Source organism: Myodes glareolus, chromosome 2 (assembly GCF_982192425.1).
Source record: "Myodes glareolus chromosome 2, mMyoGla1.1, whole genome shotgun sequence".
Lineage (NCBI taxonomy): Eukaryota > Metazoa > Chordata > Mammalia > Rodentia > Cricetidae > Myodes > Myodes glareolus.
The window spans coordinates 111120468-111343568 of NC_142027.1; the positions used below are offsets into that span (position 1 = coordinate 111120468).

Genomic DNA, 223101 nt, shown 5'->3' on the forward strand with positions numbered 1-223101 from the left:
AGGTCCCGCCTGCACCTTGCCAGGCACTGTCAGGGAGCAGGCGGGAAGGCAGAGTGAGTATGGCATTGGCTGGAAATACAGGCATTGTGGACCCTTCTACAGCCCCAGCCAACAGAAGTTCACTCCCAGATGGCGAGACTCCCACAGCCTGGCTTGAAGAAGGGACCCACTGGCTCTCTGTGTTTCCTGGGCTATGCACTCCCATCCTGGCCTCACATACACACAAACCCCACATGGCCTGCTGCTCAGCGGAGTCTACCCTACCCAGCTAAGCATTTAGAGAGAGAGGCTGGCGCCTAGAGGGGCCTGACCCTATCCGGGCACAGAAATCAATGCCACAGTGTTCTGCAGCATTCTGCACAAAGAGCCTCACTCAGGAACCATGGAATTGATGTAAAAAATCACCAAGGTGCGTTTTCCAACCTCAGGATTCCTCGGCCACCCTTTCGTGCGTCACCAGCTCCCTTTTGATTTCATGAGAAAGCCCTTCCTCACTGCACCTTTGATTCTCAGGCCTCTCTTCCATTCCAGGTGTGCCTTCCAGTCCTCTCTCCAGGCCTAGGGGCTGTTCCTCCTCCACAAGAAAGAGCAAGACTATCACAAAGGAGGCTGGGCTGCTGCCTGTCAGAAGCACTGTCTCTCTCACTTTCTGCTTCTTCCAGATCTTTTTGTGGAGCTGTGGAAGGAATCCCTGACTATAGATATGCTGGAAGAGCACTCTCCCACTGAGCCACACCCAGCCCCCACTGGGGATTCTAGGCAGGGGGCTCCACTGAGCCACACCCCAGCTCCTCACTGGGGGATTCTAGGCAGGTGCTCTACCACTGAGCCACACCCCAGCCCCTCACTGGGGGATTCTAGGCAGGTGCTCTACCACTGAGCCACACCCCAGCCCCTCACTGGGGGATTCTAGGCAGGTGCTTTCTTGCTGAGGCCACAGCCCCAGCCAAAAAAAGAATTTTTAAAAAATATTATTAATATGTGGTGTGGGGTGTGATGTGGCATACATGTGGCTGTCAGAAGACTGCTTTGAAGAATCGGTTCTCTCTTCCCCACTTTATGTGAGTTCCAAGGATCAAAGTCAGGTCACCAGGCTGGCACAAGAGTGACCTGTACTAGCTGAGCCACAGCCCCAGAGAAGGAAGTCTAGGAAAGGATTATTCAGATGTGCGGGAGGTCTACTTGGAAGATGCCCACTGGATAATTAGGTCAGCTGAGATGCCCTGGAGACTGAAGTTCATGGGAGGTGGTGCTGAAGCCCAACAGCAGGGAGCCCCTGCATCTGATGGAGCAGGAACAGTGAGTCTAAACAGCTCAGCTAAACGCCTGGCCCTGGAGCGTGTGGGCTCACACAGAAGACAGAAGAGGACTGGCGGTATAGTCCCAGGGTGTGGTGCTTGTTTGATATGCATGAAGCCCTGGGTTCCATACCCAGTACTCCACGAAAACAATCAAAGGAAATACAGTGAAAATGCCAGCCCCTGAAAGGGACTGCAGAAGAGGCACACTGAGGTGTTAGACTCAAATCATAGGTGGCATTAATAATTAACTAAAGGTGACACTCTGGACATGGCAAGATGGTGCCCACCTGTCATTGGAGCACCCATGAAGGTGAAGCAAGAGAGACATGAATCTAAGGCTAGCCTAGGCTATATAGTAAGATGGTATCAAAGGGTCAGGAGCAGGGAGTGCGGCTCAGTGGTCGTTTGCTTCGAGTCCCCTAGTAAGGGCTGGGAGTTGGCTCAATAGTGGATCGCTGGCCCAGCATGAACAAACCCCCAGCACAAAACAAAACAGCAATTCTTGCTGGGCTTGGAGGTGCACACTCGTGATCCCAGCATTTGGACGGCTGAGGCAAGAAGATTGAGGGATCAAGACCCCCTCAGAACACAGTGTTGTAAGGAGGCCGCTTGTTCATTTTCCGGCTGCCTAGACTCCCAAAATAATCACACAGAAACTACATTATTTAAATCACTGCTTGACACATTAGCTTCTTATTGGCTAGCTTTTACACCTTAATTTAACCCATCTCCATTAATCTGTGTATCACACGAGGTCGTAGCCTACCAGCAAAGTTTCAGTGCGTCTGTCTCTGGCAGCAGCTCAATGGCTTCTCCCCAACTTGGCCCTTCTTTCTCCTAGCATTCAGTTTAGTTTTCCCTGCCTAGTTCTGTTCTACCCTATTAGGCCAAGCCAGTTTCTTTATTAACCAGTGGTATTCACAGCATACAGAAAGGAATCCCACATCAAGTTAGACCATGTATCCAAAAATCTGGTGAGACAGACACTCCTGTAATACCAGAGCTGGGCAACTGAGGTAGGAGGGTGGCCTTTTGAATACATGGCCAGCCTGGGCTCAAGAGTGAGTTCCAGGCCAGCCTGGGTTAGAGTGAGACCCTGCCTCAGATGAAACTTTCTTGTGACTTCCCTGGCTCTATGATGTGGGATTCCCCTCTGTGTGCTGTGAATATCATTGGTTAATAAAGGAACTGCTTTGGTCCTATAGCAGAGCTATAGGGGAACAGAGCTAGGTAGGAAAAACTAAACTGAATGCTGAGAGAAAGGAGGTGGAGTCAGAGAGAAGCCATGGAGCTGCCGCTGGAGACAGACGTACTGAAACTTTGCTGGTAGGCCACAACCTCATGGTGATGCACAGATTAATGGAGATGGGTTAAATTAAGATGTAAGAGTTAGCCAGTAAGAAACTAGAGCTAATGGACCAAGCAGTGATTTAATTAATACAGTTTCTGTGTGGTTATTTCGGGACTGGGCAGCCGGGAGCCAACAAGTGGCCTCCTCCAATGGCTCTATTGTCTCCTGACTCCACCATGTCACTCTATCAATCTCCTTCATGTCCCTCCAACATCAGGGTGATGCCCTTGATTGTCCCGCCCACGCACTGTGAGAGTTCATCTAAGCCAGTGGCTCTCAACCTTCCTAATACAGAGACCCTTTAGTACAGTTCCTCATGCTATGGCAACCCCCAACCATAAAATTTTTTTCATTGCTACTTCATAACTTAGGAATCATTATGTAAATAACTTTTCTGATGGTCTTGACGCCCTGAGAAAGGAGTGTTCATCCTCAGAGGGGTCGTGACCCTCGTGTTGAGAACTGCTCCTCTTCCAGCCGTCTCTGTGCATCGTGTCAGCTAGATTGCTAAGTTGCCCTGTGTGCGTCATTTGTTGAAAGGGAACTCTGGTAGTGAGTGAGCCCTCTCTGTCTCCTCCGGAACACCCTGTCCTGGGGCAACTGGGTCCCCTGGCACTGTAACAGAGCAAAAACAGCCAGGAGCTAAGAGTGTTACATTGTGTCCTTGAGAACAGCTGGAAACATTTCCAGCAGGGCCACCGTTGGCTATTCCAGCGCAAGAGGCCGCGAAAGGAATGGGAACCGGAAGCCTGGTGTGGTGGGCACACCTTCAATCACAGCACTTGGGAGCCAGAGGCAGCCGGATCTGAGTTCCATGCCAGTCAAAGTGAGACCCTGACCGAAGAAAGATTGAGGTCTGTCTCCGGAACAGCTCAAGTGTGACTTTGATTGGCTCTGTTCAGTGCTCATCCCTGAACTAATTAGGAAACTGGGCGGTGGTCTCTGATTGGCCATCTGGGTTTGTGCCCTCTTCTGATTTGGGGGTAAGTGTTTGGAGATCGGGTTCTGAAAGTAGGGAGCCAGGAAGCTGCCAAGCGACCAAACCTCTTGCGCAGAGGAAATCTTGGGGGTTCCCTTATGAGGGGGGTGGGAAGCATGACCACAGAGGGACAGGGAGGAAGATGTGAACAGTGCTCAGAGGGAACGCCTGGGCCAGGATTAAATCCCTAGAGAAAGAATTGCCTGCCCTGTGGTTCTAAGCAGTCCATCTTGCTATGGTTTGCATGGTTCACCCTCAGTGGATCCATGTGTCAAAACCTTGATCTCCAGTGGAGGACAGATAGTGTGAGGGAATGGAACCTTTGACCTTTGAAAGATGAAGGGGCAAGAGGTTCTGTCCTGGAAAGAAGTTCATGTAGTTCTTGTGGAATTCTGGTGGGTTTTTTTTTTCCTATCTGTGGATTGGGTTTGTTTGTTTGTTTGTTTGTTTGTGTTTGTTTTTATTTTATTTTGAGACTTAGTCTCACTATGTAGACTTGGCTGACTTTGAACTCATGGAGATCTGCCTGCCTGCGTCTCTGGAGTGCTGAAATTAAAGGCGTCCACCACTATATCCAGCTAAAATGGGTTTCTTTTCTAAAACTTATTTTTATTTTTTTGTGTATTGGTGTTTTACCTGCATGTATGTCTGTGTGAGGGTATCATATCTTGGAGTTACAGACAGTTGTGAGCTGCCATGAGGGTACTGGGAATTGAACCTGGGTTCTCTGGAAGAGCAGTCAGTGCTCTTAACCATTGAGCCATCTCTCTAACTCCCTAGAATGGGTTGCTTTTAATCCCAACACTGGGAGTTGGGGAGCAGAGGCAAGTAGATTGGTATGAGTGTGAAGCCAGCTTGGTCTTTATAACAAGATCCAGCCCAGGCATAGTTGCGTGGTGAGACACTGTCTCAAAAAACAAAGCCGAGCGGCGGTGGTTGTAGTGCACACCTTTAATCCCAGCATTCGGGAGGCAGAGCCAGATGGAGCTCTGAGTTCGAGGCCAGCCTGGTGTACAAAGAGAGTTCCAGGACAGCCAGGGCTATTGAACAGAGAAACCCTGTCTCACACAAACAAACCAACTAAACACTACCAAAATAATAATAATAAATTAAGTAAGTAATAAGCAACACAATATCACAGGCTTAGCTGAACAAGATGGCACACATCTGAATCTCAGCACTTGGAAAATGGAGGCTGGAGGTCAAGGTCATCTTTGGGTACATATCCAGCAGAAACCAAACTTGGGCACACGGGTCCTTATTCCAAATAATAAATAAACAGATAAACAAGACTGGGCTTTTGCTGGTCTCTAGCTTCCTTCTTACTGTGTGAGACCTCCGCATCAGGCTGCCTCTAACCCAAAGCTCCTGGGTGGGGCCTGAACAGACAGTTGGCCTGGTCCAAGACGGCGGCCGGGGGCCTCCAAACCTGAGTGCTGAATCAACAGAGGTGGCTCAGTGGGTAAAGGTGGTCAGAGTTTGATTCCCCAGGGCCCACACGGTGGAAGAAGAGAGTCTTCTACGAGTTTGACCTGCACACATGCCCTCCCACCGACACACACCAATAAACAAATACATTTCTCTGTGTAGGATTTGTGTGTAGAAGCTTATCCAGCAAGCACAAGGTTCTGAGCTGCATCCTGGCTAACCCCGAGGACCCAGTTCCAGGTTTGTCAGATACAACATCAGAACAGAGACCAGCGTACTGCTCACCTGCACTGGAGTGCTGAGCTACAGGAGGGGACTTGACTGTAGTCATCCTGCATGTGAGATTTTGTAGCTCACGCTGCACAGGGCACCATAGCAGAGACCTTGAATCCTAGCACTGGGGAAGATGAAGCAGGAGTAAGTCCGGGGCCAGCCTGGGCTACAGAGTGAGTTTGAGACTAGCCTGGACTACATAGCTAGCCCACCTCTAAGGAAGCAGGCCTATAGAGATGTCTCAGAGGTCAAGGATAAAATTCTGGTCATCTGGCTTGGTGACCCAGGGAGCCATCTCATTGGCCCGAGTCTGCCCTTTCTTTTCCTTTTAACATCCTCCTATCTTTTTCTTTAGCACATATGTGTGCATGTCCATTATTGCAGGGTGCACATACGTGTGCATGTCCTTTATTACAGGGTGCACATGTGTATGCATGTCTGTTATTACAAAGTATGTGGTGTATGTGATGTGTGTGTGTAGTGGGTGTGATATGTGTAATGTGTGTGTGTGTGTGTGTGTTCATGAGTGAGGGTCAAAGGACAACCTGAGGGAATATTTTTCCTTCCCCTGTGTGAGCCTCAGGAATGGAACTCAGGCTGTTGTCAGCTGGGCAGCGAGCCTCATCACCCCCTGAGCCATCTTTCTGGCACTCCACCTACTTTTCAGACTGGGTCTCTTAATGAACTTGGCTCACCTGTGATCTTCCTGTCTTGGTCTCCCCAGGTCTGGACAAACAGACACGCCATCTTTCCAGTGGGTGCTGGGAACCTGACTAACTCAGGTCCCCGGGCTTATTCAGCAAGCACTTCACCCCCTGAGCCATCTCGCCAGCCCCCAGAGCCCTTTCCTGTGCCCTCAAGCGTTGCAGAGGGTAAGGTGTTTGCAGCAGAAGGGACACAGCTGGCTGGGGGCCTTGGTTAGCTACTGGGAGCCCAGAGGGCTTCATGGAAGAGGTGGCTTTCGCTCGCTGGCCGAGCAGTCTGGTGCAGCGTGGTGGTGCACGGCCGACTGCTGACACCGCGCCATGTGCTCGCTCCGTGGCCCCGCGGGGTCTCCGTGTGCCGACGATTCCAGCGCGTCAGCAGAAAGGCCGCGTGGCGCCAGCGTGGGGCGGTGGGCCCGCGGACTGGAGCGTGGCTGGTGGTGCGCGGGTTCGGATCCGCCCGCATTTGTGTTGGCAGCGGACCGGGGCGCCCGGCCCAAGCAATGAAAGGGGCCTCTGTCTGCGCTCGCCTTACCCTCCTCACTTCACTCTGTTTAACAGAGTTTGGACGCTTTTTCCTCCTCCTTCCCAACATACACGTGCGTGTGTGCGTGGAGTGTGTGTTTGCAGAAGGGAAAAAAATAAAACCACTCACAGTGAAGGTTATATCCTGGCCCGGGCACAGGAAATGAAAACCCAGGGGCAGAGGAGGAGACAAATGCCTCCTTCCTGGGCAGGGTAGCTGCTGCCTCTCAGCTCGGGGAGAAGTGAAGAGACCTTTTCCCATTACCCCACTGCCACTACCCCAGGAGAAAGGGGCTGCCAACCCGAGAGCTTGGCGAGGTGGGTGCTGCCTCGTGGCCCAAGGGGCCCTGCTAGTAGGATAGGGGTTGAGACAGGTGGGTCCCTGTAATCACTGACCAGCCGGCCTAGCTAATTAGTGAGTTCCAGGTTTAGTGAGAAAGATGGTCTCAAAAACTAAGGTGGAGGGACCGGCAAGGTGTCTTAGTGGGTTAAAGCATCTGGGGCCAAGTGTGACAACCGGAGTTCGATCCTGGGACCCACATGGGGGAAGCAGAGACCACCCAGGCCTCCTGTTCCACCTGAGGGGACCACACTGAACAAGGGGACCCTGTATAGCCTTAAAACAGTGTGGGCAATGGGCTGGGGAGCAGCCGGCAAATGTAGGGTCTGTGTTCCGTCCCCAGGACCCATGTAAAAGCCGAGTGTGATGACAGTCACATACACTCCCAACACTCGGGAGACAGGCAGAAGGAGCCGACGTTTAAGGCTACACAAGACCCTGTCTTTTAAAAAAATTAAAAAGACTGGAGATGTAGCTCAGCTGATAGGAAGCCCTCGGTTCGAGTCCCAGCACTACATGACATTGGGCTGGGTTGATACAGGCCTGTCACCTCACCACTCGGGAAGTAGAGGCAGGAGGATCAGACATTCATGGTCATCCTTGTGTCATCCATAGTGACATTGAGACCAGCTGGGGGCTACATGAGACTCTGGAGTGAGTGAGAGAGAGAGAGAGAGAGACAGACAGACAGACAGACAGACAGACTGCAGGGACAGATATCAAAACCAGAAGAAAACTAATCACATTGTGTGTGTGAATTGAGTCTGGAGGCCAGAGGTCAGTGTCAGCGTCTTCCTCCATTCTTCTCTGCCTTGGTTTTAGTTATTTTTAAATTATATTCATTTGTATGTGTGGGTGTGTGTGGGTGTGGAGGTCAAAGGTCAGCTTGCACTTCTCTCCTTCCCCCACATGGGTCCCAGGATCGAAGTCCGGTCTTCACACTTGGCAGCAGACGCTTTAACCCATTAAGCCATCTTGCGGGTCCCTCCACCTTAGTTTTTGAGACCGTCTTTCTCATGGAAACTGGAACTCACTAATTAGCTAGGGTGGCTGGTCAGCGAGTTCCAGATAGACACCTACCTTACTCACAGTGTTGGGCTCACAGAGAGAAGCTGCCTTATGGCACACGCCTTTAATTCAGAGCTGAAGACTCAGAGAGTTCAAGGTCACTCTCCCCTACCTAGCCAGTTAAAGGCCAGCCTGGTCTACAAGAGACCCTCTTTCAAGAACACCAGAGGAACAGTGGATCCTTTGTCTTTCAAGTCAGAGGAAGATGCGGGAGCCCAGTATCCCCAGTCCCTCCTGGGGAAAAGCTTTCCAAGTGGGAGCCCGTGCTAGCCAGGGAGAGGGGCCGCGGTGTTCTTGGCTGTGGAATTTCCATCCAGTCCTGCATGGGAAGCAGGGAATGGATCTTAGCTCAAAAACCACAGGCTCTCGCTGTACTTCCCACGTGTCCGTAGACTCTCTTGAATAAATGTTTATTCATCTTTTTATATGCCTTTCGGAACCATTCCAAAGGGGGCTGCGGTGAGCAGCATCCCTCCCCCACCCCGTCTGTACCCCAGAAGACCAGAAAGACTCACTCCTCTGCTGCCAAGAGGAGGGAAGTTCTGCTGACATCATGGATCCAGGCCTGGAATTCCCAAAATGGAGCCAGAAATAGCCAGAAGGGCTGCGGTGAGGGTGGGGTACAAATCTTTGATCCCGGCACTCCAGAGGCTGAGGCAGGAAGAGAGCAAACTCAAGGATAACCTGGGCTACATAGACAGTTCTAGACCAGCCCAAGTATAGAGGGAGAGGCTGGGAAAGAAAGAGGGGAAGTGTGAGAAGGAGGGTGGGAGGGAGGGAGGGAGAGGGGAAGTGGCTCAGCGGGAAAGGTTCCTGCGACCAAGCCTGTAACCTTAGTTTCATACACAGGCCCGCTTGCAACAGCAGGAACTGACTGTTAAGTTGGGAGCTTAGGCCCCAGCCCCTTGCATCTATCCTAGCCCCTGACCCTGAGAGGGCAGTCTGGACTTCAAATCCAAGCAGGTCAGGTCCTGACCCCTCCCTGGGGGCGGGGGGTGTCTCAGGACCACTCCCACAGAATATTTAAGTGAACTCCCAAAAGAGGAGCACATGGTCTCTTTTCTTTCCTCATGCTTGCAGCCCTTGGGGCCACCCAAGAGTGCAGAACTCCTATTAAACCTGGATATCTCTTAATTTGACTTGTTTTGATTTGACGTGATTGGGATTTTGCATCGGCAGAGAGCTCGCGTTTCCTAACACTGACTTCCACAGCCTGCCCTCTGACCTCCACAAGAGCTGTGCTGGTGCCTTCACCCACACGCTAAAAATAGATATTACACTTAGTGATGATGGCGCACGCCTTTAATCCCAGCACTCATAGGTAGAGGCAGGCAGATCTCTGTGAGTTCGAGGCCAGCCTGGGTTACAGAACAAGTTCCAGGACAGGCTCCAAAGCTACTGGGAAACCTGGTCTCGAAAACCCAAATAAATAAATAATGTTAAGAGAAAGTCAGGCATGATGCTACACATGTTTAATCCCAACACTAGGGGAGGGAGCAGAGGCAGTTCAAGGCTAGCCTGGTCTACATAGTTAGTTTTGGGCTTGGCAGAATTACAAAGTGAGATCCTGTCTCAAAACAGGAAAAAAATCAAATGGAGAGGGAGGAAGGGGGAGAGAGAGAGGAGGAGGGAAGGGGGGGGAATCTAGGGAGATGGCTCGGTAAAGCACTTCCCTTGCAGGCCTGAGAACCTGAGTTCTAAACCCCAGAATCCACCTAAAGAGACAGGCGTGGTGGTGCATACCCACGATCCCAACTATGGCAGGGAGAGCCAGGCTGATGTGGCAAAGCGCCAGGCCAATAAGAGACGGTATCCAACAAAAGGGGGACAGACAGTATGTGAAGAGAGACACTGACAGTGGCGTCCCAACCTACACGTCACATCATGCTCTCCCATGCACATGTGCACACACACACACCTGCACAAACTTGTGTGCACACACACACAGAGAAAGAGAGAAATGAAGAGAAGGATGAGGGGGAGAGGAAGAGAAGGGGAGAGTGGGGAGAAAGGAAGGAAGGGGCTGGAGAGATGGCTCAGCAGTTAAAAGCACTGACTGCTCTTCTAGAGGACCCAGGTTCGATTCCCATAGCACCCATATGACGGCTCACGACTGTCTGTAACTCCAGGATCCAACACCCTCACACATTTATACATATAGGCTAAAACACCAATAAAATAAATAAAAGAGAGGAAGGAGGGAGGGAGGAGGAAGGAAGGAAAATAGGAAAGAAGGAAGAAGAGATTCAAGTCTTGCTACAATAGGGATTGCAGGCCCCACCCACGGGGCCCAGCAGAGAAATCGGATTCTAACACGATCCCAGGGAAGTCCCTGCTGCAGGCCAGAAGCACGTGGCAAAGGGCCTCTCCAGTCCAGCCTGCGGTGGAGGAGGGCAAAGAGCGAAGTAATAGCATTAACTCCCTAAGAGGTATTAAAAATCAGAATAACCCTTGGAACTGAAGCAACCTCGGTATTATTAATGTATCCTGTGGGGGTCGGTATTGATTACTAACTCCACAGAACGTAGAATCGCTGAGGAGGCCCATCTCTAGGCACACTTGTAAGGGAACATTTAGATGCCATAGCCTGTGAGATTACCATGGTTAGGTTAGTGGGGAGACCCACCCCAAAGGAGGGGTGCACAGTCCCCTGGTCTTTTTTTTTTTTAAAAGATTTATTTATTAGTGATGTATAGTGTCCCTTCAGCATGTATCCCTGCCCACAAGAAGAGGGCACCAGATCTCATCACAGGTGGTTGTGAGCCACCATGTGGGTGCTGGGAATTGAACTCAGGTCCTCTGGTTCAGAGGTTAAGAGCACTGGCTCTTAACCAGCACTGAGTCATCTCTCCAGCCCCAGTCCCCTGGTCTTGGTCCTGGCTGTGTATAAATGAGAAATCTAGCTGAGTATTCATTTTTAAAAATTATTTTAAATTTCTTTTCTTTTATGTGTATGAGTGTTTAACCTGAATGTATGTTTGTGCCTGTTACTCTCAGAGGTCAGAAGAGGGTGTCAGGCCAGGTGGTGGTGGCGTACACCTTTAATCCTAACACTTGGGAGGCAGAGGCAGGCGGATCTCTGTGAGTTCAAGGCCAGTCCAGACTACAGAGCAAGTTCCAGGACAGGCTCCAAAGCTACACAGAGAAACCCTGTCTCAAAAAAACAAAAATTAAATTAAATTAAATTAAATTAGGGGCTGGAGAGATGGCTCAGAGGTTAAGAACATTGCCTGCTCTTCCAAAGGTCCTGAGTTCAATTCCCGGCAACCACATGGTGGCTCACAACCATCTGTAATGAGGTCTGGTGCCCTCTTCTGGCCTGCAGGCATACACACAGACAGAATATTGTATACATAATAAATAAATAAATAAATATTAAATAAATTAAATTAAATTAAAAAGTAAAAATAAAGAAGAGGTGTTGGATCCCCTGGAACTGGAGTTCTGGATGGTTGTGAGCTACCATGTGGGTGCTGGGAACTGAACCCTGAACTGAGATCCTCCACAAGAGCAATAAGTATGTTTAATCACTGAGATGTCTGTCCAGAAACATCCCAAGCCTTTTTTTTTCCTGAATGTATTTCTGTATGAAGGTGTCGGGTCCCTTGAACTGTGTTACTGACAGCTGTGAGCTACCATGTGGGTTCTGGGAATTGAACCTGTATCCTTTGGAAGAGCAGCCAGTGTTCATTTTTTTTTAAAGATTTATGTATTTATTATATACACAGTGTTCTGCCTGCATCTGTACCTGCATAACAGAAGATCTCATTACAGATGGTTGTGAGCCATCATGTGGGTGCTGGGAATTGAACTCAGGACCTCTGGAAGAGCAGCCAGTGCTCTTAACCCCTGAGTCATCTCTCCACCAGCCTTTTCTTTTAAAAATGTGTTTTGTGATCAAACCCAGAAATCTTCACTCTTCTTTTTTCTTTTTTTTTAAAATTTTAGTTTATTTTTGAGATTTGGTCTCTCTGTGTAGCCCTGGATATCCTGGAATTCACTATGTAGACCAGATAGCCTGCCTCAGCCTCCCAAGTGCCGGGATTAAAGGTGTGCGCCACTATGCCAGCCTTAGAGATCTTCATTCTTAAAAGGAAAACATTTTATTAACCAATGTATCTTCCCATCCCACACTGTGTGTGTGTGTGTGTGTGTGTGTGTGTGTGCGTGTGCGTATGCGTGTGTGTGTGTGTGTGTGTGTGTGTGTGTATGAGAGAGAGGGAAAAAGAGAGAGAGAGAGAGAGAGAGAGAGAGAGAGAGAGAGAGAGAGCGAGCTCGGGACACAGAACAAGTTGTAGGGCTACAGACCACCTAGAATTTTTGGCCCTCCTGGCTTCACCCCTGCAGCGCTGGGATTACAAGCATAGTCTACCAAACCTAGCTTCTGTTTGTTTTAAAACAATGTATCAAACTTTTAAAAACCCTGTAAGAGGCTGGCAGTGGTGGTTCACTTCCTTAATTCCAGCAATCTGAAGGGAGAGACAGGTGGAGCTCTGAATTTGAGACCAGCCTCAAACTACACAGCGAGTTCCAGGGCACCGGGCTACAAAGAGAGACCCTGTCTCAAACAAACAAACAAACAAACAACAGCAAAAACCCACCTCTTCCACCTTGTAAGGGGAAATAAAACTGGGTTAGCATATAAGACAGCCATATTTCCTGTGACGTCCTGGGGCCAGGGCTATCACAGGACACCAGTGGGCAATTCTCTACATCAGGGACCATGAAGTCACTTTTCAGACAACATAGGTACTTACAAATGTCCTAACTCTACAGACAGGAGAGTCACAGCATAGAGGGGTTAATATTTTGCCCAAGGTCACAACCTTAGATAGATAAGGTCTAGTTTTTAATTCCAGATGATTCTAGAATATCGTGTGTGTGTGTGTGTGTGTGTGTGTGTGTGTTCATGTGTATGCTTCATATGCACGTGGGTATATGCATGTATGTGGAGGCCACAGGCTCACATTGGTGTCTTCCTCTATTGCCCTCTTCCTTATATTTTGAGACAGGGTCTCTCACTGAAGTTGAATCGCATCAAGTCAGCTTGCCTGTTTTGCGGCAAGTTCCTGAGATCCACCCGTCTCTGCTTCTCCCTGGGGTGCACACTGGACTTTACAGGAGAGCTGGGGATTGAGCTCACGCTTGCATGGAGAGTACTCGGTTGACTGATTCTTCCTAATTCTTAGAATCTCTGCTTTTGTTTGTTTGTTTGTTTGTTTTTTGGTTGTTGAGACAGGGTTTCTCTGTGTATCTTTGGCTGTCCCGGAAGTTGCTTTTGTAGCCCTCAAACTCACAGAGATCCACCTGTCTCTGCCTCCCAAGTGCTGGAATTAAAGAGGCGTGGGCACCACCACGCCCAGCTGAATCTCTGCTATATATATATATTATACATAATATATTATTATGTTAAATAATAATATATTATTTGATGTTCCTTAGAAGTTTTGTATATGAATAAAAAATAGAAAGAAAAGGAAACATCTGGTCCTGGCTTTCGGCACCAGATGAATGAGGAAAAGAAATGAAAAGGAAAGAACATGACCACTCTATGCATGGTGGAGGAGGAAGGTTATGTGGATGTGTGGGAAAGTGTAGCCAGAGGCAGGGATATCTGCGAGAGTCCAGACTGAGCTGAGACACGTGAGAAGACAAGGGAGGACAAAGAAGAGGGGACGAGAGGGGATCCAGGTGCAGCAGCCAAGAGGCCCAGGTACAAAGAGGGTGGGTAACCAAATTGGTAGGATTATATAGGGAAGATCTGGGCTGGAAGGTTCAGGGTAGGGGGCAGGGCAGGCCAGTGGGAAGGACTGAGGGACACAGGGAAGAGCCGGCAGCCTGTGGCCATTTTGATATGTTGAATGGGCACCTCACTCTCTGTGGTCTGAAACCTAACAGTGTGGACAGGGAACACTTTTGTCTTACTTGCAACCAGCCAGGGCATATATAGGGTACAAGAAAACATCCCAGATTGAAGCTGGACACCAGCAGGCTGTCAACTGGATTGGGATTCATCAGACTTGGGAGAGAATGAATTCCCCACGATCTCCCAGGGCTCGGTGTGGCCAGAACCACTGCTCAAGTCTAATTGGATGAATTAAGTACCCGAAGGCGCTGGCAGAACTTCTGCACCAGGGGTACAGTGAGGCTGTGCCTGGCAGAGGCTGAAGCCCAGGGAAGGTGGAGGGAGGGCAGGGCACCGTGCCATCTCTGGCTTGAACTCAACTGGATGCCTACATCCCGAACATCACAGCAGGGAGACGCTGGGGCCAAGCTGGTGGCAAAGCGGAGCCTGAACACAAGAATGAAATTGCGGCTTTTTTTTTTTTCCCATTTTGACTCAGACCATGTGGATTTTTATCAAAGAGACCCTGACTGAGACCCCTCTGTGCAAGTTGAGGGGCGACAGAGCCAGGTGTGGCGGTGCAAGCGTAACCCAGCCCTAGCGGCTCAGAGAGCCTGTCTAAAAAAGCAAATGAACAGAACAAAGCAAACAAAACCAAAACAACAACGGAGTAACAAGGAAGCTTGGGATATGGCAGAGTGTGTGCCTGCCTGCATGGAGCCCTGGGGTTCTGGCCCAGCTGGACACAAACCGGGCGTGGTGGCACAAGCCTGTAATCCCAGCATGTAGGAGGTGGAGGCCAGAGGACCAGAAGTTCTATGTCATCCTTGGCTATGTAGGGAGCTAGAGGGCAGCCTGGGCTATGTGAAATTCTGTCTCAAAAACTACACACATTAATAAACAAAGAAGAGCCGACTGTTGGAGCCCCCAGGGCTCTCCCGGTGACCCCTCCCAGATGTGACCCAAGCCTCACAACAAGGCCACCTCTCCTGACCCCCAAGAGAGGACTGGAACGCTGGCGCTAGGGTAGGGTGTGATCACGCCCCAAATAGGTCATTTTCCAGCGGGTCATTCTTTTCCACAGTAGCTGACCGACAGACAGCTGGAAAACTGGCTGCCTCAAGCGGGAGGGAACCGCAGGACCCGGGAGAGTGGGAGAGGTGGCCTTGACCCGTCCTGCATGTCGGTGGGGTGGCAGGAGGTTTGGTGGGAGGCAGGGACAGTGCCTCAAAGATCCATCCACAGGGAGAAGACTACAAACGTAACTTGGGAAGATGAATTAAGTACTCAAAGACTCCCCACACACACACAGGGTCCCCACACCGTCCCCACACCCTATCCCTACCTGTGTATTAATCACTTCTGCCCAATGCTTGAGTTCCATCATTTAGATCTCAGATGGCCGAAGGGAAGTCGGGCACTGTGGGTGTGGCCTTTAATCCCAGCATTCAGGAGATGGAGAAACTAAAGCCAGCCTGGGTTAGAGAGAGAGACCTTATTTTAGAAGAAGCAGGGCCGGGGATATGTCTCAGCTGGTGGAGTGCTTGTCCAGCATGCCTGAAGCCCTGGGGTTAATTCCCCATACTTCATAAACGGGTGTGATGACACACATGTAACACGCATGACCCCCATGCTCAGAAAGTAAAAGCAGGAAGATCGGGAGTTCAGTGTGACCTCTAGCTACAAAGTGAGTTGGAGAACAGCCTGGGCTATGTAAGACACTGTCTTATTTTTATTTTACTTACTTTAGTTTTTTGTTGTTTGTTTTCTGTTTTGTTTTTCTTTTTAAAATTGTTTTTACTGAGCTATAATTTATATATTTATCTCCACTCCCTTCTCTTCCCCACCCCCCTTTGTTTTGTTTTTCGAGACAGGGTTTCTCTGTGTAGCCCTGAAAGTCGCTCTGTAGTAGACCAGGCTGGCCTCAAACTCACAAGGATCCACCTGTCTCTGCCTCCTGAGTGCTGGGATTAAAGGAGCATGCTGCCACCACCTGGTTCAAGATCCAATTTTATTTTTTTTTTAAAAAAAATTATTTATGGGGCGGGAGAGATGGCTCAGTGGTTAAGAGCACTGACTGCTCTTCCAAAGGTCCTAAGTTCAATTCCCAGCAACCACATGGTGGCTCACAACTATCTGTAATGAGACCTGGCGCCCTCCTCTGGCGTGCGGGCATACATGGAGGCAGAATGTTGTATACATAAGAAATAAATAAATCTTTAAAAATAAATAAATAAAAATATTTATTATGTACACAGTCTTCTGTTTGCATATCTGCATGCCAGAAGAGGGCACCAGATCTCATTCCAGATGGTTGTGAGCCACCATGTGGGTGCTGAGAATTGAACTCAGGACCTCTGGAGGAGCAACAGGTGCTCTTAACTACTGAGCCACCTCTCCAGTCCCAAGACCCAATTTTAAAAACAAACAAAAAGTAGCCTAGCATGGCATGAAGCCATTAGGTCAAACCCCAGCACCACCATTTCCCCAGATTAAACCAAACGCTGTCCTGGCCACACCCCCAGAGAGTCCATGTTGTGAGGGTCCTGAGGACCTAGCGGTGTCCATAGTAAATCGTTCCCAGATGACCTTGCAATGAAACTCGGGTTCCTCCCCAGGAACTAAGGAGTTTCTCACCTGAATCTTGATTTGGGTTCTGCTAAGATCCCCTTCTCTTCTGCCTCAGTTTCCCCAGTTGTCAGAAGATAAAGGCTTCATACGCACCAGGGTGCTTATTTAGGATTCTGCAGCATCTTCTAACCCTATTGTCCCCTTGCTCTCACACTTCCTTCAAGGGATAGAATAGGACAATGGCAGTTTGGAAAGACAGACCGGGGTAGGAGTCGCAGACCAGGCAGGCTACCTGGCTTTGACCTTCCCTCCGTCAGAAGGATCTGTGCAGCCATTTGTCCCTCTCCGAGCAGGCAGGAGCCAGCCCAAATTACCCGTCTCTTAGCCAGCTTCCCCTAGCCCCACCTTCCTCAAATGAGCCTTCCAGCCCTGTTGGGGGGCACTCCTGTGTTGGGAGATGGACGGAGTCAGCAAGCTGGTGCCAGGAGAGGAACGGAAACCTGGCCCTGACTGTCAAAGCAGGCGTGACGGGGGCTGAGTCTGGGGGGTGGCAGGCTGGCTAGGCCGACTCCATCCCAAGAGCAGGCCGGCCTAAGCAGCCTGCCACAGGCTATTTTTACTCACGCTAGGAAACAGCGTGATTTATGTGCGGCCTGGTCCCCTTCAAGGCCAGATTATAAATACACCCAGCCCCACACTCCCGCTCACTTGAAGAGAAAGCCCAGGCCCTGTCCAGTATGGCCTGGTTCCCACCTCAAATGCTCACCTCAGTCCCTCAGGCTTTAGTTTAAGTGTGTTTATCAGCCAAGGCCAGGAAACCCCGTTGTTGGGGGGTGGGGGCGGGGACAGGAGTAAACTCTGCTCACAGAGGGGTTAGAGACAGGCTTTGGATTAGGATGTACAGACTAGTTAGGTCAACAGAAGGGAGCCAGGAGCCAGGAAGGAGGTAGGAGTGGCCTACTGAGCCAGCACTGAGTCTTTTTCAAATTCCTCCCAGAAACTACCTCAAGGGGTTTTTGGAACCCCTTTTACCCAGAACCTGGTTTTACCCAGACCCTGTTCCTTCCTTTAGTCTGACCTTAGGCACCCTTCCATCTGCCAGCTGTGGTGGCTCAGGCCAGTCCTATTTGTTCCTCTGATCCTTGGGGCTGGCAAGATGGCTCAGAGGGTTAGTACACTTGCCACCAAGCCTGACGACCTGAGTTCAGTCCCCAGAACCTACATGATGGACGCACAGAACCAACCCAGTGCTTCCAGTTACCCTCTGACCTCCACACCCATCTCATGTGTCTGCCTCCACAAACACAAAATAAACAGAAGTGACAGAATTTAAAAACTTAAAATTCACCTTCTCTTCTATAGTTCCTTTTGAAAATGGCCTTTAAGATGCCTTCTGGGGGAGGCGGCCTGGAGAAATGGCACAGCTGGTAAAGGCACACGCTGCTGAGCCTAAAGACCAGGGTATAATCACAAAAGCCCCATGGTAGAAGGAGAGAACTGACTCCTCCCACTTTGTCCTCTGACCTCCACATATGCGGGGGTACCACCCCCTACATGTGCACACAAAATAAATGAATAGAACACTAATTTTTAAAAAGCCGTATTTCTTGCGGTTTGATATGCATGGCATTCAGGGAGGTCTGGATTGAACAAGGATGTTTCCAGAGCCAGTGGCCCTGGCTGACGTTGGTTCCTTTTGATCCTTCCTTCCTGAAGTGGAGACAGCTGCCCTTACATCTCTCTGCTTCCCTGCCCTGCCACCCGGAAGGCAGGCCCCACTGCTTGTCCATCAGTTCAAGGGCTGCTGTGCAACATTACTTTAACTAGGCTAAGATGTGCTACATTTGTTTCTACTGCAGAATGTTACTATGTAAAGGTGTGGTACATTGTTTATGCGGCATTTGTTTAAGGGCATAAGGACGTGTGTTTACTTATGTAAAGATGTGTTGCATCTGTTGCTCCTTGCCTGCCTAAGGCACCTGACTGGTCTAATAAAGAGCTGAACGGCCAATAGCTAGGCAGAGAAAGGCTAGGTGGGGCTGGCGGGCAGCGAGACTAAGTAGGAGAGAACAGAGGAAGAAGAGAGGAGGAAATGAGGGGCAAAAAGCTAGGCAACAGCAGCCAGTCAGACTCAGAAAGTAGTGAAAGAAGATATACAGAAGGAAAGAAAAGTAAAAGACCCTGAGGCAAAATGTACATAGAGAGAACCAGGTTAATTTCAGTTAAAAGAGCTAGCCAGAAATGAACCTAAGGTAGGCAGAGCATTCAAAACTAATAAGTCTCCGTGTCATGATTTGGGAGCTGGTTGGTGACCCAAAAGAAAAAGCCTGGTACAAAGGGCCACGGGCAAGACAGAACTCATTTTATCCCTACTTGGTGTGAAGACGTGGCTACTCAAGCCCTAGTGGTCATGAATTAGTTCTTCGTGGCTGGGGAGATGATTCAGTCCATGTTTTCCTGTGCAAGCACAAGGACTCGGGTCCAGTCTCCAGAAACCACATTAAATGCTGGGTTGTGGGGAACGAGAAGATGGCTTAGTAAGTAAGAGCATATCCTTTGCAAGTATGAGGACCCAAGTTCAAATCCCCTAACACTCACATAAGAAGCTGGGTATAACCACACATGCCCGGAGAGAGACAGATCCCGAGAGCCCATTGGCCAGCCAACCCAGCAGAAATGGTGAGCTCCTGGCTTAGTGAGTGACACCCCACGACCTCCCACCCACTCCCACTCTCCCACCCCACCCTGCCCCCATCTAAGGTAATAAGACTGAGAAGGATAGGACAGAGAAGGTTGTGGACGGACCCTGATCTGGCCTCCACGTGGGCACACCATGGACACTGGCACCCACACCCTCACAGGCATTTATCGCTAAATATATAATGAAAAGAAGCAGAAACCGGACATGCTGCAGAAGCCTGGGGACCAGAGTCTGATCCCCAGAACCCACAGAAAGGTGGAAGGGGAAAACCAACTTTGCAAAGTTGTCCTCAGACCTCCACACGCATGCTGTGGTACACTTGCCTACACCCCGCACCCCAATAACAAATTCAAAACAAACCAAAGCCTTGCAACTGGAGGATGGCACATGCCTGTCACCCCAGCACTACAGAGGCTGCTGCGAGACTGAGAAGTTGAAGCCAGCTTAGACGACACAGCAAGGCTAGGGTGTGGTTTGTCTAATGAGGAGCCTCAATAGAGAAAATGCCCCCATCAGATGGGCCTCTAGGTAGGTCTGTGAATTTCCTTGATGGGTTGATGTAGGAGGGCTCAGCCCACTGTGGGTGGCACCACCCCTGGTCAGGAGGTTCTGGTTGCTAAACAAAGCAGGCTGAGCTGGGTGGTAGTAGCACTCGGGAGGCAGAGATAGGTGGATCTCTGAGTTCGAGGCCAGCCTGGTTAGGGAAAAAAAAAAAAAAAAAAAAAAGCAGGGCTGAAGGGCTGGAGAAACAGCTCAGCGGGTTAGAGCACTGGTTGCTCTTGCCAAAGACCAGAGTTTGAATCCTAGCACTCAGAGTGGCTCACAGTTGCTTGCCTGTTCTAGAGGATCTGATGCCCTCTTCTGACCTCATCAGGTACACGCACATGATGAACAGACATACATGCAAGACAGAAAAAATAGAAAAAGAAAGAAAGAAAGAAAGCAGACCGAGCAAGTCATGGGATGGACTGTAAATTGCAAGCCAAGTAAGCCCTTTCCTCCCCAAGTTGCTTCTGGGCATGGTCTTTATCCCAGAAATAGAAAGTAAGCTGAGATTGGGGTGGTGGCGGCTCATACGTTTAATTCCAGCGCTCAGGAGGCAAGGGCAGGCAGACCTCTTTGAGTTCCAGGCCAGCCTGGTCTACAGATTCACTTCAGGATAGGCTCCAAAGCTCCAGAGAAATCCTGTCTCAAAAAATAAACCAAAAAGAAAAAGAAAGAAAGAAAGAAAGAAATCTGAGACAGAGCTCCAGCACCAATCAAACTGAACACATAAATTCTCAAAGAATATAGAGTCCTCAAAGACTTCCTAAAACCTCTGTTCTGCCATCTACACACACTGAGACCTCCCCACCACAGGGGGTCGTGGACCACTTCTGTGTACAGAGTTCAGTACTGAGTAAGCTCTTTGTAAACACTGGCAGAGAGAAGAAAGATTGGAGAGCATGGAGGGGGGAAGGCAAATATGAAATATTGGTGTGGAAGGAGCCAGTTTCTGAGTGTGGGAGGTAGCCACAGGCAGGTTGGAGCAGATGAGTGGGTGGGAGATGGGCAACGGGTGAACAGTAGTGACCAATAGAAAGGCTGGTAAATAGTGATCTACGGAAAGACGATAGGCGGATGATGCTCTACAGAAGAATGTTGGATAGGTGATGACTATGGGAGGAGGGTGGATGGAGATGGATGGTGGGAGGATGATGATGGACAGTGGGAGGATGGTGGGAGGATGGATGATGGACAGTGGGAGGATAGTGGGAGGATGGATGATGGACTGTGGGAGGAGGGTAGATGGATGATGGACTGTGGGAGGATGGATGATGGACAGTGGGAGGATGGAGGATGGGCAGTGGGAGGATGGAGGATGGACAGTGGGAGGATGGAGGATGATGATGGACTGTGGGAGGATGGTGGGAGGATGGATGATGGACTGTGGGAGGATGGAGGATGGGCAGTGGGAGGATGGAGGATGGACTGTGGGAGGATGGATGATGGACTGTGGGAGGATGGATGATGGACTGTGGGAGGATGGAGGATGGACTGTGGGAGGATGGATGATGGAATGTGGGAGGATGGATGATGGACTGTGGGAGGATGGATGATGGACTGTGGGAGGATGGAGGATGAACAGTGAGAGGATGGGGGATGATGATGGACAGTGGGAGGAGGGTGAATGGATGATGGTCTATGAGAGGATGGATGATGGACAACGGGTGGATGGATGATGGACAGTGGGAGGATGGAGGATGATGAACAGTGGGAGGATGGAGGATGGATGAGCAATGGTGGGCGTGTCATCTCTATGGGAGAAGCATACGGCGATCAGGAAACTAAAAAGTGGAGGGAAGACAAGTATGGGGGTGTTTTGTCTGCCTGTGTACCCTCCATCTTCCTCCCACACTCACAGACCATGGCAGGCCCAGCTGGGGTCTGGAGCACTGAGAAGACTGGGCAGAAGTGAGGTGAGGGCCCTGAGCCTGACACCTGAGTCCTGGCGGACGCTGAGGGACGTCTCCTCCTTTACTATTACTGTTGTTATTGTTGTTTTATTTGACACAGAGCCTCACGTGGTCCAGGCTTGCCTCAAACTTCCTATTAGACAAGAATGACTTTGAATTCTCCATCCTTCTGCCTCCATCTCCAAGCGGCTAAGATTATAGGTGTGTTCTACTATGTCCAGTTTATGTAGTGATGGGATTCGAACCCAGGGCTTTGTGCAAACTAGGCAAGCACTCCACCAAGTGAGCTACAGTCCCAGCTCTCTCTCCCTTTTATCTTTTTTTCCTCTTTCTTTTGGTCAGTCTTTCCGTGTGGCTCAGGCTGACCTTGAACTCTCCGTCCTTCTTTCTCCGCCTCTCAAATGCTGGGTGACAGGTACCTGCCACCATGCAGGTTCCTCCTCTCATTTTGGACAGGACAAGAAAATCAAGTCCCACTTGGGCGTTTCTTATGAAAAAGTGTAGGGTCTCCCACTCCCAAACCCACGGAGCCTGCTGAGTGCCTGCATTATGTAACCAACCAACCACTCCAAAGGAGGAAATGCCCCCACTTGGAAGCCATGGAAACCGAAGCCAGAGGACAGCAAGCAACGGATCCACGTCAGAGCTGGGGACCAGGTGTTGAGGCTCTCCGGGAAGTGTCCCATGGGAGGAACCCATGTCCAAAGCTGGATGGCAGTCATTTCCTTCCTGAAATCAACGCCAAGCAGGCACAGCAACCCAGGGCTTACCAAGCACCCCAGCTCCCCTTTCCGGAACGCTCGTCAACTGGGTTAGCCCCCTGCTCAGGCCCAGGCTTCCTCTTTAGGGGTAGCACCTGGAAGGGGGCAGAGTAGGGTGCCCAGGGCAAAGCACCCAAACCTTCAAGAAGATCTTGTCTTCCCAGAGGTCAAAAAAATCTCAGAGAGTAAAGGCCCAGCCGGTGGGGTGCCTGGGAAGGAAAACCCCAACACCCCTTTCTCCACCCCAGGCCTCAACTTCTCTGTATTTGTTTATTTACCTTGGAAAAGGCCCCAAGGCCTAGGCAGGAAATCGGCCAATTCCAACAGGCTGAGCTGGGGAACAAGGAGCCACATTGTGTTCCCCGACTGGGTTCCCCACCCTGGGCCAGCCACAGAAGCCCTGGGACAGGAGGCAGCATGGGGGCCCAGGCAGGAAGGAGGCGTGGCCCCGAGCTCCGAGCCAGCCCTGTGAAAGGGCTTCTGTGTGGGGTGGGACGGAGGGCTGTGGCTTATGGTGCCACTTGGGATGGACCAAGGCTGAGGAAGGGGCAAGGAAAGATAAGGGATCAGGCTAAGGTACTCTACGACTGACCTGTGACCCCAGGCTGGAAGGAAGAAGCCTCCAGAGGCGGCTAACTGGGCGCTTAGCATGCTAACTTAGGTCCAGCCTAGTCTCTTGCCGGGTCGCACCCATCGCTGGTAGTTAGACCTATCCATCATCTTCGGGGGCCCGAGGCTGGACAACACTGTGGTCATAACTAGCTAGGACCTTCCGAGAGGTCCATGTGGAGAGGCTCGGAGAAAACTGACCTACTCCGACTCTAGATTCTTCTTCCCTGACAAGCCAGGGCTCGTGACTTATTCATCCACACCTGCATGCGTGCATGCATTCAGCATGCTCATCTGCTCACCTGTGCACACGTTTGTCAATTCGTGCATTTGTTCGTGTGTATCTTCATTAGTTTTTGTATACGTTTGTTCACACATCCATCTGCAATCATCCACTCGTATATTTATGCATACATTAATTGCTTCATTCGTTCACTGGGGCATCCATGCCATTCAGGTCTTCCAGGCCATTGGCCCACACTCCCCTTTCTGCCCTTGTCCCTCCGCGGTCTTTCATACATCTTTGGAGACAGAGTTTCACGTAGCTCAGGATGTCTCCAGCTTGCTTTGTGGTCAACAATGACTTTGAAATTCCGATCCCCTTGCCTCTGTCTCTAGCGTTGACATGACAGGCCTGAACCACCTCCCTTGGTTTATGGGGAACCGAAGATGGAACTTCATGCACGTCAGGCAAGCTCACCACCAACCAAGGCACTTCCCAAGCCCTAAATGTGGCTCTGATAATGTCACCTTTGTTAAGTATTTTTTCTTTTATGACCAACCTCTCCACCAACGCAAATAATCCCAATCAGACAAATCAGACCTAATTAAAAGATACCCAGGTTTAATGGCTGCCAGCTAGGGAAAAGGGGAGACCACATGTTCATTCTCTGGGGGGGGGCAGTTTAAATAGCCTGTGGGAATGGTCTTAACCTTCCCTGGGGAGGGGTCACCATTTGGTGGAGTCTGGACTGAGGCAGCTCCCAGGGGAGGAAGCTTTGAAATGGAACTTTCTGCTCAACATTCCAAAAATGGATGCCAGGAGCTGGGGTGAACTTGATGATTTTTTTTTTATTTTGTTTTGTTTTTTTGAGACAGGGTCTCTCATGCAACAGTCCTGGCTATCCTGGAGCTTGCTTTGTGCACCAGGCTGTCCTCGAACTCACTAAGTAAGCTCTTCCTGCCTCTGTCTCCCAAGTGCTGGGATTAAAGGCATGCACCGCCACCGCCGAGCTCATCTTAATTAGTTAATTAATTAATTCAATTTTAAGACAGGGTTTCTCTGTGTAGCTCTGGCTGTCCTGGAACTCACTCTGTAGACCAGGCTGGCCTTGAACTCATCCACCTGCCTCTGCCTCCCAGGTGCTGAGATTTAAAACGTGCAACCACTGTCGGGCTCTGATAATGTCATTTTTAAAAAATTTAATATAACTTATTATTTTATTTTATGTTCATCAGTGTTTTGCCTGCACATTTATCTGTTCGAGGGAGTTACAGACAGCAGTGAGCTGCCGCATGGAAGCTGGGACCTGAACCCGGGTTCTCCCAGATAACAGCCAATGAGTACTCTTAACCACTGAGCCATTTCTCCAGCCCTGATAATGTCATCTTTACTTCCAAAGGTCAACAAAAAATGGAAGCTGGTGAATCAGATGAACTGAGTTTGGTTCCCAGCACCCATATGATAGTTCATAACCATCTGTAACTTCAGCTCTGGGGATCCAATCCTCTTCTAACCTGATGGTCACCAGGTATGCGTGTGGTACACACGTGTACACGCAAGTAAAATACTCATACACACTGTGGTGGTTTGGGGAAAAAAATGACCCCAAGGGAATGGGCACTGTTAGGATGTGTGGCCTTGCTGGAGTAGGTGTGATCTTGTTGGAGGAAGTGTGTCACTGTGGTGGGCTTTGAGGTCTCATATGTGCTCTAGTCACACCCAGTGTCGCAGTTTGCTTCCTGTTGCCTGCACAAGATGTAGGATGCTCAGCTCCTTCTCCAGCACCATGTCTGCCTGCATGCTGCCATGTCCCACCATGATAGTGGACTAAAGCTCTGAGACTGTAAGTCACCCCAATTAAATGTTTTCCTTTATAAGAGTTGCTGTGGTCAGCCGGGTGGTGGTGGCACATGCCTTTAATCCCAGCACTCACGGAGAGAAAAGCAGGTGGAACTCTGTGAATTCAAGGCCAGCCTGGTCTACAGAGCAAGTTCCAGGACAGCCAGACCACAGAGAAACTCTGTCTTGAAAAACAAAAAACCAAAAAAAAAGGAGTTGCCATGGTCATGGCATCTCTTCACAGCAGCAGAAACCCTCGCTAAGAAACACATGAAATACAGTAAGCCTAATTTTTTTAAGTTCTACAAAATGACCATTTTCTTTTCTTTTTTTATTTGCAATACTGTTTGGCCAATAGTTTAAGCATAGTGCTAGCTCGCTCTTAGATCCTAAACTAACTCATCTCCATTAATCTGTGTATTACCATGAAGTCCTGGCTTACTGGCAAAGTTTTGGCAGGCTCTAGCAGGAGCATCCATCTCCGGTGGTGGCTACATGGCTTTTCACTAATTCTGCCTATTCTCTCTATATATATCTTTTCCAGCCTGGCTATATTCTGTTAAGCCAATGGCCGAAAGTAGCTTCTTTATTAACCAGTGGTATTCACAGCATACAGAGGAGAATCCCACATCACCTCCCCTTTTCTGTAAATAAATGAAACAGGTATCAAGCAAGAATTACAGTCACAATATTTATACCTGCTTTATCTTTTAACATAACTAAGGAAAACTATAATTGTAACTATCTATTCTTCAACTCCATCAAAGAAGGATATAATATTACCTAAGTTAACAGGAAGTACATTGTAAGCAACTTCCAAAACTCTAGAATTGACAGAGACATCTCACTGCCTGGATAGTCACCCGAAGTTTTTCTGTAATGTCGCAGCAACCATTTTCAGCCTATGGGCCCATATTATCCGGCAGACTTTTCCATGAAGCAGGAAATTTCAAAGATAGTTCCTCCTATATTGGCAGTTTGTCAGTCGCTTTCTTCTGTGTCCTGCAGAATGTCTGGCAGACTCTTTCATGAAGCAGGAACCCCAAGCTCACCAGTCATCTCTCCATGGGTCCCGCATGTCCAGCTCACACAGCCTAACACCAAGCAGTCCAGGCAAGAGCAGTTTCTTGCCCAAATGGCCAACAAACTCCATAAGGAGCCTCTTCGGTGCCCATCATCCTCTTGAAGTAGTTTGGTGCAGCCAGGAGCATATGAGTTTCACTACCATGAAAAATCCTCAGTTTTTAAAACATTTTAAATGCCGTATTCCATAGGAAAATGACCATTTTCTATGTATGGCCATGCAGCGTCCACAACACTAGCCCCAAGAATCCCTTTCTTTCACTATCCATCTGGATCCTCAAGCCCCAGTCTACAGGGAAATTAAGCTGTCTTGGACTCCCAGGGACTGAGGGTGGAGGAGAGTGGGTCTCTGCTCCTAACCCAGTGACCAGGGAGGACTACCCAGCTGGAGGACAGAGCCCATAGACCTTAGAAATTGTAGTGAGGAGCTGCGGGCAGGTCTGCTTTTCACCTCACCCGGCTCCCGCACGGCTAGCTTAGCCCCGGAAATAATAACACACAAATTGTATTCATTTAAGCACTGCCTGGCCCATTATCTCTAGAGAGTTAGTTACTGACTAACTCTCATATCTTGATATTAACCCATTTCTAATAATCTCGTGGTAGCACCATGAGGTAGTGGCTTACCGGAAAAGATTCAGCATGTCTGACCTGGTGGCTGGCTCCATGGTGTCTGCCTCATTGCCCTCTTCCCAGCATTCTGTTCTGTTTACTCCGCCTACCTAATTTTCTGTCCTATCAAAGGGCCAAGGCAGTCTCTTTATTGACCAATGAAAATAACACAATAGACAGATAACCCTCCTCCATCAAGAAATGAACTAGGAGCCATGCCTGGTGGTGCCTGCCTGTGATCCCTTCACTAGGAGTCCCTCACTGAAGCAGCCTGGACTCCAGGACAGCCTGGGCTGTAAAGTAAAGGCCAGTCTCAAAACACCAAACAAATGAATGAGCTGGGCTTGGGACCTCACTCGGTTACCTTTCTAGTTTTCCCAAAGCCCTGAGTCTGAATCCCTTTAGACAGAAACTAGGTGTGGAGATGCATGCCCATAATCCAGCATCCAGGAGGATCAACAGTTCAAGTCATCCTTGGGTGCATCGTAAGGTCCAGCCTGGGCTACATGATACCCTGTCTCAAAGAAAGAAAAAAAAAGACAAGCTGGATGACCAGCAACGGGGACGAAGCCAGAGCAACTGACCCACCTCTCAGGGCCCTGGGCACCAGAGTTGGAGGCTGATGCACTTCTAGGGGTTTCCAAAATGCTTTAAAATCACAAGGAGGAAGTATCATTTAAATTAATGCTTTTGATAAAAAATGTATTACATTTTTATACTTTTGTTTGTTTGTTTGTTTTGTTTTTTGAGACAGGGTTTCTCTGTAGCTTTGGAGTCTGTCCTGGAACTCACTCTGTAGACCAGGCTGGCCTTGAACTCACAGAGATCCACTTGCCTCTGCCTCCTGAGTGCTGGAATTAAAGGCATGCGTCACTACCACCTGGCTTTGTTACACATTTGTGTGTGTATTTGCTGGCAAATGTGTGCTTGTGCTCTCAGATAAGTCCTGTGTGTGCTGTGGAGGCTAGGGGAGGCTGAGCGCCACCCCTGCCCAGCGCTCTCCAAGTTTTAAGGATTTGTTGAATCTTTGAAATTAACATTGATTTATGGGGGGTGGAGCATGCAACAACACATCTATGAAGTCATTGATTTATTTGGGGGGTGGAGCATGCCACAGCACATGTATGAAGTCATTGATTTATGGGGGGTGTAGGAGGGTCTTCTGTCTATGTGTTACTTTCATTGGTTAAATAAAGAAGCTGCCTTGGCCTTTTGATAGGCCAGCCCTTAGGTGAGTGGAATAGACAGAACAGAATTCTGGGAGAAAGAAAGCAGAGTCAGGCAGATGCCATGGCTCTCCTCTACGAGACAGATGCTGATTAGACTCATGCCGGTAAGCCACAGTCAAGTGGCGATACACATTATTAGAAATGGGTTAATTAAGATGTGAGAGTCAGCCAATAAGAGGCTAGATATAATGGGCCAGGCAGTGTTTAAATGAATACAGTTTCTGTGTAATTATTTAAGGTAAAGCTAGCCGGGACTGGGCGGTGGGAAGCAGCCCGCTGCTCCTTTTACAACAGGGTGGAACATGCCACAGCACATGTATGAAGTCATTGATTTATATGGGGGTGGAGCATGCCACAGCACATGTATGAAGTCATTGATTTATATGGGGGTGAAGCATGCCACAGCACATATATGAAGTCAGAGGACAACTTGTGAGAGTCGGTTCTCTCCCTCCAGGATGTGGTCTCCAGTGACAGGATTCAAGTTGTCAGACTTCTAAGCAAGCACCTCTATCCACTGAGCCATTTCGTCAGCCCATCTCCCCCATGTTTGGAGACAGCGGTTCTCTGTGAGCCTGAGGCCCATCCTTGTGGCTTCCTGGTCTTCAAACTCCTAGTGATGGTCTCCACCCCATGAAGCTGGCTAGGGCTGGAGGCACATGCAGCCATACCTGACTCTTTTGTGGATGCTGGGGATTTGAACTTAGGTCCTCCTCCTTGAACATCAAGTGCTCTTACCCACTGGGCCATCTCTCCAGCCTCCAGAATACTCATCTTTTACCAATAGTCTCTTTCCTACTTTTTCCTGCTTATATTTTTATATATTTTTTATTTGCAAAAGGAGACACACGCATGCCTGAGCCTGTATTTAGAGGTCAGGGGACAGCTTGTGGGGAGCTGATTCTCTTTCCACTACGTGGGTCTCAGTGACTAAAGCCAGGTCATCAGGCTTGGTGGCAAGCGCTCCCCTCCACTGAGTTTTCTGTCATCTCTTGTCACGCCCTTATGCATGCTAGAAACCATCATACACAAGAAAGCATTCCTCCGTCCCAGCATCCAGAGACTGAGGATGCTGGATCCCAGTGAGTTCAAGGCCAGCCTTAGCTACGTGCGGAGATCCTGTCTCAGAGAAACAAACGAATTACCATCACTAACGCTCTTGCCACTGAGCTGTATTCCAGCTCTTGGGTTAAAAAAATTTTTTTTAAATTTTTTTTAGTTATATATGTGGGGTGGGGTAGGTGCAGTCCAGGGATGGTGCCCTCAGAGTTCAGAGGCGTTGGATCCCCCTGGTGCTGACACTGTGGATGGGTGGCAGCCGCCTGGCATGGGTGCTGGAACTGAAGGACCTCTGAGCCACGCCACCCACCGCCTTCATGGAATCTGGACAGGTACTGAACACGCACTGCTTAGTGACATCACCAGTCCCCAAACCCTAGTCTGAGACAAGGCCTGACTATATTGCCCTAGCTGGCCTGCCACTCACTGTGTAGACCAGGCTAGCCTCCAACTCAGACATGAGCCGGCTTCTGCCCCCCAGGTGCTCAGGTGAAAAGTGTGTGCCACCGTGTCAGGCTGATCCCTTTTATTTATCATTTTCAGACAATGATACTGAGGAAATTGGGGTTCCTTCTAGGGGTTCTCAGACTCATTAATAAAAGGATTTAAGAGTGGACTCAAATGGAAGCTTAAAGAAAACCCCGGGGCTGGAGGTTTGGTTCAGAGGTTAAGAGCACCCAGTACCCACATGGTGATTCATGAGCACCAGTAAGTTCAGTTCCAGAGGATCAGACACCTTCTGATGCAGGAGGCCTCGGGCGCACAGACAGGACACCTACCTACATACATGAGGGCAAACATTCAGACAGATAGAGCTGCAGATCTGGGCAGCAACCTTGAGGAGGGACAGAGAGAAGAAAGGCAGAGACAGCCATGCTGTGTGACTTTAACCAGGAAAGAGGTCAGCCACATGGTAGACAAGCAGCCACATGAGGGAGAGGGGCTTTGGAGAGAAGGGAAAAGCCCAGAATGCCAGGAAAAGTGCATTTAGGCTCCGGGGCCAGCATTAGAAAGAACAGGCAGACAAACCATGAGGAGAAATACCCGTCTGAGTCGTGGTAGCTCTTAGGGACTGTGTTAGGGGAAGGATTATAGGAAAAAGTATATTTTCTCATTAAGGGCTATTTTTTTTCTCCTACCTCTTTAGGGTGACTTTGGGGGAACCCGCCTTCCTCAGAAGTGGTCCCTTGGCCAGGCGATTGCCAGTCCAAATAGATCAACTTTTTTTTTTTTTTAAAGAGAACATTTTATTGTATGGTGGTTAGTAGATTTGTCTTGCTCACTGACAAATGTAAGACAGAAACAATGTTCCATGGTTTCTAAAGAATTTATACATGGCGGGCAGTTGTGGCGCATGCCTTTAACCCCAGCACTTGGGAGGCAGAGCCAGGTGGATCTCTGTGAGTTCAAGGCCAGCCTGGTCTACAAGAGCTAGTTCTAGGACAGGCTCTGAAGCTACAGCGGAACCCTGTCTCAAAAACAAAACAAAACAAAACAAAAAGTAGCAAAATTACAGTTATGAAGTAGCAATGAAAATAATTTTATGGTTGGGGTCACCACAATACGAGGAACTGTATTAAAGGATCACAGCATTAGGAAGGTTAAGAACCACTGATTTATCCTGTTTCACCTCTGCCTCCTACGTTCCCTGGGGTCCCAGGCCACACCACCCTGTCTTGAGAATCCCATTTTCACCACTAGGGTGTGTACAATTGTCTTACATCCAGCTTCTTCCCAGTTCCTTACCTAGCTGTCTCTGAATTCTTTCTTTGACAATAAGACCCTGGAAACACACAGGCCCTCACACCACCCACTTCCTAAGCCATTACCCCCAATCCCACCCTCACTAAGCTAGTGTGCTTCCTGCCAGTTTCCTCCCACAATCGTACTGACATCGTCATGGGTCCCCGCACGAATGGCCACCTTTGTTTGTTTATGTACCCCTGCCCTAGAACTCCCTATGTAGATCAGGCTGGCCTCAAACTCACAGAGAGTCCCCTGCCTCTACCTCCTGAGTGCTGGGATAAAGGCATGTACCCCCACAGCTGGCTCTTTTATTTTTCACACTTATTTATTGGGTGGAGGGGATATGCGTGGCTCAGCAGGTGAGTGGAGGTCAGAACACTTTCCAGGGTGTGTTATGTGGATTGAATTTGGGCCCTTAGGTTTGGTGGCAAATGTAATGGTCTGTCCTGTCCCTTTAAGAGACAAGCCCCGTCCACCCATCCCCCACACATACCACTGAGGCAGGCAGCTCTTCTGCTTCCAGCCTGAGCTCTTCCTTTCCGTCTCTCTCCCAAAGAGGTAGCTGCTGTCATGGCTCCTCTCCCCCCCCCCCCACAGCCTGTTCTCTCTGTTTTTCTCTCTCTCTGCCTCCCTCTCTGCGCTTCTCCCTTCTCCCCTTTCTCTTTCCCCTCCATAACCCACTAACTAAATATCCAACCTCACTCTGCATAGTGTACCAATCCTTCTCTGTCTCTCCGCTACACACGGACTCTGTGGTCTTGGGATGCTGTAGCCCCTTGGGGAACTCCCTGCTTGGGACTGGCTGCCTACCTGGCCTGCTGTGGTCTTGAAGAACAGCTGTTACTTACTTAAACTGTAACAGCAGACCCCTTTACCCAAGAGCAGCTATCACACACACACACACACACACACACACACACACACACACACAGGCACCACGCCATTTTTTTTTTTTTTTTTTTTTTTTGAGACGTGATCTTGCTATGCCTCAGCCTAAGGAAGGCTGGGATTACAGGGACAGCCGGCACTGCCACCTCCTAGTTCTCCAGCCCCATCTGCCTCCTCCCATTGCACCTCCACGGACCACTACTGGGTGAATCTGGTCCCTAAATCTCCCGCTTAGATCCAAACCCCAGCAGCTGCTCAGACTAGAAGGGAAAGACTTCAGCTGGGGCTTGGGACAGCAAAGTTCATCCATCCCAGGGGTGGACGCCTGCGGCTGGCCACTCAAAGTGGAGGACTCTCTGGGAAAGCCAGGAAGTCAAACCAGGCCCTGGCAAATGTTACTAGGACAAGATGAGGCCCTGGCAAAGGCTGGGTGCCCCTCCCACCAGGCTGATTTCCCACCCTGGGCCATGTGTCACCCCAGAGGAGGGCTGGTCCTGTAGGGAGAGGCTTGCTTGTAGAGGCACTAGCCACTGCCTGAGGGAGTGTGGGCATCCCTAGGGCAGCTTGACGCTTCTCTGCCTGGCTTTTTGAGGCCCCTCCGGGCTGGGAAGGGCTGTGGAAGTTGGCAGGGCCTCTTTCCTCCTCGCTAACTCAGCAGCTGAAGCTTTTTTTTTTTTTTTTTTTTTTCACCCGCCCGGGCCGCTGCTGAACTGGATAAATAAGCAGGAGCGTCCAACGTCAACGAAACAGGAGCTCGCTCAGGCCTCAGCTGCACAAAGGCCGCTTTGAGCAGAGGCGGGCAGGAGGCGCCCGGGCCCGTCGGGACTCCCCCCTCCCCAGTCCAGCCAGGCTGCACTTGGCCTTCGTACTTACCCACGCCTTTTCCCAGCAACGTCCCCGGGCTCGCTGGGGATCCCGCCTGCCCCCAGCGGAGACTGGTTCTTTCCTCCAGTGTTAGAAGGCGCTCACCCCTTTATAAAACTTTCCTTGGCTCTCTAGTGTCCCAGGGGGTTCCCCGAGTTCTGTCTGGGGACCTCCATTTTACTCCACCAATGCGTCCGCAAAACATGATACTTCTCCCCCTCCGTTCTACCTCCTCCTCCTGCGGCTTCTCCCTCCTCCTATCCCCCTTCCTTCCCTTTCTCTCTTCCGTCCTTCCTCCCTCTCCTCTTTTCCTCTTCTTCCCCGCTTTTCTCTTCCTCTCTCCATCCCCCATCCTCGTCTTTCTTCTTTTTCGTGTTTTAAGACAGGGTGCCTTGTAGCCCAGGCTGACCTCAAATTCCCTCTGTAACTGAGGATGACGTAAACTCATGATCCTCCTGCCTCAGCCTCCCAAGTGCTGGAATTAGTTGGGCACCCACGCTGCTCATCTTGAACACCCTTCTCTTTTCTTCTCCATGGCTGAGATTCAGTGGGGCGGAGGGTGTCACGTCTAGAACTTGGTGCCCTCAACATTCCTCGCTAGACATTAGCGGGACTAAGGCAGAGAATGATAGAGTGAGATGCCCACTCCCCACCTCTGGCATGTATGCAATTCATGCTCACGCTGCATACAACATGCAACACGCATGTCCACACAGAAACAAAATACCTTATAAGGTATTATAGGAATTAAATGAGATGCAAATTAATTATTTATAAGTGGCGGTTACATTTAAGCTCGTTACACCCCATCTCTGATGTGTAACAGTTAAATTGATACACTGGTCAGTCCCGGTTATTAACAATTTAATTTGCATTTTGATATTTGCATTTTAGCTGCAGGATACTCATTATTTGAATCCAACATGGTACTGACTTCATGAGTTTATTATATTCATATGCCAGAACTTGATATATAATTCAGGTGTCCTTGGAGGCTGAAAGAGGATGTGAGATGGCCCTGAAGCTGGAATTACAGGTGGCTGTGAGCAATGGAACATGGCAACCCACCTGGAGTCCTCCGCGAGAGCAGTGTGTGCTCCCAACTACTGATACATCTCTCTAGCCCCAAGTCACACATATTTTAAGAATATAACTCAACTAAACTGGGCGGTGGTGGTGCACGGCTTTAATCCCACCACTTGGGAGGCAGAGGCAGGCGGATCTCTGTGAGTTCGAGGCCAGCCTGGTCTACAGAGCTAGTTCCAGGATAGGCTCCAAAGCTACAGCGAAACCTTATCTCGAAAAAGACAAAAAAAAAAGACAAACAAACAAACAAACAACAACAACAACAACAAAAACCCAAAAAGAAGAAGTGGTGGGTGGTGGAAGAATATAACTCAACTAGGTGGTGGTGGTGCACACCTTTGAGCCCAGCACTAAGGAGTCAGAGGCAGGTGGATCTCTGTAAGTTTAAGGCCATCCTGGTCTACAGAGCGAGTTCCAGGACAGCCAGAGCTACACAGAGAAACCCTGTCTTAAAAAAGAGAGAGAGAAAGAGAGAGAAAATTAAGCAGGTGGCACCTTAAACTCCTAACCCTCTGGCTTCCATCTGCGAAGGACTTCGATGCAACGTTACCTGACTGTGAATTTGGCCTCTTATTCACGATGTAACCCAGGCCAGCTTTGAACTCATGACAATTCTTCTACCCCAGCCTTCTCAATGCTGGGATTGCAAGGATGTGCTGCCGCGCCTGGCTTTTGTTTGGCTTTGAGGTGGGGTCTCACCGTGTAGCCCTGGCTCTCCTAGAATCCACTCTGTAGGTCAGGCTGGCTTCAAATCTACATTGCTCCGCCTGTCTCTGCCTCCCAGTGCTGTGTCAAAGGTGTGCGCCACCACACTCATCAAGCCCAGAGGTGGCTCAGCAGCTAAGGGCACACACTGCTCCCTCAGAGGCCCCAGTTTGCTTCCCAGCACCCACGTGCAGCAGCTCACAACCCCTGGTAGCTCCAACTCCCAAATGTCTGATGTCATCTGCTGACCTCTGGGGGGGCCAGCACTCTTATGCACATACCCCTATAGGGGCTCGTGCACACACACAGAATGAAAATCTTCAATAAATTATTATTTTTTTAAAAAAAGAAAGAAAGGAAGTACTTTTTTAGGGTTGGCGAGATGGTTCACTGGGTGAATGTGCCTACTGCCAAGCCAATGAGCTGGGTTCTAGTCCCAGAGTCACACAGGGGAGGAAAGAACCAACGCCCGCCAGATGTCCTCTGATCTCGACGCACGCATTGTCACGTCTACACTGTGGCAGGTATGTGCCCCCCGCCCCATAAATAAATACACGGAACAAATTTTAAACATATTTTTAGAATTCTTTTTTTAAAAAAATATTTATTTATTTATCATGTATACAGTATTCTGTCTGTGTGTCTGCCTGCAGGCCAGAAGAGGGCACCAGACCTCATTACAGATGGTTGTGAGCCACCATGTGGTTGTTGGGAATTGAACTCAGGACCTTCGGAAGAGCAGGCAATGTTCTTAACCTCTGAGCCATCTCTCCAGCCCTAGAATTCTTTTTAAAAACTGTTTCACTCTGGGGGCTGGAGAGATGGCTCAGAGGTTAGGAGAACTGACTGCTGCTCCAGAGGTCCTGAGTTCAATTCCCAGCAACCACATGGTGACACAGACCCATCTATAATGAGATCTGGTGCCCAGAACATTATATACATAATAAATAAATTAAAAAAGGAAAAAAAAACTGTTTCACTCTGTAGACCAGGCTAGACCCAGATTCCCAGGACTCCACTTGCCTCTGCCTCCTAAATGCTGGGGTTAAAGTGGTGCGCTGTGTTGCTTGGTTAACATTTTTTTTCCTTTTTTTTTAAAAAATATTTATTTATTTATTATGTATACAATATTCTGTCTGTGTGTATGTCTGCAGGCCAGAAGAGGGCACAAGTTCTCATTACAGATGGTTGTGAGCCACCATGTGGTTGCCGGGAATTGAACTCAGGACCTTTGGAAGAGCAGGCCATGCTCTTAACCAGTGAGTCAATTCTCCAGCCCAACATTTTTTCTTAAAGCGTGTGTGTTGGGGATTGGGGTGGCGTTTGGTGTGTGAACGTAGAGGAAAGTGGACTCCCTCTGGTTTGAGGCACGACTTTGTTCCTCTTTGCTGCCAGGTACACCAGGCTAGCTGGCCATTGGGATCACAGGCGCTGGCTGCTACACCTGACTTCACATGGCGGCATCTGGAGACTTGAATTCAGGGCCTCACGCTTACACAGCAAGTGTTTTAGCCGTCGCGCTGCCTCCCCCGCCCTCTTTCAGCATTTTTAATGGCCCCTCTCATTCAGACATTCTCTTGACACAATGGACATTTATAGGCGCCAACTGCAGGCCAGGCGCCAAAGTCTTGTGGGGCATGGCACGGTGCCTTATTCCTGAAGCTCCCAGGTTTTGTAGGGAAGACCAGGCTCTGGAGCAGCTGGCTGCACTCTGCAGTGGGGTGTGTGTGGGGTAGGACTCATCCAGACAGAGGCTCTATCAAAACGGAGGTGGGGTCTGGCGGAGGGGGTATGGGCTTAGCCTTGAAGGGAGGGTGATCGGTGGTTACAATGTGAGAAAGGCCCCTGGGAAGGTTGGCGGCATGGAGTGGTGAGGGTGGGAATTCAGGACAGAAGGCTGTCCCTTCCCCGAGTGGGCCCCCAGCCAAGACCCGGAGGAAGGCTGGCATCTTCCAGGGAGGTGGAGCTTTGGGGGGGGGGGGCTCCCAGTGGGGGGTGGGCATTGATGGTGACCTCCCTCCATCCCTGTCCTTCTCATCATCTCCCTTTCAGTGGACGCCTGAGGTATTGTTCCTCTTTTGTAAAGAGGGAGATCGGGTAACAAAGCCGGGTGGGTGGGCAGGCAGCCCAAGGGGCCTCTTCTCTTCTCTCCCCAAGCAGCGTCTAACACTGAGGGGTAGGCGGTTCGGCAATGTCACACACACACACACACACACACACACACACACACACACACACCCCTCTGGCTTCCCAGGAGCTGACTGTTGCCATAGTGACAGGCAGACCTTACATCCCACAGGCCCCTGGAGTACCCTCCCCACTATGGCTGCCAGAGTTAGGGCCCCTAACTCTTTTGCATCCTGGAACGGGAGGCGGGGACACACAAAACAGGGCTCCCAGGCCAGGCCCTGCCTCCTAACCGGCTTTGAGGAAATGGACAACTGGAGAAAGCCCTAGTCATTCCGACAGGTGTTCAGGAGGCAGGGCTAAACCTTGAGATCAGAGATAAATGAGCACTGACCCTGGCGCTCGGCTGCGGCTGCCCTGCAAAAAACGAAGGGAAAGATGGACATGGACAGGGGGCTCATGTGGTGGGTGGCGACACCGGACTCCAGAGCTGATCCTTCAGCTCTGTCCAGAAGAGGTGGGGACTGCTCCCAAGGAGGTGAGGATAGATGGAAATAGATGGAATGAGAAGGGAAAGGCCTCGGGGTGTTTGTGAAATAAAAAAACAAAAAAACAAAAACAAACAAACAAAAAACCCTAACCAACCAAACAAACAAACAACCAGCCTGGGGGTGGTGATGCACACTCAGATCTCTGTGAGTTCGAGGCCAGCCTTGTCTACAAAGTGAGTTCCAGGACAACCAGAGCTGCTACACAGAAAAAACCTGTCTTGAAAAACCACCACCACAACAATAACAACAAATCCTAGAGAATGGAGAAGTAGCTGTAGTTGTGGGGAGGGGCCGGGAAGAAGACTATGAAGGGGGAGGGGCTTTGCCTGGAAGGGCACCCCCAGGGATCTTCCCGTCTTCTCTGCCCCAGCGGGATGATCCCATGTGTGTATTGCACCGGCTGGCTTTGTACATGGGTTCTGGGGATTGGAACTCAGTTCCTCACGCTTGCTCAGAAACTCCTTGACTGCCTAAACCGTCTCCCCAGTCCCGTTTAGGTCTTGCGGCAGTATCTCCGGGGATTCCCAAGGCTGAGTTTGGTATACAGGGCTGGCTGCAGCTTCACAAAACCCCTTCTCTTCTGTCTTTTCAGAGGTAGAGGCGCTGGGTGCATGCCAATGACAGCATATGTTTGTCTTTGTTGCTGCTGAGCTCCGGCTCGGTTCTCAGGGAGCTGAGAGACAGTGGGCAAAGGCTGCCCCATTTTCTCATTGTGGCCAGCAGTGTTGTCCCAACTCTTTCCTGAATCCCAGCTCTAAATATAGCGTGAGGGGATTGGTAAAGCCGGAACACTTGGGCATCTGACTTTCCGTGTGTGTCTGAGTGTGTGTGTGCGTGCGTGCGTGTGGGTGTGTGTGTGTGTGAAAGAGAGAGAGACAGACAGACAGACAGACAGGCTGGCTGGCAGGCAGGCAGGAAAGCAAGACTGCCTGCCAGACCTGCCCTCTAGGAGGCACGTGAATCTGAGTAAGTACTTTCACCTTCAGACTTGCACAGTGGCCACAGGCTGAGCTGGAGGACCATCACGAGGCTGAAAGCATCACTGAAATGCCTGGCTGAGGGGCAGGAAGCCTGTCATCCTGTCATCTCAGCACTCAGGAGGTGAGAACAGGGGGTGAGAAGTTCAAGGTCAGCCTTTGATGCTTAGTGAGATTGATGCCAGCTTGGACTACATGAAACAGTCTCAGAAACAAACAGATGCGGAGTCTGAGAGATTGGCCGGAGTTAAGAGCACTGACTGCTCTTCCAGAGGACCTGGGTTCGATTCCCAGCACCCACATGGTGTCTTACAATTCCAGTCCTAAAGCCCTCTTCGGGCCTCCAAGGGCACCAGGCATTACACATGGTACACAGACTTACACACAGGGAAAACACCAGAACACATAAATTAGAAAATGTAAAAATTAAAAACAAAGCAAAGCCGGGCAGCGATGGCACATACCTTTAATCCCAGCATTGGGGAGGCAGAGGCAGGCGGATCTTTGTGAGTTCGAGGCCAGCCTGGTCTACAAGAGCTAGTTCCAGGAAAGGCTCCAAAGCCAAAGAGAAACCTTGTCTCTAAAAACCAAAAACCAACCAGCCAAACAAATAAATAAAGCAAAACAACAACATCGAAACAAACAAAAGGAGGGTCCAGAGAGGTGGCTCAGCAAAAAGATCATAATGACCTAAGTTCAGGGGGCAGATCCCACATAGCAGAAGGAGAGACCTGATTCCCCCAAATTGTCCTCATATGCATGCAGTTTTGTGAGTGTGCATACCTGTGCTTGCATGTCACACACGCGCGCACACGCGCGCACACACACACACTCACACGGGTGTGCGATAAATGTAATGAAAACCAAACCAAACCACCAAAGCTTGGCAAGTGGATTAGTTGGCAGAGTACGAGTACTTGTTCAGCATACAGGAGGCTCTCTGGCGGCAGCCCTCAGGAGGCAGGAGAATCAGGAGTTCAAGGTGAGCTTGAGGCCAGCTGGGTTATAGGAGACCCTGTCTCAGAAATAACAAGATCAACAACAAAACATCCTGAGGAGGAGGCAGAGAAGGGCCTTGCCTAGGGCTTGCCTGGGGCTTGGAGACCTTCGGGTGACCCCCTTGCACCTGGGGTGAAAAGGGCGCACTCATGGTTATCTCCTCGCTGTCTGCAAAGGAGGGGAAAGGCCCAACCATCTCCAGCGTGGCAGAGAGGCGCGGCACCTTTAAAGCGCGGCGGGGGCGTGCCTGGTGAGAATGCCCCGCCCTCGGGCGTGTCTTTCCACTCACCACGCCCTCTAGATTCGGAGCAGCGGCGGCCGGTGGCTGAGACCGCGCCGGCTCTGGCTGGAGTGGCGGCGGCAGCGGCAGCGGCGGCAGCGGCGGTTTCTCCAAAGGCGCCGTGCGCTCCAGGACACACGTGGGCGGCCGGGAGATGGCGCGCAGCTCGCGACGTGGCGTGCAGATCCCGGAACGCGGGATGGAGCGGCGCGAGTGAGCCGGGGCGGCCGCGCCGCGGGGCGATGGCCGTGCCACCGCTGCTCCGCGGGGTGCTGCTGCTGTGGCAGCTGCTGACGACGGGCGGCGCGGCGCTGGAGATCGGCCGCTTCGATCCGGAGCGCGGCCGTGGTCCTGCCCCGTGCCAAGCGGTGGAGATCCCCATGTGCCGGGGCATCGGCTACAACTTGACCCGTATGCCCAACCTACTGGGCCACACGTCGCAGGGCGAGGCAGCTGCGCAGCTGGCCGAGTTCGCGCCTCTCGTGCAGTACGGCTGCCACAGTCACCTGCGCTTCTTCCTCTGCTCGCTCTACGCCCCCATGTGCACCGACCAGGTCTCCACTCCCATCCCCGCCTGCCGGCCCATGTGCGAGCAGGCTCGCCTGCGCTGCGCCCCCATCATGGAGCAATTCAATTTCGGCTGGCCGGACTCGCTCGACTGCGCCCGGCTCCCCACGCGCAACGACCCGCACGCGCTCTGCATGGAGGCACCGGAGAACGCCACCGCAGGCCCCACAGAACCCCACAAGGGCCTGGGCATGTTACCTGTGGCACCTCGGCCCGCGAGGCCACCGGGAGATTCAGCCCCAGGTCCCGGCAGTGGTGGCACCTGTGACAACCCCGAGAAGTTCCAGTACGTGGAGAAGAGTCGCTCGTGCGCTCCGCGCTGCGGGCCAGGCGTCGAGGTGTTCTGGTCTCGGCGCGACAAGGACTTCGCGCTCGTCTGGATGGCTGTGTGGTCTGCGTTGTGTTTCTTCTCCACAGCCTTCACCGTCTTCACCTTTCTGCTGGAGCCTCACCGATTCCAGTACCCCGAGCGTCCCATTATCTTCCTTTCCATGTGCTACAACGTCTACTCTTTGGCTTTCCTGATCCGAGCGGTGGCAGGTGCACAGAGTGTGGCCTGCGACCAGGAGGCAGGGGCTCTGTATGTGATTCAGGAGGGTCTGGAAAACACAGGATGCACCCTGGTCTTCCTATTGCTCTATTACTTCGGTATGGCCAGCTCACTTTGGTGGGTGGTTTTGACTCTTACCTGGTTCCTGGCTGCAGGCAAAAAATGGGGCCACGAGGCCATTGAGGCCCATGGCAGCTACTTCCACATGGCAGCTTGGGGCCTGCCAGCTCTCAAGACCATCGTGGTCCTGACGCTGCGCAAGGTGGCTGGGGATGAGCTGACCGGGCTCTGCTATGTAGCCAGCATGGACCCAGCAGCCCTCACCGGCTTTGTGTTGGTACCCCTCTCTTGCTACCTAGTACTTGGCACCAGTTTCCTCTTGACTGGTTTTGTGGCTCTCTTCCATATACGAAAAATCATGAAGACGGGTGGCACCAACACGGAGAAGCTGGAGAAGTTGATGGTCAAGATTGGAGTTTTCTCTATCCTATACACAGTGCCGGCCACCTGCGTCATCGTCTGCTACGTTTATGAGCGCCTCAACATGGACTACTGGCGCCTTCGGGCCACCGAGCAACCATGCACTGCTGCCACTGTGCCGGGAGGCCGAAGAGACTGCTCGCTGCCAGGGGGCTCGGTGCCCACTGTGGCTGTCTTCATGCTCAAAATCTTCATGTCCTTGGTGGTGGGCATCACCAGTGGAGTTTGGGTATGGAGTTCCAAGACTTTCCAGACATGGCAGAGCCTGTGCTCCCGAAAAATGGCAGCTGGTCGAGTCCGAGCCAAGGCCTGCCGGGCCCCAGGGGGCTATGGCCGTGGTACTCACTGCCACTACAAGGCCCCCACGGTGGTCTTGCACATGACTAAGACAGATCCGTCTCTGGAGAACCCCACACACCTCTAAGGACATGGGCTTGGCTATGGACTATGGCTGCTCCTTCCTCGCCCTCCCCTCCCCCCTTCGGAGACAGCTGAGTAACAGCTGTCCAGCTGTCAAGGTCAGGCGAGTGAGAAGCAGGGGGCTAGGAACTAGGGTGGGGACCCAGTAAGGCTCATAGGCTCGTTCTTCCTCTCACAGGGAGTAGGCCTAGTTGAAGCCCCAGAGGGTCCTAGAAGAAGGGCCTAGAAGAAGAGGGCAGGGTCCAGTGCGGAGTTTATTTAATGATGTAATTTATTGTGGCGTTTCTCTGGAAGCTGTGGCTGGAATAAACCCTCATGTGGCACCGCCTTGTCCTATCTGTGCTGGAAAGAGGGAAGAGGAGACAGAAGGGAGAGAAACTTCATACACAGCTGGGGGTGAGAGGCCGTGAGGCTCATGTCATGACCCGTTTTCTGGCTTTCTGTGAAGGATAGGGAGCAATGGGCATCTGTGCTTTACAGGAGTGTGTGAGTGTGTGTGTGTGTGTGTGTGTGTGTGTGTTCTCATTTGTCTCAAGACTGGGACCTATGCCTTTGAAGTGGAACAAGGACACCTTCATGAATACCCCAGGAATCCCTGGGTGTGACATGGCTCCCTCTAGCCCTAGCAGGGTCATCCAGCCTGTTTGGGGAAACAGGTAAGCTGCTTTTTCACATTTTGCTTTAGAAAATAAAGGGGGTCGGGGCTGTCAAGGTATCTTAGTGGGTAAAGGTGCTTGCCGCCAAGGCTAAGAGCATGAGTTCAATTGCTGGAACTCACGTGGTGGAAGAAGGGAACCAACCCACACAAACTCTCCGAGGCACAACCCCCTTCTAATACACAAAGAAATGTAATGTCTTTAAAAAGCAAGTGAGGGAGTGAGTCTGCTCCCAAGTCATCTCCTCTACTGAGTCTAGAGGATGGCTGTCCTCATTATCCGTGAAGGCTGCTGGGAGCAGGGAAGCAACTCTTCTTCAATGATAGGGTGCTTGCCTAGCATGCATGAAGCCCTGGGTTCCATCGCCAACATGCCATGTTTATAATCCAAATACTTGAGAGGCAAAGGCAGGAAGATCAAGAATTCAAGGGCATCCCCTAGCTACACAAAACTCTATTTGGAGGAAAAAATAAAAGTCAAAGGGAAGGAGCAGGCCAGATGGCTCAGCAGGTAAAGTTGCTTGCCACCAATCCTAATTTGAGTTCAATCCCTTGAACCACCTTGGTAGGAGAGAACCAGTTACCATGAACCTGAAACCCCCACCTCCATAAATAGATGTAAAAATAGTTTTCAAAATATTATTGTTTGGCAAGTAAGAAGCCTTGTCTCAAAAAAAAAGCACTAACAATATCATCAACAACAAAATCCTTCAATAACAGCAACAAAACGGGGAAAAAAAATCAATCTTTGGTATTTGGAGCCCTAAGCTATAGCTTCCTATTAACTTCCAAACTTCTCATTGGTCAGAACTCAGGAGGGGAGGGAGGCAGTGCCAGCACAGGCTTTTCAGCCTTGGAGTATGCTGGAAGGCCCACACTCTAGAGGCAAGGCACTGAACCCCATCCCTGTACCCTGAGGTATGGATGGTCATCCTGGAGGTCCCTATCAGCCCAAACTGACCTCTTATCTAGGTTATGCTTACCAGCTCAAAGTTGTGTGAGTGCGTGCGTGCGAGCGAGCGAGCGAGCGAGCGATAGAGAGAGAGAATGTGTGATGTGTATGTACATGGGCCAGAAGAGAATGGCAGGAGTCTTTATCAGCTCACTGAACCACACCCAGCTTTTGCTGTGAGTGCTCAGTTTGGCCTCAGGTCCTTATGCTCACACAGCATGTGCTCACTGTACCATCTTCCCCTGTCCCCAAGCAAAGATCTTGATGTCTTCTACACATAGGCAGCCCCTCTCTGAGACAGGGTCTCTCTACATAGCTCTGGCTGTCCTGGAATTTGTAGTTTAGGCTGGCCTCAAATTCAGAGATTTGCCTGCCTCTGCCCATGCGTGCTGGGACTAAGGGCACATTACCACACCTAAGGATGGTTTTAGAAATTGTTTTATTAAATCTCAGCCCACACTTCATGTCTTTATCTTGTTAGTTGAAGTGGGAGTAGGGAATACAAAACACCTCAGTTACATGCAGTTACCTGAGAATAGCGTGTGTGCGCAACTGGACCGTGATAGGAATTTGTTGCACACACCACTTTAGCTTAGCTTTGCTGAGGGCAAACCCAGGGCTTGAAGCATGCTAGACATGTGGTCTACCACTGAGTCACACCTTCAGACTTCTCTAGGAAATTCTTTATACTGTTTATTGTATATAGAATGTCTCTTCTCTGTAAGGAACATTTGTTCATACCATGTCTTTGACCACAAAACCTTGCCTTGTATCTCATGCAAAAGTTCTTGCCTAAGAGCTTTTATAGCCCACATTGGGAGTGGCTTCTCAGGACTTGTTCATGGACCTGGAAAGGGAAAGGCAGGGGTTGCACTGAGGGAAGCATTTAATGGACAACCAGTGCACCCCTCTACCCTTGCTCATCTGTGGTAAGGGAGAGGTTAGGACTTGGCTATCTGAGCAAGAAACAAGACTGGCTTCAAGAGAAACCAGGAGGGAAAATGGGAAGCAGGGATGGGCAGTAAAGGACATGCCTCAAGACTTCTCATTGGTCAGAACTCGGGAGGGGAGGCAGGCAGGGCCAGCACAGGCTTTTCAGCCTTGGAGTATGCTGGGAGGCTCACACTCTAGAGGCAAGGCACTGCCTGGAGCTTTAGATGACTGGGTCCTGTTCTCCCTGTTCTATGGTAAGGCTGTTTGGAGCAGGCCGTAGCCTCTCACGGGAGTGGTGTGAGTGAGGTGTATGTTCCAGGCAGGTGCTATGCCACTGTCACTTTCTGAAACAAGGTCTAAATTTCCTGGGCCAGCTTGAACTTCTGATCTCTGCTCAGCCTCTCTCCAGGCATGGCTTTTGTAGGTACTTAAACATCCAGATGCCACTTAGGTGCCACTAACAGGGCCAGGACCATTGCTGGAGGATGGCATGGCTCCACATACACATGTGCCTGGAATATCCACCCAAGGAACGAGACTTTGCAGAGGTAGGGCTGAGTGGCACTCAGGAGTGGACATTAAACACAGTTCTTTCCCAGAGTGGGTGACCTGGAACTGGTAGGCAGGTGGAAGCAACAGTACCAGAATCTATAAGCATGACTGATGCTTTCTGACTGCTCCTGTGGGGTGACAGAGGCCCAGCAAAACCTTTCAATTTCATGAGCAGGCTGCTGCCCAGCAAGGAAAAACTCAGATCCACTGACTTTAAAATATGAAGCACAAACACAAGGAGTTGCAGGACAAAACTGCAGGAGCCAAGTGCATGCAAATTCAGTGCACTGTTCATGCTTGAAATAACCTGGCTCCCAGGGCTGTACTGCCCACCACTGCCCCAAGACAAAAAGGAGTCACCCGAGCTGTCTCTTCTTTAGAAACACAAGTACATAATGTTTATTTGAAATCCAATTTATTACAAGTCTACCTTTAGCCGCGGCCCTTCCTCCTTTAAAACAATTTAAAAAGCCACCATGCAGATGTCACTGCAGTGGAAACACCAGCTTTCTGCTAAAACACCAGCTAGAAGCAGGGAGGCTGTGGTGCCAGGGATCACGGCATCAGTGTTAGTGCTTACCCCAACCTAGCCCACAGAAGAGGGGAGGGAAACCTTCCTCAGCCACTGGACTGGGTTATTTATACACAGAAGCCACAGCCAGGCCTTCCCCTCAGCCCAAGTGGTGAGCCTCTTGGCCTGGTGGGCTTCCTTATCTTCCTTTAAATAAGGAGAGCTGAGTGGCTCATATTTCCCAAATTCAAAATAGATAGAAAAGAAAAGTTAAACCCTGTCTTGTACGTTTATCAAAATCTGTCAAAAAAGGGAAAGCAGACTACAAACTTTTGCCTAAATACAACACGAGGCTAGACTGGCTACGAAGGGCAGAGCTGGCCCTCCCCACCTTCTCCCGCTGCCGACACCAGCTACAGTCCACTGGGAAGGACTAGGTCTTCAGGGTGGGCCCTGAAGGAAAGGGCACCCACAGGAAAGGAGAGTGCCACCAGGGCAGAGAGGGCTCAACCCCAGATCCTGTTGCCCTCTCTGAGGAGGGGAGGAAAGCGAACACATATAATAGAAACTGTACTGTACATGTGCCAAAGCAAGATGACAAGTATTTTACAAGATGTTCTTTATACAATATCACTGCAGAAACAAGCAACTTTAGTAACTACAAAAGTCAATTTAAAAAATTAAAACATTTTAACTTCTTCCTGCTCTTTTTTGGCTCCCTAGGGGCTTGTCTGGTTTGTGGGTGGGCTGGGCCCCAACACCCCTCTGGCCAGACCCATCAAAGCCAAGGTCATAGCATGATTAGAAGCAGGACTCCAGTCTCTACGGGAAGTGCCTTAGTTTGCTTTGTTTTTTATGACGTGGTGAGGGGTGAGGGTGGGGAAGGGCTGCACAATGGAGAGGGTGCTCAGGAACAGCTCCAGAAAATGTCCCTCTACTCTGCCATGATCAACTCAAAGCCCACACTGTCCCAAGATGCTGGTGAACACAGAATTCTGTATGGCACTAGCTGATACTGTCACCTGAGAGGGAGGAGGAAGAGATAGTGCGGACATAAAGAAATAGGACTGTATATAAATATAAATTCAAAAAGATCCACACCTCAACCAGCATGGCCAGATGATGCTCCGTCCTACTGTGGGGTACAGTTCCCTCTCAGGGGACCTGGGGCTTGGCACTGTTGTAAAGATGAGGCAGGAGGAGGAAGAGGAGGAGTAGGGCAGAGCTCACAGGAGAAGCCATACCCAGGCTCTCCCAGCTCTCAGAACTCGGGGAGGCCCACTTCTGCTGCTAGTTTTTCTGGGCAGGGCTCACCAGGCCAGTACCATACTCCCTAAGAGCTTGGCTTTGCTTGAAAAGGGCCCCATGGGGAGTTGCAGAAAAAGCCCAAGCTTGGCATGACAGGCATTTCTGGATGCTACAGTCACTTCCCCTTTAAGCCCTCCCAGCTTCTTTCTTGCCTCTCCCACACCCTTTGGTGTTCTCCTCCTATTCCCCCTCTACAGCTGCCTTACTAGGGCCCTGATTCTTTACTTCTTCTGTCTTCGTCCCCTGGACTGTCCAACAGACTCTGAATCACTGTCCCCTTCATCGTCAGCGAGCCTATCAGGAAACTTCCTGCGTTTCCTGCGGACATAGGGGTGGCCAGGGAGGTGTTTATGCAGCAGAGCCAACAGACACTGCTCGGTCTTCCCCATACAGCTTAGCACATGGCTGCCACGGCAGTTGTAGAGCTCAGCATTGGTAAACACTTGCTTCATGTCGGTGAGGAACTCTTGGACAGATCGGTAGTTCCCACACGAGCATTTATTCTGCATGGTCTGGAAGTCCATGGGGTGATCGATCACATCGTAGTAGTCCTCAGCCTCATCTCTGGTCACAGGCTCCCTGGAGGCAAACACCAAATGAAACACGCATAGGCTGAAGGGCCACTAAGAACAAGGGCAATCAGCCCCAGGATGCTGGCAGCAGCCATGGATCAGCCAATCCAGGGGAAAAGACGTGTTCACTGTCTTTTCTTTTTTGTTCTTCCCCCCAACCGTTTTTTTTTGTTTTGTTTTGTTTTTGTTTGTTTGTTTTGAGACAGGGTTTCTCTGTAGTTTTGGAGCCTGTCCTGGAACTCGCTCTGTAGACCCCGCCTGACCTCGAACTCAGAGATCCACCTGTCCCTGACTCCCCAGTGCTGGAATAAAAGTGTGTACCACCCTTACCTGGCGTGTGTTCACCTTCTAAGGGCTGTCACTCCCCATTCATGTCTCAAAAGGAAGGGGCTAGAGTAGCCTGAGTGTGGGCACTCACCGGAAGGGCCAGCTGAAGCGGTACTTCACCAGTTTGTGGAGGATTTCCTCACATTTTTGCAGCTCCAGACTCTGCCTCCTGGAACTACGCTTGGTCTGAAGTACCTAGTACCAGAGGAAGCAGAATGCCGTTCATTCTAAGAGTAGATGAGTAGGCAAGACAGAGAAGAAAAACAAAACAAAACAAACCTATCTGCTAAAATAAAAAGCGAATCAGTTTCATCACTTCTTTGGGCCTCAAAATTGGGTGATATTCAAGAGGGGTGGTGCTCTCAAGTCAGGGATAATGATCAAAGCGGCAGAGGGCAGGCAGCAGGTGCTCAGGACAGATAGAGGGTAGCTGGAGAGAGCTACTGCAACTGGACACTAAACCTGTGAGAGATGGATCCAGGGTTATGGGCATAAACAAGCAATTGCAGAAAGCCAGGCAGCAGCTGACCCCAGCAGCTAGCTTTGTGGGGCAGGGTATGCTTAGGAAAAAAAGCAGGAGGTATAGCTCCCTTCACCAACATTTCCAGGCTATGGAAGGCTAAAGAGATAAGGGGTGGGGCACCCTTCCAGGCAGTCACAATCAGCTGGGACTACCAGGAGTAGGAACCTTACACAAGGCACTGGCAACTTTAAGGATTGTTCCTCTCCCTAATGGCTTGCTTTATGTCCTCAAGTCCAAACTGATCTATAAAGACAAGCCAGTTCCTGAGAGCTTCCTTCCATTCTTCAAGCACAAGTAAGACCTAAAACTAAACTACAACAATGATATCGGCTGATAACAGAGGGGTGGAGGTGATGCCCTAACAACTGTGGCTGCAGTCTAGCAGTTAGTGACTCTGGCATTGCTGGCATTCCCACAAGGAGGCCCACCCCTCTGAGCCCACCAGAGACACATGGATACTATTTTAAAGTCCCTAACAAGCTGCAGGCTGCTGCTAACTAGAGGAGACCGTCTGAAGGCTAGGCAGGATGCCGGGCATAGCTGCTCCTGGAGAGCCTGCTGCCTAGTCTGCCCAAAGGCCTATCCATCTGCTGTCTCAACCCCTAACCCAGGGGGAGGGGAAAGGAAGGGAGTTTCCCTTCCACCTGTTGCCTTGTGAATTCCTTATAGTGGACTAGAACACACAGAACACAAAGACTAGAGGCAGGCTAAGTAATTCTTACCAGTTCTTCAACTTCTGTGTCATCCCCAGGTGGGGCCTTTGGCCGTGATGTCTTGACAGAACGTGACTTCTTACCCGGTGGTCGGCCTGGCCTTGCTGCAGGGATGACGCTCTGCTTGCCTCGGATGGTCTTTCGAGGTCTCACTGAAATGAAACATGGGCTCAGAGTAGGGGAGAGAGTAGCATGGGGTGTGCATGCTTGGGAAGGAGGACAAGATCTGAAGAATTAACAGGCAGTGACTTTCTGGGGCTGCAGAAGGCCAGGTCCCAGCACTTCTAGCTTATCCCCACCTGGCTCAGTTATATTCAGTATGTTTTCGCAGAAGTCAATTGTCAAGTAACTCAGCAGGAAAACATGTTTGCTAACATGGCAGTATGGCTCTCCTGCAGCCCAGACTTAGACTTAGCCCCAGAGAATGCATGTACTTGCGTGTAAAAGGGAATTTGCCATTGCTTTGTAATTTCCAACTACCCTATGCTCATTACCAGTGTTTGCAGCGAAAAGCTTACACAAGGGGCCACAGCATTCTGCAAATCCAAGTCAAGATCTGCTTTTGAATGTTTCTGAAAACCAAGATGGTAGTTGAGACTATTCCTTAAGAGTCCTGTCTGGCATCCTATAAAGAATAAACTTGAAGGCACTTAGACTACTCGTGACTCTGGTTGATGACAGGTGCTCAGGGGCAGGCGAAGCAACATTCCTTGGGATGCCCTTGGGAGCATTCTCTGCGAGGATTAGCTTAAGGCTTCTCCACTAAAACATTTTCCACGACCTTCTCTTGCTAATACCTGGGGTGGGGGGAGATGACATTTGGGTAGAGAATGTGTTTAGCGAGGCAGCCATGTGGAGACCAATGAATGATGCTTCCCATTCTATTTCTGGACCATGCTAACCCTTCAGTGGCTATTTTAAGGCTTCTAGCTCCAGACAAGGTTCATGAGGAAGGGGAAGAAGCTGCCACTCAGGTGCTAGGGCTTGAAACTGCACCAGGGAACCAACACTGGTGACCTGAAAGGTTGAGGACATCAAGGACTCTAAACTATCAAATATTTTCTAGATCCTTTTGGGAGGCAATAGCCCTAGAAACCCAGAAAAAACAACTGCCTCCATGGAGTAGAGGTGGGACATAATCGCTAGCATAAAAACAACATGCTCAACAAACTGCTGCATTCAGCTGTCTTCAGACAATGTGCATCCATACAATATGTCATTATGAAGAGTCTCTTCATAACAGAGGATGGATGGTCCTGGCATACCTGAAATCATACCTACTGAACCAACAGTCCACTGTGGTGGCACTTGTTTGTAATTCCACAATGGGGAGGTATTCCAGGACAGCTTTAGAAATGTCTTTAATCAGAGCATTTAGAAGACAGATGCTGAGTCAAGCCTGGCCTACACAGTGAGTTCCTGTCTCAAGAAAGAGCCCAAGATGGGAAAGATCATTCAGTAGTTATCTAGGCTGTAAGGGAAGAAGGACTAGGATGGGCATGGAGGCCAGAACAGACATGCGCTACTGCAGTATGAAATGATCAGACCAAACACCTGCTTCACACAGCATGGACAATTCTTCAGAGCTGCAACTGTTCTTGAGACCTATGGTCTATTTTCTACTGGCCTATAAAAAGGCTGTTGAAAGGCTGGCTGGGGCCACTGGCTTCATCAATGACACCACTTGCAGCCATGAGAAACGAGCACAGAGGATGAACTGATGCTGTAAACATCACTGATGAGGTCTCTTTTGCTGATGACTATCCCAGAGAGCAGACTGGGCCTTCCCAACATCCCTATGACTGAACCACAGGAAAACCAACCTTTTCTTTCCAAAGAGCAAAACATGAGCCTTGCAAACTTCAGGGAGCATCTATCAGCATATGTGATAAGAGAAGTGAAGGATCTCTGAAACTAGCCCTGCACCCCAGGCCAAAGACCTCCCTGGCGACTGTCAGTGCAGGAAGGGGCCAGACCAGCAACCACGTCACAAACATGCTTGAGACCCTAAGTTCTACTTAATCTTAGATCAAGTACTCCGCTGTTGGTTCATGTTCTGGAGACGAACCCACCCTCTGCCTGACAGTTTAGAAGATTTTATTTTTAATTATATGTATGTATATAAACATATGTGCACATGAGTGAAGGTGCCCAGAGTCCAGGTAAGGGTCCGAGATAGCCTGGAATTGAAGTTACAGGCAGTTGCGACCTGCCCAACATGGATACTGGTCATCTGGAAGAGCAATATACTCTTAGCTGCTGAGCCATCTCTCCATTATCTGCATACCCCTCTCCCCGACATCTTGGAAGCCAATACAGACACATGGCAGCTCAGTCACCCACAGCTCCAAGAGAAGAGGAAGACAGGCAATGCTGAATTTATCTTGACAGTCAGGCTTCTCTGGTCAATCTGAAAGACCAAGGGCAACTATACCACACCAGACACTTACATCGCAAGCCAGCCACTTCGTAATCCTCTTCCTCCTCCTCCTCATCCTCCTCCTCTTCATCTTCTTCCTCTTCACCACTCTCATCACCTTCACTGTCCTCAGAGGTAGACTCTTCAGTGTAATTCCTGTGAGAAAGAAAGGCCAAACAGAGACACAGTTCTGTTTTATACCTGGGTGGATTAAGAGAACCTGAAACCCCACAGGATCCCTGCAATATGTCCATTCAGGACCAGATGGAGCTGACAGTGAGGAGAGACCCTCTGAGTGTAGGCCAGGGGTTTCTAATATGCTTCAGCAGTAAACTTCTGTCTGCTCAGCCTAAAAGGGTTTAGGGCACACCAACGTGGAGCGGGGATCTACTCTACTCTCCACAGACAGTATAAAACACCATTGACTCACAATATCACACCTGATAAGGTGTAGTTGGGATCAAACAGCTCTGCCCTATTTCACAACCTCAAATGTCAATGCAGACAGCAATAGCAGCAAATGGGGAAATGTTAGGTGCCTTCAAAGTTGCTGGTCTGGCTGTACTGAACAAGTCCAGAACAAAGCAGCACCTCTACTTAAAGGGGACCACACTGTTTTGAGGACTGAAAGCAGGACTGCTTCTAAGGACTTCTGAAAGGAGTAACGCAATTTCAGCTTAGCCTCAAGCAGATTATCCAGTGGACAGTGCTAGACAGAGAGGATGCTAGATGCTGGGAAGTACAAGGGACAGCAAGAATAATATAGTCTGTAACAAGCACACAAAGAGAACAGGGGCTCAAAAATCTAATGTGTCAAGAGCCTCAAAAATAAGGATGAGGAGTTAAACTTATTTTTAGAACAGTTTTGTCTTCTGTATGCAGTTTGGATCTCTACCAGTGAAAAGGCCATAGGTGGAAGGGGAGGACAGGGCTGGAAGCCACCTTAGAAGCCCACGCGAGAGGATGACAGGTGGGAAGAAAGACAGCAGGGAACCACAGAGAATGAGGAGCACAAGACAGGTTCAATGACAGCTGACACTTGGTTGATAATATTTGGCTAATTAAAAAAGGAAGGGAAATTCATGTCCAAATAGACCCCAAGGAACGGAAATTAAGCGTGGAAACAATTTGGCTGTAGACAATCAGCAATGACCACCTATAAAACAGTCCATCCATAAGAGAGACATCTGGTCTTGGTGGTAAATGCCTTTATTCCCAGCAAATGGAAGGTAGAGGCAGACAGATATCCAAATTCAAGGGCATTTAGCACTACACAGAGAAACTCTGTCTTGAAAAAAAAAAAGCAAAGGGGGGGGGAGCAAAAAGCAGAACCATCAACATTAACCACCCACACAGTACCCTGCAACTAGCACAACTCCAGTGTCAGGGGAGCCAATGCACTCTTCTGACCTCCACAGGTAACAGACACACGTATTATTTATAGATATACACGCAGGTAAAATACTCATATATAAAAAAGTAAAGTTAAAACACTACATGCACACTCATTCAGTCACACACACAGCACCCCAAACCAAAGTGAGACAACAGTATCTAGCAGTTCCTACTGCTGCACCACAACTGATCAAGTTTTGCATCCAACTGAGCTTAAAGTACCTTGGAAAAACGCAGTTTGAGTAACTGAAGCTACTTTATTTATCAACTTATCTGATGGTCTCATATAGTATGGAATGATCTAGAACTCCTAATTCTCCAGCCTCCACCTTCCTAGTGTTTGGGATTACAGGCACGTATCACCCATGCCTGGCTTATGTAGTAGTAGTAGTAGGGACCAAATCCAGGGCTAGTACAAGCTAAGGGAGCATTCTACCAAGTGAGCTATCTTTCTAGCTCTCCACTATTTTTGAAAGAAAAAAAAATTCTCACCTGCCACGGGAATTTCGCCTAGCGGTAGGAGGCTGGCAAGCTGGACACTGCCACTCACCATCTGGTACTTCATAGAGGGCCGGCCTCAGACAGAACAGGTGGAAGGCTTTATTACATTCATCACACAGGATCAGCTTGTCATCTTCACCTGCAAAGACAGAGACCACACATCACCGTTGGCAGCACAACAAACACTGCAGCACCGTGCTTCTCTCTTTTCTTAGTAAAGATTTATTTTTATGTCCATGTATGTCTGAGGAAGCATATGCCACATGTGTTCAAGAGCTTGTAAAACAGGAGAGAGTACTGGCTGGGTTCCCTGGAACTGGATTTCCAGTGAACTGCCCAACCTGAGTCCCCCAGAAAAGCAGCAAGCATTTGTGAGGGGTAAGCCCACGATGGCCTGGAACTGGAGGTTCTCCTGACTGCCTCCCAAATGATGGGATTACAAGCACATAACCATCAAATTCAGCTGCCTCTTTGTTGTATGCACGTGTGTGGAGGCTAGAGGCTGATGTTAGTCATATCATTTAATAGCTTTCCACGTTATATACTGAGGCAGGGCTTCTTATGTGAACGCAGGACTGGACACTCGTTCTGTGAAACCTCTTGTCTCTACCACCCAAGAGCAAGAACAGGTGGGCCATCATGCGCAACCAACATTTATGTGATTGTACCAAAGGACTATGGTCCTCATGCTTGTGTGGAAGCATTTTGTCAACTCACCTAAGTTTCCAACCTGCCTTTTTTTTTTTTTTTTAAAAAGTATTTGTTTTTTGAAAATAGGTCAATTTAGGGAGGGTTCCTAACTTATCTCCTCAGAACTACCAAGAACCAGGGCAGGACAATTAATATTTACTAAGAGATGGCTGGGCTCACAGGAGGCAGAAGCAGATTGATATTTTTGAATTCCAAGCTAGCCAGAGTTACATGAGACTCTATCCCAAAGTAAGTAAATAAATAAAATAAAACAAACAATTGTTAAATTTTGTGTGTATGTGTGTGTATTTTAACTAAAAGGCAGCAAAAAATCAAGCAACGGTAGGAGACTCTGCTGTTCTTCTTGAATCTCAAAACTATCCCACACTCAGGCATGGATCCTGAGTGATCTGGTTTCTTCACATTTGAAAGTATACTGTATGACCTTTATATGGTTAACTCCCTTTCCCAACTTTCATCCTATGTCAGCTGTACAACAATTGAGTCTACGGAGTGTTTCATTCTTTGGAAACTGAGCCCTAAGTTAGTTTATAAGGTAGTATTAGCCAAGAAAAAGTAAATCATGTGGACAACCTCAGCATAAAACATTTTCAAATGCTCTGCATTCAGGGCTAAAGTGTGCAATGTGCAAAGACTGCCCCCTGCTGGAGGCATCTACCTCACCTCGCAGGTGACTAATGCACTAAGATGTTTAAAGGACTACAGATTTTAGATCAACTAATTTGCTCCTGTAGAAACTCTCAAGACTGAAACAGCAGCTGCTCTAGTCATACACTGCAGATGTGAACACATGCTGACTCACCAGTGAGACTGCAAAGAAAAAATCTGCCCCACCACACTTACAATGTGTGCATACAAGGAGAGGGGGAAAATAGTGCACCAAAAATTACTTCAGAGGAAAGATTTTGAGCATGGAAAGCCTGGTCCAAAACACTCAGATGGCAGCTCTCCTCAGTGTATACCTTTTTTCCGACAAACTTTGCACCTAGCGTTTTCTGCAGACATATCCCACTTGATACATGCATCAAGCATCCCAAGTAGAACATGCATTCTGGAAAAGGTCTGTGCTTCACGGATTGCTGTCTTCCATTTTTCCAGTGCAGAGGCAACCTAAGAAGCAAGTAAAACAGCTTAGAATTATGACCATGACCTCAAAGCAATGAAAGGGCTAGGAATGGGTAAAGACATAATGGAGTTCTGAAGATACCCGCCTCCTAGAGTTTCATTAAAACCATTCATTTATATTATAGCCCCAAACTCAAGGCTTCAAAGGATAAAAACAAACTTGGCAAAGATCACACCCAGATAAAGTATGGAGTAGAGGCAAGAAGAAACATGTCTCTTCCAGAGAAATCGTTCAAGAATGCTGTATCATCTAGAAATAGTAATAAAAACCAGCATAAGCATCAATGTATAGCCTATAAAACTTTGAGATAGCTCAGCAGGCACCTTACTTTACTAGAAGTTCCCCCAGCTTGGAATGCTTACAGTGAGTCTCTAGTTAGGAAGTGGACAGTATCCAGAAAGGACCTTACATGTCAAACCACATCACCAGCCTCTTTGCTCAACACTAGAAAGACAGTTATCCTGACTTGGAAGGGATGCAAGGCTGTACAAGAGTCTTTCACAAAACACCATTCAAAATGGAAAACTTTGTTGCTTTGACAGAAGACACCAACACAGGACTGTTACATGAAGTATCTATGAGGTGCCTGCATCAGAAAGACAACCAAATTCATGAACAAATTCACACTTTTCTGAAGACAGAATTTCTCTGTGTACAGACCTGGCTCTCCTCAAAAGTCATAGAGATACACCTGCCTCTGACTCCCAAGTGCTAGGATTACCAATGTCCAACTATGAGTTCACTTTTAAATATTACATAGTACCTCATAAATTTTGCACAATTATTAGGTATTAATGGACTTTTAGAGTGTTTAAATGAGGCGAGAGATGGCAAGGTGGTTAAGAGCACTTGGTGTTCTTGCAAAGGACCTGGGTTTAGTTCCCAGTACCTACATGGTGGTTCACAACAACCTATACCTCCAATTCAGGTGATCCAACATCCTCCCTCTTCTTACTTCTGTGGACACCAAAAACACATGTACACATATATACATATATGCAGGCAAGCCACTCATATGCGTATATTTTATGCATATGAGTGGCTTACATATATGCATAAATACCTGTTACCCTCTCAGAAGGCTGGAAGCAGAAACGCAGTCTAGCCTGGTGACATTGTGATATCTGTGTGGCTGAAGACCACACCAGATCCATCATCATACCCTTATCCTAAGTTTGTTTTTTCTCAATCTATAGAACCCAGCTTTATGTAATCATCTCCAGTCTCTACAGTACTCTGTGCTTTACTGCATACATGTGATTGGGTTCATTATCACCAGGAAAGTTCTGACCAAATTGTGCTGTGCTTACATATGCCTAAAATAAACTACTCAGTGACAGACTCCAAAGTCTAAACCAACACTGGTTACTTAGTTTTGTTTAATTGAACTGCCTTCTTGTCTCATTACTCTGCTGGCTGTAGTGGTTGCAGAGACTCCCACAGTGGATTAGATCTATAACTTCAGCTCTTGGGAGGCAGAGGCAGGAAGATTACTACGAGTCCAAGGTTAGCTTGAACTGGAGTGAAACCATGTCTCATAAAAACAAACAAAAATAAAATAGAAAATAAAAATTAAAGGACAATAGGGTTGTCAGAACAAATGCAAATGAAGAAAGCCAAACAAAGCAGGGCATAGTGGCATACATCTGTTATCCCAACACTCAAGAGAAGAATTAAAGATTTGAGGCCAGCCTGGGGTATATGACAAGACCTAGTCTCAAAAGAGACAGAGGCAGAAGAAGAGAATGCCAAATAAAATCAAGGATTTTCCTAAAGTATACATTACCTTAAGCAAATGACATAAGCATAAGATAAGGACAAGAGAATGGGCTCAGAGCACTTCCTGCTCTTGTGAAGGATTCCAGTTCAGTACAGCACTCACATCAGGTAGCTGACATCTACCCATAACTCTAGTTCCAGGGGAGCTGATGCCTTCTGGTTGCCTGACAGCACTGCATGCACATGGCGCATATACAGACAAGCAGACATACACACATAAATGTAATTTTTTAAAACTTAAAATATACCCGAGAAACAATCTGACAGAACTAAAGAAACTGGAGCCCAGATGAGAGACTACCATAAACTCATGTACCAGCCCGATACTAGCCAAGGAATCCCTGGCCCTTGCTAAGTGGAAACTTTCAAAGCAGAGACAGTGGAAAATTTTGAGCTGTGGCAAAGTTGACCTTTGGTGGGAGCTGCAGGACACTGCTAATACAGAACACAACAGAACCACTCAGCAACAGCCTGATTTTTCAAGAAGCTCTCCATTTCTACACTGTCTGGACCCATAAAGGGCTTAAATTTTATTTCAGCTCAGGGTTTAGTACACAAAGGGACCTTAATGGGACTTAATTACCTGTTGGTCCTGGGGGTGGGGGTGGGGACCACAGGAAAAACAAATAGCAAGGAAAGATGAGGCTCTTTTCAAGAGTCTTTCCAACAAAGCTGGGTTAAAGGGCAACATGGTTCACAGGTTAAAGGCGACTGAAACCAAGCCTGACACCAGGAATTTTATCCCCAAGACCTACATGATGAAAGAACAGACTCCTTCAAGTTGTCCTCTGACCTCCATACACTAGTGGTGGCACACAAATGTACATGTGCACACACACACACACACACACACACACACAATCTTGAGTGAAAAACAAAACCCATGTAGCATTTAACAAAACCGTACCTCATAATATGTGTGATGAACTTTAAAGACTGTTTAGAGAGGAAATACTGACTACTCTGATTTGATCACTGTATACACTGCACACAGACTGATTTATCACACTGTACTCCAAATTTATACAACTAAAATAATAAATTTAATCCAGGTCTGGTGGCTCGGGTCTGTAACCTCAGCACTCAGGAGTCTGAGGCAGGAACTATCTTAGAGATCACCTAGGTTATCTGGTTGCTAAAGGTCATTAAAAGCAACTCAGGATTGTTCCAGTAAAAACTGACATAAGTAAGAAGTTCCACTGTGAAATAAACCAGTCCCTTACCCCAAATGATCCTCTCTGAATCATGTACCACTTGTGGCCGAAGAAAAGTAAGAAGAAACACAACTGTGTACAAACTCCAGAGGTGTTTAAGAAAGTAGTAGACTTACTCTTGAACATTTTTGCTTGAAATCACATATGCACACAAGAGGACTTGTTGGATCCTTAGGAACTGGAGTTATAGACTGCTGAAGCTAGCTACCATGTGGGTGCTGGACACAGAACCCAGGTCCTTTGGAAGAACAGCCAATGCTCTCAATTGCCTTGCCAGGTCTGTGGCCCCTGAGAGTAGACTTATTCTTAAACTATCTGGCTGTTGTTATGCTTCCTTGTAATTACACCACTTGGGAGCTGAGGATACATAAGACCCTGGCTTAAATAAAAAAAAAATAAAATAAAATAAAAAGGAAAGCAAAGAGACCAGGCATGGCAGCACACACCTTTAATCCTAGCACAGAAAGAGGCAGATGGATCTCTGTGAGTTCAAAGCCATCCTGGTTTACAAAGCGAGTTTCAGGACAGCCAGGGCTACTACACAGAGAAACCCTGTCTCAAAAAAAAGCAAAACAGAGTTCCAGGTTAGCACAGTGAGACTACTGTCTAAAAAAAAAAAACAAAATCAGAATTTTTCCTGACAGAGAGACAAATTTCATTTCATTCTAAACTTCAGAACCCAGCTCCCATGCCTATTGCTGGGAAGCTCTGATTACCCTGGCACCCCTCAAAAGTCATTCTAGGGACCATTCCTTTTCATCGGACCAGAAGGCCTGGACTCATGATGGCTTAGAATTTTTTTTTCCTTTTGAGACAAAGTCTCTACGTAGATCTGGCCTTGAACTCAGAGACCTGCCTTCTTCCACTTCCTGAGAGATGGGATTGAAGGGCTGCTACACCACACCAGGTATCTTGAGCTCTGAGAAGGTATGAAAGGGATCTTTGTTTAGTAGAAACCCTATGGGAACTCCCATATTTTCTGAGCTAGTGATGAAATGATACAAGTATAATACCTCTCTGTGAAGTTGAGCAAGGAACAAGGAGCCACAGCAACCAGCTGGCTACACTGTCACTGCAGGGAAGAACTGGGTTTCACAGTTTACTGTGGTATTTCCAGTGTACTTCCTACCTCACTGTATTTTCATCGTGCCATCATCTATTAGTGATTTAACTCAAACAGCTAGGACTGCCTCCCTACTTCTCATTCCTACACTCAAATAAAGACCCTAAAGCAAGGATCCACAACTCAGATGCAGTAACTGAATACCTTTGCTTCCTCGGCCATTTTTTTCTCTTCATCCACTTCCTCAGACTTTGTGGAATCTTCACTTTGAAGTTTCCTTTTCTTCTGTTTGGGAGCCATGAATCCTTGCAGGAATTTCTTTATGACACTAGCCTGAAGAGCAATGACGCATTCACCAAAATCTTTCAGCTTCTCTAAGGAAATGACCTACAGGAAAGGATTTAAAAATGAGTCTGAGAAGAAGACAAGAAGATAAAGAAAGAAGTCCGTCTATTCTCTAGATGAACAGGAAAAAAAAAAAGAAGTCTGTCTATAAATTCCCTAACATGAATTATCTGCAAGCCTTAGCTAAAGGACTGTGTATCGACCAGTACCTGACTACATCCATTTCCCAGTGAACGGATCCAGAACAATGAAATTCCACCTCCTCCAAGGAACCCTTCCACTCAATAATTATTACCACTACATGCAGAACAAACTAGAGGGCTGAGGCTTGGACGGTGTGTCTAGCATGTGTGAGGCTGTGGATTTAAACACTGGTACCACAAAATTAAAATCAGAAATAAAACACAGGCAAGAAAAGCAAAGACAGTTTGAGAAGACTCAAGCTTTCCTTACTTTCTGGGAGGTCAGGTATTGAGCTTCACTCTTCCATCTCCATTAAGTCTTTGTCTATTTGATGGATGAAGAGGCAAGCACTAAATCACTATCACAATTATATTCTTTTTTAAGCTGCAGAGATGGCTCAGCAGTTAACAGTACATACTGTTCTTGCAGAGGATCAGATCCCAGCACCCATGCCAGGAGGTTCACAACACCAGTTACTGCAGCTCTAGTGGGATACAGCACCTCTAGCTTCAAGGACAAGAATACATATGCACATATCCAATACATAACGAAGATAAACTTTTTATCTGGAAGAGGTGGTACAAGTCTTTAATCCTAGCACTTTGGAGGCAGAGGAGGCATATTTCTTAAGTTGGAGGACAGGCTGGTCAACATGTCAAATTCTCGACCAGCCAGCTAAGGCTACACAGTAACACACTTCCTGAAAAAAGGGAGTAAATAAATAAGTAAATAAATATTTTAAAAAGTTTTTTTGATGCAGGGTCTCACTAGGTAATCCTAGCTGGCTTGAACTCACTATTTAACCAGGCTGGTCTCCAAAAGAGCTGCTTGCCTCTGCCTCCTAAGTGCTGGGATTAAAGACATGCTTGGCTTACATTTTTTATAAAGATTTATTTTATTTTTAATCATACACATGTGTTTGCTTGGAGTACACACAAGTGCAATGCCCAACGGGATCAAAGGAATCTGATTCTCTAGAGCTGGAGGTACAGGAAGCTGTGAACTGTCTGACATGGGTGCTGGAAAGTGAACATGGGGTTCTACAAGAGCAGTATGTGCTCTTTATCGCAGAGCTAACCCTTGACTTGTAAAATTGTGTGTGTGTGTGTGTATAAATATGCATTTTTTTTTTTTGATACAGGGTTTCTCTCTGTAGCTTTTGGAGCCTGTCCTTGAACTCGCTATGTAGACCAGGCTGGCCTTGAACTCAGAGATCTGCCCAACTCTGCCACCACGGCCCAGACATTCTTAAACACTGTGCACTACTATCTTGTCGGTTACACAAGGCATACCAATATAAACAATATAACCGGACGGAGTGGTGAATACTTTTACTACTCAGAAAACAGAGTTAGATTACTGTATTTGAGGCCAGCCTGATCTTACATAGCGAGTTCTAGTCAGGGCCACATAGTAAACCCTGCCTGATAAAAAAAGAGCAAGCCTGAAAGAAAAATAACCCAGTGTCAGCAAGAGAAAGAACTGGATTTGGCCCATTTTCTGATAAATACTTAGCAAACAAAAGAGATAAGAATGAAAAAAGTTACATAAACTTTTGGTCCCACATATATGCAAAACAAATTCAATCAGATAAGACACCAGCTCAGGAAATGACTCCAAGCTGAGCTTCTATAGCTGCAGCTTTCACCAGTACTTTCTTGCCTTCTTACCCGGGCTTCAAACTCTGATGTTCCCTCCATGTAGCCAAGTCCTCCTTTCTGTAGCCTCGTTGCCACTTCAATAAGATCACTCCGTAGGAAATTCAAGAGCTCTTGGTTGCCGTCACAAGATTTTAAACCCAAATTTGGCTTCCGAGCCAGATAAATGGAGTGGGTAATTTCTTGGTACCTACAAGAGTTGGGATAAGGAAAAAGGAGAAGTACAGAAACTTTCAGAGGCACTTCTGCATCCCCAGCAGATATAACTGGCACTCAGTTTCTGTGTTATCATATATTGGATATTGACGCTTCACACCAACAGAATCAAACAATACGCAGCTTTTTGTGTCTGGCTTCTTTTGCTTAGCACAACGTTTCAGTGCATAGTACAATATTCTGATACCCAGGTGGCAGTACAAATTAGTGCTTCACTCTTAATTTATTTTTTTAATGTTTATGGGCTTTTTGTCTGTATGTGTTCTGCACATCCATCTCTTATGTTCTACACAACCATCTCTCCAGCTTTCAACCCTTCTCCTGAGTGATATGCTATTTGGACATGTCACATTTTGTCCTTCTGCAGATCAACTGATAGACATTTATGGTACTTCTAATCTTTGGTCGATCATGAATATTGACAGATCAGTTTTAAACACTAATTCAGACAAGACAGCATTTTTCCAATCCTGTGTTGTACCCCACTCTAGGCAAAAGCCCCTTGAGAACTACACCATCATATACAAGGTAGAAGCAGGAGGGTTAGAAGTTGTCATCTTGACTATAGTGAGTTCAAGGCCAATCTGGGCTATAAGACCCTCTTTCAAACAAGCATGCAAGTTGAGACTGGAGAGATGGCTTAGCTGTTAAGAATACTGGTTGCTCTTCCAGAGGACCCCAGTTTTGATTGCTAAACATCTACATGGTGGATCACAACCATCTGAAACTCCAATCCCAGGAGATCCCCACCCTCTTCTGGCCTTCCAGGACACTGCACACACATGGTACAGATATACATGCAGACAAAACACTTATATTCACAATATCAGTAAATTAAAAAAAACAAACAAAACACAACAAAGAAAGCATGCAAACAAGCTCAAACCAAAAAACATCTGGTTAGGTATCATGGCGCGCACCTTTAGTCCCAGCACTAGAGAGGCAGAGGGAGGCAGATCTCTCTGAGTTAGAAGTCAGCCTGGTCTACATAGGGACCTTATTTCAAAACCATATTGCTCAGATATTGACATTTACACTTAGAAGATGCGAACAACAAGAGGAACCCTTACCTTTTCTCCAGTCTCTCTTTAAGCTGACTTTCTCTTATTCCCTGAGGATGAAGGCAATTTAGCAGTTCATCCAGTTCCTTCTGACTATCACATAAGAACCTGTAGAAGCAAAACAAACCTTACAAGTTGGAAAAACAATTAAAATCAAACAGTATATGTAGTCTCAGGCTAACAGTGAGTGTGAAATGCAGAATTTTAGACTCTTTTCAATCTATGCCTACCATTAGAATACTTCATTTACTCTTCCCATGAGGCCTAATGTTAACTTTATTTTCAGTTATGGGAGGAGCCAAGGTCTCCGATACAATACAGACATCTGTTCTTTTTTTTTGAGCTAAGGTTCCCTTGTATAGTCCTAGCTGTCCTGGAATTTGCTCTGTAGACCAGGCTAGCCTCAAACTCCCTGCCTCTGCTTCTTGTGTGCTGGATTAAAAGCATGTGCCACCACGACCAGAGACAGACTTTAGAAAGGCAGTAGAAAACATGCCCCATACAAATTCAAAAAGTAAACTTTATACCTCAGACTAAAAATGCTAAGATATAGATGATTGCACCAAACATATTTTATGCAATCAAAAGTAGCAAAGACCTTTTCAAAATCTAGTTCTTTGCCTAAAGCAGAAATGTACATACAGAGACCAATAGTATTTAAAAATTATTTTCAATGAGTAAAATTTACTTAATGACTGTATGTGTCCTAAAAATTTTTTTTATTTATTTATATGCATAAAATGTTCTGCTGACATGTACATGCCATAAGAGTGTACCAGATCTGATTACATATGGTTGTGAGTCACCATGTGGTTGTTGGGAAGTGAACTCAGAACCTCTGGAAGAGTAGTCAGTGCTCTTAACCTTTGAGTCATCTCTCCAGCCCCAACTGTATGTTTTTACTTTATACATGGTTTTTCAAGTGCAATCACTAAATCAAAATATTTTATATTTCTGAACCAAACAGGATGCTACATAAGATGTACTGTACAACAGACTTGGTGCATGTCTGTAATCCTAGCATTTGGGATTCCTGCTACAGCAGGCAAAGTGAGCTCAATGCTAGCCTGGGTTACAGAGCTGAGTTCCAGACTGGCCTGAGTTATAATAGTGTAAGACTCTGTGTCTCAAGAATAAGGGGTAAGCCAGGCAGTGGTGGCACACGCCTTTAATTCCAGCACTTGGGAAGTAGAGGCAGGCAGATCTCTGTGAGTTCAAGGCTAGCCTGGTCTACAGAGCAAGTTCCAGGACAGGTCCCAAAGCCACCGAGAAACTCTGTCTCAAAACTGTGCCCCCAAAAGAATCAGCAGTGAATTCAGCTCAAAATAACAAAATTATATTATAAAGGGGTATGTTAGCTAATCTAGGTTGTCAATTGGACACAACAGGGAACAGGGACCTCAGCTGAGGAATTGTTTCCATCAGATAGGCATGTGGACATATCTGTGAGGCATTTTCTTGATTGCTAATTGATATAGGAAGGCCCAGCCCACTGTGAACAGTACCATACCAATGCAGGTGGAAAGAAAGGCAGCTGAAAGTGAAGCTGGGAGCAAGCCAGTAAACATTATCCTTCTGTGACTCCTGCCACAAGCTCCTGCCCTGGCTTCCCTGGAGGACGGACTGTAACCTATAAGCTAAAATAAGCCTTTCCTCCTCAAACTGTTTTTGGAATAGAGAAAATCAAATCCTAAGCTTTGAGAAAAATAGCTGGTTACCAAAAGATCACATCTGGTTTTAAAATAGTGAGGTTTTTTTGGATTTTTTCTTTTGAGACAGGGTCTCAACATAGCCCACATTGGCTTTAAATTTCTGATCCTCCTGCTTCAATCTCCTGAGTGCTGGGATTACAGGAATGTACCACCATACACAGTTTATGAGTTGCTGGAAATGCAACTCAAGCTAGGCAAGCAGTCTCCTGAGCCACATCCCTTGCCCAATAGTAAGCTTTGATGTGCAAAAACTAAGCAACACAAAATATTCTTAATGTCATTGTTGTATTTTCTTCATCAACACTGGAAAGGAATAGAATGAGCAAGCCAACGGGTTTTCCTGTTACCATAGGTTCTGTCCTTGCTTGGGCACCGTGGTCTCCACAGCAGCTTCTAGTGCTGATGCATGGTGTGCATTCATACTGGCATTTTTGCCTAGGCTTGCTTTCTTATCTAAGAAAAACACAAACATTAAGTTAATACATTAAAAAACCCCTTCTCCTTAATAAAAAACCTAAACAAACTCTACACCCAGCCCAAAATAGATAGATGTGACATATTAGTCACAGAACATGTTTATACTTACTAAATAGTTAAATTTTAGTTAATAAAATTTAAGAACTACCTAAAACACTCCTATTCCCAGGTTCATGAATATTCATAATGTTATACAAGACCATTACATAACACACAAAGCTGTATTATGAGGAAAAATGAAATTCTAAACCTTGAGAAAATATCTGCTTGTTAAAACCAAACAAAATCCCCCCAAACCAAATGTTTTAAAATAGTGGATATTAATATCATATATGTAGTATGCAGGGTACCCAGCTCTTGTTTTGCAGTAACAGATCTATTAGAAACTGTATTTTTCAAGGCTTTTCGAAGGCTGGCATTGTAGGTACCTGTGCCTCTGCCAGAGTAGACAGCAGTGTCTGGCACTCTACACTGAAAAGAGCAACTATGGGGCTAAACTACACAACTGGTAGGGTAGGTGGATTACATGCAATCTCAATACATAGTACATTAAGTTTTTAATGGAATTTTAAGATACAACTCTGTTATAAAGAGAGCAGCTATACTTTTTCTCTACAGTTAAATAGCTGCCCAGTTTAAACCTAAACAAACTGAATCGTTAGAGGCAGTGGGGGTGCACAACTTTAATCCCAGCACTCAGATGTAGAGGAAGGTGCAGCTCTGTGTGTTTGAGGCCAGCCTGGCCTACAGAGTGAGTTCCAAGACAGCCTAAGTTACATACAGACAAAAAAAAAAACAAAAACAAAAAAGAAAAAAAAAAGGGAAAAATGATGCCATGATGAAAATGACTAATTAACTTCATATCAAAGCAAATAAAAAAATTGTTGTTTCTGCATAAAGGTGCCTGGCACCAGGCCTGCAGACCTGAGCACAATTATAGCCCCATACCCTGTTGGAATTACTTCCAAACCTGAAGGGTCTGACTTCGCAGCCAACTGTTTTCTAGCTCAACTTCCTCACACAGTCCCTCACAGATCTGTAAAGTACACCAAAAGCAGAATTTTCTGCAAGTTGATATAATCTACAATTAAAGTAACTTACAAACCAACAGTGCTGGCGCACACCTTTAATCCCAGCACCCAGGACACAGAAGCAGGTGGATCTCTGTGAGTTCAAGACCAGTCTGATCTACAGAGCAAGTTCCAGAACAATCAGGTCTATACAAAGAAACCCTGTCTTAAAAAAAACAAAAATAAACATAAAAGTTTAAGATGAAAAAGCCTCAATGGTTTTTGTATATATGAAGAAATTAATGGCTTCCTTTTTTGTTTTTTCTTCAAGACAGGGTTTCTCTGTGCAACTTTGGAGCCTGTCCTGGAACTCACTCTGTAGACCAGACTGGCCTCAAACTCTCAGATCCACCTGCCTCTGCCTCTGCCTCTGCCTCCTGAGTCCTGGGATTAAAGGCATGCACTACCATCACCTAGCCTGGTTTTCTTATTAATAAGTCTGTGAATACTAAGTTTGTATTAGGAGTATTTCTAAAATCAAGCACTACTTTAGAATAAAAGTAACTTCTTGGAGAAATACAATATTTGAGAAGCAAACTTCATTAGGTTATTATAACCCAATGGCTCTTAACAGGGAGGGGAGCTGCCAGGCAGAGAATTTGTGCAGGAGTTGAAGACATTTGGACGTGACTACTGACATCTAGTGGGCAGAGGTGGAAATGCTGTCAAACTTCCTATTAAGGTCCAAAAATCTTTTAACTACAAAGAAAAGCATCTTCTGAGAGTTTTTCCTTTTGAATATATTCAACACATACACACACTGAAGAAAGAATATACGTTATGCAGATTATACTTTTATAATTATTTTAACATTTATTTTACCAATTAATATACTTCACAGCCAGCATTCAGATGAAAAATATTATCAGTGACTCTTCAAAATGCTTCTAAATCACCTATTTATTTATCTATCTATCTATCTATCTATCTATCTATCTATCTATCTATCTATCTATCTATCTATTGGAGACAGGGTTGCTCACAAGTGCCTGGGCCTCAGAGGATATCAGGCCTGTGCACATGTGGTACACAGACATCAAAAAAAAAAAAAAATCAAGTAAAATCCATGCCTATCTGTCAATTTTCTAAAAATGCATTTTTATTTCAAAAAGGGAATAAAAATCAGGCAAGACGTTACATGCCCGTAATCCCAGAAACTTGAGAGATAGAGGCAGGAGAACTAAGAATTCAAGGTTGTCCTAGGCTACAAAGAGAGTTTAAAGTCAGGGCTCAGGGGCTAAGAGCACTGGCTGCCTTTCCATAGGACCAGGGTTTAAATCCAGAATCGACAAGGAAGCTAACATATCTGTAACTCTAGTTCCAGAGAATCTGATGCCCTCTTCTGACTTCCACCAGCACCAAATGAACATGGCACCACTTTGCACATACATGCAAACAAAACACACATACTTGCAAGCAACATACACACACATATATCTGTTTTGTTTTTTAGTTTTTCAAGAGAGGGTTTCTCTGTGTAGCCTTGGCTGTCTTACTTGCTGTGTAGACAAGGCTGGCCTCAAACTCACAGAGTCTGCCTCTGCCTCCCAAGTGCTGGGATTAAAGGTATGGGCCATCACTGCATGGCACACTTGTAAAATCTTAAAAAAAAAAAAAAAAAGACAGACTTCAAAACCATCCTAGTTATTGAGATCCCAAGCAGTGGGTGGTCTCCTGCTTGGTGGTTGTCCGGTTCAACTTCTTAGTTCAAGCTATGCCTCTGCTTCAGCCTACCAAGGAACGAGAACTATAGACTCATGTCTTTGTGCCTCAGTCTCGGTCAACCTTCTGCACCCACCCACAGGTTTAAGACAGGTTCTTACCATGCAGCCCACGTTGTCTCAAATTCACAACCTTCCTACCTAGGTGCTGAGATTACCTTCACAATGAGCAGACACTTACTTAAAATTAAATATTGTCCATTTTCTCCTTACTAGAATTACAGTGAAGTGACATCCAGGAACTTGTCATTTTTTGCTGTCAGCTCCCCAGCACACCTAAATTTGCTTTGTACAATACACGTTTCATAATTAATCTTAAAAGCAGAGAACGCGAGGGTATATACCTGATTCCTTAGTCTTCTACTTCAATTCTAGGTTTGAAATATCTACAGACACTTCTAAGGTACAAAATATGAAAACTATTTCTGTAAAATCTATACCCACGTGCATCACCTCTTCTCTCACTTTGCGAGGAACTACTAGGCTCTCCTCTCTATATGCTCATCTTCACCAAGCTGAGGCAGAAGCTAGGGTGGTGATAAAGAAAACATGTACCTGGGATAGGTGACAGAGTAAAAGCAGGTCTCAGGCTCTGTTAAAACCACAGGCAGTCCCTACTTAAAACATCGGGAAGCCTGAGTGAAGGTGCACACCTGCAATCCTGGCACTCAAGAAGCTGAGGTCAGAGGCTTGATAGTTCTAGGACAGCCTGAACTATAGAGCAAGACACTGTTTCAAACAGAAACACTTCATCTTTATAAAAGAGGAAGGTCAAAATACATTCAATAGAAACAGCATTTGAAATTTAAATCTTTTCCCATGACAGCAACATGCAGCGCTCCAGAACTCCACAGTGCTTTGTGTTGTTCCCTACTTCAAACTTACTTAATTGATTCTGGACATAAACACCTCCCACCTGTGAAAGGCTGACGATATACTTACTGCGGGGACAGCAATCCTCATCAGGTGAATTGTTGTGGTCTTTGCGGTGATGCTTGAACCGGTAGTCGATGCTATTATGCACCCAGCCCTTTTCAATGAATAATCCTGGGACTTCATTTGAGAAGAGCCAGTATCTACAAAGCACAACCAGAACTTAGAAACATTCATGACAAGTGAGACAGTAGGCAGGGAGAAGGCTGGGTCACTGTACTCCTGGAGTGGTTGCCTAACAAGGTGAAGGAGCACGAAACACAGCTGACAGCACCTTCCTCACAATCTGACACAGATAAGTTGTAAAGAAAAAACATAACAAAGATACCTTGGCATTTGGAACTCATCTAATGCCTGTGTCATTCCTGTAACGTCTATTCTGTATTTTTAGGTTCCACACAATGCATGAATTTAAAATATTTTAAAATGACTTGATGGCCAGGCAGTGGTGGCGCACACCATTAATCCCAGCACTCAGGAGGCAGAGGCAGGAAGATCTCTGTGAGTTTGAGGCCAGCCTGGTCTACAGAGTGAGCGCCAGGACAGCCAGGGCTGTTACACCCTGACTCAGAAAACAAACAAAACAACAACAACAAAATGACTCATGTATAAATGTAAGACTGGTGACCCACTGGGATCAGAGAGGGTGTCAAATCCCCTGGAACTAGAGTTACAAATGGTCCTGAGACACCATGTGGGGGCTGAGATCCAAATCCAGTAAGTGCTTTAATCAATGAACCATTTCTGCAACCCCAAAATATTGAACCATTTTAAAAGAAGTATTTGGATTACAGTCCATCTCTCTGTATTTAAATTTCTTGTCTATGCTACCTTCAAGGGCCAGAGCAGATTTTTTTTTTTTTTTAATTCCACAGCACTGGGAATAGACCCCAAGGTTTATGCAAGAGCTCTGCCATAAGCTACCAATGAGCCTGGAAGATTGTCTTACTTAACTTTGTAAAGCTAGCACCAGTAATCAGAAATAAAGGAACAATAAACAATCATACCTAAAAACAGAAGTGGAAAACTGGGCACAACAGTTCATTTCTAGCACCTTAGCTCGCTAACTAGTAACAACTATGACCACACACAAGACACAGAAATAGGTCAAGTAACTAACTTACCTGTTATGGTTGCGGTCTGTACCAATAGGTGTCCTGCGAAGTACAAGTTTCGCCTTGGCAATCCCTTCCTGGAAAGCCTTCTCAGCAGCTGCCTTGTGTTTCCGCATTCGTTCTTCTTCAGCTTCCCGTTCCAATCTCACTGGTAAAGATTAGAAACCAAGAAATGCCTGTATGAAGTACATGTTTACTGGACCTTCCTTTCTTCTTTTGCCATCTAAGGTGGAACTCTCTCATCTATGATCCTCCTATAATCCTTACATCTTCACAAGGTCACACCCCTCATTGCCACAGGATCCCTAAACAGACAGGGATGAATTAAGAAGAAAATATTTCAGTCAAGCTGAACGTGGTGGCATATGTCTTTACACCCAGAGGAGGGAAGTGAACTCTGGTCTACAGAGGGAGTTCCTAAACCAACCCACATTCCCCGAACACTGCCAAAAGAAATATTTCAACCAAAAATAACCTGACAGCTATCTGTCTTTAATATGTATGTATGTTGCTTTAGCTGGCCTGAAACTTGCTATATAGACCAGGTTGGCCTTCACACTCAGAAATCTATCTGTCTCTGCCTCCTAGGATTAAAGGTGTGTGCCGTCATAGCCGTTGCCTTAACATGACTGACAAAACAAAAATAAAATCAAGAAAAGTAAAGACAGGGAAAGGGATGCAGTAATTATTGTAGAACTAGGAGTGTAATACAGTGGTAGTGTTTGCCTAGCAGTCAAATCCAAACAATACACTACCAACTAACAATTGGCTAATCAGAAAGCTCATGCCTTTTCCGTTTTTCAGACAGGATCTCACTATGTATCCCTGGTTGGTCTGAACTCTTGGAGATCTTATTCTTGAGAGTGGAATTAAACGTGTATGCAACTGTGCCTGCTTCTCCCACCCCCTTATTTGGTTTCTCCAGACAGGGATTCTCTATGTAGCTCTAGCTATCCTGGAACTCAATATGTAGATCAAGCTGGTCTCAAAACTTAGAGATCTGCTTGACTCTGCCCCCAACCCACCAAGTTCAAAGGCATGCTACACTACCAACACACTACTTTTATTTTCTTTAAAATAAAGTTATATACCGGGCATGGTGGCACACGTCTTTAATCCCAGCACTTTGAGGAAGAGGCAGTCTGATCTCTGGTGAGTTCAAGGCCGGCCTGGTCTACAGAGCTAGGTCCAGGACAGCTAAGGTTACACAGGGAAACCCTGTCACAAAAAACCAAATAAATAAGTAAATTTATCCTGTGTTGTGTGAAGGTCAGAGGACAACCTGTGAGAGTCAGTTCTCCCCTTCTGCCATGTCGGTCCCAGATTTTTTTTTTAAAGATATATTTATTTATTATGTACACAGTATTCTGTCTGTACACCAGGAAGAGGGCACCAGGTCTCATTACAGATGGTTGTGAGCCACCATGTGGTTGCTGGGAATTGAACTCAGGACCTCTCAAAGAGCAGCCAGCACTCTTAACCTCTGAGCCATCTCTCCAGCCCCTTGGTCCCAGATTTTTGCAAGCTCAGGCTGCTAATCATGGCAGCAACTGGCACTGAGTTCTTTCACTGGCCCATGAGACTTTTTTTTTTTTTTTTTTTTTTAGAAACAGGGTTTCTCTGTAGCCTTTGAAGCCTGTCCTGGAACTAGCTCTTGTAGACCAGGCTGGCCTCGAACTCACAAAGATCCACCTGCCTCTGCCTCCCGAGTGCTGGGATTAAAGGCGTGCGCCACCACCGCCCGGCCATATGAGACTACTTAAATGAAATGCAGAGAATACATAAATTCAGAGATCAGTAGTTGTTAGGGGCTAAAAACAAGGTATGACTTTCAAGGTTCCTTCTGGGATTGTCTTTTATGTCCTGGCTTTTTTCAAGTAATGTACTGTTTTACACGCTACAATACAGATGAATCTTTCAAAAAAAAAAAAAAGCTCTTGGGCACATATGCAATGCCAGGGCAGAGGGATTTCCTTGAGTTCAAGGTCAACCTATCACAAAATATTATTTATGTATGGTTATTACAACATGGTTTATTACCATCTCCAGGCCCCCCAATTATTTATTTATTTGATGAGTATTGTGAGTGTTTTGCCTGCATATATGTCTATGTACTACTTGCATGACTGTGGAGGCAAGAAGGGGATGTTGGATCCTCTGGAACTAGTTGTGAGCCTCCATGTGGGTGCTGGAAATTGAACAAAGGTTCTCTAGAAGAACAGCCAGTGCTCTTAACTGCTGAGCTATTTTCCCAGTGTGCAGAAGCACGCACGTGCACACACACACACACACACACACACAATTATATGCAAGTGTACAAAGACACTCAGCTAAGCACAGAGGCTCATGCCTATAATCCTAATGCTCTGGATGTTGAGACAGGAGGATGGATGTAAGGCCAACTTAAGCTACAGAATAAGCTTCAGGAAAGCCTAAGCTAATAATAAGAATTTGTCTCAAAATTATGAGAAAACAAGAATATCTTATGGAGCGCTAGGTTACACAGAATAAGTTAATAGTTGTGACAGATACCCTACCATTATTCTAGTACTTTCTGTTCTCCTACCCATAAAATGGCTTTTCCAAACCCCTCAACACAAATTTTACCTTTTGTTTCTCTCTCCTGGATTTCCCGCTTCCTCTTAGCTTGCATGCTAAGCAGCCTTCTGCTTTTGACAGCACTGATCATGTCATCTGCTTCCATTTCGACTTGATGCTCAATCTTCACAATTTCTTTTTTCCTGTCCATTTTGCCTAGCCCATTCTCCTCTTTGCCATTTTCTTTATTTCTGGCTTCCATCTCTTTCCTCCTTTGTTTCTCTGCTCTCTTCTTATCATTCTCCTCCTTCAGCACAGCGAGACGCTCCTTCCACAACTCTGCAGACATCTGCTGTCTTGTCTCCATGTGGTCTTGGACAGAGTATGTCATGAGGATCCGGTGGCAGAGAGCTGTCAATATCCGTAGCTTCTCTTCTGAGGTCAGCTCAAAGAATTCTGAGGTCTCGAGCTTCTCGAGGAACTCATCTTGTACCTCACTGTCCTCAAATGGTGAGGAATCTTTATTGTCATCTGTTTCTGAGCCCTCACTGTCCTCCTGGACATCACACCTGCGCAAGCAGAGCCGGACCAGCTCTGAGACGGAATGCAGAGTGAGGGGGATTTCTGACAGCTTCATCCCCAGTTCTCCATAATCTTCTGCAATTTCATCCTGAAGTAAGGTCTGCAGCAGAATGACCAGCACTCTGTTCAAGTACAAAAAACCACCTTTATCTGCACTCAAGGCTTCCATCAGGGACACAGCAGTGATGGGGTACTGAGCATCAGGCAAGAGCAACCCAGAGTAACAGCTCAGGAACTCCACTACCAGGGCTACATCTCCAAAAAGGGTGTTGGGCAGCCCTTCAGGAGTATCTACCAGCCTGAATGCTGGGAGGTTTCTGCCACCTAACTCCTGGTCCTCATATCGCTTCTGCTTTTCTAACTTCTCCAGCATTTCTTTCTCTCTCCGTTCTTTGGCTTTTTCCCGCAACCTCTCTTTTAGCTCCTGCCGTTTCTTTTTCAAATATTCCTTCCGTTGCTCTTCAGACATAGAGGCCCACCTCTTTTTATGTTCCAGGAGCTCGTAGCGTTTCTGCACAAGAATCCGCAGCTCTTCTGGAAGACGGGCTCTGTCTTCATTGGAGAGGATACGGGCTGTTTTGGAGATAACGCAGGACAGGGCGCTCTTCTTGTCCTCTTTGTCTTTATTTTCTTTGTAATAGGCAATCAGATGCAGGGCAGCAGGAGGCAGGTGTTTATGAGGTTTACCCGAAGACCTTGGTACACCCCCAGAACTCCGAGGAGCTCGAGTCATCTTCTGGGTGCCTTTGGCCATATCCAACAAAGTCATCTGTTTCATTTTGGTCTTGGGAGTCTTTACACACTTGCTGGGTGATTTGGAACTGCCTGTGGACTTCTGTCCATTCAAGATGCCTTTGCTTCTGCCCCTGGCCTTCAAGGGTTTGTCGCTGTGCTTTCCTGGCTTCTTGGTGGATGGGCCTTTCTTAGGAATGTGAAAGCTGTGTAGTTTGTTGGGGGACATAATTTTCATCACCTCTTCCAAATGCTCTTCTGGAGACTTGGAATTCTTTGAGTTCTTCACTTTCAGTGGTGGGCCATTTAACGACTTCTCCAAGTGCACATGGCACCACAGCTTAGGGTTTAATGGGGAACTTAGAGAAGAATTGTCTCTTTTAGGTTTCTTTGAGGGTTTCCTGTCTGGAGATCCAGTATTCCTCCTCTTGGTAGAGGGATTGAGAGTCATATACTAAAATTTAAGAACAGGAGCAAAATTACTGTTACAAATCTAAGTGCAGTAAGCAACATCTAAGCATTGTAGTGGTGCTCTTCTCCAGTATACACGGAAGCTCCACATCCAGGGCTACATCACAGTGACACATGTCTCAAAACAAAACTATACTCTGCTGATGTCATGAAGTCATATCTGTGATCCCAAAACGTAAGCAGTGGAAACAAGAGAATCAGAAGTTTGAGGTCTGTCTGTTACATACCAGGTATGAGGCCAGCCTAACTTACATCAGATTCTGTCTCAGTGTTCCCCATCACTCAAAATGTGCATTGTGAAGCTGTACAGTTCAGTGATAGGATGCTTTCCTAGTTTATGTGAGGAATTGGGATCCACCTTCAGCTTTGCAACAAAAGCCCATCATCCTTTGATGCTTTACACAACTAGCTCTTGTTTCCATATGCATTAGTGGTTCTCAAATATTTTAATAAAATCTATGAATACTTTCTCCAGCTGTAACACACAGAAACTATGCATACAATCTCCAAAGTCTATCCATGAGCCTCAGATTAGAAAATAACTGACCCAGAAAACAGCAGAATCTCAAGACTTTAAGTACTACTCTGGGGGAGGAGAGGCACTGGGCAGAGAAGAGGAGGGGAAACTGCAGTCAGACTTGCTTAACATGTGAGAGCCTGTATTCCACCCTGAAAATGGGGTGCTGGAGGGAGTAGTCCTGTTCTTGAAGCAGTTATATCTTCACCCTTTGATTTTATGTCTCAGCTTCAATAGTTTGCGCTTTAAGTAGAGTATACTACCTAATACATTTGTCTCACCCAGAGGCTGTCACTGTGAGAACTAAGAATGCTGGATGATAGATAACACTGTTCAGATAAAGAACTCTCCTGATGTTGTTTCCTGGTTTTATAAACTCTTTCTTGCCTTCTCCCACAATGAGAAAACTCACTTTGATGATTACATCTACAAGCTCTATAACTTCTCATTTCTTTTATATACAATTCTTTAAAAATTTGATTACATTTCATTATTCATCCTGTGTTTTGGGGGTGGCATACACATGTCGTGGTGGGTGTGTGGAGGTCAGATGAAAATGCAAAGGAGCTGGTTCTTTCTTCCCACCACGTGGGTCACAGGAATGGGGTTAAGATGGTTGGCCTTGGCCACAAGTATCTTTACCTACTGAGCTCTATTCCCAGCCCTAACTGTTTATCATGTTTGAATGTCCCTGATTCATTCTCTCTGGTACCCTAGTCTATAATCTTCCAATGTCACAAAACTATAAATCCACTCATTTTACCACATTTTCAACATTCTAACCTGTTGGTTTAAAGAGATGTGATGTCAGTGCCAGGCATGGTGGCTCACACCTATGATCCCAGCACTCAGGACAGAGAGGCATGAGGATTCACAAGTTTCAGGACAGCTAGGGCTACACAGTGAGACCCTGTCTAAAAAAAACAAACAACTCTCCAAATAAATAAAAACAATAGGATCTCATTATAGTGCCCAGGATGGCTTCAGGTCTCTGGACTCAAGTCATGATCCTAAGCAAGCCTGAGCAGTAGATAGGATTCAGAGAATGGACCACCATGACTGGCTTCCACTCTTCACTCCAATTTAATTTTAGGCAATCATTACAATCCAGCTCACATAAACCCACAATTTCCTTCATATTCTGTATTTACTTAGAAAACCCAAGTTTGCTCTGCCCTTGGCTGTACATGTTCATCGTAAACATGGTTAGAACAAAAACAAATCCATTATTGGCACATCAAGAGACCCTAGCTGGCCCCACACTCACAGCACATGCCCTTCAAGTCCACCCTTCCCACTACTACACTCGCCTCTTCTGGCTCCTCAGGAGTGCATGCCTCATTTCCCTCACACAGAATTAGGTAAGAGGAGTCTGGCATGGTTGCTTACACCTATAATTCAAGCACCCCAGAGGCCGAGGATGAAAGACTGTCATGTATGAGTCTGAGGTCAGCTTGGACTACAGTATGAGACACTACATCAGAAATGAAACAAAAAGGTAGGAGAGGTAGTGGAACTACACCATATACCTGGAATTCTAACAGTTGGGAAATTGGGAGGATTTCCTCATATTCAGTCAGACTATGCTATAGTGTCAGTTTCAAACACAAACTAAATAGACTTAAGAGTTTAGAACTTGGCCCACTGGTCACACCAGAGTTTCTATTTAAATATGTATTAAAAAACTTGTAACCGATTATAATATTCTAAAAAATGCAATTATAAGTAAGGTGTGAAATGTACAAGCCTGCAATTTCAACACAGACGGGGCAGGAGAGATAGGAGTTCAAGGTCAGCTTGGGCTATATGAAATCATGTTTCAAAACAAAAAACCCAAAACAAGTCAAAATAATGAGGTTGACTGTTAAGATACAGACACCAGATCATTTTAGCGAACAGGAAAAAGACAAATGAGAACTTTCACTCTAGGAAGCAGCTACGCATGAGCACAACCCAAGAGACTTCCCATTCATTTTTGTTTTTACTTGTTTCTTAAGACAGGGATTCTCTGTGTAACATCACTGGCTGTCCTGGAACTTGCTTTGTAGACCAGGCTGGCCTCAAACTCACAAAGATTCATCCGCCTGCCTCTACCTCCCGAGTGCTGGGATTAAAGGCCTGCGCCACCACTGCCCAGTGAGACTTCCCATTCTTGAATGGCCAGGGCTAACTGGAGAAAACTGTGGGAATAGATTGCACACAGGCTAGGGAACAGATGCAGACTACAAACCATGAGCTTGAGAGCCCCTAAGACGGGCACAGGGGAATTAGCTAAGGTAATAGGAACTTAAGAACCAAGAGGTAAAAATATGATGCTCTTGATAGCTGTAAGGGAGCTATCAAGGGTTAAACTTATTACTAAGATGTCCAACAATGTCAACTGAGATTTAGCCAGGCTTAGTGGAGCATGGCTGTTATCCTGGCATTCAGGAGGGGAAGAGGGACTACACAAAACTCTGTCTCAAAAAATAAGAAAAAATTAAACATTAAGAACAAAATCAAAGAAGAAACCGATAGAACCACAACAAAACAAAAAGTAAAACAGTCTGAATTGAGAGGCTAGGTCACTTAAACTTTTCTGGCTATTGACTAAACCCCCCAACTTTAAAACCCAAGCTGACTTTTCAGAATTACAGGGCCCACTGGCACATGCCTATCAATCAGCCCCTCAGGAGGCTGAGGCAGGACCGGCTACATAATGAGATGCTGTCTAAAAAATAGAATTAAAAAAAAAAAAAAGCACTACTAACTATGTATTAGTCTTTTAGCTGATTGCTTTAGTGCCCAACTAAAATCGAATGTTTTGCTCCCCAATAGGCTCAGGACAGAGGTTTTATCATCTCAAAGAATTTTAATAATGACTCCTGGGATACCTTCCCCCAATGTAGAGTTTCCTGGTTGTAGTTTCCCAAAACTAAATATCAAAATGTTAAAGAGAAATAAGCAAAATGGATCTTATTCAAGGTTACAATCGATTCACAGACAATAATATAATGAATACTTCAAAGAGCAGAGTATTTCTGAGACTGTCTTGCAAAACCCAGCAGTAAGTGAAAACAAGTAGATGCTTTCAGGCTGGTCCTCAAGCAGCCCAAACAACTGCACAACAGGATAAACATGACAACACTCCAGCTGCCGCTCAGGAATATGCCTAAAGTCTTATAAAGAAAAAGAGACGAGCCAGGCAGTGGTGGTGCACTCCTTTAATCCCAGCATTCAGGAGGCAGAAGCAAGCGAATCTCTGAGTTTGAGGCCAGTCTCGTCTACAAAGCAAGTTACAGGACAGTCAGGACTATTGCACAAAGAAACCCTGTCTCAAAAACCAAAAAAAAAAAAAAAAAGGAAAAAAAGAGACTAATCAAGCCACAAAGATTCACTTTATCAATTTAAATAGATACCTTTAATAGGTATCATTAGAACTAGAATGTCCAACTTAATGACTCTATTTTTATTTTTTTTTAAATAATTCAAATTTAAAGCAAGCTGCTTTCACTTCTGTTTAGATATGCACTGTTAAGAAGAAGAAATAATTCGGACAGTTAGTTAAGTGAGACGAGTTCCAGCCACTATTTTCATCAAGTCGTACCACATTAAAAAAAAAATTTTTTTTTCTTTTCTAAAAAATGAAGAAATGAACTCACCCAACCCCCTCCCAACAGGCCGGCTCCCGGCATGAGCAGTCCTTCAGTAGCTGGATCATCTCAGCATGGAGCATGCTGGCAGTCACAGCCAAATGGGAGCCGGCATGGCTGGACTCAGGGGGATCTGAAAAAGTATAAAACCACTTATGTGCTAAGGGTCTCCCTATCTTCTACTCAGCACAACTCAATACGACTAACGGGGGAGAGGGGGGATGGAAAAACCAGAATAAAAACAGCAAAATTTTTTGGTGAAGGCTCTTTCTCATGGCTTAATAATTATGACAGCAACAAGAGAGGCAAAAAGAAAAACAGAGTGTATAGTATTTTACGTTGTTCCCACCAAAGAACAGTACCACCAGACAGCATGTCAAAGAAAACATTTCATGATCTATAATAACGGAAATAATCTGCAGCAATTCAATCTGAAACTCAATTTAATAATAAAAGCAGTATATCTAAGCAGTCAAACACCTCTCTCTCTCTCTCTCTCTCTCTCTCTCTCTCTCTCTCTCTCTCTCTCTCTCTCTCTCTCTCTCTCTTTCTGAGACAGGATTTCCCTGTAGCTTTGGAGCCTGTCCTGGAACTAGCTCTTGTAGACCAGGCTGGCCTCGAACTCACAGAGATCCGCCTACCTCTGCCTCCTGAGTGCTGAGATTAAAGGCATGCGCCACCACCACTCAGCTTAGAAAACACTGTCAATGAGTACCTGGTATCTCAGTAGTGTGCATGTTTCTGTCTTTATGTGATTATATATACGAGAGCAGGTGAGCTGAGTGGTCAAAGGTGTCAAATTTATAGAAGGGAAGTCTCAGCTAGTTCTGAGCTGCTTGATGTGGTATGTTAAGGTTGGGTCCTCTAAATGAGAAGAAAGTGCCCTCTTAACCACTCAGCCATGACACCTGGATCAAATACCTAATTCTTATTTCCAGTAGCTTGAGCTTTTTATATTTGTTTGTTTTGAGGCAGGGTCTCTCTATGTAGTCATGCATGATCTGGAACTTACTCTGTAGATAGACTATACAGTTGAACTCACGGAGATCTACTTACTTCCTGAGTGCTAGGATTAAAGTCAGGTGCTACCACATGAACACAGCTCCAGTCTCTTTTTTTTTTTTTAACTCACTGAAAATGGGACTGGAACCAGGTCCTCTCACAATAGACAAGTATTCTACCACTGAGAGACAACTCCAACCTTTCCTACTCTTCTCATTCACTCAGGACAGCACAGTAGAAATTTGAGGGTAATATTCATATATAACTTACCTCATTTTTTATATGGTTTTAGTCAGTAAGTTAGTTGGGAAGGTTTTTTAGATTTTGTTTTAATGTAGTGTTTGATAATGGGCCCATAACTTCACACACAGAGGAATGGAGACAAAAAAAGGGGGGACGGGACTAGGGCAAAGTCTTGGCTCATCACCTACTTTTATTTGGTTCTAGCAATGGCTGTCCTTGAACGCGGAGATCTGTCTGCCTCTGCATCCCAAGTGCTAGGATTAAAGGCGTACATCACTACACTTGGCTCAATTTTCCTTTAAAAAATATTAACATCTTGGTTAATATTTTGTTAACTAAGCTAGAGTTAACTGGAAAGAGGAACCTCAATTGAGAAAATGCTTCCAACAGCTGCACACAGGCAAGACTATAAAGCATTTTCTTGATTGATGATTGATGCGGGGATGCTCAGCTTCCTGTGGGTGGTGCCACCCCATGGCTGGGCAGGTGGCTGTGTGTTGTATAAGAAAGCAGGCCAAGGAAGCCACAGGGAACAAGATTGTAAGTATCGTTTCCTCCATGGTCTCTGCTTCAGCTCCTGAATGAATTATCAGCTGTTAGGAGTCCAAAATCTGAGTTGGGCATTGGTGGCTCACACCTTTAATCCCAGCACTCAGGAGGCAGAAGCAGGCAGATCTCTCTGTGAATTCAAGGCCAGCCTGATCGACATAGAGAGTTCTAGGACAGGTTCCAAAGCTACACAGAGAAACCCTGTCTCAAACAAACAAACAAACGAGTTCAAAATCTATCTGGACAGTGTGTCAACATACAGGAAAGAGGTAGATGAATCTCTGTGAGTTTAAGGCCAGCCTGGTCTACCAAACTAGTTCCAGGATAGTCAAAGCTACATAAAGAAACTTTGTCTTGAAGAGTTCAAAATCTGCCATAAATCTAATTCTACTGTGAGTTACTAGAAAAAAAAAGAAGCTTATCTAGCAATGCTCTACTTAAGTGTCCAACATTGTCAACATTAACAGGGACCTTACCTTGTAAGGGTCAAGTAAAAAGTCACTGAATTTGCTAGGCAGGGAATATTTCTTCACCAATTCATCTTCTACCACCCAAGGTGCATTTTCACCAGTACCAGCACGCAAAGCATTATGCCGAATAAAGTACCGAAGTATCTCCTTATTTGGTGGCCTCTCTGTTCGAATCAAGCTGTCTGCTGGCACATTGCTGATGATCTAGGTAAAAAGGTAACAAAGAACTCAGCACTGGGACCAGAAGCAGTTAGGCAATGAAAACAAATACAGCCTTTCATGGGAGCAGGGGGAAGGGAGCACCTATAAATTAGAAACGGTAAAATTTTGAGATAGAATTTAGAATTTCAACTTAAACAATTCCTATGTAATTTGTCAATAAAATGTCAATTAAAATGAGTACACTTTCCAACTCCACACCATCAACTTCTCTAGCCATTGCTTCATCCTAGAAAAAAAATGGGAAGTCTTTTAGTGGAAAAAGAGGATGAGGATTACCTAAAGATCCACCCTTCAAGGGTTCATGCTGGTACATACAGATAATCTCAGTACTGAGAGTACTGAGAGGCTGAGGGAGGAAGACAGTGAGCTTGTGGCTAGCCTGGAAAACATATAGCCAGATCTTGTCTCAAAATTACAGAAGAAAACTGGGTGGTGGTAACAGTAACATACACCTTTAATCTCAGCACTCGGGAGGCAGAGGTAGGTGAGTATCTGAATTTGTGGCCAATCTGATGTACAGAGTGAGTTCCAGGACAGCCAGGGATACACAGAGAAACCCTGTCTCGAAAACCAAACAACAAACAAATAAGCCACAAAACAAAAACACACACACACAAAAGAAAAATAAACAAAAGCAGTTGTTTGGGCCTCACCAAACTGAAAACTTGAGTCAGAGGCAGTACCAGCAGGAGAGCTGAGGAGTCTCCATGTTTCATAAGCTGCTCCAGTGACTATTTTATATGCTACCATTTCACTTTACAGTTTAAGAAAATTTAATGAAACCAGATGCTTACTTTAAGTAAATGAAAAGGACAAGATACACACAATACATTTATTATATTATTTCTCTACCTCTAAAAGCCACATGAGTCCTAACTACTGATAACCAAATTCATATTCACCAATAATCATCTCCAAGTGTGGGATGATAGGTCATTTATTTTTTGTCCATACTTTGTCTTCCCATAACCAGAGCTTATGACTTGTGAACAATTTGTACCATCATTAGGAAAATAAATAGAAGTAGATGAGATTCCCCAGCATGTTTTAACTAGCTAATCACTAAATGAGAGTAAGAAACCTACCTATCCAGCTATGTGTTCAGATCACCAACTATAGAAGTCCCCCCTACACCCGCGCAAAAAAAAAAAAAAAAAAAAAAAAACCAAAAACATAATGCCAAACTCCTGCAATCCCAGCACTCAGGATACAGAGGCAGGCTGATTGATACAAGTTTGAGACCAACGTGGATTATACAGCCAGGTTTAAGGCAGCCACATTTATACAGCAAGACCCTGTCTCAAAGCAAAAGGCAAAAGAACTGGCTGGCAGTTCTTGCCATAGAAGCTCTTTCCCAGGGTTAAACCTCACAGGGTCGGGCAGATTTTTTGTATAAAAAGATTATCTATGAAAATAAACACAATTATTTTCAACATCCTAGTACTCTTTCCAATTAAACTTAAAATTTATTCATGTATATGTAGAAACACCAGAAAGATATACCAGTGTTTCTTTAAGATATAATCAATGAAAAGATATATTATAAACTTTGGTTTTTTTGACCCAAGGTCTCATGTAGCCCAGGCTGCCCTCAAACTCACTGTGTGACAAAGAATGACCTTTAACTCCTGATTCTCCTGCTTCCATCTCACAATTACCAGGATAAAAGCTAAGAAATAAATTCTTGTTTGTAAATACATCCTGACTCTTAACATATTAAAGAATATAAAAAAGCAGGACTGGAAATAGCTCAGTGATAGTACTTGTCTAACATGCAGGAAGAGTTGGGATTGAACCTTAGTCCCACAAGAAAAATTAAAAATGTAAAAGTCAAACATATATTATATCTCAAAAAAAAAAAAAAAAAAAAAGGCTGGGGACGTAACTCAGTAAAGAATATTTGCCTACCATAGCAAGGCCCTGAGTTCAATACCCAGGATCTGAATAAGAATCAAAAAAAAAAAAAAAAAAAAAAAAAAAAGGAAAAAGTTGTACTAAGTTATGTTAAGGATATTGACTATGACAGCTTATTAGCTTGAAGTCTTAAAAGAGCCCTTATAAAAGCACTAACTACAGGAATTGTCTTGTAACTTCATTTACATTATAATTAACTTTTACTTTGAAATCAGCAAAAGAAAATTTCTTAGCAATGACATGACTAAGAGCAACAGTTCTCGTTTTCAAATTGCGATGCTCAAATGCAAAGTTATTCCTCAGTTCACTAATTCCTATGAAGAAAAGGCATACTACCTTCTAAAGAAAAAAGTCAGAAAACACTCCAAATTTCTGTATTGAAGACATTTCTTTCATTTTTCCTTAGCACATTTTCTCCAAGAAAACCACCCATATATTTTCTTAAAATCTATTAATGTAAGAGGTTTAACCAACCTTATCTTCATTTTGTAGCTTCACATCGTATTTGTGAGGCAGAAATTTTGGAGGAGCCCATTTCCTTTCTCCTTTTTTTAACGAAGTAGGAAGTTTTCGTGGAGACCTACGTGCTCTGTCATCTAGTCAAATCAACAGAAAATTAGCAAATAATAAATTATTTTAATTTAACTTATTCACTCACAACTAATAACTTTACTCAATTCCTCACTTACACCAGTTTCTGGGTGATGTGACCCAAAGATGAATGTAATACCTGTAAATTAAGGAGCTAACGTATGCAGAAGGTCAGTTAGGTAAATAACTACAATGCCACAATACAGTCTAACAAACACGAATACTGTGAGAGTACAGAGAAGGAATACTCTGGAAGGTAAGCATTAAACACCTAAAAAGAATATGACTTATGGGCTAAAAAGATGGCTTGGACCAGATTCCCAGCACCCACATGGTGGTTTACAACTGTCTGTAACTCCAGAGAAAATCCAATGCCTTTTTCTGGCCTCCATGGGCACCAGGCATCCATGATGGAGATATATATGTATGCAAAATACCTATACATATCAAATAAATAAGTAAATAAAACAAGGTTAAATATATCAGGATAACTGCCAGTGTTAAATCTAACAAAAAAAAATTAAACAACTGGGGCTGGAGAGATGGCTCAGAGGTTGCTCTTTCAGAGGACAGAAGTCTGGTTCCCAGCACTCACATGATGACTCACAAGCATATATGATTCCAGTTCCAGGAGACTCTAATGCCTTCTGGTGGCCTTTGCGGACACTGCATGCATGTGGTGCACAGATAAACATGCAGGTGAAATAACCATTAACAGAAAATAAAGTGAAAAAAAAAAAACCACAACAATAACCAAAGTGGTTTTTTTTCCAGAGAACCTGGGTTTGAGTCCCAGCACCCAAAAGGCAGCTCACAACCATCTGTAACTCAAAAACTCCAATTCCACAGAATCTGAAAATGTCTGGCCTTCAAGAACACCAGGCATGCAAGTGTTGGACAGACATACATGCAGGCAAAACACTCACGCACATAAATTTTTTTAAAATTCAAAAAGTAAAACAAGTCTTTAAAAAAAAAAACAAACACTCTGTACCTGGCAAATAAGAGGTCATCTGCAACCTGATTAGAAACTGTATCATAAGTCATTAAAAGGCAGAAATTAATGCAGGCTCGGTGGCAAACATTTCATACACCTGTAGCCCCAGAACTCAAGAGTAAGGCAAGTATGGATCACAGAGCAAATTACAGTCCTAGGCTGTCAGAGGAGCCGGTGAAGGAAAGGTGCCAAGTAGAGGGGCACAAGCCTACTTCTCCAGGTAGAGGCAGACAGGTCAGGAGTTGTCCCAAAGCAAAGAAGTAAAAAAACATAAAAGGACAGAAGTTAAATCATAATAGTACAAAAAAAATCAGCCACTGGTCAGCAGGAAGAAAAGACAATAAATATTCACAAGAATTGGGATAAACAGGACCTAAGAACATCATTGGACATGGTGGTACACACCTATATATAATCCCAACTACTGGGAGGTACAAACAGGAAGATCAGAAATTCAAGGCTAGTCTTGGTCACAAGAGACGCAGTGTTAAAAAAAAAACAAAGAATAAAACATCAAGCCAAAATATGAACACATAGTTAACACATATGTTCTTGCCCATATATTAACCCTTTCCTCCCACCTCACGAAAACAATTTTCAACCTCAGGTAATCAGAATTCCCTCATTTTGAGGGCTGATGAGATGGCTCAACAGCTAAAAGAACTTGCTGTTCTCCTCTAGGACCCAGGTTCAGCTCCCAGCACCCATACTGGATGCAACTCTGATCGAGAGGATCTTTCTCTTGGCCTCTGTGCACCTACATACATATAGTATATACACTTATACAGACACACACACACACACACACACACAATACAAAAAGAATAAGCTTATACTAAAACTTCAGAAGAGAAATTGGAAATGGTAGGCATATGCGTTCACAACAGAACAGAAATAAATAGATGAAATGACAACACTGAAAGGCCAGTTACAACTGTCTCAGAAGTTTCCTTCAGACTATAAGACCTTCTAAAATAATCAGTATGGATCCAAAACATCTGGACACAATAGAATGGATGGCAGACAAAGTGGCAACTAAAATAGTGAAGTAAATTATTTGATCAACAGATACAGATTATATATAACAAACACTGTGTCATCATTTTGAGACAAAAGGATTCTACTGCAGTTCATTTCCTTATCTAAACAGTCAAAATTAAATAAGTGATAAGTGTTTAGGATGTGGCAGCACTGTCAGAGCACATTTTCTCATGAGCAATACTTTTAGTTATTCTAAAGTGTTAATTATTTTAGTCTCCAGGTCTGAACAAATTATTTTTGGATATCGTAGTGTTTCAGAATTCTAGTGGTTTCTACCTAAGAGAGTCAGACACAAAAAAACAAACAGAAAAATGGAGTATCTGAAAGACATCACACTAGCTTGCACTGTAAAGAACAGGAGGGATTAGAATGTCCTTTGTCTACCTGGACCACTGCCTCCTCTCTATAAACATGTACATGTTCTCAGCTTTAAGAGGAAAGAGAGAAAGGAGTGATGGCACACATCTTTTATCCCAGCACTAAGGAGTCAGAGGCAGCGCTCTCTCTCTCTCTCTCTCTCTCTCTCTCTCTCTCTCTCTCTCTCTCTGTGTGTGTGTGTGTGTGTGTGTGTGTGTGTGTTCCACGCCAGCCTGGTCTACCTAGTAAGTTCCAAGCCAGCCAAGGCTATATTGTAAGACCTTGTCTCCAGAAAACAAACAAACAAAAAACAATAACTAAAGCGTAGGAAAGAGTCCTGGGTGTATATTGGTGCATAACTGTAATCCTAGAATTTAGGAGACAAAGACAAGAGAACCTCTCCAAATTTGAGGCCAGCCTAGACTACAGACTCTGACTCAAAAGAAAAAAAGAAGAGTAAAGGAAATGCAATTTTCTTTACCATTTTGATTAGGAATAGTCTTAATTATTTAGGGAGCTTTAAGTCCTAAGTCACATGGATATTTCAGTGGCTTTTTGAATCACAACAAATACAATCATGCCTATATAAAAACAAATTATGCATGTGGTTGCTAAAGAATGTTAGATCTCTATGTAATAAATGAGCATATTTTCAACTCAGGAGCAAGGCCAGCATCATACATACTAATACTCTCTCTCCTGCCTTCATCCTCTTTGACTACTGTCTCTTTCTTCTGGTGGTCCTGAGCCATTTGACTGGAATTCTCTTTGTCACTTGATGGAGAATCACAGGACCCATCAGATTTCTTCTCAGCAGCCTCTTCATCAACTTTCTCCAAAGGATGAATCTTCACAATCTTTACCTTGAGCATTTTCTCCTTTCCAACCTATACAAGTGATAGAGAAAATTAAGAGATACTTAATAAACAAATAAACAGAACTAGAAATCTAAAGAAATAGAAAACATGACCTAGTAGTATACATGCCTAATATGGCGATTTGAGTAAGAATGGCCTCCATAGGCTCATATATTTGAATGTTTAGTCACTAGAGAATGGCACTATCACAAAGGATTAGGGCCCTCTGAGTAGAAATGTGTCACTGGGGGGTGGGCTTTGAAGTTTCAAAACTCCAAGACAGTCCCGGTATGCCTGTTTGTCTGTCTCTCTGCCTGTGTCTCAGAACGCAACTCTGAGCTACTGTTCCATGCTATGTGCTTCCATGCTCCCTGCCACGAAGACAATGAACTAAACCTCTGAAACTGTAAGCAAGCCCTCTCAATAAAATGCTTTCTTTTTATAAGAGTTACTTTAGGTTGGGTGGTGGTGCAGCACTCAGGAGGAAGAGGGAGGCGGATCTCTGTGAGTTCAAGGAAGTCTGATCTACAGAGTTCAAGGACAGGCAGAGCTACACAGTAAAACCCTGACTCAAAAAACCAAAAAGATCCTTTAATCATGGTATCTCTTCACAGCAACTGAACAGTGACTTAAGATGCCTAGCAAACAAAACTTCATGGACACTCTCAAGTATCTAGGTATATAGACTTTGTTTCTCAGATTTCTATTTTTATTTCTTAACAAATAAAATGAACCTGACACAGTATCATGTCTATAACTCCAGCACTTGTAAGGGTGGGGAAGAATTGTTTTGAGTTCAAAGCCAATCTGCAATACATAGTGAACTCCAGGCCAGCCTAGACTTCAAAGACACAGTTTCAAAAATCAACTAAACCAATGATTCTTCACCTTCCAAATGCTGCAGACACCTCATGTTGTGGTGACCCCCAATCATAAAATTATTTCATTGCTACTTTATAATAATTTTGTTACCACTATGAATCGTAATGTAAATATCTGATATGTATGATATCTGGCTGTGACCCACAGGTTGAGAATCACTTAACTAAACAAACAAAATGGTCTGGTACAAAAGTACCAAGTCACAATCTATAATCTCCAGAAGGCTGAGGCAGGAAGATCAGGACCTCTCCAGCATCTCCTATACAGTAAATTCAAGGTCATTCTGGGCTACACAGCAAGACCCTGTTTCAACAACAAAAGAAAATTTTAAAACAGGGGGCTGACAAGATAGCTCAGCAATTAAGAGCACTTACTCTGGGCAGAGATCAGGGGTTTGATTGCTAGCGCCCATATGGTGGCTCACAACTATCTGTAACCCCAGTTCTAGGGGAATCCAACAGGTACACATTTGGTATACATATAATACATATATTATGCAGGCAAAACATTCATACATATAAAGTAAAATAAATGGTAATATTTTATTGCATAATTCGTGTACTTATGTACTAAGAGAAACTGTCCTAACCTAAAATGTATGCCAAGAACAGTTCAAGAATTGGTTTATTTTCTGAGAGGGTCTCACTGTAGATCTGCACAACCTGGACTTTTACCATGTAGAGCAGACTTGTCTAATCCTTGTGGTAACTCTCCTGTCCTTTTTCTCTCAAGTATTATGATTACAAGTGTACATAACCATACCCAGAAGAGAGCTTTCATTTTTCAAAAATAAACTGCACAAATCAATATCCAATCGTTACAGAATCTATCTGCTAAAGGACTCTTTTTTCCACTTACTCATCCTTCAGTGCCTGTTACAAATCAGTTGTCTGGGTCTATTTTTGGATGTTAGTCTACTGCATATCTTACCACAGAAACTAAATTAGCTGGGAATAGTGGCACATGACTATAATCCCAGAACTCTAGAGGAAGTTGCAGGAGGGCTGACAAGAAAAGGTAAGCCGAGTTCTATGGATTTCCTGAACAGACTGCGCAAAATAAAAATCCTACCTCAAAAATACACAAAAACAGGGACGAGAGAGAGAGAGAGAGAGAGAGAGAGAGAGAGAGAGAGAGAGAGCGCGAGCGCTCAGTTATTAAAGAATGCAGGGGACCTGGGAGTGGTTCAAAGTACCCACATCGAATTGTTCACAACCACTTTTGACTCCAGCCCAAGGAGGATCAGATACCTCTGACATCCATGGACACCTATATTCACACATGCATATCCACACAGGTAACTAATCAAAATACATACAATAAACCAAGTCCTTGGGCTAAGCAATTGTGCAATTAAGACAACATTATGGCACTTACATCTACCATATACACTATTTTGTAATCACACACAAGGGAACAGGCACAGCAGCACCAACATATAATTACTAGTACTTGGGAGATAGAGGTGAGGTGGGAAGATAAAGATTTGAAAGCCAACTTTGACTACACAACAAGTTTGAGGCCACTCTGAACTAAACCACATCCCGTCTCAAAAAAAAAAAAAAAGCAAGAAATTGGAGAATAGTATATGTGCCCCTCATGCAAATAAAAGTGCCATTTTAACAGGTCTTAAAGTAACCCATTCTCTCCCTCACAGAAACTGACAACCAGTGCATATTTTTTTGGGTTTTGACTTCTGTATATGGAATAAAGACTATTCTTCTGTGATTTCTTTCTGCTATTGAGTATTCTAGGCCCTAAAAAATTATGTATTTAATTGCTGATGGATCCTTAGGTTATTTTCTCTTTGGATTATTATGAATAATACTAAGATTTTTTTTTTTAAGTGTATTAGTGTTTTGCCAATTTAAGTTACAGGTTCCCTGAATCTGGAGTTATAGACAGCTGTGGGCTGCCATGTAAGCTGGGAGTTGAACCTGGATCCTCTGGAAGAACAGTCAGTGCTCCTAACTGCTGAGCCATCTCTCCACCCCCTAAGACTGTTCTTACACAAGTATCATTATGAGGAGAAATGTTCAAGAGTAAAAGCCCAGTCAAGGTATATGCATATTCAATTGAATTGGCAATTCCAAATCTTTCACGAAAAGAGCTGTAGTGTTCACAATAGTGGTGTTGAATGAAGGCTGGCAATATGGCCCAGAGGTAAAGCACCTGCTTAGCATGTGCAAGATTCTGAGTGCCAGACACAATACAGCAACAAGGGAGAAAAAAAGCATGAACAAAAAGCAATACAATAACAGTTTCATTTTCTTAGCAAACTTTAGCAATGGCTAAGATTTACTAATCTCATATGTATAAAATAATCTTGACTATGAGCTTAAGCAGCTTTTCATGGTTAAAAGCATACATATTCCTGTATTCCATCCTTTGCATCAAGTAGTTCTTGTTCCATCTTTGTTTTGTTTTATTCTCTTACTTTGAGTGTTTTATTTTCAGTGCTGGGGATGGAGTCTAGGCCCTTGCTCACGTAAGGCAGATATCCCACAGACCCTCGATGGCAGATATATATTATAGCCAGCAGCTGTAACTAAACTACACACCCCCCATCCCCCAACTCCCCCACCCCATCTTTTTCCATCTTGCAGATATATCCAATGCTTTTCCTTTTGTTACTTTAGTTGCTTTTTTGTTTTTCTTTCTTTTGCTGCTTTTACATCTAGTTTCTTTCTTTTCAACCTGGCAAGGGCTGTTCTTGTGGGTTTCCATGTCACCTAGATTTTGATGTCAGCCACAAAAAGCAGAGGTAAACAGACATGGGAGAAGTGAGGTGAGTTTATTTCTGGTATATTCCCCTGGACAAATTCCAAGCAAGTTAGCTAGATCAGATCACTAAATTATTCTTAACAACTATAACTACTCGTTCTTACTTTTTGTTTGTTTTGAGGCAGGGCTTCCCTGTGTAGCCTAACTGTCCTGGAACTCTCTCTGTAGACCAGGCTGGCCTTGAACTCAAGGCATCTGCTTACCTCTGATCCTCAGTACTGGGATTAAAAGCATGTGTCACCACCACCCAATTCATTTCTACTTTTTATACCCACTGCCTTCCTTTGTTTCTGTGAGGTTTGTTTAGAAATGACAATCTCCCTACTGCTTTTAGCAACCAGGACTTCTTGTGAAGTGTTGTTTGTGCTAGATCAAACTGCTGTCCTATTTCAAAAGTCCCTTTACTAAACCCAATTCAATTATACCATTCAAGTCTACCATCTGTTTTTTGTCAAAATGTGACTGATACCAGGAATGTGATTAAGACTCACTAGTAAGCCAGGTTTATGTAGCATGCAATCATAGCACTTGGTAGAGGCAGGCAGATCTCGGAGTTGGAAGCTGTCTGGTCTACACAGTCAATTCCAGAACTGGTTAGGGCTATGTAGAGAGACCCCATCTCAAAAACAACAACTACAAAGAGACTGAGGCAAGAAAATCGCTTAAACTTTATGTATGCCTAGCATACAGAGTGAAACTGTCTCAAAACCAAACCAACCAATAAACAAAACTACCGATAATCTCACACATTAAAAACAAAAATATAGCCAGGCAGCACTGGTACATGCCAGCACTCAGGAGGCAGAGGCAGGAGGATCTCTGTGAGTTCAAGGCCAGCCTGGTCTACAGAGAGAGTTCCAGGACAGGCTTCAAAGCTACAGAGAAACCCTGTCTTGAAAAACAAAACCAAAACAAAACAAAAAGCCAACCAATCATATTCTTAGTTTGCAAAGACAGGAAGCTATTTAAGGCAACATTTAGGCAATAGCATACAAAGTAAGGGGTTGCTTTATTTTTGTTTCTGGAAAATTTTCTTTTCCTACTTAGAAAAGCATTTCCTGGATATTTCTCCCTTCGGAGTCACTTCCACTCACTGAATTTCTTTCTCACCTTTTCTTAATAAATCTATGTTCATGCTGACAAGATGGTTCAATGATAAGGGCACCTGCCAACAAACCTGACAACCTGAGTTTTACAAGTTGAAAACCAACTTCAACAGGCTATTCTCTGACCTCCACACATGTACTGTAGTACAGGAGTACCCATACATGTATAAACATCAATATATAAATAAATAAATATAATGAAAAATTGTGTTAAATCTGTCACACTGCTTAAAAGAAAGGGAAAGAAAAGACAATAAGAAAGCCTATGTGCACATACTTCATTTATAATACCAATACTGGGGAGGCTGAAGTAAGAAGATGCCCACAACTCAGAGGGCAGCACAATAACATTCTAAGTCAAAACAATAAAAAAAAATTAATAAAATAAAGTTCTTTAAGAGTTTGAGGCCAGTCTAGTCTACAAAGAGAGTTCCAGAACAGCCAGAGATGTCATAAATATAGATAGATAGATAGATAGATAGATAGATAGATAGATAGATAGATAGACAGACAGACAGATAGATAACGTACTTTAAAAAAGTTTTCCAGGGCTGGAGAGGTGGCTCAGAGGTTAAGAGCACTGACTGCTTTTTCAGAGGTCCTGAGTTCAATTCCCAGCAACCACATGGTGGTTCACAACCATCTGTGCCCTCTTCTGGCCTACAGACATATATGCAGACAGGACACTGTATACATAATAAATAAATAAATCTTAAAAAAAAAAGAACGTGGAAGCAATGCTCACTAAATACACATCCCAGGAGAGCAGAAACAAACTATGAATTTATCTCATTTACAGTCACCTTCAATAAAAGCCAGTTCAACTTAAAAAATGACACTTTAAAAAAAAAAGTTTTCCAGCTGGGTGGTAATGGCACATACTTTTAATCCCAGTACTCAGGAGGAGAGGCAGACCTCTGTGAGTTTGAAGCTAGCCTGGTTTACAAAGTGAGTTCCAGAATAGTTAAGAACACAGAGAAACCCTGGAGAGAGAGAAAGAGAGAGAGAGAGAGAGAGAGAGAGAGAGAGAAAGAAAGAAAGAAAAAAAGTAAGAATGCAGGTACTTACCTCAAAGTCACACTCCTCTCCCACGGCATATTTGGTCATGATCTCCAGCCAGGCGGAGTCCACTAACTTCTCTAAGGAGGCTGTGTTGTGGTGAACCATTTCCAGAACAAGTTTCTCATACCAGCTAGGGAACTCCTCCTTCAAACTACAGAAATGTCAGGGTTAGCAAGAAAACACAAAAACTTTACCCAGCGATTCAATTCAAACTTTTCTTTTTTTTAAAAAAAAAAAGACATTTTAGAGCAATTTTAGGGTAGAGCAATTTTAGTATAGCAAAACAAATACTTCTTTTTAAGAAAAATTTTTATTATTCAAGAATTTCATATAATGTGTTTCACTTCCTCCCCCCAAAACAAGCATTTCTTCAGCCAATACATGCAAAGACCTGGAAAATAATGAAGATCAAAAGCCACATCACAGGCTAGAGAGAGGGCTCAGCAGGGAAGAACATTTAAAGGACCAAAGTTCTCTTTGCAGCACACAAGTAACAACTGAAAACTGTCTGTAACTCCAGTTTTAGGAAATCTGATGCCTCTTCTGACCTCCTTATGGGCCAAGCAAGTATGTGGTGCACATACATGCACGCAGGCAAAAATACTCATATGCATAAAATAAAATAAACAAATCTAAAAAAAGTTAAAAGACAAAGGAAAACCTATGCAGTCAGCACTGAACTCAGAGATCTGTCTGCCTCTGCTTTTTGGAGTGTTGGCATTAAAGGCATTCACCATCGCACTGGGCCCCATTATTTTGCTTTTGCAGTGTATTTCTTTTCAAGTGAAAATTTATTCCATTCCTTGATTATGTATGCTTCAAATGCATTCACTCATATCTCATAATATCCCATAAGCTATCTAGCATTTTTATTTTACAGATAAAAGCTTCATGAAAGAAGCCAGCCGTGATGATGCACGCCTTTAATCCCAGTACTTGGGAGGTAGAGGCAGGTGGATCTCTGTGAGTTCAACACCAGCCTGGTCTGCAAAAGCAAATTCCAAGACATCTAGGACTGTTACAAAGAGAAATCCTATCTCGAAACCACCCCCCCCTCCCAAAAAGAAGCTTTAGGAAAGACTACACAGTCAATTCCTGACTTTAATCCAAAGTCAAACAATGCGCTACCACTTTCACTGATTTATCTAGCAGACAGTAACGTAACTGCCACACCAAGGCCAGGATGGCAGTGAACACTGCAAAGTGGTCCTCAGACCCTGATAACAGCCTATTCCTTTTGAAAGGCAGCTGGAGGGATGAAGAGATGGCTCAGTGGTTAAGAACTCTCTTGTTCTTCCAGAGGACCCAGGATCAATTCCCAGCACCAGTTCATAAATATCTGAAACTAAATAAACTGAAAGCTAGAGGATTCTAGCTTCTTAGGGTACTCGACTCATATAGTATACAGACATACATGCAAGCTAAACACCTATACCCAGAAAATAAGGTTAACCTTGAAAAAAGAAAAAAAGCAACTGGATAACACTGAACCAAACTGCTATATATGCAAAGGTATTCATAGTTGGATTCTTTTAAGAGAAAATAAAAACAAAACTAAACGAGTGTTAGACATGCAATTTCAACCATATCATTTTATACTTATTTGAAGCAATGGGGAGGAGTGGATCAACTATGTGAACAATCATAGAAATGCCAGTGTTAAGTGTGCTTTATTGAAGTACTAGAGACTGAACCCAAAGAGACGCACCTTCAGCCTCATGTTAGGTTTGTATTACCTTGTTTGATTCTGTGCTATCCATAGCTACCCATACACCTCTAATTACTGAACCTTAAGTCCCTTAACGTACTTTACAAAATAGGAATCTATCTGTACAGTGCCCTCATTGAGCTTTAAGGCAGTCAATTACTTTTGTTGTCTGCCCATGAGCCTCCATCCCCAGCTTAATCATATAGATTTAATCTAAATCGTGTATCTTTTTTTGTTTTGTTTTTTGAGGCAGGGTTTCTCTGTAGCTTTGGAGCCTGTCCTGGAACTAGCTCTTGTAGCCCAGACTGGCCTCCAACTCACAGAGATCTGCCTGCCTCTGCCTCCCAAGTGCTGGGATTAAAGGCATGCACCACCGCCACCCAGCTTAGATCATGTATCTTTCAAAATAAATTGGATACTACTTTTTCTTAACAATGCTGGAGATCAAACTAGGGACCATGAGCATGTTGGGCACATGATATATATATATATATATGTGTGTGTGTATGTATGTATGTATATATATATATATATAAAATATGCACAGACACACACACCATTGAATCATATTCCCCAGAATATTCCCATAACCAGAAAAAAAGATTTCTACTTTGACTAAAAACCTCCCTGTCTTTATAAAAAAATTATTTTTGGATTTTCTTTTACAAGCTATGTTTTGCATACATGTATATATATGTACAACATGCATAGCAGATGCCCAAGGAGGTCAGAAGAGGGCATCAGATCCCTGGAACTGGAGTTATGGATGGTTGTGAGCCATCATGTGGGTGCTGGGAACTGAACCCAAGTGCACTGAGCATCTTGTCAGCACCCTTCTCTTTTTCAATATCCCATCACTTCTTACATTCTTAGTTACCAAATCACATAAAACACTTCCCAAGTGTATTTTGCAGAATTTATGGACAATACTGGTTTGTTTAGTCTGTTATTTTGATGCCTTGATATTACTTCTAGATCATAACAGCCCTTTACTTAGAATTTTATTTCCAAAGTACTTACAAGGTAAAAAAGCCCAAAGGTCTAGCACACATATAAATACCAGCAAAGTGCTAATAAGTAAGAGTACTCAGACACTAATACAATGTATTTCATTCATGCCCCCAAATATTTAAATACGAACAGTGCCTTAGGGGTTAGTACTATCCCCACCCTTCTTTCTAGACACAGTGAAGATGGTGCCAAAGGGCAAGGCTTCTGCTACTCACAGTTCAGCAACTTCCTGTTCCTCCTCCCAGGCCTCCTTGTGTGTTAGCTGACTGCTTCCAGTGCTCTTACACGTCCAGATGCGCTCACTGTATCTTTCCAAGCGGGCTTCATACTCTCTGTCAGCAGTGGCTCAGGAAAATAATAGTCAAGCAATGAAAAACCAATATACACTCAGAAAAAGACACATCTATAGAAAAGAAAGAAAATCCAAGTATCCTTTCTACAATATAGAAAGATAAAATAAGAATGAAACCTGCTTAAGTCATAAATCCAAAGTATGACCATAACTGAAACATGATAACAGCTGGCCACATTTTATAACAAAATAATAATGCTGGGGTCACTTAGTTGGTTCAATGACTGAAGACCCTGCTACCAAGTCTGATGACCTAAGTTTGACCTCCAGAATCCATGTGATAGAAGAATTGACTGCTACAAGCTGTCCTCTCACTGCCATATGTGAACTATACACAATAAATTGCTGTACAAAGAAATTTCAATATTTTGATACAAATGAAACTTCATAAATTCACCAAGGTTTCACTTCACAATTTTTACAGTACTAAAACCTCAAAAGAAAATTATAAAAAGTCAGCCATGGCTGCACATGGCAAAAAGCAAATTAAAATACAAGTCATGAGGCTGGAGAGATAGTTCAGCTGTTAAGAACACTAACTGGTGGCGCACGCCTTTAATTCTAGCACTCGGGAGGAAAAGGCAGGTAGATCTCTATTAGTTTGAGGACAGCCTGGTCTACAGAATGAGTGCCAGGACAGGCTCCAAAGTTACAGAGAAACCCTGTGGGGTGGGGTGGGGGGGATGGGACACTGACTGCTGCTATTCCAGAGGACCCAGGCTCAATTCCCAACACCCACATGGTAGCTCACAACTGTCTGTAACTCCAGTTCCAGGGGATCCGACACCCTCATACAGACATACATGCAGGCAAAACATCAATGCACATAAAATAAAAATAAATAAACCATTTAAAAAATAGAAGTAAAATAAAATACAAGGGTCTTTTTACTTGTAACTAGCTGGTCGACAGTGAGTTCCAGGGGCGATGGTGGGAAAAGATGACATAGTATGACATATATATGGCACTATTATATTCTCTTTTCCTATCTCACTCAGGAAATGATTGAGACAAATTTAAAGCGAATTTAAATATGTATGCCTCTCCCTTCCAAGAGCTAAAGGCATGCACCACCACACCCAACAGGAATAAAGACTTAAGGTAAAATGAAACTAGCACTACTCAGATGGTCACAAAGTTTATGCCACAAGGGCTCAGAGGTTAAGAGCACTGACTGCTCTTCCAGAGGACCCGAGTTCAATTCCCAAAACCCACGTGGCAGCTCATAACAATCTGTAATTCCAGTCCCAGGGAACCTGACATCCATGGCAAAACACCAATGCACACAGGGTGGTAGTGGCACGTGCCTTTCAATCCAGCACTTCGGCAGCAGAGGCATGCAGATCTCTGTGTGTTCAAGGTTAACCTGGTCTACAGAGCGAGCTCCAGGACAGGCTCTGAAACTACAGAGAAACCCTGTCTCGAAAAACCAAAAAACAAACAAACAAAAACCTAAACTAAAACAAACAAAAACCACCAATGCAGAAAAAATAAAAAAATAATAAAAAAATTTATTCCATGGAGCCTGGAAAGAGAAGTCATCAGTTAAATACACTTACTGCTCTTGCAAAGAACTCAGATTAGGTTCCCAGCACCCACATAGTGGCTCAAAACCATCCATAACACCAATTCCAAGGGATTTAGTACCTCCTCCTCACCTCCTCAGACACCAGGCACAAATGTGGTACACACACACTCACGCACGCACGCAAGCGAAACTCTTTATTTTATAAAATAAATAAATCTAAAAACAGACTTTAAAAAAATCAGTCTACTGTCATGCGGTGGTGGCGCACACCTTTAACCCCAGCACTCAAGAAGCAGAGACAGGTGGATCTCTGTGAGTTCGAGGCCAGCCTGGTCTACAAGAGCTAGTTCCAGGACAGGCTCCAAAGCTACAGAGAAACCCTGTCTTGAAAAAATAAAATAAAATAAAAATAAAAATCAGTCTACGGTAAGATAAGAGGACCACATCCCACAGGCAGTCGGGGTAAATGCAGACTAGTGACTCACTTGCCACTAGTTCTTCTTCTACCTTGGAAACACCTGTTCCATCCTACGGCTTAAAAAACACATTCCGGGCTAGGGCTGTCGTCACTCAGTGGTAGGGCATCTTCCTAGACATAAACAAGACTGTCTGTTCAGTTCCAGTTTAACAAGGCAAAATAAGTAAGCCAACTGCATGAACTCCTAATCACGGCTCTGATATACTATTTATTCCAGTCTTCATGTTGGCTCTGATAACACTAACTTCTCCTAACCATTAACTAATTGTTCTGTTCCTGAATGGGATGGGAGAAGAGAACAGAATAGTGTGACTTTCCCACCATCCCAACTGGAACTATCAGCCACCCATACTCAAATTCAATTAGCAAGCAACTAGTTTACTTCTGTGCACCAATAGTAACAGATGCTATACAAGAAAACAAACTGAGCTGCAACTAGAGTCAGCTGCCAATCCCAGTATATTCCAAGCAACATGCTTTATTCTCGCTCAAAGTATTTTAAACCAGTAGTGTCACTCGCCTGTAATCCCAGCACCTATGAGGAAGGGGCAGGGAGATCAGGAGTTCCAGGTCATCTCCACAAGGAGTTTGAGACAAACTTGAGCCACAAGAAATCTTGTCTCAATAAGAACAAAAACAAGGGCTGGAGAGATGGCTCAGAGGTTAAGAGCATTAGCGTCTCTTCCAGAGGCCCGGAGTTCATTTCCTAGCACCCACATGGTAGTTCACAACCATCTGGAATGCGATCTAATATGCCTCTTCTGGCCTGTAGACACACATCTGTATACATAATAAATAAATAAATCTTAACAAAACAAAAAACAAAAACAAAACTAAAAGGGGAGGAGAGAATAACTGTTAAAAGATTGTGGAATCAATAGGCTCTAAATTCTATTTCTGATTTTAGGTTACCAAAAGTCACTCACTCCCAAGTAACCACTCACAGAAAATGTCAATTGAGGTTTTTGTTTCAGCAACTACTGCACATGTAATTGAGACAAAATGTCAAAGCAATTCTCAAAAGGTTAAGCAATCTATAACTGATAAGGAGTTTTCAAATCCTAGACTATGTCATTATGCATTTTACTTTTCAGGACCCCAAGAACTATTCTTACCACAATAGGCTGCTTTATTCTCTTTAGCCAAGTAATGTTTATTTCTTTCAAAAGTACCTGGCTGTGGTGATTTAAATAAGAATGCTTGATCATTAGGAAGTGGCACTACTGCAGAAGGATTAGAAAGTGTGACCTTGTTGGAGAAAGTGTCATTGGGGGTGGGCTTTGGGGTTTCAAAATCCCAAGTTAGATCCAGTGCCTGGCTCTTCTTGCTGCCTGTGGATCTGGATGTGGAACTCTCAGTGACTCTGCCCATGTCTCTATGTTCCTACCATCCTCCCCACCATGACAATAAAGGACTAAATCTCTAAAACTATAAGCAAGCCCCAATTAAATGCTTTCTGATGTAAGAGTTCCTATAGTCATGGTGTCTCTTCACAGTAACAGAACACTGACCAACATACTGACATTTTAAAATAAGTGGCCCAACAACATATGAAGGTTTAAATAGTATAACTACAGGGGCTGGATAGATGGCTCTGTGGTTAAGGGCACTTGCTGCTTTTGCAGATCTAGGTTCAGCTCCCAGAATCCAAATTCACAACCATCTGTAGAGTTCCAGAGACCAGATACTCTCTTCTGATCACCATACACAATACATGCAGGCAGTACATAGACAATATACACATGCAGGAAAAACACTCATACACATAAAATTAAAAATAAACAAATAAGAAACCCATGTAACTAAAGATGGACATGGTGGTACACTCTTGCAATTCCAGCATTCTGGAGGCTGGAGCCTGTCACAAACACATGCAAGTACAGGTCTAATACTCATAAAGCAAACTCTCAGATTTGCCTTTTAATTCTATCTTTTCTCTCTTTGGATCATACTGTCAATCAATTAACAACTCTAATCTGGCATAATCTATTATAGTGAATTAACTGAGCATTGTCATATACTTTTAATCTCAATGTTTGGAAGGTAGAGGCAGAAGAATGCCCGAAGTTCAAAGCCAGCCCGTGCTACACACAAACTTTGAAACCAGCATGGGCTATAATTAAACAGAAAAATAAACCCATCAAAACTACAACTTTGGGGGGCTGGAGAGATGGCTCAGAGATTAAGAGCACTGACTGCTCTTCCAGAGGTCCTGAGTTCAATTCCCAGCAACCACATGGTGACTCACAACCATCTGTAGTTAGATCTGGTGCCCTCTTCTGGTGTGCGGGCATACATGGAGGCTGAATACTGTGTACATAATAAATAAACAAATCGTAAAAAAAAAAAAACTACAACTTTGGGAACTGAAGAGATGGCTCATGATTAAGAGCACTGGCTGTTCTTCTTGAGGACCTGGATTTTATTCCCAACACCTACATGGTGGCTCACAACCATAACTCCAGTTTCCAGGGGATCTATATCCCTCTTCTGGCCTGAGAGTACCAGGCATACACATGGTATACAGACATACATGTAGGCAAAATACTCATAGAACAATTATTTTTAATTTTTTTTAATATTTATTTATTTATTATACAATATTCTGTCTATGTGTATGTCTGAAGGCCAGAAGAGGGCACCAGACCTCATTACAGATGGTTGTGAGCCACCATGTGGTTGCCGGGAATTGAACTCAGGACCTTTGGAAGAGCAGGCGATGCTCTTACCCACTAAGCCATCTCTCCAGTCCAATATTTTTAATTTTTAAAGATTTATTCAGAGCCAGGTGTGGTGGTGCATGTGTTTAATCCCAGCACTGGGGAGGCAAAGGCAGGCTGATCTCTATGAGTTTGAGGCCAGCCTGGTCTACAAAGTGAACTTCAGGATTGCCAGTGCTGTTATACAGAGAAACCCTGTCTCAAAGAACCAAACCAAAAAAAAAAAAAGATGATTCAAAACTATAACCTAATTCCATTTACAGTTACCCAACTCTTCAAACATGCTCTACTCAGACTGTTCTAGAGTCATATATACTGTACAAATACCATAAAACTCCTAAAACAGCTGTTTCTAAAATTCAGCAACTATGACAACAAAAGTATGAATCTATAGCAGGTTGCTGGTAGCTCCAGTTCCCAAATAAAACACAATTTTAATTAATAGGCCATCCTATAGCCAAATAACATCAAAAACTGTTAGCTGGGTATAGTGATGGACACCTGCAGTCCCCCCAGTCAGGAGGCTAAGGCTAGAGGGACTGCCTAAAGTTCTAAGCCAGCCAGAGCTAAATAAGATATAGACAGCCGTCTCAAAACCAAGTAAGAGCCAGTCTGTATTTCATTAAGCCAGACTATAACTCAAAAAACACAACAGGGCTGGATGGTTGGGCATGATGGTGTATGCTTTTAGTCCTAGCACTTGGGAGGCAGAGGCAGATGGATCTCTGTGAGTTTGAGGCCAGTCTGGTCCACATTATAAATTCCAGGACAGCTAGGGCTGCATAGTAAGACCCTATCTCAAAATCAACAAACAGGGCTGGAGAAATGACTCAAGTAAAAACACTGACTCCTCTTCCAGAGGACCCGAGTTCAATTACTAGCACTCACATGGCAACTTGCAACTGCCAGTAACTACAGTCCAGGGGATGCCATCCTTTCTTCGGATCTCCATGGGTACCATGCACACACTTAGTGTAATTCATTCATGCAGGTAAACACTCAGACATAAAACAAATTCCAGTATTTTTTTTTAATTATAAAAAATGTGTGTGTGGGGGGGTGAAAATCTGTGAATGAAAGCATGCTATGCATTGTACATACTGGAGTACCTACACAAGCCAGAAGGGGGCATTATATTCCCTCAGCGTGGGATTTACCACCAGGGTTGTGAGTCTGCAATCTGGGGTTCTCTGGTAATAAGATCTCTTAACACTAGGCCATCTCTCCAGCCCCTTTTGTTTCTGAGACAGGGTCTCCTTGTACTTTAGGCTGGCCTAAAACTCCTTTTTCTCCTGTCTCAATTTCAGAATACTGTAAATTTAAGGAGTACAAAGTACCTTCAAGAACTCACTGACTCACTGCTTAAAGTCAAAATAGAAAAATTTGCTATAACGATACATGCAATCAAAATAAAGAGAAAATTAATCTTGTTAAAAACATAACCATAAATATAAATTGAGGACTGGTAATACTTCAAATACAGTTGTTGCTCAACCATACATCTGCTTTCCTCTATGGAACCACTAATAGCCTCATAAAGAAACTTGCCAACCAGTCAGTCACACAGTCCAGAGCACTCTAAACCACCCTCAACATGCTTCCACTACTGGAAATTTCCAGGAGAACAATTTCCTCTAGTATAATCCTTTTTAAAGAATTCCTGTTAAAAAGTTCTAAATACTGGTATAGAAATTCCAAAAGAAAAAATGTTTACTAAATACATACTATTTTAAATAATTCAGGTTTCAGTTTTCATTAAGATAACGTCTGAAAAACTAGGGAAATAGTACTATGATGGTTGATGGTGCCTGCCTAACATGCTTCACAATGTAAACCATGGTATACACATGACCACACACCCTCTCTTCACCAGACAATAAATAATAAACAAAGCCTTTGCTAATAGTTTTAAATTAACTGGTTATGGTCATTTTTCAAACGGCTCAGTATACCTGTTAAGAGTTGGAATTTATCTCTTTTATGAAGTATTTATTATACTGTCTAGAACAAAATCCATCTCTAATAATATTAGTGTTACCATCAACAGTTCAAAAACAATCAATAGCTGGGTGTGGTATAATACGATTTTAAACCTATCATTCAGAAAGCCAAGGCAGGCAAATCTCTGAGTTTAAGGACAGCCAGGACTACATATGAGTTCCAGGACAACCAGTGCTACATAGTAAGAAGAACCCTGACTCAATAAAACAAATAAAAGAGATGAATGAATAACATATAGAGAGACTATGTTAGATTCCCAGAAGTAAACTTTTTACTCTAGTGAAAGCATGAAAATTGCTTTAAAAAAAAAAGCAAGTATATAATTAGCAGAAATAATGTAATTAGTAAAGCTAAATACTCCTTATAGCATCTAATTACAACTTATATCAAAATGAAAGTGTAGACTAATATATCAATAAATGGGGGGGGAGTTGCTGGAGAGATGGTTCAGCAGTTAAGAGCACTTGCTAATAACATGTAGACAAAACACTCATGCACATAAAATACACAAATCTTAAAAAAAATTAATTCCAGGGATGGAGAGATGGCTCAGAGGTTAAGAGCATTGCCTGCTCTTCCAAGGGTCCTGAGTTCAATTCCCAGCAACCACATGGTGGCTCACAACCATCTGTAATGAGGTCTGGTGCCCTCTTCTGGCCTTCAGGCATATACACAGACAGAATATTGTACACATAATAAATAAATAAATATGTCTGAAGCAAAGGCCAAGTGTAAATTGCCCTTCCTGATCTACAGGTACAGCAGGAATTAAACAAAATCTAGTCTTTTCAAAGGAAAAGGGAGGATAAAAGTAGTTTTTATGCAAGTTTGATACGGAAACCTATCTTTTTTCAAAATAAGTAAGTGGACAGGCAGTGGTAGCCTACACCTTTAATCCCAGCACTCGGGAGGTAGAGGCAAGTGGCTATGAGTTCGAGGCCAGTCTGGTCTACAAATCGGGTTCCAGGACAGTCAGGGCTAGAAACCCTGTGTCAAAAAACAAGATGAACACACAAAAAGCCCAAATAAGCCCTAAAAGATTCATCCAACATTTTCCCCACCGTGCAAAAAAGTGATACAACTTTTAACCAAGTGGCTATGCTCGGTCAAGAAATATTAAAGCAATGATCAGAAATGCAGAGGCTATTTTAAAACACCAGTTTCATGGTCCTAAAACAAAAAACGTTAAGGATGTCTCAAGAGTTTACCTGCTTCTAACTGTACTGAATGGTGGCACAGGCTTGAAAGGTTGACTAAGCTCAAGCAGGATTGGTGGAGGCTATGCAGAGACAGCCTGAACAACACAGTAAGATTTTGTCTCAAAAAATAAACAAATAAGCAAATAGATAATAAAATAAGATAAAAAGATAGGAAAGAAAGCAAGCCAGCTGGGGAGGGAGAAGCAGGAGGATCAGAAATTCAAATCCAGCCTCGACTGCACAGAGTTCAAGACCAGTCTGATCAACACAAAGCACTCTCTCAAAAAAGAGTGAAAAGTGAAACTTCTAAATTTTAAACCTGTTTGTTCCCTGGGGAAGAAAAGGCCATCAGGACCAGCAAGGTACCTTTCTGCCCCCTCCCACCTACAGTGGGGGAGAAGTTAATGCCGGGTTTTGTGATTTACGGTTCTGTCAGTTCATCCCTGGCCTAAAGTGCACTCCGGAGGAGAAAAACAAAACCCACAACTCACATCAGTGTCCCCGCACAGCCCACACAAGACGCAGTGGAGGTTTGCACAAGCCGGATCACGCGACCGCGCCGGTACAATTTCAAAAACTTAACTTGAGGGTTTCATTTATACGAAAGGAGAGAAAGAAAATGCGCATCGGAAACCCGGCGTCCCTCCCCTAGTCACTTAGGGCCCGAAGCCAAGTTGGGGAGGAGGGAATTGGTGCTGCGATCGTCACCGAGGCCCCGGGGACAAAGTAAGGGGGGAAAGGATGGAGGCGCGCGGTTCCAGGAAGGACGGCTGGAGACGGCCGGATGGATTCCGCCGTGAGGATCCCAGCCCGGCCAGGCAGGGCCCGGACACCGCGGCCCGCGGATAGCCCAGTGCGGTGACAGCTGCCCCGCGAGCTGCGCGCGGCCCATCCGCATCTCGCCATCTCCATCCCTCGCCCTGCGCAGCCGCGGCCGGGCGTCCACAGCGCGCACGGAAAAAGGATACTCCCGGGTGCGGAAGGCCTCCTGAGTGTGCGGGATGGTGAAGAGCGGCTCCTCTCCCGGCAGTGGCTTCACCAGCGGGAAGGGCTTGCGGCCCAGCAGCGGCGCCATCGCGGCAGCGGCGGGCACGAAGCGCCGGAGGCTCGGCCACTTGGCCGCGCAGAGCTAGGCCCCGGCGGCGCCGAGCGAGCGAGCGAGAGAAGCGCCTGGCTCCCGGGGCGATGGGGGAGGGGAGGGGTGAGAGGGCGGCGCGAACTCCGGCTTCCCTCAGAGCTGGCGGGACCGCGCCACGGCCATGGAAGCAAGGGGAAAGCAGCGAAGGGAAGAAACCGAGATATTCTCCTCGCTCCTTCCGGCGCCTTTCGCCTCCCGCCGATCTCCGCCGCCGCCGCCTCTAGTCACGACTCCTCTCCAGCGGGCACCGGAGGAAATTATTGAAAAATGGCGGGAGATTCCCTTCCTCCCCCTCGCTGCCGGGCCAGCGCACAGACTAACTTGCTCCTCCGTGGCGCCCTGGGACGGGTGCTTCGATAGGCGGAGGGCTGAGCGGCGTTCGTAGTCTATTGGCTCAGAGCGGCTGCCGCTCCGCGCTCCAGTCCCGCCCCCTGGGCCCCAGCCACGTAGTTTGGTTGCAGCGCACTAGAGGGCAGTCTGAAAAGGTGAAAGGTCACGTTATGTAAGAGCCGGGGACTGGCGTGCGGGCCTCCGGTGGCGGACTTAAAAAGTAATGGGACCGGGAGGAAGAGGGGGGAGGACGGGAGGTGGAGGACTCAAAGAGGGCAGAGCAGACAGCCCTGTCATATAGATACAGACATTGCACCATCTGTCACCGACGGCGACACCGACATCCGGGCACCCACTGTCCGTGTGGTACGCCGGAGGGGGGAGGGGGAGCGCGCGGCCAGGGGCTTTGTCTTTCCACTCGCGCTCCGCCCCCTTCTTAAAGGGGCCGCGCTCGGCCACGCCCGGGGCGCCGCGGGTGGAGCTGTGCTGGGCGGGAAGTAACTCAGGCCCTGCCCAAACAGAGGTTTCCCATTAGGGCGCCGGGTGGTTGCGAAACGGAGATTGACAGTCGGCCTGTCTCTAAAAGACTTACAGGAAAGGATAATGTAGAAGTTTCTTTAAAAATCTGTGGAAGGAGGGCTGCAGGACTGGCTCAAGGGTTGAGAACGTGTACTCCGCTTTCGGAGGACCCAGGTTCAATTTCCAGCTCCCACATCAGGTAGCGCGCGAAACTGCAGCTCCAGGGGTTCCCTCTTCTCTTGCCCAAGTGCGCATTACACCCCCACCATGCACGCACACATACACAATTTAAAAATAAACCTTTTTTAAAAAGTGGAAGGATGGGGGGCTGGAGAGATGGCTCAGAGGTTAAGAGCATTGCCTGCTCTTCCAGAGGTCCTGAGTTCAATTCCCGGCAACCACATGGTGGCTCACAACCATCTGTAATGAGGTCTGGTGCCCTCTTTTGGCCTGCAGACATACACACAGACAGAATATTGTATACATAATAAATAAATGAATAAATAAATATTTTAAAAAGTGGAAGGATGATGTAAAAGTTTCATACATACATACATACACACACAGACATACAAGAGGGTTACACAAGTCAGACTTCCAAAGCTGAAGAATCCTGAGCGAGCTTGTGGCTAGCCTGGGCTACAGTCTTACCGGTCAGTCTGGGCTGAATAGCAGGACCCTATCACAATAAGTAAATAAGTAAAATTATATGTGTGTGTGTGTTTGTGTGTGTCCTTATAAATTATATATATTGGGAGAGGTGACTCAGCAATTAAGAGCTTCCTGTTCTGATTCACGGCTTTAAAGTTAAGGGCTCATAACTGCCTGTAACTCCAGAGAGACACATGCAACCCTGTATACATACCCCCCATGTGCATAATTTCAAATAAAAATTAAAGAGGTCTAGACAAATGGCTTAAGGTTAAGAACATTTACTGGCAGGGTGGTGGCACATGCCTTTAATACTAGCACTCTGAAGGCAGAGGCAAGCAGATCTCTGAGTTTGAAGCCAGCCTGTGGTCTACAGAGCGAGTTCCAGAACGACCAGAGAAACCCTGTCTTGAATTAAAGACAAACAAACAAAAACTAGGCTGCTCTTGCAGAAGATCTGAGTTGAGTTCCAGCATCCACATGGGATGGCTCCCAACTGCTTGTGACTCCAGTTCAAAGGGAGTCCCGCCTCGTCTTCTGGACTCTGAAGGCACATGCACACAACCCTAACCCCCACACAAGTTAAAAAATAAGTACATAGTGAGACTCTAAAATCAATAATAGCGGGCTGGAGAGATGACTCAGCGGTTAAGAGCACTGGCTGCTCTTCCAGAGGTCCTGAGTTCAATTCCCAGCAACCGCATGGTGGCTCACAGCCATCTATAATGAGATCTGGTGCCCTCTTCTGGCCTGCAGGCACACATGGAAGGAATGTTGCATACATAATAAATAAATAAATTTAAAAATAAAATAAAATCAATAATAGCAATAATAAATTTAAACTTACATGGCTGGAGAGATGACTTGAAGTTAAGAGTACTGACGGCTCTTCCAGGGGACCAGAGTTTAAGTCCCAGTACCCACATAGTGGGTAAAGTCACAAAAGTCTGTAACTCCAATCCCAGGGGATATGACCCCTTCTTCTGGTTTCCATGGACATTGCACACATATGGGGCACACACAGGCAAAACATACATACATGTAAAATAAAATAATAGAGATGGAGAGATGGGGATTTGACACTTAATGTTCATGGAAATCAGAATCCCAGCACTGGGGAGGAGAAACAGGTAGATCCTTGTGAGTTTGAAGCCAGGCAGGACTATGGCCTGTTTTAAAAGTGGAGGTGGGGGGGGGGGGCAGGGAGAGAGAGAGAGAGAAGGAAAGGAGGAACAAAAGCATAAAAAGAAAAGTGAAGGGGGCTGGAGAGATGGCTCAGTGGTTAAGAGCACCACCTACTCTTCCAAAGGTCCTGAGTTCAATTCCCAGCAACCACATGGTGACTCACAACCATCTGTAATGAGATCTGGTGCCCTCTTCTGGCCTGCAGGCAGAGCACTGAGAAGAATATTGTATACATAATAAATAAATAAATCTTTAAAAAAAAAAAAAAAGAAAAGTGAAGAAAAGGGTTCTTGCTGGGCGGTAGTGGCTCACACCTTTAATCCCAGCACTTCGGAGGCAGAGGCAGACGGATCTAAGTTTGAGGCTAGCCTGGTGGTCTACAGAGCAAGTTGCAGGAAAGGCTCCAAAGCTACACAGAGAAACCCTGTCTTGAAAACAAACAAATAAACAAACAAAAGTTCTTCCTTGGCCAGGGCAAAATTTTGCTGCATTGCCTCAGACTCACAGGTGCTGCTGCCTCAGTCTCCCCAGCTGCACTGACCTCACCTCTGTGCCTCTGATCACGTCATTCATTGCCTTCTGAATCCCATTCTCTAACTGTTCCAAGCACATCCCGTTTCATTCAATTATCAGGCCTTTTGATCAGTGCTTACTATTAGCATATGTTATTGACCCATAATTACATAATAATGGGTTGCATCATAACATTTTTATGTTTGTCATGTTTTTATATTTATGATTTCTTGTGGGGGGAGCATGGGTGCTACTGTGCACATGGGAAGGTCAGAGGGCAATTTGGCAGGAGTCAGTTCTCTCCTCCCACCACATGGATACTGGGGATTGAACTCAGGTCCCACTGAGCCATCTTGCAGGCTCATAGTATCTTATTTCGGCCATATTCATTCCCGTTACCCTCTCTTGTCCTCCTCCTGCTCCCTCTGATTCTTCCTTCGGAACTAGAACCATTAACCACCCCTTTCGACTTTCGTGTTGGATTTTGTGTTGTCGTTGTCTCTGATTTTTTTTGTTTTTCGTGTTTCGGTGTGGTTTGGGTTTTTTTTTTGTTTGTTTTGTTTTGTTTTTGTTTTTGTTTTTTGGGTTTTTTCTGAGACAGGGTTTCTCTGTAGCTTTGGTGCCTGTCCTGGAACTAGCTCTTGTAGACCAGGCTGGCCTCGAACTCACATAGATCCACCTGCCTCTGCCTCCCGAGTGCTGGGATTAAAGACGTGCGCCGCCACCACCACCCGGCTCGGTGTGGTTTTTAATGTGTATGATACAATGAGGTTCATGATGGCTGCTTTCAGGAGCATGGAGAACTTACCAGTCACTGTAACACTGAAGATGCCTTTGGCTCACCCCAGCAGCCATGGACTCTCATAGATCCCCAGGGAGGGGCAGGGTCTTTGAGTCCCTCCCCATCTATGACAAAAACACTGATGAATCCAGTCTTTCAAAGGTCTTATGCAGACAGTCACAACTCAAGGTTTTGCTTTGTTTTTGAGACTGGGATTCTGTTAAGCCAGGCTAGCCTCTAACTTACAAAGAGAATGACCTTGAACCTCTGGTCATCACTACCCAGAGCTGGGCTTACAGGTGTGCTGTGCTCCGTTTCTACTGTTCAGTGGTCCAGACACTCGACTTCATGCATGCTAGGTAAGCTCTCCACCAGCTGAGCTACACTCCCGTGCAAGGCTTTTTTTTTAAATCATAATTTTAGCATGATTACTCATTCAATGTATCCTCTCTCCCATTTGAATAAACAGATTAATACTAAAGGACAAGGTTAAAGTTGGCAGTTCCCAGGCATCCTCTTCAGACCCCCTCCTGTGTCCACTCCCAGCCAGCAGTACCTGGTTTTCTGCTGGGAAAAGCACCATTTAGAGATGCCCATCCATTGGCTTCCTCATGCAGCCTCCTACAGGACACGGACCCAGCCTAGGGCTTGCCTTGTGTTCTGCCCCATGGAGCGCCACTCATTCCACATGGGTCCCTTAATGGATCCCTTCACAAACCTTCACCCAAACAGTTCACCTTCCACCTGGTCTCTTCAGTCTGTCCCATTGGTATCGCAAACTCCAAACATCTCAAACCTGGAGCTTGGTGGTGAGACGCTATACTCCTAGAACTTGGTACACGGAGGAAAAAAGATGAAGCAGTTCAAGCTTATCCTAAACTCTATCGCAAGTTGGCAGCCAGCCTGGCCTACCTGAGCATCTGTCTGAAACACAGCCAGGTGAAATGGCACACACCTTTCACCCAGCACTCAGGAAGCAGTGGCAGGCAGATCTCTGAGAGTTCCGGGCCACCAGGACTATATAGTAACTAGCCCAGCCAGGACTATATAATGAAACCTTGCCTCGGAAAAGCAAGCTAAACCAAATAGGACAAAAAGAACAAGACTGGGGTTGGTGAGGTAGCTCAGAGGTACAGCGTTCTTGCCAACCCCAAGGTCTAGTGTTCACTTCAGTCCCTGGGACCCGCATATTAGAAAGAGAATCCGCTCTTCAAGTTGTCTTCTCTCTCTCTCTCTCTCTCTCTCTCTCTCTCTCTCTCTTTCACACACACACACACACACACACACACACACAAATTTATGAATGATGAAACAAACCCCTTCCCAAAGTCTATAATCTTTTATGCCTCTGCCCACCTTCCTCTTGATTCTATGGAAACAACACTGACCACTTCCTTATGTGGTAGTTAGCAGCCAGGGGGCCACCAGATGATGTCAAATCTATAGCTAGCTCCTTTTCTTGCCTTCCCTACAGTCTCCTACTTGGGGCTGTTATTATTTCTGTATTAAACTGTATTATAATGACTTTCTGCTCTAAGTTTTCTTTGGTGAGGGGCAGCAAAATGGCACAGCAGGTAAAGGAACTTGCTATGGAGCCTGAGGCCCTGAGCTTGATTCCTGGACCGACAAGGCAGAAAGAAAGCCGACTTTGCAGATTGTCCTCTAACTTCCACTATCACACTGTGTTTCATGCAAACACACATAAAAATTGTTGTTATTATACTTTTTGTTTTTTGAGACAGATTTCTCTGTGCAAGAGTCCTGGCAATCACTTGCTTTGTAGACCAGGCTGGCCTTGAACTCAAGAGATCCTTCTGCTTCTGCCTCCCGAATGCTGGTGTGCACCACCACCCAGGAAAACAATTATTTCTGAGAGAGCCTCATGTAGCCCAGACTGACTTTGATTTGACACTCTGTAGCCAAAATGAAGTATATGTGTATACTTGTGTATGTGTGGGAGGCCCAAGGTTGACTTCAAAAGTCCTCAGCTGATCTCCATCTCATTCAGAGGCAGAATCTCTGACTTGAACCCAGAGCTCACCAATATGGCTAGGCAGTTTGCATCAGGAATCCCTTGCCTGTGTGTGCTAAGTGCTTTTGAAACACAATGTCTCTTGTGTGGCCCTGGCTGTCCTGGAACCATGTAGACCAGGCCAACCTTGAATTTACAGAAATTTTGCCTCTGCCTTCCAAGCAGCGAGATTAAAGGTGTGTACCAGCATGTTAAGACTGACCCTGAATGCCTGGTCTTCCTGTCTACACACCCAGCTCTGTGAGTACGCTTGTGTGCCGTTTTACCTGGTACAGAAGATAGACGCCCTAGCTGTCGAGCTGCTATGTGGGTACTGGGAACTGAACTCGGGTCCTCTGTAAGAGCAGTACACGCTGCCCTTCACCAGCAAGACCCCTCTCCAACCCACAAATGTATGTATTTAACATATATTTAGTTTATATAAATTACAAATTATGTGTGTGTGCGTGTGCACGTGCACGCCAATGAGTGCCAGTGCACGTGGCAGAGTTCATGTGGAGATCAGAGAACTACCTCAAGTTTGGTCTTCACTTTCCACCTTGTTTGTGTTCACCTGTGTGGTCCAGGCCAGCTGGCCCTTGGGCTCCCTGGAGTCTCCCGTTTCTGTCTCCCATCTCACATGGGAACACTGGAATCATGGACAGCACTCCCGCACCTGCCCACAGGGAGGGAGGGCTAGAACTCGGGTCCTCCCTCTTGAGTCATTTTTGCAACCCTAATTTTTTTCTATTTTCCTAAGACAGGGTCTTCCCATGAAGCCTAACCTGGCCTTGGAAACACTGAGCAGTGCAGGCTGACCCCAAACTCAAGCTCCTCCTACCTCAGGCTCCAGGCTGCCCCCGACTCAAGCTCCTCCTACCTCAGGCTCCAGGCTGCCCCCGACTCAAGCTCACACTAGTTTGTCAGGAAGGGAGTAAGACAGTGGACAGGGTCAGCTCATGAGGACTTCAAGCATGCACCATGCACCCACTCCACATGTATTCCCACAACCTTGTAGGAAGAAGCAATCAGATACTAACAAGGCATATTTCAAATAGTTTAATTTTAAAAATACTCTATTCAGTGCTAAAATAGGTCTTCACTTGCTGTTGCCCATTTCCATTTTTTCTTAAACTTTTCTTTTTTTCAGACAAAAAATAAAATCATAAAGTTCAATTAAACATGCAGATTTGAAAGAAAAGGGAACTTTCTAGAAAGTCTGAGCTGAAGCAGGTACTGTGGTCAGAACCTCCAATCCTGGTGGGGTTTCTGCAGCAGAAGGCAGGGATGCTGGAATGGAATGGACAGTGGAAACCAGAAGCTGCGTGTGTGCGTGTGAGTGTGGGGAAGCGGAAGGTTCTGGCAGGCACAGGGCTGGGAGCAGCTGGGGCATCCAACAGAGACAGGCCTGCCTCAGGGACAGGGTGCCATCCCCCATGGGTCGCCTGCCCCCAGGTGGAGAGAGCCCATCCCTCCTGGGAAAGCCTCCCCCACTACTCTCCACATCTCTACCAATCAGCCCGTCTTCCAGCAAGAGCCTGCAGGGCTGGCCCTGCGGCTAAGTCCATGACTCTACAGTCTCCGTTCAAGTTCAAGTAATCCTAGGCACTCTTCTCTAGGGTGCCTTCCACACCGTTCTCCTCACGGCAGTGCCAGCAGCTCCGTGCAGTGGTTCTGGGGGTGACAAATGAACCCTGATGCTCTGGCCTACTTGGGGTGCAGAAAAACTGTGAGTGCTCCTCTGCTCAAGAGCAAGCAGACACAGTGTCAGGGACAGGAAGATGATACAACGATCCCACGCCCTCCGTCATCCTTCTAGCCCAGAGGGCTCCCCTACACAGGCTCTGGACCCTAGTGCTTGCCTGGACCCCAGCGTCAGAGCTCGGCCAGACCAGAATGCAATAAATAGAGGCAGGGGCCAGGAGGCGAGGGGCTGGGACGGTGCTAGCTTTCCAACGCGGTTTGCGGTACTGCAGGTTGGTCCACACAGAATCGCTTCAAGGGCGGGGCACCGGAGTCCTCTTCTTCCTCAGTGGTCTAGAAATAGCAGGACAGACCATGATGAGTCTCCCCTCTGAGAAGCCCTGCCCATTTACGACCCTGCAGCCTGCCCAAAGGTGATCAAACCATTAGCCTATTTTAGAACTGGCGACTCTGTTTCCCCAGCAGACTCTACACCCTACCACAGCACAGCTGTGTGATCCACCAAATCCCTAGGATCTTTTCTTTCTTGGAAATGGGGAAAACAAGGACCTCTTACCTGTGTTTCTAATGGAACTGGTTCTTCCTTCGTGAGGGTTGGAGGTTCATCTGCAACTTCAGACGCAGGCAGCGATGGCTCTGCAACAGCAACAAGGTTAGCCCAAGGAAGCCTGGCCTTGGCCTGGGGAGAGTTATGGCAAAAGGGTGTAGGCCTTGGAACCATAAGTGCAGGTCTGGCTGAAGAATCACTATCCTCATCTAAGATGGATACAGTGTGACCAGCCCACAGAGGACCACCATCCCAGCCTGGGTGGCAGACACAAAGTTCACCTGCCATTCCAAACAGCACCATTCCTACTTCCTCCCTGTGCTACAAGGGCTGCTACAACATTAGAGAGAACAGATGGAAGGAGCTAGAACAGCACATGGCTAACAGCACGCACCCATTATCTACACCAAAACAAGTTCAATTTTGCGGCTTATTGTTAACAGGCCAGAAACTATCAAGGGCGAAAGAAGTATATGAGGCACCCCACAACTCACCCTCAAGGATCTCCTGGCCCAGTGTGGGTGGCTGGGAGTCATCAGTGCGGAAGTCTGAGGTGTGTGCTGGGCTCAGGGACTCACTCTGCTCGGGGCTGGGGCTTGAGTTGGTGCTGCTGTCCACCTTGAGTTGGTAGACGTCCGACACGGAACTCTGGTTGCTGTTCTCATCTGGGAACCAAACAAAGGAAAGAAACAGCTGGGACGGCACTGCTCAAGGAGCTTAGCCAGTCCCCGACAGTTAGCACTGCTGCAGAGGCCTCTAAAACGGAAGCCTGAGTGGGGTTCCTGGTGCCCTGAGAATTATCCCGAGCCTAAGCTGATTTGTTTGCTTTGAGAGAGGCGTCACTACATAGAGCAGGCTGACCTCCACTTACGTCAATCCTCCTGGCTCTGTTCCCCCAGTCCTAATTACAGGTGCGACTCGGCACACTCGGCAAGAATAACTATGAACTCTGATCTTCCTGCCTTTACCTCTTGAGTGTGGAGCTCAGAGGCAAACACCTGTTTTGTGTGGTGCCGAGGATGGAATCCAGGCTTCCTGTGACTGAGTGAGCACTCTATCAACTGAGCCATATTCCCAACTCAAGCATTTCTTTCTTGACAACATATAGCACAGCATACTATATGTACAACATACAGCCATGTACGAACCTATGAACACGCCGGGCTGTGGTGGTGCACGCCTTTAATCCCAGCACTTGGGAGGCAGAGGCAGGTGGATCTCAGTGAGTTCAAGGCCAGCCTGGTCTACAAAGCTAGTTCCAGGGCAGTCAATGCTGTTTCACAGAGAAACCCTTTCACGAAAAACCACAAACAAAAAGCCTATGAATATAGCATTTCTACCCCAGTAATGCAGAACTCTGCTTATATAACCACACTTTCTATTGCCTACCAATTACAGCTCAGGCCTGGTAGCTTTTCACTGCACAGCGGGAGGCAGGGGTGCCATCTGTGCTTCCCCTGGCACACAGAATAGTAGCACCACGTGTTTGGCCCTCAGGGCTCCTGAAGAAAGCTGTGGTATGTGGAGGTGGTCACCTCAGGCTCTCAGCCACCTGACTGCCCCAAGGGTGAGAAGTTACCACTTGGGGGTTCTGTCTAAAGGCTTAAGGTCACCAAGTAAACTGACAGAGGAGTCAGAGACGTGCACAGCTCCTCCTCCAGCATCGCCTCCGGCAGTCATTGTCCTGGTCACCTGCACTTCAGACTTCTTGGTGACCTCGCCTGATGTGACAGCCTCGAGCCTCATGGCCTCATACCACAGACAGAGTGAGCACTTCAAGCCTGCAAGGATCCTAAGGTGGAGAGCGCTCCGTGCCCCACACTTCTTAGAGCAGACAGAAGATGATCTCGTCCTCAGGCCTCACGGTCGCCAGTCTTTAGCCTGGAGCCTGGCTCCAGCAGCTAGGAGCTTACCAAGCATTACTCCATGAACCCTATCTCTGCCGGCCTTCCTGCTGCTGGCGGGAAGACTCCTCTTCCCAGACTCCCTGGAAAGCTCCTATTCTATACATGTGCAACACTCTGTATCAGTATCACTCACTCTGTGGAGCCCCAGTGTTCCCTAGGCTGGAAAGGCCCATCCCAGGAGCTCCGATGCTTCCACTGGCCCTTGTGCACACACTGGTCACCAGTTCTCATGCTGTATGGGCAGTCTCTGGAGCTGCCCTGTCCCCAACATCCCAGTACCACGCACAGGAAGTACAAACAAAAGGGATGATGTGATGACCAGGCTGAAGCCTCCTGTCTCCTGTCTCTTAGAGCATTCTGACCAGTGCACATCCTTTCCCTATGTTCTCCTTCCTCTGTGACACTGACCTTGGTGGGGAGGAAAGAGAGCAGAGACAACTGCATGCTGGGTAGCTTCACATGCAGTTCTAAAGAGACAGTATAAGCCTTCCCTCTTTCCAAGACCACTATTTTTTCCAAGACCAATTATTTTTTCGAGACAGTGTTTCTCAGTAGCTATGGAGTCAGTCTTGGAACTCACTCTGTAGATCAGGCTGGCCTCGAACTCATAGAGATCTGCCTGCCTCTGTCTCCTGAGCGCTAGGATTAAAGGCGCGCACCACCACCGCCCAGTGGAAATGGCCATTTTTAATGAAAAAAATAAAGTTCTGATCCAGGTCTGGTGGCACAGACCTATATATATCAGCCACTCGGGAGGCTGAGGTAGAGGGATTCAAGTTCCAGGCTAGCCTGGGAAACCTACAGAGAGCCTATCTCAAAATAAAAATTAAAACAGGGTTGCAGATATAGCTCAGAGGCAGAAGCTTGCACTCACGAGGCTGTAGATTCAGTCCTAAGTAACCCCCAAACAACAGCAGCAGCAGTGTTCTGTCACTGTGCACTCTGGGTCTGCGGATGCCAGGGTCTCTAATGGGGATGACAACAGCCACACGTTTGTATCACGGACTGATGGGGTGAAAATGAGGGATGACATGAAATTACTTTATAAATAAGACGCTGTTGAAAAAGGTACGAGTGGTTCTCACCCTTCCTAACGCTGTGACCCTTATACAGTTCCTCGTGTTATGCTGATCCCCAACCATAAAATTATTTTGTTGCTACTTCATAACTGTAATTTTGCTAATTTTGTTATGAATTGTAATGTAAACATCTTGTTTTCTGATAGTCTTAGGTGACCCCAGTGAAATGGTCATTCAGCCCTCAAACGGGCCAAGACCTGCAGGCTGAAAAGCGCTGCAAGAAGGCAGAGCTATAGGTGCAGGGGTCACTGAGGCTGGCTGTCTCAGGAGGCAGCAGCCTTGGCTGTGGGTGGCCTACTCTGAAGCAGCATGATAGAACAGACACCCGAAAAAAGAGACAGCTTCTAGTGGGCAGTGGTGGCACACGCTTTAATCCCAGCACCTGGGAGGAAAAGGCAGGTGGAACTGAGTTAGACACAGCCTGTTCTACAGAGTGAGTTCCAGGACAGCCAGGGTGACACCCACTAGTTACAGAACTGTAGATATCTGGTATCCTCAGCTTCTAGCCTCACCTTCCAACACTGGACAACGAGAATGTTAGCATCTACCTTTCAGGGTTATTATGATTAATGGAAAGGCTCTCAGAACTAAAAGCCGAACTATAGCACAGGACTTGAATGCTATGTGGTAGTTTTGCAGAGAAGAGAACTCACAGTGCTGGGGTTGGATCTCAGGGCCTTATACATGCAGGCAAGCACTGCTGCTGAGCCACACTGCCAGCCCAGGCATCATGCACTTTCTTTTCTTTTCTTTTCTATATATACACATACATATACACACACACAAACTTTTCATTACATGTATGTGTTCATATGTGAATGAGTACCAGTGGCACCCAAGAAGACTAGAAGAGGTCAGATTCCCTGAGACTAGAGTTTTTTCAAGTAGTTGTGAGCTGCCTCATGTGGGTGCTGGGAACCAGTGAACCATTGCTCCAACCCAGTTTTTAGTTTTTCCAGACAGGGTTTCTCTGTATAACCCTGACTATACTGGAACTCACTCTGTAGACCAGGCTGGCCTCAAACTTACAGAGATCCGCCTGCCTCCGCCTCTGGAGTGCTGGGATTAAAGGTGTGCGCCACCACACATGGCTCCAAGGTATGTTCTTATTTCTGTGACTTCATTAAAGTTTTCTAATTTTTTTTGAGATATTTTTATTTTATGTGGGTGAGCATTTTACCTGTGTGTTTGTATGTGTATCATTTGTGTGCCTGGTGCCTGTGTAACTCAGTAGGCATCAGACGCACTGGAACTGGGCTATGGATGGTTGTGAGCAACCATGTGGGTGCTGAAAACTGAACCTAGGACCTTGCAAGAGCAACAAGTGCTCTTAACCACTAAGCTATCTCTCTAGCCCCCAACTTTTCTATTTTCTGCAAGGAAGACATACAGAATCAACTCACCCTGGAATTCAAGAAGGAGAGAGGAATTGGCTGAGGCATCAGAGGGAAAGCCATTGGTTTCCCGGGTTGCTGAACTGTTCGATTTTGACTTTTCTTTCTATAAAAGGAAAAACAAAAAAGAGGAATATGACAGAGAACTAAGCAAGAGACTCACAAAGAAGGACAAGGGTACTCGCTATGTGAAAGCCCTCAGAGGTCTGAGCAGGAGTAATGGGGAAACTGGAACGTGACAAAGAGTGACTCCTAGAGCCGAGCAGCTGAGCAACAGGGCAGGTAACTTGGCCTCTCCTATGGCTCCATAGTTCCCTTCTGCCCTGACTGCAGCTCTCAGCCAGACCCTCTGTGTGGAGGAGTAACAAGCAAAAAATATGTGCATTTGAAAAAGACCCTTGGGATTTTTTCTTTTTGCTTTTCAAGACAGGGTTTCTCTGTGTAGCCCTGGCTGTCTTGAAATTCACTCTGTAGACCAGGCTGGCCTTGAACTCACAAAGATCCTCCTACCTCTGCCTCCCAAGTGCTGGGATTAAATGTGTGTGCCACCACTGCCCAGCTCTGAATTATTCTTTATTCAAATAATTTTGAAGAAAAAAAAAGGAAACAAACAACCCTATTCATTTTAGGTCCAAAAGTATAACCATATTATTACTATTTTTAGAATGTCTATGTCTCATTTTCTTTTCTGCATCTTTGCAGCAGTGGGGCTCAAACTCATGATCTCATGAACGTTAAGCACTCAAGCACTTACCATGGAGCCAGTTGCACTATTAAAAAAAAAATTCTCAAAATCATCCCAGTAAATGTGCATTTGAGTTAAAGAGAAAATCAAAGAACTTTAGAAAAACTTGTAACAAAAACTGTGTCAGAGAAAATTTGACAACCATGAATGCCAAAATTTGGAGACAACTGTACTGGGCAACAAAGAAATCAAGCGGCTTTTTAAAAACACAGGAAAAAAACTAAAAACCCTTCCTTCAAAAAATGGCTGGAGACTGGGGAAATGGTTCAGTCATATGATACTCGTCACACAAGCGAGAGGATCTCAGTTCATATCCTAAAAGCCAGGAGTGGAGGCATGCAGGTGGTAGTTGGTAGGTAGTGCACAGGCGTACACACGTGTATACACACACACACACACACACACACACACACACACACACGTGTGGTAGTTCAGTGGCAGAATGCTTGCCTAGCATTTGTGATGCCCTGAGCTCCATCCTCAGCACTGCATGAAGTCAGGCATGGATGGTGTAGGACTGTAATTCCAGCGCCTGGGAGGCAAGAGGACCAGAAGTTCAAGGTTGTTCGTGTGTTCACTTAGGAAGTTTGGCACCAGCCTAGTGATGTAGGAAGTCCTTCTGTATTTCTGTTGCTTTCATTGGTTAAATAAAGAGACTGCCTTGACCTTTTAATAAGGCAGAAAATTAGGTGGGCAGAGTAGACAGAACAGAATGCTGGAAGAAAGAAAGCAGAGTCAGGCAGACACATGGCTCTCCTCTCTGAGACGGATGCTGGTTAGACTCATGCCTGTAAGCCACAGTCAAGTGGCAATACACATTAATGGAAATGGTTTAAATCAAGATGTGAGAGTTAGCCAATAAGAGGCTAAATATAATGGGCCAGGCAGTATTTAAATGAATACAATTTGTGTGTTGTTATTTTGGGTGTAAGCTAGCCAGGCTGGATGGAACAAAGCACCCGTGCTCCTCTCGGGTGGTGGGAAGTGGCCCACCGCTCCTTTTACTACAGCCTAGGCTACGTGAGACTATCTCAAACAACAACAAACAAAAAACAACAGCGACTGAATAGATAGAACAGTGTTAAAAACACTGGCTTTCTTTTCACAAAACTTGGGTTCAGCACCCACATGACAATTCACAATCATCTGTAACTCCATTTCTAGGGGTCTGATGTCCTCTTTTAATTTCTGCTGGCACAATGAATGCACATGGTACACAGGCATACACACAATCAGAATACTCAAACACACAAAATAAAATAAACAAACAAAAATGCCCCATGGGATCAAACACTCTATAAACTAGAAAAAGAATAAAGAGTAAACAAATGAGTCAGGCGGTGGTGGTGCACACTTTTAATTCCAGCACTTGGGAGGCAGAGGCAAGTGGATCTCTGTGAGTTCAAGGCCAGCCTGGTCTACACAGTGAGATTCCATTGCAAAATCCCCAAATAACACTAAACACTTCTATTACTCAGGATACTACAGAGTATTAAAAAAAAAACAAACAAACAAAAAACAAGTTACAAATGTAAGGATACAAGGATAGCATAATGGACAATAAGCAGAGTTCCCAAAATTCATAAGAAAAAGACTATGGGGCTGGAGAGATGTTCAGTGGTTAAGAGCACTGGCTGCTCTTCTAAAGGTCCTGAGTTCAATTCCCAGAAATCACATGGTGGCTCACAACCATCTATAATGGGATCTGATGCCCTCTTCTGTCAAGCAGGCATACATACAAATACAGCACTCATATACATAAATAATTTTTTTCTGAGACAGGGTTTCTCTGTTAACAGTGTTGCCTGTCCTGGAACTGGCTTTGTAGACTAGGCTGGCCTCAAATTCACTAAGCTCTGCCTGCCTCTGCCTCCTGAGTGCTGGGATTAAAAGCTCATGCTGCCACCACCACCTGGCTATAAAAATTTTTAAAGAGAAGGAAAAAAAGGAAGAAAAAGACCATATAAGGAAATTGCCAAGCCTGGTGATGCACGCCTGCAATCTCAGCACTCAGAAGGAAAAGGCAGGATGATCAGAAACTCAAGGCTATCCTCTGTGGGTTTGGGCCAGTCTGAAACCCTGCCTCAAGAAAGAAAACAAGAAAACGACGCTGTGAGCAATCCGAAAAATGGGCAGAAGACCTACACAGGCCCTTCCCTAAAGACATCCAGATGGTGAGGAAACACGGACAGGGCTTCTGCTCCAGAGAGAAGTTACAAGGGAATTTATGCTAAGTCTGGCAACGCTGCACCCAGGCTAGGGAGCATAGCCATATTCCCACTGCAATGTGGTTCTGGTAAAAACAGAAACTGGTATCGGCACTCTGGAAAACAGTTCTGTAATAGTTCCTACAGGCCAACAAATACACTGGCCATCTATTGTCTGGAATGCTAGGAATGCTACTGACCTCTATACTAAACATAAATGCTCTAGAGGCACTCAAACCAGGAGCCATCAGGACATCCACATACAGGACGTACAGAGAGAGGAACGGGGAGATGGTTCCATAGACAGCACGGCTGTGTAAGCAGGAGGGAGTTTAGATCCCCAGCTTCCACGGAAAAAGTGGGCAGATGAGACAGCCCTTCCTGTCACCCCAGTGCTAGGAGGGTGAGACCAGGATCGATGAGGCAAGCTTAATTCAGAGAGCCTACCTCAGTAAATCAGGTGGAGAGGGACAGAGACACCTGTCATCAACCTTTGACATCCTCATGTGCAAACACATACACGCATACTACACACATGAGGAAAAAGGAGTAATTATGATCAGGCCTGATGGAGTATGCTTGTAATCCCAGTACTCTGGAGGTACAGACGGAATATCACAAGGTCAACCTACAATTCTGAGGGAAATTCTTTATCAATAAAACAAAAACATAGTCAGACATAATGGCACACCTTTAATCCAAGAACTCAGGAGGCAGAGGCAGCAAATTTCTGTGAGTTCAGGGCCACCCTGATCAATATGGCAAGTTCTAGAATATCTAGGGCTACACAGAGAGACCTTGCCTTACCCCTTATCCCCACAATAAAAAGCTGTAAACAAAGAATAGAAAGAGAAAAAAGAAAGTAAGCTCTATACTGCAAGGAAAAGAAAACCAGGACCAAAGGCAACATGAACTGATATAATGTATATACAGTGCAAGGCAAACCACAAAACAAACAAAAAAACAACAACAAAGAAAAATCATACACAAAAAAAGACACTTTATGATTTTTTCATTTTTATTTTGTGTGTCTGGGCGCATTGCCCGCATATGTGCTGTGTACCACATGTGTCTCTGGTGTCAGCAGAAGCCAAAACAGGGTATCAGAGCTCCTGGAACTGGAGTTACAGAGGGTGGGAGCCACCATGTGGGTGCTGGGAACTAAACTCAGGTCCTCCGGAACAGCATCCAGGGCTCAAAACTGCTGAGCCATCTCTCCAGCCCTATGATTCGTTTGTATAAAGTTCAAATCCCTAGAAATGATCAGAGTGATAGTAAGAATAACAGTAAGTGATAGTGATCACACGAGAGTGATCACGCCTAGAGAAGTGGGCAGAGTGGCCCAGGGTCTTCAGAGTCAGTGAGGCTCTGTTCTTGGACCCCAGTGCTTCCATTCGTTCACTTAAGACAGGGACTCACACTGCAGCATAGGCTGGTGTGGCATTCCCACTCCCACTTAGAATTCTTAATCCTGCTGCGTGCAGGGATTACAGGTGTGCATCATTCACCCAGCAGTATCTAGATGGAGATTACAAGGACACTGGCCTATATTTATTAGAATGCAGAGTTCTGTTTCAAATATGTTTCTACACACACACACACACACACACACACACACACACACACACACACACACAATTTTTTCAGTGCCAGGCAAGGAATCTAGAGCCTCAAGCATTAGGAGAGACTGATCACAGAGCTACACCCAACTTTATCTATGTATTTTTAAAAGGTTTGTTTATGTGCACGAACGCTTTGCCTGTGTATGTCTGTGCACCATGTGCTTTTCTGACATTGGATCCCTGGCAGTGGAGTTACAGGCTGTCTGTGAGTCACCAAGTGGGTGCTGGAAACTGAACCCAGGTTCTCTACAAGAGCAACAAGTGCTCTTAACCACTGAGTCATTTCTCCAACCCCTCACCTCATATTTTTAATACATATACGATGGACAATATATGCAACAGGATGTATGCAGAGGTTAAAGGACAATTCTGTGGAGTAGGCTCCCTCCCTCTACCTCTACATGGGTTCCAAATACTGAAATAAGGTTGTCAGCCATATGCAGCAAGAGTCAGTACTCTTTATGTTTGTCTTTAAAGATTTATTTTACTTTTTGTTTGTTTGTTTGTTTTCAAGACAGAGTTCCTCTGTGTAGCCCTGGCTATTCTGGATCTCATTCTGTAGACCAGGCTAGCCTTGAACTTAGAGAGCTGTTGGCTTCCGCCTCCTGAGTGATGGACTTAAAGTTGTGCACCACCATCACCCAGTCTAGATTTATTTTACTCTTTATTTGTGTGTGTGTCTATATGTAAGAGCCCATCTATGGGGACAGAAGATGGAATCAGATCTCTAGGAACTAGAGTTACAGGCATATATAAGTTGCCTAAGATGAGTTCTTGTATCTGAACTCTAGTCCTCTGGTAGAGCAGTAAGTACCCGTAACCTCTGAGTTATATCTCAACCACTATATATGGTTTTCTGAGACAAGGTTTCATGCAGCCTAGGCTGACCTTGAACTAACTACTGTGGCTGAATCTGGCTTTGAATTTCTTATCCTCCTGCCTCCACCCCCTAAGTGTGAGGATCAGATGTGCACTAAGATGTCTAGCTTAAACTTTAGATTTGAATCTTAGTCTAAAGAATAGGAAAAGTCTATAGACAATGAATATTTTATCACCCTGAGAACTGTGTGACTGTGGTCAATGGAAATAAAGCAGTACGAGACTCAAAAGCGAGAACTCTTTCTATAGTGATGCATATAGTCCTCAGAAAGAGCTAAGAGAAAAATCAGGAAGGGAAAGGGGCTCATAGTCCCATGCTATACGCATTTCCCCAAAGCTGGAATTGGAATTCAAGGCCTTGGACACTCTGCAAAAGTTCTACCTCTGAATCATCCCATCCCTAGACAAAGGTTTTGCAGAGTCTTCATATTTTTCATGAACAAATGAACACCCCCATGAACCTAGGGACAATGACTCAGACAGGCATACGGCACAATTAGATGTATAAGTCTACTGTTTACACACTCCTCCTGTCTCTGCCCTCAAGTGCTCAGAGTAAAAGTGTATGCCACCACATCTGGCTGCAAATTTTCTTCAATGCTCCGAGAATAAATACTGCTTAAGTTCTGTGAGCTAGTGAATCTTTTTTTTTTTTACATTTATTTATTTATTATGTACACAGTGTTCAGCCTCCATGTATGCCTGCAGGTCAGAAGAGGGCACCAGATCTCATTACAGGTGGTTGTGAGCCACCATGTGGTTGCTGGGAATTGAACTCAGGACCTCTGGAAGAACAGTCAGTGCTCTTAACCTCTGAGTCATCTCTCCAGCCCGAGCTAGTGAATCTTAAAGCAACTAACTGCTACTGCGACTCAGAACCAATCACTGGCAACAAGGAAACCACAGTGTGTCCACAAAACCAGACTGACGCTTGGCTGTCAGCTGGAATCCCCGCACTCCGGAGGATGTGAGCTCAAAATCAGCCTGGGCTACACAGACACCTAGTTTAAAAAGCAAAATGTGGGACCACAGTGATGGCTCAGTAGTTAAGCACATTTGGTACTTTTCCAGAGGTCTCAAGTTTGATGAGTCCCAGCACCCATATGGTAGCTCACAACTGTCTGTAACCCCAGCTCCAGAGACTCTGGCACCATCTTCTGGCCTCTGCAGGCACTGCACGTGTATGGCATGCAGGCAGAACACGCGGTACACGTAAAATGAAAATAAATAATGACTATTTTTCAAATGTGGAGGAGCTGGGAAGATGGCTCAGCAGTGAAAGAGAGCTTCCTGCTCTTGCAGGACATAGGTTTTTATTTCCAGGACTTAGATAGTGACTCAGTCACCCATGACTCCAGTTCCAAGGCATCAGATGCCCTCTGCTGACCTTCCTGGGAATCAGGATATGGTGCACTTGTGTACACATAGGCAGAACACTCAAATGGAAAACAACAACAACAAACTATGCTAAAAAAGATACAGGAATGGGGCTCAAGCTACAGTCTGGCCAAAGAGAAAACAAAGGAGAGAGGGAGAGAGAGAACAAGGGAAGGTCTTGCACAGAACGTGATAGAGACTGAGGCATTGTCAATTCAATGCCATTAAAATAAATTCCTTTATGATTAAAAGAGGCAATCAATGAAAGTAAGAAAATGGTATCTTTTGTGGTTGTTTTCCCCCACTCACCTCCTTGCTATCTGTCACAGGCACCCATTTGAATATCCTCAGGGATGTGTCACCTACAGTGACCCATTTCTTCTCCCTAGAAGAGGAGCATTACATAGAATAAAGCACTTTTTTTTTTGCTGTTGTTATTAACTCCGATTACTGATTTTCTTTTTTTTCTTCCTCCTCCTCCTCCTCTTTTTTTTTTTCTTTTCAAGATAGGGTTTCTCTGTAGCTTTGGAGTCTGTCCTGGAACTAGCTCTTGTAGACCAGGCTGGCCTCGAACCCACAGAGATCCTCCTGCCTCTGCCTCCTGAGTGCTGGGATTAAAGGTATGCGTCAACACCCGCCCGGCAGGCTGATTTTCAACAGGTTGCTCCTTTGATCTGGAATGCCTTCTAGATTTCTCTATCAAAATCACACCTGAAAATAGGTTTGTACGACAGGATGTAAATGTAGTTGGGGGAAAGCCAGGCGTGGTGGTGCATGCTGTTAATTTTAGCACTTGGAAGGCTGAGGCAGGAAGACTGACACAAACTGGGGGGAGGGGAGGCTTTGAAAGGAAGTGAGTGTGGCTCAGTCCTAAAGGGCCCCCTTAGCAAGCACAGATCCTGATTTTGATCTCCAGCAAACAAAAGTCAAAGAGGATCGTGGAGATAACTTCTGAGCCTCTCCAGACTGGTTTTGTGTGTCTTCCAGTTAAGGGTCCCTCCAAAGACACACAATCACAGGAAAGGAAAAAGCAGCACTTGCATGCTGGGTAGTCAAGATTATTCACAGCCAAAAACTACACTGAAAAAATTTGCAGATTTCAATCTTGACGTTCAAAGCTTTGTAGCTACCAGTGTGTCTCTGGACTGGGAATACAACACAGTGGGAGGCACCAGTCTAGCAAGGCCAAGGCTATGAGCTCCATCCCCAGCATATGAACAAAACCAATCTCCTCCCCCAACAGTCTTCTCTGTCCTAGTAAGGTAGAAATGGCAGAATTTCCACCATTCTAGCAAAGCAAGGTCACTTAAGTCAAACTATTAAGGCCTCACATGTATCTAGATTCAACTGAACCAGGTGAACCAATCAACTTTCAGCATTACTCCTGTTGGGTGGTAGGGACTGGGGCAGGGAGTGTGTGTGTGTGTATGTGGGGGGGAGATAGAAGAAGGAAGGATGGAATCTAGTTAAGTGCTCTACCATCAAGCAACATCTCTAGTCACTCAAAAATGCTTCTTTTGTTTTGGTGTGTGTGTTGGGTTTCTTAAAATTGCCTCGACTGGCCTTAAATTTGTGAACCTCCGAGAGCTGGGATAACATGTCTATCACAGACATCAGGCCCATTTCAAGCTTTTTTGTTTGTTTGTTTTTGCAGTGCTGGGGACCAATGGTAGTGAAGGTCTCTACCACCTAGCTCTACCCCCAGTCCTTAAACTTTTGTTTATTTTTCAAGACAAGGGTTTCTCTGTAGTTTTGGAGCCTGTCCTGGAACTAGCTTTTGTAGACCAGGCTGCCTCGAACTCACACAGATCTGCCTGCCTCTGCCTCCCGAGTGCTGGAATTAAAGGCGTGCGCCACCATCGCCCAGCTAAACTTTTTAAAATATGGAGCTCTTCAAAAATTTGCATGTTATCCTTGAGCAAGGGTCATGCTAATCTCTGCATTATTCCAATTTTAGTATAAATATCTACTTTTTGCCTGTGTGGGGACCCAAAGTAGATGTCAGATTATCTTCCTTCATCATTCTCCATTCATATGAAGGCAGGACCAAGAGAGCTGGACAGACAGCTTGGCAGTTAAGAATACTTGTTCTTGTGGAGGACACAGGTTAGATCCCGAGCATCTAGAGGGTGGCTCACAAGTGTCTCTTACTCTAGTTTCAGGGGACCCAATGCCCTCTTCTGGCCTGTTCAGGCATGAGGCACACACATGGTGCATATGCACACATGCAGGCAAAACACTCATACATAAAATATATAACTAACTTTTTTTATTATTTATTTATTTATTATGTATACACTATTCTGTCTGTGTGTATGCCTGCAGGCCAGAAGAGGGTACCAGACCCCATTACAGATGGTTGTGAGCCACCATGTGGTTGCTGGGAATTGAACTCAGGACCTTTGGAAGAGCAGGCAATGCTCTTAACCTCTGAGCCATTTCTCCAGCCCCTATAACTAACTTTTAAATAAAAGAAGTCAGAATCTTTTGCTGAACACAGAGCTCAGCAACTCTGGCCAGTCTAAAGAACCAGCTTGTTCTGAGATCCCAGGCTCTGGTTGCTGATTACCTGGTTACCAGAAGCCATAGTGCTTGTCCAATTGCTGCTGGGTGGCAGGGAGCTGAATTCCAATCCTACTTGTCTTGCAATAGTCATTGAGTCATCTCCCCAATCCAAACTTCTCTTTGTTTTTGAGACATGGTCTCGCTAAGTATTCCTGGCTGGCCTAGAACTGGTTATGTATACCAGGATGGCCACAAACTTACATCCAGTCTATGCTTCCTGAGTGATTAAACATTTTTTTTTTAAAGAGAGGCATTATGTTTAGGCCTGAAGCCCCTAGACTCAAGTAAGTGATCGGCCTTGAGTAGCTAAGGAAGGAGAGGTGTGCGTTGCTGCATTTAACTTGGGATTTCTGAGTTAAAAAGTCAAACACCAGGATGGGGTATATATAGTTCTGTGGTAGAAAACTCACCTAGCATGAACAGGACTGTAGGGCTCTATCCCCAGAATCGGGAAATGGGGGTTGGTTCAAAAGTGAACCAACTGTCTTGCAGTTCAATTAAGGAAAATTCTATGATGGTGACCTGATCTAGAATCTCAAAATGTGGTTCTGAAGAACCAACACTTAAAAAAAAAATTATTTTGAATATTTTATCACTTTTATGAGGTGGGTGTTTTATATGCATGTGTGTCTGTTCGTCATGCACATACTGTGCCCACAGACCCTGAAGAAAGTGTGGGATCCCGTGGGACTGGAGCTACAGCTGGTTATGAGCTGCTGTGTAGTGCTGGAGATAGAATGCAGGTTCTCTGCAAGAGCAGCCAGCTGTTTTTAACTTTGAGACATTTCTCCAGCATCCAAACTTAAAAAAGAAAGAGAAAAAAAAAAGAAGAAAAAGAAAGAAAAGAAAAAAATTTTAATTATGTGCTTTTGTGTCTGAGCGTGGGTTTATGCACCTTTGTGAGTAGGCTGAAAGGTGTTACAGATGGTTGTGAGCTGTTTGACATGGTGCTGGGAGTCATACTTGTATCTTCGGCAAGCACAGTACTCCAAACCAATAAAACCATCCCTGGTGTAGGGTGTATGAGGTCTTTCTGTCTACTATGTGTTGCTTTCATTGGTTAATAAAAAAACTGCCTTGGTCTGTTGATAGTCAGGGAAGATAGAACTGAATGTGGGGAGGAAGAAGGGTGGAGTTAGGACCGCTGTCAGAGATAATAGACATGCTGAAACTTGGCTGGTAGGACACCACCTCGTGGTGATATATAGATTAGTAGAAATGGGTTAAATTAAGATGTAGGAATTAGCCAATAAGAAGAGAGCTAATGGACCAAGCAGTGATTTAATTAATACAGTTTCTGTGTGATTATTTAGGTTCTGGGCAGCCAGAACAAACAAGTGACCCCCTCCTCCTCCTATACATCCCTTCAGCCCAGACTTTTCAACAGAACTAGAAGTTAACCAGGCACAAAGAAGGCCTGCTTCATTATTTTCCTTACCAGTAAAAAAAATTTCAAGAGAGGCACAAGCCCTTACTCCCAGCATTTGGGAGGCGGGGGCAGGCAGATCTCTGTTGAGTTCAAGGCCAACCTGGCCTACAGAGCAAGTTCCAGAACAGGATCTGAAGCTACAACAGAGAAACTATCTCGGCAAACAAAACGAACACCACCAACAATAATAATACAAAAATAAAGGGGGGGGGGTAAGAATTACATAGTAAGCAGAGGAATGCTATGAGATTTGGATTTGAAAAAAAAAATCTCGCCGGGAGGTGGTGGTGCACACTTTTAATTTCAGCACTCAGGAGGCAGAGGCAGGCGGGTCTCTGAGTGTGAGGCCAGTTTAGTCTACAAAGGACAGTCATGCTGTTAAACAAAGAAATCCTGTCTCAAAAGAGCAAAGAGAAACAAAATAGAATGGCCCGTGTGCTGGCTAACACATGCCTTCAGGTATAGCACTTGGGAAGCATGGGCAGGCAGATCTCTGTGAGTTCAAGTTCTAGTCTAAGAAAATAAAATAGCGAAATTACTAATCATTAAGTGAGGGGGAATAGGCTCAAAGAGTTGGTTCAGAACAGTTTAATGCAATGAGATCCTGACCTAGACGGTTCGCTCAATCTGGTTTTGCAATAAACATTTGCAGGGACGGTAAGAACAAATGTATCAAAAGCGCTAGCAGAGGGTCGCTGATCTACTGATATCAGAGATTTCTGTTCCGACAACCACGTGTTTGCAAACTCTCACTTAATTTCAACCACTTATCCCACAAAATATTTGGTAACAACCGACATCACTAGGCAGTTGTGATGCGCAGGAGCGGAAGCCGAACCGAGAGACGCCAAGCACCCTTCCGCGAGGTCCTGTAACCCGCAGGAAGTGCAACTCTGCAGCGCCAGGTCCCGCCCCAGCCCCAGCGGCCGGAAGCGAACAAATGAAGATAGTGGGCGGGGCCACAAGCCGACAGTCCTTTTGATTGGCTACTGCGAGCGCGGACTCTGACTTCACGCCGACGCCGGCGCGCCCTCCTTTTGCTTTTTTGCTCCGGCCCCCTCCCCCCAAGGGCCGGCCTCTTGGTTCCCACCCTGCTAGTACGTGTCTGGCGATCCCGCAACCCCACGTCGGCACCCCCTCCGCTCCCGCCCCTCACCATTTCCGCACTTTCTCGATGGCCGCCATCACCTTCTTGATGTCATCTTTGGCCCGGCTACGGGTCTCGGCCCGGACCGAACGGCCCGACATGGCGGCGGCGGGGAGTGGCTTGGGGCCGGGACACTGCTCCCAAGACGCGGGATATCACGCGCCTCACGCGCAGCGGTCCACCCGCCGCCGACACCACAGCACGTCACCGCGACCGTCGCCCCCCTCCGAGCGCGCGTGCGCGAGGAACCGCGCGCACCCGCCCGCCCCTTGGGCCCTTGAGGCCTCAGCGCGCTTGCGCACCCGCCCGGGGCGTCCCTGCTGTGCGCCTCGAGACACCCTTGAGTTCATGGGTTCCTCTCTGGCCGACAGAGCCTAATGTAGCCTGCACGTGGTGTGTGCCAGACGAGGCTGCGATGTGGTGGTGGGATGATGAGATCTCAATCTCCACTTTCCTATTCTGCTACTTCAATGAACTTTCTTTTTTGAAACAAGGTCTCATGTATGCCCTTGAACTTGCTATGTAGACCAACCAACACCAACCTTGAACTGAGAGAGCCACCTGCTTCTGCCTCCTGAGTGTTGTGTACCACCACACCTGACTGAGAGAAAAAAATTAAGTGTGTGTATAGAACAGAGGACAACTTGTGGGAGTCGGTTCTCCCGTGAATCAGATTTTGTTGCCATTTAACCCCATGGACCTGGCTCTTCATGGAATTGTTTATGCTCTTCATATTCATGGAACCGAAGACCTGTGTTATCAACATCTTAGCTCCTCACCTAAATAACTGTGTCCCAGAGTCAATTTCACACCTTTCTTCATCTTGACTTCGTTGTTTTCATCTGTTTCTTCTGATTGGATCAACTACTTTTCCAAAGATCCAGCTCAAACTGCAGCTTTTCTTGAATATTCTGTACCTGACTCATACCTAGCACTCTATTGTCATGGAATTCAGCGATTCTGGATAAAACAATGCCAATTTTCTATGCATTGTACCAGCTACTGGGGTCCTAAGTGTTTCTCCTTTGGAAGAACTTCTGAACCAGGGATTGTGACAAAGGAAGGAACACTTTTCATCCCAATACTTGGTAGGCAGGAGCAGGCAGATCTCTGTGAGCTCAAGGCCAGCCTGGTCACATAGGGAGTTCCAGGACAGTCAGGGCTACAGAAAGAACAAATGTCTGATACAGTAGAAGATGCAGGCTAGAAAACAGATGTGTGCTAACAGAAACAACAAAAGGAAGTACACATAGTGTGATCTTGCAGCTGACATTATATGCTCCATAGGTACTTTGTTGAATAGAGATAGAATTTTACTTGCAGTTCCAGGGAAATCAGGAGTTCAAGGTCATCCTTAGCTACATTGAAAGTTTGAGGCCAGTTTGGGTTACATGAGACCCTGTCAAAGGAGAGGAGGATGAGAAACATCCTTCCATGTGCTTCCCAGATAAATCTGTAGGTAACCCTGAACTCGACAAACTTCAGATTTATGATTATCAGGCTTTCAGCTGACAGAGTATAATGTTGTTTGCTGGTAAGGGATTCCTGAACAGCTCCTGCTTGGTGGGTGGAAAAATCTAAGTAGCAAGTGCAGGCAAAGGATTATTGTTGAAATAACAGGGTCAAAGGTGATAAATCTGTTCCCCAAACCTAACTGATATAATCGAAGTAAACCCAGGCACTAAGTAAATGATATCCTGCACTGAAGGACACAGGGATGAGGGAGCTCCTCTCACCTCTGAGATGAAAGGACACAGGAGAAGAATGCAAGGCAGAATAATCTGGTAAGCTTCATCAGTTTTGTTCATGGATACCCACCCCACAACCCAGAACAAACACAAGGCCCAACACCTGACAGCCATGTCTAATTTCTTCCCCTAAATTCAAGCCATTGTCAGCAGGAACTTCCTTTCCTCTGCTCTTCGTGTTTCTCTGCCACCTTCCTTTAAAAAAAAATTACATTTTTGAGATAGGGTCTCCTCATGTAGCCTGGAACTGTACATTGCCCAACATGAGCTATACAGTGTCTGGTTGGGGGCTTTACCCCAGCTCCTGGCACCCTTTCTGGAACGTTGGGTGGAATGCTCCATTTCAAGCCACCTGCCCTGGGAGCTGCCACAGTCCAGACTCCACCTCCAAGAAAGCCCGCCAAATGGTGACCCCTCAACAGGGACGGTCAAGACCACTCCCATAGGCTATTTAAACTGCACCCCCAGAGAATGAACACGTGGTCTCCCCTTTTCCCTCTCTGTGTTTTCCTGAACTAGCCAATCCATCTCTGACTGCCACATCCATGCTAGAGCACACGTGGATGGCAAAATCAAAGGTTCTACATAGAAACACTACAGAACAAGTTTGAGCTCTATGCTCGGACTTTGGATTGAATCTGAGCTTGCTACTTCAGTTATAGACATCTCCATTTCTCCATCTGCAGTGTGGTCACAGTTCTGTGATACCTCAGAAAAAAACTAATACAAAGGAAAAGTGAGTGACTCACTTTTCACCATAGTTGACTATGGTGGCATATGCCTGTAGTCTTAGGACTCGGGCTGAGGCGGGAGGATCTCAAGTTCTAAAGCCAGCTTAGGCCACACCAAAGAGAAAGAGGCTATTATTGGTTATTTGCTGTGACAGTGCTGTGATGCTGTGATGAACATTAATTCACTGACCTACACCCCTGGTCTTCAAAGGTTAGTACTGCATTCAGTATGTGTTACTGAATTTTAGCAAAAGGCATGCTTATTGTAGAAAATACATATAACACAGAAACAAAACTTGATGCATCATTCCTAAGATGTTTGAGTCTGAAAAAGTGTTTTGGAAAGTGCCTATATGCAAGTCACTCTCTGGAGCTCTAAATGGTCAGCATCTCCGTGTGAATTCACATGCAAAGCCTTAAAGGTCCAGCCGCTAAAACTTCCTCTCAGGGGTTCAAAATAAAGATGCCGCAATAAGTGAAGGAACTAAAATCTGAGAGTTAAGAAGTCCATTCACAACATGTTCTTTCTATCCATGTCTCTTTATTGTTCTCTTCCTTGCACTCTATTCTAATTCTTCTGCCTGTCTATAATTTTTTAGCTCTAATTCTCTGTCTCAATCCTAATTCCAATTCCAATTCTCTGCTACATTTTTCTTCATTTTCCTATCTTTGCTAATTTCTGGGATGCTTTTGCTTCTGTTTCCACCTCTCTCTACTCTCTTTGTTCTTTTTTTTAAAAAAATATTTATTTATTTATTATGTAAATTTCTGTCTGTCTGTATGCCTGCAGGTCAGAAGAGGGCACCAGATCTCACTACAGATGGTTGTGAGCCACCATGTGGTTGCTGGGAATTGAACTCAGGACCTTTGGAAGAGCAGGCAATGCTCTTAACCTCTGAGCCATTTCTCCAGCCCCCCATTCTCTTTGTTCTTACCCATTTATACAGACCCACAAAACCTTGCAGGCAAAGGTAATTAGGCAAACTATGCAACAAACAAGGGAAGTTTAGGACCCTTGGTTCATTAGCAATTTTGCCAAATGTTAGCAAGCTTCAATGTTAGCAAAGTCTTAAGCTTAATGCTTATCAGAGGCACCCATGAAGATTTGTCCTCCTCTGGTCTGTGGTTAGATGGTTAATTATCTCTCCTGAGAGTAAGGCACAAATACTAAATCTCCTGAACTAAAGTCATCAGTAAACTGAGGTGAAGGTGAGATGAGGAATTAGGAATCTTTTAATGCAAGGTTAGTTTTAGGTCATTGCTTTTCTTATCTTTAAGTGAGGTAGAACCAAGGCATGCTTATTTTTTCTGTGAGAGCAGTTATTAATTAACAGATTTGGGCATGTAGTACTTTTATGTCCTTGGATATATGGGAATGTCTTAAATGGGGTGCTTTTGCCTGGATACTAAAAGCTGACCAAATGCCTGTCAATAAAGATAATCCCAGGAAGGCAGATCTCTATATTCACATAGGAGAGAGGAGCAAAGACCTGGTAGTGGGAAGCACTTTTCTTAACTGTGTGACTGTCTTCACACATAGCTCAAATAGTGCTGAGCTGTGGAAGATAAATCCCAAATTTGTAACAGAAGGCGATTCAGCTACAGTGAAAAATTTTAGAACAAGAAACAGCCACAAGGCAATAATTCCAATACTCCCTGCATCTCAGTTTAAACCTCCACCAAAATCCTTGGCTCTGATGAGTTGCCTCATGAAAAGATGGCTAAGTAATTACAGTATAATGTTGCGGCTTGTAGCACAAGCATCCCCTTGGCATCAGGGCCTAACCATATGTTAACTGTGTTAAGTCACAAATAGGAGATACCCAGACTTGGAGGATAGCTCAGAAATAGAGCATGCGTTTAGCATATATAATGCCTATTCCCAAACCACACACCCACACCCACACTCACACTCTGGTTCATATGTGAAGTGTGAAGTATCTACATATCTACTGTGTGATCCTGAAGGGTTGAATTCAGATGCACTGCTTAAGAATGGCCAATACAAGGGCTTGCTGAAAGCAAGAAGGGAAGCTTGGACTGGTGAGAGGGCTCAATGGATATTGGCACTTGCTCTGCAAATCTAAGGTCCTGAGCTTGATACATGGAACCCACAGTGGAAGGAGAACCTACTTCTGAAAGTTGTTCTGACTGCCACATTCATGCTAGAGCACGTGTGATGACACGCACATATATGCTTTTAGGAGTATAACAGGTCACTGTTACACGTCATCACTATTTTTATCTGTGTTCTATAGTTGAAAAGACTGGATGTGTTGAGTGTGGTGTCATATGCCTGTAATCTCAGCTCTCAGGAAGCTGAAGCAGCCAGATTGCCAGAAGTTCTGGGCCAGCCTGGGCTATCTAAGTTTGGAAGTGGTATTTCACTAAATGAAGAGCCAGGTGGGAATGGTGACTCACTAGCACTTAGGAAGCTGAGGCAGTTCAAGGCCTGCCTGGGTTACACAGCAAGGCCCTGCCTTAAAACTCTAAAACTTTTGGCTAGGTGTGGTGGCACATGTTGGTACATGCCTTTAATGCCAGCATTTAGGAGGTAGAGGCAGGCAGATCTCTGAATTTGAAGCCAGCCTGGACTACAAAGCAAGTTCCTGGACAGCCAGAGAAATCCTGTGTTTTTAAATTTATTTATGCATACAAATGCTCTATCTGCAAGTATGCCTGGACACAAGAAGAGGGCATCAGAACTCACTACAGGTTGTGAGCCACCATGTGGTTGCTGGGGATTGAACACAGGACCTCTGGAAGCGCAAACAATGCTCTTAACCTCTAAGCTATCTCTCCAGCCCTGTACTGGCCATTCTTAGTGTTCTGTATTCAGCCTTTCAGGAGCACACAGTAGATACTTCACGTGTGTGTGTGTGTGTGTACATGGTTCTAAGAACTACAAGCCATCTTGGAAAGAGTACCATCAAGTCACCAACTCCAAGATTAGGCTGTGAAGCAAAGAAAATGGATAGATGGTTCACTCACATGTATGATTACTTGTGCTTAAATAAAACCACAAAAACTGCAAGCAGCAGATACTTATAGACCAAAAGTAGAAACCATACTTATTTCCTAAGCCTAAACTGCCCTGAACTCTGGAATCAGCCTGTGAAACATGAAAGGAAGAAGACTTTGGGGCCTGGACCAACAGCAGAAGACAGGCACAGGTTGATGATAAATCACGTGTTCTTGCAACTGCAGATTATGCCAGTTCTCTGTTCCATGAACCTCAGTCCCAAAAGGTATGCCCCAAAAGCAAGCAAAGGAAGACCTGTTTCTTTCTGTCATTTGTAGAGAACCTGAGTCTCCAGATTAAGTTTCTAGATATTGGGACAGTGGAGACAATGCTGGGTAGATCTAGCACAAAGGAAGCTGCTCCCCAATCATAATACTTTGTCGTCTCTAAAAATATATGGTCTGGTTTTTCTTGAACTTGTAGACTCAAGTGACCCACCTTGGTTACTCCAGTGCTGAGGCTGCATGTGTGCACCAATATGTGAGGCTACAAATAATCTTTTTTTTTAATTTTTCCTAAACTCAATCTGTAGATCAAGCTGACCTTGAACTGCCCAGCTACAAAAATCTTTAAAATAAACAAACAACAGGGTTGGAGAGATGGCTCAGAGGTTAAGAGCACTGTCTGTTCTTCCAGAGGTCCTGAGTTCAATTCGGTGGCTCACGGCCATCTATAATGAGATCTGGTGCTCTCTTCTGGCATGCAAGCACACATGGAAGGAATGTTGTATACATAATAAATTAAAAAAATAAACAAACAACAGTCAGTAGTGGCACACACTTTTAATCCCAGCACTCAGGAGGCAGAGGCAGGCAGGTCTCAGTGAGTTCAAGGCCAGCCTGGTCTACAAAGCAACAACCAGGATAGCCAGGACTGTTACACAGAGAAACCCTCTCTAGAAGGCAAAAACAAAAACAAACAAACCAAAAAAAAAAAACCAAAAAACAAAACCAAACCAAAAATCATCTTTTATGTTGCAGTTGTTTAACTCTGTGAAGCTGTGATACTTTGTCTAAAACACCTGATTGGTCTAATAAAGAGCTGAACAGCCAATAGCAAGGCAAGAGAAAGAATAGGCAGGGATAGCTGGCAGAAAGGAATAAATAGGAGAAATCTCTGGGAAAGAAACAGAGGAGCAGCCAAGCGGTGGTGACACACGCCTTTAATTCCAGCACTTGTGGGGCAGAGGCAGGCAGATCTTTGTGAGTTCGAGGTTAGCCTGGTCTATAAGAGCTAGTTCCAAGACAGGCTCCAAAGCTACAGAAAAAAACCCTGTCTTGGAAACCCCCCACCCCAGCCCCAACAAAAAGAAAAAAAAAGAAACAGAGGAGCAAGAAAAGAAAGGCCTAGCCATCCAACCACATAGCTAGACACAGACACAGAGTAAGTAGGAAAGAAAAGAAAGACATACAGAAATAGAGAAAGGTGGCAAAAAGTAGATGGGATAATTTTAAAAAAAGATGGCAGGCAGGAAAAAAAAAAAAAAAAGCCGGGCAGTGATGGTGCACGCCTTTAATCCTAGCACTTGGGAGGCAGAGGCACGATGGATCTCAGTGAGTTCGAGGCCAGACTGTTCTACAATGCCAGTTCCAGGACAGTGAGACCATCTCAGAGAAACCCTGTCTTAAAAAACCAAAAAGAAAGAAAGAAAGAAAGAAGGGAGGGAGGGAGGAAGGGAGGGAGGCCCATCTCCACCTGCATACTCTGTGGCAGTCTCCCTGCTGCAAACATAGGGGCCCACATTTCCCCCTCTTGTAAATACACCAGTCTCACCAAGATGGTCGCCCCCCCAACCCCTACCCCCCAGCCCCGGTGCCCTCATCTTAACCATGCCACCTACAAAGACTGTCTGTTTCCATCTAGGTTACAACTGGGGACCTGGGGTGAGGGTCGTTTGGGGGATTCAGTGCTTCAGTGGTTGTATCAAAGTCTCTCATACCTGCATGTGCTCGGCTACCATCTATCATCAGCCATTTTTGTTTTCCTTGAGGCAGGGTGCCACTGAATAGCTCTGACTAGCCTCCAACTTACTCTATAGACCAGGCTGACATTGACCTCAGAGATCCACCTGCCTCTATCTCCCAAATCCTGGGATTAAGGGCAAGCACCACCATGTTGGCCCACCTATTCCCCGCCCCCTTTTTGATAAAAGTTCTTAACATGTAGCCATGGATAACCAGGAACTAGCTATTATACCACAAGTCTTGAAATGATTCTTCTGCCTTTGCCTCCCAAGTGATAGGATTATAGGCACACACCACAATGGCTAGAATATTTTTTTTACATACTTTTATTACCTGTACATATCACTAAGAATCAACAGGCCTTTCTATGTACTTTCCCAGGTTTTCTTCCATTTTAAGTGAGTGCAAAATAGGTTACACACTGTCACTTTTCTTTTTTAAAAAATCATTTTATTAGCCGGGCAGTGGTGGCTGATGCCTTTAATCCCAGAATTTGGAAGGCAGAGGCAGGTAGGTCTCTGAGTTCGAGGCCAACCTGGTCTCCAAAAGCTAGTTCCAGGACAGGTTCCAAAGCTACAGAGAAACCCTGTCTCAAGAAAAAAAAAAAAATCAGTTTTGCCTGTATGCATGTACATGCAACATGTGAATGTCTGATGTCTGCCTAGGCCAGAAGAGGGTGTTGGGAATTGAACCTAGGTCTATTGAAGGAGCAAGTCCTCTTAACTACTGAGCCAACTCTCAAGTCAGTCATTTTTCCTTTAATTAAAAAAATTTCATTTTTGTGTGTTTGCTTGTATGCAGGTACACACAGTACCTGTGGAGGTCAGAAGTGGACATCAGATCCCCTGGTTACAGTTGAGTCACCATTGTGGATGCTAGGAATTGAACCTGGGCCCTCTAGAAGAGCAGCTCTTAACCACTTAGGCATCTCTCTAGCTTTTTCTTTCTCTCCTTTTTTCCCCAGACTCATAATGAAATCTCTCTAGCTTTTAATTTTTTAAAATTGTTTGCATGCACAGTCAAAGAACAGTCACTGCTCTCTCCACCTTCACGTGGAACCTGGGATTGAACTCAGGTTACAGGCTCGTGTAGCAAGATCCTTTATCCACTGAACCATCTCTCTGGTCTCAAACTTGCTATTCTCTTGCCTCAGCTTCCTGAGTGATGGGGTTATTGGGCAAGTACAACCATGTTCAGCTCCCTCCACCCTTTTGTTTTGAAAAACTAAAAACCTTCAGAAATAGTATTAAATTTTTAGACAGTCTATGTAGCAACTACATAGATTCTTTAACTACAACCTGCCAAGTACTAGGTTACAACTATGCACCACCACACCCTGTGTAAAATCAGTATATCAATGTTGCATCCACTCTTGAGGATCATAAAAACTTGGCAGCCTGTTAAGAGCCAGACACTTTTCCTAGGGCAGTAAGAACAGCACTGTTCTACCCCTGGGCAGTTTGTGCAGTGACCTTTTGTAATGCTCACTAATCAGAAAGTCCCAGTTTCAGGGATGAAGATGTAGGCCTGTCAGTGTCAGCCCTGCTGCTCAGAGGATCAAGCTAGAATATCTCAAGTTCAAAGGCAATTTAGTGAGATACTAGCTCAAAGTAAAGGTAAAAAGAGCTTTATATGGTTGTACATGCCTTGAATTCCAGTACTCAGGAAGCAGAGGCAGGTGGATTTCTATGAATTCCAAGACAGCCAAGGTTACAAAGTCAGACCCTGTCTCAAACACACACACAAAGATGGAGTTGGAGAAAAACCATATCTGATCCCCCGTGTAATACACAAGCACACATGTGTATACACACATAAAGAATCAACACAGCATGGTAGACAGGACAGCATTTATTCCCATTTTACAGATGAGGAGACAAACTCAGGCAGCCTCTGTGATCACCCCACTCCAGGTCACACGTCACTGACTTGGCTGATTCTGGAACAGACTTCTGACTTCAGTGGCTCAGCATTCTTGGTTTCCCTACCTTCCCTCCGTAGTCATGACACCCGTTACTTCTCAAAACAGACATTCAAAAGCAAGTGAAAGCCTTTTATACTGCTTCTGACAGCCAAAGGAGACATCTACCAGACCCCACATGCACATACAGCACGAGGCAAAGCTGTGTGTTCAGAAACCCAAACCTGGGTGTGACCATACAGGCCTCAATATGGCTGATCTCAGCAGAAACCTGAATCCACAGTGGAGAGTGGAGTGCAGAAAAACAAAAGAATATCAATTTTTCTGTCAATTACTTCTAGTCTGAGTTCTATTTATTGAGAGCTTATTCTGTCCCAGCGTCTTGACTTGGGACCCAGAACAAAGCAGGCAAACAAGGGTCCTGTCTTTGTGAAGCTCGTGTTCCAATACATTCTTCAGCAATTCACAAACTAGTGCTGGAGGCTCAGTAGCAGAACATTTGCCCAGTGAGAGGCTGTAGCTGTGGCTAAGGAGAACCTTTGCCTAGAATCTCCCAGTGAGGGGCTGTGGCTGCGGCTGAGCAGGAGAGCCACTGTCTAGCCTCTCCTAGTGAGGGCTGAGGCATGATTCAGCAGCGGAATGATTGTCTACCCTTCAGGAGGCTCTGGGTTCCATGCCCAGGCCTGCAAAATGAAAAGCAAGGAACAATCCTTAAGAGCCAATGAGACTGGTGAGCTGATTTTCCTATCAGTGTTAGGTGCAATTCACAATGGTGCCTCATTTCAGAGTAAGGCGCTAACATCTAACTTCTCTGAAACTGGCAACTTTGGGGGATTAAACAATACATAGCAGTTACCAACCACTGTGCATTCAGGGCACATGCTTACTAGCTCACTGCAGTCTCTACCATTTCCTCCCGTCTCACAGCCAGGCAACCCACCTAATTCCTACCTTTGCTACACACACGACTGCCCTTGTTACGGCACTGGAGCAAATACACATCAAACAAGATGGTTTTAGAAATCATCAATTCATACAAAAGAAAGAAAAGCACCAACGTAAACAACAGGACGGGATTGGTGGAAAGGGCTACTTCGGATGGAGTGTTTGAGGAGGCAACTGTTTGAAATCAAAGTTACCAAGGACTGAATCACATTGACAAGTCTGCCAACAGAAAGGAAAAATGCTTGCAACAAACAAGAGGGACCAGCCCATACCTGGAACCTGTGAACTGCTTGGGTTAGTAAAGAAACAGAAAGAATGGGGTGGACGCGACCTTTGCCAAAGAAGACCACAGGAGGGGCTAAACTTCACTACATTACGCAAGGCACAGAGAGTTCAGGGTTTTTAGTCTTAAGAGTAGAGAGAAGCCTCTGAAGGGTTTTTAACTGGGGAATGGCACAACCTGTTTTATGTTTTTCAAAAGCTGGCTAAACTATGTAGAAGAGTGACTTGAAGTAATGTGGTTGGAAAGAGAAGTACTATACATACAGTGCGTTACAGTGTCTAAGACCAGGATAGTAACAGAAGAGATGGGGAGACAGCAGATGCTGCAGGGCATCTGGATATAGTGGTGGTGGTGGAAGGAGAGGGTGGCGACAAGGCAGCCATCAAGGTCAACTTCAGGGTTGTGCCTTATTCCAACATCTGTAGCATTGAGGATGGCTGGAAGAGGACCTACTTTTAAGCAAAAGATCAAAACTAAATGGGATGGATACTTTTTGCTAGAGTCAAGTCTTCCTAGATCACTGACATTTTCCACACTCCTTGGATCCAAGCAGTATTCAAATTCATATGTCTGAGACCAATCTCTCATTCGATATATTACATTTCATCCCCATTATAGTCCTAAATTCATTACTGTCAAGCCCCATGCCTACATCCCCTGTAGCTGTGAATTAACAAAAAGCACTTCACAGTCACCAGTCTTTAGGTTCTATGAAGCAGACACCAAAGTGATGAGCCCAAGAGGTCTCCAATAGAGGAGTTGCCATGTTAAGATTGCATTACTTCTCAAGGCACATGAACCAAACCACCATATGCATCCAAGATGAATGAGCAAGCCTAGTTTCAGAAGACTGGCCCTCTCAAGGGCTGTGTTTCTTTCTGACTGGGTTTCAGACCACAGTTTGAGTCCAAAATTTACCTGACAGATAATGATGTTGGACAGCACTGTTATGCTACATGTGTGAAAGCTTTGGAATGCTCTTAGCCTTACAACATCTTTTCAAGAAGGCCACAGAGAGCATCGTTCCCCATTTTACAAATAAGAAAACTGAAGCCTGGAGCAAAAAAATCTCTAGTCAAGGTCTCTCTCCATATGGAGCCCAGGAAGTCCTGGAATTCACTATGTAGTCCAAGCAGGACTTGAACCCCTGATCCTCCTGCCTTTGCCTGTAGAATGCCTAGTTTATAGGCCAACACAAACACCACCCCTTAATTATTTCTTACTGGTAACAGGAGCCTGGTCCAGGTGGAGACTCACCTTGCAGCATTATAAAACACATTCTGTACCTTACTCTCTGGTGTCCCTCAGGTTTTACCTTGACATTCACTCACAAACTTCATTGGGTGTCAGGGTCTTTTGCCACACAGTAAAAGGCTTTGCTCTCTCTGTCTCTCTTCTTTCTACCCCTCTTCTCAGTGCTGGGTGAAGATAGACTCCACCCTTGGGCTTGTGAGAAAACAGCACCTTTCAGTATGGGAGGAGTCAAACAAAAAGAGAGAGAGAGAGATCTAAGTATGCAAGAATAGCTTCAATGGGAAAAAGTGGAGGCCAACAGGAAGAAAATTGGGAGGTTCCTCCAGGTCTCTACCCCAGGGACAGCTGGGAATAGAGTAGCAACCATGGTGGCAGGCAGCCAGATCCATCCAGAGCCAGAGTCACTTCTTCAGGGCACCCAGGCTCTTTAGGGCCTCCTGGGCCTGGGTCAGCTGTTGCTGCAGCCTCTGGCGGGTGCTCTCACTGGATGCCCGCTTCAGGAGACCCTGCATCTCCTCAACCACAGCCCGGTGGCCAGGGGTGTTGTGGAAGAGCCGCACTGCACGGTCCCCACAGGAGGCCAGGAAGCGGCCAGTGATGTCAAAAGTCAAGTCAGCAATACATTCCCCGTGGACACTCTCGAAGCACTCCTCCTTCTCCCCACGCCTCGTGTTGAAGAGATGAATACTGGTGCCAGAGGCCAAGGCCAGGACATGGGTGTCAGGGGAGAGCGCCAGGCGGCAAGGCATGGTACACGCCTCTTCAAAGCGGCCTGTCCTTAGCAAGTAGGGGTCCTGCTGCTTCTTGTATTCCACATCTGTGTCCCACAGCTTCCATGTGCCATCCTTGGAGACAGAGGCCATCCTGCAATGTGGGAAATCACAGCTAGAGCCTCAACAACCCTAGCTTGGAAAGGTGCTGGAGCAGCCCAAGAGGCTGCAACTATGAAGCCAAGTCTACATTCTGCCGAGAATCAAGTCCTCCACCCTTTTCAGACCTGCAGCCCAGGTCCACTGCTCAGCCTAGCTTGCCTGTTCACACCAGTAACCCCAGCACTGGGGGCTGAGGCAAGGCAGGAGGATCAATCTGAGTTCAAGGCCAGCCTGGGCTACCAAGGTGTCTCAAAAAACACAAACAGAACAAAACATTAAGAAATTGCCAGGCAAGGTAATATACACACCCATGTCTCAATACTTAAAAGAGAGGCAGGTGGATCAGGACTCCAAGGCCAGCCTTGGCTATCTGCACTAAGTAAGACCAAACAATTAGAAGAGCAAAGGAAAGAAAAGGCACTGATGCACTCACCTCCGAGAGTCGTTGGAGAAAGCGAAAAAATGAACAGATGCAGAGTGGCCCTTCAATTCAAAGGCTCGCAGCACCTCCTGGAACTCTCCTTTCTTCCCAAAGCAGATCTCCCAGACCTTGACATCTGGGGTGAAGCCACACGAACCCACAAACCTGTCACATAACCCACACTCTTAAAACTCAAATGTTAAAGTACCTTGTTTCTAACAAATCTTAGCTCTCTTTCCTGAGAAACAGTACCTTTTGATGATGTTAAGCATGGATGTAGGGTCTCATAAATACAAGGCATGCTATCTACAGCTCCAGCTCCAGCCTAAGGAATCTTTTTAAAGTGTTTCAGTGTCAGGCATGGAGGTATACCCCTTCAATCCCAGCTAGTCTGGAAGCTGAGGCAGAAGGATCAAGTTTAAGGCCTTCCTGGTCTAACAGAGTAAATAGGAAGGAAGTATGAATAACTTAGCAGGATCTTATCTCAAACTAACATTAAAATTAATATAATAACACCGAGTATTATGCATTTTTTAATTCCAATGCTCAAAAGGCAAGAAGAGGTGGATCTTTTATGAGTTTGGGACTACCTTGGTTTATATAGTGAGTTCCAGGCTGTTGAAGGCTACTCACAGAAAGCCTGTCTCAGAACAAATAAAACCAGACAACCATAAACAAAAAAGAAAAGAACAAAGAGAACCAGGTATTGTGGTATATATCTATAATCCCAGTACTAAGCAGTCAGATGCAAGAGTGTCTATCACAAGTTCAAAGCCAACCTGGTCTACATAGCTAGTTCTAGGCCATCCAGGACTCTACAACAAAACTCTAAGAAAAAACAAAGTAAAACTCTGGGTGGTGGCTGTGCACACCTTTAATCCCAGCACTTGGGAGACAGAGGCAGGTGGATCTCTCTGTGAGTGTAAGGCCAGAATGATCTACACAGTGAGTTCCAGGACAGCCAGGACTACATAAAAGGACCCTGTCTCAAAAACCAAACAAAGATTTTAAAAAGACCTGGCATGGTGGCACACACTTTTAATCCAAGCTCTCTGGAAGCAGAGGTAGGCTAATATTATTGGATTTCAGGCCAGCTGATCTACATAATGAGTTTCAGGCTAGCCAGGGATATAGAGAGCCCCAGGCTCAAAAACAAAACAAGTAAAATGAAGCCCATAGGTGAGGGAGGGGCTTCTGATGTTGTATAGTGGTTGAGTATTTGCCTACCATGTACTCTCGTTAGTACTGCAAAAATAAACACACCATAAGCGAAGAAACAGACACTAAGGACTATGGAGCCCTGTGGGAAATTCTTTCACTGTTTGGAATGATATCCAGGAGTCCCCTACCCACTCCTCAAAACTGTAGCTATTTTGCCTCTGCTCTGTAGCTATTCTCTTCCTCCTCACCTGCTACATGGGGAGATAACAGCGTGAGCGTTGTTCATCTGGTTGGTGTTGATTGTAGACAGCACCTGACCTTTCAGATTCCAGATGAGAACGGTCGTATCACTGGAGGCTGTCATGATGAACTTCCCTGATGAGGAGAGGAAAGTTGTGAGGCTGGAGCCTTGACAAAAAGGACGGTTACCTCCCAAGGAAACAATGAGGCACTGCTCCAAGAAGTATGGCTCTTACTGTATAGCTTGTGGATTCTAGAGAAGCAAAGGGCCAGACTTCCATGGTCACAAGGACACCAGGCGAAACTCAGGAAGTATCAACTCATTCAAATATAACTTAGAAAGCTGGCAAATTGGTCTAGTGAGTGGAGGTACTTGTCACCAAGTCTGATGAACTAAATTCAACTCCCATGTGTCGATGACTCTGTAGTTAAGAACACTGGCTGCTCTTCCAGAGGATGTGTGTCTAATCCTCAGCACTCATATGGCAGCTCACATTTGGCTATAACTCTAGTCCCAGAGAACACCATGCCCTCTTCTGGCCTCTGTGAGCACTGCATGCAAGTGGTGCACAGACATACATTCAGATAAAACACCTAATGCATAAAGTAAAAATAAATAAACCTTAAAACAAAACAAAGAGCAAGTTATGACTCGGGAACTTTCTCATGCTGTAAGTAAGCTTCATCCACTGAATTCCCTACCTGTGTCAGCAATGCCAATGTTGACAATAGGCGCTTTGTGCTTTTTAGGGAAGTCCTCTGGGGTGGCTGTGAAGGTAAAGCTCCCATCTTCTCGTTTTGTCATCTTAAAGACACGGAGGGTGTCCCCATTGGCCAACCAAACAATGAAGGCTCTAGAGAGCAAAAAAGAGGTCATTTCCTCACCTGTAAAGAGGTCTACATGTCCTAGATGGGGGAGGGGGAAATTAAGATTGTCCCTCTCGCCCTATTTTATATTCCTTGGTTCAATTTTTTTATATATATTTTATTTATTTATTACATATACAACATTCCTTCCATGTGTGCCTGCAAGCCAGAAGAGGGCACCAGATCTCATTATAAATGGCTGTGAACCACCATGTTGTTGCTGGGAATTGAACTCAGGACCTCTGGAAGAGCAGCCAGTGCTCTTAACCATTGAGCCATCTCTCCAGCCCCCCAATTCTTTTTTTTAACTTTAAAAATTTTCTTAATGTTTATATACCATATGCCAGGTGCCCTTAGAAGCCAGAAGAGGACACTGGCTCCCCTCAGACTGGAGTTACAGACAATTGTGAGCTGACATGTGGGTGCTGGGAATTGAATTTACATCCTATGTAAGAGCAGTCAGTGCTCTTAACCCCTGAACTTAACTCCAGTCCCTCAAAATCTCATAAAAGCTATTCAGAGTGCCAAAGGGATGATTTAGCAGGTTAAAAAGCACTTGGTTGGCAAAACTAATGTGACTTGAGTTCAATACACAGGAACCCATACAGTAGAAAAAAAAAAAACAAACAACCCAACTTCTGTTGTCGGCTGGCCTACACACACAAAGAGCAAAACAGAACAATTCAGAGATATATCTCAGTAGTAGGCGCTGGGTTTGTTCCTTAGCACTAAAACATAAAAAATAATACCCTTCCTAGATGGGAGCTTTGAGACTTAAGGAGCAGGAAGCTCTGAAAGTCACAAGACTCATAAGGCCCCTCTTAAAGGTTATAGAAATAGCAAACAAGTGCTGGGAAGAGAAGACTGTCTGTTGGCAATGCCTCAAAGTCCAATACACAGTCATTACCTACGCAGGGGTGGGCTTTTTATGATTCGGCTCCCAAAGCATTGTCCATGTTTTTGTTTGTTTTTTGAGACAGGGCTTCTCTGTGTAGCCTTGGCTATCCTGGAACTTGCTCTGTAGACCAGGTTGGCCTCGAATTCAGAGATCCAGCTGCTTCTATCTCCCAAGTGCTGGGGTTAAAGGCGGGTACCACCACCGCCAGGCCTGTCCATGTTCTTTTAAGCATCCTCTTTCTATACTCCTGTAAGCAACCCCAATAATCTCACTGGTTCACCAACGTACACATGGTACAATCACTCTTTGGTCTGTTGTTGATGCCCTCTCTACGGTAAATATTTGCTTGTATTTCCCTGAACAAAGGCATACAAGGCCACACTGAATCCTAGCACTGGGGAGACTGAGGCAGAAAGATCACAAGGTCAAGGACAAGCTGCTTTACACAGTGAGAACAATATAGCAAGTCCCTGTGTCCTATCTCAAAACAACCAACAAACTAAAACCCAAAGCAATGAAGGCTGAGGGTATAGCTCAGTGGTAAGGCCTTGTCAGGTATACTACAAAAGAAAAGAAAGAAAGGATCCTCATAGCTTTGGTTCCTTTCATTTCTAGAACCTAGAAGTCATAAGAGCATCCAAAATTCATGGCAAAGCTAGATTTTTAGAACATCCATGGTAGGATCGATCATCCCTTCTCTGCTTTTTGTAGAGCAGAACCTCCAAGGGGTCAGAGGAGGTGCCCATACTGTATGGATGCTCTCTTTATGTCATCCCAAGGTAGACTCTTGGTCCCTCCTCACTAACCCCCAACTGGACTTGGGAAGACCAAAGTCAGGAGCTGGGCTTTGGCAGGCAAGCCTGAGGCTCTGTCCTATCCCACCTGCAGTCTGGGCTGAAGCGCACCAAGGTGGCATGGTCCAGCTCCACATTGGCTCTCATGCTGCGATGTTCCCGCTGAAGGAAATCTTTGGTGCTCCAGATTCGGACAGTGCGGTCATCCGCACAGGTGGCCAGATACTTGCCATTGCTACTGAAGTCCATGCAAGATATATTCCCACTATGGCTCTAGGGAAAGAATATAGGAAGTATAAATGAGATATTCTCCAGTGGATTGGGAGGCTGAACCTAGAGCTGCAACTCTGTGGCCCAGGTGTCTGAATGACCAAGAAGCTGAGGACAGAACAGGATAAGCTAGTCCTGGTAGTTCAGTTCTATAATCCCAGCTACTTGGAAGGCGGAAGTGGTAGAATCTCAAGTTCAAGGTCTGCCTGGGTTACAGAGAAAGTCTGAAGCCAGCCCAAGCAATTTGGTGAAACTATTTCAAATTTATAAGTAGAAAAACATAAATAGAAAGTAGAGTGGGCTAGGAATGAAGCTCAGCAGTAGAGAGGCTGCCTAGAATCCCCCAGTAAGGTGCTTAGCTGTAGAGTACTTATGTAGACTCCGCCAATCAAGGACTGGAGGTGTAGCTCAGTGGTAGAATGGTCTAACATGCACAAGGCCCTGGATTCATTCCTCAGTACTACAAGGCAGGAAAAAAAGCCAAAGGGCCAGACGGGGTATGCCTACTCTCTTGGTAAGAGTTAGAAGTGTATGTAATATGCAGATTACTACAAAGGACAAAGTCTGGGGGGTGGGTCTTCAAGTGTATATACTGCATGTGTTCAGTACTGTAGGCGAACCAGTAATGAACAATCAGATAAGCTCAAGAACAAGCTATACTTTAATAATTGAAAAAATGGGAAAACTCACACCATCAGAGTGAGAGGTCCCAGATCCAAAATGGTCTGGTGAGCGCAGCATAGCGGGAGAGTGAGCACACCTGGATCTCCAGGTTTTCTTCCCTGGGGTCCAGGTCCCCACGCCCCAATTCACTGTGACTGGTTAACAGAGTTTCCCCATCACAGTACCCAGGAGTACCAAGTACCTTTAATGCTGCAGCCAGAAGGCGGTGGGTGAAGGTATGTTGCTGAGGCTTCTCCTTGCGAACCCGCTGATTCTGTTTCTGCTTCTTGGATCCTGACTTCTTGGATTCGTTTGCTTTTTGGCCTAGAAGAAAAGGTCCTGTCATTTACCCATGCACTCACGCACAAATATCTACTGAGTACCTAGGACTACCTAGGCTCTGGGTAGAGCACCAAGACATAAGGACTTTGTCCTTGAGGAGAGAAAGTGATATGTGCAAAAAAAAAAAAAAAAAAGGCAATTATGGTGGCATATATTTGTACTGGGACTCTCTGGCAAACCAGCCGAATCTACTTATGAGCTCCAAGTCAATATGAGACCCTGTCTCGATGGAAGCAATCAGTGTTCCTAATAATACACAAGGCTGTTCTCTGATCTCCATGTTCACAACATGTTTATACATTTACCATCACACCTATGTTCATTAAAAAGTGGGGGGGCTAGGGATATAATTTAATAGTAGAGGGCTTTCCAAGCATATGCAAAGTCTCAAATTCAAACAAACAACAAATGGGGCTGGAGAGATGCCTTGGTGGTTAAGCATATATTACTCTTTCAGAGAACCAGTTTGGCTCCTGGTACTCACATCAGGTGGCTTACAACCAACTAGAACTCTCGTTCCAGAGGATGTGGCACCTTTGGTCTCCAAGGACACCTGCACAAACATGGACAAACCAAAGACATATACACATAATTTTTAAAAATGTTTAAGCTTTTTTTGAAAAAAAATTTAAAAATCAGATTTGAGTTGGATTCAGTCTTTATCACTGAGTGATCTTTTTTTCACACTGAGGACTGAAACTACAGTCCCATGCATGCTAAGGGTTCATATTCTACATCCCCAGCCCTCAGAGTGATCTTGCAGAGGCTGCTTGCTCAATCTGTACAGCACCTCTCTGAGCTGACACAGCTGGGTGGATTCTAGCCACGCATCCCAACATAGGGAATACTACAAACAAGGGAACCCGCAGGACCCGGTCTTGGGTAAGTTATTTAACTGCTTCAAGTCTTGGTTTCCTTAAAAAGATACTGAAACCAGGCTTGGGGGTGTATGCCTGTAATTCTAGCATTCAGAAGGTGGAGGCAGGAGAAGTTCAAAGTCAACCTGGACTTCCCTTTGTCATAAAACAAAACAAAGCAAAGGTTGAGAATTGAATGAGATAGTATAAGCAAGATACAAGCCAAAAGCACTGCTACATTGATGAGAAACTTGAGAAGCCACTTACAGTGTCATACACTAACCCTGACTACCTCAGTGCAAATCTACACGGTAGAAGGTAACTGACTCCTGAGAGCTGTCTTTCAACCTCCACATCAGCACGGGGACACACAATAAGCTTGGAGAACCGGGTGACACATAAAACTGCCGTGCTGGGTGTCAGTAGATGCTCCCTAATTCTTACAGGAACTAAACCCTATTAGACTTGCTACATACAATCTGCCTCTAAGTTATCCGTGCTGACCTTTGGAGCCACACCAGATGCTGTTCTTTTATTCTTTCAGTTCTGGGATAAAACTCAGGGCCTTAGGTACCACAGGGAAGACCTCTATCACTGAGCTCTGCTGCTGGCCCCTCACTGGGGAGGATCCTAGGCCTAAGGCAGAGCTATGTCCACAGTTTTGAAATCCCCGCCTTCTTGAGTTTTGGCACTGGCAGAACTTTCTTCTTTGGCCTCCCTAGCAAAAGTTTACACTGGGACGGGTGTAGCTCAGGTGGACAGCAACTTGCTTGGGACCTGGGGTTTCACATACCCAGAAGCCAACAAAGCTAGGAATAGGGGGCACAGACCTGTACATCCCATTGCTCCTGAGAGACGGAGGCAGGAGTATCCGATAATTCAAAGCCAGGCTGGACTATAGTGAATACTGAATACCTGTCTCAAAACAAACAAACAAACAAACCCACCGCAATGGGCTCCCTACCCTCAATGAGGAGTTCCAGGATCCTCAACTTTCATTCAAACAATAAACAAATAAATAAAAGAAAGCAGAGCCATTCATATCCCCGTTCTCGTTCCCTTTCTAGTATGGACTTACTATGAATTACTGTGAATTTAACACCCTGTATAATTCGCTTGCATTTTCAGACCCACAGTGTAGACGTGCGCTTTTACATGCTTCTCATTTACTAAAGGAATCCAAAGACCCCGAAGCTCATCAACAGACAAGAGGAGCTCCGTGAACACTCCCGCCAGGCAGAGTTGGCCATAGCGATTTCCAAATGACCCCCATTTGCCAAGAAAGTGAACACACAGCAAACTTCGGGAGTTAACTGCGTCTTCGTAGCCGACCCGGGGACGGGGAAGGTGTGTGGCGGAGGGGTGTCCCAGGAAAAGTCACCTACAACCTAGGAGCGTAGAACTCGGGTTCCAGAGGACATACAACCTAGGAGCGTAGAACTCGGGTTCCAGAGGGTCCTGCCCCTGAGGTGTAACCAACCTCGAACGTGCAACCCGGTATCTGCACGGGCGGTTCATCTCACGACCGGGGAAACTGAGGTCGGACCACGCGGCGGCTGGGAGCAAAGTCTCCACAAAGCTCCCGCTATCCGGTCCAGTCTACTTACGGACGGGCGGACTGGCCTTGTCCTCCTCGGTCCGCAGCCAGCCCCGGGCCACCGCCGCCGTGGCCACTAGGGCCAGCAGCCCCACCAGCAGAGATAGCCCCATCAGCTCCGGCATCTGCGGCAGCTCCATGGCCGCAGGAGGACTGCCACCTCAGCCTACCACGCCAGCGTCCTCACGTCTCGGCGCACGAGGGGCGGGGGAGGACAGTTGGCGCGCCTCGAGGGGCGGGACCGGCCGGGGTTGCGCTTTGGGGGCGTGGCCTGATCCAAATAGAGCCTCGGGAGGCGGGCCTAGCCGTCACAGGGTCCTATGAGAAGGGACCTGGCGTTAGGCGCGCTCTGCAGGGTGGACCGCCTCGAGGGCGGGGCCCGGTCGTTACCCGGTTCCGTGGGCAGGGCCAGGCGGTTGGAGCTCTCTGCGGGGCGGAGCTTGGTTCCGTGGGCGGGGCCGGGCGGTTGGAGAGCTCTACAGTGCGGAGTACGGCCGCCTGCGCGGCTCGAGAGGCTGGGCACGGCCGTTAGTGCTCTGTGGGGCGGAGCCTGGTCGATTGAGTTTCCCCAGGGGCGGGACCTTTCCGTTGGCGCGCTCCCGGTCCGGACCGGGCCTGATTGCGCACACTGTAGGGCGGGGTTTAGCCTTTGAGCGTCTTGAGGCTCCTGTCTTGACCGTTTTAGTGCTTGGGGGAATAAGAATTGGTTTGAGTATAACGGGGTGTACGACCCGACCGTTGGTTCGCCTTACGGGGCAGGGCTTAGCTGCTGGTAGGTCCGGGGGGCGGGACCTCGCCGGTTTGAGTGACCTGCTTCAAGTGCTCCAAGGGGTGGGGCCTGGAGTTTGAGCGTCTGGAGGGGCAGAGTCTTCCGGCTAAGTGTTCTGAGGGGCGGGGCTTAGAGATTGACTTGACGAGGTCTGGCTATTGGATTGGGTTTTTTCTCTTTTCGGTTTTTCGATATTGGACTGTTTTTGAGGGGCGGGGCATGACGATTAAGACCTGATTTGATGGAAGCTGTGTTTCCCAGGTGTGTTCGGGCTCCAGACTCCGTCGTTCATGCTCTCACCTCTTGATCGTTTATTAAAAATTTATTAAAAGCATTAACCACACTGGATCCTTCCAAGGAACAGGGCAGAGGTTCTTATTCCCACTTTACCTGTGCTGCTGGTGGGGAAGAGAAATGCCCCTACCGTGGGTGTGGAACAGCCCCGCAAAGACCTGAACAGCGAGGGTGTTGTGGAGAGGCAAAGGCGAGAGCATTAGAAGAAGAAACGGCTAGTAAGGTCGGAAAGATCTGGAGACCCTTGAGTCTGACTTCATTCCAGCATGCTGGCTATCATAGGAAGGCACGAAGCAAAACCCATGCATGGAGTATTTTGCACTAATACTGAAGTTAAGAAAGCAAGACAGGGCGATAAGCTTAATGGTAGAGCACTTGCTTAGCTTGTACAGGCCCTGAGTTCGATCCCTATCACTGCAAAGAGAAACAACAACAAAACCAACCCATATATATTGGGTCTGGGCATGTAACTCTGTTGGCAAGCTGTTTCCCAAGCTCGCAGAAAGCCTAGTTCTTCAGCATCCCATTAACCTGTAATCCCACACTTGCTGGAGGCACGAAGATAAGAAATTCAGGGTCTTTTTAGACTACGTAGTGAGTTCCAGGTATCTTGGGCTAAGAAAAAAGGACTAACTGGAAGGAAGTCCTTGCAAAAATCCTCCAGGGAGGTGATAAGTGTCTGGATTTGGGGGTAGCCTGCAGAGTTGAAAAGGAGATACTCATTTTTATTTTATATTATTAATTATTATTATTACTATGTTTTTTTTCTGAAACAGGGTTTCTGTGTGTAGCTTTGGAACCTGCCCTAGAACTTGCTCTTGTCCTAGAACAGGCTGGCCTGGAACTCACAGAAATCAGCCTGCCTCTGCCTTCCGAGTGCTGGGATTAAAGGTTTGCGCCACCACCACCTGGCTATGTGCGTGCATGTGTGTGAAGGCCAGATGTTAATGTAGCTGGTTTCCATCATTGCTCTCCACCTTATATACCGAGTGCGGAAGCAGGGTAAATCTGTAGAGTACAATTTCTGCTATTCTGACTAAACCAGTTTACTCCAGAGACAGGGAGTCTGTCTCTCCCTCCTGCGTGTTGCGATTATAAGCAGGCTGACATGACATACCCACGCAGTGTTGAGGCTAGTTTCTGACAGCCCAACTCCAATCCTCATACAAAGCAAATTCTTTACCTACTAAAGCTTCATCTCAGCCAGAAAAGAAGATTTTTGTTGTTTCCTAAAATAGAGTTTCAATATTGTAGCCCTTAAACTTGAGGCAACCCTCCTACCTCAACCTTCTGAGTACTGGGATTGCAGGAGGTTTGTGTGGGGGGGGGTTAGTTTTAATTTAAGGTGTGTGTTGAGACAGGGTAACCATGTAACCCTAGCTGGACTGGACCTCACTTTGTGGGTCAGGCTGGCCTTAAAGAAAGCAATCCTTCTGCTTCAGCCTCCCAAGCTTCGTGAATACAGGCATGCACTATTAAACACACCGTTCTAAAATGAATTGGAAAATAATTACAGATTTACAAGGCACTGAAAGAAAAATAAACGTCCAGGCATACTGGCACCGGCCTGTATTCTTAGCACTAAGGAGGAGGTAGAGGCAGGAGGATCCAGAGTTCAAGGCCATCCAAGATGGCTCAGGAGATTAAAAACACCCCACCAAGCTTAACACCCTGAGTTTGAGTCCTAGGGCCCAGTTGACAGAAGGAGAGAACTCCCACAAGCTGTCCCCCGACTTCACCCCAGCACTGTGGTATGCATGCACCACCCCCTCAACACACAAATGAGTAAATGTAATTTGTAAAAGGGAGCTTCCAGGCTGGAGAGATGGCTCAGAGGTTAAGAGTATTGACTGCGCTTCCAGCGATCCTGAGTTCAATTCCCAGCAACCACATAGTAGCTCACAATCATCTGTAATGTGATCTGATGCGCTCTTCCGGCAGGCAAACATGCAGCCAGAACACTAGCCACAATAAATAAAGTATATCTTTAAAAAAAAAAAGGTAGCCTCTAGAACAAGGGCCGGAGCAGCTCTATGGGCATTCCCTTCAGTAGCTCACAAAAGTGGAGCCAGATATACTCAGGAACTTGGCACTGATACAATCACAGATTTCACCAAAAAATAGACATATCCTGAAAGGCAGCATTTGGATTAGACCTGCTTCACTGGAAAAAAAAAATCTTAGAACTGACATATGCTGTGGGCTGCCTGGTCCCCAAGTCCACAGCAAGTCTATAAGCTCCAAGATGGGCCAGCCAGCCACCACTAATGTGCCTGGCCTCACAGTTCCAGCTGAGCTGTAGTTACAAGGATCCTTTAAGGGCACAGGCAAAGACAGAAGCAGAGAGATGTAGACAGGCAGACACATTGGCTATCTTTGGTGAGGAACTATGTTCAGTCAGAGAGCAAAGGGAGAGGGCTCATTTCCTTCCCTTTTGCCCTTTTCTGGGAACTGGCATCAGTTCAGTTCAGGCCGGTGGGGTGGGGAGTGCTGGCCTCTCTGCCATCTACAGAGAAAGCTGTCTGGGCTTCTGTTTGTTATGCTGGTTAATTTTTGTCAACGTGACACAAACTTGAGTCACCTGGGAAAAGGATGATTCTCAGTTAGGAATGACTCCATCAGACTGCCCTGTTGGGTGGCACCGTGGGCAGCTCCCATCCTGAACAAGGCAGTAAGCAGCATCCCCTTGGTTGCTTCAGTTTCAGCTCCACCCCCCAGGTCCTGCTCTGGCTCACCTCAGTGATGGACCGGGACATGGAAGTAAAAGCCACAAAAATCCCTTTCCCCCCAAAGTTGCTTCCGAGAGGCAAACTAGGATATTTGGTTTGGTGTGATTCTCCGAGACAGGATCTCAGTATGAAAAAACTTGCCTTGGATTCCCTAGGTAGTAGTCTAGGCTGGCCTCAAACTCATGACCACCCTACCTCAGCATTGCCAGTGCTGGGGTCACAAGTATTCACTACTACTCCTGGTTTGAAAGTTTTGCTTTTTTAATTCTGTTTATTTTTTTTTAATTTTATTTTAGGTTTTTGAGACAGGGTTTCTCTGTGTAGCCCTGGCTGTCCTAGAACTCACTCTGCAGTAGACCAGACTGGCCTCCAACTCACAGAGGTCTGCCTGCCTCGGCCTCCTGAGTGCTGGGATTAACCTGGCTTCAAGTTTCACTTTCAAGAAGCATTTTTCAGCCGGGTGGTAGTGGCGCACCTTTAATCAGTGAGAAACCCAATTTCAAAACATAAACTGGATTTTTGCTAAGGGTCACATTGAGCTCGCTCTAAGCAACTACCAAACTACCCTTCCCAACCAGAGCCAGACCATAAACTGCTGACATAAAATCTGGCCTGGCTCCATCTTGCCTCTACTCTGTCCTCTGTCCTTCTCCACAGGTAGTATAGAGGGACCTGGGTACATGACAGTCCCTATCCTGGAACCCAGAATCACAGCATAACTACTATTAAAAACTCACTGGGAAAGTAATAAAGATTGAGCAAGAAAGACACCTGATGCCAACGTCTTGCCTCTATATACACCTATAGATATAAGCGTGCACAGCCCACATGAATGTGTGCATACACCACACACACATGCACACACTTTTCATTCATCAAGCCTTTTACATATATTTGTTAATATATTGAAACATTTTAAAAGTTACATTCATTTTGTGTACACATACATGGATGGGGGGCACAGACTCTGGTACTCTCCTGAAGGCCAGAATACAACTTGTGAGATGGGAGCCGGTCTTCTTTCTCCATCAATTCAGTCCAGGAGCTAAGATTCAGTTTGTCGGAGTTGGCAGCAAGCCAACTGTGTGGAGTCAGTTTGCTGGCATCAGAAATTTTCTTGCTTCACTTAATCTTCCTAATCTCAAGATTAGGAGAAACGCTAGGACCTGGTTAAGCGGCTCTATAAGAAACACTTAGAAGTGGGGCCTGGCTCATGGAAGGAGGTTGCTATGGGTAGAGGTTTGATGGTTAGAGTGTGGCGCTGGATCCAGCCTCTCTGCTTCCTGGCCAGCCGTGATGTGAACAAGCTCAGCTACATGTCTGCAGCCATTCCTTCCCCACAACAGACTGCAATTATCTGAAACCGTGAGCACAAACCCGTCTTTCCTCAAGCTATCTCTGTCAGGTCCTGTGGTCACAGGGATGCAAAGTAACCAACTCAGCCAACACGGAAGCAAGAGAGAGACCCTAGTAACAGCCCCTGGTGGGTCACACGCTAAGAGCCATCTTTCTCTAACCAAGGGAAGGAGGAAGGCTTTGTAGAGCCATCCCTTACCATCACGGGTACATAGCCCAGTGTGAAGCCAACCCCAGTGTGAAGAAGGACAGCTGGCACGAAGCAGGTTTCAGGACAGTAGGGTGGCTTATGGGGTGGGCTGAGGACACAGAGTGCCAGCTGTATCTTCTTCGGGGATGGATGCCGAGACAGGTGGAGCACGGCATGTCTTAGTTACTTTCATATTGCTGTGTCAAAACACCAGGACCAAGGCAACGTATAAGCGCAAGCATTGAATTGGGCTTGGAGTTTCTGAGTATTAGATGGCAGAGCGAAGGCAGGAACAGCGAGAGTTCACATCTGTCAGTCAGTAGGAGGCAGAGAGAGAACACATTGGGAACAGGGCAGATCCTCTGTTTAATTCTCAAAGTCCACCCCTAGAGACATATCTCCTCCAGCGAGGTCACACCCAAACAGTTCCACCAACTGAGGACCAAACAGATGAGCCTTTGGAGGCAGGCATTCGTATGCAAAGCACCACAGCGCAAGTACTGGGGTTTGCATGGATCATATGGAATATGTGTGTGTGCCATGTTTATCCAGGTGCCTACAGAGATCAAAAGAGGGCATCAGATCCTCTGGAGTTACAGGCAGGTGTGCGCCTCCCAATGTGGGTGCTGGAATCAGACTTGGGTATTCTCAAGAGCAGTACATGCTTTTTTTTTTTTTTTAATTGGTTTTTAAGAGAGGGTTTCTATAAAGCAGCCCTGACTGTCCAGGAATTCACTCTGTAGACCAGGCAGAAAGTCACAGAGATCCGCCTGTCTCTGCCTCCTGAGCGCTGGGAACAAGTGGCAGGGAGGCCTGGCAACAGGTGGCAGGCACGGCAGCGACAGGAAGTTGAGAGCTCATCTTCACACATAAGCATGCAGCAGAGAGAGAGCTAGCTGGAAGGAGGTGAGTCTTTAAACTCTTTTTGTTTTGTCGTTTTCAAGACAGGGTTTCTCTTCGTAGTCCTGGCTATCTTGGAACTTGCTCTGTAGACCAGGCTGGCCTCAGACTCAGAGATCTGCCTGGCTCTGCCTCTCAAGTGCTGGGATTAAAGGTGTGTGCCACCACCTTCTGGCTAGAATTTGGGTTTTTTTAAAAAAAAATATTTATTTACTTGTAGTAAATAAATAACATGTAGTATACATTCTAACATGTATACAATGTTCTGCCTGCATCTATGCCTGCCCACCAGAAGAGGGCACCAGATCTCATAAATGGTTGTGAGCCACCATGTGGTTGCTGGGACTTGAACTCAGAACCTCTGGAAGAGGTCCTTACTTAACCTCTGAGCCATCTCTCCAGCCCCTAACCCTTAACCTGGTTGTGGCCATGTCAACAACACACATCCATTCAGGACATCACTCACTTCTAAAGGGAAGGGGGAGAAAGGAGACAAGGGGAGGGGAGGAGAGGGGAGTAGGCTCCATCTATGCAGCTACAGGGGAAGCCATCATCCCTGATGGGGCAGATCTTCCCAGGTGGCTGCTTTACTGTCGCTCATGTTCTGTAAGAAACCCGAATAAATTCATTGAATTTCTCTGTGTAACAGCCCTAGCTGTCCTGGAACTCTCCCTGTACACCAGGATGGCCTCGAACTCACAGAGATCAGCCTGCCTCCCTAGTGCTGGGATTAAAGCCATGTGCCACTGCCGCCCAGCACAGCACCATTTTAAAAACATTTATTCATCTATGTATTAGCAGTTGCGGATTGAACCTAGGGCTTCATACACACAAAGCAAGCACTCTCTACACTGAGGTATGGCCCCAGTTTGTGTGCGTGTGGTTGGTTTTGTTTGTTTTGTTTTCTTGGAGTCAGGATCTCACTCTGTAGCTCACTGGAACTCTCTATGTAGATCAAGCCGGCCTGACCCTTACAAAGAGCCACCTGCCTCTGCTTGGACTTCCCAGCCTCTTCAATCCCCAGAACAAGTGAAGGAGACACCCATCTGAAATCTCTGCACTTAAAAAGTAAAAGCAGTGTCAGGCTTAAGGGCCAAGCCCAGTTGTTTACCATATTTAGGCTATGCTGAGGTTCATGTATGGTAGTGCATCATGGCTTCAATCCCAGCACTGGGAAAGCAGAGAAAGGTGGATCTCAGAGTTAGACACCAGCCTGGTCTACAGAATGAGTTCCAGGATGGCTAGGGCTCAGAGAGACCCTGTCTCAAAAAATGAAAGACCATACTGAACTACATGAGATCCTGCCTCAAAAAAAAAGGGGGGGGGATTAAAAAAAGTCTCTCCTGGATCTGGGCCTCTTGGTACAGCCTCACCATACCAAACGAAGAAATGACAATTTAGGTTATATTCTCATTCCTTCTGTCTGGTACGGTGGTGATATAGATATGAATAATTTACATTGGTATAAATTTTGCTTTGTTGACATAAATTTAAGGTCAATTTCATTACATGTATATGTATTTCTGATCTTGATTAAGGTATTGATTGTGTAGTTCATTTTAAAAATGTAATGTATAATTAGGAAATATAGGTTGTTAATGAATAATCATCAATAATAGTCAAGCTTGTAGTCATGTTAGTTAAATTTTCTAGATATGTAGAGATATATTTCAGTTAAATATGCATTCTTCATATCTTTCAAAGACTACAGAATATGATATTTAATGTTTTAATAACTTATAACTTTTCATGACAATGAGACACGTCTGCTCCTGGCAGCACCAATCTACTTCAAGAGGAAGATGGGCATCGAAGAGGCTCCTTATGAAGTTGGTTAGCCATTTGGGCAAGAAACTGCTCTTGCCTGGACTGTTGTATAAACTGGACACAGAGAACCTGCAGAGAGAGGACTGCTGAACTTGCCTAAAGGTGAGATGATCCTGCTTCATGAAAGCGTCTGCGAGACATTCTACAGAACACAAAAGAAAGTGACTGAACTGTCTTTAAAAGTTCCTGCTTCATGGAAATGTCTGCTGGATACTATGGGCCTGTAGGCTGAAGATGGATACCCCAACGGTACAGAAGAACTTTGGGTGACTGTCAGGCAGCAAGATGTCTCTGTCATTTCTAGAGTTTTAGAAGTTGCTTACTTCTTGTTTACTTAGGTAATATTATATCCTTCTGGAGTCTTTGATGGAGTTGAAGAATAGATAGATAGTTATAATTATACTTTTCCTTTGTTATGATAAAAGATAAAATAGATATAAATATTGTAACTGTAATTCTTGCTTGATAACTGTTTTGTTATATGGAATTTTACTATGTTAAAATGAAAGCTTTTCTTTTTGTTTAAACAGAAAAGGGGAAATGGTATAGGAGGGTCTTCTTTCTATGTGTTGCTTTCATTGGTTGAATAAAGAAAACTGCCTTGGCTTTTTGATAGGGCAGCCCTTAGATGGGTGTGGTAGATAGAACAGAATTCTGGGAGGAAGAAGGCATTGTCGCAGACACCATGGCTCTCCTCTCCGAGACAGACGCTGGTTAGACTCATGCTGGTAAGCCAGAGTCAAGTGGTGATACACATTAATAGAAATGGGTTAATCAAAATGTGAGAGTTAGCCAGTAAGAGGCTAGAACTAATGTGCCAGGCAATGTTTAAATTAATACAATTTGTGTGTTGTTATTTCAGGGTGGCTGAGAGCCGGGTTGGACGAAAAGCAGCTCATACAACATGGTGGCACACACATGTAATCTTAGTAAGAGTCTTGAGCTCAGCCTAGTATATACAAATAGACCCTGTATCAAGGAGAAGACTCGCTGGAGAGATAACTCAGCTGTTAAGAGCGGGACCTGCTCTGGCAGAGGTCCTGAGTTGGTTCCCAGCACTCACATGTGGCAGTTCACAACCACCTGTAACTCCAGCTCCAGGGATACCACGCCATCTTCTGGCCTCTCTGGGCACCCACACTCACATGCATACACATAAATACACATAATTTAAAAAACAAAGCCAAAACCTTTTTCTAAAATAAGGAAAAACCAAACTTTCACTTGAGTTTCATCTTCTGCCAGTAGTGTCCATCACTCAATGAAAGCAAAGGTGGAAGGCTGGGAGATGCCTTGGTAGGTCAAGAGCTTACCAGATAAACATGAGGACCTGAGTTCAAAATCACAGCACCCACATAGGATCCAGGAGTGGGGCTGAAGAGATGGCTCAGCCATTAGAGGCTAGACTTACAACCAAGGATACAAAAAGCCAGGTATGGTTACCCCACTGCTAGGGCTGCAGAGACAGGCAGATCTCAGGGGCTTACTGGCCAGGCAGCCTAGCCCAAATGGTGAGTTCAGTGAAGGATTCTATCTCAAAGAACAAGGCAGAGAGGCCGGTGAGATGGCTCAGCTAGTAGAGGCACTTGCTGCCAGGGTTGATGACCTGAGTTTGCTCTCCATAACTTGCATGATGGAAGGAGTGATGTGTGTGTGTGTTTGTGTGTGTGTGTGTGTGTGTGTGTGTGTGTGTGTGTGTGTACACATAAATAAAGGTAATGTAAAATATTTTTAGGCAGTCGGGTGATGGTGGCACATGCCTTTAATCCCAGCACTCAGGAGGCAGAGATAGGCAGATCTATGTGAGTTCGAGGCCAGTCTGGTCTACATTTGACAGAGCAAGGTCCTGGACAGGTTCCAAAGCTACAGAGAAACCCTGACTCAAAAAAACAACAAAAAAATTTTAGGCAGAGGCAGGATAATCTTTATGAGTTTGAAACCAGCCTGGTCTACATAGCAAGTCCCAGGACAGCCAAGACAACAACAGAGAGAGTCCCAGCCTCAAAAAAATCCCCCCAATTATGATACATATATGTAACTTATGTAACTCTGTATGTATATATGCATGTTTGTGTGTGTGTGTGTGTGTGTGTGTGTGTGTGTGTAAACTGTGTCTCCATATGTATCTCTGGCTGGCTGGCCTGAAACTCACTATATAACTATACAAACCAGGCTGGCCTCACTCATAAAAATCCACCTGCCTCTGCCTCCCAAGTGCTGGAATTCAAGGTGAGCATCACTATATCACTAAGAGCAATAAAATCTTTTTTGAAACATTTTAAGAACATTAAAAGAAGGTGGAGAACAATGAGAAAGATACCCAAATCAGCCTCTGGCCTCCACGTACAAGCCTGGACAACTTCAACTGCACCCAAGCAAACAAAAAAGCCCTCAAAGGTGGTTTATGACCCACAGGGCCCCTGTAAAGTCACCTGGGGCTGCTAAACGTTCTCTGAGTTCCACAGTGAGATGTGCTACCATCACACCAACACCCTTGCAGTATAGTTTTGCTTTTATTGTTCAAGAATATTTTTATAAAATCCACATACGCACACACACATCTACATACATGCAAGATGCCTACCCAGCTCCGGTCGCCCCTTGCCCTGATTGCTCCTGGCATCAGATCTCAGTGACCACTCAGGAAGCCACCCTACAGCTCCCCATGTCACCAGTGCAGGGGCAAAGAGAGGGGATCTCCCGTTTTGCCTCCCTGCTCAGGAACAAAGGAAGGCTGATGCCCTTTGTCCAAAAGCAGGGAGTCATGAGGAAACAGGTTGACCTCATCTCTCCGCAGAGCTCCCTGAGAGGCTGGCTTAGGTCCCCAGTGTCACAGCTGCTAATGCCTTTGGGGTCCTCTGCAATTAGATGGAGGTCCAAAGATGGAGTATGAGTCACCAGAACGCACAGCATTCGTATAGTGCAGGGATGGGAACTGGGTTCTTTTCCATCCACAGGAGGTGGTAAGTGTAAACCCTGGAACCTGCTAGACTCTCAGGGAAGCAGTTAGCCAGGATCAAGAGGGGAGTACCCACGAGTTAGCCCTGGGACTTGGAAACTTTCACCAGGATTAGAATGGTCTGCCCAGGGTACCCTCAGTGACTGCCCGTGTGGCTTGTTCAGGCACACGGCTCGGATCGGTCAGGATGCTGGTAGATGTGCTGAGCTGGCGAAGGGAATTCAGGACAGCTGGAAGAAGAGAATGAGTTAGGGGTGGAGTCAAGAACATGGGGGAAATACCAGTTAGCTAAACAGGTGACTGTTCCCAGGACCTCTTTCTTTAGGTATTTTAGAGACTAAAGGACCATCCAGAGTGTGATATGGTGGAATGGCCTCAAACCCTAAGCTGTATTCAAGATAGACTAGACTTGGGAACCAAGCAGGCTGGGTTTGAACTCTGCTCTGAAGCCCCACAAGTGTGTGTATGTGTACATGAGTGTGTGTTACTAAAGACTGAACTCAGGATTTTGTGCATGATGATGTAAGTGTTCTGCTCAGCCAAGTCCCCAGCCCCTCACTGGGGGAATCTAGGCAGGGGCTCTACCACTGAGCCACATTTCAGGCTCCTCACTGGGGGATTCTAGGCAGGGGCTCTACAAGGTCTCACATGTTAGTAGGCAGGAAGATGGCTCACGTACTTGGTCGGAGAGCAGGCAGAGAACAGTATTGGTCTAGCCAAGCCAGTGAGGTCTGGCGGAGGCTGTGCAAACTTGTGGTAGACACCATCCCATTGAAGGACTCAAACAAAGGCCGGATGAGGATGCTGAACTGGGCTTGGAGTCAAGGAACACACCAGTGGTCCAGACAACACCCCACCACCTCACAAACAGCTATGACACTGGACCCAAGCCAGTGCCAAGAAAAACCTTTCCCTGTCTAATCGTGAACGCTACGGTAAGTCACTCTGCCTCCCTCCCTCCCTCCCTGGCAAGGGTTGTTCATTCATCTCTCTATCCTTCCGCTTGGTTCCTCCAGAGCCCTCATTCTGTATTGGCCCATCCCACATCTCTAGGCTCAGTCAAGAACAAAAATACTGGCCTGAGGGCACAAGCCTGTGATTCCGGCCATTCAGTAGACTGAGGCAGAAGGGTAACAAGTTTGGGGCTACCCTAGCCAACTTAGTGAAAATTTGTCTCAAAATAAAAAGCTAAAAGAGGGCTGGGGCGGAGCTTCTGACCAATCTCTAGTATGGGAAATCGAACACAACTCAACCCAGGATTCAGGAAAAAGTGGATGCCCTGCCTTCTCTAGACCTAGCACCACTTGGACTTTAGATACTTCCCAACTGCCTTCAGGGACATCTCCCAACTGCATTACCTCCCCATCCCCGCCCCACCCTGCTCTCCCTCTCTCTCAGCTGACATGCATTCTTGCAATCCCAGGGCCCGACAACAGAGGGCAGAACCAAAGCCCATTTCCTGGGGTCCTACAGCTCAGCCTGTGGTCTAATACACAGCCTGGTCTGACTACAGCAACAGCAGCCGAGTAAAGGATACTACCCAGAACTTCCAGTTGTGCAGTGTGCGGGTCCGGACATAGTCATCAAACATGTCGCGCATCTGGTCAAAGCGCTGATGTGTGATGGGCACCCCAGTGGCTGGGAGCTGCTGCTGGCACAAGCTATGGATGGAAAGAGTCAGGGAGGGTGAGGATGCGTCTCCTTTATCCCAGCTCTTAAGTACTTTTTGCTTGTTTGTTTGTTTTTTGTTTTCTGAGACAGGGTTTCTCTGTGTAGCCTTGGCTGTTCTGGAACTCGCTTTGTAGACCAGGCTGGCCTTGAACTCACAGAGATCTGCCTGTCTCTGTCTCCTGAGTGCTGAGATTAAAGGTGTACATCACTACAACCAGCCTTGTTTTTTTTTTTAATAATTATGCATTTATTTCTTTTCCTGTGCATTTGTGTTTGTCCTACATATATGTCTGTGTGAAGTTGTCTGATCCCCTGAAACTAGAGTTACAGGCAGTAATGAGCTATCATGTAGATGCTGGGAATTGAACCCGGGTCCTCTGGAAGAACAGCCATTGCTCTTAACTGCTGAGCCATCTCTCCAGCCCCTTGTTTTGTTTTTTAAGGTGTTGGAGATGGAACCCAGTTCTTGCATATGCCATGAAAGCACCCTATCACAAACCACATCTCTAGTCCCTCATTGGAGGATTCTAGGCAGTTGGTATATCACTGAGCCATGCCTCACAGCCCCCTTCTGGTAGATTTTTAGGAAAGCATTTTATCACTGAGCCACACCCTCAGCTCTTCAATGAGGCATTCTAGGCAGGTGCTCTACCTCTGAGCCAAGCCTCAGCCCCTCACTGGGGGATTCTAGGCAGGGGCTCTATCACTGAGTCACACCCCAGCCCCTCACTGGGGGATTCTAGGCAGGGGCTCTACCTCTGAGCCACACCCCAGCCCCTCACTGGGGGATTCTAGGCAGGTGCTCTACCTCTGAGTCACACCCCAGCCTCTCACTGGGGATTCTAGGCAGGTGCTCTACCACTGAGCCACACCCCAGCCCCTCACTGGGGGATTCTAGGCAGGTGCTCTACCTCTGAGCCACACCTCAGCCCCTCACTGGGGGATTCTAGGCAGGTACTCTACCACTGAGCCATGCCCCAGCCCCTCACTGGGGGATTCTAGGCAGGTGTTCTGTTGAGCTTCAACCCTGCTTACTTGATGGCGGCATTGAGCTCCTCTATCTCATCCCGCAGCTGCTGCGCCTCCTCCTGCATGGCTGCCCGTTCCTGCTGCAGCATCAGGATGTATTCGGCAGTCTTCTGCAGTGTTGTTGCTTTGCTCACCTGCGGGCGCCACCAGTGTGGGCCTCTGTGCTGGCAGGCCCTGGGATCTGGTGTTGGGTGTTGGTCCAAGGAGGGGCTCCATGACTCTAAGGGAATGTGCACCTCTGGCTAGGGGCTCACCTTGAGACTGGGCTGGGCACTGAGCGTGCTCACAAGTCCGTGGAGGGTGTCAAATCCTAGCTTGATATTGAAACGCCTCTTCTGCTCGGCAGAGATGTGTGTGATGCGCCGGTTCTCCATCTTGGAAAGCAGAACGTGAGATGAGTCTAAAGGAAGCCGGGGGTAGGATTGGTAGCAATTGCATCTTGGGGGTCAGGAGACTGTACATACCTTGTTGTTGTCTACGCGACCCCGGTTTAGGACAGGTTGAGGGGGAGACAGGTGGACACTCAGTGCCCCTGGGGGTGGTATGGAGTTGAGATCCCCTGATAATCGCCGCTCACTGCCTGTGGCAGGGACAGACCAGGACAGACAGACACACAAGAGAGAAGGTCCCCTTGCCCCGTCCCTGTCATTCTGATCACAGTCACAGTCCCCCCCCCATCTTTCTCCTCCCTCCTTCCTCTAAGACCCACAATCCCTCCAGCCCCTATTTACCGCTGGGTGCTGGGGGTGAGAGCCGCTCTGCTTTGGGGACAATCAGGGACCTGGGAGGGGCCAATGTGGCTGGGCCTGGAGGTGGCTGAGGTGGTGTAGGGGCCGGGATTGGGGGAAAGAAGGCACGGGCACGGGGGAATTCAGAGACTGTATCCTGCTGGGATGGAGAAGGGCAGAGAGTTGGGGTAAAGGCCCTAGCCTGGCCCTTACATCCCAGTGCCCACCATCTTACCGGAGACTCTGGGGGCCGGAGGAGGGTGCTGGGCACAGCTGGAGGTTCCAGTGCTTGCTCAGGCTTGGCTGGGTACAGGCAGTACTATGAGAACCACTAGACTGGCCCAATCAAGTCCATCACCAATTAAGACCCCGTCTTGCTCCCCAGCAGCCCACGCACCCTATCAGATATAGCTCAAGTCTCTAACATCATTCCACCCTCTCTCTGTCCCCCAAGCTCACCCTAGAACCCTAGCCTTCTGCCCTAGTAGCCTGCCCACTCCCTCCCAGCACCTTGTCCACCTGCCTCCCCCATCTCACCTGCCCTGAGAAGCTGTGTAAGGCAGGGGTTGTTGTCTCTGGCAGTGGCGGTGGGGCTGGCAGTCGTAGGGGCCAAGGTAGGGGGACTGGCTTTCCGTCCGCCTGGGGACGGGGTGGAGGGCTTGCATCTGGGCTGCATATCCTGAGGCATGGTGAAGTGAGGCCTAAAGACAGGCTCTGGGTACCCAGGGGGCAGATGGTCTACAGGGAAAGGGGCGGGGCCAGGGCTAGGGCCAGGCTGTGGCGTGGGAACGAAAGTGGTAGGAGCAGGAAGAGTAGGCACTCCTGGAGCAGGCGGGACTGTGGTGAAGGGCAACCTGGCGGAGAAGAGGGGCTCTTCTGGCAACAAAGTGGGAGGTGGAGCCATTGTAGGGAAGTGAGCTGGGGTGCAGGGCTCTAAGCCCTGCGCCTTGACAGGGGTGGGGTATGGAAGGAGAGGAGGAGGAGGCATAGCAGTAGGTGGGATCTTGGTCTTTGGGTCTTCAGGAAGAAGGAAGTCAGAACTCATAAAGGTACTGGGGTCCAAGGGTCCAGGGCAGCTGTTCCGAGCCTAGGTGAGGGGCAGGGGAGACAGGATGATACTCACAAGAGCAGGGGAGGGACCTGCCTGTACCCACCGGGAAACCTCTGTCCTGGCTATGTACTGGACTGGGTACTGAGGACACAGGAGAAGTGATCCGCACACACGTACACACATGCACTCACCGGAAATCATAATCTAACGTACAACTGTAGCCTAGTACAGATTGTATGCACAAATTAGGCATGGCACATCAGTCTTACTGATAATTCGTGATCCATTCACCCACCAGATAATTTATCCAATACAGCTATGAATCTAGTCTTCATTTACCTATTCATCTGTTGGCTAATTATCCACCAGTCTATCCTTCCAGTTATCCACTCTTCATCCATGAAAACGCTAACTCATTCACCAGTCTCATTGTTCATTCTTTATCCATCCATCCATCCATCCAACCATCCATCCATCCATCCACCCATTCATCCATCCATCCATCCATCCATCCATCCATCCATCCATCCAACCATCCATCCATCCATCCACCCATTCATCCATCCATCCATCCATCCATCCATCCATCCATCCATCCATCCAACCATCCATCCATCCATCCAACCATCCATCCATCCATCCACCCATTCATCCATCCATCCATCCATCCATCCATCCATCCATCCATCCATCCACCCACCCACCCATCTATCCATCCATCCATCCATCCATCCATCCAACCATCCATCCATCCATCCATCCATCCATCCAACCATCCATCCATCTATCCATCCATCCATCCAACCATCCATCCATCCATCCATCCAACCATCCATCCATCCATCCACCCATTCATCCATCCATCCATCCAACCATCCATCCATCCATCCATCCACCCATTCATCCATCCATCCAACCATCCATCCATCCATCCATCCACCCACCCACCCATCTATCCATCCATCCATCCATCCATCCATCCATCCAACCATCCATCCATCCATCCATCCATCCAACCATCCATCCATCCATCCATCTATCCATCCATCCATCCATCCATCCATCCAACCATCCATCCATCCATCCATCCATCCAACCATCCATTCATCCATCCATCCACCCATTCATCCATCCATCCACCCATCCATCCATCCATCCATCCACCCATCCAACCATCCATCCATCCACCCACCCACCCATCTATCCATCCATCCAACCATCCAGCCAGCCAGCCAGCCAGCCACCTATCTATCTGCTCACCCCACTAACTTGCCCACTAATCTATGTATTATCCATCTACCTACTTGTCCATTCATCCATTCATTTACGTATGTATTCTCTCCTCTATGAACTCACGCATCTCTCTATTCCACCCCCAGATGTGATGGCTAAACTGGATTGGTAGAACCGAGGAATGCCTAGGAGACTGGTAAGGCACACAGGTGTTTCGTGGAGGGCATTCTCAGAGTGGCTAAACGAAGAGGGTGGGGTGTGCTGGTTACGGTCCATGGTCAACTCGATTCCATTAAGACATGGGTCGCGCCTCAGTGAGACACAGCTTTAGGTGTGTTTCTGAAGATGTTTCCAGAGAGGGTTAAACTGAGAGAGAAGACTCCTGGGTGTGGGTAGAACCATTCCACGGGGATGGGATCCCAGACTATAGCATGATGTCTCAGGAACTGAAAGCACTTGCTTTGCCAAGCCTGAAGAGTTGAGTTTGATCCCAGGAACTCACGTGGGGGAAGGAGAGAACCAGCTCCTGAAAGTTATTCTCTGACGTCCATGTGTGCGCCCACATACACACACACACACACACACACTTGTGAAAACGCACAGAATAAATTAAAAAGTAGTAAGTAGGGGTACTGGTAAGATGGCTCAGTGGGTAAAACACTTAACTACTAAGCTTTGACTCGAGTCCCTGGGGCCCACATGGTGCCATGGTGCCATGGTGCAACAGGAGAATTGTTACCTTCAAGTTGGTCTCTGACCTCCACATGTACACTATGTCATGCATACCCCTCTACATCATGCCTGTACACACACACACACCACCACCACCACCACCACCACCACCATCATCATTATCAAACAGAAGTAAGCATGCAAGCCGGGTACCAGCATCCTCCTCTCCGCTCCCTGACCCAGTCCGATCAGCTGCCTTGTCATGCTGCTGTCATGCCTCTCCACTGTATCCCTTAAACCACGATCCAAAAGAAAACTTTTGTGCTGAGCATGGTGGCACATGCCTTTAATCCCAGCACTGGGGAGGCAGAGGCAGGCGGATCTCTGTGAGTTCAAGGTCAACCTGGTCTATAAAGTGAGTTCGAGGACAGCTGGGACTGTTACACAGAGAAACCCTGTCTTGAAAACTACAGATAAAATAAAAAGAAAAGAAACCTTTCTTTATGTTGCTTTTTGCAAGGTAGTTTGCCATAGCAAGGGACAAAGTAACTGATCTGGGGGGGGGGGGCAGACACACCATGAATGCCAGCTCAGTCTGGGAGCCCTGGTGGAGTAAGTGGGGGTGGGGATTGAAGCCCTCTGGTGAAGGCATTCTTCCTTCCCAGCACCACCTCTGTCTTTGCTTCCTAGCTTCTCTGCTTCGTCTCACCTCCTCCCCCACGACAGACTCAAGCCTCTGAAATCACAAGCAAACTCACTCTTTCCATGGGGTTGTTTTCCTAGATGTAGCACCGTGATGAGACTGGCTACAGCCCACAGGTAGCCAGCCGTTTACCAAGAGATCCGACCATGGGCATTCTTCCCATCAACCCATTCATGTTCCATCTGTCTATTCATCAACCACCCGCACACTCACCAGACACTAACGTAACAAATCATCCACCCATTCGCAAAGCCAGGTCTTCCCAGCCCAGGCACCCGCTAGTTCATTCAATCTACCAAACTGTTTTTGTGGGCATCCAACCACTCGCCAGCCCATTTCCTTTATATTCACTTCCCACACACGGAGGCACCATTTTCTACAGTGATCTACTGCCGCACACGTCTCTCTGTACTCTCATTCATTCACCGGGCAACCCTTTCCGCGTGCGGAAACCACTAGGTACAGAGAGTGCAGCGGTGGCCAAAACAGCCCTTCCAGCAAGAAACTGTCTGTCCAGTGGAGGAGAGAGACCTCTTACAATCAACTACAAAAGCCTGTGAGAAGTTCCTTGAGAGGAGAAAAGGGCACGGTGGTGGTTAGGCTTAACTGTCCACATGACCGCCTGGATAGAGTCTCAGTGAGGAACTGCCAAGGTTGGGTTGGCCTGTGGGCGTGTCTATTGGGGAGTATCTTCATTAAGTCAGGTGACGTGAAAGACCCAGCCCACTGTGGGAGGCATCATTCCCTAGGGAGGGGATTCTGAACTGTGTGAGAGTAAAGAAGCGGAGTGGGGGGGGGGGAGGGCAGGGAGCTCCCCCCCCCCCCCCCCCGCACATAAGTGAGCATGCTCACCATCACTTTTCTCTGCCCCACATGGACGGACTGTAACCTGGGGCACCTAGCTGAAAGGAACCCCTTTTCTACCCCTAACTTGCTTTCCCTCGGGGTATTTTAGCACAGCAACGGAAACGAAACTAGAAGAGATAGCTAACAATTGCAGGGAAATGACTTCTGGACTGAAACAAGACACCAACTCACAGTTGCCTAAACACACACTCCCATTCTGCTTCCATGCACACATTCCTGCTTCTCCCTCCCAGCTGGCTTGCCCTTCACCAGCCCATTCAGTCACTCAGACCCAGAATGTTGGGCAAGCAGGGTGGCGCACACCTTTAATACCTGCACTCAGAGGCAGGCTGATCTCTGTGAGTTCAAGACCACCCAGGGTCCTGAGGCAGACCCTGTCTTAAAACCCAAACTAAAAAACAATGACAAGAAAACCCTCCTCTGGTTTGTGCCCTGTTCTGTGGTTCGTACGCACTCTGCCTTCCTCTACCTCTCTCTCATTCGGTTCATCTAGTTCTGCTTTGTAGGGTCTTCTCTGCTGGCTGTGCTCTCCCAAGATCTCTTCCTGGCTGCCCAAGAAAGTGCTTAGCTACTTCCTGGCCCCAGGCAGAGCCAGAGCTAGCTCTCAGATGTCCTGGGAAGGCTGCGCAGAACAGGACACACTCACCTGTAGGCGGGTAGTCCCTGAGAGAGGGGTCATCCCCGAGGAGGAGGAAGCAGAGGCTGAAGGTGGCATCTCTGGGCACAGGATTCCACTGCTGAAGAGGGAGTCAGCCATGGGGCCAAAGCTGGGGGGCTCCAGGAAGTTTGAGGATGTGGGCGGCTGCGGGGGGCGGTAATTGGTGAAGAAATCTGTAATCGGGACACACAGGGGAGCAAATGATATTAAGGACTCAGGCTAGGCCTTTGATACAGTCTCCATGCTGGGCAGAGGTAGGATAGGGACCAGGAGAGGTGGAAGACTTCCATGAGAGACTGTGAAACGGTGTCTGTCACACTCAGGGGAAGCTGCACTAGAGACCGGTAGGAGATTGGCAGGATGGTCCTGGGAGAGATGCTGGGCTCTGGGAGTGAGTGAGCAGGGACCCCAGGAAGCTGCCCACCCATGGAGCCCCAGACTGGGCTCACTTCTTCTCCCTGTGTCTGCTCCTCTTTTTAGCACTGCTGGCATTCTAGAAAGAAGAGGTCATAGAGAGGTTCTGGGAAGGAAAAAGGTGGGGTACAGGGGAGTTGCCTCAGTGTGTCAGGGATGAATCAAGGGTGAGCAGGTTCATGAGGTCAGTGGGTCAGGCATAGGTTAGACTTGTTGGAAGATCATTTAGTTGAGGCTGTAAGAGCGGAGCCTGGGCTGATATTTGGGGAACACAGAGTGGGCTCAGAGTTGGGGTGTGAGTGCTAGGGAGCCAGGAAGCCTGAAAAGTTTATAGGAGAGGCAGGCAAGGCAGCCAGATTGTTTAGGGTATGGGTTGTGTAAGTTCTGGGCTATTCTGGTTTTGGGAAGCAGGCTGCTCACAGTCTAACCACATCCCGGGCTGGGGCGACACCCGCCTACCCGCTCCCTTCCGGGCACCTTTCTCTGACCCTGACCAGCATGTGTTCTGTGCCCAAGATCCTGGTCAGAGCAGACCATGGTAGCTCCCCATAGGGTTTGGTGAGCTGTGTTCCCTCATTTTCCCTCCAGAATCCCAAGCCAGGAGAACTAGTCAGACCTTTTAACACAAGCCACCTCTCAAGACCAAGTCATAGGGTCAGGGTGGGCATATATATATGCCTATATGGTATGTGTGTGTCTATGTGGTATGTGTATTTGTGTGTATATGAATGTTGAGAGCGTATATGGAAGTGTAATATGTATATGTGTGTGCATATGTGTACATACATGTCCGAGAGCACGTGTATATATGTGAAAGTATGCACATGCATATATACACACATGTGCATGCTGTGTACATGTGTATGTGCATGTATGTATACATGTAGGCTTCCATATGTTTGTGTATGTCTATGGTATATATACATATATGCATGTTGCTATGTGTGTACATGTATATATGCTTATGTGTTTACCCATGTGTATGAGCATGTATGAGTGTGGTAGTTTTGTATGTATGTGTGTGCATTTGTGTATGTATGTGGTGATATGTGTGTATAAATATGTGTTTGAGCTTGCAAATGTGTTGTGCATGGCATGTGTGTATACGCATGGGTGTTTGTCTTAGGTGATTCGGCCTGGCCAGAAAAACCAAACAGGTTCTGAGTATCAGTATGTGGTGACAGGAAGCACCTGTCTACATTGTCCCTGGATGTCTGATGTGACTGAGGACACACCTGCCATGCCCACATCTCTCCCAGTATCAGAAGTGGTTGTATGTTGCCCTGTGCCCCCACTTTTTACAAAAGGATCTACGGAGGAACCGGAAAGTGGTCACCAGAGTTCCACCCCTATCCCCCAAGGGCCACACGAAATCCAAGATTAGAGCATTGTCCTGTGGCAAACACATCATGCCAAAACAACCACCTTGTTCCAGGCGGCCTCCAGAGTGCTTCCCATCAAGCCCCAGTTCTTTCTGGGCCTGGTCCCCACACTAACCAACCACCCTCTGTCCCTGCACCTGCCCTTCCCCAGCCCCCGGCCTCTGTAGAATTTTGCACCTTCAACGGGGGTTTCCAGAACGAGGACAGAATGGAAACCCTGTGGGCTCAAGGCTCTCTCTCCCCGAGCAGGGCCAGCTCCAGAGGGTCACTGTAGCCACCTGCTCTGGAAGAGCCATGCTCTCCCGCAAACATCGTCCACTGCAAACTCCCACCCCTCTGCATTTTGCCCAGAGCCTGGGTGGGCGCAGCTGAGCTCCTACCTGTGGTAGGGGTCTGTGGGACAAGATGGAACTGCTGTCCTTGGGGGCAGGCCGGCTTGCAGGGCACTGCCATCAACACTTCTGCCCATGGCAGACCCCACCCTCCCAGGACAAAGGCAGGCGGTGGGGGTAGGGGTGGTTCCTCATTCCCTAGTACCCATGTGATAGGCCTCACCTCTTGAATGGCAGGCCCAGGACCCTGTAAGGAAGGAGCTTCGAAGGGGACATGTCACTGAAAGAAACTTCTCTCTCAAAGACTCTGCTCTTCAAGTCTGAGCGAGACAGGCTCAGCCCTGATATTTTTCTGACTCCCAGGTGACCCCCAGCATGGCTTTGAAGGCTCCTAAATGCATGTCTATGAAGAGCAATGAGCTAAAAATACATGCAGGAGGCAGAGGCAGGAGGATCTCTTGAGTTCGAGGCTAGCCTGATCTACAGAATGAGTTCCAGGAGAGCCAAGGCTACACAGAGAAACTCTGTCTCGAAAATCAATCAAACAAACAAACCAAACAACAATAAAAAAAAAGAAAGAAAGAAATACAATCAGCAAAGAAAAAAATACAGTACTGTGGGGAAGGAAGACCCCATTGGAAACAGGGAGCAAGCAGTATCAGGCCTTGTGACCCACACCTGGAATCCAGGCACTCAGGAGTCTGAGACAGAAGGGTCATGAGTTCAAGGTCACCCTGGGCTACATAGTGAAAGTCTATCTCAAGTAAGTGGGCTGTGGCAGATAGAGGGACGGGGAGGAGAGGGCATACGCTCTGGGCATGGTAATAAATACACACTCTAGTCCTCTAATGCCAGTACGGGAGGTAGAGACAGGAGGATCCAGAGCAGCCTTGGCATCAGCAAGTTTGAGGCCAGCCTGGACTGCATAAGACCCGTAACCTAGCTAACTTTATCTGTCAACTTGATGGTTTACTAGAGTAGCCTGAGAAGGGGCCATAACCGAGGGACTGCTTAGATCAGGCTGTCTGTCTGTCTTGATTGTTAATTGACGTAGGAGGTATCTAATTGTGCCGGTTCATTTTATGTCTACTTGAGGGAGCCCAATTGAGACAACGCCTCCTTAAGATCAGGCCGTAGGCAAGCCTGTAGGGCATTTTCATAATTCGTGGTTGAAAGGGGAGGGCCCAGGCCATTGTGGCTGGAGTCTCCCCTGGGCAGGGGACCCAAGTTTCTATGAGAAAACAGGCTGAGCAAGTCATGAAGAACCAACAATAGGCAGCAACCTCTTCATGGCCTCTGCATCAGCTCCTACCTCCTGGTTCCTGTCCTGTTTGAGTTCCTGTCCTGACTTCCCTCAGCAAGGGACTGTGATGCAGGAAGTTTAGCCAGATAAACCCTTTCCTCCCCAAGCTGCTGTTGGTCATGGTGTTTCATGATAGCAACGGTCATCCCAACGAGGACCCTAAGCAGCATACCTTGTTCCTCCATGGTGCCTCCATGGTTCCTGCCCTGACCTCCCTCAGTGATGGACTTCCCAGAAGGGAAGCTAAACCCTTTCCTTCCCTACGCGGCTTTTTGACAGAGTATCTGTTACAACAACAGAAAGAAAACTGGGGTGGACATCTGAATGAGATGGCCCCAGTAGGCTCATCGGGAGTGGCATGATTGGAAGTTGGCCTTGTTGGAGGAGGTGGGGTCTTGTCGGAGGAAGTGTATCACTGGGTGCGTGCGGGCTTTGAGGTTTCAGAAGGGTAAGCCAGGCCCAGTGTCACGGTCTCTTCCTGCTGCCTGCAGATCCAGATGTAGAACTCTCAGTTACCGCTCCAGCACCGTGTCTGCCTACATGCCGCCATATCCCACCCTGATGACAATGGACTAAACCTCTGAACTGTAAGCCAGCCGAATTAAATGCTTTCCTTTATAAGAGTTGCCATGGCCACATGACAATAAAACCCTAACTAAGACACCTGTCTCAAAAGAAAAACCAGAGACAGGAGAGGGAAAGAAAGAGATTTTGTCCTCAGGGGCTCACACTGATATGTGTGACAGGATCTCTGGAAACACATCAGTAACTCAGTAGCCTGGGAAAAGAGAGGAGTCTGAGAAACTTACCAGTGTCTAAAATGCTTAAAGAGATAAATTTTTATTTATTATATATATAGTGTTCTGTCTGCAGGCCTGAAGAGGGCACCAGACCTCATTGCAGATGGTTGCTGGGAATTGAACCTGGTCCTCTGGAAGAACAGCCAGTGCTCTCTCTTAACCGCTGAGCCAACTCTCCAGCCCCGCTTTAAGAGATTTAATGCTTCTAAGCCAGATGTAGTGGCACGCACTTTTGATCCCAGTACTCAGTAAGCAAAAGTGGGCAAATCACTATGAGTTCAAGGCCAGTCTGGTCTACATAGTGAGTTCCAGAAAAGCCAGGGCTACACTGAGAAACTCTGTCTCAAGGAAAAAAAAAAGGCTCAGAGAGATTTGATGCCTAGAATTCTCTTGTCAGTCACAGTGGCTTATGAAGTGCTCATAATTAAACCCAAGGACTCTCCCACGCTAGACCATAAAGGATCTGTGATAGAGCTCCTGCCTAGAATCCCCCAGTGAGGGGCTGGGGGGCGTGGTTCAGTGATAAAGCCTCTGCCTAGTAGGCATGAGCTCTTGGGAACACCACGTATGTACAAGCACACACACACACACACACACACACACACACACACACACACACACACAATTACAACACCGTTTGTTCATCCTCCCACTACACAAAGCCTTATAGTCTCCCAGGATTTTTTTTCTTAGACTGACCCTTTCGGTCTGTCCTTCCTCCTGATGAAGGACCTGTCCCACCTGATATCTCCATGAAGTCATCCAGGCTGGGCTGCAGTGGCGTCAGGTCTGGCTGGATCATGTCAGCATTGCCAACATAAGCTGAAGGGAAGATCACCGTGAGGTTGGAGGCTGCAGGCAGGGGAGGCAGCTCAGCCCCTCTCCCCCTTCCCCTTTCTCTCCTCACCATCTTCTGGGGGCAGCTGCAGGGACGAGGGGCTGGGCTGTGTCATGGTGAAGAGCGTGTCGGATATATCGGACAAGAAGCAGTCGAGGTCCAGAAGCTGTCGAGCCCCGGGCTCCTCCTCGGAGCCTCCAAGCAGCACGGGCACCACGCTGGAGAAGAGCTGTTCGCACCATCGCTCTGGTGGCGGCCACCCACCTTCCACCTGGCAGGACACAGAGGTCACTGCCCTGCTCCTCCATGTTACCCCTGCCTGAGGTTGAGGTGATCCCCCACCCTGGAGAGAAAGCCCTAAAGACGACAGCACCTTGGAGGGCCTGGCTTACCAGCTGAAGGTCAAGGCCATCCTACTAACCTCTAACAACTCCCTCCATGCACACCAGGATGGTCAGTCAATAGCTCTTCCTGCTCTCTAGGCTGTAGTTTGGCTATTTATTTATTTATTTATTTATTTATTTAAAGATAGAGCCTCAGCCAGGCAGTCGAGGCACACAGCTTTAATCCTAGCACTTGGGAGGAAGAGACAGGAGGATTTCTGTGAGCTCAAGGACAGCCTGGTCTACAGAGAGAGTTCCAGGACAGCCACGGCTGTTATACAAAGAAACCTTGTCTTGAAAACAAAAAAAGGTAGAGTCTCACTATATAGCCCTAGTTGGCCTGGAACACATTATGTAACCCAGGCTGCAAACCCACAAAGACCCAACAGCCTCAGCCTCCCAAACGCTGGGATTAAAAGCACGCACCATCCCATCTTGTTGGCTTTAATTTTTGGAGGCAGGATTTCATGTAGCCCAGGCTAGCCCGGACTCTCTGTGTAGCAGAGGATAGCCTTAAACTCTCCACCTTACCGCCTCTACCTCCTAAGCGGTAGCATTGTTGGCATGCACCAATAAGCCAAGTCTCAGTTGTTTTTATTTTTGTTCTTGAAGACAGCCTCTAAGCTAGCTTCAGAGATCCTGAACTGACCTTCAGTTTGCAATCCTCTTGCTTCCACCTTAGCCTGGCTTTCCGTCTGCTGGTTTCTTCTGTCTGAAACTTCCATCCTGTGGATGCCTTTCCCTTAGTCCTCCCACCATCTGTTTGCTTTTCTTTCTTTCTTTTTTCTTTTTGTTTGTTTGGTTTGCTTTTCTTTTTTCTTTTCTTTTTCTTTCTTTGGTTTTTCGAGACAGGGTTTCTCTGTAGTTTTTGGTGCCTGTCCTGGAACTAGTTTTGTAGACCAGGCTGGCCTCGAACTCACAGAGATCCGCCTGCCTCTGCCTCCCGAGTGCTGGGATTAAAGGTATGCGCCACCACTGCTTTTTTTAAGGAGTTCTCACTCTGCAGTCTACACTGGCACTGGACTCATAATCTAAATCAGGCTGGCCTGGAACTCACTACAATCCTCCTGTCTCACAACAGATCTTCCTCAGAAGAGAAAATTGAAGTCAGCACCCACACCAACGTGGAGGCCACGCCCATTCCTCTCATGCCCAGTTACCTCTCCCATAGTCTGTCCTGGTCAACCAGGCAGCCATTTTCAATTTTTCAGTTTCCAACTTTCCAGATGCCCTTTCTTGACGCCTAACAAGACTTACTGAACACTCACCTGCTTGGGAGCCAGGAGATCCCCTTCCCTGCTGGACTTACGGAGCTGCGGGGACACAAAATTGGACCCTGAATCCCTTCTTCCCACTGAGCCACGCACCCTCCACCCACATTCCCCCCAGGCTCCGCCCCTTCCCACCACCCAGGGAGAGAAACTGGCCCTGGGGAAACCCTGTGGCTACCATGCTGGGACTTAAAGCGGGAGGGGAGGTTCGAGGGTACAGGTTAGGGTGGGACCATGGGATCCCCTCTAGGGCTCTTCTATGCCCCAAGGGGATGCTCTGCCCCTGCCAGTCCCACTGACCCGCTTCTTGTAGTAGATTCTCCACTTGTGGTATTCGCGCATCACCACCTCGATGCGCCTCTTCCAGTAATTCCCCTCCAGGACGACAGCCTGGGGGAGGGCAGGTGTCAGGGCTCAGGGTGATGCCCTAAGTGGTCGGGCCTCCCATATCCCATCTCACACCCAATCCCCGCCGCGGGAAGGAACCTCTGGGTGGATAAGCAGAGGGATGGGCAGTCCATCAACAGCTACCTCAGGTTTCCGGTGCTCATCTGCTTCAGACCCCTGCAGAGGGGTCACAAAGCCACACACTGGGCTCTTCCTCCGCTGCACATCTGAGGGAAGAGGGCCAGGTCAGAGGCACCCAGACCTCTCATCCTCCACCCTAGGAGACTGGAAGTCGAGTGACACACTTTATAATCCTGCCTGATCCTTTTCTTTTTGCTTTTCTTTTAAGACATTGGTCCTTCGCTAGTCCCAAACTCATTAGGTAGCTAAGGATGGCCTTGAACTCTCGGTCCTTCTGCCTCAGCCTCCCAAGCGCACCACCATGCCAATTCTGTGCAATGCTGGCTAAGGAACCCAGGGCTTCCTGCGTTCTAGACAAGTTCACGACCCACGAAGCCAACTCTTCCTCCCCTTCTCTCCCTTTTTCTCTCCCTCCCTCCCACTTTCCCTCTCTCTCTCTCAGTCTTCACAAGCACTACTACTGAATCACACCCCCACCTCTCACTGGGAGGTTCTAAGCACTCTATTGCTGAGTCACACCCCGTCTTCAATGGCTGGTTGGGAGCAAATGTACCGAGAAGACACATCATCAGGTCTTGGGTAAAATATTTTCTATTTTGACACATATCTTTGCTATTTATTATAATTTGGGCTAGCCTGGAATGAATGATTATGTAGCCTAGACTGTCATCAAAGTCTTTTTTCTTTTTCTTTCTATCTTTCTTTCTTTTTTTTTTTTTTTTGAGACAGGGTTTCTCTGTGCAGCTCTGTCTGTCCTGAAACTCACTCTGTAGACCTGGATGGTCTCGAGTTCACAGCGATCTGCCTGCCTCTGCCTCCTGAGTGCTGGAATTAAAGACCTGCACCACCACTGCCCAGCCTCTCAAACTTTTTTCAAAAAGAAATTTTGGGGGGTTGGGGAGATGGCTCTGTAGTTAAGAACACTGGCTGCTCTTCCAGAGAACCTGGACTCAATTCCCAGCAACCACATGGCAGCTCACAAATATCTGTAATTCCAGTTCCAGGGAATCTGGTGACCTCATATAGACATACATGCAGGCAAAACACCAATATATCTAAAAATAAACCTTAAAGATAAAAAAGATTTACTATTAAGATTATGCTGTCTTCATGTACATCTGCACAGTGGATCCCATTACCAATGACTGTGTATATAGATGCCATGTAGATGCTGGGAATTGAACTCAGGACCTCTGGAAATGCAGCCAGCACTCTTAACCACTAAGCCATCTCTCTAGACCATCTTCAAACTCTTGATCCTCCTGCTTCATCTCCAGGTTCTTTTCTACTCGCTCCCCCTCATTTTCCTTCCTTTCCTTACTCTAATAAATAAACATCTATTCTTGCTCCAAATTTTGTAGCTGTCACAGGTACCCACACCTCGCACACCTCTTCAGTCTGGAAACTCAGTACCTTCCCAGAAGGCCCAGCTCCATCCTTCTCGCCCCCATGCATAGCCCCCACCCCCTCCATGAGCCCCAGGAACTTTCTCCCTGATCTCCCGCCACCTGCCAATCCCTGAATTTTCTTCCTACTGATTTTCCAAAACTGCAAAGGTGGGGCTGGAGATATGGCTCAGAGGTTAAGAGCACTGACTGCTCTTCCAGAGATCCTAAGTTCAATTCCCAGCAACCACATGGTGACTCACAGCCATCTATAATGAGATCTGGTGCCCTCTTCTGGCATGCAAGCATACATGGAAGGAATGTTGTATACATAATAAATAAATAAATCTTAAAAAAAAACCTGCAGTTTCCGGCTTTCCGACAATCCACAGACCAGCCATGCCAACTCAGCAGGATCCCTGACAGTTCATCCCCAGCCCCTCCTCTCCATCCTTTCTCACACACCCCTTAGTCTGAGTAATGCATGGACCTCCCAGACTCCAGTCTCACACTCAGACAGTCATCATTTCTGTTGCTATGGGTCTAAAACACTCCAGAGCACCCTATAGCCTCCAGACTCAGTTTGGAGGTTTCCAAATTCCCCCTGATCTGGCAGCCCCAGATTCCTGTCTCTGGTTTATTTATGTGGTGGTTTGAAAGAAAATGGCCTCATAGGGAGTGGAGGTATTAGAAGAGGTGTGGCTTTGTTGGAGCGGGTGTCGCCTTACAGGACAAAGTGTGTCACTGCGGAGGATGGACTTTGAGGTCTCCTACGCTCAAGCTATGCTTAGTGTAGCACACTGTAGCACACAGTTGCTTCTGCTGCCTGCAGATGTGGATGTAGAACTCTCAGCTCCGTCTCCAGCACCATGTCTGCTTGTCTGCCACCATGCTACCTGACATGACCATAATGGACTAAACCTCTGGAACTGTAAGCCAGCCCCAATTAAAGGCTTTCCTTTATAAGAGTTGCCATGGTCATGGTGCTTCTTCGCAGCAATAAAAGCCCTAAGACAGTTGTGAAAAAGATCCTTTTATAGTTCAGGATTGCCTCACACTTGTGATCCTCCTGCCTTAGCTTCTTGAGTGTCAATTACTGACATGAGCCATGTCACCAGGCTCTTCTCTAGTCTTATTCTACAGGAAACATCTTCCTCCAGGTCTTCCTGTGATTTCTTCCCATGTTCCACATTGCTTTCCAGGGTCTATTGATTCAGCAGACCTTCATCACAGACTGTGCTGTGATAGCATTGTGAGTCAGTGGTAGAGCCCCTGCCTAGAATCCCCCAGTGAGGGGCTGGGGTGTGGCTCAGTGGTAGAGCCCCTGCCTAGAATCCCCCAGTGAGGGGCTGGGGTGTGGCTCAGTGGTAGAGCCCCTGCCTAGAATCCCCAGTGAGGGGCTGGGGTGTGGCTCAGTGGTAGAGCCCCTGCCTAGAATCCCCAGTGAGGGGCTGGGGTGTGGCTCAGTGGTAGAGCACCTGCCTAGAATGCCCCAGGGAAGGCCTGAAAATGTGGCTCAGTGGTATATAGTGCTTGACTAGTGTATGTGAGGCCCTGGGTTCCAGTCCCAGTATCACAAAGAGCAACAAGGAGGGAAGGAGAGAGAAAGAGAAAGAACCTAGAAACTCCAGACCAATGAGATGGCACGTGCCTGCTTCCATCACTTGGAAAATGCAAGCAGAAGGATCAAAATGTCAAGATTATTCTTTGTGAGTCTGAGTTCAAATTAGCTTGGACTACGAGAGATCCAACAAAAAAGAAGGAGGAAGAAGAGAAGACAAAAGGATGGACCCTCGGGTGTGTAGATTACCAGGGTCCTAGAACAAGGAAGTCTTCCAGAGTATCTCCCTCCTGGCTTCCCAAATGAGGACATGAACACCAGGAAAAATTATCGAGGAACGACTGGACCCTGCCTGTCTCCTCCCCTGCTCAGGGACCCTGTGTTCTGTACACAGGGCTGTGTCGGGTTTCATTTAACACCAATCATATCCTCCATGCATTTGCTCTACCACTGCACCCTCCCCAAGCCCCTCACTTCGGGGATTCTGTGCATTTTCCTTCATTTGCCATTCACTGTCCAACCCTTTGTGGGGGACCAATGCCGGGGTGAGAGGCTCAGGGATAAGTCAGGGCTGCTCACAGCAGTACAGATAAGGAAAACAAATAAACCTGGGATAGATAAGGTAAACTGGAAAGTCCCTCCTGTCCGGGGAGAGGAGCAAAGTGCCCTGGCAGCGCTGAGGAGAAATCAAGAGGCTTTGGGAACATCGAAGACGAGTGGTGGACGGAAGGAAGAAGTGCAGGCAGGATGGAGATGGGGACCTGCGGAGGGGCTGTAGCGCCCCCTGATGGGTGAGATGAGAATGACACTTTCTTCAGAGATGGAGGTCAAGCTTCCTCCACAAGTCCTTTTGTCCCCCATTAGGGATTGAATTTAGAGCCTCTACCGCTGAGCTACATCCACAACTTTGCTATTATTATGATGTTTTAGATTTTTGCTTTGTTTTATTTTTCGAGACAGGGTTTCTCTTTGTAACAGTCTTGGCTGTCCCGGAACGCTCTCTTGTAGACCAGGCTGGCCTCCAACTCACAGAGATCCATCTGCCTCTGCCTTCCAAGTGCTGGGACTAAAGGCGTGCACCACCACTACCTGGCTCAATGTTTTAGATTCTTATTACATTTCTTTATTTTGTGTGATAAGAAGGAGGAACACATGTGTGCCACGGCACACGTATAGAAGTCAGAAAAGGACTTTCTGTTTGGTTCTCTCCTCCCATCTTCATATGGGTTCAGGAAACACAATTCAGATCATCGACCTCAGTGGGGACAACACCTTTATCCACCAAGTCATTTGGCCTGTCCTCTTTTATATAGTTTTGCTTTGTTTTTATACAGTCATCCTGTGCAGTTCAGATGGAACTTAACTGGTCATCCTCCTGTCTCAGCCTCTACAGTAGCTGAAATTCCAGGCCTACATCATCACCTTTTAAGGAACTTAAAAATGTTTTAAAGGTTTATCTATTTTATTTTACATGCATGAATGTCTCCCGTGTGTGTGTGTGTGTGTGTGTGTGTGTGTGAGCACGCACACACGCACACATATGCCTGGCTCCTGTGAAGGTCAGAGTGTTTCCTCTGTATGTGTGCATGTGTGCCTGGTTCCTGTGGAGGTCAGAGTAGTTCCCCTGTGTGTGTGTGTGTGTGTGTGTGTGTGTGTGTGTGTGTGTGTGCCTGGTTCCTGTGGAGGTCAGAGTATTTCCCGTGTGTGTGTGTGTGTGTGTGTGTGTGTGTGTGTGTGTGTGTGCCTGGTTCCTGTGGAGGTCCGAGTGTTTCCCCTGTATGTGTATATGTGTACCTGGTAGCTGTGGAGGGCAGAAGAGGGCATCAGACCCTCTGAAACTGGGGTTGGGAGTCACTGTGTGGGTACTAGAAACCAAACCGAGGTCCTTTACAAAAGCAACAAGTTCTCTTAACCACTAATCCATCTCTTCAGCCCCCAGAACCTTGAGAGGGGGGCGAAGCCATGCCCACCTGGCTTTCCAGCTCCCTAATTTTTCAAATTTATTTATTGATTGTAATGTTGAATATTGAACCTAGGGCCTCTTGCATACTTTGCAAATGTGATACTGCTAAACCCTGCCAACCACACACCCCAGCCCCTCTCTGGGGATTCTAAGCAGGAGCTCTACCACTGAGCAACACACCCCAACCCTTCATTGGGGGATTCTAGGCAGATGCTCTACCACTGAGCCACACCCCAGCCCCTCACTGGGGGATTCTAGGTAGGTGCTCTACCATTGAGCTAAGCCCAACCATTGGTAATGAGATCTGGTGCCCTCTTCTGGCCTGCAGGCACACATGCAGGCAGAACCCTGTATGTATAATAAATAAATATTTTTTTTTTTAAAAAAAAGGAGACGGAAGAAGAGGAGAGAGAAAGGAAAGAAAACAGGGGTGGTGGTGATCCTCCATTCTGCCAGCACTCAGGAGGTGGAGAAAGGAAGAAGTTCAGGAGTTCAAGGTCACCCTTGGTTACACACTGAATTCAAGTCTAACCCGGGGTACAAGAGACCCTGCTTTTTTGTTTATCTGTTTGTTTGTTGTTTCTTTGAGACGGGGTTTGCTGTAGCTTTAGAGCCTGTCCTGGAACTTGCTCTGTAGACCAGCTGGCCTCGAACTCAGAGAGATCCACCGGCCTCTGCCTCCTGCTGGGATTAAAGGTGTGTACCACCACCGCCCAGCTTTCTTTTCTTTTCTTTTCTTTTCTTTTCTTTTCTTTTCTTTCTTCTTTCTTTTAAAGATTTATTTATTTATTATGTATACAGTGTTCTACCTACAGGCCAGAAGAGGGCACCAGATCTCATTACAGATAATTGTGAGTCACCATGTGGTTGCTGGAAATTGAACTCAGAACCTCTGGAAGAGCAGGCAATGCTCTTAACTTCTGAGCCATCTCTCCAGCCCCTGAGATCCTGTTTTTAAAAACAAAAAGAAGAAAGGCTTGGCAGCTGAAGGGAGCTGAGAATGGTGCAGGTAGTAAAATCTTTGGGAGCATTAGGACCGACGTTCAAAGCCCACAATTTATGTTTACAAAAAGCTGGGTGCATGTTTTACACCCCAGTGGATCCCTGAGGTTCACCTCCTTGGCCAGCAAGTCTCATCTACTTTGTTTGTGGCAATGAGATAGAATAACAGTAGGACCTTTGCCTTGACAAATCCATGTACACCTGCATAGACACACAGAAAGAAATGGAGGGAGGGGGAAGGAAGGGGGCAAAGGAAAAGATGAATTAACTTCTGCGGTGCCAACAGTATATGTGTGCCCATCTAGTTTTAGCATGAAAAGAGAACACCAAGGTGGGGAGACTTCGCCCTCCCCCATCCTTGCTTTCCAGCTTCCTAACTCACCTACAGCCCATCAGATAACTTCTCAGTGACATGACACAGAGAAGCCCTGCAAAAAGCTTGTGGTTCCATGCACCTCACTGGGGGCATCTAGGCAAGTGCTCTCCCGCTGAGCCACACCCCAGTCCTTCACTTGGGGATTCCCTAGTGCAAAAGATGCTATACAACTGAGAAGGGAGGGTCTGGAAACGTTCCCCAGGAATGTGTCCTGATGCCCCCACATCTGTTTCAGATAGGATTTCAGTAGCTCAGGGTGGTTTGGACCTTGCTACACAGTGGACTGGATGAAGAAGGCCCCTCTGCTATTGTCCCCCAAGTTAGATGCTGCCATGCCCGCTGCCGCCGCCCCCTGTACTCCCTCCTCTTCCTTCTTGTTTGTGACAGTGTCTCACCATGTAGACCTGGCTGGTCTGAAACTCACAATGCAGACACACTCACCAAGATCCTCCTGCCTCTGCCTCTAACCATGCCTGACTGCTTTTGAATCTTTATTATTATTATTATTATTATTATTTATATGTGCTCTGCCTGCATGTATCCCTGCAGGCCAGAAGAGGGCACCAAATCTCATTACAAATGGTTGTGAGCCACCATGTGGTTGCTGGAAATTGAACTCAGGACCTTTGGAAGAGCAGGCAGAGCTCTTAACCACTGAGCCATCTCTCCAGTCCTGCTTTTGAATATTAAATAAGATAATTTATTCAAGTGTTGGGCATATGGATCAACAGAACCTGGAGTCTCACAGTTCCCTTCTGCTTGGATGGGATCCAGCAGGCCAGTAGAGACGACAAAAGTAAATGTATTTCTCCAGGGCTGGGTTCCCAGCCCAGCACAGCCTTTGATTCTATTGTCTTGCCACAGAGGGGTTGTCCCCAAATATATGACTGTAACCTTCTCTGGGTAATATCATTCACTGAACCTCATCTTAGTGCTAGGCCCTCTTGTATCTGTCTTTAACACACCAGCCATCATTGGATAGATAGGGACGTGGTTCTAAGAGGCTAAGCTATTGACTTGCTTGAAGTCAAACAGCCAAGGAAGAAGCAGAGACAAGAAATCTGTCTGAGTGACATAAGTCCTGTTGTTTTTCTTTTTCCCAACATCTGCCTAAACCACACCAGGTACCTATAGGATGTTCATTGAACAGCTGGTATTGCTGGGCAGTGGTGGTGCATATCTTTAATTCTAGCACTTGGGAGGCAGAAGCAGGCAGATCTCAGAGTTTGAGGCCAGCCTGGTCTATGGAGGAGTTCCAGGAGAGCCAGGGAGGGCACAGGCTGATCTGTGCAAAAGTTTCTTCATTTACTAAGCATTGCAATCGGACTAGTGGGGTATGTAAATGCCCCCACATATACATATCCTTTTTGTGCTACTGGAAATGGAACCCAGGAACTTGAACATTATAGGTAAGTGTATTACTGTTGACCCACATCCCCAGCCTCTCACTCGTTGATGGATTCTAGGCAGACATTTTACCACTGGATGACTCCCCTAGACCCACACTGGGGGATTCTAGGCAGCTGTTCTACCACTGAGACCCAGCCCCTCACTGGGGGATTCTAGGCAGGTGCTCTACCACTGAGTCACACCCCAACCCTTCACTGGGGGCCTCTGGGCATGTGCTCTACCACTGAACCACACCCAAGTCCCCCATTGGGGGATTCTAGGCAGGGGCTCTACCATTGAGCCACACCCCAACCCCTCACTGGGGGATTCTAGGCTCTACCACTGAGCCATACCCCAGCCCCTCACTGGGGGAGTCTAGGCAGGAGCTCTACCACTGAGCCACACCCCAGCCCCTCACTGGGGGATTCTAGGCAGGTGCTCTACCACTGAGTCACACCCCAGCCCCTCACTGGGGGCCTCTGGGCATGTGCTCTATCACTGAGCTCTGATTCTAACTGGTTTCTTTTCCAGAGAATCTCAAGTAGGGGCTGGTGAATGGGTTGGGTCTTGAATTAGCATCCACTGCTGCCTCCTTCAGAGCTTTCAAAGTGCCCTCAGCTGTATCTTGTCCTTGTCTCACCTTAGAAAGTGACCTTTGGGGGGGGGGCTGGAGAGATGGCTCAGAGGTTAAGAACATTGCCTGCTCTTCCAAAGGTCCTGAGTTCCATTCCCAGCAACCACATGGTGGCTCACAACCATCTGTAGTGAGGTCTGGTGCCCTCTTCTGGCCTTCAGGCATACATGAAGACAGAATATTGTATATACAATATATAATATAATATTGTATATATAATAAATATATATACAAAATATTGTATATATAATAAATATATATACAAAATATTGTATATATAATTAATTAATTAATTTAAAAAAAAGAAAGTGACCTTGAGCCGGGTGGTGGTGGCAAACGCCTTTAATCCCAGCACTCGGGAGGCAGAGACAGGTGGATTTCTGTGAGTTTTAGGCCAGCCTGGTCTACAGAGCTGGTTCCAGGACAGACTCCAAAGCTACAGTGAAACACTATCTAAAAAACTAAAAAAAAAAAAAAAAAAAAAAAAGCACCCTTTGGCACATGTTCCTCAAGACCCTCTGAGACCCTCAAGACCCTCTGAAGGCCAGAGGATGCTCAAGGATCCTCGCACTGAGGGCTCGCTCTCCCTACAATACCGACGTCATGTGCTCTGCAGGAGCTGGCTCTGGGTTCTAGGAATGGAGCCCTCTGGCTCGAAGGAACCCTCCCAACCCTGAGGGACCCATGGCGCCCACTCACACTGAATGTACCAGGCCCTCCAGATGGCATTGTTGAGGCGGATCTTGTCCCGGCACAGCAATTTGAGGCCTTTGAAGTTCTTCCACTTGGGAGAAACCAGCTTGCCGCTATTGGAGAGGGAGAGAGGGAAAGCTATCAGAGTAAGGGCAGGGAGAGAGAAGATGGAAGCATTTCAACAGCAGCCGTCTAACTATGGCTGGAACGTCCCCAGAATCCCCACATCCTGTCTATAATCTAGTAGGCTTGAAACCTTACAAATGCCATCTAGTCCCCACTCTGTATCTATTGGTTATCTCCTCTCATCCCAAGTTGGTAATGCTGTCCATTGGCCTCAAGGAGAAGAGTTTCCACATCCAGCGTGTGCACGCGTGCGTGCGTGCATGTGTGCATGCGTGCGTGCGTGCGCGAGCGCAGAAGGAGAAAGAGTTTTTTTTAAGATTTATTTTTATTTTTATTGGTGTCTTGCCTGTACATTTGTCTGCGTGAGGGTGTCAAATTTCCTGGAACTGGAGTGATAGACAGTTGTGAGCTGCCATAGGTGCTGGAAATTGAACCTGGGTCCTTGGAAGAGCAGGCAGTGCTCTTGCCCAGTAAGCCATCGCTCCAGTCCAAGAATCTTTCCTGCGCTCTCTCTCTCTCTCTCTCTCTCTGTCTCTGTCTCTCTCTCTCTCTTTCTCCCTTCCTTTCTTTTCTACTTTTTTTTTGTCCCCCACCCCAGACAGGGTTTCTCTATAGCTTTTGGAGCCTGTCTTGGAACTCGCTCTGTAGACCAAGCTGGCTTCAGACTCACAGAGATCCGCCTGCCTCTGCCTCCCGAGTGCTGGAATTACTACCACTGCCTAGCAGCCCAACAGTTTTCTATAGATAGTCCAGGCTGGCCTGGAATTAGAAATCACAGAGAGACACTAAAGACCGCATCCCTCCCCGAGGAGGACTCTAGAGGCCCCACCCCTCCTCAAGGAGGACTCTAAAGACCCCACCTTTCCCCCCCCCCACCAGGAGGACTCTAGAGGCCCCAGGAGAACTCTAGAAGCCCCACCCCTCCTTGAGGAGGACTCTAGAGGCCCCCCAATAAGAATCTATAGGCAGTTGGCAGCTGCTGGGAGAGGGTGAGACGGTCTCTACACCTGTAAAGACACTGGTCGAAAGCCCATGCTCCTACAAATAATCCCTCAGCCATGAAGTTATAGCCACCCTAAACTCTCTAGGTAACAACAGGAAAAGGCATGATGGCCAGTTAGACAGCTCAGCAGGTAAGGAGGTAAGGGTGCTTGCTGTCAAGTCTGGTGACCTGAGTTTGATCCTCATGACCCCCATGGTGGAGGGCTATAGAACAGACTCCAACAAGTTGTCCTCTGACCACCACGCCAAGGTATTCACCCCCCCACACACACAGTTATTTAAAATTGTAAGATATGACACTGGCAGTGGCGCACGCCTTTAATCCCAGCATTTGGGAGGCAGAGGCAGGTGGAGCTCTGAGTCCGAGGCCAGCCTGGGCTACAGAGCAAGTTCCAGGACAGCCATGGCTGCACAGGAAATCCCTCCCTATAAAAGTAAGACATGAAAATAGAAGGGAACTAGGAAGAGGAAGGATGTGAGCTGCAGTGGGTGAGGACAGAAGGGTGTAATTCAAATACATTGTACACGTGTGTAAAACGCCATAAAGGTGTAAAATTAACACATAATGGTGTATAATTAATATAGGCTAATAAAAAGCTTTTTTAAAAAAACAAGGAAATCCTTCTGCCTCAGCATCCTCAGTACTGCAGGTATAGGAGGTGTGCTCCATTATGGAAGGCTCTCACATCTCTCCCTGCCTTTCGTCTTTGAGAGAGGGTCTTTCCTAGCTTCAGACAGCATAGAGTAAGTCTTGAGTGTGTAATCTTGGGCTCAGTACATAGCCAAGGCTGGCCTTGAACTCCTGATCCTCCTTCCTTCCTCTGCTTCTAAAGTGCTGGGACTACAGGTGTGCACCACTGTGTCCAGCTTCTCATACCCATTTATTACATCTTTTTTTTAAATAACAGGTTTTATTGATATTTATTTTATATGTATGAGTGTCTACCTGTACCACTTGCATGCCTGGTGCCCACAAGGGCCCCGAAGATGGCATCAGATTCCCTGGGACTGGAGTTACAGATAACTATGAGCTGCCATGTGGGTTCCAGGAACCAAACCTGGGTCCTCTGAAAGATGAGCAAATCCTCCTAATCAACCAAACCATCTCTCTAGCCCCAAACATCCACTTCTGAGGGATAGGATGAAATGGACTTCCTCACGGTCAGGGAGGAAAAGAGTCGTTTCCAAAGGGACATAGTAAGGATGTAGCCCTGGCTGGCCTAGAATTTACTATGTAGACCAGGCTGGCCTTGAACTCACAGAGATATGTCTGACTCTGCCTCCTGAGTGATGAGATTTATTGTGTGTATCACCATGCCTCGCTTCCAGTCCCTTTTTGCTTGCCAGTCACACGGGCTCCCATAGATTTGCCCATAAGAGACTTAGGGGAAGAAGACAGTTTGCTGGGATAAGAAGGAAGTGCCCGTGTGCCCACAGCACATGTGTGGCCATCTAGAGGAAGCAGAAAGCCATGCCTTTCTCCCAGTAGCATAATGGAAAGAATCATTTGGCCAAAGGAAGACAGCATGGAAACAGAATCTTAATCTTGACCTTAACCTAGGGATCCACAGAGTACATAGTGGGAAGGAGTTGAACATAGGTAATGACTTCAGCTCCAAAGTTCCCTCTGAGAACAGGTCACATTATCACCGCCTGGAAGCTGACCCAAGAGGCCAAGATGAAGATGATAAAGACCTTGGACACCTCCCCACCTCACCCTTATCCCTTCCTACCTTCTTTCTTCATTGTCTACAAGCCAAGCCTGCATCCAAGCCACTCTGATCTATTTTTTCTCTTCTTGCTCAAGGAGGCCCTAAGAGTTAGCCTTCCAGGGACTGGAGAGATGGCTCAGTGGTTAAGAGCACTGGCTGATCTTCCAGAGGACCTGGGTTCAATTCCTAGCAACCACATGGTGACTCATAACCATCTGTAAAGAGATCTAGTGCCCTCTTCTGTCATGCATGCATGCGTGTAGGCAGAACACTGTAGATACTAAACAAATGAATCTTTTATATTAAAAAAAGAATTAGCCTTTCATAAAGACAGGCTGGGTTTGGGGGTGTGGGTCTGCTATAGAGGACTTTCTAGAATCCCCCAGTGAGGGGCTGGGGATGTGGGTCAATGACGGAGAGCTTGTCCAGGAACTGGACAAGACCTGGATTCCATCCTCAGAACAATATATGCACACACAAAGTCAGGCCTACTCTCCTGGTGGCTCCCCTCATGATCTGGGTAAGCGGTGGGTAGATGGCCACCTGATTCGTTTTTTCCTTTCTTCCTGTACTACCGTGAGTGCATGGGTCATTGGGCCTCCTCTCCTTTCTGGTCTCCAAGCTCCAGTATTTGTTTTAGGTTAATGGTGGCTGCCAGGGTGTGGGATGTGGGGTGGCAGGGGTTGCCACCTCAGAACGCAACAGGCTTCATTACCCAAATAGGCCACCCCTAGCCTGATGGCTGGCCCCCTACCTCCCAGAGCTAGATAAATACCATCTGTCCAGTAAGGCAACATGATTGGGTGGGGGACGTGGATTTTTCCTGAGGCAGCTTCTTTGGTGGTGTGGGGTGAATGGGGGACACTCCTGAGTTTGTGGTCCCTGTCTGTAACCCAGCAACCGTTAGGTTTCGCTCACCCAGGGTCCTACCTCAGCCTTCTGCTGTCGGGCCTCCAGCTCCCTCAGAGGGTTGGTAGCCTAGGCTGAGGGAGATGAGTCCGTGATAAGATCAAGCCAAAAGGAAAGGATTTGGTTGGATGCATGTGAGGGGAAGAGACTGGTTCGATTAAAAAAAAAAAATTCTAGGGCCAAGGTTCAAAAGCTGTGAGTAATGGGGGATAAACAGAAAATCTCAGAAGAGGGAAGGGGAAAAGGAAGGGAAGGTTAGGCTTGTAGAGACCAGAGGACCATTCTTAAATATGGCTCCTCAGATGCTCTCCACCTTGGGGTTTTGTTGTTGTTGTTTTCCGAGACAGAGTTTCTGAGTGTAGCCCTGGCTGTCCTGGAATTTACTCTGTAGACCAGCCTGGCCTCGAACTCACAGAGATCTGCCTGCCTCTGCTTCTTGAGTGCCAACACTGCCCGGCTCCACCTTAGCTTCTGAGACAGTCTCATTGACCTGGGACTCACCCACCAAGTAAGCGAAGCTGACCGACCTTGGAGCCACAAGCATCCATCTGTCTCTGGGCTCAGTACTAGGACCGCAAGCACACACTGGCAAGCCGGGCTCTTTTCTCTGTGGGTTCTGGGGATTGGACTCAGGGCCCCAAACTCCCAAGGCAAACACTTAACCAACAGAGCTATTTCCCCAGTCCCTCTTTGTTGTCAGTTTGTTTAATACAGGGGACTCGCTATGCAGCCCAGGCTGGTCTGGATCCTCATCCTCCTGCCTCAGCCAGCAGTGTTGGGATGACAGACCCGTGCCAGCACTCCCGAGACAAGAGCCTTCTTGAAAGTTTTACAGCTGTCCTCCCTGGGGCTTCCACCCACAGAACCAGGGAACACAGTGTGCCAGAAGATCCTTGGCGAGGGTGAAGTACGCAGGCGGGTGCAGGCGGCCTTCTCCCTGTCTAACTGACCAGTTCCACCCACCACTGGACCCCCTGCCTGCTTGCCCAAGCCCCACCCATCTCTCTAGCTGCTCTCTGGAGATTCTCACCCTCTGAAATCCCCTTTGCTTCACAGAACCCCTATCACGGGAGGGGGGTTGTCTTTGAAAGTCTCTCTCTCTCTCTCTCTCTCTCTCTCTCTCTCTCTCTTTCCTTCTTTGAGACAGGATCTATTTATTTATTTGAGACATGTATCTTGGGCTAGCCCCGAACCTTAAATTCCCATGCAGCAGAGGCTAACCCTGACCTCCTGACCTTCCTTCCTCAGTCTGAATTCTGGGATTCCAGGCATGCTCACCCACAAATGGATTTTGAGCTTGAGCATGGGGTGTTTACTTTTGTTTTGGTTTTTATTTCTTATCACTGGGAGGGATGTGCTTGGCCTGCGGGGGTGGGGGGTGGAGGGTGGAGGTCAGAGGACAACTTTATGGAGCCCATGCTCTCCAGCCACTTTGATGCTGCAAATAACCGTCACTCGCAAAGCTAATCTCCCAGCCCATATTCTGTTTTTTTCCATCACCAAGGGTGCAGAACCAAAGACTCCTGTGTACTTGGCCTCTCCCACCCTTGGTGTTTAGAATCCCATTTAGGAGAATTTAATGTCCTGGCTTCTTGGGGAGGAAACGCTGCGCTCTCTACCCTAGCTTCTGAAGGAGCAGTTTTGGGAGTGTGTTCTGTCCGTCCGAGTACTATTTCCCTATAACCTCTCTGGCTCATAATATGGCTTGGGAGGCCCAGTAAGCCAGCCTTGAGTGCTGTGTAGACAAAGTAGGAAGCCCGAGTTGGGAGTGGTTGGGAAATGGGAGACCCTTTGGGGGAACCTGGGAACCCTAGGCTTCTTGTGGGGTTCTCATTACTGGCTCCTCATGCCTGTAATTCCAGCTCTTGGGGAGGCCAAGAGTTCCAGGATAGCTTGATCTAGTGTCCAACCCTGTCTCAACGAGAGAGGGAGGAGGAAGGATATCCCCCTCTTCCCCATGTAACCCCAATAATTGGGAATCTTTGATAGATAGAGCACTGTCCCTGTGTGAGCTGCATCTGGTGGTATTCTGAGACCTTAAATGCCCTCTTCCCAGGGAGTCTCAAGATGTCCAAGGGCGGGGGAGGGGGAATGGGACAAGGAATTTGAACTTTCCACATTGGTCTCAGCGCCCTGAACTATCAGGTTGCAACATGACCTGGGCTTGAGGCCAGAACATGTGGGCCAAGGTTACACTGCCTCCAGCCAATGGGGTCTCGCAGCCCCGCCACCACGCGGTAGACCACGCTCTTCCGCAAACCCCACCCCTGCTCCAAGTCCCTTATGGGGCTGCAGGTGTGGGTCTACGGCCAGCGGCCGTACGAAAGGGAGGAGGCTGGCTGAAGAAGAGTGATATTTTACAGAGAGGAAAGATCAAGGCCGGCCGATCCCCCTTGCTCGCCGATTGTTTTCAGTTGATAATTTATCCTGGTCCCTCTGCTCCCGGGAACTTTGCTCCAGGGCACTGGGCCAGGACCCCAGTTCGCTCCCTCCTCTGGGACAAGTAGGTGGGGCTGGAGCTGGGTGCGGCCCCGGAGCTCTGAGTCGTAGCAGGGGGTTCCTGGCTGCGTTACAGTTTCCCACAGATACCTGTTTCGGGGAGACCAGGTTTCCCCAGTCTCACGCAAGGCGGACAGCAGCACCCCCTGCTGGCTCTGGGCGGGTCTCGCGCACCCTCTTCCCGCTAACCTTGACATAGCGTTCTAAATCAGGCATGGTGGCTCAAGTTTGTAATCCCGGTATTTGGGAGGCTGAGAAAGGGGTCTAGCCTGGGTTACCTAGCTCCACGCCAACTCAATCTGAACTTCAGAGTGAGACTGTCTCACCAAGCTAAATCAAACCAAAAAGACAACGTACGGGCAGTCGGGAAGCGGGCAAGAAACTGTTTCCATATGAATTGACACTGGCTAGGAAGGCGATAACCAGAGAACTGCAGTGTGCAGAAAAGTCAGTGATACTTTTCGGGGACTGCTGGGGATAGATGAAACAGTCACACGAATGGAGTCACACGAATGCAGGGAGGGAGTGCAAGGGATGGCTTATAGTTTGGAGAGTGGAGGGACACCTGTCATTTCCTAAGAGCAGAAGCAGAGAACCAGGGAGAGGGGCCCCGACTGCAAGAGGCCCTGCAGAGTGGAGGGCAAGAGAGTGGCGCCACGAGCAGATAATAGAACGCAAATGATTCATAAGCTTGGGTCAGGAGACTGACTCGGAACCCCAGGAAGGGGAGAATGTCTAGGTTGTGTCCAGAGTTCTCCGAAGCATCGTGGAAACAGAGCCCCAGTGCGCGATCCCCCACGGAAAGCTGGGATTCGGGCTCCCCAGTCTGCCCTCACCTGTAAGCCAGGCTCAAGCACTCGAAGAGCCGGGTGAGTGTCGGATCGATGCTGCGTGGCCCGAAGTCGGTGACCCCCATGGACCCCTCCTGGTCGCGTCGCCGGGTCAGCGAGTCGCTATGAGGCGAGGACACCATGAAGTGTCCGCTGTGGATGACCTGTGATCGGTGCAAACCACCCGCACTGCGCCGGAGACTCGGATCCTCCGAGTCTGTATCCGAGTCCGAATCGGGGCAAGGGACGACTCGGGGCACCTGCAAATCCACTGCTAGATCCGCCAGAGCGCGCGCCATGGCCACTAAGTCGCCAACTCCCCTGCGCTCTAGGGAGCAGCCAGAGCGCCTAACGTAGCCAGCAGAGCCTTATTAACCATGGCCACGCTCCAGTTTTCCTGATAGGTCCTTGGGGTGGGCGTGTCCTTGGTGGTGGGTGGGGTTTAAATTAGTATAATCAATGAGCCCGGTATGAAACTACTGGTCCCAGAGCTTAGGCAATGGCCTTTCTTTCTGTTACAAGCCCTTTTTAGGGCTTTCTGTTATAAGCCTCTACTTCTCAGGTCTCAGAAAAGATCGGCTGGGGAATGGGGCTACAACCCGGCTGATAGAGTGCTTGCCTAGCATGCATGAAGCCCTGAGTTCAGTCATCTGCACCACAAAAATTTGGCATGATGGCAAAGGTCTGGGATCTCAGCACACGGGAGGTAAAGGCAAAAAGACCCTAAGTTAGAGCCAACAATATGGCTAACATGTGAAGATGTTTGCCACCGCCAGGCCTGACGACATGAGTTCCAACCCCCAGGACCAACACAATGGAAGAAAATACTGGACTTGTTTACGTTGACCTTTGAACTCCACACGTGTGCGTAGCACACGCGGTCACAAACACATAAACACTAAATAACTAAGTAAATAAATGAAATATCAGAGGTTCAAGATCTCTCCCTGCTTCATAGTGAGTTTAATATGTACCTCGCCTGCCTTCCTTCAGTTTTCCAGCATCCTATGTGGTTGAACCCCAATGTTAGTTTGCACCCAACTTTTCTTATGATTGTCCTACACCTGTATAATAAAGTCCAGAAGTGGTGTGTGTGTGTGTGTGTGTGTGTGTGTGTGTGTGTAATCCCTGAGGGTCCACCCTCTCTGGATCACCTCCCCTGTTCTCAAGCAGGGCTTTCTGCTCAGAAAGTTCTCTCACGGACCCGGAGGTCCAGCTTCTGATCCTGCCTTTTTTTTTTTTTTTTTTTTTTAAGGACAAACACTAGGCTGGGCATTAATAACAGCTACCTAACTGAACAGGTAAAAGTCCTCTTCTGAGATACCAGCTAAGGAAGGCTCAATGGTAGAGTGCTTACCCAACCTTCCCAAGGTCCTGGGTTCGATCCCCTACACACACACACACACACACACACACACACACACACACACACACACAAGCAAAATCCTTGTCTGAGGCAAACCACACAGCAATGAAAACACATCCAAGGATCCCAAATCCTGATCTAGATGTGAAGATGTTGGCTCAAAGGCTGCTTTCTGTGCACCAGGCCTCCTACCCCAGGGAAAAAAATCTCTGAGCTGCATTCCACAGACTCCACTCACTAGGGGAGTGGGATGGAAGGATCCTTGGTGACCCTACTTTACACCCCCCCCTTCAGTTGTTCTTCAAACTAGCAGCTTCATTTGTACCTCATTCTATTTCCCAGGCCCCGAGGAAAACCTTCAGAGACCTCAGCAATAAAAAAGATAGACTTAGAGCCAGGCGGTAGTGACACGCCTTTAGTCCCAGCACTCAGGCAGAGACAGGCAGATCTCTGTGAGTTCGAGGTCAGCCTGGTCTACAGAGCAAGTTCCAGAATAGTCAAGGCTACACAGAGGAAACCCTGATTCAAAAAACAAGCAAGGAAACAAACAAAAAGATAGGCTTAAACCGGTGGTGGTGGCACAGCCTTTAGTCCCAGCACTTGGGAGGCAGAGGCAGATGGATCTCTGAGTTCGAGGCCAGCTTGGTTTACAAAGAGAGTTCCAGGATAGCCAAGGCTACACAGAGAAACCCTGACTCAAAAGAAAAGGGGGAAAAAGGAATAAAATAAAGATAGCTTGCTTATAAAATTCCCAGCACTGTGGAAGCAGAGACGAGATCATCATATTTAAAGGCCAGTTTAGTCTACATAAAAAGTTCCAAGGCTGGGCCTGTAAGTTTAGTTGGTTACTCATCCAGCAAGTAGGAAGCTGTGGGTTCAATCCTTCAGCACTGCATAAACCAGGTGTGGTATTCACCTCTGCGATCTCAGCACTGGGAAATAGAGGCAGAAGACCAGGAGTTCAAAGCCCTGCTGGCTACTCGCAACTCTGAGGCCAGCTTGGGGCTACATAGTGAGACGCTCTCACTCCAAAACAAAACAGGACCCGCGAGATGGCTCAGCGGGTAAAGGTGCCTGCTGCCAAGCTTGACGACCAATCCTTGGAACTCACATGGTAGAAGAAGAGAACCAACTCCCACGAGTTGTTCCGCGACCTTCACCCAAGAACACTTTTGGCACATGGGCGTGTTCTCTCTCTCTCTCTCTCTCTCTCTCTCTCTCTCTCTCTCTCTCTCTCTCTCCCTGTCTCTCACGCGCGCATGGGCACACACACACACACACACACATATAAATAAACACAATAAATGTTTAAAAAGTCAAAACAAAAACCTTCAAACAACAACAACAACAAAAACCATTGTAGTGCGCAACTAATACAAGAGCGTCCCAAAGTTTTGATTTTGCCCACAGTGGCATGGCATGACATGACACGAGGCCTCTTCCAGGTGGCACGGTGTCAGATGGCCTGGGTGACCTCTCGGTGCCTTTCTCCCTTGCCCTCTAGTACCCGATGCCCAGAGTTCGCAGCCTCTTAAATAACCTAGTCTGGTTCACGGTCCACGGGTTGCAGGATGAATCCTGACTGGGTGTGGAGACCCAGTTTTTCCCAGCAATCCTTCCTGACGCCCTTTCAGCCTTCTAGGCTTGCCTCTTGAGGTTTCTCTCTTAGACTGCCCACACTGAAGTACCACCTTCTTGCGGTCACCATGCCGCCCTGGTTCCAAACACTAGAAGATGGATTTCCTTCTGCAAAGATTCACAGTGGGCGCACTGGCCTCTCTTTCCCACTAGGTGGCAAATTCCCTGGCAAAACCAAGAATCTGTGACTCTTTTACAGTCCAACTTCCCCCTTAGAAGCAAATGTGACACTAATGCACATAAAATCAAAATAAATAAATTGTGTAGAAAAATATTTTGCCGGGTGGTGGTGACACATGCTTTTAATCCCAGCACTCGAGAGGCAGAGGCAGGCAGGTCTCTGTGAGTTCAAGGCCAGCCTGGTCTACAGCGTGAGTTCCAGGACAGGCTCCAAAGCTACATAGAGAGACCCTGTCTCGGAAAACAAACAAACATACAAGGAGCAAATGTGGCCAGACTTGGTAGTTCGTGCCTTTATCCCAGCACTCAGAAGGCAGAGGCAGGAGGACTCCTGTGAGTTCAAGGCCAGCCTAATCTACGGAGCTAGTTCCAGTGCAGCCAGGACTATCCAGAGAAACCTTGTCTCAAGAAACAGAAATAAGAAAGCTAACATATAGTTGCTGAATAGATGAGTTAGTCACATTTGTCTGCTAGCTATGCTGTGTCCATCTGTCCATCTATCTACTCACCCCTTCATTCACCCCTCTACACATCTGTACCTGTACATCCATCCATTATCCATCCACCTGCTTTCTAGCTGTACATCCTTGACCCATCTCTTGTTCATCCGTCTGTTCTGTATCCATCATGGATTCCGTTATCTATCCATCGATCACCATCTGTCTACCCACCCGCCAATCCATTCATCGTCTATTTATCCGTTTGTTCGCCCATTGTCCGTCTGTCTTAGTGGCCGTTTCTGTTGTTGGGAAGAGTCACCGTGATTGAGGCAACTCTTTTTTTTTTTTAATTTTGGTTTTTTGAGACAGGGTTTCTCTGTGTAAGAGTCCTAGTTGTCCTGGAACTCACTTCGTAGACCAGGCTGACTTCAAACTCACTGAGATCCACCTGTCTCTGCCTCCCAAGGGCTGGGATTAAAGACGTGCACCACCACCGCCCAGCGAGGCAACCCTTATAAAGGAAAACGTTTAATTGTGGTGACTTGCTTACCGTTTCAGAGGTTTGGTCTATTATCATCATGGAGAGAATCAAGGCAGCACGCAGGCAGACATGGTGCTGGAGAAGGAGCTGAGAGTTCTTACATCTTGACTCACAGGCAGCGGGAAGTGGTCTGAGACACTGGGCCATATCTTGAGCATATAGGAGACCTCCAAGTCTGTCTCCACTGTGACACACTTCCTCCAACGAGGCCATACGTACTCCAATAAAGCCATACCACCTAATAGTGCCACTCCCTTTGGGGAGAATTTTTTTTCAAACCTCCATGCCATCCAACCACCTACTGTTCATCTAGCTGTTCATCTCTCCATCCAAGCTTCTCCTTCTCCATCCCATTGTCTGTCTGCACGTCCACTCACCCACCATCTGTCCATCTACTATCCACTCCTTCATCACCTGATCACTCTCCCTACGATCCATCCATTCAACGGTGCCTTAGTTACTTTTCCGGTTGCTGTAATAAAGTACTCCGGCAAAAGCAAATTAAGGGAGGAAGTGTTTGCTCTGGTGCATAGTTCAAAGGCACCGTCGTGCCGCGGAGGAGAGGGGAAGGTAGCGGGAGCTTGGAGCATCTGGTCGCAGCAGGACACAGAAGGCAGGAAAGGTGCTGCCGCTCAACAACCTTTCTCCATGAACACGGTCCGGGATCCCAGCTAGGGAATGGAGCTGTCCACAGTGGGTGGGTCTTATCTCAGTGAACCAAATCAGAAGAATCCCTTTCTGGACCCGTCCACAGGCTTATCTCAAAAGCAGCTCTAGATTCTGTTGAGGTGACAATAATATCACATCACATCAACTACCAGCCATCTACCTTTGTTTTTTTTTTTTAAAAGGCAGGGTCTCACTTTATAGCTCTGACTGGCCTAGAACTCACTCTGTAGACCAGGCTGGCCTCAAACTCAAAGATCTGCCTGCCTCTGCCTCCTGAGCACTGTAATTAAAGGCAGGCACCACCATACCTGGCCTGATCCACCAATTCTTGTACCCAGCCATGTATGTGACAGCCAACCATCTCTCTATAAATCCATCTACCTATCCATCTATTATCTTTTTACCTATCAATAATCTACACACACAGAGAATGAGAGGGATGGAGAGAGAGAGAGAGAATTAAATCCATATTTTATGCGCCTGTCTCAGTGCTAAGCATCCACATTTTTGGAGCGTGTGTCTAAACATATGAATGGACCAACTACAGTTGAACAACAACTTGGGAAAGTACCAGGTGTGAAGATGCATGCCTGCGATCCAAGGGGGCTGACGGAGGAGGGTCAGGAGTTCAAGACCAGCCAGGGCTACAGGTCTAGACCCTGTCTCAAATGACAACAAATCAAAAAATAATTACCTAGTACTTTGCCCTCCACATGCCATAGAGAGCCGAATAAATTAACAGACATCAAGATGGCTCAGTCGGCAGAAGCACTTGCTGCCTAAAGACCTGAGTTTGATCCCTAAGCCCCCACACGGAGAAAGGAGCCAGCCAACCTCTATAGCTATCCTCTGACCTCCAACCACATGTGCCAAGCCACTCTCATATGTGCAGGTGTGCGCACACAATAAATAAATACATAAGTAAATAAAAATTTAACTTAAAAGGAAAAACTGGAGCTGGGTGGTGGTGATACAGGCTTTTAATCCCAGCACTCATGAGGCAGAGGCAGGCAGATCTCTGTGAGTTCAAGGTCAGCCTGGTCTACAGAGCGAGTTCCAGGACAGGCTCCAAAGCTACACAGAGAAATCCTGTTTCGAAAAACAAACAAAACCAAAAACGAGAAAACTGGAGCTGGAACGGTGGCTCAGCGGCTGAGGACTCCTGTTGTATTCCCAGCAGCCATACGGCGGCTCGCAAACACCTGTAACTCCAGCTCCAAGGGATCTTCCCCAGGCACACACATGGTGCATGAACATACATGCAGGCAAAACACTCATACACAAAAATAAATCTAAGAAAAATTAAGTTAAGAAAAACTGAGCATTCCCTTTGAACCTAGCACTCAGGAGGCAAAGGTAGGCAGATCTGAGTTTGAGGCCAGCCTGGTCTACAGAATGAGTTCCAGGACAGTGAGAGCTATACAGAGAAACCCTGTATCACTCACTCAAAAAAAAAAAAAAAAGAAAGAAAGAAAAAGGGAAATGACAATGTTCATGGGCCGTGAGAGAAGGAATCAGAAGTTCAGAAGGTACAAATACAATTTTCTTTGTTTTTGTTTCTTTCCAGGGAGGCAGGATTTTTGTTTATTTATCGTTTATTTGATTTTTTTTTTTACGATAGGATCTTTTGTGACCTAGAATGTACTCTGTAACTGTGGATGACTTTGAACTTCTGAACCCCAGCCCCCACCTTTTGAGTACTGAGGATCACAGTGGGTCACTGCCACCGCTGGCACAGGGCACAGATGTGGAGTTCCCTTTCAGCTGATGCAACTTGCTGGATTCGACAGTAGAAGTGGTTGTGCAACCCTGAACATACCAAGAACCATTGAAAACACGGGTAGAAAAGGGGTGGGGCAGCAAGATGGCTCTTAACACCTCCCCCCAGCCATCTCTCCAGCCCTAAGCAAGATGGCTCAGTGGGTAAAAGGGCTCACTACCAAACCTGAAGATCTGACTTTGAGCCCCAGAACCCACATGGTGGCAGAAGAGGACAAGTTCCTAAAAGTTCTCTGACTGCATGTGTGCCCTGGCACACACCTACGCACATACAACAATGAATAAATATAATTCAAAGTTTTATCAAAAAGAAAATAGATGAGCCAGGAGGTGGTGGCAGTGCTCACCTTTAATTCCAGCACTCGGGAGGCAGAGACAGGAGGATCTCTGTGAGCTCGAGACTAACCTGGTCTACAAGAGCTAGTTCCAGGACAGGCTCCAAAGCCACAGAGAAACCCTGTCTTGAAAAACCAAAAAAAAAAAAAAAAAAAAAAAAAGGAAAAAAGAAAATAGATGATTTTTTAATACATAACTTATATCTCATTAAAAAAATAAAGACTTGGGGGCTGGAGAGATGGTTCAGAGGTCAAGAGCACTGACTGCTCTTCCAGAGGTCCTGGATTTAATCCCCAGCAGCCACACGGCAGCTTGAAGCTGTCTGTAACTCCAGTTCTAGGGGGTCTGACACCTTCTTCTGGCCTGTGAGGGCACCAGGCATACTGTGTGGCGCACAAACATGCATGCAGATAAAATACATAAAAATAAAACAAAAATAGGGACTTGTATAGGTGGGTCAACCAGACAGGAAGTAGAGGCAGGGCGATGAAAACAGGAGAATTCTAGGAAAGAGGAAGCCCATTCCTCCCCAGTCCTGCCCAGATCACTGAAGAAGCAGGATGTGACCTGCCCCTTTGAGAAAGGTACCGAGCCATGTGGCTAACATAAATAAGAACAATGGGTTAATATAAGCTACAATAGTTAATAAGAAGCCTGAACTAATGGACCAATCAGTTTATAACTAATGTAGACTCTGTGTAATTTCTTTGGGGGCATACTGGCTGTGGGAACTGGACAGGACATAAACCCCAACAAAGCAAGCCCAGACCTCATGTTACAGAATGGCACCCAACGTGGGGCAACTGCATCCACATAAAGCCTGAAAGAGCTTAAAAAGTAATTCTAGACAAAAAATAGGAAAGTAAAGCATGGTTCTTGGTAGCAGCAATTTCTCAGGTCTGCTCTGTTTGCTAGAGGCCAGCAAGCACTCTCATGTAAGAGAGGCTTCCTGACTCAGCTTTAGCTGCAAAACCTTACAGCTCTTTTAAAGCTCCTGCCACAAAACACTTAAACAGTGTTAATAAAAAGCTAAATGCATGCTTTTTGGTCTTCAGCTGGAGCAGAAAAAAAGCAACACCATTTTAAAATGCCGGCTTTCTGGGCCATCCTGCCAGGGTAAACTCTAACTCTTTCAGGCAGGTGGTCTGACTACGGAGCATTTAAATGTGGTTTGTGAGCAGAATGATGCAGCTTGCTTGCTGGCAGGGACCTTAAAACGCCATAGAGTTGTAACAATAAACATGGCTCAGGCTGGTACCTCCACCATGAGCCTAAAATCTCACAAAGCTAAGAAATGGGCTGGATCCAGCCATCAAAGCCACGGCTTTAATCCTACCCATATTGCTTAGTAAATTAAAGACTCATGTGGTCAAAAAAAGAGATGTACAGTAAAGAGAGATTCAAAGACAAAAAAACCTCTAAATGTTTTACAGTGTGTTAAAAACATATACAGGCTTTAAAAAAGAAAAAGGTTAAAGTCAGTTTATAAGTTAAAAAAAAGGTTAAAGTCCTTAAAAGAAAAAAGAAAAAAAGAGAGTAGTTGGGTGTGGTAGTACACACCTTTAATCCCAGCACTGGGGAGGCAGAGACAGACAGATCTCTGTGAGTTTAAGGGTAGCCTGGTTTACAGAGGGAATTCCAGGTCAAAGATACACAGAGAACCTGTCTCAAAAATCTAAAAGTTAAAAGTAAAAATAAAAGAAATAAAGGTTAAAATAAAGCCACATAAGGAAAAAATTACACAGAGAATTTTGACACTGTATGTTATTGTACTCTCTTTAAATTGTTTGAATGCTGAGGAAGGAACAACAGCTGCTAAAAGATACTTGCTTAAAATGCTGCTAAATTAATCCAAGATAGGTATTTTGAAAAATACCTTAACTTCAAAATTGAAGTCAAAAGGTATGTTACTTTGGAGAAGAGATTTTGCTTTTGTTTCTACAGGAAGTGAGAGATTGTGGATTCATTCTGAGTTAAGAAAAATCATATTTGATCAAGGAAGACCAACTGAGAAATCTCCGGTGGGAACAGATGGCCCAGATGTCAGAGTTCTACATCTAGAACGGATTCAAGACTGCTGCCTGAGATGATCAAGACTCACAGGATACTTCAGTCAGGACTTAATCATAATTCTAAATTTTCTTTAGGTCCCCATAAGATTATCAGCACCCCCAACCAGCTGGAAGTAGCCTGGAATACTATGCCCACATTCCCAAAAAATGGGCTAAGGATATTTTCCTTTGTTTAAAAAAAAAGGGGGGGCAGGAGTGGTGCAGGGAGAATTGTCTGTATTCTGTCCATCATGTTTTAAATAAACACTGATTGGCCAGGCACAAAGTATAGGTGGGTCAACCAGACAGGAAGTAGAGGCCGGACAATGAGAACAGGAGAATTCTAGGAAGGAAGAAGCTGATTCCTCTTCAGTCCTGCCCAGATCACCAAAGAAGCAGGATATTACCTGCCCCGCTGAAAAAGTACTGAGCCATGTGGCTAACAAAGATAAGAACAACGGGTTAATATAACTTACAAGAGTTAATAAAAAGCCTGAACTAATGGGTCAATCAGTTTATAACCTAATGTAGACTCTCTGTGTGATTTTCTTTGGGGCTAACCAGTTGTGGGAACTGGGCAGGACAGAAACCCCCACAAATCAGGCCCCCATGCCACAGACTTGAATACTATATGTGATTGTTTTCTAGTCATCCTCTCAATTGTGGGTGTGTAGTTAACAGTCCCATGTCCATTTTACAGAAGGGAAAATCAAGGCTCCCAGGGGTGCCATTATTCAGAGAGGTGAAGTGAGGGCTGGTGATAGACAGCTGGTAAAGTCACGGGAGTGTTTGGAGGATTTGCTTTATGGCTGGCTTTTTTTTTTCTTTTTGTGTATTTCAATTAATTAAGTAATTTTTTTTTTTTTTGAGAAAGGGTTTCTTTGTAGAGCCCTGGCTGTCCTGGAACTTACTTTGTAGATCAGGCTGGCCTCAAACTCACAGAGAATCTGGCTCTGCCTCCCAAGTGCTTGGATTAAAAGCATGTGTCATCACCACTCAGCTTCTTATTTAATTTTTTTTTTTTGAGACATGGTCTTATGTAGCTAGAAAGATTCAGGGCACAATGGCTTATGCTTCTAATCAGCACTTGGGAGGCTGAAGCAGGAGAATTATGGTGAGTTGGGGGCCAGTTTAAGCTACATAGTGAGTTCCAAGTCAGAAAAGACTAAAGATGAGAGTCTGTTTCAAAACCCAGAGAGAGACTCACTGTGTGACTAATTGGTAACAAGGAGGGAAGCTACTTCCTTGTCTCTGTGTGAGCACTGAGCTCCTGCAAGAGAAGGGCAAAATGTCATTGACAAATGTGGGCTATCGAGATGGCTCAGGAGGTGCTTGCTGCGCACTCTGCCAATCCGAGTTCGATCCCCAGGCCCCACGTGGTGAAAGGAGAGAACGAACTCCTGCAAGCTGACCTCCGACCTCCGACCTTCACACACTGAGAAATGTGACTGCGTTAAAGAAAGGACGTCAGATTGGATTAATTTTTCATAACAGAAGTATCCAATTGTCCTGTCAAACATCTAAGCCTTCGGGCTGGGGGTGGGGTTCAGTGGGCTGTGGGCTTGCCTAGAACACACAAAGTCCTGTATTTGATCCCCATCACGATGTGTCTGTCTGGAAGAGGCGGACACAAGGCTGTAATCCCAACACTCAGGAGGTGAAAGCTGGAGAGTCAGAAGTTCAAGGTCACCCTCAGCTACATAGCAGGGGCTAGACCCTGTCTCAAGAAAATAAAAGTTGGGGGCTGGAAAGATGGCTCAGCAGTTAAGAACACTGATCGCTCTTCCAGAGGACCAGAGATCAAGTCCCGGCACCCATAGCTCACAGCTCACAACTGTCGGCAACTCCAGTTCCAGGGGATCCAACGCCCTCACACAGACATACATGCAGGCAAAGCACCAGTGCCATAAAATAAAAATAAATTGATCAAAAGTAAAATAAAAAGTGCACCTTTAGTCGCAGCACCCGGGAGGCAGAGGCAGGCAGCTCTCTGAGCCTGAGGCCAGCCTGGTCTACAGAGCGAGTTCCCGGACAGCAAAGGCTACACAGAGAGACCCTGTTTAGAAAAAAATAATAATAAAATAAAAACTAAAAGGCATCTCAAGCCAAGAGTGACAAAGCACTAATTTTCTCGCTTGGGAGGCTGCAGCCGGAGGAGCGTGAGGTGGAGGCTGCACAGTGAGACTCTGTCTCAAAACAACAATAACAACGAAACCACTGCTACCCAAGCAGCTGTGACCGTGCAGGCCGCCTCTGGTCCTTCCTGAAAAAATGCTAATCTCTGGGCTCTGAGAGGGGAAGGGGGTTGAGGAGGCAAAGAAGGAGAGGAAGAAGAGGAATTGGATGAGCACGCCTCTCTGTGGTCTACCATAGCCGTCTGCCTGTTCATCTCTCCATCCCGCGGTGATCAATGTGCGATCCACCTGCTGTTTGTTCATCTACATCCAGCATGTCTCTACCCACCCATCTATCCATCCCATCCAACTCAGCCGTTGGTCGTATTCATCCTCTCTCCCCCCCTCACCACCTCTAGGCCTCCTGAGTGCTGGAATCACAGGGGTGTGGCACCTCACCTGGGTTCATCTCTCCATCTGTGCATTCATCCAGCGCCCATCTCCTACCAGCCACTTTGTTCCTATGTTAAGCCGTATTTCCGTATATGTGTTTACCTACTTCTCCATTTAAAATTTGTTATTATTATTGTTATTATTAGTGTGTGTGCGCTTGCGTGTGCACACTGGGTGTCATGGTGTACATAAGAAGGTCAGATGGCAACTTTTGAGAGTCTGTTCTCTCTGTCTACTGTGGGTTATAGGGATTAAACTGAGGCAGAGGCACTGGCCTTTACCCACCAAGCCATCTTACTGGTCCCCTTCTTACTCCCTCACTCTTTTCTCTCTCTCTCTCTCTCTCTCTCTCTCTCTCTCTCTCTCTCTCTCTCTCTCTCTCTCTCCAGGTTTTATGTAGCTGGGGCTAGCCTGGAATTTATTGCGTAGCCAAGGATGGCCTTGAACTCCTAATTCTATGCCTCTGCTTTCAGAATACTGGGATTGCAAGAACTTGCCACCACATCCCGTTTATTTATTCTTCCATTTCTTCATCGACTTGCTATCCAAACACCCACCCTCATGTGTGTGATCTACTTGTTGTTATCGGACCCTCAGGAAAGTCAAGATGGGAGCTCAGAGGCTCTGCCCCCTTGCAACTCAGCAAGCAGAATGACAAATGCCCAGCAGAGATCAGAGAGAGACAGAAACAATGCCACAGAGAGTGGAGATGAGTGAATGCAGGGGGACTTACACCCGAGGGGTCACAGAGGACACACAATGAGAAAGCATGCTTGCCAAAGACTGAGTGGTAACTAGGTACACAGATGTCAGAGAGAGTACCTGGGGTTGGAATGGGGGTAGGGAGACTGGGGAACCAAAGTGGCAGGTCACGTCTCTGGCTGGGCTGAGGTGGGGTCCAGAAGCCCACCCAGCTGCTAAGCTCACTGGCTCACCCGGGCCAGGACATAGATAGTCATATTCTAGTTCTGCCTAAAAGCCTGGCTCCAGTGTCCCTCATAGTTCAGCTTGGGGTGGATCTGCCAGGAATCCCCCACTGAGGGGTTGAGGTGTAGCTCAGTGGTAGATCCCCCCGCCACACACAACCATGTGTATTAGGTTCCACTCCAGCACCACAAACGATAGAAATCAGTAAAATGTGACCATTGAATCACGGCTGAGTGGTAGATTCCACGACCAGCTTGAAACACAACCAATTTATCTTCCGGGGGCTGAATGTGGTGGCATGTGCCTAGAACGCCAGCACTTGGGAGACTGAGGCAAGAAGACAAGGGCAGGTTGGGCTACATAGTGAGATCTTGTCTTTAAAAAAAAAAAAAAAAAAAAAAAGGAGGGGACGGGACTGGGGCTGGATGGGTCAGCTCTTGCGGTCAAGATTGAGTTCAAGGGCTGGAGAGATGGCTCAGAGGTTAAGAGCACTGCCTGTTCTTCCAAAGGTCCTGAGTTCAACTCCCAGCAACCACATGGTGGCTCACAACCATCTGTAATGAGGTCTGGTGCCCTCTTCTGGCCTGCAGGTATACATGTAGACAGGATATTGTATACATAATAAATAAATATTAAAAAAACATGCATTCTCCTTAAAGGAAAATAATGCATAATTTATATATAAAAAAGACCGAGTTGAATACCAGTAACGGATGCAGAGAACCACTTCCCACAAGTTATCCTACACACCCACAGCCACACTAAACAAATAAATATAAAAGAAGTGGGCACGGTGGTGCACACCAATGCCCCTTGACTGGTCCTTGTCCCACCATGCTTCACTTCCTTCTTCATTTCTTTCTTTTTTTTTTTTTTTAAAGCAGAACAAAGGAAAAAAATTCTGGGTTTGTTTTTTTGTTGTTTGTTTGTTTTTTGAGGTGGGGTGTGTGTACAAGTCACTATATAGCCCTGCTGGTCTTGGACGCCCAGCGGGCCACCTGCCTCTGCCTCCTGACTACTGGGGCACATCTGATTGTTGCTGTTTGTTTATTCTTTGCCTTTTTCTTTGGGAGACAGGGCGTCATGTAGCCCAGGCTGGACTCGAACTCCAGCTCTTTCCCCCTCCCCAGTGCTGGGATCACAGACCTGGCACCGTCATACCCAGTTCGTGCAATGCTGGTGATGGAACCAAGGGTTTCATGCCGACCAGGCAACACCTTTGCCACTGATCCCTGCTGTGTAGTGGTTTGGTCGTAGCTGTATTGTGCAAGCGTGACTGACTAGGTTTGGGCGTTGGAGACTGCGAGGCTTGATTGTGACCAAAGTCACACGTCAATGGTATTAAGAGGGTGGAAACCCCCCCCTCCCACCTTATTTGGGCAGCAAGACGGGTCAGCTGGTAAGGGTTGCCTCTCAAGCCTGGAGTTGTCTGATTCCCGGAACCCACGGAAAGGCAGAAGAGAACCAACTCCATAAACATTGTTCTCTGACCTCCACACCTGCAACCCCTTCAAAATCATGTTTGTGTGTGCAGACACACATACACAGACACACACAGAGACATAGGCACACACAGACACACACAGACATAGACAAACACAGACACAGACACACACACAGACATAAACACACAGACACACATATAGACATAGACACACAGACACACACACAGACACACAAACACACATACACACACAGAGACACACACAGGCATAGACACACAGACATAGATACACACACACAGAGGAAGAAAAGAAGGAAACAAACAAACAAAACTATAGTGGGTATGGTAGAGCACACCTCTAGTCCCAGCACTCTAGAGGTGAGGGCTGGCGGATCTCTGTGAGCTTGAGCCCAGCCTGGTCTACAGAGTGAGTTCTAGGACAGTCAGGGCTACACAGAGAAACCCTGCCTCCAAAAGCAAACAAACAAAAGCAAAACAAAACAAGAATACAATGTTATTTTGGTCTCAGCTAGTCTAAAACTGGAACTCACTATGGAGCCCAGGCTGGCCTCAAACTCACGGCAACCCTCTTCCTTATGTCTCTTGAGTGTTGGGATTGTGGGTGTGGATCACAGCAAAGGGTTCAGGTGATACTGGGAATGGAGTCCCTGACTTTGTACACATTGAGCAAGCACTCACCCAAAGGATCCACACTCCCGGCCCCTGCCTTTCTTCTCTATAATGTTAGATGTCTTGGTAATTTGTTAAAGTAACAAAAACCTGCCTGGTACAGTGATTGAACTGAACCTCTACTGTCCCTCCCATCCCCTCCCACTCCCATCCTGTCTTGCTCCTCCCCTCCTGCCCCCCCATGCTATTAGTTAGTGGGAGAGTTGTTGAAAGTTTAACCCTTCTCGCCAGGCATTGTGGTGCACACTTTTAATCCCAGCACTCTGGATCTCTGACTTGGAGGCGAGCCTAGTTTACATAGTGAATTCCAGGACAGCCAGAGGTACACAGTAAAGACCTTGCATGGAAGAGAGAGAGGGAGAGGGAGAGAGACAAAGAAAGAGAGACAAAGAGACAGAAAGACAGAGAGAAAAGAAAAAGAAAAAAGTAAATAAAATCTAACCACTCACCCTGGCCTCCATTAGCTAGCACTTATGCTTAAACTATCTGGGGTCACCAGTGATTTTAAAAAACAAAAACAGCCGGGCAGTGGTGGTGCACGCTTTTAATCCCAGCACTCGGGAGGCAGAGGGAGGTGGATCTCTGAGTTTGAGGCCAGCCTGGTCTACAGAGCTAGTTCCAGGACAGTTAGGGCTGTTACACAGAGAAACCCTGTCTCGAAAGCCCTCCCCACAAAGAGTAAAAACATATTCCCCATTAAATGTAGCCAAACACTGCAACTTCCTGCTAGACTTATCTAGTGGTTTAATCAAAGCATTCAACCATATCCTCAGTCATCTAAATCATACAAGTTCTGGTCTAGCCTGGTGTGGTGGCATATAAGTGCAATCCCAGGACAGCCTGGGCGACATAGCAAGTCCACACACTAACCTGGGCAACCTAACAAGATCCTGTCTCGAAATGTCTTAGAAAGTAGGAAATTGAACATGTTAGCATGTTCCTGTCATCTCGGCTCTTGGGCAGGAGGGTTAGGAGTTCAAGGCTAGCTTCTGCTACATAGAGAGTTTGAGGCCAGGGCTTTGGGAGACCCTTTCTCAACATCCCCTCCTAAAAATAAATAAATACAAACTGCACCAAAACACCCATCCCAACACAAACAGGTAAAGAAATAAACCTGGAGTGGGGGCTGTGACTCAGTGGTAGACTTCAGTCACCCAGACAGAGAAGAAAAAAGTCATTGCAAACAGTACCGAGGGCTGGAGAGACGCTCAGCCGTTAAAAGCTTGTACTGTTTCGGCAGAGGGCCCTTGCTCAGTTCCCAGCACCCTCAGCTCCAGCTGCAACTCCAGCTCCAGGGGCTCTACCACCCTCTTCCGGTCTCCAAGGGCATTTGCACTCATGTGCACATAATACACACACAAAATTAAGACTTGAAAAACAACAAGGTCTCATTGTATAGGAGGCATCGAACTCACATAGACCCCTGTGCCTCGGCCTCAGAGCGCTGGGATTTAAGGTGTGCACCACCAATTACACCCAACAAAAAGACGTCTTTAAATAACCACAACTTGCTGAGCGCGGGTGGGGGTCGGAGGAATGCCTTTAATCCCAGCACTAGAGAGGCTGCCTCCTGTGGGTTCAAGGCCAGCTAGAGCGATGCGGGGAGACCCTGTAAACAATAAAAAGGACTGAGTGCCACTGCCGCAGCTTCAGTGTTCAGTGCTGTCAACCTGACGTAACAGATATCGGGGAGCAGGAGGGTGACCCGTCTCTCAGGCCTCCTCTCGCCAGTACTGTGTGCCCAGTGCGTCTGGCAAGGCTGAGCCCAACAGTGGGTACCTGGTGTTTACAGAGGGGCAGAGGGGCGGCCAGCGTGAGGCAGACAAGCTGGGAAGACCGGTGCAGGTCTGGAAAGTCCCTGGCTCTGAGGATGGGGGCTCACCCACGGCTGTGCAGGAAGTTTGGCGGGTTGGACCAGCAGAAAGTAGGCAAAGAAGACTGACTGGCCTCAGAGTTCCCCCCCCCAGCAGTCTCCCCAGAGAACAGGCAGTCTCCCAGCCTGGGCCTTGCATCATCAGAGGAGAGAGAGAGAGAGAGAGAGAGAGAGAGAGAGAGAGAGAGAGAGAGAGAGAGAGAGGGCAGAGAAAGATAGATGAGAAAAGAAGAAAGGACAGAGAGATCAAAAGAGACAAAGAGGAGAGAGAGGCAGATGAAAAGAAAAGAGGGCCCAGCACAGAGATAGAGAGAGTGTGAGATACATACAAAGAAAGAAACAGATCAGAGAGAGAGAGACACAAAGAAAAAGAGAGATTAAAGAGAGAGGCATAAGGAAACAAATACAGAAATAGACACAGAGACAAAGATAAAGCTAGAGAAATGGAGAGAGAGAAAAGGAAGACAGAGACACAGAGAGAGTGATGAGGGAAGAAACCAAAAAACCAGATGAAGAGACAGGAGACAGAGCAAGAGAGAGAGAAAGAAAGACTGGGAGTCAGAACACACAGCACAGACATTGATGGTTACAATCTGTCCATTTTCCAGATGGAAAAGTTGAGGCCACTCAGCAGATAAGTTCCAAAGTGTAGCCTCTTCCTTTGGGTATTATCGGAAGACATTATCTCTAACTTCCTCATGTGCCTGGGTGGACTCTGTGCCCATTGCTTAGATGAAAAAGGAGACCCCGGAGATGGGGTGACAGCCAAAGTTGCCCCATCCCAAGTTACCATCTACCTGGGAAGAGCAGGGTCAGACCCGGCCATGGAGTTAGATGATCGGGGCTTCCTGGGACAGAACTCAGGGGTGCAGGGCGCAGACTGAACCTTTCCTACCGCACAGTCTTGGGCTCCACTACATAAGAAGGAGCACACCGCAGGTGCCACTCAGTGGCTTTGGAGGTCGGCTTGGCCTCCGCAGAGGCCACCACGACGCATTTACCTTGTCGTTGCAAAAAGTACAATAGGGCCAGGGAGAGGGCTCAGCTGGCAAACGCCAAGCCTGACGACCTGAGTTCAATCCCCAGGTCCCACACGGTGGAGAGAGAAACTCTGGAGAGCCATCCTCTGACCACCGCATGCATGTGCCCATACACTTATACACACGTCACACACCAATATGTGCCCATACACATACAGCCACACACCGACAGATTAAGATGTAAAATAGTAGTAATCAAAGACATGGTAAATAAGGACGTAGAGGTCGGACAGTCCGACTGCTCTTTCAAAGGGACTTAGGGACGGAAAGCTCCCTGACGCCGGCTGCGGCAGGCTGCTCCGCTGCCTGGGATGTCAGCCTTGTCTCCTCCGGCATAGTATGTTCACGCCAGCTCTGCCAGGGCATCAGGCCACTGGGCAAGATGGAAAATGGGTCTCAGGGACAATTCATTTCGGGTCACACACCTGGTGAGTCTGATTGTGAAACAAAAGTTGAGGTGACCTCCCCCCACCCCCCAAGCCATCCAGTAGGCAATCGCTCTGGGACTGTCAACTCAAACCAGGATTCTGGTCTAGCCCCGGAGGCACAGCGGTATTGATCAGTGTCACACTAGCGCTGACAATGTTCTGTCCCTTGCCCCGGTCGGGGGTCCCTCTTCTCCACTGTCAGGACCATTAGCTTCAAAGAGGAGAGGCAGGGACGGGCCACCTTGTCGGAGTCTCCGGCTTAGGACATGTGGGTACCGAGAGAGGCGAGGTGGAGGAGGCAGGTACACGCCATACGGACACTTAGGAGCTGATCCAGGACAAAGTCACCACCCACACAGCCTGCCAAAGCAGGGTAGGCACTTCCTTGCCTACAGTGTTTCTAGCCTCAGGTACAGCTGGGTGGACTGAAGTCAGAGGAAGACAGCGGAAGAGTCAGAGGGGGAGACAGCATTAGGTATGATCAGGCTGCCAGGGTTCACATCCCAGCTCTGCTACATCTAGGCTGTGCGACCTCCAGCCACTGCCTTGACCTCTCTGGGCCTCTGTTTCCTAAACTGCAAAGCATAGATAATATCCTTTCTGGCTTGGGTGGTCATAAAGGAGGAACGGGGCCAAGAAAAGCCCCACATGGTATTTAGTTTGCAGTCAATGTAAAAGAGTTTCCCACTCCTTCCAGTTTGTCTTGTTTTGTTTTGTTTTCGAGACAGGGTTTCTTTGTGTATCCTTGGCTGTCCTGGAACTCGTGCTGTAGACCAGGCTGACCTCAAACTCACAGAGATCCCCCTGCCTCTGTCTCCTGAGTGCTGGGATTAAAGGCTTGTGTCCCCACCAACCTGGTTTCCATTCCTTCTTTCTTTGGCCAAAGACAGCCCTCAGTTTTTTTTGGTCGTTGTTGTTGTTGCTGTAATTATTATTGTTGTTGATGTTGTTGTTGATGGTGGTGTGTGTGTATGTGTGTATGTGTGTATTGTTCTTTTGAGACAGGGTCTCACTATGTAACTTTGGCTAGCCTCATTATGGAAACCAGGCTGACCAGCCTTGCACTCATAGAGATTCGCCTGCTTAGGCCCCCACGGTGCTGGAATTAAAGGCTTGTGCCACCATGCACAGGCTGTTTTTTACTATTCTCTGTTGTTTAGTCTTGAGACGGGGTTTCTTGTCTCTCAGGCTGGCCTCAAACTTGCTATGCAACCCAGAATGATCTTGAACTCCTGCCTCCACCCCCAGTCCCCAGTGCCAGCATTACAGGCGTGCACCACCACACCTGGTATTACAGTGTGGTACGGAACCCAGAGCTTTGTACATGTTAGACACTCTACCAACTGGGCTATAATCCCAGCCCCTTTTTGTGAGACAGGGTCTCACCCTGTAGCTTAGGCAGGTCTCAAACTCGTCAATCCTCCTGCCTCATCCTTTTGAGCGCTGGGATCACAGGCATTCACCAACTCCTGCTATAGATCCATTTGAGCCTTCCTTTGGATATGGGGGCCCATGGCAGGAGTACAGACAGGCCAATTGCTGAGATACCAAGCTCTTGGGGAAGTTGGCAGACAGGACTAGATCTTCACACCCCAGCTGACCTGAGACCTTGACTGGATGGCCTGCCTTTCTTTCCCTCCCAAGGTGTCTTGGTGTGCCCTTGTATCCTGGCTCTGTCTCCATGCAGGTGGCCCTGGAGGGAACTTCCAGTGTCACAGGGGAAGAACCAGGCCCCGAAAAGGGCCAAGGTCACAAAGCCTGACAAAGGCAGGAATCTAAAGACGGAAACACAGCCCACACCTGGCCACACGGTCCCCTCTCCCACCACCGTGGCCTCAAGAATCACGGACTTGGTGACAGAATGGCTGGGAGCCAACAAGAAGGCCCGGCCCTTCCAGGCTTCAACCAGGTCCCTAGCTAGCCCCTGCCTGCAACCAAGCTGGGTGACTAGAAATCCACAGGCCCCACCCTGGCATCTGTCCCCTCCCTCCTGCCTCCCTGGATCCGGTCAGCCCCCCCTGCACCAGGTCACCATTTATTCCCAGCCTAGTATGGGGGATTCAGGAGGTGACCCTGGGAGCCTGAGTGGGTAATCCTAAAAGGTCAAGAAAGATAGATTAGGATTCCTGATGCCCAGTCCTCCCTGGCATCTGAACCTGCCCCTTTCCCCACTGGCTCCACTCATGAGCAGGTTGGGGGAGGGGCAGAGAAAGTGGGAGCCCCCTACTCCAGTTGTGATTTAGGAATGCTTCCTCACCATTGCACACTGTGGCAACTGAAGTCTGGCGGGGCTCTGAGTCCACCTGTGCAAGGTATCCATGTCCCTCTGATACCTGAAGACCTTCCCTGCTCACCTGAGCTCCACGCGATCCTCAGAGGGAGTCGGGCTGGGCTCGGCTCCTGGGCCTCGGGTCTCCGCGGGGCTGCAGATGCTCAGGCCGGCGCTGCCTCACCCCGCGCCTTCTCAGCGCCGGCGGCAGAGGGCTCCGTGCGCTGCGCCCGCACGAGGCCGGGCTTTTAGACTGGGGTGTGGAAGGCTAGGCGCTACAGGCTCCCCCGCCCTCCCTCTCCGAGGTGTCCTTTGCCCCTTGGTCCGGTGCCTCCTTCTCTCCTTAGCACGTGGATGGCAGCCGCTCCTCCGGCTGGTGGCCTGTGGAGCAGCGGTGGCGCGCGCCGTGGGTTCAGGCGCCCGCCAATCACCTTCTGCCGCCCCGCTCGTGACCCGCTCACCTTTAACCGCCCTCTCCTCGGGGGCTTGATGTTTGGTTCCCAAACTGTAGGCTGGGTTCGAGAAGGGAGCAGCCCCAGGTACCGGGCCAAGGAGAGCGTGGGAAGAGTCTCAGCTACCCGCCCCAGCCCAAGGCCCTATTTGAACCCCACTCAGGGTTGTGGGCTCCACTTGTCTGCAGCTCCCAGATGCTCGTTGATCCCTATCTCTGCCCCAGGGAGTCAGCTCCATCCTCGGTCCTCTGCTGAGGAGGCCCCCTGTTCTCCAAGCTCCCTTCTCTTCCCAGCTAGACGTCTCCTGGAACATCCTCCCCTAGGGGTGCTGGGAACTGATGGTGGGCCCTCTGTGAGAACAGCAAGTGCTCTTAACCACCAAGCCATCTCCCCAGCCCTAAATCCTCCTTTTTTGAAACAGGTTCTGAGCCCAGGCTGGCCCACGTAGCTGAGGACTGACCTTGAACTCCTGGTTCTGCTGCCTCCATTTCCCAAGTACTGGTGTCGCAGGTGTGAATCACCACACCTGGTGACGAGGATTTGGTGTCAGTATGTCTGTTTTGAAAAGTTATTTCATGGGGCTGGAGAGATGGGTAGGGGTTCGGCGAACTGGTTGCTCTCGCAGAGGACGGTGTTTGATTCTCAACATCCACAAGGGTTCACCTTTATCCATAACTCCAATTCCCGGGACTCTGATGCCCTTTTCTGACAAAGTATGCACACGTGGTACATGCATGAAACATGCAGGCAAAATACTTTGATATGAAACATAATACATAAATCTATGGCAAAAAAATAAAAGAAAAATGTATTGCATTTTACTTACTTATTGTGCGTGTGCATGTTTGTTTATGTGTTTGAGCACATGCCTGCCAAGGCACACACGTGGAAGTCAGAGGGCAACTTGTGAGAGTTGGCTCTTTTTCTACCCTGTATCAAATTCCGGTCCTCAGGCTTGGCAGAAAGCGCATCTACTATCTAAGCAATAATATTGGCCCTATTTCCTATCTATTGTCAAATATTATTCATAATATTTATCTAAAATTCACATTTCAGTCAGGTAGTGTGGTGCACACCAGTAGTCCCAGCACTCAGAAGGCAGATAGAGGAAGGTTATCTTCCAGAGCTGTATATACCAAGATACTTCTGAAAACAAGCAAAAAACAAAATTAAAAAAAACTCTAAAACAAAACCTCAAATTTTTCTGGGTTGGCCACACCCATTCATAAAATAGTGGAAGCAGGAAAGTTTGGGCAAGACATTGTCACCCAGGTCCTCTCCCGGCTCTAGCTCACGCTGCGACAACCTCGGGCGGACCCAGAAGGGTACAACTGTGTTCACAGTCGTGACGTGCAAGGCAAGAGGAGAACAGGGTAGAGATGGGATGGGAAGCAGGGAGAACTATAGTAATCATAACAGACTCCATCAGAGAGATGGGGTGGAGAAGGGCAGAAACTTCTAGAACCAGCCTGCTCCTGGAAGGCTGGTTGAAGGGGATGGGACATCCAGTCTGGTGCGTGCTGGGCAAGTGCTACCTCTGGGGCACACTCCCAGCACCTCACTGGGGGTTCTAGGCCAGTGCCCTGTTGCTGAGCTATGCTCCAAGCCTTCCTTAGAAGAAAAATGTCTAGGGCCACTTGGATGCTGAGAAATGAGGGGGTGGGTTAGATGATTTCTCAGGAGTTATTCTCCTTGCTCAGTGAAATGTGGGGAGATGGGAGGCGTCCTCCTGTGAGGGAGGCTCCTTAAGATCAACAGAAACCATCTTCTAAAGACCCTTTTTGTCCCTGTTTGGGAGATGGGTTTGGTTTGCAGCCCAGGATGCCCTTGAACCCACGACTCCTGGCTGCTGCTCATTTCTGCCACTTGCCCAGGACACAGAGCTTCCTAGGGTCCCTCCCTTTCCTTCTCAGACCTTCACGGGCTTAGACTCACTTCATCCAACAACAATCAGAGGTGGTGGGGTGACTGCTCCCCATTTTACTAATAAGAAAAGACAGGGGTTGGAAATGCAGTTCAGTTGGTAGAGTGCCATGCCCAGCACACCCTAAGTCCAGAATTCCAGCCCCGGCACCACACAAACCAAGTATGGTGTTGCATACCTGCCATCCCAGCGTTCAGGAGGCTGAGAGGAGGAGACTGTGAGGTCAAAGGAAGCCTGGGCTACATAGAGAGTTTAAGGCCAATCTGGGTACATGAAAGCCTACATAAAAGGGAAAGAATGAAAGAAGAGAAGGAAGAACCAAGAGCACATTGGTGCTTGGTGATTTATCTGGGGTCCTGTGGGTGGGAGGTGGTGGAGCTGGGCTTTGGCCCTTGGTGGTGCATTTCAGCCCTTGTAGTATAAGAGATCCTGTGCCAGGGGCTAGGACTGGAGAGATGGCATGAACCCAGTCCCTTCCTTCATAGACTCTGCAAATCTTAAACTTCTGTGGTACAGTCTAGGCAGCATCTGAGAGGCTAGAGTGGATGCCTCAGTCCTTCAGTAACTTAATCGTAGGGTAAAGGGTGGGAAAGGAGGGAGGGTTTCAGGTCCAGGGGTGCCCTAAACAACAGCAGAAGGGGTTAGGAAATAAAACCCAGGGAGATGGCTCAGTGGGTGTGGTGTTTGCTGCAGAAGCCTGAGGACCTCAGTGAGATCCACAGCACTAACATAAAAAGGTTCAAGTCAAGGGGTGGTGGCGCATGCCTGTAATTCCAGCACTCGGGAGGCAGAGGCTGGAGAATCTCTGAGTTCGAGGTCAGTGGAGTCTACAGAGTGAGTTCCAGGACAGTCAGGACTACACAGAGAAACCCACCCCTCAAAAAAAAAAAAAGAAAGGAAGAAAGAAAGAAAGAAAAGAAAAGAAAAGAAAAAAGGAAGAGAAGAGAAGAGAAGAGAAGAGAAGAGAAGAGAAGAGAAGAGAAGAGAAGAGAAGAGGGAAGAGGAGGAAGTACTTCCTACTTTTGCAAAGGACCAGAATTCAATTCCCCATCCATGTTGGGCAGCTCACAACTGCCTACACCTCTAGCTCTAGGGGTCTTCAACACACTCTTCTGACCTCTGCAGGCACTGGTACATACATGGTATACAATCATGCAAACACATATATACATATAAGTAAAACTTAGATAAACCTTTAAAAAAACAAAAGAAAGAATATGCCCATACAATGATTCAAAATCCATGACAGTTTTGTCTTTTTCAAATCTCATACCGGAAGCCATGGAAATATCAATCCACAGGCAAATGGATAAACAAATAATGGTCTATCCATACAAAGAAATACCATACTGCCATTAAAAAGGAAGAAACTTGGGTCATGCTTGTTGGTGTATGCTCTTAATTCCAGCATTCAGGAGGTAAAAACCAGCCAGATCTCCATGAGTTCAAGGCTACACGGTGAGACCTGCCTGATGATGATGGTGAAACTTGGGGCTGCATCTGCACTCACGTGCACTATACCCATGTGAACGCACACATACACACACATGTCTACATCAAATAATAATAAAAAATCTTAAAAAGGAAGATGCTTGATAAATGTTCTGCTGTGGCTAACAGTCAAAGCAATTCAGAGAGAAAAAAAAATCACATGAAAAAAAATATAGCCATGTTCTTATCAACAGCCCCAATTAAACTCACTGAATCGCTAAAAAAGAAAGAGAAAGTAAATGGGGAACTGGTGTGGGAGAAGTGTCTGTATTCTGTCAATCATATTTTAATAAAACGCTGATTGGCCAGGCAGGCAGTATAGGCGGGAAAGCCAGACAGGAAGTAGGGGCGGAGCAAAGAGACTGGGAGTATTCTGGAAGCAGAAGCTCCCTCTGCGACTCCTGCGCAGACCACCGAAGAGGCAGCATGTAACTTGCCCAGCTGAGAAAGGTACAGAGCCATGTGGCTAATGTAGATGAGGATAATGGGGTAACATAAGTTATAAGAGCTAATAAGTAGCCTGACCTAATAGGCCAATCAGTTTATAACCTTATGGAGTCCTGTGTGTGATTTTCTTTGGGCTTGCCGGTTGTGGGGTACTGGGCAGGACAGAAACCCCAATAAGCCAGCCCCTCATGTTACAGGGAACTAGTAGGGAAGAGGAAGTGGGTGGGGAAGAATAAGAGGGTGAGCACGATCAACATGTAATATGCATGTACGCACCATGGAAATACCATGATGAAACCATTATTATTATTATTATATAGATTTTTTGAGACAGGGTTTCTCTGTGTGGCCATGGCTGTCCTGAAACTCACTCTGTAGACCAGGCTGGCCTCAAACTTAGAGATCCACCTGCCTCTGCCTCCTAAGTTCTGGAATCAAAAGCGTGCACCACTACCACCCAGCTAAAATCCATTATTATGCATAATTGATTTTGACTTTAAAAATAGAATACAGCATAAGTCCATTTATACAAAAAAAATCTAGAAATTCAGACGAACTAGTAGTGACAGAAGAGAAAAGAGTATGGAGTTAAGGGTTGGGAGAAGAAGCTAAGAAAGACACAATGAGGCTGCAGAGATTGTTCAGTGGTTAGAGCACTGTCTGCTCTTGCAGCCGACCTGGGTTCGGTTCCCAGCACCCACATGGCAGCACACAGTCATCTATAATTCCAGTACCAGAGGATCTAATTCCCTTCTTTGACCTTAGCAGGCACAAGACACACAAGTAGGCAAACATCCATACATATAAGAATAAAATCAATAAATCTAAAGGCTTTTTTTTTTTTTTTTTTTTTTTTTTTTTTTTCTCTGTAGCTTTGGAGCCTGTCCTGGAACTCACTTGGTAGACCAAGTTTTTTGGTAGTTCCTGTTTTTCCTTTTCTTTTAAATAGTTCATGCTGTCCCACCGGTCCTGGGAATTGAACCTGGGTCCTCTGGAAAGGCAACAAGTGCTCTTAACTGCTGAGCTACCTCTCCAGGCCCTGGATGATGCATTCTTTGTTGTCTTGGTGGTTTCACGGAAGAACTGTTCCTGAACTCCTGCGACTGCCCTCTTTGAATATGCGTGACTGATGGAAACCGTGAGCCCAAACAATGTCCCTTCTTTGAGACTTCACAGTAATGTAACAGACAGCACTTAACTGCTGTGTGCTGTGTGAACCCACAGAGATGTTGGCTCTGGAAGTGACCATGTCCTGCCCCACTTCAGACCCAAGCATACTATTGATGTCAGGTGTCCTCCAAGGCCCCTTGTCTGGGCATGCATTGGGTCCCCCTAATCCTGTGACAGGGAGGGAAGAGAGCAGCAAAACAGCCCAAGAGTGAAACACTGTGTCCTCAAGAACAGCTGGAATGGGGCTGGAGAGATGGCTCAGCGGTTAAGAGCATTGCCTGCTCTTCCAGAGGTCCTGAGTTCAATTCCCAGCAACCACATGGTGGCTCACAACCATCTGTAATGAGGTCTGGTGCCCTTTTCAGGCCTGCACATAGACAGAATGTTGTATACATGATAAATAAATAAATAAATAAATAAATATTTGGAAAAAAAAGAACAGCTGGAAGGTGACCCATTAAGAACAGCTGGAAGGTGACCCATTTCCAACAGAGGTCATTTCATACCCCATGGTATGAAAGAGCTGGCTTGGTAGAGTGGCACATACCTTTGATCCCAGCTCTCTGGAGGCAGATCTCTGTGAGTTTGAGGCCAGCCTGGTCTACAGAGTGAGTTCCAGGACAGAGTTCCAGGACAGCCAGGGCTACATTAAAAAAGAAAAAAAAAATTTCTGCAATGGAACTGCTGGGTGTTCTGACTGCATCAATTTGATGATGTTTTGCTCACTCTCTTCTTCTTTTAATTAATTAATTGTTCATATGCACAAGAGTGTACATGCCAGGAGCCTATGTGGAGGTCAGAGCAGAACTTATGGAAGTTGGTTCTCTCCTTCTACCTTGTGGGTCCAAGGGATCAAACTCAGATTGTCAGGCTTGATAGCAAGTGCCTACACCACGCTTAGCTATCTTACTACTGCGACTAGCAGAAGTAACAGTATGATGTTTGCATGATGGAGCTGCCCGCACGCCACAGCATGCTTTGGAGGGCAGAGGACAATGTTTCTGAGTCGGTTCTCTCCTTCCACCTTCATGTGGGTCCTAGGGATGGAACTCAGGTCATCAGCCTTCTACATGGTAAGAGCCTTTACTCAGTGAGCCACCTTATCGGTCCCATGTTTCTTCTTATTCCTGTAGCTTATAAGAGAGTGGAAGAACGTGAGCAACTTACCAGTGACTACACCACTGAAGAAACATCCTTCCTTCCCGCAGCAGGCACAAACTCAGGGGCTTCCTGGGTCCCGCCCCACTCAGTGATGAAATGCTGGCCAAGCCAAACTTATTCAGGCTTTGGGAAGATGAACAAGCTGCTGCCAATTCAAGAGCCCACATTGTGCTTTGAACAACACTCTACCCTTTCCTCAGGCTCTTAGATTCTGTTCGTTTTCTTGTTTCCTTGTTTGTTTTTGTTTTATGTGCATTGGTATTATGCCATGGGTGTTGAGTCACCGGGAACTAGAGTTACAGACACTTGTGAGCTGCCGTGTGGGTGCTGGGAATCGATCCCGGATCCCCTGATAGAACAGTCAGTGATCTTAGCTGCTGAGCCATATCTTTAGCCCTCGTTTTTGTTTTATAACATCTGTCTAACTGTCTGTCCATCCGTCCACCCATCTACCCACCCGTGTCTGTGTCTGTGTATTATGTCTGCACACATACCATAGAGTCATATACGGATCAAATTCCAGGAGTTGGTTCTGTCCTTCCACTATGTGCATCCAGGGATTCAACTCAGATCCTCCTTGGGCTCAGCGACTGGTTCTTGACCATTGAGCCATCCTGCCAGCCCTTGTTTCTTTCATGAGCTGAAGTCTGGCTATGTAGTCCCAGCGGAGCTGGAACTCATGTTCTTCCTGCCTCAGCCTCTGGGGGGCAGGGATTACAGGGGTGTGCCCCCTCATGCCACCTTTAGCTGACTTTTTTATTTCTGCCAACCCCATAGCTAATGAGATGCCTGGGCTCCAGCTATGTTGCCCGCAAAATAAGGCAGCCAATGGTACGGAGTGTGAAATTGGCCCTGGCAGTAGGAAAGGGGGTGGAGACCTTAGCCTTGGCTAGACTTTAGCCTTCCCTTGACAGGAAGGGAGGGAGAGGGCTGAGGAACCAGACACAGGAAACGGCAGCCACAGACAGGACTTTAAAGGTCTTGGTGGTACCATGCGGTGGTGGCATGTACCTTTAATCCCAGCACTTGGGAGACCGAGGCAGGAGGATCTCTGTGAGTTTGAGGCCAGACTGGTCTATAAGAGCTAGTTCCAGGACAGGCTCCAAAACTACAGAAAAATGCTGTCTCAAATAATAATAATAAACCCAATATTTTAAAATATAAAATAAATATAAATATATAAATAAACAAAGAAAAGACTTTTAAAAATCAAAATGGTGGTATCCCTCCCCGAAGCCCTTGCCACTCTCAAGTTGCTTATCACTTATCTTTACATTTGATCTGCTCAAAAATAAAACACAAGTAAGTATAAGAATCATCGAGCGGGACGTGGTAGCCCACACCCGTAATACCAGAACTCAGAGGAGAGAGCAGAAGACGGCAGCTGCAAGGTAGCAAATAAAACGTAAACCAGACTGAACTCTAACTCCGTGGTAGAGCAGCCTGTCTAGGAGCCCCAGTGAGGGGCTGAGGGTGTAACTCAACAGCAGAGCACTTTGTAAGGTGAACCCTCCGTTTCCAACCCCACGACCTCAAAGAAATAAAAAAGCCCTGGGGGTGGGGTGACGATAAAAGGGAATCAGCGTGAAAACTAAGATGAATGAGATGAACAGAAGACATCAGGAACAGAGCAAGGGACTAACTAGTCAGTCACCTCAGAGGTGAGAGTTGGCGGAGCCTCAAACTAAAGCTGTATCTGATTGTGTTGACCTCTGAATGGAAAGGTTGCTCTTCTTGGCCGCCAGGGGGAAGCTGGAGCAAAGGGCAGGCTCAAAGAGCGTCCTCGGAGTGGGGGATGGGACAGACAGCTTTCTAGGAGGGCACAGAAGGACCAGTGGTCTTTAAAACAAACAAACCAAAAAAAAGGAACTTATTTATTGCCAGAGACAGTGGCGCATGCCTTTAATCCCAGCACTCAGGCAGAGGCAGGCAGATCTCTGTGAGTTCGAGGCCAGTATGGTCTACCTGAGTTCCAGGCCAGCCATAACCATAGAGTGAGACTCTGTCTCAAAACAACAGCAAAAATTTATCTATTTATTTATTATGTACACAACATTCTGCCTCCAGAAGAGGGCACCAGATCTCTTTACAAATGGTTGTAAACCACCATATGATGGCTGGGAATTGAACTCAGGACCTCTGGAAGAGCGACCAGTTCTCTTAACCTCTGAGATCATCTCTCCAGTCCTTATCTACTTATTTTATGTGTGTGTGTGTGCCTGAGTGGATATATGTACACCATTGTATGTAGGTGCCAGAGGAAGCCTAAGGAGGGCATTAATTCCCCTGGAACTGGAATTACAAACAGCTGTGAGCCACCATGAGGACTCTAGGACCCAAACTCTGGTCCTCTGCAAGAGCAGCAAATATTCTTAAATGCTGAGCCATCTCTCTAGTCTCTGGGACTGGAGGGACGGGGGAGGGGAGAAGGTTGTGTTGTGTTAGTGAGAGCGTTTATGTGAGGCATGGGGGAGGGGGTTGAGTAAACAGACCAGAGAGGCAGGAACCTCCCGATCATCTCACTTAGGGATCAAAGAGGACAAAGGTTTCCAGAGTAGGCGGGGCCAAAGGAGATCCGGACAGGAAGAGACCCCTGAAAAATTCCCACGAAAAGCTGGCACTAGAGAAGCAGAATAGGGGAGTTCAGCAGAGTGTGAGGAGACGGACTGTTGATAACTCCAGCGACTATGGTCAAGGGAGAGCCGAATTGCGAGTTCACAGGAAAACGGTTAAGTGCCCAGGCTGTGGAGGTGCAGAGGGCTTGGGGATTGAGGAGAGACAGATGAGAAGGGACAACACGGGACGGGACACGACGACGGGGGTGCGGTTGGGGGGACGGGAACACGGAATTTCATATGAGTGGATTTCAGTTATGGGAAAGTGGCGGAAGAGCACACCTGCCGTCCTAGAACTGGGGAGGCTGAGGCAGGAGGATGGAGCCGGATTAGGAACAGTCCCTAATGCCCTCTTGGTTCCCATGCCTTGGTTTACGGTCATTTCCAGCGTTCCTGTTCAGCCTATGAAACCCGGCTCAGTCATCACTTCCTCAGATAACTCTTTCTGATTGGCTGGTCCCAGTCATGTGCTCTCACAGTGCTGCGTGTGTACATACAGGGAACACATTCACTATGTGTGTGGACGAGCTTGCACCCCTGTGGGGGAAATGTGACGGTGTGGGTGCGTATGGAAAACCGAAGTCAATGATGGCTATCACATGAACTTGTTTGTTGGTTTGTGTTTGGACAGAGAGAGCCTGGACCTCACTGACCATGTTAGACTGGCTGACCATCGAGTCCCAGGAATCCACCTGCCTCTGACGTACTGTGACTAGAAGCACGAACCACCATGCCTGGCTTTTTTCCTGACTTCCAGGAATTGTGCTCTGGTCCGCGTTCCTGTGCGACAAGCATTCACCGGCTGAGCCCTTGCTCCTGCCATACTGATTATTTTGGAACAGAGCTTTACTATGTAGCCCAGGCTGGCCTCAAACTTGGGACAATCCCCCTGCCTCAGCCTTCTTAGTGATGGAATTACTGCCAAGTGCAACCATGCTTGCCTCTGCCATTCTGTCTTGCACTAGATGCGGGATGGAAACTCTGCCTTGACCTGTGAACTCTCTGAAGGTGGGAAAGCGTGCCCCTAGGTAGTGGGCTAGGTAGTGGGCACGCCTTTGTGCTCTGTGCAAGGATTGTCAATCAACTGTAATGTGATGTTAGGGAGGTGATGTCATCTCTAAGATTTTTAAATCTATTTTATTGTGTGTTACCTTTTATTAATTTATGTTTTGGTGGTGTTGGGGAAGGACTTTCATGCTAGGCAAACACACTACAGCCGAGCCACGGCCCTAGCCCCCTGTGATACCTCGGTATCTCTAAAGTAACCGTGACTCAAGTTAGTTGCATGCTTTCCTGCCCTGCGCAGAGGCACTCAGAAATCACGCTCCATGCTCAACTCCCCATTTTACAGAGGACAAAAACTGAGGCATGGAGTGGGGTGGGGACGATGGATGACGTGTCCAAGTTAGCAGCCAGACAGGGACTTTGGCGCCCAGCCCAACTAAGAAAGCTGTAGGAATCCAAAGGGGAAATATGAAAGAGCCTTGCAAACTGTAGACGCCTGGGGTGGGAAGCTCTGCGATGAAGCGTGGCAGAAAGAACGGGTGAGAGAGGAGAGGAAGACTTG

The 223101-nt window shown here is 46.8% G+C and overlaps 6 protein-coding genes and 1 pseudogene across 11 annotated transcripts; 2 read left to right on the plus strand and 5 right to left on the minus strand.

The window, feature by feature from the left end:
- The first annotated feature begins 39212 nt into the window (after positions 1-39212).
- Fzd9 (frizzled class receptor 9) lies at positions 39213-41520 on the plus strand. Its single transcript, XM_048433831.3, has one exon. The coding sequence runs from the start codon at positions 39423-39425 to the stop codon at positions 41199-41201; it is 1779 nt and encodes a 592-aa protein (XP_048289788.1). The 5' UTR covers positions 39213-39422; the 3' UTR covers positions 41202-41520.
- Positions 41521-44661: 3141 nt separating this feature from the next.
- On the minus strand, positions 44662-103944 carry Baz1b (bromodomain adjacent to zinc finger domain 1B). The gene is made up of 19 exons (XM_048433830.3): positions 103457-103944; positions 94426-94542; positions 91498-91642; positions 85486-85687; positions 82289-82410; positions 79685-79882; positions 71550-73248; positions 68952-69090; positions 67837-67970; positions 63974-64079; positions 61924-62022; positions 60650-60827; positions 58656-58838; positions 54232-54379; positions 52550-52697; positions 50694-50818; positions 48253-48395; positions 47099-47202; positions 44662-46687 (listed from the first exon to the last, which is right to left on the minus strand). The coding sequence occupies exons 1-19, from the start codon at positions 103561-103563 to the stop codon at positions 46330-46332; spliced, it is 4455 nt and encodes a 1484-aa protein (XP_048289787.2). The 5' UTR covers positions 103564-103944; the 3' UTR covers positions 44662-46329.
- Positions 103945-110660: 6716 nt separating this feature from the next.
- Positions 110661-128449, minus strand: Bcl7b (BAF chromatin remodeling complex subunit BCL7B). Its single transcript, XM_048433829.3, has 6 exons — positions 128228-128449; positions 123387-123462; positions 116257-116353; positions 112362-112532; positions 111877-111956; positions 110661-111653 (listed from the first exon to the last, which is right to left on the minus strand). The coding sequence occupies exons 1-6, from the start codon at positions 128317-128319 to the stop codon at positions 111561-111563; spliced, it is 609 nt and encodes a 202-aa protein (XP_048289786.1). The 5' UTR covers positions 128320-128449; the 3' UTR covers positions 110661-111560.
- LOC125400222 (U6 spliceosomal RNA) lies at positions 124955-125052 on the minus strand (annotated as a pseudogene).
- A 9067-nt stretch (positions 128450-137516) lies between the features above and the next one.
- Tbl2 (transducin beta like 2) lies at positions 137517-149259 on the minus strand. 2 transcript variants are annotated; one of them, XM_048433827.3, is made up of 7 exons: positions 149079-149259; positions 146475-146596; positions 145428-145612; positions 143483-143634; positions 142789-142915; positions 141392-141544; positions 137517-140950 (listed from the first exon to the last, which is right to left on the minus strand). In XM_048433827.3, the coding sequence occupies exons 1-7, from the start codon at positions 149206-149208 to the stop codon at positions 140488-140490; spliced, it is 1332 nt and encodes a 443-aa protein (XP_048289784.3). In that variant the 5' UTR covers positions 149209-149259; the 3' UTR covers positions 137517-140487. The 2 variants fall into 2 exon arrangements, with proteins under 2 accessions (XP_048289784.3, XP_048289785.1); XM_048433828.3 differs by lacking the exon at positions 149079-149259 and adding an exon at positions 148952-149071.
- A 10368-nt stretch (positions 149260-159627) lies between these two features.
- Positions 159628-212498, minus strand: Mlxipl (MLX interacting protein like). 5 transcript variants are annotated; one of them, XM_087903555.1, is made up of 17 exons: positions 212360-212498; positions 184965-185071; positions 175959-176041; positions 175728-175817; positions 175425-175469; positions 173843-174044; positions 173635-173757; positions 168693-168877; positions 164058-164607; positions 163756-163823; positions 163524-163680; positions 163257-163372; positions 163047-163166; positions 162799-162926; positions 161630-161753; positions 160772-160901; positions 159628-160322 (listed from the first exon to the last, which is right to left on the minus strand). In XM_087903555.1, exons 4-17 carry the CDS (start codon positions 175767-175769, stop codon positions 160204-160206), a joined length of 2109 nt encoding a protein of 702 aa, XP_087759681.1. In that variant the 5' UTR covers positions 175770-175817; positions 175959-176041; positions 184965-185071; positions 212360-212498; the 3' UTR covers positions 159628-160203. The 5 variants fall into 5 exon arrangements, with proteins under 5 accessions (XP_087759681.1, XP_087759677.1, XP_087759676.1 ...); XM_087903551.1 differs by lacking the exon at positions 212360-212498 and adding an exon at positions 192043-192383 and having other exon boundaries at positions 163524-163677; XM_087903550.1 differs by lacking the exon at positions 212360-212498 and adding an exon at positions 192043-192383.
- On the plus strand, positions 165145-165976 carry LOC148123140 (uncharacterized; the record flags this gene model as incomplete). The annotated part of the gene is made up of 2 exons (XM_087896647.1): positions 165145-165856; positions 165951-165976. Coding segments are annotated over 2 exons (738 nt in total), but the record flags the coding sequence as incomplete, so codon positions are not given.
- Positions 212499-223101: the final 10603 nt, after the last annotated feature.

Coding starts and splice junctions, on each gene's coding strand:
- Fzd9 (XM_048433831.3), top strand. CDS start 39,423: ATGGCCGTGCCACCGCTGCTCCGCGGGGTGCTGCTGCTGTGGCAGCTG.
- Baz1b (XM_048433830.3), bottom strand. CDS start 103,563: ATGGCGCCGCTGCTGGGCCGCAAGCCCTTCCCGCTGGTGAAGCCACTG. Junction 91,643..94,425: donor GAACAGGAAGTTGCTGAACT/GTGAGTAGCAGA, acceptor ACATTTCTGTAG/TTTGAAGGAGGAGTTCCCTA. Junction 52,698..54,231: donor CAAAGTTTGTCGGAAAAAAG/GTATACACTGAG, acceptor CTGTCTTTGCAG/GTGAAGATGACAAGCTGATC.
- Bcl7b (XM_048433829.3), bottom strand. CDS start 128,319: ATGTCGGGCCGTTCGGTCCGGGCCGAGACCCGTAGCCGGGCCAAAGAT. Junction 123,463..128,227: donor ATCGAGAAAGTGCGGAAATG/GTGAGGGGCGGG, acceptor CTCCTCTTCTAG/GGAGAAGAAATGGGTCACTG. Junction 112,533..116,256: donor TCTCCTTCTTGAATTCCAGG/GTGAGTTGATTC, acceptor TTTGGTTCCCAG/ATGAGAACAGCAACCAGAGT.
- Tbl2 (XM_048433827.3), bottom strand. CDS start 149,208: ATGGAGCTGCCGCAGATGCCGGAGCTGATGGGGCTATCTCTGCTGGTG. Junction 142,916..143,482: donor CATTGGCATTGCTGACACAG/GTAGGGAATTCA, acceptor TCTCCTCATCAG/GGAAGTTCATCATGACAGCC. Junction 141,545..142,788: donor GTTATCTCCCCATGTAGCAG/GTGAGGAGGAAG, acceptor GTTATGTGACAG/GTTTGTGGGTTCGTGTGGCT.
- Mlxipl (XM_087903550.1), bottom strand. CDS start 192,335: ATGGCGCGCGCTCTGGCGGATCTAGCAGTGGATTTGCAGGTGCCCCGA. Junction 176,042..184,964: donor GAGGGCCTGGTACATTCAGT/GTGAGTGGGCGC, acceptor CTCTTCCCTCAG/ATGTGCAGCGGAGGAAGAGC. Junction 173,758..173,842: donor GCAGCTGCCCCCAGAAGATG/GTGAGGAGAGAA, acceptor TCTTCCCTTCAG/CTTATGTTGGCAATGCTGAC.